The sequence below is a fragment of the Ovis canadensis genome, chromosome 19 (genome assembly GCF_042477335.2).
Source record: "Ovis canadensis isolate MfBH-ARS-UI-01 breed Bighorn chromosome 19, ARS-UI_OviCan_v2, whole genome shotgun sequence".
Taxonomy (NCBI): Eukaryota; Metazoa; Chordata; class Mammalia; order Artiodactyla; family Bovidae; genus Ovis; species Ovis canadensis.
Genome location: NC_091263.1, coordinates 26532314 through 26808284, shown reverse-complemented (window position 1 = coordinate 26808284; position 275971 = coordinate 26532314). Strand labels below are relative to the sequence as shown.

At 48.7% G+C, this 275971-nt stretch overlaps 2 protein-coding genes, 1 long non-coding RNA gene and 1 other non-coding gene across 10 annotated transcripts in view; 3 read left to right on the top strand and 1 right to left on the bottom strand.

Moving 5' to 3' along the window:
* The first annotated feature begins 24629 nt into the window (after positions 1 to 24629).
* Positions 24630 to 115053, top strand: SCN10A (sodium voltage-gated channel alpha subunit 10). 3 transcript variants are annotated; one of them, XM_069562149.1, is made up of 27 exons: positions 24630 to 24899; positions 26517 to 26644; positions 30642 to 30722; positions 48818 to 48946; positions 50826 to 50917; positions 53117 to 53338; positions 53722 to 53785; positions 57798 to 57939; positions 58088 to 58285; positions 59017 to 59187; positions 63017 to 63310; positions 65911 to 66019; positions 72634 to 72872; positions 75996 to 76169; positions 84412 to 84771; positions 86827 to 87273; positions 88574 to 88711; positions 90275 to 90398; positions 91366 to 91520; positions 95738 to 95911; positions 99980 to 100102; positions 101325 to 101609; positions 102352 to 102405; positions 103248 to 103385; positions 103640 to 103744; positions 108840 to 109110; positions 111788 to 115053. In XM_069562149.1, the coding sequence occupies exons 1-27, from the start codon at positions 24630 to 24632 to the stop codon at positions 113047 to 113049; spliced, it is 5949 nt and encodes a 1982-aa protein (XP_069418250.1). In that variant the 3' UTR covers positions 113050 to 115053. The 3 variants fall into 3 exon arrangements, with proteins under 3 accessions (XP_069418250.1, XP_069418251.1, XP_069418252.1); XM_069562150.1 differs by having other exon boundaries at positions 86827 to 87279; positions 88577 to 88711; XM_069562151.1 differs by lacking the exon at positions 63017 to 63310 and having other exon boundaries at positions 86827 to 87279; positions 88577 to 88711.
* A 25368-nt stretch (positions 115054 to 140421) lies between these two features.
* SCN5A (sodium voltage-gated channel alpha subunit 5) lies at positions 140422 to 245615 on the top strand. 5 transcript variants are annotated; one of them, XM_069561494.1, is made up of 28 exons: positions 140422 to 140589; positions 157584 to 157909; positions 160567 to 160685; positions 169046 to 169135; positions 170469 to 170597; positions 177122 to 177213; positions 180625 to 180864; positions 182263 to 182326; positions 183477 to 183618; positions 184104 to 184301; positions 185344 to 185523; positions 186148 to 186519; positions 192350 to 192482; positions 193399 to 193637; positions 201000 to 201173; positions 202477 to 202833; positions 208218 to 208658; positions 210163 to 210324; positions 213153 to 213273; positions 214170 to 214324; positions 224813 to 224986; positions 228814 to 228936; positions 230774 to 231055; positions 233853 to 233906; positions 234521 to 234658; positions 235306 to 235410; positions 237078 to 237348; positions 242061 to 245615. In XM_069561494.1, the coding sequence occupies exons 2-28, from the start codon at positions 157637 to 157639 to the stop codon at positions 243299 to 243301; spliced, it is 6069 nt and encodes a 2022-aa protein (XP_069417595.1). In that variant the 5' UTR covers positions 140422 to 140589; positions 157584 to 157636; the 3' UTR covers positions 243302 to 245615. The 5 variants fall into 5 exon arrangements, with proteins under 5 accessions (XP_069417595.1, XP_069417598.1, XP_069417594.1 ...); XM_069561493.1 differs by lacking the exon at positions 177122 to 177213 and adding an exon at positions 177345 to 177436 and having other exon boundaries at positions 140524 to 140589; XM_069561495.1 differs by lacking the exon at positions 177122 to 177213 and adding an exon at positions 177345 to 177436 and having other exon boundaries at positions 140524 to 140589; positions 234521 to 234662; positions 235310 to 235410.
* On the bottom strand, positions 146289 to 146395 carry LOC138424937 (U6 spliceosomal RNA). Its single transcript, XR_011251032.1, has one exon. It is a non-coding gene; the product is annotated as a U6 spliceosomal RNA (small nuclear RNA).
* A 26187-nt stretch (positions 245616 to 271802) lies between the features above and the next one.
* Positions 271803 to 275971, top strand: part of LOC138424769 (uncharacterized) — an 8370-nt gene continuing 4201 nt past the window's right edge. The window contains exon 1 of the long non-coding RNA XR_011250960.1: positions 271803 to 272032. This is a non-coding gene — a long non-coding RNA (uncharacterized lncRNA). The remainder of the gene's footprint in view (positions 272033 to 275971) is intronic.

The window sequence follows — 275971 nt, the reverse complement described above, 5'->3', positions numbered from 1 at the left end:
TAACCAGGACCCACTCCTCTTCCATAGGAGTCGGTACTGTCTGTGGACTGGTTTGTGTCCCCTGAAATTCATAATTAGGGCTTCCCAGGTGGCTCAGTGGCAAAGAACCTGCCTGCCAGTGTAGGAGATGCAGGTTCAATCCCTGGGTCGGGAAGATCCCTCGGAGGAAGAAATGGCTAACCTACTTCAGTATTCTTGCCTGGAAAATCCCATGGGCGGAGGAGGCTGGCAGGGACTGCAAAGAGCCTGACATGACTTAGCTACTGAGCATGAACCCATGCAAATTCATAGTTTGAAACTCTCAATGTGACTGTATTTGGAGATGGAAGATAATTAAGAAGATGACCAAAGTCACATGAGGCCACAGGATGAGGCCCTAACCTGATAGGATTGGGCTTCTTAGAAGAAGAGACCCCCGAGATGGCAAGCGCACAGAAGAAAGGCCGGGTGGGAACACTGCGGGAAGGTGGCCGTCGACAGCCAGGAGGAGAGCTCTCACCAGAAACAACGCTGCCAGGTTCCGTCTGAAACTTCCCAGCCTTCAGGACTGTGAGAAAATAAACTGCTGTTGTTTAAGCCACCCAGCTTTTGGTATTTTGTCATGACAGCCCACGCTAACATAGTAGCCAAAGTCTAATGTTTGACATGCTGCCCTGGAATCATCCAGAGTACTTGTGAAAAATGCAGATTCTTGGAAACAACTCCAAATCTACAAAAGGAGAGGAAGGAATCTCTAGGAATAGGGCTCTGGACTATGCATTTTAGGATCACTCCGGGGCTGCTGGACAGGATACTGCCAGTGACATTTGGCGGCCACTCCGCTGGTCCATTGCTGGGTCTCCATCCATCCCTGCTCTCCACCCTCCCCATGCAGAGGACCCTCAGATACAGTCCTGCCCCTTCCAGGAAAGCTCCAGCCTACTGTGACCTCCACTCCAGTGAAGTCCTTCGATGAATTTTCTGCTGTGAGCTCCAGGAAGATCGGAAGGGCTTACTCTAGGGAGGTTTGAGCTGGTTTGCCACATTCCAGTCACTTCTAACCAGTGAGAGGAGCTGTGGGCCTGGACGCACCTTTCTCCTTTGCACTAACAGCTGCTTCTCAACACAGTTCCCACCCATCTGCCAGCCATTCTTCTTTAGCTTAGCTGCAGCTCTGCTGTTTTATTGGCCACAGATCCAGACAGATTGTTCTAGAATTACATGTGACAAAGTGCATGAACCTTCACAGCCAAAACTGTGTGTTCAGGGAGAGGCCACCTAAGTGCCTACCCTGGAACACCAGCTCCACGTACAACCCCTAACACAGAGAAACTCAGTCCCGGATGGTTCACCACTCCAGCCTTGCTGACCAGCGTCTGTCTTCATCTTTTCCCTGTAGTTGGGTCAAAGGTCAGAAGGGCACCATCTCTGGCCTGGGAGAGTGAGTATCTCCCTGGCCCCTCAGGAAGTTTTCCCTCATGAGGACAGATTCCTAACCAGTCCCCAAGTCAATTCCAATCTTATTCTATCGAAGTGATTTCTTTTCATTGTAGAAAACCTGGAAAGCACAGGAAATTAATTGCATTATTAAAAGTATAGTTTCAGAAACCTCCTCTGCCAATGCTTCCCTGGAGGCTCAGCCAGTAAAGAGTCTGCCTGCAATGCAAGAGAGCCAGGTTCAATCCCCGGGTCAGGAAGATCCCCTGGAGAAGGAAATGGCAACCCACTCCAGTATTCTTGCCTGGAGAATTCCATGGACAGACGAGCCTGGTGAGCTACAGTCCGTGGGTTCAGAAAGAGTCAGACACGCCTGAGTGACTAACACTTCTGCCAATGCAACTTCATTCATTCACTCATTCATTCAGCAAATACTTGAGCCAGCAGTTCTCTCCCCAAATAAGCATTAAAGAGGGAGAAAATGAAGATCACAGAGCAATTCTCATTCTGCATGGAATCACTAACATCAGTTTTGATTTAAGACTTGTAGTTCATTTCAATTAAATATATATTATATTGAAATGCTCCTTGGAGTCATATTTCATCTTGGATTGAAATATCCATTAACATCCATTCTGTATTTCCTTTGTCCATTTAGATTAAGTCGTATTCCGAGCTCCCAATTCTCCAGGGCATGGCATAGCTCTTAGAGCACACCCTGTTTCTTCCAACCCAGCTCTCAAGTCTTCCTTCCAGCCCAGGGCTAAGAGGTTCGACATCCCAAATGTTTTCTTTTCTTATAAGAATTTCTCTGGCCAACTTCTACTGAATCCACATCAGGCAATGCCTTTTCCTCTAAACAGCGTTCCGTGAAGTGAAATGCCATTGTCCCAGGCTGGTGCCTTCTGATTTCACTGCCCTCGCTGTTATAGGCATCTTTTCTTCTACCTGTTTTTTTTCTCTTCCTTTAAAATTATGAAAGCAGGTATCAATTATAACCCTAAGACAATTGTCATTTTAATGAATGTGCCTCTATTTCAGAGATAATGTGAGCAAGAGCATGCCTCTCCTGCCAGCACCGCCCCCATCCAATCCTATTGTAGCGAGGAGCTTGGGTACAAAATAAAATCACACCTCCTTTAGTATTCAGATTCACATAACTCCAAGCTCTGTTCTGTTCCCGGGGAGGGTGTCTTTCTTCTCTAGTGCCACTGGCTCATGCAGAGTTCAAGAATCTCAATGGTGCTTTCACTGTGCTTAGTCCCGCAATCAGCTTGGAACCCCAGGGGGAAAGTCTTGGTATTAATCCATTTCTCCCCAGACAACTCCTAAACCCTGGGCAAAGTGTCCTTCTTTCATCCCATTGACCTTCCTGTCTCAGGAATTTGATTGGGAAGTGATTCAATGAATCTCAGGGCTGCAGAGCTCCAGACCTCCCAAACAAATATCCTGTTATACCTTCCCACAGAGCAGTGGGCATTCCAGGTCCTGAAGGGCCTCCTTAGTGCCCATGCCTTCTCCTCTTGGATCTCAGCTGAGCTCCAAGATTTCATCTGAGCTCTAACACTTTTTAGCTGTGTAAACTCTCAGACCACGTCTCTGATATCCAAGCTCATTCTCTGTATTAAAGTTGGTGCAAAAAGCGTATTGAACATGGCAGCCACTCCCAGTTATGGCCCCTGGAGCAAGAGGGTCGTTTCTCCCCTGCCTGAGTCAGCAGTGGCCAGCCCCAGGGAGGGGGCCCTGCTGGAGAAACCAGTCTCGGAGTCTCAGAAAGGCAAACCAGTGCTTCTCATGCTAGGCTTGGGGTCTGCAGCATCAGCATCCCCTGTGATTATTAGAAATGGAGAATATGACCTGCCCCTGATCTCCCCTCCAGAGTCAGAACCTCTCTGGTGGAGCCCAGGAATCAAGTGAGACATGCTCTCCAGGTGATTGTAATGCACACTGCAGTTTGAGAACCATGTTCTAGACCATCTCATCTCATCTTTCCCCTACGACCACCTCCTTGGCCATTTTACACCAAAGAGACTCAGCCACAGGAGACCAGGTTCCCTGAGTCCCCAGTGGGGTGTCATTCAGCAGTGCCTTCTAAACCCGCTCTAAGACCCCCTGTATGGGTCACCAGGCCTCTCATCTGGATGGCCCTTTGCCCACTCCTGCAAATCCCCTTCTCAAGATCCTGCTTCTGAAGCTCCCCTTGCTGCGGTTTCTGGAACAGCCAGTCCCAACATTCCAGTGGCTCTGCGTGCCTCTTCTCTCCTTCCTGCTGTGGCCCACAAGACTACATCCTTCTCATTAGAGAAGGCCCCTTTACCTGAACCCAGTCTCGATCCCCTCAGCACCATGGGTGGGCAGACAGACCGGTTAGATTCAAGTCCTGTCTCACCATGGCTGTGTGACTCAGATGAGTGACTAAATGCATTGGGGCTCGAGTTACCCCTCTGTGAAATGGGGAAGATAGCCTCCCTCTCCCGTGGCTGCTGTGAAAGTGAGATGATGTCGGGGCATAAGCCTGGCCTGTCCTGGCTGCCAGTAAATGGGGCCATCTTGCTAAGGAATGGAGCTGTCAGGAGGTGGAGAGGGAGGAACAGAGTCCGCCTCATGGACGGTGCTTACAAGGGAAGAGAAAGGGAATGCAGACACTGGAGGAAGATTACCTAGTGAATTACATCTCAGGTTCTTAATACTTGGCTCCCGACTCCTCCCCGGCTCTGACAGAGTAGATCTCTGCTTATAAACCCAACGAGTGCATTTGTCAGTGAGGGAGGTATCCTTTCTTTTATATGTCAGTGTCCCAGGCCCTTGCCGTGAAAGCTTGAGTTGGCCGTAGGCGGGTGAGGAGGCAGTGCTGTAAGCCTCACCCTGATACCTGGGGCTCCCGGCAGAGAGGAGCACCTTGCCGACTGGCGAGCACTTGTATGATGGTCACATCATCATCCCCTAATCTTCGCGTGCAAGTGTGGGAGCAGCTATGAGGAAGGAGAGCATTCCTCCCGGAGGTGAGACACTGTGCACAAGGGCCAGGCTCTGCCACTTAGGGGCTGCAGACCTGGCTGCAGACCCCTCTGACCCCTGTAATCTCCTCTTCAGAGTGGGACAGTAGGTTTGCCTGTCTCACAGGATGAAATGAGATGATGTAAGTAGAGTGTGAAGGCCTGGAGTCTGCTCTAGTGCTATCGGCACTCAATAATGATGGTTATTTTTTACTGATATTAACGTCTCCCTGACTTGGGAGGTACCAAGAACAAGAGGACTTTCTAGACCTCCTAGTCCAGGCCTGTCCATTTTCCAGCTGGGAGAGCTACCCAGGGAGAAGCCTTGAATGTGGATGAGGTCTGAAGCAGGCACAAATCCCCTTCAGTGAGAACCCACCGCCCAGCTCCAGCAGCCCTGGAGGCGGATGCAGCCGTCAGCTCTTGGGACAGTCTTGGCAGCAGGCAGCTGCTTCCAGGTCCTGTGTCCTGAGGATGGCCCACCTCCAGCAACCCACCGAGGTGGGGGTACAAAGGCACAGCCGTGTGCCCCATGCAGGATGACTCCAAAGAGCATCTGGACTCCTGAGCTGCCCATGGGTCAGTCACAGCTGACCTCTCCTCCTGCCCACTCCTGCCACCGCCCCTTCCCTCACAGGTGCTGACCCAGGTGCTGTCCTCTGCAAGCTGCCCTCCCTCTCTGAGTCCTCCTGACCTGTGGCAGGATGTGAGCAAGGCATCTGTCAGCTGACAGCCAGATCTCCAGGCTTCAGGTTCCCGCCATCTCCACATGAAGGTATAGAATTGGTGCCCTTGGACACACCAGTGGGGCAGGAGGCCCCTGACACTAAGAGATTAGTCACCAGCCTCTGCGACCTCACCAGGATTTCTGCAGTCACCTCATTGTCCTCCCCACCGCTAATCTTCTCCTCCTTAAATCTGTCCTTTCATGGCGTCCTTGGTGACCATTCTAAATCCAGCCACCCTGCTTTCCTGTGTAAAATGACTCCTCTTTGTTGGAAAGGGTTTCCCAGGTGGCACAGTAGTAAATAATCTACCTGCTAGTGCGGGAGACACAAGAGACCTGAGTCAGGAAGATTCTCTGGAGGAGGAAATGGCAATCCACTCTAGTATTCTTGTCTGGAAAAATCCCATGGACAGAGGAGCCTGGCAGGCTACCATCCTTGGGATTGCAAAGAGTCGGGCACAACTGAGCACACACACACCGTCCCTGTAGGACAAAGCCAAGTCCCTCTTTTCCCAGCACTTGGAACTTTGGTATTTCACACAGCATATTCTTTCCTCTTACATTTTTGCAGGAGCTCCTGCCTCTGTTTGGAATACCTCCCACTCCCCTTCTTAAATTTTCCCCAGAGTTGAGCAATTCTTCTGGTTTCTTGTTCTTAGTCCCACTTTGCTGGGCCCCACTGCCCTGTGATTACTAGCTTGATGGACTGTCTTCCTTGTTCCTCTTGAGGGTGGGGACAGTGCCTCAGTCATCTTGGTGTCCCCAGGCCCTGGCGCCGAGGGAATGCCCTGTACCTGGCACAACCCCACAGTGCCGAGTTCTTAAGTCTATCTTTGGAGAGGGGTGGGTTAAAGGACCAAGGCATCTGAAACTCATTCTTTCTTTCAAAGTCTCTGAGCCTGAAGAAGAGCTGCCTGAATTGCAAGGCAGTTCTGACCCGATGATCTGACCGCAGGCAGCGTGTGCCCAGAGCCGTCCCCATGGGAACCATGTCAGGCAAAACTCCAGCTCAGAATGAACAGCCTGCCTTGGGCCTGAACTCGGCGGGGGCCGACGTGGGCACAGGCCTGGCTCAGGTCACCCGCAGCCCCCCTCCTCAGGGGGCCAGAGAGGGGCTGCAGCTGCAGGGACCGGGTGGGAGGTCGCCATGGAAACCAAGCTGTTCTCCCTTCCCTGGTGCTTGGAGTTCTGACAGGGAGGCCAGACTCCACAGAGCGCCCTTGCCCCTGGGCTCCTCCTCACCCTCTCAGCCTGTGTCCAGGGCACTTCACGGGCACAGAGATGGATGGTGGGGACTTGGAGGAGAAGGAAGAGCAGATGAACCAAGAAGCTAGCAGTGATTCTTCCACTGCGCCTCGCTGCTGCCATGATTCCCAGGGATGGTTACTGCCTGGAAGGAGTTGGTTTGTCTACGCAACAGTCACGGAAGGAAGCAAGAGTCACATCCGAAGAACTTGTGGTGTCAAGAGCCTTGGAGTGGGAGACCTTGAGTTCCCATCCTTGTCCTCAAACTGCAGAGCTGGGAGTCAAGCTCTCCACACCCAGTCTCCTCACATGTAAAACAAGGACGATTTGATCCACCAGTGACCTATCAAGTATCATTATTCAAAGTAAGGGCAAGCGACAAAGCCCTTGTACATGTAAGGAGTTGGTGCAATAGCGGGCTAAACACATCATCTGTATTCAAAACAATTAGATAAATGAAAGCATGACAGCTCACTGATGGATTAAAAGGAGCAGTTCCTTTGTTCCTTCAGTTAGTCTGAGCTTAGCACCTCTCTATCCACTGGCAGGGTGCTGGAAGCTGGAGACCCGGCATAAGTCCTTGGACCTTGCCCTGGAGGGACTCCCAGCCTCAAAGGAAGGGTCTTTGTTGACCTACTTGTGCGGTCAGTGTTGTGAAGCATGCCAGAAGAGACGGTCCCACTTTTCTCAAGGAGCACAAATAAAACTTCTTAGGGAGATGAGCACAAGATATACGAAACACAGAAGGAAGGTAGTAATGGATTTGGGAAGAATCAGTACAGGAAGGTTCCTGAGATGAAGAGGAAATTGCGTTAGAGGGGGTGAAAATTCTCTGTCTAGAGCAAAAGAAATCTTTGCAAAATATGTTACTTCCTGGAAAATAATTCTTCTCCTTTGATATGCTAAAAATGAGCACCCAGGTCCAATGTGTGTGTGTGTGGAGGGGGGCGGAATTTTCCCTCACATTCAACAAGCAAGTCTGTGTTTGACACCCAATAAACTGGGTGTCTCAAAATTCGACTCAATTCTGACACCATTTACTCAGAGATAGCATCAGATTCTGCAAGCTAAGGGCTCAGAACTGCAAGAGTGCCCTCTCCTTCAGAGGCCAATTGCAAGCCCAGGTTGTCACTTGCCCTCCTGACCAACGGGCAGAGGTTCCTACCACCCTCATCCTTGGGTTCAATTAATTTTCTAGAATGACTCACAGAACTTAGGGAACCCATTTGCTCACTAGATAGCCAGTTATTATGAAAGGATATAACTCAGGAACAGCCAGATGGAAGAGATACCCAGGGCAGAATATGAGGAAGGGGCACAGAGATTCCATGCCCTCTCCCAGCCCAACTCTCTTGAATCTCCATGTGTTCAACAGTAAAGAACCTCCCCAGTTCCCATCCTTTTGAGTTTATTTTTATTTTTATCGAGGCTTCATACAGAGGTATGACTGATTAAATCGTTGGCCATTGGGGACTGATTCAACCTTTAGCCCTCTTTCCTCCCCAGAGATTAGGAGTGAGACCAAAAGGTCCAATCCTCTAATCCACAGATGGTTCTCCCTGCAACCAGTCCCATCCCAAAAGTCGCCTCATTAACATAACAGGAGACCCCTTTATGGCTGTCATCACTTAGGAAATGTCAAGGATTTTATGAGCTCTGTGCCAGAAACAGGGGGATGAAAATCAAATATCTATTTGTATTATAAATCACTTGTTTACAAGACAGAAACAGATTCACAGACATAGAAAACAAACTTATGGTTACCAAAGGGGAAATGCATGAGGAGGGGATAAACTGGGAATTTGGGATTACATATATACACTATTACATATACAGAAGATAAACAACAAGAATCTTCTGATTGTCACCGGGAACTGTACTCAGTAACTTGGAATAACCTAAAATGGAAAAGAATATATATTTATAACTGAATCACTTTACTGTACACTTGAAACTAACACAACATTGTAAATTAGCTATCGCTATTTAGTCACTAAATTGTGTCTGACTCTTTGCGACCCCATGGACTGTAGCCCACCAGGCTCCTCTGTCCATGGGATTTTCCATACGAGAATGCTGGAGTGCATTGCCATTTCCTTCTCAGGGGATCTTCTTGACCCAGAGTTCAAACCTGCGTCTCCTGCATTGCAGGTGGATTCTTTTCTGCTGAGCGACCAAGGAAGCCTGAATTAGCTATACTTCAATTTAAAAAAAATTTTTTTAATTGCATCACATAATGCATTCATTAATTTCTTAGTTTCTTATTTTCTGTGCTCCCCCCTTTTAGAATATAAGATCCATGAGAGCAGAAATTCATCTTTTTGTTTCTACTCAGCACTCAGCAAAGATGCATCGTAGGTTCCTTTGAAGCACTAAGTAAATACACAGTGAGAGCAGAGATATTGAACAAATGACTTGAAATGTTTTATGTTCTCAGTGATATAAATTGGTCACGTAGTAAAATCTTGTCATCATAAGTGAGGCTCCAAAAGTTCAGTCATGTAGACCATGTGTTGCATTATCACGTCTCACCAAGTGACCAGGGTGAGCCAGCCGCTGCCAAGGAGGAGAGCCGATAGCTGATTGCTGTCTGTCTGAATCTGCGTTATCCCAGGATATGTCCCCACAAGGCATATTCTCGTAACCATCTTCAGAATTATTTATTCAGTGTCTGTCTCCTGATTAGGCTTAGGTTCTTGGCACCTAGGTGGTACTCAATAAACATGTGTTGAATAAATGAAAAAATTTGTATCAGGGTACAGCATGAGTTTGGTTTGGAGAATCAGGTAGTGTATGTTCTCAAGGAAGTAATATTCTGTCTGAGGAAGAAGGATCATTAGTAATGAGTAAGCGAAGGGAAGAGGAGGAAATAAGAAAACAAGGAAGAACAACACCTTCAGAGTCTCTAAGCTGAAAAGAGTGTGGTGTGTTGAAGCATTTGTAAGTGGTCCATTATCACTGGGGCGTGGGCATGGGGTAAGGTAGGGAGGCTAAGAGATCATGAGAGCTCATGAGCTGCTTCTAGGATCTGGGACTTCCTGGTACCAGTGATGGGCAGACATTAAGGGGTTTTCAACAGAGGTGTCTTCTGATCAGATTCTGTTATAATGAACATCCCAGGTGCTGTGTGGACAGTACGTTGGAGAGGGGTAGAGTGGCAGTGGGGAAGAAGAGGTACAGCGAAATTGGGTGGCTGGTCCAAGGACACAGACATACCAGCAGCAGAGCCCACCTTCCCTGATACCAACCCAGAACTGTTTCCTCAGATGGTGCCACTTTTGAGAACTCTGAAGCCTGGGCTCTCTGCTCAGAGGAGGAGAGAAAGCAGGGGAGAGGGTGATTTCTAAAAGCAGAGAGCAGCCCTTTTCTCACTGTGCAGATTCTGTCGCATAGTGGTGATGGTCTTAACATACACCTGAGGGGCGCTCACGGAACACCACCTGAATGAATGAGCTCCCTTCTCCCACCAGAGCTCTTACCTCTTACTCACCAGACCAGGACTTGCAGAATAAAGATCCTGGGAGACGGAGCCCTAGCCATGGTCCTCAAATATTCTTTTAAAGTACTATGTTTGTCCCAGAAAAAAATTAATATGAAGAGAGGTTAAAAAAAGGAAAAAAGAAAATTACTCATAGTTCTACAATATACATACAAACGCATAAACTTTTGGTGTCTTACCTCCCAGACAATATTCTCTGTAGTTAGCTAGAATAGTTTTTCGTAAAGCTAGATCAGTGTAGTGTCATAATCCACAAAATATAACTATTGTTAATACCTTTGTATGAATATGTTTTAAAAACTCCTTTCCTGGTAGCTCAGCTGGTAAAGAATCACCTGCAATAAGAAGATCCAGTTCATTTCCTGGGTCGGGAAGATCTGCTGGAGAAGGGATAGGCTACCCACTCCAGTATTCTTGGGTTTCCCTGGTGGCTCAGCTAGTAAAGAAACTGCCTGTAATGTGGGAGACCTCGCTTCAGTCCCTGGGTTGGGAAGATGCTCTGGAGAAGAAAACAGCTACTCTCCATTATTCTGGCCTGGAGAATTCCATGGACTATATAGCTGGAATCAAGTTTGCTGGAAACAATATCAATAACCTCGGATATGCAGATGACACCACCCTTATGGCAGAAAGTGAAGAGGAACTAAAAAGCCTCTTGATGAAAGTAAGAGAGGAGAGTGAAAAAGTTGGCTTAAAGCTCAACATTCAGAAAACGAAGATCATGGCATCTGGTCCCATCACTTCATGGGAAATAGATGGGGAAACAGTGGAAACAGTGTCAGACGTTATTTTTGGGGGGCTCCAAAATCACTGCAGATGGTGATTGCAGCCATGAAATTAAAAGACACTTACTCCTTGGAAGGAAAGTTATGACCAACCTAGATAGCATATTGAAAAGCAGAGACATTACTTTGCCAACAAAGGTCCATCTAGTCAAGGCTATGGTTTTCCCTGTGGTCATGTATGGATGTGAGAGTTGGACTGTGAAGTAAGCTGAGCGCCAAAGAATTGATGCTTTTGAACTGTGGTGTTGGAGAAGACTCTTGAGAGTCCCTTGGACTGCAAGGAGATCCAACCAGTCCATTCTAAAGGAGATCAGTCCTGGGTGTTCTTTGGAAGGAATGATGCTGAAGCTGAAACTCCAATACTTTGGCCACCTCATGCGAAGAGTTGACTCACTGGAAAAGACTCTGATGCTGGGAGGAATTGGGGGCAGGAGGAGAAGGGGATGACCGAGGATAAGATGGCTGGATGGCGTCACTGACTCGATGGACGTGAGTTTGTGTGAACTCCGGGAGTTGGTGATGGACAGGGAGGCCTGGTGTGCTGCGATTCATGGGGTCGCAAAGAGTCAGACACGACTGAGCGACTGAACTGAACGGAACTGAACTGAAATGAACTGATAGTCCGTGGGGTCACAGAGTTGGACATGGCTGAGAAACTTTCACTTAGATACCTTTATATGAATATGTTTTAAAAACTTAGATTTTTTTATTGAAATATAGATGATTACAATATCATGTATTACAGGTGTATAATATAGTGATTCACAATTTTCAAAGGTTATTCTCCATTTATAGTTATCATAAAATTTTTGGCTATGTTCCCTGTATCATACAATATATCGTATAATGTACAATGTAACTTATTTTCTATAAATAGTTTATACCTTTTAACCCCTTACCCCTATATTGCCCCTCTCTCCTTCCCTCTTCCTCCTGGTAGGTGCCCTATATCTTTTTATTTTATTTCATTTATTTATTTGGCTGTGCCAAGTCTTAGTTATGGATGTAGGATCTCCCATCTTTGTTGTGGCATGCAGAATTTAGTTTCCTGACCAAGGATTGAACCTTGGACCTCTGCATTGGGATTGTGGAGTCTTAGCTACTGGACCACCAGGTAATTCCCTATCCTATATCTCTGAATCTTCTTCTTTAAAACATGTTGTCATAGAGACTCAAGCATATACCAAACTGGAGAGAATAGTGTAATAAATACTTACCTCAATTCCACCATTATCTACTCATGGTCAGTCTTGTCTCATCTTCACCCTCCTCCTAAGTTATTTTTCAGCAAATCCTCATGTCAGTCCACCCGTGAATACTTCAGAAGCTTCATCTTTTAGGCAGTCCAGATGCCACTGTCTGGATGGACCACAGGAGAAGCATCCTGAAGAGGTTGCCAAGGGGAAAGAAGCACCACCCTCCCTCCCTACACCCACAGAGCTGTTGTGATGCCCAAACCCACCAGCCTCCAATCTTTCTACGATGTATGGTTGGCCCTTCTTGGCCTGTTCCACTGAAAATTTTGGTTCCTGCATGGAGAGACCAGCACTTCATCAGAAGTGAATCCTGACCTGAAAAAGCCGTTTTTTGTTTGATTTGGGAAATTTTGCATAAATGAAGTTACAATGCAATACAAAAATCCAGCCAGTTTCCTGCAATATAAGCTAGCCTTGAGGGATGACTCCCACCCCAGCAGCCCAGGGTGAACCAGGCAGCCTCAGAGCAGTCCGGAGGGGCTGGGACCCCTCAGCTTCACTCCTGGTCCCATGGCCACGTGGACATGTTATTTTCTCCTGCTCTTTTACAAAATCTGAGGTCTCAGACCTTTTTGGCAATTTCATTTCAAACTGTTCTTTCACAAGATCTGGCCTATTACTGAATATACTTGAAGAATAAGAAAACTACTTCAATATGCTTTTCAATTCAGTGTTTTCAAAGTATGAAAAATAAAATGTTAAAGTTTTAGTGGGGAAGGAGAACAAAAACATTGAAATAAACGTGAGTGTTTGTTCCGGAAGCAGAAGGTAAAGACCCCTGTGAATGGGTGCAGCCCTGCTCTTTGTGGTCAATGGTGGGGTGTTGCCTGTGAATATTCAAGGCAGCCTTGCTCCAGACTGGGCGTCTATTGTGGATGCCGGAGGCACTGCGATCTAAAGTGCAGCTTCTTGGCTTCCTCAGGTTTCAGCGTTTCCCATGAGATCATTTAAAATCACATTTGTTACTTTACCATCTAATCACACATAAGCTTCCCCGCCCCCTCCCCACACCCTGCTTCCGTCCAAGGAGAGCACTTTCTGGAGCACCAGCAGCCAGGGTGGATCTTGTGATGGGAAATGGGAATGCCACCCAAGAAAGGAGGATTCCTTGCAGTTCCCAGTGAAGGACAGTGAGATTCCCAGCAGACTGACTGAACCACCTCCCTGAGGACATACAAGTGTAAGTCTTAGCAAAACTGGGGGTCCTGGGCTTTCCTCCTTTCCCAGAGTTGCTTGTAGCCTCCCGGCAGAACAGACATCAGTCGGAGTGTCTTCTGGCCATGCTTGATGTTAAGCTGAGCATAGGTTTCAGGAACTCATGGTTTCCAGTGGAGGTGATCTGGGATAGAAGAGGCGACCTCTCCACCTAAAAGACAAACAAGATTGAGCAGCAAAGGTTTGACTCTGGGACTCGGGGGCCTGTCTGTGGCTAATGGTGTAAAGATTTAGGTTTGGAGTGATTGGGAAGAATTACAGGTTTTGTCCATGATCCCAAAATGAAACATGTTTTATGGGCTGTAGAATACATGACTGTCCCCAAACACCCATAGTTCTTAGAAAATAGTTTTACAATTGATCTGTTTGTTTAGAAGACTCTCCTGCTTCCCTTCCTCTGAAGGATCGGGGGAAAATATAGCCAAATCCCAAACTGTCAATTCTATATGCCACGTTAATGTTGAGTTTACACTCTTCAAAGAGTCATATTGATATAAAGATGTTTTACTAGCAAGCATAATTTCAGAAATTTTACCAAAGCTGTGGTAACAGAGGCCAAATGTCCTAGTAGTGTTGATGAAAATGTAAATAAGAATGAACAGAGAAAGCAGAGAATGTGGGTCTGTGGGTGGGAGGTGATACACTCCTCCAGAGATAAGTTTTGCCTCAAACTTAAGCAACAAGTACTCCTGTTAGGGAAACACAAGTAAGGTTAAAAGCAGTGGGTTCCTCTCTTGGTCACAAATTAGAATTATCTGGAGAGCTTTTTAGAAGTGGATTCCTGGGCCCCACTTGAGGCCTAGTTAATCTGGTGTAGGAGTGACTGCTAAGAATCTATATATTTTTTTCAGTGCTCTTGAGAATACTGTGATGGGCAACATGGTTGAGAAATTCTTGTTTTAGAATGGTGGTGAAAAAAGACAAACAGATGATCAAAGGTGTTTTGCAAGCTTCTGGGGAGCATTTATATATGTTCAGAAAGCTGACAACAGGTCGAACCGAAGTTACCTCTGCTTTGTTTTTAGTCCCAAATCTGCAATCCAGAAGAATGACTCATTCAGAAGTTTCTATGGTTCTGGCTCTGTTTGGCTTTTTCCCCCCCAGCTCTTGGTTCAAGGGCACTTTGTGTACATTTGGTTCTTGGTCATGGTTTGCTCTTTGAGAGTACCTATCAGGTCAGTGCCAGAAAAAGAAAACTCTTCTGTGATTTTAAAATGTAGTTTGAGTTGGCTTTCCTGGACTTGCAAAATGAAGCGGGTAGAAGCAACCCCACATATGTATTTTGAGTAACAGCAGCCTAAAGGTTGAGCTTTCCAGCCGCACAGCGTGGGAGGAAGGAGAAAATAACAGCGTGAAAAGAACTGCTTTTAGTTTGATGGAAGAATTTGTTTTGAAATGGCAGAAAGTTGGTTTCAAATGTTAGGAGGATTTTAGAGTGGTCTTAAGAAATAATTTATGGGTTCCCTAGCCACTCACTTAGCAATCAAATCATGGTGATAAAAATAATAAATAAGCATTTAATGTGAAACATCAGCATTTTTTTTTTTTTTTGCCCCAGGTATATATAAGAGTGGGTATTTGCAAGGATGGTTTTAAGAAAATCGTCATCAAAAGGAAATGGAAAAAGAGAACAGCCTGTAATGATACATGGTGGATAAAGAGTCTTTCACAAATAAATATTGCCAGGGAAATGCTTTTCTAGGAGGAGAAAAAAACAGTAATCATTGATCTGGGTGTGCATTCCTTTGTGTCAGAACCCAATCACATCAAAAAGACTCCTGAGACCTCAGCTTTTTCATGAGCATCAGCCCATGGATTCCACTGATCCCCTCTGTCTCAGAACAAACCCAGCCTGGGTCCCACGTACAAACTAATATCATGAGCTCAGAGTCCATGCCTCCTGAGCCCATGAAAGAATGCTATCCCTTCCCCCTCTGCGATTTCTGTGCCATTTCTGATACATTCCTCATTACTGGGCTCACGCTTTCTGTGTAATCACTTCCTGCCCAGATCTTACCTGCCCTTCCAAGTCCTGGATAGACCTCATTCTCCCACACGGCATAATGCCCTGTCTTCCCTTCTCTGCTTCTGCCTCACCGCCTCACTTAATGTTTCTTTGTATGACACATGTCCCTACTACAGATCCCACCAGAGTGTCAGTTTCTGAATGGCAGGATCTCAGCCTCCTTGATTTGCATACCCCCGTCACAACTTCGTACACACGGGCTGCTCAGCAAGTGCTTCCTGAGTTAGAAATCATGGCTTGGGGTTCTGGATCATACTGGGAAAAAGATTCAAACACAAAAGCATCCTCTCTCCCACTTCAACCAAATGTGTTGTCCCCCTTGCCTGCTGGCATCAGTTCTGGGAGCTTGGAACTGTTTGTCCTTGGGGAAGATGTCACTGTGGCCCATCTTGCTCATTAGACTCCCGAGGTCACTCCTCTGTTCTTGCTACTCATTGTCATGCTTTCCCCTGGGGCTCCAGAGAGGACAGAGTCATGTTTCACAGACTGGATCAGAAGAGTGGGAAGAGGTCACAGTGACCACAGGTGGGTAGAGAGTACAGGAGCTATGAGCACAGGCCTGCTGATGGAGCCAGACCTCGGGTAGTGTCCCAGCTTTGTTATTTATTAGCACATCAGACAAACTCTCCCCGCTTCCTTTTGTTTCCTCAACTGTGAAATGGCCGTAATAATACCTATTTCACAAGGTGATGGTGAAGTTTAAACAGCAGAATGTGTGAAGGACTTAGCCTAGCCTATTAGCTACTATTCTTAGAATCATTTAGTCCAGCGCCCTCATTTTATAGATAAAATTCCAGGTCTCCAGTGGGACCTGGAATTTCAGTTTTAGAGACTTCTGAAAGCCCACCCATTAGTCAAGTTTGCATAGCTGGTTACTGGCACGAAGAGCAGGGACCCAGGTTCCCTGCCGTACGTGAGGAATTCCCCCTGCCATGTGGCACTGATTGGCTTTGAGATGACAAGAGGGGAGGCCTCGTAGAGATACTTTGTTCACGTTCCATGGGGAGGGGCCAAGGCACTCTAAGCCCAGCATGCATGCATCAGCAGGTGTAAGTCTGACCTTGCATTAGACACAGAGTGAGCCATGGTATTATTATTAATTGAAGGGCTCGCAGAGCTGACAGGCAGGACAAGTTACAGATGCTACATGAAGAGGAAGGCCTTGAATAGTGGGTGGGGGGGGGCTTTAGATAGATGGAGAAGGGGGCGGTTACTGAGCATGGAGGGAAGTGGGGAGCAGCAAAGACATAAGCAAAGTGGTGACAGAAGTCAGACTAGTGGTTACATGGGGAGTCTCTGGGTCCCAGAAATGTTCTCCATATTGGTCTTGGTGCTAGTTACACAGGTGTTTGCATATGTTAAAAAAAAAAAGCACCAAACTGTAAAGTTAAGATCAGTGCCTCTTATTTCCTTCGTATGCTTGTTAAACCTCTATTTTAAAGAAATCCACAAAAATAATATCCCCCAAAAGAATCCGTGTTGGGACTTCCCTGAAGGTCCAGTGGTTAAAACTCCATGCTTCTAATGCAAGGGTCATGGGTTTGATCTCCAGTCAGGGAACTAAGATCCTATATGTCATGCAATATGGACAAAAAAAAAAAGAAAACAGAAAGAAACAGTGTTAATACTTCTATTCTTCACCTTCTGGGCAGAACAGATAAGAATAATGACTTAGGTTTCCAAGAAGCTCTGATCTTGGCTATGTCAGCCTCAAAGCTTTAGTGCCTTATGTATCAAAATGGGTTAATAATAGAATCAGCTTGGAATGTCCTGGTTGGCCTGCTGGTTCAGTGCTCATCCAGGCACTGCACACCTCCTGTTCTCATCTATTCCAATCCTAGCTCTGTTGAGCATCAGTATGAGGGCAGGAGAGAGTCTCCTGGGGAGACAGACAGCATGATTGGTGGATATCTGGGTTGTTCTCCCAACACTGCTCCTTTCCAGCTGGGGGACTTGGGCAAGATCTGTTATCCATCTGAGTCTCAGAGTCTTCACCTGTCTACTAGAGATAGTTGTCCTTCAGGGAGATTGTTCAGTTTGATATGAAACCAGATGGATTGTGTAGTACTTCCGGGTCAACTACTTAATAATCATGTTCCCTTGGGGAATACTGATAGTAACAGCAAAATTAATATATGCTTCCTATGTTCTAGTCATTGCTCTAAGCAACTATAGATAAGTGTTGTTCTAAGCACTTATTTAATTCTCATGATAACCTCATGGTGCTTTTATTAAGCTAGCTTTATAGATGAGAAAACTGAGGACAGAGTAGTCGAGTAACTTTTCCAGTGTCCCACAGCTAATAATTTGTAGACTAGGGAGTTAAACCTAGATAGTCTGGCTCCAGAATTTAAGAACTTAATCATTACACATTGCCTCTCTACTTATCGGTTTCTTAACCAGTGGAAAATATTTCATTATATTGAAGGAGAGGTAAAAATGTGTTAAAAATTTTAGAGAAATCAAGTATTAGGTGAAGTCACATAGTGCATTTTGAAATACTAAGCATGTGCGATGCAGGTTTTAAAAGTGACAATTTCACTGAGACCTCGTTTTTATCCAGTGACAATACTTCATGCTGTATACTGTGCCAGGCACTGAGGGGGCCAGAACCATGGATGGAATAAATTTGTGTCTGTCCTTACAGGAGTTACAGTCGACTAGGGCAGACAGATATTAAACAAACACATTAATAAATAAAATTATAAGCTATGATAAATGTCAGAAAAGTATAGGATTCTTTGGGAGATCACCTTGAAGGTATCTAATTTAGAAAGGCAACATCACAGAAGTCCTCCCCGAGGAAGTGCCATTTAAGCAGTGGCCTAAAAGGAGACATGTCATTTATGTCAGAATTTGCCTTTTGAAAGCAGAATTTGAGGACCAAATCAGAATGTGATTTGTGGACAAAAGATGGATTCATTCAATGTCAAGAGCCACGCAGCAGCACAGGATTTTCTGAACACCTTTCGCTTCCCTGGAATAAACCAATGGGCTGCATTATATTGGTTGGCATTTACATAATATTCACAGTTCTCTTGCCTTAGAAACTTGTCCAAAATCCATTTCTACCTGTCAGCATTTGCATATATTTTCTTTAGAAACTCGGCAAAGAAAAAAGGGGATTATTGTTCATGAGAAACATATTTGACTCTAAAATAATTAATGTTTAAGAAGAATATTAACAGCCATAGAATTGCCTCATGGAAAGGGGCCTCATATAGGTGCCACTGTTTTTAGGAGGTGTTCAACCAAGGCCAGACAAAGGGAGAAAATACTTCAGTGGGGGCAGTCAGCTTGGGTGTGAATTTGCATATTCTTTAGGGTCCCTTAGCCCAGTGTGCACTTGTACCTCACCCAGCTAGAATATGTGACATTCATATTATAATACAGTCATAAAATTTCTAAAAACAGTAAGGCTTCACCAACTTCTCTCATCTAGGTTTGTCCTGCTCTTCTTCAATACCTTCAGGCGCTTGTCTTTATGATTTAAAACTCCATGGCCAGAACCGTATAATTTAGCGGCACCCCCCCTTTTTTTACAGTCATCTCCTAATTGTTAGGATTCTTTTTTCCCTGAAAATACTCAAAGGCACCCAAAGCAAGAAACATGACCTTTCGTTAGATGGGAAGGTCTGAGTGTACACTTAGACCAATTACCTCATTGTACAGAGAGAAAACTGAAATCCAGAAAGAGAAAATACCCCAAGAATGAACAAGGTTTATTATAGACCTGTGACTGGGGCTCCAGTCTTCTAATTTTTGGCCCAGTGGTTTTTCCTCTGTACCACTGTATTATCCACGACAACTTATAGGGCTAACTACGCATTAAGCCTTAGCAGTTAGCAGTTACTGAGAAAGGAAGAATCTTTGAATATTTGACAAAATGAGAAAGAGCAAAATCTTCCAGGCTCACCCTGAAACCAGCAGCTCAGTTGAGCACTTTCAGGCTATGGAAATTTCAAGACAACCCTCGAACCTTAAAGGCACAGGGCAATGTTCATATTTGACTATAGCCAAGGGATGTGTTGCTTCTCATTCCCTAGAGAGTCAAGAAGCGAAATAAATATGAAGGACCATCATCTTATTCCTCAAACAGTTGCTTCCAGAAGGCAACTGAACAGATCAGTCATGTCAGGGAGAAATACTTCTTCCAGGTGCTTGATCAAGCCAATTCCTGATGTTTTCTGCTACAAAGTTAACCTGTCCTTAACTAGACAAAACCTTAGTTTCCTCACAAGATCACCCTCAGAATGAGCCAAAGCCAGCTTTACTTCCAGATTCATAAGACATCAGCACTCACAAAATCTCTAGCTTATTTAAATGTGCCTGGGCATGTTTTAAAAACTATAAGAACTCACAATGCTTGCCAATCTCCCTCACCCAAGAATTCTGAGGGTCTGTTAATGATATACTCTGATAGGGACCCATTGAATAGGATAGGAATTCTGTTGAGGAGAAAAATAGATTCTATATGTTTTTAATAAAAACTCTTATCCACAGCATGAATTCCCTTCAAATTCTTGAGTATATTGTAATATATATTATCTCAGTAAATAAACACTTTGATTTTGGGCAGCTGAACCATATTCAAAAGTATCCATTCACTAAAGGTGGGGGATGGAGAAATAAAGTGGAAACATTATGAGTTTTTAATACTGTGTTTAGTTGTAAATGACCTCAAATGTTTATTTCAATTGTATGCAGAGAACTAGTGGTGCAGAATTGAAATAGACTAAGTGGCTATCGGCTATTAAACCACATGTGTGATGGGAAATATTAAAGTTACATTGTACATTTGCATAGCACTTAGCTTACAAAATGCTTTCACATATATTATTCAATTCTCCCAACAATGGCATCAGATTAGCAGGGCAGATGTTAGCATCTCCAGTTCACAAATCATAGAAATGAGGGTAAGAACAGTTCAAAAAAACCTAGTTAGTGTCAGAATTCAAACTTCTTTCTCCAATTCGAGTGCTGTTTTAACAAAACCACAATACTTCTCTCTCTCTTTTTAGTAATTATAACTTGGAATCTCTAGAACTGACCAAATCCACCACCCTGAGTTTCTGGTTCCATAATACTCCAGATCATGTGATGAGGAATTTGATTTCTTCCTTACTGTAAAAAAAATGTTTCTCCCCTCCTTGTTTTACTTTCAATGGCTTCAGGTTGGAAAATGAAGACTCATAAGGAAAGAATATTTTCCTCCTCTTCGACTTTATTTGGATCTCTGTTCTAGTGGTCAGAGATGTTTTGATTAAATGCTTATTAGGCACTTACCCTCAAACTTTCAGATTTCTTTCTTCCTTGAATTACCCCTTTCTTCCACTTTATCTCCCACTGAAATTTGATTATTCTCATCACTATAGGCTGACACACTCATTGAGCACTACAAACAGGGCAGTTGTTCACCAAGCCTCATAGAAAACCATCCTCACTCGGCTCTCACCCATCCCCACAGTTCTTTTTCAGCACCACGGACAGCTCAAGGACATGCGAGGTATTACTTTGCTCTTCCAGCACCAAAGATGGTACACACCATTTTCTCCACACTGTAAATAGTTTTTGTTGTTCTCCATCCCTGGACAACAGATCACCTAGCTATTATCTCTGAATCATTCAGAGATAAATTATACTCAGCAAGGATTCCCATAGCCCTATTCCTTTAGCACCAGGGGCAACTTAGGACTATTCAAGTTCAAAGACAATTCTGATATTTTTTCTGACGTCCCAGATATCTGAGGCTCAATCTCTGACTATTGAGCAAGAGCATTCATAATGTGGTCTCACTTTCATTACCACAAACAGCTTATTGCACTTTCCCAGTGGCATTGCTACTTCAAATTCTATCTCTTCTCTGGATACCTTACTGGCATGTCTTGTTTCCTTGTTGCTCCAATCAGATGCCTAACAATTAAATTTTTCAGGTCAATGGACATCTCAGATAGACACTTATCAGTATCACAGCTATCTAAAATGCTGACACGTGAGAGACTACTCTAAATCTCAACTAGTCTGGCCACATCCCTTGAAACAGGAGACATTTAATTCCATGTTCCTATTAGTATGGAGACCCCAGCAATATCTCCAGTGCTAAAGTTAGCTAGGTTGCTCATGACACTAACAAAGAGCCTAACCACACTCTCAGCACCATGTACAATACAGTTTCACTCAGATGTGTCAATGGCTTAGTTACTACTTCTGAGCACCAGCTTAGCCACATTCACAATCTATCCATGAAATGTCCAACCATATTTTCTATTCTAGTGACACCCTGATAATATTTTTGTTGTTCTACCAAGCAGCCAAGTCATGGAAGCAGAACCTGAAGCAGCTTATTATCATGGTCCTACTCTTTGGGTAACCTCATAGTTTAATCATGCCTGTAGTTACACCCATACCCAACTACTCTCGGCAAATCAAGCAATCTAGTCCCATCTTTTCTACTCCACTGTACTTACTCATGCTCCCTCTGAATCCCCATAACTAAAACCATTCCCATCCCCAAAATATGGTTCAACAGTTCTTAAAACTTCTCTTCCTGCTTTTCTATGACACTGACAGATCCTGGTTCTTCTCCCTTTCTGGCTGTAGCATATCTGTAATGTTCAACACCTCTTTGCCCTCACAACTCTCCAGTGTTCAGTCCTCACTGTTTTCCTTCAACCTTGGAGAACAAATTTAATCCAAATCAGGATGGACTTTGGGAATGCCTGCCTTAAGTTGTTAATGAACAGAAAAACACTCGCACCGCCCCACCCCCCAACGCCACCAGTAACATGGGATATGGTAAAAGTCTACCCATCCTGGTCTTACGGTCCAAGTCCTGGTGCTTTCTCTTCCCTGTTTTCCTAACACTCAAAACCACTATTAATTTAATAAATATCTACTGAGTATTTACTAAATGCCAGACACTATGCTACAGGCTGGAGAATCAGTACTGAACAGGATAAATGTATTCCCTCACTGAGCTTACAATTTGGTGAGAGAAATAGAAAAGCAAATAGCAATTATGAATCAGAGGTTTATAGAGAAAATGCAGCAAGCTAGGCAGCATGAAATGGAAAAACCAGCACAGATTTCATATAGGATCAGAAATAGAGGATTTATCCCAAGAGTTAAAGAAGGAGGGGAGATTAATCAGGCAAATCCAGGTGGAGGAGTAATTTTAGGCAAAAGGAACAGAACATGGAAAGGGCATAAAATGGAAAAGGATGTGTTAGATTTAAGGGGAAAAAAATAAAAATGGTATGCCTGGCAACCACAGTGATGGAGAAGTAAATACACAGTGCGGGTTACCTTGAGTGTCGTAGGGAGCTTTAGAAGGAGTTTAAATAAGAATATAAAATAGCCAGATTTTCGATTTTCATTTGGATACAGTTGGAAAATAGATGAAAAAGGACTAAAGAGGAAGAAAAAGGGATACATAGAAGGTCAGTAATTGGATGACAGTGATTTAACCACAGGTATGACGGAGAGGCTAAAGAGAATGAAGAGAAGATACTAGGCAGGTGGAATTTATAGCACTGGATGTCTGATTGGATGTGGGAATGAAATAGAAAGGACATTATGGTGATAGCTAAGTTGTGGACAGGCACAGAAATAGGCTCTTGGGTACCATTGACAGAGGCAGAGAGCTTTGCGGAGAGGCAGATACTAGAAAGGGGTGAAGAGATGATAATTTAAGTTTGGGTCATGTTGAGTTTGAGATGCCCAGTATACATTCAAGTAGAAATACCAGATTAGAGTCTGATCCCCATGGACGTAATAAGAGCTGGAGATAAAGAGTCAGGAGTCATCTGCCTATAGACGAGAACTGAAGCCATAAGTATGGTTGAGATGCTCTAAGGAGGTGGTGTCACACAGACCTGGGACTGAGTGCTTGTCCTGCCACTTATTAGCAATGTGGTCTTGGAAAAGTGAACGTTGCCACTCTGGTTTCTCATTTACATATTAGAGATAATACCTCATAGGGTAAGTGATGGTTAATATGTGAATGCATGCAAATTGCCTAGTTCAGAATCTGAAATATAGTGAATCTCTATAAATGCTATTTCATTATTATTATCACTATGCAAAAATTTTTAAAGCATAATGTAGAGCCTCTAGAGTCACAGTCACACATGGGAGAAAGTGTGGAAAGGGAGACTGAGTGTGTCACAGCAGCTGAGGAGAGACTGTGTTTCAAGAAGGAGGAAGTAGGCAAAATAGTCAATAACCTCATCAAGACCAGAACTGAGAAGTTCTCCCTGAGTTTAGCTATAAGCAGGTCTCTGCTGTCCTTACAAGGAGGCATGTTAGTGAGGCAGTGGACATAAAGCTGCTAAAACTGAAGAATGGCTGGAGATAGTGAGCAGAACTCGGCAGGGAATCGTAGGAGAGAAGGGGGAAGGACTGGATGAGCTGTATACAAGGTAAAAAAATTTAAAGTTGAAAGAGACTTGAGCATCTCTAAATGCTGATAAGAAGGAACCAGCAGACAAGTCAGGAGAGAGAAATGAGGTAGTAAGGGAATAAGGTCCAAAGCAGAAGGAAGACTGGTCTTAGCCAGAATGAGAGGTGATGTTCTCCTGATTGTGACAGGAGGGAAGATAGAAGGGTTCAGATGGTAGGTAAGTCAGAGGTTTGGGGGCATGAAGTTGAAGGAGTTGTGTGTTCTTAATGAGGGAGGGAATGTGGTTATTGTCTTACTGGAAGGGGAAGTGGGAGAAAGCAGTCAGGAAAGGCAAACAGTATTTGAAATATCAGACTAGGAGAAACTGTTGCCTAGGGAAACCATATGATTCCTAAGTGGCACTGATGTTCCTCCTCACTCCGCAACAGTCCTGATTCACAGAAACCTGAGTTAGACTCATCTAAGTTGACCTAGGCTGGATATTTAGGATAGGGACAGAGGAGTAGTTGTTCATGGGATTCTTATCTGGATATGGAGAGAACTGTTCAGTCATGGACAAAAAGAGAAAGCAGTCTGGAGGTCCAGATGGAGTTCAGAGAAGGGGAGAAGCATCAAAATTGTCAGCAGATAAAAGGTGGTGATCGGGAAGTAGGATGAGACTCAAGATTAAGTAAATCAGAAACCGAAGTCTTTGATGAATGCAGCTAAGTGCCTATACTCAGGGGTCATAGAAGTGGGGAGAGAGGGCACTGTGGCTGGATCTGGTGGTGGTGGGATACAAAAACGATAAACAGTGGCTAGAAGCTCATGGACAGCACGGAGACTACTCTGAGGTACTGGCTTAGAGTGGACTGAACAGCCTCCCTCAAGAACACTGCAGGGCAGTGGAGTCCTAGGGGAGCTCAGTGTGAATTAAGGAAAGAACTAGAGAGGTGTGGGGAGGGTGGGGGAAGCTGTTCTAGCAAGCAGGGTTGGAGGGGGTGAGCTAGTAGGCAGGATGTTACCTCTCTGTGGTTGTGTTCACTCTCATAAGAATACATTCTTCCTAAAGAAGAATGAGAAGATGGAATTCCCCTTTGGGTCCCTGGAAACTACCAACTTCCGTCGATTCACCCCGGAGTCCCTGGTGGAGATTGAAAAAAGAATTGCTGCTAAGCAAGAGTCAAAGAAAGTCAAAGAGAAGTTCAGGAGGCAGAAGGACCAGAAAGAGAAGCCTCGGCCCCAGCTAGACTTGAAAGCCTGCAACCAGTTGCCCAAGTTCTATGGTACGCTCCCAGCTGAGCTGATTGGGGAGCCGCTGGAGGATCTGGACCCCTTCTACAGCACACACCGGGTAAGGGCTACTGGCGGGAATGGCCATTCTCGGCTCTGGGAGAGGAGGCCTCTGTCCCACCCAGTCCAGGAGTCCTCCTGCACCCTGGGTGATGTGACTGTCAGCTGGACTCAGTTAGTGAAAAATATCTCTAACTCACCTCCTCAATGTTTTCTTTGAATCCCTATGGTATTCATGGTGGAGGTTAATTAAATTCAGATCCTCTAAAGAAAGCTGTTGTGGAGTTTTCAGATAAAGTTGGCCATTCCCTTGGTTGAGTTCTAGCCTCAGATCTCTAGAGGTGTTGGCTCTCTATGCAAGTAGGGAGCAGAGATCTTCAGGCTGGAGGAGGGGCAGTGGGTAGAATAAGGAAGGGGAACCAAAATCAGGATGATTTAAACCAGTGGTCCTCAAAGTAGGGTCTCGAAACCCCTGGGATTCCCAAAACCCTTCTAGTGGGTTCAGGAGTTCAAAACTTTGCCTTAAAGATCCTTAGATGTCATTTGTCTTTTCCACTCACATTCTCTCCTGAATATACAGTGAATGTAGAGGCTATTAATAGAGGATCACATCAGTCTAACAGCTACAGGAATGCATGTTTGTATACTCTTGTGTTTACACAATTTAAAAAAGGCCATTTTTATTTCTGATATTGTATATAAATATATATATATACACACATATATGCATGCGTATATACAGACATATGCATGCTTGCTAAGTCACTTCAGTCATATCCCACTCTTTGTGACCCTATGGACCATAGCCTACCAGGCTCCTCTGTCCATGAGATTCTCCAGACAAGAATACTGGAGTGGATTGCCATGCCCTCCTCCAGGGTATCTTCCCAACCGAGGGATCAAACACATGTCTCTTATGTCTCCTGCATTGCCAGGCAGGTTCTTTACCACTAGTGCCACCTGGGAAGCCCGTACCCACATACACACACATATATACATTCATACACATGGTGTAAGAAAAAGGTATAAACATTAACAAAATATTTTTAAGGTTCTCAATAATTTTTGAGAGTATAAAAGGGCCCTAAAATTAAAGTTTGAGAACATCCAGCTTAAACTAGAACTATCTCGGACATTCTACACAGCTGAAAAGGGGGTGTGCGTTTGGGAGCTGGGAAGGGCAGGACCCAGCCATCTTAAATATGGTTTGCAGAGAAAAATAAGAAGGCACTGGAATGCCTTTCTCTCTCCTCTCAGTTGCCAAGAACCTACATCCTCCCTAGATGTTCAGAGGAGTGAACCAGTAGAAGGTTTGAAAGGGGAGACCTAGGAGGTAGAGAACAGAAGGACCATTCCAGGGATGTTCCACTAATCAGAAGAGGAATTAAATGCAACCAGAACTCCACCTCCCTGCTGCCAGAATCCTCCCCCTTGTATGATATATCTCACCAGCCCTGGGTCAGTTTCCTATTCACTGGGCAGCCTCCGGGGCCCATCTGATGTACAGTCAGCCACGGGGGCCTGAGGTCTTTCTCTCTATCTGCCCCTCCATTTGCCTCTCACTGACTCATGGGTTTCAGAGCCCTTCTCACGCATGAGCCTGAGATAATCTCTCTTATGTTGGGTGAGGATGTGTGTTTCTCACTGGAGGTCTGCCTTCTGTTGTGTTTTGTTTTAGACATTTATGGTGCTGAACAAAGGGAGGACCATTTCCCGGTTTAGCGCCACTCGGGCCCTGTGGTTATTCAGTCCTTTCAACCTGATCAGAAGAACAGCCATCAAAGTGTCCGTCCACTCATATCCTTTGCACGGTTGCTTCTTCCACATGTTAGAATCAGATGCTGCCCACTGTGTCCTGTACCTTCTTCAGGGGTTAACAATGGGGCCTTCTTCCAATTGAATCCTCAAACAATGGGATCATTAAATTGAAAAAAAAGTTTGTGGTTTTAATGTGTTCAACACCTTGCCTTGACTGTTCAACAATCCCAAGACAGAGGGGGTATTCATGTAACCCACAGGTGGGTTGGGGTTCATGTAGACCAGTCTGGGCCCACCTGTGGATGTACAACTTGTAAAGGGCACCCAGGCACATCCTCACCATATGTGGCCTGCTCTTCCCACAACATAATAACCAGGAAGGCTTTATGGTTTGGGCAGATGAGACAGTGGTAGGTTGGTTCTCTGTGGTCTAACCATTCTGGACAGTGACTGCTTATTTGGCAAAAAAGCAGCCCTTCTTAGTGGGTGAAGAGAACAGACTGTAATGGGCAGAGTGAAGATTGTCTCACTGGGATCCCATTGGTCACAAGGCACTGTCTAGAGCATTAGTTACCGCCCAAATTACCAGCAGGTTAAAAATGTCAATAGTCTGAGGTTCATGCCATTGGGGAATGTAGTAGTGACTAGAAACACACTGGTCGAATGTCTGTAATAAATTAATTGCTTTAGGTAGCTTCAGAAGCTGTCTCCAGCTTTTGTTTTCTATTCTTTTTTTTTTTTTTCCAAGGCAAGTCAAACTAGGACAAACAAGAGACTTTGGCTTGGTTTCCAAGGATCTTCCCTAGTGACTGTCCAAATTGGAAGTTCCTAATAAGGAATTCAGCTGTGGCTTCTAAGAGGTTGATTTGCAAGAACATCCTTGCCTTGGCTGGCCTGGCAGATGGTAGCCAGCCTCCTCTGAGCTGGGGGAGGACAGTAAAAGAGCTCTCATCTCATACTCTGGGGCAGCTTGTTAGATTGCTGGGTGGCGTTCCGTGAGCTGGTAGCACACTACATTACATTTAGCCTTTACGTGTTTTGCCTTTATGGCCAACCTGTGGGAATAATTTTCTTAATTCAGTCTTGCTGTTGTTTAGTTGCTAAGTCATGTCCAACTCTTTGTGACCCCATGGACTGTAGCCCGCCAGGCTCCTCTGTCCATGGGATTTCCCAGGCAAGGATATTGTATTGGGTTGCCTTGCCCTCCTCCAGGGGATCTTCCCTACCTGAGGACTGAACCTACATCTCCTGCACTGGCAGGTGATTCTTTACTACTGAGCCACTAGGGAAGCCCAATTCATCCTTAACTTTCCTAACACTATGGAAGGGCTCCCCAGGTGGTGCTACTGGTAAAGAACCTGCCTGCCAAGGCAGTAGACACGAGAGACACGGGTTCAATCTCTGGGCTGGGAAAATCCCCTAGAGGAGGGCATGGCAACCCACTGCAGTGTTCTTGCCTGGAGAATCCCATGAATAGAGGAGCCTGGCGGGCTATAGCCCATGGGGGTTGCAGAGTTGGACATGACTGAAGCGACTTCTTAGCACAGCACAGCACACAATGCTATGAAACAATATTTACTGAAAATAACAGCCTCCCACTGCTAAATACTTGCTAAGCATGAACACTGTCATAGATACAAGAACCCTTGAAGAAGGGATTAACATCTCCGTCTTATATCTGATGAAACTGATACTGAGGCGTTAAATTAATTGTGTAAGGCCACGTAGCAAGTTAAAAAATCCAGACTGCATCCTGCTTAGAGTAGGGTCAGCAATAAGGAAGTAGGAAGTTAATGGAAATGAATCAGAGTAATTTTTTCTCTAAGTATGTCATCTCTATATAGGTGTTTTTAAAAATATAAATTACATAAAAATTACAAATAAAGAAAAGCAGCAAATATGCAAACTCCTTGTCATCCATTCTGGTGGATTTACATCTATTTAAGTAAGAAACAGCTATTTAGAAGTAAAATCCCATTAAGGAACCAAGTGTACTAGTAAATATTCTTTTTATCTTGAGATTTGATGAATTGCTGGGTGGAGTCACAGCTGGACAGAAAAGCTGTTAAGGGTCTCTTTCTCACTAAAGACTGCATTGATATATTTAAATCTCATGAACTTGGTAGCTCCAGCCCCCAAAATATTCTTCCAGGTATAGAATTCTCAATCTCCTATTATTACTATTTCACCAGGATTATAATTCTAATCAAATTTGCCTTGAGCATTTTCACAAGTAATATTATCAGAATATATCATCATTCTTCTAAAGGTTTGTGGAGTTGGAGATATAATTTTAATTTAATCCTTGGGTTAACATTTTCCCCCCACATGAACACATTTCTTAATTTAATTGCACGTCAACAGGAAAATGTGGTTTAATTAGTAGAATTTCCTTTTTTGAAATAGATGGGTTCCTAAGTAACTGTAAAACAGAGTACATTAAAGGCATTTACAGAAAACTAAAATAGTTATAGATATTTCTGCTCAAAGTGAAATTATGGAAGAAGAGTGATTCTCTCCCTCTCTGTAAGTCAAGCTTCTCTTCAGGTGTTTTTTTGTCTTTAGGAAGTAACTAGTCCCCAGAAAAACGTCCAATGGGAGATATTCCTCTTTGGACTTTGCCACCAATATTTCTGCCCCATATATTTACCCTCTTCCACTCACCTTCCTTTTCAGTATCTTTGTCCCTTTCTTGCAATTTATTTGCCCCTTTAATATTCTTTAAAGGGACAAAGATATTTTCTTTGCCTTTAATATTCTTCCCTCTTGCTTACCAGAGTTCTCCTTGACGGCCTAATCCTGTTTGGAATCTTCTCCTTAAGCAAACATTTTACCCACCTGTGCCTGCCTCCACCATTCCTAACCAGATGTCCACTTCCTCAGTATGACTGACCTCAGCTAAGTTAGAAACACAATCTGACTACCCTAATTCCCATGAAAGCATGTGGCCCTCCCCTTATCTCTAGCGTCCTCGGAGCACAGATGTCTCACCTTCCCCTGATCCATAGGATATGCATTCCAAGACCCCCAGTGGATGCCTAAAGCTGCGGACAGTACTGAACCCTCTGTGTTTTTTCCTATACATACCTGCCTATGATCAAGTTTGATTTATAAATTAGGCACAGTAGGAGAGTAGCGACAGTAATAAAGTAGGAAAACAAAAGTTAGGTCAATGTGGTCTCTCTCTAAAAATGTCTTATTGCGCTGTACTCATCCTTCTTGAGATGGTGTGAGATTAAACGCCTACAATGATGACATGAAGTGAGGCAAATGATGTAGCCAATGGGACATAGCATTAGGCTACTATTGACCTCCTGATGATGTCAGAGGGAGGCACGTCTGCTTTGGGGGTGACCCTGGATCATGGAGCCATAATGATGTCAATGGTGGGGTGTCGGAAGCAGACAATGTTGATGGTTGGGGACCCCTGGCAGGATGGAGTTAGAAGGCTGAGATGTCACCACGCTAACTGAGACTGGTGGGTAATTTCATGCCTGTTTTCAGACTGCCATTGACCACAGGTAACTGAAACTGCAGGAAATGAAACCATGGCTAATGCGGGGTGGGGTTGGGGCTACTGCATTCTCTTTGTTTTTTAGGAAAAAAAGAGACATTTGCAGATGAAATTTCAAGCCATGCTCTGTAGTTAAATGCAGGTGTCAGGGAAGAAGGACATTTTGGAGAAGGGATTCTGTTTCCTTTCATCTTGCTCAGTTCTGTTTTCAGACGATTTGAGCCCACATCTCAACACCATCACTGACTAGCTGTATGACTTTGGAAAAATATTTAAGCTTTGTCAGCCCATTTTCTTAGCTCCAGTGTGTAGATAATAATATCCGCCTATAGGTTAGTTGTATTAGAAATGATATGGACGAAGTATTCAGCGAGAGTAGGCACTCCGTGTTAGCTGTTATTATGTGACAAGACCATAAACTTGATCCTAGCGAAAGAGTTATTAATTTAACCAATTCAGTGTCAAGGTGATCAGTGGTGACCTCAGGAAGACGCGGTGACTTTCAGCTTCTCCTTAACACAGCCCTCTCAGGTGGTTCAGTTTATTTATAACCATCACTATTTTGGTCAATTGTGTGGGCATGACCCGAACAGAACTTCCAGAGAGAATGGAGTGAGTAGATTTTCTGTCATTCTTGTGCCTTTCCTTTCTGTCCTCTCTTTCTCTTCCTTCACTGGGTGGCTTCTCTCTCTCATTCATCCTGCTGGGCCTCATTTGGGTAATGTGGAATCCTATTGCCTATCTGACTTTGCCATGAATAGATATCTTCTTCTCTATGGACTCTGTTTCATAAACACATGTATGATTTTCAGCTTCAAAGAGCTATAGATGAGTGGTTCTCCCTGGGGAGATTTAAAAAATTCTAATATCTGGGTCCAAGCCCCAGAGGGTCTGATTTCACTGGTCTGGGGTGGCCTGGGTATATGAGCCCCCCTACTTCTCCCTGCCACTGCTACATAGACACTTACCACTAGGTGTGCATCTGAATGAAACTGAGGGAAGCCCTACTTGGAAAGAGAGGATGGCGCATAATGAGGCAGAGCTAAGAACAAATGGTCCTGCCACATATTCTGAAAATAGCCCGTGAATAAAACTGTTTACGTTATCGTGGGTCATATAACTCACAGTGACTATAATATTCCCGAGGTTATTCTGTCTCCCTAGGTTAATGATGGAATCTGTGGTTTCAGATTTGGGGGCCTTTCTAAAAACATCCTGCACCAACATATCTAGGAGAGCTGCCCCTCACCCAGTTCAGACATGACATATTTTTGGAAAAATAACAGGAGCTCGGCAGAGTGTTCTCTTTTTCCAACCTTTAGATTTTTGCCTTTTGCTGACTATAAAATTAAATCATGCTACAGTTGGAAATAATTTCTATTTCTATTTATCAATTTAAGAAGAAAAATCAAGTGGTCATTTTAATTGATGCTAAAAATAATTTTATATAGTTTGACATCTGTTTATGATTAAAAACTCTTAGAAAAGTAAACATATAAGGGAATTGCTATACTCTGATAAAGGAAACCACTTTAAAGAAAGAAGCAAACATCATACTTGATGTGAAACACGGCAAACTTTCTCTTCATGATCAGAAAGGAAAAAAGCAAAGATGTCTTTTTCATCAGTTTTATTCAGCTTTGTAAAGGAGATCCTAACCAGTGTAGTAAGGCAAGAAAAAGAAATAAAAAGTATAAGAATAAGAAAAGAAGTATCAAAGATGCCATGATTTATATAGATAATATAATTCTGAACATAAAATAGCCATTGTAATCTACAGGTAAATTACTAGAATTAATAAGAAATACAGAAAAGTAGTTAAGTACAAATTGACACACATAAATCAATTGTATATCTCTATATTGCAATAAACAGAGAATAAAATAGTTTTTTAAAATACCATTTACACTGGCAGCTAAAAATAACAAGTTTCAAGAAATAAGATTATCAAAGTACAAGTAAAATCCCTACAAAGAAAATTATAAAAATGTTAAGTAGTATTACAGAAAACCCAATAAATGGAGAGATATATTGTAATCTTAGATTCAAAGTCACAATATTGTAAGACCCCCCAAAATGTTAAATTTAATGTGATTCCAATCAAAACCCCCAACAGATTTTTTTATATAACTTGACAAACTGACTCTAAGATTTATATGAAAATACAAAGAACAAATTCCAGCCAAGACACTTTTGAGACAGAAAAATGAGGTGGGAGAAAATAACGGGCTCTACTAGATATCAAGATTTGCTATAAATCTCCAGTAACTGAAATAGAGTGCCATTGGCATCAGATTAGTCAGACCAGTGGAAGAGAATAGTTGGCCCATAAACAAACCAGTGCACATACAGACCTTGAATTGGTGACAAAAACAGCACTGCAAAACAGCAGGGAAAGGGCAGTCTGGTAAATGACGATGAAGAATTAGGAATCCCAACAGAATAATTATATTGAACATCAGTTCAGTTCCGTTCAGTTCAGTCGCTCAGTCGTGTCCAACTCTTTGTGACCCCATCAATCGCAGCACGCCAGGCCTCCCTCTCCATCACCATCTCCTGGAGTTCACTCAGATTCACATCCATCGAGTCAGTGATGCCATCCAGCCATCTCATCCTTGGTCGTCCCCTTCTCCTCCTGCCCCCAATCCCTCCCAGCATCAGAGTCTTTTCCAATGAGTCAACTCTTCGCATGAGGTGGCCAAAGTACTGGAGTTTCTCTACACCAAATACAAGAATCAATTTTAGGTGGATTAAAGTCTAAATTTCTTTGCGAAAGACAAAGACATCAAGCTTTTAGAAGGTTGAGAAAACCCCCCAAAGAAGCGAAAACAAACAAAACCACAAAGAAATCTTCATGGCTTCAGGTTAGGGAAAGATTTACTCCATGTAATACAAGGCGCACTAGCCACAGAAGAAGAAAACAGATACGTTTTAGGATGTTAAAGAATTTCTGTTCATCAGAAGACAACTTTATGAAAGTGAAAAAACAAGCCTAGTAAGTAGAAGATGGAACACATATACCTCAAAAGTGTTTATATCCAGAATAATGTGCCCCTACAAATCAACTGGAGAAGGAAATGGCAACCCACTCCAGTACTCTTGCCTGGAGAATCCCATGGACGGAGGAGCTTGGTGGGCTACAGTCCACGGGTCGCAAAGAGTCGGACACGACTGAGTGACTTCACTTTCACAAATCAATTAGAAATATGTCAGAGCAACCAATTGGAAAAATGAGAAGATAAAGTAGATATTTCATAAAAGTAGAAATCCAAAATGGTCAGTGAGCATACGAAAATATTCTTAACCTTTTTCTTAATCAAGGAGATGTGAATAAAATAAAATCATACAGAGAGATTCTAAATTGTGACTGTACCAAATATTGAGAAAGGTATGGAGCAGCAGAAACTCCTATCTTGTTGGTGGGAATGTAGATTTGTACAACCCCTTTGGATGGCAGTGAATATTAGGAAATAAAGGTGAAAACACACAAACACTGTGATCCTCTAAGTATACTGTTAGGTACACACACTTCACAGAAATATGTACTTATGGACACCAGGATACTGCTGCAAGAACTTTCATGAACATTCCCCACAAAAATCAAAAATTGGAAATGACCAAAATGTCCATACATTTTTTTTTAATGTGGACCATTTTTTAAAAGTCTACTAAATTTGTAACAATATTGCTTCTGTTTTCATTTTTTGGCCACAAGATCTTAGTTCCCTGACCAGGGATTGAACATTCACCCCTGGCACTGGAAGGCAAAGTCTTAACCACTGGACTGTCAGGGAAGTGCCTTATATAATTTTTAATGTATTAATTATCTCTGTTATTTTCTTAAAAGGGGATAATGTATAGCAATGGATATGAATAAAACTATAATTCCATACAACAGTCTTAAGAACATCAGTCAATTCAGTCACTCAGTCTTGTCTGTCTCTGCGACCCCATGGACTACAGCATGCCAGGCTTCCTGGTCCATCACCAACTTCCGGAGCTTGCTCAGACTCGTGACCATTGAGTTGGTGATGCCATCCAACCATCTTATCCTCTGTCGTCCCCTTCTCCTCCTTTCTTCAACCTTTCCCAGCATCAGGGTCTTTAGAACATAATATTAAACAAAAAAAGCCAGACACAAAAGATTCAAATATATGATTCCATTTATATGAAATTCAAAAACAAGCACAACTTAGCTACTTTGGATGCATACTCAGGAGATAAAAATATAAAGTAAAAACACAAGAAAAAAGTACCAACAGTTAGGATAGTAGTAACCTCTAGGGCAGAAGAGGGAAGGAAATTGTGGATGTTCAAAATGTTCCATTTTGTGACATGAGTAGTTGTCATAGAGCTGCTATGGACTGAATAGTGCCCCCCGACCCGCATTCATATATTGAAGCCCTAATTGCCCCCCACCATGTGACTATAAAGGAGAAGGGGCCTTTAAGGAAGTGATAAAGGTTAAATGAGGTTATAACGGCAGAGCTCTGACCCTGCTACCTTTGTAAGAGAGGAGTGGATACCACAGCTCTCTACCATGTGAAGACACGGTAAGAAATTTCCACTAGCAAGTCAGGAAGAGGACTCTCACCAGAGCCTGACCACACTGGCACCAGCCCCTTGAACTGTGAGAAAATAAATGTTTGTTGTTTAACCACTCAATCTATAGTATTTTGTTGTGGCAGCCTAAGCTGGCAGATACCCAAGCATTCATTTTACAGCTAATCTATATTTCAGGTCTGTTTTCATTCTGTATGTTAATATTGGGCTTCCCAGGTGGCACGCTGGTAAAGAATCCACCTGCCAGTGCAGGAGACACAAGAGACTTGGGTTTGATCCCTTGATCAGGGAGATCCCCTGAAGTAGGAAACGTCAACCCACTCCAGTATTGGTGTCTGGGAAATCCCAAGGAAAAAGGAGCCTGGAGGGCTGCAGAGCATGGGGTCGCAACAAGTCAGACACATACCATAATGAAAAGCTTTAAAACAAAATAAATTTAAAACAAATAACTGTTACATTAAATGCAGAATACTGAAAAATAGAAGACAGTAGCTTGGTAGAAAAATTGCTGTTAGAATTTTAGTTTATTCTTTCTCTATATATAAAGTATATATACATATATACAGAGATGACATAGCATTATAGCATGTAAAATTTCTATCCTTTTTAACTTTTAATGCAAAAGCATTTTCTATCAAAAGTAAGAGTTCTTTGGGGATTCTGGTTAAATATGGACGATAGCATGAACATGTTTTACCCCAGCCCTCTGAAAATGCCAGTGGAATGACAGCATGGGAACAGTATAAATACACAAGAACAAAAAGAAGTAGAAAAGAAAGCTCAGAGGACAAAAGATGTCAAAACACTCTCAGAAAACCAGAAGTGGATGGAGGACGGTAAATGACTCAGCAGACCAGGGCTTGCTAAATGACAGTGCCTGCAGAGAAGGATAAAAACGAAGACCAAGGCATTTATTTTACCCTCTAAAACGCCAGAGCCCTGAAGATGTTGATGTGGTACAGGTGGCAAAAACTGAGACTGGAATGAGAAGAACATGGGAGCAGAGAATGTTCACTTGTTGTTTTTCTAACAGCAAGAAATTAAAGTTCATGTATCGGAATGAAAAATAACTATATTAAACAGCGCAAAGGTAAGCAGGAAAAAAATGTTATTAAATACAGTCAGATGATGGATAAAACGGAAGGGAAAGAGAATTAATGAGAGAACATAGTAAGGGCAATGTATTGTATAGCTTTATTATAATTATAAATATATATTTTCAAGCAAGTACTAGAACTGAAATAAAAACTTCTAAATTCAGAATCACACAGAAAAATAAAGCAAATAAAACACATCAGAAAATGCAATATTTTTAAAACTATTAAAAACATAACAAAGTAATACAAGTAAACTGAGATCAAATCTATCATGTTAAGAAATATAAATGTATTTGACTCATCTGTTTAAAAAAGTCATATTATATAACAAAGCAGTACTGAATTCTGTGCTGACTAAAAATATACCACTCAAAGTGACACAGAAAGGTCAAAATTTAAAAATGGGCAAGGATATAGTGAAGGTAGGTAGAACAGGAAGCAAGATCTTAATATCAGAGGAGGTTTAATTTAGCCCAAAACTTAATAAACAGAATAAAAATGACACTGCTGCTGCTGCTGCTGCTGAGTCGCTTCAGTCGTGTCTGACTCTGTGCCACCCCACAGACGGCAGCCTACCAGGCTCCCCCGTCCCTGGGAGTCTCCAGGCAAGAACACTGGAGTGGGTTGCCATTTACTTCTCCAATGCAGGAAAGTGAAAAGTGAAAGTCAAGTCGCTCAGTTGTGTCCGACTCTTCATGACCCCATGGACTGCAGCCTACCAGGCTCCTCCGTCCATGGGATTTTCCAGACAAGCGTACTGGAGTGGGGTGCCATTGCCTTCTACATAATGCTAAATAATCCATAAACAGTAATGTATATTTTTGCAACAAATAATGTGGCAACAATGTTTGTAAATCAAAAACTATAAAAGTATTAGGCTAAATAGACAAGAACATTGTAAGGGGCATTCCCTGGTGGTCCAATGGTGAGGATTACATGCTTACACTGCAGGGGGGATATGGGTTTGATCCCTGTTCAGGGAACTAAGATCACACATGCAGTGCAGAGCTGCCAAACAAACAAACACAAAATCCACATCGTAGGGGATTCCAGTTCCAGTTCAGTCGCTCGGTCATGTCCGACTCTTTGCGACCCCAGGGACTGCAGCACGCCAGGCCTCCCTGTCCATCACCAACTCCCAGAGTTCACTCAAACTCATATCCATTGAGTCAGTGATGCCATCCAGCCATCTCATCCTCTGTCGTCCCCTTTTCCTACTGCCTTCACTGTTTCCCAGAATCAGGGTCTTTTCAAATGAGTCACTTCTTCCCATCAGATGGCCAAAATATTGGAGTTTCAGCTTCAGCATCAGTCCTTCCAATGAATATTCAGGACTGATTTCCTTTAGGATTGACTGGTTGGATCTCCTTGCAGTTCAAGGGACTTTCAAGACTCCTCTCAACCCCACAGTTCAAAAGCATCAATTCTTCGTCCCTCAGGTTTCTTTATAGTCCAACTCTCACATCCTTACATGACTACTGGAAAAACCATAGCTTAGACTAAACAGACCTTTGTCCACAGAGTAATGTCTCTGCTTTTAATATGCTTGGCTGCAGTCACCATCTGTAGTGATTTTGGAGCCCAGAAAATAAAGTCTCTGTTTCCACTGTTTCCCCATCTATTTCCCATGAAGTGATGGGACCAGAGGCCATGATCTTCGTTTTCTGAATGTTGAGCTTTAAGCCAACATTTTCACTCTCCTCTTTCACTTTCATCAAGAAGCTCTTTAGTTCTTCTTCACTTTCTGCCATAAGGGTGGTCTCATCTGCATATCTGAGGTTATTGATATTTCTCCCGACAATCTTGATTCCAGCTTGTGTTTCTTCCAGTCCAGCATTTCTCATGATGTACTCTGCATATAAGTTAAATTAGCAGGGTGACAATATACAGCCTTAACGTACTCCTTTCCAAATTTGGAACCAGTCTGTTGTTCCACATCCAGTTCTAATTGTTGCTTCTTGACCTGCATACAGATTTCTCAGGAGGCAGGTCAGGTGGTCTGGTATCCCCATCTCTGTGTATTTTCCACAGTTTATTGTGATCCACACAGTCAAAGGCTTTGGCATAGTCAATAAAGCAGAAGTAGATGTTTTTCCTGGAACTTTCTTGCTTTTTCTATGACCCAGCGGATGTTGGCAATTTGATCTCTGGTTCTTCTGCCTTTTCTAAATCCAACTTGAACATCTGGAAGTTCACGATTCACGTATTGCTGAAGACTGGCTTGGAGAATTTTGAGTATTACTTTGCTAGCGTGTGTGATGACTGCAATTGTGCGGTAGTCTGAGCATTCTTTGGCATTGCCTTTCTTTGGGATTGGAATGAAAACTGACCTTTTCCAGTCCTGTGGCCACTGCTGAGTGTTCCAAATTTGCTGGCATATTGAGTGCAGCACTTTCACAGCATCATCTTTTAGGATTTGAAATAGCTCAACTGGAATTCCATCACCTCCACTAGCTTTGTTCGTAGTGGTGTTTCCTAAGACCCACTTGACTTCACATTCCAGGATGTCTGGCTCTAGGTGAGTGATCAAACCATCGTGATTATCTGGGTTGTGAAGATTTTTTAAATATAGTTCTTCTGTGTATTCTTGCCACCTCTTCTTAATATCTTCTGCTTCTGTTAGGTCCATACAATTTCTGTCCTTTATTGTGCCCATCTTTGCATGAAATGTTCCCTTGGTATCTCTAATTTTCTTGAAGAGATCTCTAGTCTTTCTCATTCTATTGCGTTCCTCTATTTCTTTGCACTGATCACTGATGAAGGCTTCCTTATCTCTCCTTGCCATTCTTTGGAACTCTGCATTCAAATGGGCATATTGTTCCTTTTCTCCTTTGCTTTTTGCTTCTCTTCTTTTCACAGCTATTTCTAAGGCCTCCTCAGACAACCATTTTGACTTTTTGCATTTGTTTTTCTTGGGGGTGGTCTTGATCACTGCCTCCTGTACAATGTCAAAAACCTCTGTCCATAGTTCTTCAGGCACTCGGTCTATCAGATCTAATCCCTTGAATCTATTTGTCACTTCCACTGTATAATAATAAGGGATTTGATCAAGGTCATACCTGAATGGTCTAGTGGTTTTCCCTACTTTCGTCAAGTAGGGAAATTTAAGTCTGAATTTGGCAATAAGGAGTTCATGATCTGAGCCACAATCAGCTCCCAGTCTTGTTTTTGCTGATGCAGAGAGCTTCTCCATCTTTGGCTGCAAAGAATATAATCAATCTGTTTTCAGTATTGCCACCTGGTGATGTCCATGTGTAGAGTCTTCTCTTGTGTTGTTGGAAGAGGGTGTTTGCTATGACCAGTGTGTTCTCTTGGCAAAACTCTATTAGCCTTTGCCTTGCTTCATTCTGTACTCCAAGGCCAAATTTGCCTGTTATTCCAGGTATTTCTTGACTTCCTACTTTTGCATTCCAGTCCCCTATAATGAAAAGGACATTTTTGGGGGGTGTTAGTTCTAGAAGGTCTTGTAGGTCTTCGTAGAACTGTTCAACTTCAGCTTCTTTAGCATTACTGGTCAGGGAATAGACTTGGATTACTGTGATATTGAATGGTTTACCTTGGAAACGAACAGAGATCACTCTGTCCTTTTTGAGATTGCATCCAAATACTGCATTTCAGACTCTTTTGTTAACTGTGATGGCTACTCCATTTCTTCTTAGGTATTCTTGCCCGCAGTAGTAGATATAATGGTCATCTGAGTAAAATTCACCCATTCCAGTCTATTTTGGTTCTCTGATTCCTAAAATGTCAATGTTCACTCTTGCCGTCTCCTGTCTGGCCACTTCCAATTTGCCTTAATTCATGGACCTAGCATTCCAGGTTCCTATGCAATATTGCTCTTTACAGCATCAGGCTTTACTTCCATCACCAATCACATCCACAACTGGGTGTTGTTTTTGCTTTGGCTCCGTCTCTTCATTCTTTCCATAGTTATTTCTCCACTGATCTTTAGTAGCATATTGGGCACCTACCCACCTGGGGAGTTCATCTTTCAGTGTCCTATCTTTTTGCCTTTTCATACTGTTCATGGAGTTCTCAAAGCAAGAATACTGAAGTGATTTGCCATTCCCTTCTCCAGTGGACCATGTTTTGTCAGAACTCTCCACCACGACCGGTACGTCTTAGGTGGCCCTATACGGCATGGCTCATAGTTTCATTGAGTTAGACAAGGCTGTGGTCCATGTGATCAGATTGGTTAGTTTCCTGTGATTGTGGTTTTCAGTCTGTTTGCCCTCTGAAGGAGAAGGATAAGAGGCTTCTGGAAGCTTCCTGATGGAAGAGACTGACTTGAGGGGGAACCTGGGTTTTTTTCTGGTGGGCGGGGCCATGCTCAGTAAATCTTTAATCTAATTTTCTGTTGAAGGGCAGGCCTGTGTTGCCTCCCTGTTATTTGACCTGAGGCCAAACTTGTAGGGGATAGGGAAGTGTAATTTATTTCTTTCAGCCCTATGACAGATCAAATATATAAAGTATGTAGGGATACAGATAACCAGAGTAGCATAATTAATAAGATAGATCTAATTAATATATTTCAAACTATATTCCTTGAAAAATAACTGTATAAATTGGCCAAATATTAAGCAACAAAACCTAGACAAGATCCAAAAAGTAGAAACAATAAAGAAAATATTCTCTGATCACACTGCAATAACATGAGAAAAAACAAAATCAGGGAAAAAAATGATCCTTCCATTTGATAATTTTTAAAACCTTTCTTGGAGAACTCTTAGATGAAAAAAAAAAAAACAAACCAAAATCATATAATTTCTAGGGAAGAAAAAACTTTTTAAATACCACTTTGTATGTATGTATGTATCCATATCATAATTTGTTCTGCTATACAATATTCTATACTATGCTGCTAAGTCACTTCAGTTGTGTCTGACTCTGTGCGACCCCATAGATGGCAACCCACCAGGCTCCCCCGTCCCTGGGATTCTCCAGGCAAGAACACTGGAGTGGGTTGCCATTTCCTTCTCCAATGCAGGAAAGTGAGAAGTGAAAGTGAAGTCGCTCAGTCATGTCCAACCCTCAGTGACCCCATGGACTGCAGCCTTCCAGGCTCCTCCGTCCATGGGACTTTCCAGGCAGGAGTACTGGAGTAGGGCGCCGTTGCCTTCTCCAATTCTATACTATATTCACCTGTATTTCCTTCTTAAAGTCTTCATATTTCTTTCTGTATTTAGATGATTCATTCCCTTAGATGCATGCGTGTGTGTGTGTGTGTGTGTGATATGTGATAGGCTTCTAATATTTTCCCATAAAGATTATTCCAACACCATTCTTAGTAGGTTATCATTTCTCTTGCGATTCTTCCTACCACCTCTGTCATACACCTAATTCCCATGCATACTCAGGTCTGTCTCTCTTACTGATCTATACCACATAATCTAAATGCTTTATAGTAGGATTTAATCTGGTTGATCATTTGACCCCTCCTTACTTGTCTTTGGGGCTTCCCTGATAGTTCAGAGGTTAAAGCGTCTGCCTGCAATGTGGGAGACCCAGGTTCAATCCCTAGGTTGGGAAGATCCCCTGAAGAAGGAAAGGGCAACCCACTCCAGTATTCTTGCCTGGAGAATCCCATGGACAGAGGAGCCTAGTGGGCTGCAGTCCACAGACTTGCAAAAAGTTAGACACGACTGAGCGACTTCACTTCACTTTACTACTTGTCTTTGTAAAAATTATCTTGGTTCTTCCCATTTCTTTACTTTTCCATATCAATTTAAGAGTCAGATTTTCAAGCTCTTTTCTTACAACTCTTAAAACTTTGTAAGTGCATTGAATTTATCTATTATGACAGGGATTCCCTGGTAGCTCAGATGGTAAAGTGTCTGCCTGCAACGCGGAAGACGCAGGTTCGATCCCTGGGTTGGGAAGATCCCCTGGAGAAGGAAATGGCAACTCACTCCAGTACTTTTGCCTGCAAAATTCTATGGACGGAGGAGCCTGGTAGGCTACTGTCCATGGGGTCACAAAGAGTCAGACATGACTGAGCGACTTCACTGTATAGTAAAAATTGCCACTTTTATAACATGTATAATTGTATCTCCCAATTTATATAAGCTTTCTTTTATATTCTTCCATAAAAGTTGACATCTTCTGTAAAGTTCTTACCTATCTTGTCTCTAGGTACATTACCATTTTGTTACCCTTTTGAATATTTCTATTGCTAAAATAAATTGATGTTATTAAATTTATGCATATTGATTTTGCATTCAGCAACCTTGCAGAACTCCTTAACAATTATTATTCAAATAGTTATATCATCTGCAAATAATGAGGACATTGCTTCTTTCTTTATGATTCTTATACCACTTGTTTATTTTTCCTATCTTATTAAACTGGCCAGGACTTTCAGGACAATGCTGAATTGATGCTATAATAGTGACCATATTTCTTTTGTTCTTGGTTCTAAAGAATATGCATCTAATATTTCACTATTATCATGATGACTATGGGATTCTTATAAGATACTTCCCTTATCAAGTTATGGAAATTTCTTTTCACTTCTGGTTTAAGAGTTTCATTTTGAATGAGTACTGGTTTTTATCAATATTTCTATTCTTATTATCATATAGTCTTTTATTTATTAATATAGTAAGTTACAGTACTAAATTTGCTAATCTCTTTTAATGGTTCTAGCTTGATCAATGCTGGATTCAGTTTGCCAACATTTCATTTGATCTGTCTAGATAAATGAGGCTGACTTATAATCTTCTCTCATGAGCCAACCCTTTGGGTTGCTTTTCCATCTCTGCTTCACTGTCTTCCTTCTATATTTGCCCCGAGAACTCCAAATTCTGACTCTGCTCTGCAGAACAATTCAGCTCTCCATCCCCCCATGGCATTTCTCAATAAGTGATCAAAGAATTTTCACTAAAAGTCTCTCAGTAGCTTCTAAAACATTTGATAGATTCCGAAGAAAAAGCAATGTAATCATTTTACGCACAGATCATTTAAAAATCTGAAATGTAAAATTAATTGTCATTTACATAGAATTTCTGACTTTTCATGTTTTTTAGAGCAGTGAATGAACTTCAAGGACTGACTTAGTTCATACTGGTTAACATGGAGTTAGTTATGGAATTAATCCTCTATCTTAATTAATGTATTTTATTGTCCTATGACATTACATTTACATTTGTTGTTTACTTTTGTTAAACTTGCATTTGTCATCATTACCATTGCATAGTATCACAATTCAAAGAATGAACTATCATTGTAAAAGTGGTTTGCAGAAATATAATAGTGACAAAATAGAAAAATAAATCCTATAAGTAATAAATGGACTTCGTCAAAGCAAAAAGCTTGAATCTGTATGTCATAAGTGGACGATCAATGTGGATAATCGCACAAAAGCAGATAAAAATATATAAGAAAACAGGGAGATGACAGGATAAATAAATTTTATTGGATCAATGATCCTTTTGGTCAAGCGTGTGTGTATTAGTCCCTCAGTCGTGTCTGACTCTTTGCGACCCCATGGACTGTAGCCCTCCAGACTCCTCTGTCCCTGGAATTCTCCAGGCAAGAATACTGGAGTGGGTTGCCATTTCCTTCTCCAGGGGATCTTCCCAACCCAGGGGTCAAACCTAGGTATCCTGACTTGCAGGCAGATTCTTTATTGTCTGAGCCACCAGGGAAGCCCCTTTGTTCTAATACCTAATTTATTCTCTTAACATTTTATCAAATAATAATAGAAGACTTCCAAAAACTTCCTTACTATATTCTAATTTATCAACCTTACTTTTAAATCAACTGACTGTCCCTAGTACAAACGCAAAAACAAGGATTTCCAGTACAAAATTGTCAAAATTCCATTTTAAAGGTTGAAAGATATAAAAACTATAGAGTCATCATTTGCCTTCATAGCAAAAATAAGCACAGTTATACCTTTGCTGATAAGATATAAAACCAGCTTCAAAAATAACAAATATTGTAGTTGGAAAGAAAGCAAGAAATAATCAGTAGAATTCTTTTATCAGAGCTATTGGATTTCTTATAATGTAACTGGCATTTAAAAATTGATGACTGTTATGTATGTAAGCAAGCAGACACTGTACTTCATAGTTGAGTAACATGATTGAATAAATCAGTTGTCAGTATAGATTCACCATATATGTGAGAGAGAAATATTCGATAACTTTTTGTCCTGTTTATCATGAAGCTGATTTTAAAAGAAGAGATTTCTGGTTTAATTAAACTTAGTTTGTCAATTAGGAAATAGACTTTAAAAAGTACATTAACTCCTACACCAACATTCATGGCAGCATTATTCACAAGACTTGAAAATTGGTTTCCAAATGTCCCATCAACAGATAAATGGACAAATGTCCAAGAAATAAATGGTAAACAAAATGTGGTATGTATATATGATGAAATATTATTCAGCCTTAAAAATGACTGAGATTCTGATATTTGCCACAACATGGATGAAGCTTTAAAGTACTATGCTAATTTAAATTTGCCAGATACGAAAAAGGACCAGTATTGTATTGATATGATTCCTCTTATACGAGGTACCTAGAATAGGCAAATTTATGGAGACAGGGAAGGTAGAATAGTGGTTTTCAGGGAGCAGGGGAAGGAGAAATGGGGAGTTGCCTAATGAGTTTCTGTTTGAGATGATGAAAAAGTTTCAGAGATGGATATACTTTGGTGATGTTTGCACAATCTTATGAATGTATTTAATGCTGCTGATTGTATACTTTAAAATGGTCATTTAAAGTAGTAAGTTTTTTATCATATGTATTTTACCACAGTGAAAAGAAAAGATAGTTAAATTGATATTAAAGAAGCTCTAGCTACATGAGCAGCAAGGAAAGGCCTCACTATACCAATGGAAGATGTTGCTTCCAAATGCAGTATGGCACTTACTGGTGACAATAGGGGAGCTCTGTCTATAGCATGCCTCCAGACCCTGATTTGCTGTTGAGGGCCATCATGGAAGTTGTGATTATAAACTGACTGTGGTCACTTAGTATATGTCTCCTCAGCCAATAGGACTGAAACAAAAGTGAGCACAGGATACTTTTACACACTGAATTGCTCTGGCTGGCAAACAACAACAACAACAAAAGGTTTTGCAGTGTTTTCTAATAAGAAATCAAATCTTTTAATATGAGTATTTCTGTGGCTATGCATGGCATATCTCAGTAATATATTTAGGATGTTGAATACTCTGGATCTTTGACTTCGGGGTCTAAATACCAGAATTTTTAAATGATTAAATATCACAACTTCTTAAAATTGAACAGCGGTGCAAATAGCTCAGTGGCTGAGAGTTCGACATTTTCCCAGTACCAATGATTCTCTTCACTCATCAGGAAAAACACTTAAGGTATGTCTTTGCATATTAAAAATCACATCCAAAGGCTGCATCTGAACATGCAAAAATGCCTTGTGAGGCTAATGTCACCAGAGAGAGGATGTGATTCCGTCAGCTGCTGTCTCCCCAGCTGAGACCTTTTACCTAGCTTGCAGTGGCACTAAGCCGGGGCTCTTGTCCTCTGGTGAAACTCTGAAAATAGTCTTTAGAGAGAACTCTCTCCATAATTTCTAGATCTGCATTGGATGTGAAAGGCCAGAAATAATCTGTCAAAGCTTCCCAACAACCTATAATTCTGAGTTAAGATTTTCTAATTTAGAAAACATAAAGAGCGGGGGGGAAACCCAACAAGCTTTGGCAGCTGACAGCTCAAGCAGCTCCCTAGCCAGATATAGATTTCTTCGTGAATGATTTCAAACAGCCTTTCTCCTCTCACAGATAGGAAAGAAACATTACTGCTATTCACTTTTTAATCTGGTTTTTACTTTTAGTTAAGATACGCAGATACATGGTTTAAAAGGTCACATAGCTCCATAAAGATTCAAACAAAAACAGCAATTTCACGTTCCTCATCTCCTTACGCCTAATCTGTACTTTTAGAGGCAACCACTCTGTTTTGTTTTTTTTTTCCTACTGCTTTCTTTGATACCTCTCATTCTCTAATAATATACTCAGACTACTATTAAAAAAATTTTTTTTCCACATTAGATATTATCTATTGGCTTTCTGTTATAGAAAAGAAAGGGATTAAGTCCACATATAAACACTTATTTTCTCTTTCTGTCTCTCCTCTTCCCATTATAGCTATAATTTTTGGTTAGATAACCAGACAATATGTATACCGCCTATATATATATATATATATATGATTATAGAATAGTATTGCTAAGCAAATACTACTCACAGCTGTATCATGCAGTATATTTTGATTATATGTATATATACATATACATATATATTGCTTTCTCTGGCGTTAATAAGGACTTCATTTCTTCCTTTGCTCAGTTTTCTATATATTATCACTAATTTGTACCCAAAGTCTTCTCCAGAGGTTTAATTAGTGCTTAAGTTTACTTGAATGTATCAGATTATCCATCAGTTTCCATTTTTCTTGGGAAAATCCCTCTTAGAGCCCCTCAACCGCTGCCTCAGTTTGGTCTAGATGTTCCCTCAATGTGATGAACAGATCTTTTCCAGAGGCTTTTCTTTCTCCATCCTCTTTTGGATTCCATCTGTCACTTCCCTGCATCCCGCATTCTCCTCTTTATCGGTTGCTTCCTTGTTTTGGTGGGACACAGCATCTAGTAACCTTTTCAGATGGGTTGGTGGGAAATAAATTTTCTGAGACTTGGCATATCTTTATTCTACCCTCATCTAAACAGTTTAGCTGCAGAAGCAATTCTATATTAGAAATTATTTTCCTCAAAACATTTCAGGCATTGTTCCATTGTCTTATAACCTCCAGTTTTTGCCATGAAGAAATCTGGCACTATTTTGATTCTCAGTCCTTTGTATGTGACCTCTGATTTTCACTCCCTCAGGAAAAGTTAGACTCTTGTTTGCGTAAAACATTCTCAGATTTTGTGATGTTGTGCCTTGCTATGAACATTTTTCATTCATTTTCCGGAACACTCATGGATGCTTTAACTGACTCGATCCTTCAGTTTAGGGAAATCTTCTTACATTATTTCTTTGATAATTTTCTCCTGTGTATGTCCTTCTCTATTTCTTTTTGGATCTCCCATTAATCAGACGTTGTACTTATTGGTCTAATTCTCTAATGTTCATATTTTTAATCACCTCTTATTTATTTCTTTGTGTTCCACTTTCTGTGAGATTCCAACTCTGTTTCTAGCCCTTCTATTAATGTTTTAATTTTGCTATCACATTTTTGCTTTCAAGTGTTCGTTTTTGTCCTTTGAATGTTCTAGTTTGAAGCCTTCTGTTTGTACTCACTATCTTCTCATCTCCTAACTCCCTAAAAATATTAATGATCAGGATTTTTCCTAAATCTACTTCTATCTGCATTCTCTCTTTTTCTTTCCTGTTTCGTCCCTTTAGTCTTTAGTGTTAGAAGTATCCTTCAGATTCCTGATGCTCAGTGGCTGCCTGAGTATATTAAAAGTGCAGCATCTTCCTGAGCTGTTAACCTGACTGCCAAGCTTCTAGGAACCTACTGAGGGGAAGCAGTGGGTGGGTGGCAGGGTTGTCTGCCTTTCAGTACATGTGTACATTTTTCTTTCATACCCTTGTGTCAGGATGCAGCTCTCTCCCTCTTATTCAGTCGGTCTATTTCCAGATCAGAGGCGGCAGTTCCTCTCTGAATGGGTGGTGTGGGGTGGTATTTAGAAAGCCCAATTGCTCGTTAATAAAGACTTTCAAGCTCTCTTTACAGACCCACTTGCCACTGTCTCCCTGGGCTCCACTTTCAGAGGCATTTAGAGTCCCTAAGTCCTAAGCAGCTCTGCTCTCTGGGTTGGCTTGCTTCTGGGAACTCCCGGCTTCCAGCTTTCTAGGGTCTGCTCTGTTGGTTACCATTCATCCGTCTTCACTGTAATCTCCAAAATGCTGTTGTGTTCTCCATTATCGTTGCCCTAGTGAATGTATACTTTTTTAAAAGTTCCTTTCACAATCATTTAAGAAGAATTTCCAAAAGGTTGGAGGTAAATACATGTTCAATCTGCCATATTCGATCAAAACTTTTCATTTTTCATACCAGTGTTTACATTTAGAATCTTATAATTTAAAAAAATATAGTGTATCCAAAATTAGGTGTGATTTATGCATGCATCTATGTCCCCTTGGGCAGTAGTTCTCAAATGGTAGTTCCTCAGGCCAGCAGCATTAGGCTCAGCTGGGAACTCGTTAGAAATGCAAATTCTTGGGCTCTGCCCCAGACTTAGCGAATCAGAAACTCTGGGCTGACAGCCTGGAAATCTATGCTTGAACAGGCTTTCCATGGGGTCGGTCAGATCTGTGCTGGAGTCTGAGAACCACTGCTGTCGGTGAGTGAGGCATTCTGAACACTAGAGAAACACTCCCCTACTCTCAACCTCAGCTTTAGAGCCTTCTCCTCAAATCCAAACCCAAAATGTGTCCAACAGAATAAAAAGGCTCTTTTGAGATGACTTCCTCTAACAGGATCCATCCTCCTGAGAAAATGTGTATGAATTCAGATGCTTTTCTCTTCCATGACACCTAGTTATTTACTGCTTTAGATAGTAAACAGACCAGGGATCCCTGAGGCCAGAAATGCCAGCAGGCCAAGCATGGCATGAGAAGAAAAGACAGTGGGAATCAGAGAAGTCTGGAGAGGGGAGATGCAGTCAGATCTCCTCCCTCTCCCATATTTTCAGTCAACAAGTTGAGGGAGGAACTGCCGGCTTCCCTCAGGGCAGGGAGCCTTGAGGAACCTCATGGAACCGGAGGAGCTTTGTTTGGAAGCCTGTGGTGGGTGCATGCCCTCGCCCTCTGCCCACCTTCAGAGCAGCAGAGGCTGCTAGTCATCCCAGCCACGCAGGTCCCTCCCCACCCCACCCATCTTTGCGATTCCTCTGAGTTCCTCCATCTGCGTCTCATCTCCCTAGCTTCACCTCGTCTCCTTCCCCACCTTGGTGATGCTCTTTGCACACTCTCCTTTGGAACAATCACAACCACTCTCCCTTTGAGCTCCCTCCAAGGTGCAGTTAATGCTCTCTTTCCACCTTCCCTCCCAGGTATGTCTTCACTGTCATTTATACCTTTGAAGCCTTGATAAAGATATTGGCAAGAGGATTTTGTCTAAATGAGTTCACTTACCTGAGAGATCCTTGGAACTGGCTGGATTTTAGTGTCATCACTCTGGCGTGAGTATTTCTCCACATTGATCTGTGTATGACATTATATGTGTGTCCAGAAAAACATCTACTTCTGCTTTATTGACTATGCCAAAGCCTTTGACTGTGTGGATCACAACAAACTGTGGAAAATTCTTTAAGAGATGAAAATATCAGACCACCTTACCTGCCTCCCGAGAAACCTGTATGCAGGTCAAGAAGCAACAGTTAGAACTGGACATGGAACAACAGACTGGTTCCAAATAGGAAAAGGAGTATGTCAAGGCTGTATATTGTCACCCTGCTTATTTAACTTATTTGCAGAGTACATCGTGTGAAGTGCTGGGCTGGATGAAGCACAAGCTGGAATGAAGATTGCCAGGAGAAATATCAATAACCTCAGATATGCAGATGACACCACCCTTATGGCAGAAAGCAAAGAGGAACTGAAGAGTGTCTTGATGAGAGTACACGAGGAGAGTGAAAAAGCTGGCTTAAAGCTGAATATTCAAAAAACTGAAGATCATGGCATCTGGTCCCATCAGTTCATGGTAAATAGATGGGGAAACAATGGAAACAGTGACAGATTTGATTTTGGGGGGCTCCAAAATCACTGCAGACAGTGATTGGAGCCATGAAATTAAAATACGCTTTTAATTTTTGCTCCTTGGAAGAAAAGCTATGACCAACCTAGACAGCATATTAAAAAGCAGAGACATTACTTTGCCAACAAAGGTCCATCTAGTCAAAGCTATGGCTTTTCCAGTAGTCATGTATGGATGTGAGAGTTGGACTGTAAAGAAATCTGAGTGCTGAAGAATTGATGCTTTTGAACTGTGGTGTTGGAGAAGACTCTTGAGAGTCCCTTGGACTGCAAAGAGATCCAACCAGTCAATCCTAAAGAAAGTTGATCCTGAATATTCATTGGAAGGACTGATGCTGAAGCTGAAACTCCCAATACTTTGCCCACCTGATGCAAAGAAGTGACTCATTTGAAAAGTGACTCATTTGTTGGGAAAGATTGAAGGCAGGAGGAGAAGGGGATGACAGACGATGAGATGGTTGGATGGCATCACCGACTCAATGGACATGAATTTGAGTAAACTCTGGGAGTTGGTGATGGACAGGGAGGCCTGGTGTGCTGCAGTCCATGAGGTTGCAAAGAGTCAGACATGACTGAGTGACTGACGTGGAACAGGCTGCCATTCTGGGGGTGTTATCCTTATCTCTTTCCAGCTTCCCCATTTAGGACTGTGTGGCCCAGGGTCTCTTTGCCAAAGACTCTTGCTTTGGGAGTCATTTTCCAGGGTTAGTTCCATACCCCCAGGGAGAAGTTGGAGACTTTAAATCTGAGCTGATAACTGGCCTGTCAAAGTGGATCAGCTTTGTACCTCCCAAACATGAAGATCTTTCCCTGAGGAACCAGTGCCCAAGGAGATGGGTACCATCTGCATGGGTAGTACACAGAATCTTCTAGATCACAATGGTGTGGTGGTGGTTTAGCTGCTAAGTCATGTCCAACTCTTGTTATCCCATGGACTGTAGCCTACCAGGCTCCTCTGTCCATGGGATTTCCCAGATAAGAATACTGGAGTGGGTTGCCATTTCCTTCTCCAGGGAATCTTCCTGGCCCAGGGATTGAACCCAGGTGTCCTGCATTGCAGGCGGATTCTTTACCACTGAGCCACCAGGGAAGTACTTGCATCTTCTCAAAGAGGCCATTCTGAAAAATATTGCCATAATTAAATCAGGGTTCAGGTCAGTCTATGGATGCAAGTACCAGTAGATTCCCAGTGTCTGTTCTGGGTCCTTCCTAGGCTTGCGTTGCCCCAGATTGTCCTTATTTATGCTGCATAAATTCCCAAGACCCTCTTTATGCAGAGATGCTGACTGGTTCCTGGTTCTACAGCTACGCTGGTGAAGTGACAGACCTCCGAGGGATCTCAGGCCTGCGGACGTTCAGAGTCCTTCGAGCTTTAAAAACCGTGTCTGTGATCCCGGGTGAGTGGCTTTAACCAGCATATTTACTCACAGAGCTTATGTTGGTTTCCACAGCCTAACATCCCACTTTGATTTTCACAAGAGCCCTATAAATTGCCAGAATATGGACTATCGTCCTCATTTAAGAGATAAAGAAACTGAGGCCCAGAGAGTAGAAAACACAATCCCAAGTCCTCATCACTAGAGGCAGTTGTGACCTGGAAACCTCATGTCCTGATTCTTAGCCAGCGCTCTGTCCAGAGTAACTCATGGTGTCCATAAAGGACAAAAAGGTCAGGTCCTTGTTTCACATTCTCATTGCGGGATTCAGGCAAGCCTCCAGTCAGATTCTCATTTATACTCGAAACCAAAATGTAAGCTTGGAAACAGAGAATAAGGGAAAAGGCAGCCCTAGGCTCTGGTGGTTGTCTTCCCCATTTTCATGAATCTGAACATTTGAGCCTCAGCCCTGCCTTTGGACCCACAGAAGAGAAAATAATTAGACAACTCTTGATTACAGATAATTCAGAAATGGAAATAGTCCCCCCAGGGCTGATCTTATTGGGCCTCCAAGATCTGTGTTGCCACTTGATACTCCTCAACCCCCTCTGGGTTGATGGAGGGGATGGTGAGGCCTGAGACCAGGTAATGGCCTTGAGATGGGATTCAAGGCTTCCCCCTTGGGGCCTAATGGGTTGTCTCCCTTCCCTCACCCCAAAACCCCTGCCCTCACCTGGAAACAGAAATACTTAACGCTAGAGTAGAAGTCCCTTTCCACAGTTCTGCGTCTGGCTCTGCAGGAAATGACTGGAAAGGCTTTGCCAACTTCCACTGCACGAAGAAAATCATGAAGAATCATTTTCTTCATGAAGAAAATCACAGCAATAAGTAGTCAGTCTTCCCCTTAGTATCTCTCTCACCTACTCAGCCAGGAAGACCCTGAGTTTTGTGTACAACACCTGGCCTATGGAGACTCCCCTCCTGCCTGTTCTCTCTCCTGTACCCACCTCCAGGATCTTCCTGTGGTTCCACAGATACTCACAGCTTTTGCTCATCACGCAGCCCCAGGCCATGCTGCTCCTCTGTTAGGAAAATCCCTTCTCCTCTTCACTCAACTCATAGGCATCCTCAGGGTTCTGCCATGCTCTGACTCCCTCAAGGAGGCTGCCTGGTCCTTCCCATCTTCCTCAACCCCCCACCCGACCCTACTCCCACCCCCAGGCTTGTGTGATGGACTGTTTCTCTGTGTGCCCACCTACTCACTAATGCTATAGAGTTTCCCCTCACTCGTCAGACAGCCCTACAACAGGCCCGTGCCTTAACCATTGCTTGGCTCCTGAGAGAGAACCAAGCAGAGCAGAGGGTGCTCAGTGGATTATTCAGCCAAAAAGACAAGGCAAGGCTAGATCGCAGCTTGCTTCTCTGCTTAGAGCTCTTTCTGTTACTTAGAAATCTGCTTTTCCAAAGAAGGTGATTTCCTTTGCCAGAGCAATATATCGTGCTTCCTTAAACAAGCAGGGCCCCCATCTTTGCTGCCAGCTATGCTGCTCAGACTCTGTTTCTTCCTCAGTGTCTCTCATGGCCTCGCTCTACTGCTGTGTTCATCCTCTGTCTGTGTGTCCCTGTCTTGTTCTATCTCCCTTGCATCTCTCCCTCCCTCCCTCCATTTCTGCCTTCTTCTTCTTTTTCTTCCACCTCCTCCTCTTTCTTTCCTTCTCCTCCTCTTCCTCTTCTTCCTCCTTTCTTCTTTTCTTCTGCTTCTCCTCCTTTCTCTCTCTCACACCAATGTTCCTATGTCCCCAAGCCTCAAGCTGCCTCCCAGGACTGAGATTAGGAGATACCAAATGACTGGAGTGAAATTGGCAGCCTCATGCTAGGCCTAGTACCTGGAGCACAGCAGGTACTCAATAATTATTTTTTCATCAAATTGCTACTGTCTGGAATTTATTCACTTTAAGAAGATTTTAGTAATGCATAGTCTGGGTCTCAGTTGCCTCATCTTTGCAATTGGGCAATATGCTCTTCCTATCTGCCTCTCAGGCTTATGGCAAGGTTCAGATGAGGAACTGGGCTTGAAACTGCCCTAGAGTTTGTAAAATATCTCACACCTATGTGTAATGAAAGGGTAGGAAGGCTAAGATGCAAGCGTGCCAGGCACACGTGTGTGCTCTGTGTGCGCCACGTCAACCACGTGGAAGTATCACTGTCATCTTCCCACAGGGCTGAAGGTCATCGTGGGGGCCCTGATCCACTCGGTGAAGAAGCTGGCTGACGTGACCATTCTCACTGTCTTCTGCCTGAGTGTCTTTGCCCTGGTGGGCCTGCAGCTCTTCAAGGGCAACCTCAAGAACAAATGTGTCAAGAACTGCACAGTTGTCAATGAGACAGCCAATTACTCCTCTCACGAAAAACAGGAGTGGAATTACTGCCAACGGGACCCAGGTCTGGTTGGTGGGGAGTGTGACGCCTCTGCATACCTGTGCAGACATATATTTTGATTGAAATTCTTCTCATGGGTTGTGTTTTACTTTGGGCCCCCCCATTCTCAGTTGTCCAATGTCCCTTTCTCAAGGAAATGAGTCCAGAGGCAAGTCATTCTGCCTCTGCTGGAGGATGCTCAAGGCTGAGGCCACAGCTCAGCTTCTCTCTTCTCAGATGAGACATTGCCCCTTCCCAGCTCCCAGCATACCCACAGAGGGCACGCGGTCCAGTATATTCTCCTTGCTCAGGCGGAAGTCTCAGCAGGTGTTGCTTTCACCACTCAAGGCTTGAGTTGAGGGTTGAGAACCATATGTGAGACTTCTGCTTCTTCCTTTATTTTGCAGATTACTATACCAACAAGGAAGGCACCTCTGACCCCTTACTCTGTGGCAATGGATCTGATGCAGGGTGAGTGTTCAAGCCATAACAAAACACCAATGCCCAGCAGCCCTTTCTTCTTTCTGTCATCAGTTCTTTCTGGGTGAAGCCTAGGTTGAAAGTCCTGAGGGAAATGTGGAAATTAATAATCCATGGCCTCTGCCATCCCAGACTCATGGAAAGAGAATGGCTGAGTAAGTTCTTGTTATGAAACAAACATCCCCAAGATTTTTGTGACTTAAAACACCAGCCATTTATTTAGCTCAATATTCTGTACATCCACACCTTGGGCTGAGATCAGCCTGGTGTTCCTCTGACATTGACTGGACTCATTCATGCATCTGCAGACAGTGGACAGACTAGCAGGGGTCCAGCTGATCCAGGATGGCCTCAGCTTGGGCGTCTTGTTTCTGTTCCACATGGTTTCTCACCCCTCAGCAGACTAGCCTAGGCTTATTCTCCTATTGGAGGCAGGATTCCAAGAGAAAGAATGGAAATGTGCAAGGTCTCTTGAGGCCTAGGCTTAGAACGGGTATAATGTCACTTCTACTGCGTCCTGTTGACTCAAATTGCAAGTGAGTCCAGATCCAAGAAATGGAGGAACAGACTCACCTCTTGATGGGAAAACTTGCAACATCATATTGAAAGGGGTATGGAGACAGGAAAGGGAATAACTGTGGTCATTTTTGCAAACAATCTGCCCAAGAAAGGAAGTAATATTTATTAAATATGTTTTGTGTCAAATGCTCTTCATTCAGTTGTCACAACTCCATCACATGGGTTTCACTATCCTCACATAATGGGGGAAGAGACACATGCCTCAGACTTTGCAATTTCAGATTCTTACAGAGGCCAGACACAAAACTGCACGTGTCTAGAATGTGAGGAGTGGGCTGGGTGGGTACCAAGACCATGAGATCATGCCCCAGCCAAAGTGGTAGCCACTTCCCAGGTCAGCTTTTCATTATCATGTGGAAACATGGGCCCACTCCTTCCAGATGATCCAGGTTTTTAAAAGAGAGAAAGGAAATTTCAATTTTTATGTAAACTCTCTTAACTATAAACATTGACTACAAATTCCAAAAAATATCTACATATTGTGGGCCAAACACAATATTTTAGCAATGCAAATTCAGCCAGCAATCTGCCAGTTTGTGAGCTCTGATGCGTATACATAAAGATGCTGTGCTGTGGAGAACCAGTGCTGTCCTAGAGGCTCCCTGGGCTGGGAAAACATAGCAAGGTGACGGTGTCAAGGAAGGTTTGCCAGAGGTGGTGAGGTTGAAGGGCAACCAGGATGTCTCCAGACTGGATGAACAAGAGACGGATTGGATGGTACCATTCTAGGTGGCAGAATAGAATGTGAGACAAAGCAAAGGCACATGGGACTCCTCAGGTCAGCCTGTTGCTTTGTGGGAACAGGTATGAGTAGAAAGAGATTGGGTAACAGATGAGAAAGGCTCATCCCTGCCCATCTCCATGGCAGGGGTGTCTGGAAACCCGGGCCCACACAACCCCCTCCCTGAATGTCTGACAGCCCTATATTGCTAAGTAGCACAAGGTGGGGCACGCTGGAGTTCAGCCTTCATCGGTTCCATAAGAAAACAATCTCATCAAGAGCTGAGGGGTGGGGCTAACAGAAGAATTTGAGCAACACAGGCCCCCTGGCCTCTTTATTCATAAATGCACTTGGCATTTGGTTCTTGAGCTCAGGAAGAGGGTTGTTTTGATGTCAGTTTTCATTTGCCTTTGACTTAATTGAAACCAAGGATCTGTCAGTGTTCTTTTCCCATCTGGATAATGACATTTCTCATGAGGATGGTTTCACAGTAACCCATACACTGACTGTGGTAAAGCTGTGAGGTCCACCCATGAGGCCCCCCTCTGACTCCGAGAGAAACCAACTATCCTGATGGGTAGGTCCTGGCCAGGCGGGAAGGAGTGGAAAGGGCTGGGAAAGGGCTGGGATGTCAAGTAGAGGCCAGCTTAGGTGACAGGCAGAGAGAACCTTGGTGGGCATGCTGTGAACACCAAACCTGGGTTCTGTGCTGAGCCACAGAGAAGTCAGAGACCTGAGCAAAAGCCCACACTGACCAATGGCACTGCAGGGAGAAAGTCTGTGGTCTCAAGGTGGAGAACAAGTACCAGGAAATACTTGATGGTTTTCAGCATTCTTCCACATATATTATTCTAGTCCATGTTTTTGGTAGCTTCTGGTTAAAAACCAGAAGAATGCAAGAATTTTAAAATTCTGCATTTTACATATAATGTTTACTATGCTGAAGGTACCTTGCAAGAGCCTTTGCACCATGGTCTCATTTAATTCTCTTGAGCAGTTAGCTGTTAATGCATAGCAGCTATAGTGGGGTTCTACAGGAGGCAGAAATAGGCTGCCCTTAGCATTAACTAGCAAACCTACAGGTAATGGGTTAACTAGCTCCTTGGGAAAGTGAAACCAAGAGAGTGTCTTTATATGTGGGTCTACAGAGCCTGGGAACTTGCAAATCTCCAACCAAAGTTGAAGATAGATAGAACTGGGATTGGGTTACAATCAAGCTGTCAGGCCCTAATCAATTGTAGGGGTTCCTGCCTGTGTGTCTGCATGAATGTCTGGAGTCAGAAGATCCCTCAGAGATTGGTGTTGGTGGAGGAATACTAAAGTAGAATCCCTAACTAAGGAAAAAAGCATTACCGTCTCCTCAGCCAGGCCATCCCACACTGTTGGAAAGGATCACTCACATGCCTTGAGCTTAGAGATGCTTCCCGACATCAACTTAGCTGCTTCTGATGAGAAAGAGGGACATGGAGCCTTCCCCACCTCAGGACTCACCAGGCAGTCATCTTCAGTTTGGCCTTTCTTCATAGGTCAGTCTTCATAAGCTACTCGACAATTTTATTTCTCCTTTGAAATAAATCCTTTGGCATCTGTGTGGTTTTAGACTACTGACTTCTCTCTGAACCCCAGCTTCTGCATCTGTTTTTTTTTTAAAGGATTATTGAGATGATTAAATTATAGCATTTGTGAAACACTTAGGAGAGGAAGAGGCTCAGTTATTGGGAAGTGGTGTCTTTATTGTTACATCTAATTGGTCAGTGAACTTGGCTAATGTGTGTCCTTCTTTGAAAGACAACTCTGCAAGTGATGCCAACGGACTCAGGTTTTACTGACTGTCCCTCTTGCAGTGTGAATTTGCAAAAAGCTTATGAGGTCTTGTCTGGGCCAGCTAGTCTTCTCCAGACCATTTCTCTCTGCATGAAACTCTGAACTGAAGGTATTATGTTACTGGGGCAAGGCCAGGCTGTGTGGGGGGGGGGGGTGGGGGGAGGGGCAGGCAGGGCGGGGAAGACAGAGGCAGAATCCCCTACTAGGGCCAGAAAAGTGGACTGTTGTCTAACACACAGAAATAAATTGTCTGAAGAGACACACACATACTGACAAAATGAAAGACTTTTTTGTGAACTAGTGCTTGAGCAGAGCATTTTTTTTTTTTTTGTAAATGGATGCTCTTCCTATGGCTCCCAGTCTCAGGGTTTATGCAGATGGTGCTGGTTTTCCGGGTTGCCTCTGGCCAATCATTTTGCTCATGCCCATATTTGGTCTGCCTCAGGGCCCTTCCTGGTGGCACATACATCTCTCAATCAGGACAGATTCCAGAGCAAGGGTTTCTGGGAGGTTTGCAGGATTATTAGGGGCTGGTGTCTGCTCCCTCCTGAATTCTTCCAGTTGGTTTTGGCAGCAGTTTGTATTTTCCTTAGTAGGACTTGTTGTCATAACTTCATGTAAGAAGTTATTTTTGTGTCTGGCCACGGTGGGCAGTTTTGGTAAGTGGTTTCCTAACATTATTATCCCACTTAACAGGCAAAAGAAACTGAGGCCTAAAGAGGCTGAATGTCCAAGGTCACTCAGCTAATGAGAATAAAGCTAGGCCTTGAAATCCAATCTTTGACTTCAAATCCTCAGGTCTTCTGGCAGCCCTGGACTGTCTTGGCCCCAATAAACAGAAGTCTGTGTGATTGACAGCCTTATCTGTTCTTGCCGCAGCCACTGCCCTGAAGGTTATTTCTGCCTTAAGACATCTGACAACCCAGATTTTAACTATACCAGCTTTGATTCCTTCGCTTGGGCTTTTCTCTCAATGTTTCGCCTCATGACACAGGATTCCTGGGAACGCCTCTACCAGCAGGTATTGGTCTGCATGTCTCCACACACACTCGGTTGGAGTTTGGAGCATTTGTTGCATGGCTACGTTTTTTCCTGGAGGACTCTGACCGCGTCAGAGGGCCGTGTTATCCGGGTACACATTTCTCTTTTTTTTTCTCTTGACTCTGCAGACCCTGAGGGCTTCTGGGAAAATCTATATGGTGTTTTTCGTGCTTGTTATCTTCCTGGGGTCTTTCTACCTGGTCAATTTGATCTTGGCTGTGGTCACCATGGCATATGAGGAGCAGAACCAGGCAACCATTGATGAAATTGAAGCCAAGGAGAAGAAGTTCCAGGAGGCCCTTGAGATGCTCCGGACAGAGCAGGAGGTCAGTGAGGGCTGGACCTTTGCGAAGTCTGTTGTAGGCCTTTCACAGTTGGGCAGACATCTGGACCAGTCGCTTACATTAAGGCTGTCATTTTAGGGAAGCATAGCAAGATCCATCGTATCTCAGGGACCATCTTAGGTTAGATTTTCTCAAAAAAAGCACCCAAATGAAGAGCCTGTGCAACTGATTCACTGAGGGGTGCTCTGAGGAGGAGATCAAAGTTAGCAGGATGGAACAAGGGAAGAATTAAATAAGGAAGTGGCCTCAGCTAGAGACTACTTTGACCTGATCCCATGCGGAGCTCCAGGGTATGACTGGTTCCACAGAGGTAGCCCTGCCTGGAGGCAAGAGGACTGGCCCTTCGTACCTCCATGCTTGCTCAAGCCAAATGTACAGTCAAAGGAAATTTTCTGCAGAATCCTGCAGCTGTAACCCAGTTACTAATGGGTTACTAACATTAGTGATGTTTGCTAACATTCAAGTAGCTGGAGATGAGTGTACTGACCTGGTAAGAGAAACCCGGGCAGGGCATCAGCAGAGTTTGCTACAAGGGTATAAATGAGGGAGGTGACCTAGAGGTGGCTCTTTGCTATGTCTCAATCCAGCCCCCACTCCAGTCCTGAATCAGACCTCCTCTGGTTGAGAAGCCCTCACCCACTGTCTGGGGGACACACGTTTATGCTGAGCACATCCAGATGTTGTTGGCTATAGCTGCTATTCTCTCCCCTCAGGTGCTCGCAGCACTGGGGGTTGACACAGCCTCTCTCCAGTCTCACAATGGATCCCCCTTGGCCTCCAAAACTGCCAGTGAAAGAAAACACAGAATGAAGTCAAGGGTGTCCGAGGGCTCCACAGACGACAACAAGTCACTCCGGTCTGAGTCTTACAACCAGCACCGAATGGTAAGGGGCTCAGGTTGTGCCTGAAAGATAACCCACTTTTGCAGCTTCCATGGACAATACACTGAAGTGGAAAGAGGTTGGTAGCAGAGAGATAACTGGAGGCGCAGAGCCTAGGAGGATGTTTTGATAATCCGCCCCCTATCCCCCCGCCACTGCCAGCGGGGGCCTAAACTAGGGCAGGGACATTATGGATGCGGAAGAGCGTGGATTATAAAGACTTATGGGAGCTTGAGGGAATCAACAAGACCAGGACTGTGGAATGTTGCAAAAGAAGGGAGAAGTCCAAAATGACTCCCAGGTTTCCAGGTTGGCCACTTAAGTAGGTAGTGATTCGAAGAGAGGCACACCAGAGGAGGAACTCTGGATTCTAGATAGGACAGGTGGTTTGAACATGCTGACCATGAGGTGTCTGTGAACCTGTTGGACGTCAAGGGCCAGCTTCCTTCTGACCCTCTCATCTGCAATTCTGGAGCAGGAGAGGGGTCCTTGTTCGTGGTGCTGAAATCATTTAAAAGCTTCTTTCTAACCTCATGCCTCAGCTCCTCCAGCTCAAGTTCTCACCTACTGTTGGCCCAGGAGATCCTGGCACCTGTCTCGTGGTAACAGTCCAGCCTGGGAATACCTTCAGGACCTCATTTCAGACCCACTAGCAATTTTCCCTCTCGTCATCACCTGCTGCCTCCCACTCCAAGAGTCCCGGTACTCGCCTGGTTTCCTCCCACCAGCTCCCTCTCCCTTGAAAGTCTTGTGTACCCCAAATGTACCCTTTCAACAGGCCTCAGAGATAACCTCTTTGTGGTTGAGTAGGTCCCACACTAGAAGTATGTGAAAGGGGCTTGACATGGTTATTTTTCAGAGCTGCTGGATCTCACTTCCCTCTTGATTTCTTTTCCTTGTGCTCCTCTGAAAGACGTGACACTTTTTGGCATAGGATCTCGACAACCCCCAGACTTCTGTGTGCATGTCCACACACAGACACACTCCCACGTACTCTGGCCTCGGTGACGCCCACACACCAGCATTTATGAGAGTCTGCTCTGCCTCTTTTGAGCAACACCTGGCATGAATAGGGCACAGTTCCAAAGCTGTTTCAAACCGGGGTTTGTCTGGAGCTCGGACAACCTCAGGGCAGGATACATCACAGCTTCTGTGGACATGGCAGTGACACTCTGAACTGGGCTTTAATTTCCCCCATTCAGTCAACTCCACATGGATTAGCACTTGGATGTCCAATAATTGTCTGGTGTGTGTGTGTGCTTGTCTCTCTAGCTAGATCTACCTTCAAAGGGCACAAGAGGAAATATCCCTTTCTAATTCAACAACACTAGGTGCTTGGTGTAAAGAGTTGACTAAAGCATGGCCCATTTTTCAAGAACTTCCATTTGGTGGAGGAGGCAGATATAGAAACAGCTACGTGTTGGATACTATATTAGGGACAGATAGATGTTGTTTGGGGAATAGGAGCAGGAACATCTATTCTTATGAGGGTGAGAGTGTATCAGGAAAGGCTTCATGAAGGAGGGGATAATTGAAGCTCTTAGTAAATAGTGAGTAAGTCCTCCAGTAACTGAGGACTGGGAGGGTTTGAGAAAGAATGTTTTCCAGGCAGGAAGATCACGTTTGTTCTAAGGACAGGGAGACGTTGTTTGGGTACTTTCTTAGTGCTAACTGGTTGGAGTTTCTGTTTGTTAAGGCATTCCCTTCCTTCTTTCCCAGGTGTGTTGTTATAGTAAATAGACCATAGGCAGTTTTTTAAAAAGCCATTTTCTGATCAGCAGTAATAAGAGGGAGACTGGGGGTAGCACTTAGCAGAGAGACGCAGCAGGGCTTTCAGGGAACACACAGGAGGCCAGTTGATCTGCTTGAATGATTTTAAGGCAAGTCCAATACTTAGATTCAGAGGCCATTGTCCACCATTTGCCAAACAGGTTAATTCTGAAATATTAGGCTGTGGCCAAGGAGACACTGCTTGATAAATACAGGACCAAAATTTTCTTCTGAGTTTCTTGGTTTGCTCAGTGCCCAAGTGCATATGATTCAGTTGTCCCATCTTTAATAAGGACTTGCCAGTTTTGCTCCTTTGCTTCAAAAGTGGGAAGGATATGTGGATTTTATGAGTTCACAGTCCTTGGATATATATTCTAGACAAAGAGTGCTGTGTTTTTAATACTGAATTACAATGAAGATCGCTGTGCAGGACTAGGCTCCAAATCATCAAGAAAGCAAACTTCAATTCTGAGGGAGATGGGGATAGGTCAAGAGGGCTTTAATTGACAAAGTATCCCAACTTTGATAATTTAGTAAGTAAAAGAAATTAAGTAAGGGAGGGGAAATTCAGCAATATGATCTGAGTTTGATAGGAAGTCAAAGTTTAGATTTTAGAAACACTTTCTATGAAGAAAAAACAAATATTATATATTAATGCATATATGTGGAATCTAGGAAAATGTTATGGGTGATCTTATTTGCAAAGCAGAAATAGAGATACAGACGTGGAGAACAAACCAATTCAGAAGGGTGGTGGGAGGAACTGGGAGATTGGGATTGACATCTATACACTACTATATATAAAAAAGATAACTAATGAGAACCTACTCTGTAGCACAGGGAACGCTCCTCAAGGCTCTGTGGTGGCCTAAATGGGACGGAAATCCAAGACAGAGGAGATACACATACATGTATAGTTAACCCTGGTGACTCAGACAGTAAAGAATCCTCCTGTGATGCAGGAGACATAGGCTGAGTCTCTGGGTGGGGAAGATCCCCTGGAGGAGGGCATGGCCACCCACTCCAGTATTCTTGCCTGGAGAATCCCATGGACAGAGGAGCCTGGCAGGCTACAGCCCATGGAAAGAGTTGGATGCAACTGACGACTAACACTCTTTCTTTCACAGTTGATTCACTTTGCTGTATAGTAGAAAGGAACACAATATTGTAAAGCAACTATGCTTCAATAAAAATTAATTTTAAAAAAGAAAGAAGCACTTTCTATGAGCTGAGGACAGAACTGATAAGTTGTCTGGTCAGGTTCAGTTGTGGGAACCAGCCAACCCAGCATACTAACCCTCCAGGGGCTCGAGGCCTATGAATTAGCTCCTTTCCTCTGGCAACTGTACACCACACGATTCCCTCGGAGGAAGATTTTGATGGGAAATGTTTATTGATTTGGAGGAATGGCACTATTCTTCCAGGCAATTAGACTGCAACTCTCCCTTCAATCTCCCCATTGTTGACTGTTCAACGCTTGCCTCGAGGGATCCTGGAAGCTCATTATATTACAAAGCTCTTGTCTCCTCCTTTGCAACACAAACTCTCACACCCATATAGGCTGGATCTAATGAATTGTCAGACCTAATTTTCAGAAAATAAAGAGCACTCGTTCATTCAACAACCCTTTACCAAGCTTGCGTCTGTATTGGTGTACATAACTGTCTCCTGAGGTCACAGCTTTGCACTGAAGCAGGGAACCTAAGATACCTTTGTCCAGCCCCATGGCCAAAGATTGGCAAACAACTGACCCACCTGGGTGACAAGTTTGTCCTCTGACATATCCTTGGCTGTGATGACCTATTTGCTGATCTTGAGCACCTTGCAGTCTCTTTTCAGTGTTGGCCTTTTCCCAGACGAGTTAAGAATATTCTTCGCCTCTTTTCCCTCTCTGTGTACACCTAGAGCACTCCATAGATCTGTCTTTAATTTTCCATAGGAGGGTCATGAGGCTGAAGGCAGGGAAGTGGGGGTGGGTGGAGGGAAGTGTTGAGTTCCAGATTTGCCTGCAGGATGATCTTCCAGGCTACCTTCTTTCCTGCTTTTTGGGGGCAATGCCCAGTCTTTCCTAGGCCTCACCACTGGGAGACGCCGGGCTAGCCACGGCAGTGTGTTCCACTTCCAGGCCCCTGGCCGAGACATCTCATTCCCTGATGGGGTCACAGATGATGGAGTCTTTCCTGGAGACCATGAAAGCCGTCGTGGCTCTCTGCTGATGCTTAGGGGTGCAGGCCAGCAAGGCCCCCTCCCTAGGAGTCCACTGCCTCAAACCCTCAACCGCGGCTCAGGGTGTGGAGAAGATGGAGCTCCCAAAATGACCACTGGAGAGCTTGCCCCTGGAGTCATCGAAGTCTCGGTGAGTTTGTGAATGCTCCAGGCTCTCTGGGGCTGCTCTGCAGCTAGAGGCCTCAGGCCAAAAAAGCCTTGTGTGTTACCCATGGAAGGATCATTGAGACATCGCTCTTCAGATACCCTCATTCTACAGGCAGGACAGGTGAGACCCAGAGGGAACGATTGGATTTACCTGTCTTCTGGTTTACTCCGTAAAAATCCACCTGCAATGCAAGAGACCCAGGCTTGATCCCTGGGTTGGGAAGATTCCCCTGGAGAAGGAAATGGCAACCTACTCCAGTATTCTTGCCTGGGAAATCCCATGGATGAGGAGCCTAGTGGGCTGCAGTCCATGGGGTCACAAAAGAGTCAGACATGACTTAGTGACAACAAGTGACACAGACTAGTTTCCAACTGCTCTGATTTCTTTCCCTGCTGGAGTTTCTCTGTCCCTCTTCCCTATCACTGCTTTAGAGATAGGCCTATTTGGTCCCTAGATGAGTATGAAAAAAATAAATAAATAAATGTTCTTTTCTTCTTGCCTGTAACTGTGTGCAAACTATCTTGGGCTTGACAATTAAGACTCAGAGAAATCCTGGGAGGTGCCCTGGACAGGTCTTAGCAGAAGCAGAGTATCCCTATCTTGACTTGGAGAAGACAGAACTTGCCAAAATGCACAAATTAGGCAACAGTGACTAACTGGCCAACACTCTTAACAGAATAATCACAGAGTTTAATGGCAAATCAGAGACTCCTCATCCAATTGGAGCTGTGATTTAATTAAACTCTCCCTCCAGCTTCAAAACTTGCTTCTCTGTTTTCCTTTCGCCTTCGGGCCAGTCCAGGACACAGAGTGGTCTGCACACAGACTTCTGAGCTGACCATTATATGGCTCTAGTGACTTGGCTATGTCTCACAGAGTTACCTTAGCTCCATCCCTGACTGGATATATGGGATTCAGAGTCCCAGCAAGAAACAGATGAGCCGCTGCAGTGGGCAGCTGGAGTTTATGGAAGTATTGAAGAGGTGTGCTCTGGACTCAAGAACAAAGAAGGGGCAGTGAAGCACTGAGAGACTAGCCACAGTGGGAAGCTGTAACCCACCTCGGCTGCAGGAATGAGGGGAAGAACCAGAGTCCAGCAAGCGCTGCCACTTTATGTGAGAGGCGGCCTAACAGAAGGCGGCCCAGCAACAGCCCAGCAGAGAAGAAGCCAGCTGGCAGATAGTGACTCCTCCCTCCTCTCAGCCTCTGATCTTGTATCTGTGCCTCCCACTGGCCAGACCTGACCAGAACCAGAGGGTGAGGGTGATTCAGTTTGCCCAGGTTACCCTCTCCAAGTAGGGAGCAGGGCAGAGATAGTGGAGGGTCGGTCCTCCGAGTACTACCGAGAGTTGCCAACCCAGAGCCCTCAGGTCAACACCAGGCTGCGGGAGGTACTTTAACAACTCTGGAAAATGCCTCATTCAAGAAACCTTGTTGCTGTTCTGTGGATTACCACTTTCCTAGATATTCCAGCCTTGATTCATTTTGGTGAAATTATCAGCTAGTGCAAGGTGAACTCCTTAAGCCCTTCCACGTTACATGGACCTGAACTTCATTCACAGTTGTGCCATTTATCAACTGAGTCACCATTAGCAAGTCCCTTAAATTCTTCAAGCCTCCATGTTTCCTCTTGTAAAAACCTTATTAAAAGATTTCTAAATGGCTAGAGGGTTAAGTGGAATCACAGAGCTCTTTCATTTATATATATATATGTCTGACCAATAATAGCAGTAGATGCTAGAACCTTTTGTTGAGTCCTCACGGTTGAGAACTTTCCAAACTTTCTTTGTATGTATGAAGTACTTACTATGAGCTTCACCTACAGCAGGTGCTCAGTAAGCACTGGTTGAATTTGTATTCTGAATGGTTTGTGCAGTGCTGAGTCAGCATCCATGAACCTGGGACTCCCCACATCCAGGGTATGTGTGTGACCAGAGTTAGGGGTCTGGCACAGAACCCAGACAGAACTTCCAATAAAGGCCCAGAGAGGGAAGAATCAAAAGGATTGTGTCAGAAACTAAGAACTAGACAATCAAGACACATAAGCATCCCCTCAGAAAGAGACCAGGTAGAATTGGAACCAGGTCATGTATTGGGGAAAGATACGGGCCTCTTAGGAGGGAGGTCAAGGAAGCCTATTGTGGTGTAGGAGTTCTGTGTGAATTTCACCTGCACATCCCAGCAGAAGTCCAGTAATGACTGCCTGGCCCGATGCCTCTGCATTTCCCACCTCCCTTTGGTAAACACCTCAGAGACCCTTGAGGCAGCTCTATCTCTGCTCTGGTGCTCAGGTACCTATCCTAGAACAAGAGTCAGCAAAGCCTCAGGTGAGCCCAGGTCATCTGTCAACTATGAACCCAGGCTCCGGTTGGATCCCAGCTCTGTGTCCTATTCTTCATGTCTGAGCTCTTACCCAAGTTCACGCAACAGACCCTTTACTCCAAGCGTGACTGCAGAGGATCAAAGCTTCACTGGGCAGCTTGCAACCACCCAAGATAGGCCGATAAGAGGCCGAGTGATCAGTCTTTGCCACTGAAGACTTCGATTTGGAGAGTGTCCTGATTCTATTTCTGTCCCAGCAGGCATCTGATGCAGGACAGAAGACTTTCCTAACAGCAGATTACTTGAATGAACCTTTCCGAGTCCAAAGGGCAATGAGTGTTGTCAGTATCATGACCTCTGTCCTGGAGGGTAAGTATTGCTCACTGGAACTTCTTTTCAGTATGCCATGATAAGGCCCCTTACATGCAGAAGATGGGATGCCCCAAACTTGTGTTGAAGGGCACTCATCTCTGTGTCCTGGGATCATAAATATTACTCTTTTTATGCTCTCGTTCCATAACCCTTTATCAGTGTTTTTTTTTTAATTTATTTTTAATTGGAGAATAATTGCTTTACAATGTTGTGTTGGTTTCTGCCCATACAACAACATGAATTAGCCTATCAATGTGGTTTTTTTTTATTTTATTTTATTTTTATTTTTATTTTTTTTCAATGTGGTTTTTTAAATGTGGATAAATTTTCAAAAATAATAGAATCCTGTGAATGAAATCCTCTAGTTCCTTTCTTATTCAAATTAACATCTGCTTTATTTTGTTGTTGTTCGGTTGCTAAGTTGTGTTTGACTCTTTGCGACCCCATGGAATGCAAGATGGCAGCTCTTCTGTCCTCCACTATTCCCTGGAGTTTGCTCAAATTCATGTCCATTGAGTTCGTGATGCTATCTAACCATCTCATCCTCTGCCACCCCCTTCTCCTTCTGCCTTCAATCTTTCCAAGCAACCAGGTCTTTTCCAGTGAGTCAGCTGTTCATCAGGTGGCCAAATTATTGGAGCTTCAGCTTCAGCATCAGTTCTTCCAATGAATATTCAGGGTTGATTTCCTCTAGGATTGACTGCTTTGATCTTGCTGTCCAAGGGACTCTGAAGAGTCTTCTCCAGCACCACACTTCGTAAGCATCAGTTCTTCGATGCTCAGTCTTCTCCATAGTCCAACTCTCACATCTGTACATGATTACTGGAAAAACCATGGCTTTGACTATATGGCCCTTTGTTGGCAAAGTGATGTCTCTGCTTTTTAATACGCTGTCTAGTTTTGTCATAGCTTTTCTTCCAAGGAGCAAGCATCTTTTAATTCCATGGTTGCAGTCACAATCTGCAGTGATTTTTGGAACCCAAGAAAATAAAGTCTGTCACTGTTTCCATTTTTTCCCCATCTATTTGCCATGAAGTGATGGGACTGGATGCCATGATTGTAGTTTTCTCAACGTAGAGTTTTAAGCCAGCTTTTTCACTCTCCTCTTTCACTTTCATCAAGAGGCTCTTTTAGTTCCTCACACTCTTTCTGCCATTACAGTGGTACCATCTGCATATCTGAGGTTGTTGATATTTTTCCCAGCAATCTTGATTCCAGTTTGCGATTCATCCAGCCCAGCATTTTGCATGATATACTCTACATGTAAGTTAAATAAGCCTCGATGTACTCCTTTCCCAATTTGGAACCAGTCAGTTGTTCCATGGCCAGTTCTAGCTGTCACTTTTCTTGACCCACATACAGGTTTCCCAGGAGACAGTTAAGATGGTCTGGTATTCCATCTTTTAAAGAATCTTCTACAATTTGTTGTTATGCATATAGTCAAAGACTTTAGCATAGTCAACAAAGCAGAAGTACATACTTTTCTAGAATTCTCTTGCTTTCTCCATGACCCAGTGAATATTGGCAATTTGATCTCTGGTTCCTCTGTCTTTTCTAAACCCAGCTTGCACATCTGGACGTTCTTGGTTCATGTACTGCTAAAGCCTAACTTGAAGGATTCTGAGCATAACCTTGCTAGCATGTGAAGTGAATGCAATTGTATGGTAGTTGGAACATTCTTTGACATTGCCTTTCTTTGGGATTGGAATGAAAACTAACCTTTTCTCGTCCTGGGGCCACTGTTGAGTTTTCCAAAGTTGCTGCCATATTGAGTGCAACACTTTAACAGCATCATCTTTTAGGATTTTAAATAGCTTAACTGGAATTCCATCACCTCCACTAGCTTTGTTTGTAGTAATGCTTCCTAAGGCCCACTTAACTTCACACTTCAGGATGTCTGGCTCTAGATGAGTGACCACACCTTCATGGTTATCCAGGTCTTAAGACCTTTTTGGTATAGTTCTTCTGTATATTCTTGCCACCTCTTCTTAACCTCTTCTGCTTCTGTTAGGTCCTTACCATTTCTGTCCTTTATCGTACCCTTTCTTGCATGAAGTGTTCCCTTGATATCTCCAGTTTTCTTGACAAGGTCTCTAGCCTTTCCCATTCTGTTGTTTTCCTCTATTTCTTTGCATTGCTCATTTAAGAAGGCCTTCTTATCTCTCCTTGCTATTCTCTGGAACTCTGCTTTCAATTGGGTATATCTTTGCATTTCTCCTTTGCCTTTCACTTCCCTTCTTCCCTCAGCTATTTGTAAAGCCTCTTTAGACAACCACTTTACCTTCTTGCCTTTCATTTTCTTTGGGATGGTTTTGGCCACTGCCTCTTGTGCAGTGTTACGAACCTCCATCCATAGTTATTCAGACACTCTGTCTACCAGATCTAATCCCTTGAATCTATTTGCCATCTTCACTGTATAATTATAAGGGACTTGATTTAGGTCATACCTGAGTGGCCTGGTGGTTTTCCATACTTTCTTCAACTTAAGCCTGAATTTTGCAATAAGGAGCTCATGATTTGAGCCACAGTCAACTCCAGGTCTCATATAGAGCTTCTCCATCTTCAGCTGCAAAGAACGCAATCAATCTGATTTTGGTATTGACCATCTGGTGATGTCCACGTGTAGAGTCGTTTCTTGGGTTGTTGGGAAGGATGTTTGCTATGACTAGCATGTTCCCTTGACAAAACTCTGTTAGCCTTTGCCCTGCTTCATTTTGTATTTCAAGGCCAAACTTGCCTGTTTTTCTGGGCAGCTCTTGACTTCCTATTTTTGCATTTTAATCCCCTGTGTTGAAAAGGACATCTTTTTTTGGTGTTAGTTCTAGAAGGTGTTGTAGGTCTTCATAAAACTGGTCAACTTCAGCTTCTTTGGCATCAGTGTTTGGGGTATCAGCTTGGATTATTGCAATGTTGAGTGTTTGCCTTAGAAACAAAATAAGATCATTCTGTCATTTTTGGGGTGGCACCCAAGTACTGTGTTTTGGACTCTTTTGTTGACTGTGAGGGCTGCTCCATTTCTTCTAAGGGATTCTTGCCCACAGTAGTAGATAGAATGGTCATCTGAATTAAATTCTCCCATTCCCATCCATTTTAGTTCACTGATTGCTAAGATGCCAATGTTCAATCTTGTCATCTCCTATTTGACCACGCCCAATTAACCTTGATTTATGAATCTAACATTCCAGGTTCCTATGCAATATTGTTCTTTATCTGCTTCATATGTATTCACAAACTTAGATTTTAAAAAGTGATGCATACTGTACTGGTGTTTTTCTTTCTGGCTTACTTCACTCTGTATAATCGGCTCCAGCTTCATCCATCTCATCAGAGCTGATTCAAATGAATTCTTTTTAACGGCTGAGTAATACTCCATTGTGTATATGTACCACAGCTTTCTTGTCCATTCATCTGCTGATGGACATCTAGGTTGCTTCCATGTCCTGGCTATTATAAACAGTGCTGCGATGAACATTGGGGTACATGTGTCTCTTTCAATTCTGGTTTCCTCGGTGTGTATGCCCAGCAGTGGGATTGCTGGGTCATACGGTAGTTCTATTTGCAATTTTTTGAGGAATCTCCACACTGTTCTCCATAGTGGCTGTACTAGTTTGCATTCCCACCAACAGTGTAGGAGGGTTCCCTTTTCTCCACACCCTCTCCAGCATTTATTGCTTGCAGATTTTTGGATCGCAGCCATTCTGATTGGTGTGAAGTGGTACCTCATTGTGGTTTTGATTTGCATTTCTCTAATAATGAGTGATGTTGAGCATCTTTTCATGTGTTTGTTAGCCATCCGTATGTCTTCTTTGGAGAAATGTCTATTTAGCTCTTTGGCCCATTTTTTGATTGGGTCATTTATTTTTCTGGAATTGAGCTGCATAAGTTGCTTGTATATTTTTGAGATTAGTTGTTTGTCGGTTGCTTCATTTGCTATTATTTTCTCCCATTCAGAAGGCTGTCTTTTCACCTTGCTTATATTTTCCTTTGTTGTGCAGAAGCTTTAATTTTAATCAGATCCCATTTGTTTATTTTTGCTTTTATTTCCAGAATTCTGGGAGGTGGATCATAGAGGATCCTGCTGTGATTTATGTCTGAGAGTGTTTTGCCTATGTTCTCCTCTAGGAGTTTTATAGTTTCTGGTCTTACATTTAGATCTTTAATCCATTTTGAGTTTATTTTTGTGTGTGGTGTTAGAAAGTGATCTAGTTTCATATATGGAATTTAGAAAGATGGCAATGACGACCCTGTATGCAAGACAGGAAAAAAGACACAGATGTGTATAACGGACTTTTGGACTCAGAGGGAGAGGGAGAGGGTGGGATGATTTGGGAGAATTGCATTCTAACATGTATACTATCATGTAAGAATTGAATCGCCAGTCTATGTCTGATGCAGGATACAGCATGCTTGGGGCTGGTGCATGGGGATGACCCACAGAGATGTTATGGGGAGGGAGGTGGGAGGGGGGTTCATGTTTGGGAACGCATGTAAGAATTAAAGATTTTAAAATTAAAAAAATAAAAAATAAAAAAAAAAGTGATGCAGAACTTCCCCGGTGGTCCAGCGGTTGAGACTCCACATTGCCACTGCATGGGAAAGAGGGGCATGGGTTCAATTCTTGGTTGGGGAATTTCCACATACCATGCAGAGTGGGGAAATAAAAGTGATCTAACACGCACTGGAGAATTTCAAGCTACCACTCAGGTTTGCAAGAAATTTAACAGTCTTTAGTTTTCAAACATGGAAAAATTGTTCCAGTGTATTTCATGGCTATAACTTTTACATCTTATAACTTAATTTCTGTCTCAGGCTCATGCTGAGTGTTAGAAGGCAGTAAATTAATTGTTAAGTTTCAGTTCAGTTCAGTCACTCAGTCGTGTCCGACTCTTTGCGACCCCATGAATCGCAGCACGCCAGGCCTCCCTGTCCATCACCAACTCCCAGACTTCACCCAGACTCACATCCATCGAGTCCTTAAGTTTACTAAATCCTTATTAATTCAGGGTTCCGTCAGTCAGGTAGGAATCTGCTCAGTCTCCCCAAGGATGGATCCAAGTTCTAATTGCTGACAACAAACCAAAAGGTGGAAGAAGAGAGTGGCCACCTGGCACTTGAGTTCCCAAAGAGCATGGCTGTATCTTTCTTATCCTGAGTATAAGACCTGTCTTCTTATCCAGCCTTTGTTTTGCCTCAGGGTGTGGAAAGCATGGCCTTAGTCGTATCCAGTTATTTATCCCCTCTGGACAATTTTAAAATGTCCTGTGCTGGAGGAGGGAGAAGGGAGTTTGGATGTTGGTGTGTCCCTGAGAAGGGGCCCTGGCTCTCCACCCAGTCCTGGGCCGAATTCTCACTGCAGAGGAGGACATGGTGGTCAGTAGACACCCAAAAAAGAAAGAAAGAAAGAAATCTGAGGGACTTGAAAACGCAGCCGATCAGTGCCTTACTTTCTAGGTGAAGCCAGAGGCAGCAAGTCTTAGAGACAGACTCGCATACCTGGCACAGCCTAACTGTAGGGTAGAATGGGCCAGTAACATATCTGCATAGAAAGGGCCTGAGGCAGCCTCACAGGTTGCCCTGTGGCCCTGGTATTACAGGAGAGTATTTGGATGATCCCTTTGTTCCCACTTAAGGCTACAGAAGGAGATGAGTGAGAGTTAAACAGGGAACAGCCATCTCCGTGGCTCTCCCACCAGCTACCAGATGGGAACATTGGTGACTCATGTGAAATACACTTGGCAATGACTAAGGACCAGCTCAACCCTCCGCCAACCTTGAGATCCCCAGAACTCAGACACAACATCAGATAATGAGTAGTAACAGACTGAACTAACCAAAATGAAGTCCTCTAGTTGGGGACTTGATGCATAAATTGAATTCAATTACAGGGGAAAAACCCCATAAGTCCCATTTTTTTGCATACCTGTGTTTGTGTTTTAAAAATGTGTACCTATTCCAGTAACAACAGTGTGTGTGCACTCTCATGCTATCTTTCCTCATGCACAACTATTTAATAAATGCTCATCAGCAGAGAGTGAGAATTAGAGAGGAGGAGGGAGAAGTTGGAGGAGAGGGGAGCTAGTGAGAAATGCAGGTCTGGAAGACTGAAAGACTGAAATGGAGAAACATGGCAGGATTTCTGGGTGGTGACAAGCTGGGAGCAGTCAGCATAGTTTTGTTATTTTTTTCTAACCCAGTTCAGTAGGTTGGGTGCAGGTACAGAGTTGTCTGCATGTTGGGTTTGTTCAGAGTTGGGGTTTTGCCAGGAAAGTACAATGGAGGAGCAGCTGGCAAGGGGACTCAGGGTTGCAAGGGAGTATAAGGAGGGGTGGACATGAAATCTGATCTGGGTAAGTTGAGAAGCAAAGACATGACCTCTATGAAGCAAAGTGGTTAAAAAGTGTAGTCCATGGTCTGAACGGCCAAATGGGGACAGAGGTTGGGTTGCACTTGCTAGACAACAGGAAACTGTAATCAGGGAGAGAGGGTGAGTGCTGAAGTGGAGGTGGGAGGTGGTAGTTAGTAGTAATTACAAGGTCTGGGGGCTGGCCATGGGGTGGGGTTCTGAGTCCACGCCTGGCTGATAGTTGTCACTGACCACACCTGTGATACAGAACTCGAGGAGTCTAAACAGAGGTGCCCACCCTGCTTGACCAGCTTGGCTCAGAAGTATCTTATCTGGGATTGCTGCCCCACATGGGTGAAGCTCAAGACGCTTCTCTTCGCAATTGTGATGGACCCCTTTGCGGAGCTCACCATCACCCTGTGCATCGTGGTGAACACCGTCTTCATGGCCGTGGAGCACTATGGCATGAGCCCCGCCTTCGAAGCCATGCTCCAGATTGGCAACATCGTGAGTGAGCGCCCTGGCAGCCGCTGCCCGCGCTGTCAGGGCTGGGGCAGCTCTGGGTAGGGTGGCGGCATGCCCTCAGTCTCCGGAGTGTTGATCTAGCTGGCTGAGAGCAAGGGAACAGCGTGGGAGATGCGTGGACACTGAGCACAGAAAGTCAAGTCTGGAGGACCAGGCTACGCTGGTGGGAACTGCTTTCAGATAAAGAAACCCAGGGAGGTGGACTGCGAGAGCCCTGCTCTGGGGAAAACAGCTCCCCTCCCGCTTACAGAACTTAGGAAACCCCACCCCCACCCCGCTGAATTCTCGGGATTGCAGCTGCCTCTACCTTGAAATGAGGATAAATGCCACTTTCCCATCTAGAGACAGCCTATGGACTTGCAAATTTCCTTCCAACTCTATGGCTTTTGTGACTGCAAAACACAGTGGCCGTGGTTTTTCAATTCTGTCCTTTAAGAGCAGAAAGGGGATGGGAGGGAGGGAAAAATAAAGAGAGGAAGGGAATCTGGGACTGTGGTTGCTGTCATCATGTAAGCATCAGGGAGTCCAAACTTTTTTTTTTATCTGGTTTAGACAGGACTCTCCTTTAAATTTTCCTCCATAACTTTTTAGTATTATTTCCTTTTAACAAGAAATAAAATCCATACCAGATTTCTCTACATGCTGAGTAAAGTATCAGACTCAAAGGAGACCTGTCCTCAGCCCGTGCCCCACAGTAACAATAGCCAACTTAATTTGACTTCAGACCCCATATAACCTCAGATGCTTCTCATGGGTTATCTCATTTTATTTTCACAAAAAAAACTCAATATAGTAGGTGCTATTAAAGTGCCCTTTCACAGATGGAAGAACCAAGGTGCAGGAGGTTAAATAATTTACCCAAGGGGTGAGCAAGTGGTAACATCAAGATTTGAACCCAGGCCAACTGGCTCTGAAACTCACACTTCTCAACTCTTGAGTGCTAATCCTTTTTACAGGACTGCTAGTGTATGTGTGTGTGAGGGAGCAATTGTGTACGTGAGTGTACGTGTGTGTATGTGAGTATATGAGAACTGCACCAGAGCAAATGACAGGGAGTGTGTGCGTGTGTGTACCGGCACACACATGCACACAAGGAAAGCAGAAGCTGAGAGGTGGGGTCCTGCCTCCATGTCCCCCCACCCCCAGTGTTCATCCACTTGGTGGCTTACTAGGTCCACCAGGACCATACAGCTCTTCTAGCTCCTTGCAGGCTGCAGACAGGTAGGTGGAGGTGTCCCAGAGGAAATGTGACTTCTCTAGAAATCTCTCCTTTCCCCAGAATTCACAGATGTGAAAAGGAGGCCAGTCGGTTCTGGGACGCTGTGGAGCCAGCGTGCCTTGCGTTTCAGCAGCAAGTGGGCTGCCGCACTGCGCTGTGCTGTGCTGTGCTTAGTCGCTCCATCATGTCCGACTCTGTGGCCCCAAGGACTGTGGCCCACCAGGCTAGGATCCTGGAGTGAGTTGCCATTCCCTCCCCCAGGGCATGTTCCCAACCCAGGAATGGAACTGGGGTCTCCTGTGTTGCAGGCAGATTCTTCCAACTGAACTACCTGGGAAGCCCCAGCACACAGGCTAAGAAGACATATTCTATTTAAAGTTGATCTGAAAAGGGGAAAGGGAAAGAGAAGGGAGAGCTTATTGCCAAGAGTCATCATAGACCCCAAGGGTCCTATGGAAGAGATCTCTGAGCCCACACCTGATTTTACAGTTGGAGAAGTTAAGGCAAGAAAGACCAAAGGCCTTTACTGCTGGGACAGAGCCCAGTGTTGTTTTTCAAAAAGAAAGAAAGGCAGGCTCTGTGTGGTGCTTATTGTAAGTCAGGTGCTTTATAAATGTTATCTCAGCGTTGCAACAGCGCCATGAGGTTATCACCTCCTCACAGCCCAAAAGAGAGCATTAGACCCAGAGAGGTCAAGTGCGTTGCCAAGGTAACAGAGACGGTGAGAGTGGGGCCAGAGGCAACCAAGTTCTCTGTAGGGCACAGGACCTCCCCCCCAACACACCATACCACACCACACTGACTTGCCTACAAAGGACATTCACAGATGCTCTTTGCATCTCACAGGTGTAGTCTTCTGGCATCAGGAAAGTCCCTTAAACTCTTAGTCATTTCCTTCTCTGTAGAAGGGATGTGACTGCCTCTGTTTGCCAGGCTGGCAAGAAGCTCTGATGAGGGCAAATGAAAGAAAACTCCTGGCCCTGGTCTTTGGTTTCTTCCTTACCTGTGTCCTCCTTTCCCTGCTGGTTGTTGCGTGACCTGAGCCTGGCCCTAACCTCTTTCGATATCACAATTTTGTCCTGCCTAAGACCATTAAAGATACTTAGAGCTGAAAGAATCTTAGAGACAAGTATCATTATTGTTCCTGCTAATAGCTATTATTGATTAGTGAAGAACTATCTGCTGGGACCTTTGCTAAGAACTGCACATGCATTATCTCACTTAAGCCCATCTCTGACTCTGTGACCCCACGGACTGTAGCCCGCCAGGCTCCTCGGTCCATGGGATTTCCCAGCCAAGAACAGTGGAGTAGTTTGCCATTCCCTTCTCCTAGGGGATCTTCCCAACCCAGGGATCGAACCCCGGTCTCCTGCATTGACAGGCGGATTCTTTGCCAGTGAGCCACCAGGGAAGCCCAAAGCCCTTCATATGGATGAGGAAAATGTGTGTAGAGGATGCCTTCCTTGTCCAAGCTCATACAAGCTAGGAATGGCTGAGCTGGTGTTTTTATCTGGGCCTGTGTTTCCGCACAGTCCCTGCTTTTAAACACCTGAACCAGACTGACTTCTTATTTACATAATCATATAATAATTATTGTCCTAATGATTATCCACTTACTCTGTGTCCAACACCATTCAGATAGAAGTACTCAAGCCTGGAAACACTGATGCATATTACCTGAGCTCTGGTCCACGGATTGCTCTACGCTGCCTCACTGAGTGTTCCCATCCCTCATCCTTTAGGAGTCCTAGATGATATAGAAAGTGAATAAAAATGAAGTAAAGGGATTTGCCACTCTATAAACAAGACATTTCTCCCCTGCCCTGTTTGTCATTGCCCACAACCTCACAGACCCCGCTGAGATGAATCCCTGTTTCTGTCTGCAGGTGTTTACCGTGTTTTTTACTGCTGAAATGGTCTTCAAAATCATAGCCTTGGACCCCTACTATTACTTCCAGAAGAAGTGGAACATATTTGACTGCATCATTGTCACCGTGAGCCTGATAGAGCTGGGCGCGGCCCGGAAGGGGAGCCTGACGGTGCTGCGGACCTTCCGCCTGGTAATGTGCTCTCTTGGCGATTTGGGGAACCCCTGCCCTGACATCCAGGCAGGCTCTCTGCTGGAAACAGACTCTGTCCTTTGGGGACTCCACCTGCCGGCTTCCTCTTCCTCTTCCGTCCCTGTGGAAGGAAGTGGGATGTGGCTCCTGGGAGACTTGGTGCTTTCCACTTCTCAGAGTGGGGGCAAGCCTTCCCTCTCCTGGGCCCCCTCAGCTGCCCCCAGAGAGGAATGCCCAGGACCCCATTGTTCTCTTATCAAATACAGCAGATGATAATCACAGCAGCTACTGTTTGCTGAGCCCTGGCAATACATGAAGCACAAAGCTAAAGCCTCAACATAACTCGCCTCATTTTAGGCTTCCATCACCCGGACAGAGTTGCTTTTACTGTCCCCACAGAGAGATGAGGCAAACTGAGACAGACTGGTTAAGTGCTGAGCCAGTCTCCCCGCTGCTGAGTGAGCCTCAGATGTACATTTTGAAGCCAGGCTGCCCAACTTGAGTCCCCCGCCCCCATCTCAAGGAGGTCATCTTCGCTGGGTCCCCAGATCACCGCCCCAACGTCTCACCCACCTCAAAAACCACCTCCTACTAGTCTCTCGTCCAAGCTCTTCTCCCAGCTCAGCCCTGGGATGCCCGCTGCTGAAGGGGTTCCCCTATTCCTAACAAAAGAGATGTCCCCATGGCATCTGTATCTGTAAGGCGAGTCACCCACCTTGTTTTATTTCTTCAAGAATATTGTGGCCCCAGGAATTCCGTGATGGTCCAGTGATTAGGATTCTACCCTTTCACCACTGGGGGCCAGAGTTCAATTCCTGCTCCAGGAGCTAAAGTCCCATAAGCTGCTCTAAGTGCCAAGAAAAGCTACCATGGCCCCTGCACTTCAAACTCATTTTAGAATCAAAGGGCCGAGCTACACACAAAACTGTTGTTGTTTTTTTTCTATTGGGATTGTAATAATACCTAGATCGGTTTTGGGAAAAATGTACCCTTTACATTATGTGGTCTTCTGATCCATGAAAATGGCACACAATCCATTTATTTTAGCCTTTCAATAATTATATAATTTCTCCATGAAGGATTTCCTACATATTTTTTATTAGATATATTCCTAGATATTCCCTACTTCATTATGCTATTTCAAGTGAAATCTCTTTTTAAATGTTCTTTTCCAGTTGGTTTTTGTTTTTTGCTAACATTTTGCTATTTAATATTTTTGTATCAGATAGCTCTCTTATTAATTCTCATGATTTATCTATGTAGTCTTTTAAATTTGTTAACACAATTATATCATATGCAAATGATGAGCTTTGTTTCTTTTCTAATCTTTATACCATTTGGTTCTTTTTATTACATTACTGTGCTGGTTAGGACATCCAGTACACTATTGAAAAGAAGTATTAATAGCAAACATTCTTGCTGTTTTCCTGATCTCAAAGAAAATGCTTTCAGTATTTCAGCATGTCTGATATTTGTGGCAGATTTTTTTTTTTTATCAGTTTAGGAGGCTCTCTTTTGTTAAGAATATTAATCATGACTGGATGTTTAATTTTATCAGACAGTTGTTCTGCATGATTAAGATAATCACATGATTTTCACTAATCTGTTAAAGTGGTGAATTATACTAATTGATTTTCTAATGTTAAATCAACCTTGCATTCCTGGGACAAACCCAACTTGATCCTGATATTTTTTTATATATACATTGGAAAATTCAGGTCACTAATGATTTTTTAAAAAATTTGCATCAATATTGATGAGTAATATTTGGCCTGTAATTTTCTTTACTTTTATTGTCCTTGCTAGATTTTAGTATCCAGGTATCAAGGTTATCCTTGTTCAGTCTCTCAGTTGTGTCCGACTCTGTGACCCCATGGACTGCAGCATGCCAGGCTTCTCATGTCCACTGAGTCGGTGATGCCATCCAACCATCTCATCCCCTTCTCCTGCTTTCAATCTTTCCCAGCATCAGGATCTTTTCTAATGAGTTGGCTCTTCACATCATGTGGCCAAAGTACTGGAGCTTCAAGGTTATCCTAATCTCCATAAAAATAAAGATTAGGATATCAAGGTTATCCTAATCCATAAAAAGAGGTGAGGAATATTCCTCTCTTTCTACACCCAATCTTTGGGTAAGATTGGAATTATTTGCTTCTTATATGTATACTGCTGCTAAGTCACTTCAGTCGTGTCCAATTCTGTGCAACCCCATAGACGGCAGCCCACCAGGCTCCCCTGTCCCTGGGATTCTCCAGGCAAGAACACTGGAGTGGGCTGCCATTTCCTTCTCCAATGCATGAAAGTGAAGTCGCTCAGTCGTGTCCGACTCTTAGCGACCCCATGGACTGCAGCCTACCAGGCTCCTCTGTCCATGGGATTTTCCAGACAAGAGTACCAGAGTGGGGTGCCATTGCCTTCTCCGTCTTATATGTATAGTAGAATTCAATAATGAAACCATCTGGAGGTTGAGATTTTCCATTACTGATTTAATTTTCCTGATGTCTGTGAAACCAGTCAGATTTTCTGTTTCTCCAGTTGGTTTTGGCAAGTTATGTTTTTTCTAAAAATTTTCCCTTCTTGTCTGAATTTTCAAGTTTATTGATATAAGGTAGTATATGCTATGCTGTTATCTTTTAATGTTCCATATCATGTGTATTTGCTATCTTTTTCTTTCTTTAAAAATGGTGATTTGTGCTTTCTCTTATCTTTTTTTATTAGTCTTGCCACAGATCATCACTTTTATCCTTTCATCTTCTTGATCCTCTCTACTTCATTGATGTTTTCTGTTTCAATTAATCCTGCATAATTGCATCCTCTGTTCTACATATTTTATTTTTTCTAACTTCTTAAGACAGAATTTTCAACCTTTTTTCTTTTCCAATCTATTCATCGAAGACTTCAATTTCCTTCTAAGAACTACTTTAATAGGTAGAATTTTCCATATTTTTGGTTTTAAATATTGCCTAATTTCAAATTTGATTTATTCTGTGATTCAAAGGTTAATTAGAAGCATGGTTCTTAATTTTGAATGTATGTGGTATTTCTTTATGCCATGGAGTTTCAGCTTGATTGTATTGTGCTCAGAGAACATACACTGTATGATCTCAATGCTTTGAAATGTATTAATAATCTCCTTTTGGCTCAGTACACTGAAAATATTCCTTATGTGCTTGAAAAGAGTGTCTTCTGCAGCTGTAGGGTGCCATATTCTGCATATATATCCACTGGGTAGAGAAAGTTCATTATGTGGTCCAGATATTCTATATCCTTGCTTATTTTTGTCTGCTTGTGGTAGCAATTACTGAGATGGTAGTGTGTAAAAATATCTCCTACTGTGATTACAGCATGGTATGTTTCTCCTTATGGTTCTGCCTTAAGGCTATGTTCTTAAATGCATACATATTTTAAGTTATTATATCTTCCCAGTATAGTAAAATGTTTATCTGAGAGAATGGACCTTCTTTATCCCTAGAAATGCTTTCTGTTTGATATTAATTAAGCAACTGGCTCAGATGGTAAAGCGTCTGTCTGCAACACAGGAGACCCGGGTTCAATCCTTGGGTTGGGAAGATCCCCTGGAGAAGGAAATGGCAGCCCACTCCAGTATTCTTGCCTGGAAAATCCCATGGATCGCAGAGCCTGGTAGGCTACCGTCCATGGGGTCGCAAAGAGTCGGACACGACTGAGCAACTTCACTTTCAGAAACAACTCTGTTTTCTTTTAGTTTAGAATTTGCCTGATATATCTTTATCCATCCTTTTACTTCCAGCCTTTGTATATCTTTAAGGTTTTTATATGCCTGTTATAAATGTAGACAGATTTTAGATTCTTACTCAGCTCTGACAATCTACTTTTTGTCTTCTAACCAAAGCATTTAGCCCACTTATTTTATGGTGAATACTGATATATTTGGATATGTGTCTATCATTATATTCTGGGTTTTCTACTTGCTTCTTCTGTTCTAGCATTTTTGTTCTGTCTCTCTTCTTGATTTATTTTGAACTGTTTGTTTTTCCTTGTTCCATTTTTCTCTTTTATTGGTTTGGAAATACTGTTTCTATCCTTTGAGCGGTTACCTTAGAAATGAGAGCAGGTATTGTTAATCAAAGTCAAAAGTTAACTAAAATCTTCACTTTCCAGGACAACTTTTATTGCAGTTCCCCCTTCCCAGCTTCCTATTTTATTAAGTATTTTAATTTTATCTTGTTTTTTTAAAAGCTGTATGACTTAATCAATTATAAATTATTCAAGACTTGTGCAAGCAATACCCAAAATTCAGTAGCTTAGCCCAATAAAAGTATATCCTTCACTCAAGTTGGAGTCTTATGCAATTCAGTCAGCTCTAGGCGGGACTCCTTCTAGAAGGGACTGTGCCATGTATGAAGAAGGCCTGTACAACCTGCAAAACTTGCCTCCTCCTTGTGGAAATGAGACCAACTTACACAGTCAAAGGCTTTATCAGTCAGGGCTCTTGATTTCTTTTGTAATACAATTTCTTCAAAACTTGGGTGAATTCAGACCTCTCTGTGTATCATACACTCAGAGTGCTTTCTTTGGCAAAGTTCTCAATTCTGCGTTGTTTCTTTGCTTTCTTGTCCCCACACCTCTCTCCCTCAAAGGCTGGCTACACCATTAATATGATCTTTGCTAAGATGTACTTCATTTCATTGAAACCTTTAGCTGGTCTCGAACACATAAAGACTTAATCTCATTGGTTACTCTTTGAGGTCTAAAACAGTGTACTTCCCTAAACCTTCAAGACTCTAAACTGCTGGATTCTTATTTTTTTTTTTAAATTGAAGTACAGTTGATTGGCAATGTTATGTCACTTTCTGCCATACAGCAAAGTGACTCAGTTATACATTAAACTTCTGGATTCTATTTCCTTTTATTTAATATCAGTGAGCCAAATGTTCCCAGAGCACATTTATTTCTTATAAAGTCTTTTTAATTAATTAGTTAATTTAGGCTGTGTTCATCCTAGTTATGGCAAGTGGGATCTTCCTTGTGCCATGTGGAATCTTTTGTCATAGTGCACAGACTTATACACAGACTCTCTAGCTGTGGCACAGAGTGCACAGGCTTCAGTAGTTGTGGCATGTGGGCTTGGTTGCTCCATAGCAGGTGGGACTTTTTAAATTTTTTATTTTTAATTGGAAGATAATTGCTTTCCAATGTTGTGTTGATTTCTGACATACAACATGAATCAATCATAGGTGCATATATGTCCACTACCTCTTGAACCTCCCCCCCGCCTCCACCCCATACTAACCTTCTAGATTGTCACAGAGCTCTGGGCTGAGCTCCCTGCATCACACAGCGAATTTCCACTGGCCATCTATTTTACATATGGCAATGTGTGTGTTTCAACACTACTCTCTCAATTTGTCCTGCCCCCACCTTCGCCTGCTGTGTCCACAAGTCTCTTCTCTATGTCTGGCATGTGGAATCTTAATTGCCCGACCAGGGATCGGGCCTGTGTCCCCCACATTGCAAGGCAGATTCTTAACCACTGGACCACCAGGGATGTCTGCCTTGTAATGCCTTACAACTGACACATGATACTAAGTTTCTGTTCAACAGACCCATCCCCTAGGGCTGCCAGCTCACGATCCACCCCAGAATTATTACAGGCAATCATTCATTTTGCCCATGCAACACGAATCAACACTTTCCGAGCCTCCTGTCAGTTTCCTTGCTATCCATCACGTGATCACTAAGCCCGTGCCACACATCTGATGTTGTTGAAATGGCTCTCTTTAACATACAAATTTCTACATTAATCAAGAGAAGTAGGACTAGTTGGAGTGACAGTCTCTAAATCTGTGAGTTAGCATAATAGAGGTTTACGTTTATAGCATATTCCATGCTGACTGGGAAACTCTCCTTGAGTGTCTGCTCCAAGCGGTGACTCAGGATCCAGGACAGTGTGCATCTCCCATCTTCAATGGGTGGCCTCCACGGGGGCCACGCGAGAGGAAGAGAAAGTGCATGGTGTTTCATGGCTCTGCCTGAAAGCGGTGCATATTACTTCTGTCTCCACCTCCACTCCATCAGCCGGAACTCAATAATATGATCTCAACTATTTGCAAGGAAAGCTGGAAAACAGGATTCTTTTGTGGCTGAGCGGAGTAAAAGTGAATAGTGCCATAGAGCCAGTCTCTATGAGACTTTACTGTTGTGTCCATTCAGCGTTTAAGAGTCATTCTCATACTTAGCACTTCCTTGCTCTTTTTCCACTCTTGCATATAATACGTTCCTTCTGGGATCACTTTCTGCCTGACGTACATCATTTAGAATTTCTTTCAGTGAGTGCCTCTGGCAGTAACCTCTCTCAGTTTTATCTAAAATTTGCCGTTCAATTTGCCATTCTCTTGAGAGATATTTATTATGGGACCTTTCCTTAATGATGGGAGAATTCCTGTTATACTGTCTACCTTAGGCAGCACTGGGATGTGTTTCCTGGATGTTTCCTTGCTATGCCTCATGAGACTATTAAAACTTATGCTCAGATTCACTCAGGTTTACAGATGTCTTTGGGTAAAATTGACTTCAGAAATCTAGTTGTATCTCTGAATTCACACAATTATTTAATTTTTGGTCAAAGAATTACTTTATTGACAGATGATCAATGCATTTAAGATTTGATTATTTAGCATTTTTAGTAACTTTTTGATGGGAAAGGGAACCCAAGGGGGACCCAATATAGTCTTCCATATTACTCTATCTTCTGATATTCTTCACAAGTTCAAGGCCATTTCCTCACCAAATGGTGACTTCTTTAGTAGAGGACAGATGTTAGACTTACTTTGCATTCTGTTCCAAAAGAAAAACATCCTCATTAATGGAAGTTCCAGATTAAATCTAAAGTGAAAGTGAAAAAGTCTCTCAGTCGTGTTTGACTGTTTGCAACCCCATGGACTGGAGTGGGTAGCCTTTTCCTTCTCCAGGGGATCTTCCCAACCCAGGGATCGAACCCAGGTCTCCCACGTTGCAGGCAGATTCTTTACCAGCTGAGCCATCGCTCTAAGGTAAACACAGACGGCCCACCCCCACATCACATAGAAAAATAGATATGGAACTCCCTGTGTAAGAGGATTAAACCCACTCCCTCGGGGCTGATTGCTGTGTTGGGTGGTAAAACTGCTGCTGCTCTGTCCAGCACAGCCTCCCAGCACCTTAACCAGACCCTGGCTCTTAGTATTGTATGTTAGTCACTCAGTCATGTCTGACTCTTTGCGACTCCATGGACTGTATCCTGCCAGGATCCTCTATCCATGGAATTCTCCAGGCAAGAATACTGGACTGGGTTGCCGTTTCCTTCTCCAGGGGATACTCCTGACCCAGGGATCGAACCTGGGTCTCCTGCATTGCAGGTGGAAGCGTTACCGTCTGAGCTACTAGGGAAGCTACTAGGCTCTTAGTAAGTGCTCCATAAATACCCCATGAAAGCTGAGCTCACATATTTCTTTCTAACAAATTAGAGAACCACACAAATATATTTTTAAAATGTTTAAACATCTTTATGCATGGCGCTTTGCTCTCTTGTGGGACTTAGCACATTTGGGTTTACAGTGAAGACTCTCCGAGTCTTTGCCTTTATCTTTGCAACTAATTCATTGTTTCCACGAGGACAAGAGCCTGCATGCCGCTTTCCATGTACCTCGCAGGCCAGTACAGTGCCTAGTGCGTACGTGGCTGGTGTTCAGCAAGGCAGGTAGATTGGTCGGTCAAGTAAAGAAACCTCTGGAATCACAGATATTTGCCATTTCAGCGCTGGTGGGGATTAAAGGTGTTGTCCACAGCCTCAGGACAAGAAATGCCCTAAGACAATGGTTAGCCAATACCTATCAAATGCAGTGGATCGAGCGCTACCTGCAGGAGGCTAGCCTCTGTTCTCGTCAAGCTCTTCTCACTCATTTGTGAGCTCCATCATACCCCACTCCACACATTCAGGAGGCTTGTGGCTGCAGAGCAGAGTACATGTCACAAGACCACGACCCCAGGATGAGACCCCTGACTTGGCCACAATCAGTGGAGCACACTAGTACCTAGAGGGTTGCTCATATTTTTGAGTAACGGGTAACATGGGCAGCAGGGTCTCTGAAAGCAGTTTCTGGGATCAGCCCATGCTAATGGAGTGAGTTGCCATGTGTTTTTCCCAGACCTGTGGTTTCTGACCAAGCCTTGAGAGGAAAGGTCCCAGCTCCCAGGACCTGACACCGTCTCTGCTTCTCTGCAGCTGCGGGTCTTCAAGCTGGCCAAGTCCTGGCCCACCTTAAACACGCTCATCAAAATCATCGGCAACTCGGTCGGGGCCCTGGGGAACCTCACCATCATCCTGGCCATCATTGTCTTCGTCTTTGCTCTGGTGGGCAAGCAGCTCCTGGGGGAAAACTACTGCCAGAAGCGGGAAAAAATTTCGGCCCCCAACGAAGACTGGCCACGCTGGCACATGCACGACTTCTTCCACTCCTTCCTCATTGTCTTCCGGATCCTCTGCGGAGAGTGGATTGAGAACATGTGGGCCTGCATGGAAGTTGGCCAGAAGTCTATCTGCCTCATCCTTTTCTTGACAGTGATGGTACTGGGCAACCTGGTGGTGAGTGCGCGGGCCACGCAGGAGACTTCAGGGCGACCCTAGAAAGCTTTGACATTGCACATGTGCTGCCACACTGCACCTCCCTGACGAAAAAGCCTTCAGACTTTTCAGAGAGGTGTGGGGTACATCATGAGAACTGTCCATTGGGAGGCAGCAGGAATAAGCTTATGTGACGGAGCAGGAAAGACCCGATTTAGAAGCCCAGCTCCGCCTCTTGTAAAGTTGGGTGATCCCGTGCAAGAGACAATCTCCTGAGTTTTAATTCCCTTAAAATCAAAAAAATAGTGCTTACCCATGGGCTTACCAGGATAATTAAATTACAGGAACAATATATGCAAATTGCCTAGTGTAGCGTCTGAGCTATGGCAGAAAGTCAATAAATGTTAGCTGTTAGTTGTTGAAGGAAAATTTCCCTTCCCCACTGCAGAGGATATCAGGAGATTTTTTGGGGGGTGGGGAGGGGGTAGGGAATAAGAACTGACTGATATCTCGGAGCTACATGGGTTCTAGCTAAGAGCATGAGGGCAAGCACAATGGGATGAGAGGAAGGAGCTGGGTCATAGATAACATCCAACATCATGATGACAATAACAAAATCCTCTCCCAGGTTTTAGGGAAGCCCCTCTAGAGGCCTTTATCCCAACTGGCCCCACCACCCCTTCTCTGTCCCAGCCTGGCTCCTCCCCCTCAGCTTGTGTCCACTGTCTCAAGTTCTGGGTGCCCTTGCTCTCCTAGCTCTGGCCTGGGTAAGGGGAAGGTGTGACTTCTAGGAACCTTTTTCTTTTTTTTATTGAAGTATAGTTCATTTACAACACTGTATTAGTTTTAGATGTATAGCTTAGCGATTTGTTTTTTTCCCATTATGGGTGATTACAGGATATGGAGTATGATTCCCTGCGTACTGTAAATTCTTACTGCTTATCTATTTTATGTATAGTAGTTTGTATCTGTTAATCCCTTACTCCTAATTTATCGCTCCTCCTCCCACCTTTCCCCTTTGGTAACCATAGTTTATTTTCTATGTCTGTGAGTCTGTTTCTGTTTTGTATATTCATATTTATTATTTTTTAGATTCCACATATAAGTGAGATCATATAGTAAGTTTCTTTGTTTGATTCATTTCACTAAGCATTATATCCTTTATGTCCATCCAAGTTGCTAAAAATAGCAAAATATATTCTTTTATGGCTGAGTAATATTCCATTGTGTATATGCGTGTGTGTGTGTGTGTGTGTGTGTGCACACTGCATCTTCTTGAGCCGATCATGTGCTGATAGACATTTGGGTCACTTCCACGTCTTACAGGAGCCCCTTCCTTATTGCCCTGGAAGTCAACCAACCTGAATTATTTTCCCCTAAGAATTTTACAGAGAAGGGACAATTAAACCATAAGAGGGGATGAAAAGACAAATCCAGGCTCTTCAAAGTCTTTCTCACCAGGGTTCCTGAGCCAGAGCAGCCTTCTACCCGCTCTCTGAGTAGGGGGCTGGGCAGAATGCCTTTCCTCCCAGCTGAGCTCCCCATCCTTGCAAAGTCGCAGGGGCCCCTGACCCTGAGGCAGGAAGTTTGCCCCTCTGAGCATTTTTATATCCTCATGTCATTTCCTCTTCACAACCACTCTGAAAGGTAGGGAATCCCCACTCCCTGCTGCTAGGGGGAGGACATGAAGTTGGAAGCACAAAGGAGATGTACCCAGGATTCCAGAGTGAGCAGCTGAACCAGGGTTTGGCTGATAAGGGTGGTGCTGGGGCACGCCCAGGCCTGCTCCTTTTGTTGTCTCTTAATGTCCCTTTGCTCAGCAGGAGTGACCCTCCTCTGAGGCGGAGAATGCTTCCAGGCCCTGTCCATCTGCCTTGGGCATGGGCGTCTTCAGGGCATCCCTGAGGCTCCTCTCAGTTGCTGTCAGAATGTCCATTCCCTCATGAAGAAAAGCATCTTGGGTGGGCAGAAGAGGCCCAGGTGTGGCTGTCCTGCCATCCAGCTGCCAACCTGGTGGGCCGTGGAAGGGCTCAGCTCATCGACTGAGTGATCTTCCCTGCTATACCTTCTCTCCAGGTGCTTAACCTGTTCATCGCCCTGCTGCTGAACTCCTTCAGTGCCGACAACCTCACACCACCCGAGGACGACGGCGAGGTGAACAACCTGCAGGTGGCCTTAGCGAGGATCCAGGTGTTCGGCCAGCACACCAAGAGTGCTCTTTGCAGTTTCCTCAGTCGGCCCTTCTTGCTCCCCCAGCCCAAGGCAGAGCCCCAGTTGGTGGTGAAACTCCCACTTTCCACCTCCATAGCCAAGAACCACATTGCTGCTGACACAGCCCTGGGGAGCCCCGGACGGCTCCCAGCACGCAGAAGCCCCAGGGACGACCACAGTGACTTCATCACTGATCCTAACATATGGGTCTCTGTGCCCATTGCTGAGGGCGAATCCGACCTGGATGACTTGGAGGAGAATGGTGAGGAGGATGCTCAGAGCACCGGGCAGGAAGTGATCCCCCAAAGGCAGGTGAGAGTTCTCCCATGGGATAACCATGGAAGAGGAAGGGGCCTCAGGGCTGGAGTGACCAGGGGCAGTAGGGAAATTTTAATAAGAGGTTTTCCAACCTCAGGGCTGGTGCAGCCTTGAAGAGCCTCAGACAAGCCAGGTACAAGAGCCCTAGATGTTAGGAAGCACAGGCCATGCCAAGTTCTCTGGAGAAGGTTGCATTTAAGCAGGGCAGTCAGAGAGCAGGGGCAGTGTCTGATTCCCAGGCCACCTGGAGATGCTTAAAAGTGTCTTTCCTACAGCTGTCCCATTCATTCCACCCAACAGGGGCTTTGTGCAGGAGATGCTAATAAGATTCCTCTAAGAACAGGATGTTGTCCAAAAGCAAGGCTGCTCTGATCTTCACCAGCAGCCTAAATGATCACTATGTGACTCGTTCATCCAACTTTTCCCGACAAGGGATGTCACAGGGAAATGACATTTGCTCCTTTGGCACCAAGGAATTTAAAGTACATCTTTGGGTAACATATTTTTAAATGCTTTGCACAGCTCCTTTCTACCTTAAGGTATAAATCAACCCTTGTTAACCTCTTCTCAACAACTCAGCACGTGCACCTCTCCACAACATGGAAAGGCAGGGGTGCCTATGGGACCTGGGGACAAAGAGTGCTGCTGGCCAGGCCACTAAGTGGCCTCAGACAGCTGTGCTTTGAGTCTACAGCTCTTCTCTAGCCTCCTTCCCTTGCAGCTGTCACTGCTCTTGTGTCCCAGCAGCTGCTGTTATCAGCTGCCATATTTTACATGCCTTTGTCTGGGTGACAGCCGAAGGCAGGGCATCAACATCTCCAGAGAAAAGGACATGAACTCTGTCACAGCCATCTCCACTCAGAGTCATTTTCAATTACTTTGGGGGTACTTGGGGTCTCCAAAGGGCCAAGTTCATGACCACTCTGACCCCAGGACAAGTGATAATGGTCATGGCTAACATCTATGGAGCCAAGCACTACTTGCTAAGTGCTTTGCAAGTGTGAACATATTTAGTCATCAAAATAACCAAATAAAGTAGCTCTTGCCTTCTCAAGTTTGCAGATGGGAAAAATGGAAATAAGAGAGGTTAAATAACTTGCCTAATGTCACACAGCTTGTAAGTAATGGTGCCAGGAGTCACACACAGATCCATCTGGCTGTATGTATATACATTAATTGTATATGTCAAGTCCTTGGCTCTGGCAGACAATGCTGTGCAATATCTCTTCAGAGTTAGAAGTGATCAACTGAGGGTGACCCAAGTACCCAAGAGAGGACTTTCTCTCCCTATCAGGAGCAGCTGCAGCAAGTTGGGAAGTATGAGGACCACCTGCCACCCAGGAGCCCAGGGTCTGGAATATCCTCTGAAGACCTGACTCCATACCTAGGTGAAAAGTGGAAAGACGAGGCTCCTGCTCAGGGCCCTGCAGAGGTAGGTATGTGAGCTTCCTGGAGAGGTTGAGAAGCCTGCCAGACACTGACCAGTGGGATGGTGGGGCCTGGAGGGTGGGGCTGGGCATGAGGTATTCCAGACCACAATCAACCAAACCTCATGTTTCATCTTGAGAATTTTTAAAGTCCTTCCGTATAATTTTATCAGGAAGAAAGAGGTTCCATAGACTAGGGGGCCAGGACCCATTCCTCAACCTCTCTGAGCCCCTGTGCCTCCATCTGGAAGCCAAGTGGTTATGGCTATTTGGTAGGACTCTTTTGAAGCTTCCATGAGATGCTGCTTGTCAAATGTTTAGCTCCTTCCAGAAATGGAATAAGTGCCCAGAAAATGACACCCAAGAAAAAAGGAAACGAAAAGACAGTGCACAGAGAAAGCTGAGTATCTTTCAGAGCCAGCAGATCAAAGTCAGAGTTGCTGTGGGTGAAGAAGTCTTCCCCGTGACCACCCCCGCTTTCTTTTGTCCACACCATCTTCTCTGGTCAAAACCAGACTGGTGCTGGGGAGAGGCTGTCTATACTGAACAGTGTACTGACGGTCTCACATAGACGGAACAGGAAGATCTTATAAGCGGTAAAAATAAACTCGGTGGTTTCATTACAAATCTTTAAAGAAAACAAGTTACATTGAAAGAGGTATCTCTAAAGATTTAGCATCTGCAATAGCTCCATATTACATTCAAGAATTTAACTTGACACCTAACCACTGAGTTCCAATGGTGACAGGCACCGGGGAGGCAAAGATAAGGAAGACATAATTCATCCTGAAGCTATCAAGCCCATCAGCTTGAGGAGTGCCGGCCACTGGCTGTGTGCCTCTGGGCAAGGCTGGCCCAGAGGGGTGAGAGAAGAGGGTGGGCTGGGGTGGGATTTGAGGGCCCTGGATGAACACCGGCCTCTTGGTTCCAGCTGGGTGAGGGGTACTCTCTTCATGCGGACAGCATATTTCTGCTGAGCATTGTAAGGTCTGCCCTGGCTGGTCTTCTCAACTCTGTGTTTTCAGTGCATTCCTGCTGGGGATTGTTTTGTTTTTGTTTTGTCCATGACCCCGGCCAGGCAGGGAGGGGCCTGACAATGACAGATGGGACCCACCCACCCCCATTTGGGTCCATTAGCCGAGCGATCAGGTTTACTAATATGAGAGCAGCTTCAGCTCCTAATTGAATTCATCTGAAGACATTACAGGGCTGAAGCTGCCAGGAGGGCAGCAGGGCCCCTGCAGCATTGCTCCGTGATTAAATATTCAAGCCCAGTGAGCGCTGAGAGTCTTGATGGGCGTAATTACGGTGTCTCGGGCCGTCGCCAGCCCTCCATCAGGGGCCTGGAGGTTTAAAGCCTTGCACAGCTGAACCTCTGGGGCTCTGCGGAGAGCACCGCTGTTCTGGGGTTCAGCTGGCGAGGCACCAGAACAGAAGGGGCGCCATGGTGGGTCCAGCCCCGAGAGGCTCTCGCTGCATCTCGGGGCATCTTGGAACTCCAGGCCCGTTGGGCCGATGGTGACCGTGTGCAGATTCCGCGGGTCACTGCTGGGGCTTCTGCCCTGCAGGGAGCGGACGACACAAGCTCCTCGGAAGGCAGCACTGTGGACTGCCTGGACCCCGAGGAGATCCTGAGGAAGATCCCTGAGCTGGCAGATGACCTCGATGAGCCAGATGACTGCTTCACGGAAGGTACAGTGGCAGCCACAGGCCTCCTCCCCTTGACATTCATTAGGGCCAGAATCCACCTCATCTGGACACTTCTGTGTTCAGGGCTCCGGCCTGGGGTCCACGGGAGACAGGCAAGCAGGATCTTTTGCTCCTTACTCTCAGGCTTGAGGGCCCAGCGTCAAACACGAATGCCAGACTCCCAGAAGTCCAGCAGTGGAATCTGTATCTCCCGCCACATTAGACACAGCAAACAGATGCTTTGCCTTCCTCATCACCTTTGAAAACACCCCACTGAGTTATAAACCTGCCCTGCTGAGAGTGAAAGGGAAAGGTAGCCACTGCCATAAACTCTTGATTGGGGACGTAAAGGACCCAGAGGAGGGCAGGATCATCTGTGTCCCTCCATCCCTTGTGTGACTCTTACAGGCAGAACCTGCATCTTTTATTCTTCTTTTTCCTCAGTATTTAGAACAGCAAGGCCTGGCATGTCTTCAGTAGATATTTGTGCAATAAATGAATAAACATATATTTCATACGATGAAAGTAATTGTGGCCTAAATAAACAAATGAACGATTTAATTGAGTTTCTACTTTCACATGACCCTGGGCTGGGCTGCCACTGGGCCCCATCCCAGCTGTAAGGACCTCCCAGTTCAGCACAGGTTCAGGCATGGCCCCTCAGACACCCCCAGGTCCAGGCTCCATGTCTTGTCCAGCCACCAGAGAGGGCGGGATAAGGAGAGGGACCATGGCATCACCTGTAGGGAGGAAGATGCCTGGGAAGAGGTGAGAGTGAGCAAGACCAGTGGTGGAGAGGAGGAAGGGCAGGATGGAAAGGCTGCCTGAAAAGGGACCCGGCTTCTCTCACATCCCAGGAAAGAATTCTTTTCCAAAGGAGTAGCAAGCGGCTTTCCCAGCCAGGGCTGGAGCCAAATGCGCTTCCTTTGACAGTGGAACATCACTCACCCCCAGTCCCTTCTCCCCACAGGCTGTGTTCACCACTGTCCCTGCTGCAGAGTGAACAGCTCCAGGTTTCCCTGGGCCACAGGCTGGCAGGTACGCAAGGCCTGCTTTCGCATCGTGGAGCACAGCTGGTTTGAAAGTTTCATTGTCTTCATGATCCTGCTCAGCAGTGGAGCGCTGGTAAGGGGAGATGGGGTCCCTGCCCCAGAGTCCTCCAGGTGTCTGATCTCCCACCATCCAGAGGCCCTGGGGCCGCAACGCTGGGCTCCTTTGACTCTGGGCTGGAAGTCCCCAACCTGGGACTGAAAGGTGATCTGCATCCCCGCATGAGGGCTCCTCTTAGCAGGAGTGCATGATCTATGCTTGAGGTGCCCAGGTCATGGCCTGCTATACCTGACTGCATGGATTTCAAGCAGTGAGTGTGGAGATCCCCTTTACAGACAGGGAAACTGACACTCAAAGGCTTTATGGGACTTGTCCAAGGTTACCCAGCTTTTCAGTCATAAAACCTAACTTTGCCCTCATTTGATCCCAAAGTCCCTGATTTTCCACCTTCTGCCCTCCCAAACACACCGCCCTTTTCTGAGGGCCCAGAACCAAGAGGACCACCCTTCCCTGCCCTATCAGGTCCCTTGCAAATACCACCGTCATTCATTCAAAGCTCATGGAAAATCATCACAACAGCACTTCTCAAAATTTAATCACCCAGGGAGCTTCTTAAGATGCAGATTCTGATTCAGTAGATCTGGGGTGAGGCCTGAGAATTTGCATTTCCAACAAACTCCCACATGGTGCTGATGCTGGTCCACAGGCCACAGTTTGAATAACGAGGCCTTAGAGTCCGAGAGATTCTGAGTTGAGACACTTCCTAAGCCAGCTCAGTGGTAAAGAATCTGCCTGCCAATGCAGGAGATGTAGGTTCGATCCATGGGTCAGGAAGATCCCCTGGAGGAGGAAATGGCACTTTAGTATTCTTGCCTGGAGAATTCCATGGACTGAGGAGCCTGGCAGGTTGCAAACAGTCCATAGACGTGCGAAGAGTTGAATGCAACTGAACATACACACTCATCCTAAGCCTCTTGCTGAATGCCCAGCTTTGTAGCATACGGAAGGATGTTTCCCTCTGCACCATGGCATAGGCTCCCCACACAATCTCAACTCCTCTTCCCAATGAACCAAGGTAGACATGGACACAGGAGGGGATTTGTCATCCTCAGGGGTCCACATTTATGGATGAGGGCATCACAGCCCCGAAAGCCCCCAGCTCATTAGTTAAAGGGAGTACTCACGCCCCAGCCTCTTGACTCATAGCCCCAGTGTTTCCACTTGTCCTGCGTCCCATGTGTCACTTACTCCCCGAAAGCAATATACTGACCTTCTGGGCATGCACTCCAAAGCCACATTTCCCAGGAAGGGAGGCCAAACTGCTGAGGGTGTTGTCTCAGCACTCAGGAGGAGCCAAGGAAGGTGAGAAGGTCTGATGAGAGGAAAGCGAAGCCAGCAAGGGCACAGAGCTGAGGGAGGAGAGTCTCATGCAGCAGGCTGGCCTGCCATCTTGGCTGAGTGGAGAGGGGCTGGCAGCATCTGGTGGTGCCCACTGCCCTGGCACAGGGTGGTGAGGTCTCTCTCAAACAGCAGTCTCAGCCCAGTCCTAAGTGCAGAGGCCACACTGCAGGGCAAGGGGAGGCTGGGCAGTGCATTCGCCACACATACCCTTCCCTCTTGGAGAAGGCGATGGCACCCCACTCCAGTGCTCTTGCCTGGAAAGTCCCATGGACGGAGGAGCCTGGGAGGCTGCAGTCCATGGGGTCGCGAAGAGTCAGACACGACTGAGCGACTTCACTTTCACTTTTCACTTTCATGTGTTGGAGAAGGAAATGGCAACCCACTCCAGTGTTCTTGCCTGGAGAACCCCAGGGACAGCAGAGCCTGGTGGGCTGTCATCTATGGGGTCACACAGAGTCAGACACGACTGAAGCAACTTAGCAGTAGCAGCACCCTTCTCTCTATCCTGAAAAAGATAACCTCCATCATTTGATGTGACTATAATCACATTTGCTAGGGACTAGGTGCTTTCTTCATCATCTCCTTCCCTTCTCTCTCTACTCCCCTTCTCCACATACCCAAGGTGCTCCCCTGCCCTCCCTCCAGGCAGGGAGCACACATCCCACACCAGCCTGACCCTGAGTCCACCCGCCCCAGCTTTGCTCTCCCATCCCCTCTCCTTCCCCAAGGGACTGAACTGGCTGGCACCAAATTTAGTCTTCCTTATGCTTTTACTTTGAGTACATTAAAAAAAAAATAGCATGAGTTTTTATCTGACAAAGTGCAAAAAAAAAAAAAACAACTTGGAAATTATGGGAAAATGCAAAGGAAAAATAACACCCATTTTCCTATCACTCGGAGAGAATCTCACTTTGAAAACATTTTGGTGCACTTCCTTCCATCTTTTTTATGCATGTAATACATGCGGCTGCTGCTGATGCTGCTAAGTCGCTTCAGTCGTGTCCGACTCTGTGCGACCCCATAGACAGCAGCCCACCAGGCTCCCCCGTTCCTGGGATTCTCCAGGCAAGAACACTGGAGTGGGCTGCCATTTCCTTCTCCAATGCATGAAAGTGAAAAGTGAAAGTGAAGTCGCTCAGTCGTGTCCGAATCTTCGCTACCCCATGGACTGCAGCCCACCAGGCTCCTCCGTCCATGGGACTTTCCAGGCAGGAGTACTGGAGTGGGGTGCCATCGCCTTCTCTGGATAAGTATTACAAAATGAAAGTCACACTTGTGCATTTCATAATTTCTCAGTAAATTTTCTTGGTAGTTTGGTCTTCCTGTCTTATTGACTGGCTGCAGAGTAGCTAACCGCCACACTCGCTCCTGATAGCATTGAATCTGCCTGCAATGCTGGAGACACAGGAGACCTGGATTTGATCCCTGGGTTGGGAAGATGCCCTGAAGGAGGGCATGGCAACCCACTCCAGTATTCTTGCCTGGAAAATCCCACAGACAGAGTAGCCTGGTGGGCTACAGTCCATGGGGTCACAAAAGAGTCGAACATGACTGAGCGAGTGAGAACACACACTCACATCCTTATGTACACTCCTTTGGAGGCATCAGCTTTTTTCCTGTCTTAGATCCAGCCTTAGAAGCAGAACTGGAAGCAGGAATTCTTGTGCAATTTGTGGAGGGCACCCTCTGGGGCTTCCCTCGTAGATCAGTTGGTAAAGAATCCACCTGCAGTGCAGGAGACCCCGGTTCGATTCCTGGATTGGGTTGATCCACTGGAGAAGGGATAGGCTACCCCCTCCAGTATTCTGGCCTGGAGAATTCCATGGACTGTCCATGGGGTCACAAAGAGTCAGACACGACTGAGCGACTTTCACTTTCCTCTGGGCTGCAGCACGTGAAGGAAGTAGGGCAAAACAGGGAAAGGAGCTGGAAAAAGATGTGGTTCCCGTGAAGCCCAGCCTCACCCTGACCCCATGGGAGCTCTGAAGCATAAAGGCCATCACAGGACTGTCCCACCTTGAAGCAAGCGGACAGTCAGACACTGGCTGCAGCTGCACCCAGAGGGGTGATACAGTCTCCTAAGGTGGAGTCACTTCCCTTCAGCCCAGGGACGTGTTCTCGGGCAACAGGCATCACCAGCTGTTAGCAGCCAACATCCACAGTAGCTGGAGATGGTCACACTGGTCCCTTAAACAGGATCTGGGTGGGATGCCAACAATAGGTAGTGTCCTTAGGATACATTCTTGAAGGCAGAATTGCCACATTTCTAAAACATTTGAGTCATATTACCAAGTTGGGGGTCCAAAAGAACTAGTTTTTACTCCACCCAGCTGTGTGTAAAAGGAGCTGCTTCCCCACAGCCAAACTGACTGGGGGTTCCCCTCACCCCATCCACCTGCACCCCATGCCTCTTCCTCTTCATCAATCTGATGAAAGAGAAATGGCATCTTTTCCTTCATTTGGATTTCCTTGATTACTGGTGAAATGCAGCATTCTTTTTCAGAGTTCATTGGTGAATCTTACTTTCATTTTCATGAACATCCTTTGTTGCTTTTATTTTTAAACCAAGTCACTGTTAAAAATCCCTTTGGTTCACTTCCAAAATCCAATTCAAGAAGGATTCCTTTCTCACTTGTGTTCGGCTTCCCTGCAAAATATAAGCATAACTGTATGTCCCCGCTGGCTCCAAGGAAGTCCTGGTTTGTATCTCGCAGGGCCTCCTCCACTATTTCATGCTACCTCCCCAGAGCAGAGAAAACAAAATGTTGCAGGTGAGCTGCTTCCCAAAGCTCCCCCAGGGGCTGTGGCCAGGGCTGGCTAGGTCCTTTCCTCTCCTTGGGCCCCACTGCTGTGGGTCTCGGCCACCTATCAACTTGCTTCCTTCCTTCCAGGCCTTTGAAGATTTTTACCTTGACCGGAAGCCCACAGTGAAGGCCTTGCTGGAGTACACTGACAGGGTGTTCACGTTTATCTTTGTGTTTGAGATGCTGCTCAAATGGGTGGCCTACGGCTTTAAGAATTACTTCACCAATGCCTGGTGCTGGCTGGACTTCCTGATCGTGAACGTGAGTAACCCAATGGGCATTTGTGGAGTTGGGGGTCCTTTCCTCTGGCTGATGGCTGCAGCTAGTGCAAAGAAAGTTTAGCAAGGGTCTGAGAATAGCCCTGCATCCCTGTGATCCAGGTAAGACCGAAACAGTGCATGATTCCAACACAACAGTGACCTTCGGGTGAGTCTTTAGGTCCTTGGTCTCCATCCAAAAAGACCACTTTCTACTCTCTGTATTTTATATTCAAAGCAAGATAGACATGACCTTGAGTCCACTGGCTTCCAGACCTCATGATGCTAAAGACTGCCTGGCACAGAGAACCTGCCCTCCCTCTGACTCAGTGATCTCCAGCCCTTGCTATGCTTTAGAATCACTTGGAGAGCTCGTAAGAATACAGTGAACAAACACTCCTCTTCCCAGAGATTCTGGTCTTCCTGGCCCTAGATGGAGTCCAGGCATTAGTGTCTTATAAAAGTTTCTGGGCAGGTCCAGTGTGTGGACAGGATGGAGAACCACCGAGCTTGCGCCACTGGCATTTCCCGAGTGGCACTAAAAGTGGCAGAGGCCCCACTGGAGAGGTGATGGCCTGGAGCCTGCGTGTTCAGATGAACTTGTGGCCACTGGCCCTGCATTAGGGGATTTACCAAGTGCCTCCCACACATTAAACTTGGGCTTTCTCAAAGCTCTGGGGAGACCATACTCAATAAAGTCTCCTAATAGTCCTTCTAGCCCCCAAAGCCCAGAGAGAGTGCCTTCTCTTCTGAACCATACAGTCCTTCCTCTGTCCAGGCTCTTGCAGTCTTGGCTTTTCGGGATGGCTGCCTGAGCTATTTGTTCACTGCTGCATGTCTGAGGGTCCCTGCAGGCAGGGGGAGGCACGTGCTAAGTTTGTCTCTGCTTCCCACACTCCCACAGCCATCGGTGCCAAGGTCTGCACATCAGAGGTGTTAGGAAATGTGTCTGTATTTGGTGCTTGCCTCCTGAAGCTGGATGGGGTCCAGTTCAGAACATTCTGTCCAGCCTCCTGTGTTGGCAGGTCCCCCACAGCAGGTCTGGGCACCCAATTCTCTTCTTTCCTGATACCAGTGCACTAGCAGCATCAGGCCACTGTATCACAGGGATTAGCTGTGAGGCCTGAAATCTGAGTCACAGGTGATAATTTCATAGGTTATCAAATAATTATTCATAGATGAAGGATAAATGTTTAATTCCAGCCACCCACCCTTGTGAGGGGCAGTCACTCCTAAGTAGGTCTCACTAATTTCAGTCCTAATCACCTGAAATGGTCACCCACTCATCCACCCATTTTCCTACTAATTCTCCTTCTGACCACCCATCCCATCTTCCATCTATCTGACCATTCACCCTGCCCTTCTTCCTTCCTTCCAAACATCCGTTCATGTTTACATCTCCTATTTATTGTCAGTCCTCTCCCTCCCTTCATCCATCCTCATTCTTCTCCCTCTTGTCCCTTCTGTCCCTCTGTTCACCCTAACTTTATGTCCATCCATCATTGATTCCTAACCCTTCTCTTTCTATCCTTTGATATCTCTTTCTGTCAAACTGTCCAGCTATCTAGCTTTCTATTCACTCATTCAAGCACCTTCCATCCAAGTTGGACGTTTCTATCTTTCTCTTCTTCTTTTAATCTTCCTCATCCGCCTGTCCTTCCTTTCTTCCACCCATCTGTCCATTCATCCCCTTTTCTTCCATTCATCCATCCTGTCAGCCTTCCAGCCATTCTCTCATCTCTTCCATTCCTCTATCCACCTATCTTTTCATTCATCCATCAGTCATTTCACCCAGCCAGCCCTCCTTCCCCAATCCACCCACCCCATTTATCCACTATGTCAATTCTTCTTTGCCTTCTTTCTTCCATCCTCTCTTTCAAGTCTATCATATCCATCCTTGTATCATGTAATCCATTCTTCTATCCAATCATCCTCAACTTTCTATCAATATATCTTCCTTTCCTTCCTTCCATCCACCCATCCCAACATACTTCTGTCTCTCTTTCAATTTGTCAAAATGCTTATTTATAACTACAGAATATAAGATTGTCTTATGAAGTGTTCTGGGAGAGAGAGAAATTCCCTATCTCCAGAAGTTTGTACTTTAATCCTCCAGCAGATAGGACACACAGAGAGAAATAAACATATGATGATTGAGGATGCTGTGAGCACTGCTGGAAATAATTAGTGTCTTAGGGACATAGAGATAAAAACCTGCATCTGCTCTGGGGGTGGCATAGCTGGGAAGGCTTCATATAGAAGTTGGCATTAGATATAGAACTTAAAATGAGTGGGAGAAACAAGGTACAAAAAGGGGTGGGGTGGCCAATTTAATTAAAAGATGACCCTGGGCAGAGGCACAGACACAGGTACATTTAGGGAATGATTTGATTTGGCTAGGATATATGGATGATATATGACTGGAAAAGCAGGCTGTGGCCATATAATATAGGCTAAGGAATCTGGAGCTTGTCCTGCAATGATAAAGCATCAGGGGAGATTGGGAGTAAGGGAGAAACATGATCATAATCAAGTTTGCAGTGGAGAATGGGTGGGATGGATCCAGCAGTGAGGCCTAGAGATCAGTTGGGAGGCTTGTGGCCTGAGCTGTAGGAATGGAGATGGACTTGAGCAGGAGAGCTTTGATGGAGAGGCCCCAGCTCCTGATTGCCCCAACTGCAGATTTTGCAGCCCTCCTGGGGACTGAGCAAAAGACTGAACAGGGTCCAGGATGGAACTGGCCCCAAACCTCCTGCTGTCAGTCAGCCAGGTAGCTGGGTGCCGCCTGCTGGTGTCTGGAGAGTTGCCTGGATGAAGGAAGGGGGTCCTTCCCATTCCAGTTTTTTTGTCCTAGTGGAATAAGCTACAGTTCAGAGAACAGGCATTATTTGGGGCTCTAGCACCCAAGTGTAAACCCTTTCTTTTCTGACATACCTACCCAACTATCAAGACAAGCTGAGCCTGAATTCAGCCCACCAGTCATGGCGCAGTTGGGGTCTCCCAGGATTGGGTCACAGTCTCTGGCGAGCTCATGCCAATGCATAAGGTATCTCTCTGGAACCTTCAAAGTTCCTGGGGAGCGTGACCATTTTTCCATGTCAGTTTGCATCATTTGCAGTCCTTGGTCCAACACTTTAAAAATGCAAAACTGACTGACCAACAGGGACTCACAACTCAAGTCATTGTACTTCAGCTGTCTGTCAAAGCTGAATCTCCCGACCCCATGCCAGTCATCATTCCTGAAAAACTGCAGACCTGTGAGGGCCTCAGCGTTTCTTAATCTGACTCCTCACTTTACAAAGGGTAACAACTTTTGTACACCTGGACTAACAAGGCACTGACCGAAGGTCGCCAAAAAAATCAGTATTGAAAGGGAACTAGACCCCACCCAGCTTCTCCAGCGGCTCAGCGGTAAAAAAAATCTGCCTGCCAATGCAGGAGACACAGGAAAATCCCCTGGATCAGGAGGATCCCCTGGAGAAGGAAATGGAAACCCACTCCAGTATTCTTTCCTGGGAAATCCCATGGACAGAGAAGCCTGTCAGGCTACAGTCCATGGGGTTAGACACAACTGAGCAACTAAAAAACAACAGGCCTCACCCAGCCCAGGACTCTCTCCTTCCCTCTTTTCTGAGCACATACAATTGAGACTTGCTTTATATTCCTCAAGGCAGACTTTCAGCATCACCCCCATGAAGGGCCAGCATCTCTCCAAGCCTCTGAAAGTCAATCAAATGTTAAAGGCTGTTGGGACCTGGCTAAAGCCCCTAGAGGGGAAAGGGAAGGCTGATTTACTCCACCAGGAGCTTGACCAACTACAACCAGGGGGTGGCAATGTGAGAGACTGAGATTTCCTTGAACAACAGTTCAGATTAATGTTGAATGAAAGCTTTAATGAAAGTGAAGAGATGGGACTCTTGCTATACCTCTCATTAGAGTTCAGAGTAAGGTGGAAGCCAGGATGACGGCTCCTACAGAGTTGGGAGTGGCAGGGATTTCCTGTCTTCTTCCACCAGGGCCAACGGAGGAACCTTAGGGTGATGCTTTTGCTCTCTGCCTGCTCTCTTGCTAGATCTCACTGACAAGCCTCATAGCGAAGGCGCTGCAGTATTCTGATATGGCGCCCATCAAAGCCCTTCGGACCCTCCGCGCCCTGCGGCCACTGCGGGCTCTGTCTCGATTTGAAGGCATGCGGGTAAGACTTCTCTCCTAACTGCTCTGGTCTGCAGCATTTGGGTTCCCCGCCACCTTCACGCTCTGTGCATCACTGACCCTGAGCTCCGGGCCCCGCCCCGACAGGCCCCCCGCTTTCTGCTGTCACACCGCGGGTTCGGCAGTGTCCCAACTCTCCTGGTTCTCCTTCAAGTCCCTCAGTAAGCGCTCTTCGCTTCTCACATCCAACAGGACCCAGACCTTACTCTCTCTTGCTCTCAGTGAGGTGACCCTGCTTCGCGCCTTTGCAACTAACTATCTCTGACCTCAGTCTTCCACTCTGCCTTTTGTCCTTCTTGTAAAAATCTTCACAACATCCCAAGCTCTTCATCTTTCCATGACAAATGAGCCTTGCCTCTGACATTCCATTTAAATGCAGCGACACACAGCAGCTTAGCCACCACCCACCAGCAGGGATCGTTTCTCCAACCCAGCCCAATCATTTGTCCTATGGATTCTCTCCTTTGATCCATCCTTCTCCTCATCCATGGCTTCGGCCTACACCTTGCCCTCCCTGTCCTCCTCAGAATGGAATGCTCACAAGCCTGACCCTTGTCTCACACGGGGACAGGGGACTGCTCATTTCTGCTCCCCCCTCTTCCTCATAATCATGAAAGTCTCCTGGTACAGAAAACAAGGTTTGCTTTCTTCCTCCACCATTGCCTCAAAAAATACACAGGACTTTCAAAACAAGTGTGGACTTTTAAAATTAACTTGTATCTTTACAAACACTAGGAACTTATGATTGAAATATTTTGATATTTATTTTATCTCTAGGTTGCTGATTTACAAATCAGCAAGTTTGTGAATATGAATTTGGGTTCTCACTGATTATTGACCAAAGTACACTATATATTTTATAAAATTATACTTTATAAAATAAAGTTCTAGAAGTCTGTGTGTGCATGTACAAAACACACTTGCACCCCCAACTGAGCATGTATGTACTTATAAATGTGTCCTCAATTTTGACGAGAGACAGTGAGCCACCCTGAATGACCTTGAGAGAGAAGGTATAAACCCATCTTCAGCTGCCCAGTGCCTCTGTCTTCTGAGTCTGAATTTTGGCTCTGATTAACCCACTCCTCTTCCTTCCAAAGGCCATTGGCTTGTGATGCAACCTGAATAAATGTAGAAAGAATTGGAATTTAGCAAGAAGAGTGGCACATTGGTGGGGCTCCAGGTCTTTCTGCCTTTCTCCCCAGGTGGTGGTAGACGCCCTGGTGGGCGCCATCCCATCCATCATGAACGTCCTCCTCGTCTGCCTCATCTTCTGGCTCATCTTCAGCATCATGGGTGTGAACCTCTTCGCAGGGAAGTTTCAGAAATGCATTAACAAGACCAATGAAGGCTTTCTTCTTGTGCCTTGGTCTACTGTGAATAACATGTCTGACTGTGAACGTCAAAACCACACTGGAAGCTTATTTTGGGTCAATGTGAAGGTCAACTTTGATAATGTTGCAATGGGCTACCTAGCGCTTCTGCAGGTGGTGAGTCCTGACATCAACATTGTCTCTTCCTTTGGCTGCTCAGTAATGTGGACAATCTGGGGTCTCCAGAAGATGCTATGTGGAGACTCTGCAAGGGATAGCACTCAGCATGAACTGAGCTTATTCCCTGTTCCTACAGAGGACACTGTGAGGCTAGAGGAGCTTATCACTGAGTGTGACCTCGTGGTGGTGCAGTTAGACCAATGTGGGCTAACAGAATAAAGGGATGGGCTTGCCATGGGACTGTATCGGGTGATAATTTAGAATTCACTACTTTTACAAAATAGACCTGATACAGTCACATAGACTAAACAGTCTTCTACTGCAAGTCATCTCCTAGAGGGTAATAAACTATGTTCCAGGTCTGTTGTAATGACATGTAATGCTGGCTTGTGAATGTCAGTGACAGTCACACTTCCATTCATTCATTCATTAATCCCTTGCCTTCATCCACTTGTCATTCAGTGTTGCTGCGATTACTTATATGTTTGTCACGCAATTACCCACAACTTCCTGCACGCCACCATTTGTTCACAGATTTGTTCCACAACTAGTCCCTAAGTAGCTATGGCATGCCAGGCTCTGAAATCAGAGGCGTGCCAGAACTGGCTCCGGGGAGTGGTGGGGGGGTGGGGGTGGGGGGGAATGCTCTATGAGAAAAACGGACAAATAAGTGAATCAAAATAGAGGCCAATGGAGATGACTGGGCAGACACTGAGTGGCCTCTGCTCCTTGTTTCCAGGCAACCTTTAAAGGCTGGATGGACATCATGTATGCGGCTGTCGATTCCCGGGATGTGAGTCTCAGCCTGCAGTGCCTCCCACCTCTCCCTCTGTGCATCCCACCCACACTAGTCTATTTGAAATGGACTGAAAGCGGCCTTGGTGCTGAGAGAGGCGATCACCTAGCAGTCTGGCTCTATCCCACAACCCGGAACAGCAGCCATCGGGCCCTCTGTTGGATATTTAAACCAACCTAGTCTTCTAGGCTTCTCAGGTTCTTCCTCTGTTCACCATTGAGGAAATTATCAGAGAACCTCTAAAAGGCTGTGTGTGAGGCTACTCCCTGGGCAGAGGGGGGGCCAAGGGCCGCGTAGCTAGAACAGTGGAATTTCAGACACCATCATGGCAGCTGATGGGTGGAGATGGATGCTGTTGGGGAAAGACCCTTTCCTGCTGGGGCAAAAGACACTACTGACAGTCTGTCCCATGTCCCCTCGGCCACCTCTGAGTTCGCTCTCATGCTCTGTTTCTGGTTTTATGTGAGATTGGATTTCCTTCAGTGCCTCAGAGTTTGCTCAGCAGCTCCTCCTGCAAGCACAGAGGACTGCAAGCCCGCAGGGGTGACCCTCACATGTCAGCTGTGGGAGTCTGTAGACACATGCCCTTGCTTCCTTGTCCCTTCGAAGTACAGTTCTGAGGTGTGTTCTGCGGTCCTTAGAGGATGGAGCGCCACTTGCCTGGGATGATGGTGCTGCCTTTATCCTGTTCCTGCTTCCCCTCCCCCGCCCTCACTTCTGCTTCCTGGGATCACTTCCCAAAGAAGCCCTCTGCACCCAGGTCCTTGTCTTGGGGCTCAGGGTTCCTTGGGGTTACCACAAGCTAAGATGTCCCCTTGCCACCACTTGTCTGCTCACAGGTGAACTTTCAGCCCAAGTGGGAGGACAACGTGTACATGTACTTTTACTTTGTCATCTTCATCATTTTTGGAGGCTTCTTCACGCTCAATCTCTTTGTTGGAGTCATCATTGACAACTTCAACCAACAGAAAAAAAAGATAAGTGGGGCTCAAGTGTTTCTGCAGGAGTGGCAAATCTTAGACTTCCCATCTGTCCCCTGGCCCCATGACTGAGGCACCACGAGTCACAGCCCCCATGCCTGACCAGGAGCCCAGTCTTGGCCTTTAGCACCAGCACTGACCGTGGCCCCCTGATGTCAGCCTTCATCCCTGTCTGGAGTCTGGGCCCAGAAAGGGCTGAAGGCTGCCCTGGGGACAATAACAGTGGTGTGTATTATCCTGTCTCTTTGCACTTAGGGGGCCAGGACATCTTCATGACAGAGGAGCAGAAGAAGTACTACAATGCCATGAAGAAGCTGGGCTCCAAGAAGCCCCAGAAGCCCATCCCACGGCCCCTGGTGAGCCCCAAATCCCCCGCCCCCCTCTAGCAGAGCATGTCTAGAACTCCAACCTGACAGCCCATGCCTGTGTTGGTAGCAGTCTGACCAGAATTCTCTGTGGAGGAGGACATCTAGCTGAGTTTGGGGATGAGCTAATGAGAGTTTCCAGGCCCGAGGGAAAAAAGTCTGCAAAAATCAACTCTGGTCTTCTGGAGTGAACGTACTCCTGTAGATGTTCCAAACAGACCCGTGTAGGGAAGTAGTGAATTGCCCAACAGGCTTAGGGTTCCAGCACCAGATCAGAAACAGATTAGGCAAAATGATATTAAGGATGGTTCGAGACCTGAGATAAAACATTTGTGATTATGAGTCATGATGTAGGTTGCAGTGTATCTCCAGGCTCACCGCCACATTCCACCCTATGCTTACAGGTAGACAGAGAAGAAATGGCCAAACCCAGCCCACCTGGGATCCTGGGCCCAGCCATGGTCATGGTCAGGGGACACAATAGGAACCAAAATTATCCCACTTTAGTGTTTAAAGACTGACCAAAGCTTAGCACCATACTCCCCTTCAATTCCTTTGTTCACTAAGAGCCGTGGCTCAAGCCCAGTAGCCCTTCCCTACACAAGGGCAAAGCCTAAGGACCTTCAGCAAAGGTACAGGCCTTTTCCTAAATGAATCAGGGAAACATACATTCTGTTGGTCAAGGCGTTAGGATTTCTAAATCAAGGCATGGGGTTTGCATAAATTACTAAAAACTTCATGAGCACAAAGTCTTAAAAACATTTACAGGAGGGGGAAAATGCTGTGACCTCTCACACATTTTACTTAGAAACTGTGATCACAAATGTATTACTACTCTCAATTCTGATAAGATGTGTTACAGTGGGGAGTGAGAGGACGTTTAGATCTCTGTAGGGGCAGAGGTTTCCTTCCAAATCCAGTGTAAGATCAAGATAACTGGGGTTGAATTAGCCTGAAGTGAGTCCCTAAGTTTCAGCGAGTATCCCTCCAATGTCCAATGAACAAGTTCAAACTTAGAAAATATAGATGAAAGGCTGAGCCCAGCCAATCATACTCAAGTAGGGGTTACAGGAGAAGGCTGCTAAGACCTACTGAGAAGCAAGCAGCTGAGTCCCTGCTAGTCTATACTGATGGCTGGACTGGTTTTGAATCCATGTTTGAACAGACAGCAAGGTGTTCTCTGCTAGAGGCAACCTTGGCAAAATCATGACAGTTTGGGGTACCTCTCCCTACATACTTGCTCCGTCTCTCAATAACATCGCAGTTTCTCCCCTCTCATCAACCAGTCCCACATGCCATCACAGCTTTCTCCTCTCAAGGAGGACAGTTTCCTTGGGACAGAGTGGGTTGCATTTCCAAAAGGGGCCATGGAGAGGGTGCTGTCTCAGTACAAAGGTAGGAATCTAGTATTGAAATTTCAGACAGTACAATAGGGGTGGAAGTCAGTGGTTGAGCAGGAAGACCTACAACAAAATCATCATGTTTCCTAATTGTGTGCACCATCCCCAAGGTCCTCCAAGCTGGGCACTGGAGGCCTTCCATGTGGGTGAGAAAAGTAAGGCCTCATAGCCCAGCTGAGTTCCTGACATTAGTCATCCCTTTGGATGGGATGGGGGTATATCATTAACTATCAACACTGATAGCTCTAGTGGAGGAACGTGACTCTCTCCTTAATATTCTGGTCCAGGCATGGCCAACATTCTTTCCTTTGTTCCGTTCAGCATAGCTGAGGCAGGGTTGGAACATTTAAACGAGACTCTGAGGCTTAGGGATGCCAAAAGGGAAACTAGCAGAGCAGGGCCCGAGCAGCAATTGCATCTGGCTGGTCTCCAGGACCCACAAGCCTTGGCCCGTCCTAGCTCCTGGCTGGCATCCACATGGCAGGTGACATCTTGGCACCCACTACCCACTGGGACAAAGCTGATCATCTGCCCTCCACAATGTCCAGAGCCAAGAAAGAAGCCCAAGCCCAAAGAGAAATGCCTGCTCCCATCTAAGACTCACCTTCCCAGGTCTGGTCTCCTCCTCATCAGAGTACTGGCACTGGAATGGCTACCTTCTTCCCTGAGGGGTCCCAACAGGTGGAGCCGGTCAGGTAAGGTGAGCATTGGCATAGGACTCTGCTCCACAGGTGCATATGTGCCAGTTCATAGCAGGGCCAAGCTCGGATGACATACAGACCTCCAGCACATGCATGTACGTAGTACTCCTTGCCTCAGGTGAAGCCTGAGTTCTAAATCTTATGCTTCATTATAGCAAAGACAAAACCTTCCACAAGACTGGTAAATTTTATTCTGCAACATTCCCTACTACAGAAATCACTAAAAGTAGGTTTCATATACTCCACTTTATAAGGAAATAATAGGCTCCAGAATATCACATCATCAGTCACCCACTTCATCATCTCTGAGAGCACTGAGGGTTGCAAAGAGGTGATCTCTGCCCACAAGCTAAGCCAAGAGCAGCTAGAAAGCTGCATCATTCCCCAGCAGCTGAGTATCTAGGACAAACATGATGTCCAGAACTTAGTAATGTTGCCTGCTCTGTTTCATTAGAAGTCATGAATGGGCCTGTATTTTTTTTTTCACCATTTTCAGTGATGAAATAAAAGCTACTAGCGGCTCAGCATCCCAGAAAAGACATGAGCCAGCAGCTATGCCTGGAGCCAGGCCCACTTGGGTCTGATTCTTTGCTCAAACCCTGCAGGGTAGCATCGCATCCCCACTGTGAAGCAGAAAGCAGGAACCAGCCTCTATCACAGCCCTTCTCCCCTCTGCCTGCTTCGCAGCTCCTGGGAGCTCCCTTGTGAGACTCGCAACAGGTTCCTTTCTCCCTCACAGCCACTCCTGCAGAGCCCTGCATATATTATGCACTCAGGAAGTCCTTGTACAGAATTAAATGTAATCAACCTAGTGCAGGGACTTTATAATTCTATTTGAAGTGTAATTCAGCTGTCCATTCGGTCATCCATTCATTCAGCTATCTATTGATCATCTATTGCATGCTAGATACTATGCAGACTCTGGGGATAGAGCAGTGAGAGGTTCCTGCCCTCACAGAGATGGCAGTCCAGTGACGCAGGAAAACAGTTAGCAAAAATCACGCACATATTAATTCACAGGCTGGAGAAATTGCCAGGAAAGAAAGAATGGGTTGAAGAGCAAAGGGTACCTAAGACTGAGCCTGGAGGAACTTTAACATCTCAAGGTTGAGTAAAGAAGACTCATACAAGAGCAGCCAGAAAGGCAAGAAAAGAATCGGGGAAGTAAGGCCTGCTAGGAACCAAGTAAGGAGCGTTTCAAGGTGGAGGAAGTGCTAAATGACGTCAAACAAGTGTCTTGGGATTTTGCATCACGGAGGTTATGAGATCTTAACAAGAGACATTTTAGCGACAGGATGGGGACAAAAGCTATGTTGGAGGAAGCTGAGGAGTACATGGGAAACAATGACTACACACAACTCTTTCAAGAAATTTAACTGTGAAAGTGGGGAGAGAAGTAGTCTGGTAGCTGGAGAGAGACATGAGGTTCAAGATTTTTCTCTAAGGAAAAGCTAGATCATTAGAGATTTAGCTAAGGAACTGAGAGCAAATAGCCAAGAGCGGTCAAGTGTGGCCAAGAGTCTCACTCATGAGTAATAAAGCAGAGGGACCAGGATGTAGGTAAGTGGTAGCAAAGAAGAGAGGGCAAAGCTGGGCTAACTTGATGACGCAGGTGTCAGAGGAGGCGAGGTTTTATGAGACACAGGAGGAGCAAAGGTCTGGGAGCAACAGTGAGGAATTAGAGGGACTTCACCTCTGTCCCCAGCCCTGGGGTCTATGGAGTAGGAAGAAGAAGCAGCTGGTGAGTAAGAGGAGAAGTTTGCAGATCAAGGCAGGTGAGTTCCAGAGAGCTCAGAAGTGTCCAAGACAAGGTGAGGGAGGAGAGTGAAGTTGGAATCAAGCACTCACAAAGCAGTAAGATGTTAACAGCACAGGAAAGACTAGGGGGGCACACAAGGAAAAAAAAAATTGTTTTAATGCCATAAAAACAGCCCCTACCCAAAATAATCTCTTGGTTGTCCAGGCCACTCTGCCTACCTCTAAGAAAGCAAACAACCAAGACCTGGCTCCGTGCCCTGCTTAGACATCTACCCAGGAATAAAAAGAGCATTTATAAGAATCAGTTGTACCACTGCACTTGACTTTGTATGCGTGTGCACTACTTGACTTGACTCTCAAATAATTTTCAAGAAGTTCTTGAACTCTTGCTTCTCTTCAGGGCACTGCAGGAACACAAAATTAAATAAGACATGACCCCATCCTCAAAGAGCTCATTTTCTAGTAGAAAAGAGAGGTATACACGAAACACTAGAACTCTAGACTGACTGTAAAGGCTGTTCAGTTCAGTTGCTCTGAACTGAGTTGTGTCTGACTCTTTGTGACCCCGTGGATTGTCCATCACCAACTCCCGGAGCTTGCTCAAACTCATGTCCATTGAATCGGTGATGCCATCCAACCATCTCATCCTCTGTCATCTCCTTCTCCTCCTGCCTTCAATCTTGCCCAGCATCAGGGTCTTTTCTAATGAGTCATTTCTTCAGGTGGCCAAAGTATTGGAGTTTCAGCTTCAGCATCAGTCCTTCCAATGAATATTCAGCACTGATTTCCTTTAGGACTGACTGGTTGGATCTCCTTGTAAAGGCTGGGGGAACCCAAAGAAGGGATGAAGCAATGTGGTATGGTGTGATTGAAGAAGATTCCCTGAAGGAAGTGGGGATTAAGAGAGAGAGATCACTCAAGGGGATTTAGATGGCCAAGAGAAGGGACTGGAAGGGCACTGTAAGTGGAGGGAAGAGCACAGACAAGGACAAAGTGCCTGGTGATTTTATGGGGCCAGGGGTGGCAACCAGGACTTGAACTGAGGCACTGAGTTAGAATCAACTACGAGTGAGATTTTGGAAGATCGAGACTTGGCTTCTGTCAGGATGTGGAGTGTGAGGGAGACAAGAGACAGACTTTAAAAACCCTTCTGTAAAGAACACTGCCTCTCCAGGTGCCTGGTTTATGTTGCCCAAAGGCCTGATGTCCCACCTCTTGTTTCCTCAGAATAAGTACCAGGGTTTCGTCTTTGACATCGTGACCAGGCAGACTTTTGACATCATTATCATGGTCCTCATCTGCCTCAATATGATCACCATGATGGTGGAGACCGATGAACAGAGTGAAAAAAAGACAAAAGTCCTGAACAAAATCAACCAGTTCTTTGTGGCCGTCTTCACGGGAGAGTGCGTCATGAAGATGTTTGCCTTGAGGCATTACTACTTCACCAACGGCTGGAATGTGTTTGACTTCGTTGTCGTGGTCCTCTCCATTGGGAGTAAGTGGACATTGCATGTGGTTGGGTCACCCAGCCTCTGCTTGGGGTTGTTTTGACTGGTCTTTTAAAACCAAAGGGACAACTAACAAACTTCTAAAAACCTATGTTGTATATTAGAGGAGTCCAGTATTTGCTGCTTTGCAAGAGCAGCGGATTTAAAATGCCCTGCGCCTGCTAGTGAAAGGGAGAGGTTCCACTGGCTTTCTTCATGCTGCCATCAAGGGTATTCCAGCACGTGCTGTGTGCACCGCCATCGTCAGAACGTGGGGGGCGGGGGGCAGTAGGGAAGCTAAGATGATGGAATTTCCAGTGGGTCTTATCTTTATGGCCTTCAAAGCAGAGAGTGGGTGGTGTGGTGTGAGGTGAGTCATAAAATACTTTCTGGAAGAGGAGTGGTTGCCAGAAGAGTGAAGAAAGACTAGAAGGAGATTGTTCAAAGGAGATTCTTAAGTCAAGGGTCTGGAATTAACTCTCTGTATAACTATCCACTTAGGGAATATGAGTGACAGAAAAGTCAAGGGACAAATGCCAAGAGATCAATGCTGTTATGAGCTAGTCTGGGTGTTGTTAAATGACAGGCCCAGTATTTGGGGGTCAATGCTGTTTGGAGAAAATGAATGGAATCAGAGGCTCAAGTGGGTGATGCAGCCACCATATAATTGAGTGCTTGCTGAATTCTGAGAACTGGGCTGGGATCCATGGATCTCCATAGCAGCCCTGGGAAGGAGTTAACTATAGTCATTTTATACATTTAATATGGAGCTTCAGAATTAAGGAAGTTATACAAGGTCATATAGTTTGTGAAAGGTGGAGCTGAATTTAGACCAGGCTAATGTTCTTTTTAATAAACTAACAGCCTCCTACCAACAACCAAGAGACTGTCCCTAGCCTTCATGTGATTTGCCAAAGTTCGGCCCTATAAAGGCCAAATCCCAGCACAGCAGCTTTACTTTGCATTATAAATATATCCTGACCTGTTATATCATGACCTGCTTACTTTTCATGTCATAGCATAGCTATAGATTTAATTTCCCATTGATTTACCGTCAAGAGCTAATAGCCTCTAAATACAACCTGGCGGCACTTAATCAATCTCTCTCTCCTGGTGCTGAAACACAGCCTTGGGTTGTGTTTGGGGAGTTGAAATTTATTTTTGTTTTTTTGTTTTGTTTTGTTTTGTTTTCCTATTGCTGCTGGATTTTCTGGGGGTGGGAGGGTTGCTTTGTTTGTTTTCCTTCCAAAGTGAGAGACTCTGAAAGCCATTTTTTATTTTATATTAGAGAAGGGAGCTTGCTTATGTGACTTCCCATATCAGTACTATAGCAATAAAAGATACACAAAGTACTCCATTCTATCTTGGGGACAACTTAGCTACTAGTGCCTTTGACCTACACAGCAACACCCATCACTGGCAGAAAAGACAGCTTGAAAACAACTGCAAGAACCCATCAGCCATGCTTCTGTCCTCTCTGCCTTTCTTCCTTCCCACCGATAAGACATGTTTGGAGTATTTAATTGTTACAAGTATGAAGACTCAGTCTCCCTTGTAGAAGTAGACTAGTTGATTGGCAGAATCTTAGTAGATTATAAAAACACATAATGTACCTCACACTATGGGAGAATGCCCCAGTTAAACTGGACTTTAAGAGAGGGGCTTTCATAAAGATTTCATAGTACAAAATTATAATTATTTCCCAGTTCTCCTCCCATTTCCTTCTTCCTTCCAACATACTACCATAGCTATCCATATTCATATGACAAAAGACAAGTAGGAGAATTGGATCAAGGGTACCCTGGCAAGGAGAGCGAGCTTCTACCATACCCCCTCACCATTTCTCCTGAGAGGTTTTGAATCCTGTATGACCTAAAGGCCTTGCCTAAACTTTGGTGGTCTTAACTAGCCTCTTCATGTCCCCAAGACAAATCTTTGAGTTGGATATCACATAAGGAGACATGCAAACTCTAGTTCATAGTTTGGATTGAGGTGCTGTAATTGACCCCAAACAAACTCATCTCTGGGCCGTAACACATAGTTCAAACACAGCTGGAAATGAAAGAAACAAATAAAAGCCATTATGCAGACAGCTGGCCATCCAGAGCCATTCTGCTTTAGCTGTCAGCAAGCTGCCCAACTCCTCAGGCCCCTTATAATTTATTCCAGGCTCTGTACAATTATCCATAGGACCATGTGCCAGGAACAGAGTCAATCTTCGCAGTAGGAGATGAGGATGTGAATCATAGAGGGTCCCGGCTCTCACAGAGCACGGGACCAGGGTGGAGGAACAGGCAAGACCTGAGGGCTGAATGTTCAGGGGAGAGCCAGGTCTGTGTCACAGACAAAGGATGGTCAGCACATGGCACAGATGCAGTCACATCCAGCTGAACAGACAGCAGAACCATGGAGGCTGACTAGCAAGGCATCTGGATGTAGGGAAAGATAAGAACATGGTAGGAAGGGTGAGCCTGACTCAAAGGAGACAGATTATGCAATGGACACTTACTGAGCCCCTGCTTTAGGCCAAGCACTGTGCCAGGCTCAGAGGGCCCAGAGTGCTTGAATGTAGATGCTCACATAAAAGTCCACACAGGGCAGACATGAGGGGGTGTGATCACAGCCAGCTTTGGCAGGGCTCATGGTTGGAAGTACTAATCAGACCATCTTCCCTCACTTTTAAAGGCCTGGTGTTCTCTGCAATTGTTACATCACTTGGAAGTCTCTTCTCCCCGACGCTCTTCCGCGTCATCCGCCTGGCCCGCATCGGCCGCATCCTCAGGCTGATCCGCGGGGCCAAGGGCATCCGCACGCTGCTCTTCGCCCTCATGATGTCCCTGCCCGCCCTCTTCAACATCGGGCTGCTGCTCTTCCTCGTCATGTTCATCTACTCCATCTTCGGCATGGCCAGCTTCGCCACCGTCAAGTGGGAGGCCGGCATCGACGACATGTTCAACTTCCAGACCTTCGCCAACAGCATGCTGTGCCTCTTCCAGATCACCACGTCGGCGGGCTGGGACGGGCTCCTCAGCCCCATCCTCAACACGGGGCCCCCCTACTGCGACCCCAACTTGCCCATCCACAACAGCACCAGAGGGGACTGCGGGAGTCCCATTGTGGGCATCATCTTCTTCACCACCTACATCATCATCTCCTTCCTCATCGTGGTCAACATGTACATCGCAGTGATTCTGGAGAACTTCAATGTGGCCACGGAGGAGAGCTCGGAGCCCCTGAGTGAGGACGACTTCGACATGTTCTACGAAACGTGGGAGAAGTTTGACCCAGAGGCCACTCAGTTCATCACCTTCTCTGCCCTCTCAGACTTTGCAGACACCCTGTCTGGCCCCCTGAGAATCCCCAAACCCAATCGGAATGTATTAATCCAGATGGACCTGCCCTTGGTCCCTGGAGATAAGATCCACTGTTTGGACATCCTGTTTGCCTTCACCAAGAATGTCCTTGGAGAATCCGGGGAGCTGGATTCCCTGAAGGCAAATATGGAGGAGAAATTTATGGCAACTAATCTTTCAAAAGCATCCTATGAACCAATAGCAACCACCCTCCGATGGAAGCAAGAAGACATCTCAGCCACTGTCATCCAAAAGGCCTATCGGAGCTACATGCGGCACCGCTCCAGGACGATCGCCAGCCCTGCGGGGGTGCCCAGGGCTGAGGAGGGGGCAGCATCACTCCCCGATGAAGACTTTGCTGCTCTCATAGCCAATGAAAACTGTGTGCTCCCAGACAAATCTGAAACAGCTTCTACCACATCTTTCCCACCATCCTATGATAGCGTCACTAGAGGCCTTAGTGATCAAGTCAACTTGAGCACATCCAGCTCAATGCACAATGAAGGGGAGGCTGTCAGTAAAGAAGCTGCTGGGCCCTCATGTGGACCCTCCAGCAAGGGCACATCCAGTTCTGATGTGTCCGCTGCTCTGTGATAACTTAGCACCACCACCTCACCAATGCATGCCACTACTCACCGTGTCACACCTGGGCAGGGAATGCAGTTGGTACCCACCTTTGGAGAAACCCTCACACAGCAACAGGAGTCAGAAGCCAAGGGCATCTCCACAGTGACTTCCTTTTTCAATTTCAGTATCAGATGGTGGGTTCCCTTACTTTCCAGAAAATGTCCCTGGTCCTTTTATTTTGATGGTGACTAGAGCTTATCTTTACCAAGACAAACATCTCAGGACCAGAACTTTCAAAGATACATGGCAAGGATGTTGCTGAAGGGCCAAGGTTGTCCTCTGTGAAACAGCGCATAGAGATTGGCAGTGCTATTTAGGATTTTGCATGACTGCATGTTGAGAGCTGCCAGACAACTACTCTGGCCTAAGATAATACCTGTGGTATTATCAGGCCTTTTCAAAGAAAGGCCTCTGAGCTATCCACTAAAATTAATATTTTTAAAGATATGTCAAAACCAATGTTATAATGTAAAGCATCATTTAAAAAAAAATTATGTGACACCGATGTGTCATAAATCATGTCTCATTCACTTTCAAGGTTCCTGATATCTTGCAATTTGCAGCTAAAGCTGGGCAGACGGGAAGGAGCATTGTCCTGGGAGCTTGCCCTCATCCTAGCCAGTTCTTCCACTGCTCGCCCGGCTGACCTGGGCCAAACTCTTTCCCTTCTGAACCTCCTTCCCCATGGTGGCAGGAAGCAGAATGGATAGTCCCTGTAGTCCTTGCATTCCGAGTTGTAGAACTCAGTGATGCCCTGTCCCCATTGAGATGAAGAAAACACTCTTCTGAGGCAGCAATGGCCAGACCGTTCTGCTGTCTAGCCAAAAGGCAGCTTTTGAATATATTCCAGAGCCTCTTTGACATCTCATAGACTTTAAGGAGGAAGGTTTTCACATTCCCCTCCAGCCAGGACTCCATAATTAGTATAAGTGAAAGAAAAGAGACATTTTGAGAAAGATGATCTGGCAGATAAAAGGTAAGGCCAATGCTTTGTTTAATTCATCCTACAAATGATATTAAGTGCCTATTATTTGACAGGCCCTGCTCTAAGCACAAGGCATAATGGGAATTAATCACCCAAAGATTCATTGAATTTATGCAGTGGATGGAGTAAGGGTTGTCAGAGGATGATATTCAGGTCAAGGGCACATGGCAGATCTTGAGATGAAAGAGAGTAAGAAGTCTGTGTGACATCATAGGACATACAGGCTCCAATGACAGCTGTGATCGTCTATCAACTCTTGGCACATTCTCTGTCATGATGAGACAAGGATCAGGTCAATTCATTGATATGTGCTTGATCATTTCATAAAATTTCCCATGTATTCAGTTACAAAACCTAAAGACTGGTCCAGCTTACGTGCTTCACAGACACAGATTTCCTGGGGCCTCACTCTCCTTTCCCTATCACAGTTGACCCATCAGAGACCAAAGAGGCTTCCCAAATGCTTGTTGGGGTTTGCAAGCACCAACAAAAGCAGATTAGTAAGATGATTATTAATAAAAGAGCACACAACCTAATTAGTAATCAGGGAAATGCAAATTAAAACCATACTGCTATATCACTATGCATCTATCAAATCTGTAAAACTTTTAGAATCTATAACAAATATCAAGTGTCAGCAAAGATATAGAGCAACAAGAAGCTTAACACACTGCTGGAGCACGCGAATTGGCATAAGCACTTTGGAAAACAGCTTAACTTTCCTAAGAGTTTACAATGTACTTTACTAAAGTACATATACTCATCATTTGGGTTTTCCACTGGTAGGTATGAAACCTCGAAAAATCCATGCACACAAGCTCTAGGAGACATGAACAAGATTCCTTATTATCATTGTTCATAATAGACCCAAATTAGACACAGCCCAATGTCCATCAGCAGTAGAATAAATTAATAAATTTTGATGTGTTCTTTAAATGTAATTTTATGCAGTAATGAGAATGAATGAGATATAGCCCTGTACAAGTCTATAGATGAATCTTAAAGACATAATACTTAGTGAAAGAAGCCAGACACCAGACTGTATATACTATATGATTTTATGAGGTTCAAATCAGGCAAAATTAAATATACTGTTTGGAATAAAGAAAAGAAAAGCAGGAATTAGTCCATGAAAGTCAGGGTAGAGGTTACTGAAGACGCGAAGGAGGCATTTGTGACTAGGTCTGGCAATGTTCTAATTTCCCACCTAGCTGGTTCTCTTTACAAGTACTGTCTTTATAACCATGTGTCAAGTTAAATATATATATCTAATGCACTTTTCTATGTGTCTACAGCTCACAAGTTAAATTTTTTTAATACCTTGGGTTGGATTCTCCTCCCTTTTCACAGAAGTATTTACTATCTGCTGCTTGAATTGTGGCATTTCTATCTTGGACTTGGATTATCTGTGTTGATTTTTTAAAGGATTAGGAGTTCTATCTTGGGTAACAAAAGGAAATTCTAGAGAAAGGAAACTTTCAATTACCAACTTATTCAAGGAACCATCATCTCTTACAAGTATTATTTCAATAGCCTTCCAACTGGTCTCCCATTTCTACTCTTGTCCCCAGCAGTCTATTCTCAAACAGCTGCTGGAGCTCAAAATCCACCTGTGGCTTCTATGTTCTCCAAGTAAACATTATTACCATGTTTTACATAATCTGACCCTTATTCCTCTCTGACCTCATCTTCACCCCAGTTCTCAATGCTTCTGCCAAGCTGTCTTCCTTGCTTTTCCTTAAATACACTGGGCATAGTCTTGCCTCAGGACAAAGACCCTTGGAACTTGCTTTTCCTTCAGCCATTGTATCCACATTGTACGCTCCCACACTTTCTTTAGTTCTGCCTTACCAACCCATCTAATTACCAGCCCAACCCAGCATTTACCACCTTCTGAGATGTTATATCGGAGAAGGCAATGGCAACCCACTCCAGTACTCTTGCCTGGAAAACCCCATGGACAGAGGAGCCTGGTGGGCTGCAGTCTATAGGGTCGCTAAGAGTCGGACATGACTGAGCGACTTCCCTTTCACTTTTCACTTTCATGCACTGGAGAAGGAGATGGCAACCCACTCCAGTGTTCTTGCCTGGAGAATCCCAGGGACGGGGGAGCCTGGTGGGAGTCTATGGGGTTGCACAGAGTCGGACACGACTGAAGCGACTTAGCAGCAGCAGCAGCAGAGATGTTATATATGTACTTGCTCATTGCCTGTCTTCCCCACTAGAATGTAAGCCCTGTGAGGGCATGGACTCTACTTGCTCATGGATGTATCCGCAGCACTGAGAGCAATGTCAAAGTAAATTAATACTATTAGTCTAACTTTGTTCTTCTTAAACAGTCCAAAGTTAGCTCCTCTTGGCCCAGTCCCCAAAGGCTAGCCATCACACAGACAAGGCGTGCTGGCTAAGTTGTTTCATTCATGTCCAACTTTTTGCCACCCTATGGACCATAGCGGAGAAGGCACTGGCAACCCACTCCAGTACTCTTGCCTGGAGAATCCTAGGGACATCTAGGAGTCCCACAGAGTCGGACACGACTGAAGCGACTTAGCAGCAGCAGCAGCAGCAGCATGAACCATAGCCCCCCAGGCTCCTCTGTCCATGAGATTCGTCAAGCAAGAATACTGGAGTGGGTTGCCATGCCCTCCTCCAGGGAGTTTTCCCGACCCAGGGATCGAAACTGTGTCTCATGTCTCCTGCATTGGCAGGCAGCTTGTTTTTTTTTTTTTTTACCACTGGCACCACTTGGGAAGCCCTCACATAGACAATAGTATAGGATAAATATGTTAACTTCAATAACAATCTCTATTAAGAAAAAGAGAAACCAGATCCAGAAGTGCCAGCCCACAGTGTACCCGGAGCCTGTACTGCTGGCCTTGACAGTGGAATAATTTCTTGGTCCTGCTTCTGGGAGCCTTCCTCATCCTCTCTCCTGCTCCCTCGAGACAGGAGCACCAGGAAGCAATTTCTTCTAAGGAACAGAGAGCGTATTGTACTTTCTGTTGGTTATCAGTGAGCCCTGCATGCTGTCTTAAGGTCTGAGCAATCACGGGCCATTATTTCCCTGGACTGAAGTTTCTGCGGCAATACAACTCCCTCAAAGCGCTAGTATGATTTCTCTCTCTTGCATTTTGCCAACTCATTAGATCTTGTCGGGTTATGGTCTTTCAGTCTAAAATTGGGACTGGACATTACTGCCTGTTAGCAATAGATGATTTGCCCTTCTTCACCCGTCAGCTGAATTGCATGAGTCCTGTCTGCAGGCAGCCACCATACAGAGATATTGTTAACAAAAAAATTGGCTTGGGTGGCGAGGTACCGAGGAAGCTTACCTTCCCCTATCCCAGTCTGTATTCCATGGGCAGCTCTTTAGATTGGAGTAATAATCTTCTTTGCCTGGTAAGAGTACAGGGACGGGATCCTTGGAAGGAGGTGGGAGGAGGGGAGAGTGTTAGGCTTCTCCAAGCTCCATTCTTGCCTCTGTCTCTAATTTTCCAATCATCAGTATGCTGGTAAATATTAAACAGTTAGATCTTCAGGAGTAAAAAGGAATCCCTTATTTGCAGCATTTTCTGTCTTATCTGATGTAAATACTCCCACCCTGGGCCCGTGTCAAGCTACCGATGTGATATCCCTGGAGGCAGAATCGGGAAACAATGTCGACCTGAGTCAGTATGAGCTGGCTCTAGCACACCACTGTTTCCAATTCTCCCTGCCTTTTCTCCACCAATATTAGCTTGGGACAGAAAGCTGGATGTTTTTTCACTCTCCAAGGCATGATTATAAGATCCTGGGCTGCTGGCCATAGTTAGAAAAGGCCTCCCTTTCTGTTCTCATATTGGCCAGTTGAGGCAAAGTTTGTTTTTTGTGTGCGTACCTTTACTAAACCTTCAAGAAGTAGCCCACACCTTTCCAAATTCTACAGATCTTTCTTTCAAGGTCCTTCAACTCCTGCTGCACGAGGTAGGTGGCCTGAGTCTCCAGTTATAACAGGTTACAGCATGACAGAAATTTCTAGATTCAGACTAGGGGGATGGGAGATTCTCAGTGCTAGCCTAGCTCATCTTAGCCAATGCCACACTTTAAGGTCTATTAATAATAACACCCATCTCCATGTATCAATTTCTATGTCGGTAGGAGTTATTTGGTTACAAGCAACAGAAATCCATTGCAGCATAAAATGTACTGGATGACTGCAGGGAAACTCAGAATGGAACTAAAAAGCTGAACACAGCAAGGAAAGCAGCCAAGACTGGGCAGGTTTCTGGGTATTAGGCACCAACAGACAATCTCTTCATGGGGTCAGCACCAATCAGTATCTACTTTTCTTTTTTTGGTTAGTGTCCAGTTAGGATTCAGATTTCAAGGAGAGAGCATCTGATTGGCCACCTGCAGCAAGAAAAGGGAGGGGCATTTTGATTGATAGAAGCATAGAAGAAGAAAGCTAGGCAGAAAAACATGCCTGAGGAGTATTCAACCTAAGAGTTAAATTCATGTTTTCTAAAGATCCCTCTGGTAACAGCGACAGGTTACAGAAATTTTGAATTTGGGGGCAGAGATTAAGGAGGGGGTTGTGCCAAATGGGGACCCGAAGTATGGATTTGTGAGTGTCTCTTGTATATTGACTGCTGGTCACCAAATCTACTTAAAAAGAATGCCCCCCCCCCCCCCCCCCCCCCCCGCCACGACCCTCTGTCCCCACCCCCACACCATGGACAAGGGCGCCAGCTTCCATCTACAACTCTGGTGACAGTTCCCAGTCCTTTTCCTCCAGATAAATGCTCCCTAGGACCCAAATATCAGCAGTGTTACTATGGAAAATCACTCATATATTGCCTAAAGTGGAAATATGTTGCAAGCATCTTCCCCTGAGAAGCCCCAGATGATTTATCATCCAAGTGAGTTCAGGCAGAGAAAAGCTGGGTTTGCCTGTGGGCATTGAATCTATACCAAGGAAAGTCCATGGCTACTGTTGGCCCTTTAAGACACCCGTCAAACCAACAACCACAGCAAAGCTTGGTCAGTATGATTCATTGCGCAAAGAACAAATTCTAAAGGGGTATGCATGGAGAGGACTCATTACTTTATTTTTCCCTGAGCAGAACTGAGTTAATTGATTATTAGAAATGCAGCTGCTCTTGCTTACAGACTTAATCATATTACAAAGTAACATAAAGGCATGTGTGTGTGTGTGCCTGTTGAATAATGATGCTTCTTGTAGTTAGAACAGGGAGCCCCAGCACTACTTGGAAGCTGAAGATGTCTGCAAATGATCCACACAGAAATACTCAACTCATCAGCTAAGTAAATTGGTGCTCCGGACCAAGTTCTGGGTGAGGCCAGAAGGTTCCACTTTGATTCCAGACCTTCTCTTGCTCACACATCATAACTTCTCTGAACAACCTTCTTTGTCTCTACAACAGGAATAAAGATTCTTCACCAAGGAGGTTTAACAGAATAAAAATGCCCTCTCTGCCCACTGAAAGAAGCAGAAAGAGAAAGGGGGAGAAAATGAGAGAACCCATCCTGCCGCACCATATCCCAGGGTGTCCTCATTGCAATGCTGCACCCCACCCCCACTGAGTGCGTGCTGGGTGGGAAGCACTGTGCTTCATGTGCAAAGAAACATCTCACCACACGTGGGGTCCTCTCTGGACACGATCAGCACTTTGAGGGTCAGAACAGACAGTAGCTCCTCCAAAGTCCACTGTGGGATGCCACACTTGGGTCCTACTGTTTCGACTCCACTGTGATTGTTGCCCAGTTGCTCAGTCGCATCTGACTCTGTGACCCCCTGGACTGCAGCATGCCAAGCTTCCCTGTCCATCACCAACTCCTGGAGCTTGCTCAAACACACATCCATTGAGTCAGTGATGCCATCCAACCATCTTATCCTCTGTCATCCCCTTCTCCTCCTGCCCTCAATCTTTCCCAATATCAGGGTCTTTTCCAATGAGTCAGTTCTTCACATTAAGTGGCCAAAGTATTGAAGCTTCGGCTTCAACATCAGTCCTTCCAATGAATATTCAGGATTGATTTCCTTTAGGATTGACTGATTTGATCTCTCGGCAGTCCAAGGGACTATCAAGAGTCTTCTCCAACACCACAGTTCAAAAGCATCAGGTCTCTGGCACTCAGCCTTCTTTATAGTCCAGCTCTCACATCCATACATGACTACTGGAAAAACCATAACTTTGACTAGACGGACCTTTGTTGGCAAAGTAACATCCCTGATTTTTAATATGCTGTCTAGGTTTGTCATAGCTTTTCTTCCATGGAGCAAGCATCTTTTATTTCATGGTAGCAGTCACCATCTGCAGTGACTTTGGAGCTCAGGAAAATAAAGTCTGTCACTGTTTCCATTGTTTCCCCATCTATTTGCCAGGAAGTGATAGGACTGGATACAGGTCTTCATTTTTTGATTGTTGAGTTTTAAGCCAGCTTTTTCACTCTCCTCTTTCACCTTCATCAAGAGGCTCCTTAGTTCCTCTTTGCTTTCTTCCATAAGGGTGGTGTCACCTGTATATTTAAGGTTATTGATATTTCTCCCAGCAGTCTTGATTCTAGCCTGTGCTTCATCCAGTCCAGCATTTCTCATTATGTACTCTGCATATAAGTTAAACAAGCAAGGTGACAATATGTAGCCTTGATGTACTCCTTTCCCAATTTGGAACTAGTTCATTGTTCTAACTGTTCTGGTTCTAACTGTTGCCTCTGTAGCGGGTCCTATTTGTGCCCCACACCACAACATCCCTTGCCTCATCTGACTTTGAATAGAACTCTGCAGCTTTTTGTCTTCAGGGCCTTCTCCAAAGCCACTTCTCCCCACACAGACGCGGCAGCCCAGAAGCGCAGAGGGAAGGGGAGATGTTGACAGCCTCGAGGACAATCCTCAACCAATGCAAGAATGCAGGATTTGGAAGATGAATTACCATCCCAGCCTCCCAAGCTGTGGAGGGACAATTCTGAATCAAGTTTCTTAGAGAGTCGATAGAAAGTCTGAGTCCTCATGTAGGGCCAGTCTTTCGCAATCCTGAAAGTAAGGGCCTCCTTACCTTTCCACTTAGGTAACTCTGTGGTCTCACCCTGACCCTGCCCTGCCCAGTTGCCCACAGCACTAACCAGCTTTGAGGGGAGTTTCTCTCTTCCTTAGCTAATTCTCTCTCTGCTTCTTTACTTTTGACTCCTGGAATCACCTTGGAAATAAACCTGCCTCCTAAGCAAAGCACTCCAGTATTCTTGCCTAGAGAATCCCACGGAAGGAAGAGCATGGCAGGCTACAGTCCATGGAGTCGCAAAGAGTCGGACACAACTGAGTGACTGACACACACACCCAAATCCTTGTCTCAGCTCCTGATTTGGGGGAATACAAATTAAGACAAACTCCCAGATAGCCCCCTGCTCAGAGTTAGGAAGCTGTTTTCTCATGCTGTCCACACATCCATCATCCCATCTGCAGGCTTTTTATATATTGCTGCTGGACCAAGGTCTGCAGGAAAGGAATCACTTCTGCAAGGTTATATGAGGTGTGCAAAGTGTCCCACCCAGAAGTGAGATTGTCATCTTCTCTTGTAGCTCTCTACCCATTACCCAGCTCCTTCTGACTGATGAGACAGTTAAAGCTCCTATCCTCTATTCAATAGTGCTCTCAAGCACTATTGAAGATTTTATTTTGGTGATAACTGTCCTAAGACCAAGTAGATCCTTGCCTCTGCTTCAAAATTGTTCTATGATGAATAAAAGTTTAATTACAAGCTTGAGTTTCAGTTTCCCACCACATCTTATAAATGGACAAAGGTTCTTGACAAGTCCACAACCTTCTATGGCCCCCTTTCCATCAGTTTATTGTATTGGGCTACTTTGCTGCTGCTAAGTCACTTCAGTCGTGTCCGACTCTGTGCGACCCCATAGACTCCCACCAGGTTCCCCTGTCCCTGGGATTCTCCAGGCAAGAACACTGGAGTGGGTTGCCATTTCCCACTCCACTATTTGCAATAAGGCTCTTCAAACTGGGACTTTGCCCAGAAGTTGTCATGGTGCCTTTTTCTGGCACACAGCATTATACTAAGTGACCGTCAGTTAACAAGGAACTCAGCTGGTGCCACTCAGAGCAGCAGAGGACTATGGGAGAAACTTCCTGGCTTCCCCCTTGTTGTCTGCCCCAGAAAGAAATCAATGAGCAGCCAAAGCTGTCTCCAGAACACTGACAAATAATGGGTCAAACCAGTGGCTTCATTCTAGTGGCGGCATGTATGTGGACTGTGGTGCTCACCTGAGTCGCCCACTGCGCACTGTGGACTGGGTGGCTTCTTTGGACTGAGCCTGCACCGTGCTTTACATTGGTCTAAATCTCTCTGCATAGAGATCTCTTCGAGGATAATAGTGAGCACTTCTAGATATGTTTATTCTGCCAGTTGCAACACTTCCTGCAGCCACTAGTTCCCAAAATCCCTCCCTGGATCTCTCCCAAAGGGAACTTACAGACTAAGACAAACTTCACCCACAACACCCTGCCATGGTGTGGAAAGGACTACTGTGCCCATCCTGGCCCCCCGAGAGCTGATGTCCAGTCAGAACTAGATGTGCAAGGGATTTATCAGGAGAAGCATTAATGAGGAATAAAAGGGAAAGAGCAGGAGTCAGCAGAGAGAGACTTAGTCTGTGATGCAGGTCTGCCACTGTGAAAGGAGAGAGGGAAGGAAGGAAGATGAGACAGGAAGAACCTCAGACCATACTGCAGCTCTGAGAAAGTCACAGTTGGTGGAGACTCCCCGGCAAAAGACTGCCCGGTGGAGGACTCTGTCGGGCAAGAATGACCCAGCTCTTGTTCCCGCCTACCTGTCTTTAGTCATGGGTGGGAACAGCACAGGAGGAGCATAGCTTCTGCACGGACATTGCCATAGATCGCGAAGATGCTACAGCTGGAGGTCACTAGAGCACATGTTCCGAATATATTGTCTAAGAATCCCGAGCTGTCTTAGACCGTAAGAGTGTTTTCTGGTTAGATCTAGCAACACCTCCTCCCTGAGTCCCCACGGTCATCATGGATTGCTCTGAAGCAGAGGCCCCATTCAAGGAGACTCCATAGAATAATTTTCATATTTTCCAGATCAGGACAGAGGAGGATGCTTACCTCCTCCCCTCCTGCAGGGCTGGTCCCTTATCTTCTAGTACCATCTACCAGGGCAGGGACTAGAGTGAGGAAAGCAAGGTGTCCCGGGCAGAAAATTTCAGGAAATCGCTCCTTTTCAAGTGCTGATCTTGCGCTTGCACAAAGCCAAGAGTTAAATTTTGCATCCTGACACCTTTCTGGCCTCATCTGGGTTCACCCCATGACCACTGCTTCTAATCCATCCACGGAACTCTGGGGTGTCATCAGCAGTATCATCAGCCGGAGGTTATTCTCCACCACTCAGCCATGCCACAGCCTCTAGCTCACTGCCCACAACCCTATTCCTGTCCTCAGTTTCAGAGTGATTGGCCCAATACACAGGTTTCTCAGATCCAGTGATCATATCCCTCACCCTGCATTCACTACTGAGACGGTGGTCTATCCTGAACCTTGTCATCACTATCAACAACACCAGTCTTATACTTTGGCCAACTGTCCCCTCACCAGTACACTTACCTTATTCAGTTCAGTTCAGTCGCTCAGTCGTGTCCGACTCTTTGCAACCCCATGAATTGCAGCACACCAGGCCTCCCTGTCCATCACCAACCCCCAGAGTTTGCTCAAGTTCATGTCCATCGAGTCGGTGATGCCATCCAGCCATCTCATCTTCTGTTGTCCCCTTCTCCTCCTGCCCCCAATCCCTCCCAGCATCAGAGTCTTTTCCAATGAGTCAACTCTTTGCATGAGGTGGCCAAAGTACTGGAGTTTAGGCTTTAGCATCAGTCCTTCCAAAGAAACCCCAGGGCTGATCTCCTTCAGAATGGACTGGTTGGATCTCCTTGCAGTCCAAGGGACTCTCAAGAGTCTTCTCCAACACCACAGTTCAAAAGCATCAATTCTTTGGTGCTCAGCTTTCTTCACAGTCCAGTTCTCACATCCATACATGACCACTGGAAAAACCATAGCCTTGACTAGACGGACCTTTGTTGGCAAAGTAATGTCTCTGCTTTTCAATATGCTATCTAGGTTGGTCATAACTTTTCTTCCAAGGAGTAAGCGTCTTTTAATTTCATGGCTGCAGTCACCATCTGTAGTGATTTTGGAGCCCCCCAAAATAAAGTCTGACACTGTTTCCATTGTTTCCCCATCTATTTCCCATGAAGTGTTGGGACCAGATGCCATGATCTTAGTTTTCTGAATGTTGAGCTTTAAGCCAACTTTTTCACTCTCATCTTTCTCTTTCATCAAGAGGCTTTTTAGCTCCTCTTCACTTTCTGCCATAAGGGTGGTGTCATCTGCATATCTGAAGTTATTGATATTTCTCCTGGCAATCTTGATTCCAGCTTGTGTTTCTTCCAGCCCAGCATTTCTCATGATGTACTCTGCATATAAGTTAAATAAGCAGGGTGACAATATACAGCCTTGACGTACTCCTTTTCCTATTTGGAACCAGTCTGTTGTTCCATGTCCAGTTCTAACTGTTGCTTCCTGACCTGCATATAGGTTTCTCAAGAGGCAGGTCAGGTGGTCTGGTATTCCCATCTCTCTCAGAATTTTCCACAGTTTATTGTGATCCACACAGTCAAAGGCTTTGACATAGTCAATAAAGCAGAAATAGATGTCTTTCTGGAACTCTCTCGCTTTTTTCATGATCCAGCGGATGTTGGCAATTTGATCTCTGGTTCCTCTGCCTTTTCTAAAACCAGCTTGAACATCTGGAAGTTCACTGTTCATGTATTGCTGAAGCCTGGCTTGGAGAATTACCTCCCCTGAAATATAATTCTCCAAAGGCTGTAGGTCTTCCATCCTTTGCCTTTTCATCACTCCCACTCTCCCCTTGCCCACTCTGATGTCATGGTCTAGTTTGATAATCACATGCTTCAAAACACTTTCAAATATTTGCCGCCTGCCCCTTGAATCCTACATAAAACCAATAAAACCTTAAACAGACTTCCCTGGTGGCTCAGACGGTAAAGCATCTGCCTACAATGCGGGAGACCAGGGTTCAATCCCTGGGCAGGAAGACCCCCTGGAGAAGGAAATGGCAACCCACTTCAGTATTCTTGCTTGGAAAATCCCATGGTCGGAGGAGCCTGGTACGCTAAAGTCCATGGGGTCGCAAAGAGTCAGACACGACTGAGTGGCTTCATGTTCACTTTCACTCCAGTTAAACCCAAATCTCTACCCTCTCTGCTCCTACTCCAGACAGTGGCTGGCCTTACTGCAGTTTCATAATCACAAACCTTAGATGGCCTCTAAATACTGTCCAATGACCCTGTTGCATTTCTCTAGAATGTTCATTTTCCTACCCACCATAATGACACTTTTGTGTCTCTTCTCAAACCTCCAACCCTTCTAACTCCCGACTTCTCCCCTCATTGATTCTCAGCCTATGCTCCCAACTCTTACTTCTCTGCTCAGTGATGCAGCTTCATTTTTGCCATTCACCGTTTCTTAAATTTTTATTTTTTATTGAAGTGTAGTTGATGCACAATATTATATGTTAGAGGTATAAAATATAGTGACTCAAAAATTTTAAGGGTTTATCCTCCATTTATATTTACTATAAGATATTGGCTCTATCCCCTGTGTTGCACAATATACCCTTATACTTTATTTTATACATAATAGTTTGCACCTCTCAATCCCCCACCCTCATATTTCTCCTCTTCCCTTAACTCTCTCTCCTGGTAACCAGTAGTTTGTTTTCTATATCTGGTGAGTCTGATTCTTTTTTGTTAGATTCTCTAATTTGTTGTAATTTTTAGACTCCATAGATAAGAGATATTACAGTCTTTGTCTGACTTCTTTCACATAGCATAATAGCCTTCCATGTTGCTCCAAATGAGAAAATTTCATTCCTTTCCTTATGGCTAAGTAGTAGTCCAATGTGTGTGTGTGTGTGTGTGTGTGTGTGTGTGTGTGTGCGCGTGCACACACACAGACACCACATCTTCTTTATCCATTCACCTGTTGATAGAGACGTGGTTGCTCCCAGGTCTTGGCATTTGTAAATAATGTTGCTGTGAACATGGAGTACATGTATGTTTTTGAATGTGTGTTTTTCCTTTTTCACGTACACACCCAGAAGTGGAATTGCTGGGTCATATAGTAGTTCTACTTTAGTTTTTTGAGAAACCTGCATACTGTTTTCCGCAGTGGTTGCATCAATTTACAACCCCAGCAACAGTGTACGAGATCGCGACGTCCTCGCCAACATTTTTTGTGTTCTTTTTGCTGACAGCCATTCTGACAGGAGTGTGATGATCTCTCACTGTGGTTTTGAGTTGCATTTCCTTGACTGTTAGCGATGTTGAGCATCTTTCCCAGCACCTATTGGCTATCTTCATTTCCTCTTGGGGATACAAGTTGTAACACTTCTGAATGAAATCTTGGATTATCCCAGAACTTTCCTAACTACTCTTATGTAATAAGAAGCCCGCTGGTCACTCTAAGTCCCCTGTTGATGTGATACTTAGCATGTCAGTCCTGTGTAACAGCCAAAGTTTCCAACTTCACTCAAGGTTCTGGCTCTTCCTCCTCTTGGCTAAGGCGGGCTGCAGCAGGCTGCCGGCCTCCTGGGAAGGGCTGTTGGCCGTGTTGATTGCTTTCTCCCTCACTTGCCCTAGGTGCTGTCTCTAATTCCAACAGGGTTTGGGGGTTGGAGAGAGAAGGGCACTGGAAAATTCTCCCGCTTTCTGAGCCAGGCCAACATTTAAAGATAACTCTGGGAGTTTTTGTGAATTCATAAAAGCTCTGATTCCTGAGATCACTCACCTGCAGGTCCTTTGTTTGGAGTAATACCCTCCCCTCTGGCTCATCCTCCTACTCACTTCCTTCTGTAGCCCTGAGAAGCCCTGACGCGGTCCACCTCCAGGTGCTATTTGCTGAGGGGCCCTGATAGATTCATAGACTCCCTCTCTTTTTCTCTCTCTCTCATACCCCACATCTGATGCCTGGGAACAGTCACAGGTCTGACAAATACTCTGCCAAATTCTGGGAGGGCATCTCCATCACAACAAAGCCACCTCTCCTTCAGCTTCTCTGCCAACAGCTAGGACAGCCCACTTTTAGCTGATTCATGTCCCAGGCAGGAGCAAACACCAACCACTGCATCTCCCATTTGCAAGGATCTCAAAGCTGGCCTCTTAAAATCCTCCTCACAGGGTTCCGATATAAAGGCAGGCACCCCACCCACAATACCTCGCCAGTGGATGTGGGGATGAGCCTCTGTACACTGTTTCAGCCCGCTCTTGCCCCTCCCATCAAGAATCATCCTTAAACATCCTTCCACCTTCAGGCAGATTGCCTATCTCCACTCCTCCTAGTTCTCGTCTGGATCTCACCTTGCTCCTTCCTCTGAAGGACGTATTGTACGGTGTCTAACTTTCTGTTTGAGGTCTCCATTCTGCAGGCCACAGGGCTACAGCTCCTCCCACTTCAGGTGTCTGCCCTCGGATGGGTGGCGTTGGTCCAGGGGCCTGTGCAGGCTTCCTGGTGGGAGGGCCGGTTGCCCTCTGGAGGGTAGAGCTGGGTTTGTCTTTCTGGTGGGCAAGGCCACGTCAAGGGGTGTGTCTGTTTAGAGGTGGCTGTGGGCAGACTGTCTGCTGGTGGGTGGGCCTGCATTCCACCCTCTTGGCTGTTTGGCCTGAGAGGTCCCAGTACTGGAGCTTGCAGGCTATTGGGTAGGGTCAAGTCTTGGCACCAAAATGGCAGCCTTCGGGAGAGCTTGCGAAGAGGACTATTCTCTGAGGCTTCCACCACCAGTGTCCTTGCCCCCAATGAGAGCTACAGCTGCCCCCGACCTTCCCAGGAGACCCACCAAGAAACGCAGGTCAGTCTGGTCCAGGCTCCTACAGACTCACTGCCCTGCCCTGAGTCCCAGTGCATGTGACATCTCCTGTGCGCCCTCCAGCAGTGGGGTCACCATTTCCCCCAGTCCTGAGCAGCTCCTGCACTCAAGCCCCGCTGGCCTTCAAAGCCAGATGCTCTGGGGCTCCTCCTCCCTATGCCAGACCCCCAGGCTGGGGAGCCTGACGTGGGGTTCAGAACTCTCACTCCTATGGGAGAACCTCTGTGACAGAATTACTTACCAGTTTGTGGGAGACAGTGGATCTGGAATTTGATTATATACCAAAAGCTGCCATCCTACCATCTCATTGTGGCTTCTTCTTTAACTTCGAATGTATGATATCTTTTTTGGTAGGCTCAAGTCTTTTTTGTCAATAGTTGTTCAGCAGTTAGTTGTGATTTTGGTGTTTTCGAGAGAGATGGTAAGCTCAAATACTTCTACTCTGCCCTCTTGTCTCTTCTGTCTCTTGAGTGTTGGCATAGGTCTGTTCAACAATACATTCAACTTTTAGGGTAGTTGCAGGGCTTCCAGGAAAAAAAAATGCATGTCTCATAGCATATATCGGTGATCCATGGTTTCAGGATTCCTCTAGCCCCAAGGAATCCTGGAAGACTCTCACCCAGGATTCAGGTGGCCCTTTCTCACCTGGACCTCAAAAAATTCTTCCATCATCATCCTGACAGCCTTACTCCTTCATCCCTCAGTGTAGGTGGAGTTTTAAGAGTCATGTCAGTATTTCTTCAAAAATTTGCATCTTGGTCTAGCACCTTAACATGTCAGATGTATTATATTTTGGTGTCTCAATCAACACTTACAATTTAACATCCTTTTACACTTCATTGAAAGAATAAAGTTATCAGACAACTTCCCACCAGCAAATAGACCAATTCACCCGCCTCAATGAGCATATTCTCTGTGTTCCTTCCTCCTCAAATGGAAAAAAGTTTCTGCTGAAATCAAAAGTCAGTCTGTACTCCAGACCACATACATCCTCATCCACCCGCCTTCTTCATCGTCAACGTCTTCATTCCCATCAGCCTTCAAATATATTCTTTATCCCCCACCTTAAACGCATGAACTTCCTTCCCCCTTCTCCTGAGGTCTTCCTCCTGTCCATCTCCCTGCTCTCCTTCACAGCAGAACTTGACTGAACAATGATTTAGACTCTGTCCACTCACTTAACTCTTGTTTGTTGATTTATTTGGTTTGGATAGAATTTTTTCTTGCTAATTTTTATTCTAACTAACTTTAATATAGAAAAGTAGAAAAGGACAATTCCACAAGCAACCCCTCATTGACCCACTACCTAGTGGTCAAGGGTATTGAACATCTTTTCTTGTCCTTATTTGTCATCTGTAAATCCTCTTCAGTGAAACATCTGTTCATGTCTTTGGTCCATTTTTCAGTTTGATTGTTTGGGTTGTTGAGATTAGAGAATTTTGTATATATTCTAGATAGGAGTCCTTTGTCAGGTATGTGAGCTGCAAGTATCTTGTCCCTGACTGTAGCTTGTCTTTCCATCCTCTTTACAGGATTTTTTGCAGAGCACAAGTTTTTTAATTTTGGTGAGATGCAATTTGCCAGGTTTTCCTTTTATGGAGCATATTTTTGATGTCAGGTTTAAGTAAGTCCTGAACTCTTTCACCTACATATTTTTCTAAAAGTTTTTTAGTTTTACATTTACATTTAAGTATGTGGTCTATTTTGAGTTAACCTTGAGATTTGGGTTTTGGTTCATATTTTTGCCTAGAGATAGCCAATTACTCCTACACCATTTATTCAAAAGTCTTGGACTTCCCTGGTGGCTCAGCTGTTAAAGAATCTGCCTGCAGTGCAGGAGACCTGGGTTCGATCCCTGGGTTGGGAAGATCCCCTGGAGAAGGGAAAGACTACCCACTCCAGTATTCTGGCATGGAGAATTCCATGGACTGTATAGTCCATGGGGTCACAAAGAGTCAGACGCAACTGAGCAAGTTTCACTTCACTTTCATCCTTACTCCATTGAATTGCTTTTGCATCTCTGTCAAAAATCAGTTGGACATTTTGCGTGGGTTTTTTCTGAGTTCTGTCTTCCATTCCAGGGACTTTTGTGCTTAGCCCCTCACTGGTGCTCCACTATCTTGATTGCTGTGATATGTAGTAAGCCTGAACATTGAGGAGAGTGATTCCTCCCACTTTTTATTTTCAAAATTATTTTAGCTATTGTAAATCCTGGGCCTTTCCATATAGAATTTAGAGTAAACTTGTCAATGTCTACAAAAACTATTGCTGAGATTTTGGACAATAATTGCAATAACTCTGTAGGTTAATTTGGGAAGAATTGACATAGTCACTATAATGAGTCTTACAATTCATTAACATGGTATGTATCTCTATTTATTTAGATATTCTTGAATTTTTAAAATCCGCATCTTATAATTTTTAGCATGTAGATCCTATACATGTTTTACTAGCTTTATATGTAAGTATTTCATTTTCCTTGGAGTAATTATAATGATAGCTGTGTTTTAATTTCAGCTCACTGTTAGTATAGAGAAATGTGGGTATATTTTGTGTGTTGATCTTCTCTCCTGGGATCTTGCTCAACTCGTCGGTTAGTTATAGGAGTTTGCTTTTGTAGATTCCTTGGGATTTTCTAATAGATGATGTTATCTGCAGATAGGGAGCTTTCTTTCTTTTTAATATGTATGCTTTTACTTCTTCTTCTTGCCTGGCTAGAACTTCCAGTACTATGGTGAACAAGACTGATGAGAACAGTCATCCTTGCCTTGCTTCCCAGTCTTAGAGGGAAAGCATCCTGTTTTTCACCATTAAATATGATGTCAGTTGTAGGTTTTTTACGGATGCTCTTTCTCAAGTTGAGGAAGTTCCCCTCTATTCCTAACCGAGTGAGAGGTTGTATCGTGAATAGGTGCTGGGTTTTGCCAAATGCTTTATTCTGTATCAGTTAATATGGACTGAATATAGCATTGGCTCCTATAGCAGAGGCTTAGACAGCCAGAGGTTCATTACTCTGTCACATAAAAGTCCAGATGAGACGTCTAGGACTGAAAAGCAGCTCCAGAACCATCCTTCTATCGAGCTACTCTGACATCTTCACCATGAAGCTTTTATCTCATGGTTCTAGGGGGCTTCCCTGACCCCCACTGCTGGACCCGTATTCTGGCCAGCAGGAAGTGGGGAAGGGGAGGGCGCATTCTTTCTTTCTGAAGGCATGAGTGGAAGCTGCCCACCTTTCTTTTCTCACAGCCCCCCTCACGACTAGCTGCTGCCGCGTGACTAAGTTGTAGCAAGAACACAACCCCATCTAGGTTCTGGCCCTGCACTATGACTGATCACACCGCTCTGGCTGCGCCCTCAGGGAATGGCACACCGCCCACCATGGGAAGGGTTCTCTTTACACCTTTTCAGCTACCCGATTGACAACGCAATACCTCAGTAACAATCTTTATATTAAATTACTCTCTATCTAAATAAGTGGTAAGGAGTTCTAGCTTCAGCTTGAAGATGTAGATAGCTAAAAGCTGAAGCCAAGCTCCCTGGGAAGCAAGGCTGATCTGGTGCCTGACACTCCTTTCCAGTATGGGGGCCTCAGGGATCCTGTTCGCTGCACCTCTCAGAAATTACGAGTCTAAAGCAGCTCCATACTCCCACAGTGCACATTGAAGATGCCAGGGCCCCAGATTCACCCCTAGGGACCCCAGCAACCACAGCCACTGCCACTTCCAGGCCTGAGGCAGGCCACTCCTTGTCCCGGGACCATCCCCTCCCTTGAGAGCAGTGATGGAGCTGGCATGGTTGATGTTCCCTCCCCGGCAGCCCCGACGCTATGAGCGGGCGAGAGTGGGAGGCAGCTCCTCTGTTCTCCTGTCAGCCTTCTCTTGAGAAGCCTGCACTCCAGCCCCTGCCTCTTATCTCTTTAAAAGCTGATATACTCGCAGACAAGAGGCAGCTTTTGTCAGCTGCTGCCAGTTCTGAGCATTTTCTGGCCCAAAGCAATGACTTGCAGTGAAAAAACCAATTTCCCTACAAAGTCTTCTGAAGTCTCTTGTCAGGCCTGGGCACCCGGGCTCACCCTCTTCTCTCAGGAGTGTGGAGGTGGGGGAGAGGGGGTTGGGTGACCTGCCAGCCATGGCGCCCCAGGACACGTGTCAGCGTGTGGGCAGAGTCCTTCCGTGGGTGCCTGTGGGCTTGTGGGCTTCCTTCCTTCGTTGCTACAGCACTCTTGCGAAATGTCAGAGAATTTCATAATCCCCACAGGCTTTTTGTCTTAGAGATGGGGAAACTGAGGCCCAGAGGATTCTGGGAGTTGGTCTGCCCAGCACCAGGGCTTGAGTCACTGGGGCTGCTGACCCCATATTCTTTTTCTGTATCTGTGAAGCTGTTACTCTTAGGATGCTGTGGATGCTGGAGAGGGGCAGGTGCTGAGAAAGCTCAGAGGTTCTCTCGGTGTGGAGCCAGGACTCACTCACTGGCTCCCTCCCTTGCTCTCCACCACTGCGGCACTAGGGAGGAAGTGTCTGGGGGAAAAAAAAAGAACCAACAAACAAACCAAAAAAAATCCAGGCTTTCATTTTAATGTCCACAACCCCTGTTTCTGGGCAACCAGAGCCTTTGGTTCAAGCTCATGTACAGAGCAGTGGAGACTGAATGCCTGCAGTCCAGAGACCCTGTTCCAGCTCTCTGGGGCTCGAAACAGCAGCTCTGGCCATTGTCTCTTCAAGAACCACACACAACTTTTCTTTCTCTTCCACACACACCCACACCCACACCCACACCCACACCCACACACACACACACACACACACACACACATCCACACCCACACCCACACATTCCTGAAGGAAATACCACTTCTGTTCAAAAAGGTAAAGATGCCTCCTTTTTTCAAGTTTTGTATTTATATTTTAATTTACATTCAGGCAAACTCATCCCTTTTAGTGTACAGTTCTGAGTTTTTGTCAAGTGCAGAGTCATGTAACCACCACCACGGTCATGACCCAGACCTTAAAACGCTCCCCGCCTCATGCTGCCCTCCACCGCCGCACCTCCCTCCACACCAGCCCCTGGCGCCCAACGATCTGCCTCCTGTTCCCTTAATTTTGCCTTCTCCAGAATGCCGTTTAGATGGAATCTTCCAGTATGTGTAACCTCTTGAGGCTGACTCCCTTCACCCAGCGTGGCACATTTGAGATTCACTCAAGTTATGTGTATCAATAAAAATGCTTCACGAAGGCAGAAAAATCAAACTGTGATAGGAGCTCTGTGACTAAGCGCAGTGCCCATCTGGTGGGGGCCTCTAGCTCTGAGCATAGCTCCCCAGCTCCCCTATAACCAGCCTCACCCTCCATCAGCCTCAATTCCATTCCTGCCCCAAACTGTTTCCCTACCCAGAGCCCAGAATTTCCGTCCCTCCCATCAGCACCCACCTACTTCTGATCCTCGTTCATGTGAACACATGGGGTGCTCCACAGTCCTCCTGGGGTGCTGGGCCCTCATCCAGAAGAGGAGAACCCAAACACTCACATAATACATAATGCAACGTAAAACATGATAGAGAAAGCAATGGTGGGAACCAAAGAGGACAGTGTGTGTCCTCCCTAAAGACATCTGTAGTACTACAAACTGTCAGACACACTGGAGCTGCCCCTCAACATCCCCTCCCACAAGCACATCTGTGGGCTGCACTCAGGAGCCCAGACTCTGGTTCCCAGCCTCTGAGTCTCTCATAGTGAACCTCTTCCTTGAATCCACAAATGTGCTGATACAAGCTATGACGCAGGGCAACCACGTCACAGTTATGAAGATGGCAGGACCCAGGGAGACCACGTGTCCTTTGTGGAGTGGGACAGAACAGAAAGCAGGTTGCCCTCTGTGGACCTGGGATGCGCCTATGGAACATGCTTCACACAGGTGAAGCTGAGAGCAAGGGCCACTGAGTGGAAGAGGTGAAGCCCGGGAGATCTGATCCTGGCCACAGCAGGGTAGTGCTTCTTATGCTACAAAACCCAGACCCAGGACGGTTCTTCTGTGCACAGAATCCATCTTTGGCTCTTTTCCAACACCTGCCATATTACATCTGCTGAGACCAACACCCTCCCCCTCATATACGACCCAGGGAAAGGGGATGCTGCAGCAGACTGCCCAGAGCCCCTCTTAGGATCGAGGTACTGTTGTCCCTCCCGCTGCCAGGAGTATGGTTGCTGACAGCTCAAAGCTGCACCCACTCTGAGCGCTGCCCCTGCCTTGCAGGAGCTGCCTCACCATTATACCACCAACCTTTTCAGGTAGAAAAGGTTGCTCACTCTCCTCAGTCTCAACTGGGGAAAACTCCGTGGGATCACTCCACTCCAGAGTCTCCTGTGGGCTTTGGCTGAAGCCTCTGTTGCAGTTGCATTGGAGATCAGCGTCTCCTCTGCCCAACCCTGCTCCCTCACACCCTCATGGACGTTGAACCCCAATCCACTCCCTAGAAACCTCATACATGAAAACCTCCATCTCAGAGTGTTTCCAGGGAACCCAACCGAAGGCAAAAGGTGAACAGGCTTCAGTCAGTATGAATGCCAAGTTCAGCCTGTAAAATATTTATTGTAGTTCTCACGTGTTATTTCATTTGATCCTCCCAACGACTCAGGTGGGTATATAGTTATTCCACTCTGTATATGAGTAAAGTCTGGAACGGTTCTCTGTGTCATCCGAGTTCACGTGGACAATAGTAACTGATCCAATCTGAGCTTCCCACCCTCCAAGCCTGGATCTCTAGTTCACTACACTGGTCAGAGCTGATATGTGAGGGACAACAGTTTATGAGGAAGAGGTGGTCGAGGCGGAGGCAGGCGCAGTCGGCCACATACAGCTGTGCTTCCCACAGTTTGGGGGCAAAATACACATTCTTAGCCGCCAGAGATTTACGTCTGTTTTCTCTCGACTCTCCAGCAGATGGCAGCCGAGTGTCTGGAGGAAGGGGCGGCGCTTCATTTGAAGGCCGGCATCATTTGGGCTGGGAGCTGGCAGAGGTAAGGGGTTGGGGTGACTAGGGCTGAAGGTACATGTAGGACACAGCAGGTCCCAGCTGGCAGTGGTCCCTCAATAACTGTTAGCCTGTCCTTCATCTAGGTATAAAGGGGGCATCAGGTCACCATCCCCTGGTTGCTCAGCTGGGTAAAGAATCTGCCTGCAATGCAGGAGACCCCAGTTCGACTTCTGGATCAGGAAGATTCCCTGGAGAAGGGATAGGCTACCCACTCCAGTATTCTTGGGCTTCCCTGGTGGCTAAGATGGTAAAGAATCTCCCTGCAATGTGGTAGACCTGGGTTCGATCCCTGGGTCGGGAAGACCCCCTGGAGAAGGGAACAGCAAGCCACTCCAGTATTCTTGCCTGGAGAATCCCCATGAACAGAGGAGCCTGGTGGGCTGCAGTCCATGGAGTTGCAAAGTGTCAGACATGACTGAGCGACTTGCCCTTGACCATGAGCAAAGCCCCTTCCAAGAAGAATGCTGACAACCCACAAGGGTACCATGTGATTGCTACTTAAACTTTTCTGGAGGAGAAACTGATATGGAGGACTTCCTTCAAAATATAGTGGACTGAAGACACCTGTTAAAATTTCAGTATAATTGTACCGAAACAATTTTAAAAGACATAAACCCTCCTTACAAGGACAAAATGTCTGGAAAAGGAAGCAACAGCAGATATGATGACAACTTTTTGAAAGTTTGAATGGTAACTGACTTCAGAGCGGGGAAGGTTGAATTCAAAGAGCGTGCCAAGGGAGGCATGCCAAGGAGTGCAAAGAACTCATCCACCTCAAACCCCCGGGGACATTTCTGGAACTCAGACACTGTGTACCTCTGGAAGTAGGGAGGAGAGGTGAGGCCAAAAACAAGAGAGCTGGTGTACAGTTTGTATTAAGAGCACCTGGGTTTCCAGACCCCTCCCCATCCAGCACAACCTGGTTGCAAATAACAGAGAATCTGGTTTCGTCTGTTTACACGAGGGGTGAAACGAAGTATGAGGGGTGGGCTCTGGGGATCTTGGTCATTGGGGCCAATGGCTCCAAATCTCCTGGCCTTCCCTGCATGGCCACATGATGGCTTCATCAGCTCCAAGCATCGTGCCCTCATTCAAGGCAGGAGGAAGGGGAAGAAGCAAGACAGCTCACCCCACTGCTCCTGTCCTCTTTTATCAGGAGAGGAAATGCTTTCCCAGAATCTGCCCTTCCCCAGCAAAGCTTTGCTTATGACTCCAGGCCGTTAGAGAAGCACGTGGCCAGCCCCAGCTACAGGGGAAATTGGATAGGCAAATGCTCAGCTTGTCCAGCCTCCAGAGGGGAGACAGGCAAAGGAGAGACGATGGCAATGCATGTGGAGGGAGCACAGCTCCCAGGCAGCAGGGCTTCCAGTGGACGAGACTGGGTAGGTGCCCAGGATCAGAGGTCTTTTCTCTTGGGCTGGTCATTCTCTCAATGAGGAATTCCTCAGTCTTTTGCCAGAGTTATGGCACCTGCAGAGAGAAACAGAGCTCTCAGTAGATCCCTTTACTCACAGGAAGGCTTCCCACTCCTGCCAGATGCCCACCCCCAGAGCCAGAGGTAGTCGAGTGGACGGGGAAGGACCGGCCCTTAGCTTGGGGAGGTAGGGAGGAGGCATCTGCCTGGGGCTGTGGGTTTTTGTGTGCCGTTTCCCCCCATACCTCCTGTTTTTAGCCCCAACATGCACCTCCACCTTCTAAGATGCCTAGTGCTAAATGGATTCTGAACCCTGAATCAGGTTGCTTCTTCATCTCTGCCTACCCTGCCTCAGGCATCAGCAGAATGAAGCCAACAGAAACACAAGCCAGTTACTACTCTTCCATCCTCAACCCTACCTAGCATCCCTCTCGAGGGGACTGGATAAATAAAACTCGGTGGGTGCATAACACAGAACACGCTGCAGCTATCAGAAGCCAAGAACTAGCTGCCCACACCAAAACATGGCTAGAGCTCAAAATCACAGCGTTAAGGGAGAAACATAAGAAAAAGAATGAAAGTTAGAACAATGCCCATTATATACAAATGGAAAGCACATACACACAAATGGCCAATAAACCATGAAAAACGCTCCATTGCATTAGTCATCAGGGGAATGCCAATTAAAACCACAATGTGAAACCTCTTCCCACCCACTCAAGTGGCTAAAATGAAAAAGACAAAAATACCAAGTGCTAGAGGATGCAGATGAACCAGAATTCTCTATACATTCACCACTGGTGGAGTATGTTGGTAGAACCACTTTGGAAAACTATTTGGCCGTGTCTCCTAAAAGTGAGCACACTCCCTCCCATGGCCCAACAATGCCACTCACAGGTATGCCCCTGGCAGAAATGCACACAGATGGCCACTGAAATTCACACCCCGGAACATTCACAGCAGTGCTAGTTGTGGTAACCCCCACGTAGAACCACCAATAAAGTGTGGGGTATTCACACCATGGAACTCTATGGAATGAGAACAAACGAACTATTTATATGACTACAAGCAGCCACAGGGATGAAGCTCACAAACCTAATCAGAAGAACCAGACACAAGCATTTGTACTATCTGATGCTAGTTAAATAAATATCAGAACTGGGCAAAACTAACCTAGGGAACTGGCTGTGAGTATAGCAGTTAATCCCAGGTGAGAAATGCTGCTGACAGGAAGCGGGCAGGAAGGGGAGGTCTGGGGTGCTGGTGCCATTTGGTTTCTTGACCTGTGTGCTGCCTATAGGGATGGGTTCAACTAACAGGGTTAAACAACTCTTGCACTGAACACTTCGGGTTTGTGCTCTTTTCTATATGTAGTTTCAATAGAAGTAATGATGCTAAAGCTGAAACTCCAGTACTCTGGCCACCTCATGGGAAGAGATGACTCACTGGAAAAGACTCTGATGCTGGGAGGGATTGGGGGCAGGAGGAAAAAGGGACGACAGAGGATGAGATGGCTGGATGGCATCACGGACTCGATGGACGTGAGTTTGAGTGAACTCTGGGACTTGGTGATGGACAGGGAAGCCTGGCATGCTGCGATTCGTGGGGTCGCAAAGAGTCGGACACGACTGAGCGACTGAACTGAATTGAACTGAAAACAACAACAACAAAATGCTGGGACAGTAAACACACATATGAAAATCCATAGGCACAAACAGCAATACGGCATATTTTACAAAGATGTGTACATATTTAAAGACCTCACCTATAAGGAAGGGCTCCTGTGTGGGGAGAGAGCTGACAGCAAGGTGGTGGTAGCAGGGAGGAGAAATGAAAGGAAGTAATACAAGAGGGGAAGGAATCCTCTGTGGGTGCACAACGACAAAGTGCTGACCCCAACTGTGAACCTCGGCTGGGGGAAGAGCAGGAAAAAGGCAATGATTTTTGAAACCTTGGATGTTCCTGCTTTCATTAAATGGGGCCTGGCAAAGAGAAGGGAGTCTCCCAGATCTTGACAAGGGCTCCTTGTGGGAGATGCCCTTTCTCTGGTCCATTAACCTTTCCTGCCCTCTGCCGCCACTCTCAGACCACCAGATATGTTTGCTGAATCTCTGAATCCGAACCAAATCAGGGCTTTTGTTCCTCCTTCTAATGAGCTTCTTTGCCCTTGTTTAAATCTGGGGTGCATACCTCTCCTGCGAGCAAAATCCAGGTGCCCACCGTAAGGAGGAGTGCGAGAAGCTCACCTCTGCTAGACGTAGATGAAGCAGTCTCTCTGAGCCCACCCCCACCCCCAGAAGCCTCCGTTCTGAGTCCCCTTCTTGGCCCGACGTTCGTTTGCAAGTCTGAATCTTCATTCTGGGGCTCCAGAAGCCTGGTGGAAAACCTCAGGGAGAACCTAGGTTCTGGTGCCCTCTCCTCCCACCTAGGAGGCATGGGGTCAGGTGGTGCTAAAAACAGACATTGCCTGCACTTCCTTCTCTGGCCGCTAGTGGGAGATGCTGGCCTACCTGAGACCCATCAGGGGACCAGAAGCAGGAGGCGGGAACGTGGTTTATCTGGCGCCAGCCACCCTATCAGACCCAGGGCCAGAAAGGGTCCTGTGCCCTGAACTTTCCTACAGACTGACTTTCTGTAGGGACAGATAGCTCCTCAGTACATAGGTAAGGCACCCAGTGATCCCTGGAGCGCCACACCCAGGTCCCAAATGGAGGATGGCCCCCTGGTGATGCCTCCAAGATCCCGAAAACGGAGAGGCGAGTCACAGCTTCTAAACTCCCAAACACAGCACCTGGGTGCCCTCTGAAAGCGCTATTTACATTTAGGAGCATTGAAAAAAAATGTCAGGAGAGATTAGAAGGCTGCTGGGGAAGAAGACAAAGGCTGTGTATCTCTGTGTGTATTTATGTGTATGCTCCTGTGTTGACTCTGGGCAATAGCCCGTCCCTTCCAAAGATGTTTCTGGCCTGTGGGCAAAAACTGGTGCCCTGTTTCTTTTAAACAAGGATGTGTGTTGCTGGGTATGTCTCCCTGTGGGTCAGCCTGTGTGTGTGAATGACTGCACTAGTCAGTGTGCGGGTCTCTGCGTGCATGTGTGAGAGACCCTCTGTCCCAGTGCCAGCACGTGAGTGCCGACGGGTGTGTCAAGGTGTACATTTCCTGTAGAGCAACAGGGTGAAGTGAGTGTGTAGGTTTCAGTGTGGGTGACCCTGTCCGTGTTGGTGTGTCTGTTGTGTTGGTTGTTTCTGGTCTGGGCGTGTTTCTGTCAGCACCAATGTGTCAGTGTAAGAGTGTCCACCATTGTGCAGACTTCTGTGCTGTGTGTGTGCCTGCGTCTCTAGGAGACTGTGGTTTTCCATGTGTGTGTCTCTGTGTCAGTGGATGTGTGTCTCTGAGTCACGTAGGTGTCCCTGAGTTTGTCACAGTGTGTCTGCCTCAGTGTCTGTGTGTGTCAGTGATGTGTCTGCCTGTGTCCGTGTGGGTGTCTGTGTGTGTCTATGACAGCGGGTGTCTGCGAATGTCAGTGTTCGTCCGTGTCCACAGAGGTGAGGGCTGTGGTAGGGTCCCCACGTCAGTGAGCATGTGTGAGTGTGTACCTCGCGTGTGCCAGGGTGTTTGCCTGTCCGCGTAGGCGTAGGTGGCTGTAGCAAAGCGTCTCCGGGTGGCTATGTGTGTACCCCCGCGTGTGCCGGGTCTGCGCGCGTCTGTCGTGTCCGCGTGGGCCGCTTTCTGTGGCGGGGCGCCCCCAGGTCAGCGCGGGGGCGTGCGCCGCGGCCGGTGCCCAGGACTTCACCCTGAGAGCGGGCGGAGCGCCACGTGCGAAGTCCGGGGCGCGTCGCTCTGGGGCGGAGCCAGCCTGGGGCCCCAAGCCCCAGGCCGAGCCCAGGCGGGGCCCGCCCCCGACCCCGCCCCCAGCCCGAGCCCGCGCCGCCCGCCGAGCCCCGGAGCCCGAGCCGAGCGGCGGAGCCGAGACGGCGGCGGCGCCCGAGGGATGCGGGGATCGCGCCCCCGGGGCCGCTGAGCCTGCGCCCGGTGCCCGGAGCCCCGCGCCGAGCCAGTCCGTGCCGAGCCGCTGCCGCCCATCCCGGGACCCGGGCCGGGGGACCAGCAGGTGAGCGAGCGCCTCCTCCAGCAGCCCCGGCCGGGCCGGAATCCCCTCTGCCTGCCGCCGCCCAACTTTCCTCCCCGAGGGTTGGAGCCTCCAACCCCTGCGCGCCCCCTCCCCAACCCAGGGTTCACCGGCAGGCTCCCTCCCCCATCTCTGCCCCCGAGGGTAGGGGAAGGAGAAGAAGGGGCGCAGAGCAGCCTGGCTGGAGGGTATCCCCGGGAGTGGGGGGCGTCTCTAGCCGGCGCGCGCCCCCTCCCCTTCCCTTTCCTTCCGGGTTTCCCAGTTCGCTGTCGAGGGCCGGGGGAGGAGGAGCTGCGGCCCCGGCTTCCCGGCCGATCCTGGCGCAGAGTCGGGGAGGATCTGGGATTGGGACCCGGATTCCGGAGGCCGGAGACCCCAAGGTCAGAACAGCGACTAGGAGCGCAGTGAGTGTGACTCCAGAGAGCGGGGGAACTGACCGAGCAGGGCTGGGAATGAAGGGGCCATGCACCCTCCTTCTGGGCCCTGCGGAGCAGTCCGCCGGGGCTGTCCTCTCTGGGTGAGATCTCTGCGTGTCCTGACCGGGGATAGATCTCTGTGCACCCCGAAAGGAAAAGGTGTATGTCGTGGGTCCTATCTTTGCGCGCTCCGACCATAAAGAGAGCTCTGTGCCTTCTTGACGCCCTAACGGGGACACATCTGGTCTCTGTGAGCCCTGGCTGCGGAGGGATCTCCGTGGGCTCTCTCCAGGGGAGACTGTGCGCTGGAATCGGGCGAGTTCTTTGCCCTCTTCGCTCTGACAGGGCAGATCCAAGCGCCCTGACGGAAGGCCGTTTTCTACTTGTTATTTGATCGCCTTTGGTGGCGCCCTGGGAGGAAGCAGAGGTTCCTAACCTTGTGGGGGCTGGATATGTGGAGAGTGCTCGTGGTCAGGGGAATGCTGGGGACCAGGCGCTGGCCTTAGGCCCGCCTTGCAAACACCTGTTGGAGGTCAGCGCACGGCCGAATCCGGAAGCCAGGCCGAGGTTGCGGCAGGAGTCATCTTCTCTCCTTAGTGCTTAAGACCAGTGGGGGTGATGGGATCAGTCTCCTCTTGGGGTTCTGGGCTGGTATTCCATTCCCCCAGCTGTCTCCTCCCATCCTGCTGAGACCCCAGGCACCTCCACAGACAGCTTAGACATTCTGGTGGAGAGCGGCACTGCATATGAGCCCACCATGCCGCAGCACGTCTCCCCCTCCCTGATTCCCACAGCCCTTCAGGATCCACAGGGTCCCTGAGTGGCAGAGGCCCCCTCCATCAGAAGCCCAGGCCCCTCCTGCAGCCATCAGCCTTTCCCCGTTAGAACTGGGCAGGTGCAGGAGAGTGGGCGGTAATGGAGCTGGAAAGTGGGATGAGAGTGGCATAGGCTGATAGCTCAGGCATTGCTGCAGTCACAGAAGTGAGGGTCGGGTCGGGTCAGAGAACTGCCAGAGTCGGGAACATAGCTTTTATACCAGAATGTCCAGTCCTGTGCTGAAATGAGCCTCAGTGAACTTTTAATCCAACCCTATCATCATCACCACATCGTGCCAGGGTGGCGAGAAACTGAGGCCGAGAGTGGGTCAAGGACTAATCCAAGGTCACCTGGGAAGTCAGTGGATTGGGGGCCCCACTCAGGGTGAAAATGCCTTGAGATCTACTTTCTGAGAGCCGAATTGACCTAGGACTGATCCCAGAGAATCTGAGCAGAAAGGGAACTGGCCCTGGGGTGCCAAGAGCCAGCATTCAGTCCAGTGTGGTGCAGCCAGCTGCTGTGCCCTTGGGGCACTTGGTACTGACTCTGTGGTGCTTGAAGTTCCTCTGGAAGATTTATGGGATTGACTCACTCAACATGAGGATGGAACTCGGAGTAGTGGTGGGAAGCACCAGAGAGGGCTGGGAGTTGGGGAGCACAGGAGCTGGTGTTTAGGGGATTCAAGGAGAAGGGAATTCTGGGGCCAGCCTGGGACAGTGGTAAACAGCAGTCTCAGTTCTGTTCACAGGAAGCTGATTCCTGCTGACCCTTGGGAAGCTTATTGGAAAAGTGTGCAGCCATAGAGGTGTATCCCCACTCCACTCAAAAGAGGAGTGATTATCTTTGGCCAGGAGTCAAGGGTATCTATCTAACAAAAATAACTTTCCAACTGGATTTTGAAGGATGAATAGGAGTTTTCTAGGTGGGGAAGGTGCAGCTTAGCCACAGAGACGTGAAACAGTACAATTGTTCAGTGACCCGACAGGTCCCATGGTATGAGGAAGAGAAGAGTGGAAGCTAAAGCCAAGGTCACAGTCACGGGGGCCCTTGTGAGCTCCACTCAGGAATCGTGAATTTATCCTCAGTAATGGTACTAAAAATAGCTAACATTCACTGAGTGCTTTCTGCCAGCCAGGCACAGCACTAAGCACTTTATAAGACTCATCTTGCTGAATCGTTGAATCAACCCTGGAGGCAGAGACCATAATAAGGACCAATTTGCAGATGGTGAAACTGAAGGCCCAGAAAGGTTAACCTGCGCACCATCACACACCTACCAAGTAGCGGGATTTGAGTGGGGGCTCAGGTGTCAGTCTAACAGCTTTGCATTGTACTACCTGTCCAGTGCAGACCATGGGCTCCGCCAAAAGTTTTTCAGCTGAAGGAGAGGGACAAGGAGATGACCACAGGTGATAGAACTTGTGGTGTTCCAACTTCCTTCCCTGTTAAAGGATATGCCACTCTCCCACCCCTAGCTTCAGTTGCTCACTAATGAGGTTCGCTGCTGCCATATCACACTGTGAGAGGAGGATGGACGAGTGGAATTTGGGTTGATCAGCTTGATGTAGAACCAAGGAGAAGGTGATGAATGTTTCAGGGTCCTGATCTGAACCTGTAGTACTTCCAGGGAGATGCCAACACCCTACAGTCAGTTGGAGGGTCTAGGAAAGAGATTTGGGCTGGAGGCAGAAACTTGGAATCATCCACAGAGACTGGTCATTGGGGCCGTGGCAGTATTAATTAGATTTTGTTCAGTGAGAATGCAGACCAGTGGTTCTCAACCCTGATGATATTAGCATCACTTTGAAAGCTTTTTAAACAAAATCAATCTATGCCTAGGCCCCACCCCCAGAAATTTTAGTTCATTCGACTTAGAAGTGAGGCCCAGGCATCAGTAGTTTTGGAAGCGCCAGGGCAATCCTAATGTGGAGAAGAGGGTGGGAGAAAAGAGAGTTGAGTGCAGAGAGCCCTGAGACACTGCAACAGTTGAGGCTGGAGAAGTCTGCAGAGGAGGCTGGGACAGAGCAGTCAGAGAGGTGGGAGGGGAGCCAGCAGTGGGAGGTGTCACAGAAAGCACGGAGGGCACACGTCCCGGGAGTCTCCTGATTCTGCCAGGGAGAGTTAAAATACATTCTGAGAAGCTTGCGGATGGATGAAAAAGAATGCACAGTTTCAAAATGAGTGTCCATTGGATTGAGCGACTGTGAGGGTGCTGGTGACCTTGAACACAGAAATTTCCCTGTTGGCACCCACCAAATGTGGTGCTGGGTATGTTGTTGAATGAATGAATGAATGAATGAATTGGTGAGAATGGAATTTCAGTCTGGAGTAGGTTGAGGAGCAAGCAGAAGGTGAGGACGTGTAGAGAGCATGTGTAGACAGCTCTTTCAAAGAATTTGATGGTTTAAGAGGGAGGAGATAGAGGGGAGCTGGCCGGGGGGAGGTGGGCTCCAGGCGGGGCTGTAGGAGGGCCTGAGGTGGGCAGGCAGGCGTGTGTGTCCGTGCGGTATGTCCACGTGTGCGAGCTTATGGGGAAGATGCCTCTCCCTCCCAGGGAGGGTGGGAGATCTGTGAGGTGAAAGCGTGCCCATGGTGTTCTCAGTTGCCTGGTTTGTCCAGTGGGCTGGTCAGGAAGGCCTAGGGTGAAGTGATTCTTCCCATGCAGCTCTGAGAGGGTGATTTTGATGGCAGGAACTGTGATTCCTGCTGAGGGCAAGGGGCAGGAAAGAGAGGAAGATTTGCTCTGAGGAGAGAAAAGGGTTCCAGCAAGCCGATGTCTGGGGGATAAGATGTGGTTGTTGAGAGGGAGAGGGAGAGGGTGGGATGATTTGGGAGAATGACATTCTAACATGTATACTATCATGTGAATTGAATCGCCAGTCTATGTCTGACGCAGGATGCAGCATGCTTGGGGCTGGTGCATGGGGATGACCCAGAAAGATGTTCTGGGGAGGGAGATGGGAGGGGGGTTCATGTTTGGGAATGCATGTAAGAATTAAAGATTTTAAAATTTAAAAAATAAAAAACTAAAAAAACAAAACAAAACAAAACAAAAAAAAAGATGTGGTTGTTGAGAGCAGGTTTCCAGAAGTAGAGGGGCTGGGCTAAAAGTCCTATGGCTAAATGCACAAGGGAGACAGAGTCGAGAAGATGAAGCCAGGGCAGCCCGTGGAGAGATGCCGGACGATGCAGGGCACAGTCACGGGAGGGTGGGGCTTCAAAGGGAGCCCGGGCTTCGATGCCCACTGCCCTCCGCCAGCCCAGACTTGCCTGTGGTGGTGGTCTGAGGCTGAATTCAGCCTTCGGTGGTCGGAGAGCACCTGGTTTGGGTGTCCAACACATAATCTGTGCCAGGGAACATTCTAGAAGCGGTACAATTCAGATATAATACCTGCTCTCATAAAATTTGCATACTGTTGGAAAAGACAGGCTGGGTACCATGAAACAAATAGATACCAAAGGCAGTTTTCGATTTTGACCAGTGCTCTGTGTATGTGTGTTAGTCACTCAGTCGTGTCCAGTTCTTTGCAACCCAAGGGTTAGTCGTTCAGTTGTGTCTGACTTTTTTGTGACCCTGCGGAGCCCGCCAGGCTCCTCTGTCCGTGGAATTCTCTAGGCGAGAATACTGGAGTGGGGAGTCATTCCCTTTTCCAGGGGATCTTCCCAACCCAAGGATTGAACCCAGGTCTCCTGCATTGCAGGCAGATTCTTTACTGTCTGAGCCACCAGGGAAACCCAACCAGTGCTATAAAGGAAATAAAACAGGATGAGGTGGTGGAGAGATGGGAGTGACTCTAGACTGGCTGGTCAGGGAGGGCATCTTGAAGGAGGAGACTAAACTGAGACCTGAATAACACGAAAGAAGCAATCCTGAGGCGATCTGGGGCAGCAGTGTCTTGTAAAGAGAAGACTCCCAGTGCAAAGGCCTGGGGGCAGGACCAAACTTCTGAGCAGGGTTGGCTGCTGTGCTGGAGCAGAGGGACTAGTGTGTGGATGGAGAGGTCCCTTGTGTCTGTACCCCCACCTCCCAGTTCTCAGCCCCCTCAGACCACCCTTTGCTTATGTACTGCTTATACCACTCACCTCGGACAGGCAGCAGTTCCTGGGGACGACACTATATTTAGACTTTTCTCCTCTCTGTGAGCCTGGAACATACTGTGTGTTTTTAAGATGATCAATATGGGATGGGTGCTATTTATAGAGACCCCAAGTCAATTCCTGGGACCTGGGGCCCTTAAATGGTGGAGGAAATCCAGGACTAAGCTTTGTGGGGGCAGCCACCACTGCTGGCAGAGTGTTGGAGCCGTCTGACTCACGGACTCTGAAAGTGGTATCACCTCTCCTGGCAGGCCCGCTTCACCCATCTCTGCAGAGTGACCACAGCCTTGGTGTGGGGAGCTTGGATGTCCATAGCCTATCCATCTCCAACTCTGTTTTCTTAAAAAAAAAAAAAAAAAGGAACGCTTCATGAATTTGGGTGTCATCCTTGGGCAGGGGCCATGCTAATCTTCTCTGTAGCCTTCCAATTTTAGTATATGTGCTGCCGAAGCGAGCACTCCAACTCTGTTTTCTGGAGGAGTACCTGGTGTGCCCCAGGCCCAACAGAAAATTTCACTGTGATTGTCGAAACCAGAGTCTGGTGGGGACAGCCTGTCAATCTCTTGTTCATTCCTCGCTCTGTTTACTACTCTGGGTGAGCAGAAAAGAACCCTCAGGGCCTCCCAGGTTCACCCCACAAGCCAGAGAGAGGTCTGCCCAGGAGTAAATGCGAGGTTGGAGTTGGGAGCTTAGTCTCTGCAGCCGGAGGTCAGTGTGGCCAGGAGCAGTCAGGGGAGGCTGCCTGGAGAAGGTGGGATGGGAGTCCAGCCGTGGAAAGTACACAGCATTAGGAGAGGCAGAAGAGAGCAGGCCAGGTTTTCAGCCTGTTTTCGGAAGAATGTTTATGATCTGAGGCTGGAGTTCTTTCTCTTTCTCCCCTCTTCAGTTCTTCTCCTGATTAAATCTCCCAGGGAGACAGTGGAAAGTCACGTCCCCACAGAGATATTAGCTGAGTGGAAGGACGAAGCTGCTCTCACGGAGTCTGTGTGGGCTCGAGAAGATGCCTCACCCACTTGGAGATCCCGCTGCCCGTCATCTCCAAGGGCATTCACTTCCCTCCTGAGAGCCCCAGGAAGCCAGGGCCGCTGCTGGTTGCCCCCTAGACTCAAGGTCATGCGGGCACGCACCTGGCACTAGGCCCAGAGTGGTGTCTCCCTGGCCCCACCCAGGCCTTGCCCAGGCAGTCCCCGTGCTTTCTGGGAATGGATTTTGAACAGCAGAAAGGCTCTTGCTGGCATCAGGAGGGTAGTAAACACCTTTCTGGCTGGTATTGATTCCTCGAAGGCCTGTGTGAAGGAAGAACCTGGCTCAGGAGGCGGTTTTCTGAGGGACAGCAGGGTGGGGGGCAGGGTAATCTGGCTTGAAGTACCAACTCAGTTCTCAGGCTTCATTAGCATCCCTCCATCTGGACTGGGAGGTGCCCGGGAGGATCTAAGATGGGCGCAGGGGGAGATCAGACCATGGGAGGGACCAGCCCATCCCGGTCAATACCTCTTGTGTGGCCATCAAAGCCCCAGCCTCATCGACCTGGGCCGAGAGCAGGGAAGTGGTCCAGAGAGCGTCTAAGAGCCAGGGTGCCTGCCTGCTCTCTGCTGCCCGGCACTGCTGCCTGCTTCTGGGCCTCTTCCTGGGGAAATCCCAGCCCTGGGCCCATTCCCTTTAGGGCCCAGGGTGCCCCCCAGGGGACACCCAACTGGTGTAGTGGTGCAGAGAGGGTGAGCGATAGAGGCCTGCCCACTGTGCCCAGACTTGAGCAGGAGAAGTCCCAGGAGCTCAGAAGCCCTTTCCAGTGCCAACCCTGCCATTGTGCTGGGTCACGGGCAGTGCAGACTGCCAGTTAATAAAGCAACAGCTAGTTGATAACGAAACTGGAAATGCAGGGGAAAGCCCCCACTCACTTGCTGGGCCTGGGTGCTTATTAGATGTATAATCGCTGAGCTTCCATTTCAGGAAATGTCTGAGGGAAGAAGGGGAAAAAAAAAAAAAACCTCCATAAGAATCCCCCGGGGCCAATTGTCCCCAGAGATGGCTGGACTTGGGGTCCCTTCCAGCCCTTGTGCTTTATGATTGAATTAAGGACTTATCCCCAGATGGGTCACTTGTGTTCCTGTGAATTGCACAAGTAATTTAAATGGCACTCACCAGCAAATAAAACGTAGACGTCTCAAAAGCATTATGTTAAGCAAGAACACAACAGACAAGAGCCCATACATTGTGATTCCATGTATGAGGGGTTCTAGAACAGGCAAAGCTAATCTGCGGTGATAGAAGTCAGAAAAGCTGACTGGAAGGGGACAGTGGGGAGCCATCCTATCTGGGGTAGTTGCTACATGCTTATGCCTGCTGACTCTCTTCAGTCGTGTCTGACTTTACGACTCTATGGACTGTAGCCCGGCAGGCTCCTCTGTTCATGGGATTCTCCAGGCAAGAATCCTGGAGTGGGTTGCCATTTCCTTCTCCAAAGGATCGTCCTGACCAAGGGATCAAACCCAGGTCTCCTGCATTGGAGAAAGATTCTTTACCACTAGCGCCACCTGGGAAGCCCCAGTAGTTACACAGACATGTATTGAGTTGAGTTAAAACTCAGCCAACTGTACACCTAAAATCTATGCATTTTGGGCTGTATATTATGCCTCAGTTTAAAAGAGTGTCAAGGCTCAAGGGCCGCACATTTGGCTCTGCTGTGTTCTGGGCACTTTTGCGGCATGAACTTTGTGGATTAGTGTATTGGCCTCTCCCTCTGGGGACTCCTAGGTTTCTCTGGGGGATTTGCGTCTTCTTCAGTGCACACAGTAGGTACCCCCATAAATGCCTTGGTTGCCATGGCATCTGTATACAGTTCCCCTGTGGAGGCATTTATTGACCCAGGTATTGAGGAAAGTGAGTTGGAAGGAACCAGGTCAGAGAAAGACTTGGGATGCTGATTGCTGTCTTGGGGGCACCTCTATGCCAGGAGGGTGTTTCCTGAGCCACAGTTGGGCACCTTTCCGGCCCGGTTGTATGTATTGTGTGGGGATAGCTGCTTACAGGGTCTGGGGCCGAAGTGCCCAGGGTGACTGAGCCAGCTCTCCAGCTTCTGGTGTCTGAATAGTGGATGATCCAAGTCTCCACCCAGGAGACCCAGGGCCAGAGGCAGTGCTGGGCCTTGACTGACAGCTCCGAGCTGCTCAGCACATCCTTAGTCATGGGCTTTGGAGGGGAGCGGGAGGAGGAGACTTGAGCTTGGGGCGAGGGGGTGCTGTGTGCCCTGTGGAGGGTTTACTCTTCCCCTGACCTGCCACCGAAACACCACAGGACACTCAGATGAGATGACCTGCCACTTCCTAGCCCCCAGACCCCACCCTTGCTGTGGGGAAGCGGGGATGAAAAGGCAGGAGGCTTGGGCTGAATCCAGGGCTTGGCTCAAAAGTGCCCCTTTTGGACCTGAGCTCTGCCCACAGCTCCCAGTCCAGAAGGGGGCCTGGTCTCAGGGATCCCCTTTTCATCCCTGCCTGAGGAATCACTTGGGCAGAGCAAGCCAGTGAGGTTTTGCTGTCAGCTGAATTAGCCTCAGCTTCTGCCTGAGTGTTGGAATAAATGAGATGCAAATGCATGTAAATGAGGGCATCCCCGGCTTCTGGGGTGGGCGTGTTCACCTCAGAGAGAGATGAGGATGATTCTGCAGGACTTCCCCAGATTGCTGGGGGCTGGGAGGGCGGCTGGGAAAGGAAAGCCCCTTCGTGACGCGGCCCCCCCTTCCCAAGGACCCGGCTCCAGACTGGACAGAGTTAATGCCTGTGCAGCCTCAAAGGAATGGAGCCTGCAGGGAGCCGGTTAGCTGAAGCCCCTGCATGCACAAGGACATGCCAATGTGCCTTTGATCTGGGAGCAGGGACCTGAATGCACAGGCCACGAGCACCAGCTGACACCCCCGCTGAGCCTTTGTCCAAGCTGTTACCCTGGGAGAGCCAGGACTGTGCAGATAATTGCCTGGGCAGGAGGGCTGGCCCGAAACACGCTGTTGACCCCTCCCCTCCCCACCCCCAATCCCAACCTGTGGCTGGAGCCAGCACAGCCACCCACAGCCAAGACCAGAAACCCAGGTGGCCACTTTCTAGTCCGCTAAGGATGGCTCGCTTCCCATCCATCCCCCGCCCCTCCATCTCTCCTCCCCTTCATTTTCTGCTCCCTCCCCTCCCCCACCCCCAGGCCAGCCAGAAGCCCAGCCCGGAAGCAGGTGGAGTTCTGTAAGGGTTTAGGGTCCAGTGGCTGGAACTCTAAGACAGTGCCACCCAATAGAGATATAATTCGAGCTACAAAAGCGAAGTCCCAGAGGCAATTAAAAATGTTCTAGTAACCACATTTTCAAGAGTAAACAAGTGAAATTAATTATAATATGTTTTACTTCCCCCAGTACATATATGCAAAATATGGTCAGTTTAAGTTGTAATCGATGTTTTAAAGTTAATAATGAAATAGTTGGCACTCTTTATCGTGCCAAGCAGCTTTCCGCACCGGTGTGGAGGTAACAAGAGCACATCTGGACTGGCCACATACCAGCCATGAGCCCCGAGCCACGGGGCGCGGTGGCTTCCCCCTGGGACCAAGCAGCTCCACCGGGCCTGAGCTGGAGAGAAAATCGCTGTCAGAGAACATGCCAGCTCTGGGTAGGGGCAGAAATCAGCCCCTGCAGAAATCAGGGGCAGAAATCAGTCAGGTCTCCCTGGCCACGCGTGGGCACCTGGGGGTGATCCTGGCCAGCTGGGCTGCGCCAGAGGAGGACCAGCCTCCATGGAGGCTGATGGGCTGGCTCTTAGCTTTGGAGCCAGGGTCACGGACATACTCAGTCCAGAAGGGCAGGCCACAGGTAACCCTGACCCTTCCTCCTTGCTTTCCGTGCCGTCAGAGGCGGGAGGCAATGTCGTGCAATGGCTAGTCTCACGGGCCTGGCTTCACCACGGATGGTGGCAGCAGGTCTCCCATCTGTAAAATGGGCATAATAACCTCCCCTCGTCCTAGGATTGTTGTGTGAAATTACTCCCAGGCAGATAATGAGCAGGTGATGCTGCTGGGATGACCCACCTCAGCTCATGGCTGGGTAGACTGAGGTCCAGAAAGGATGAGGTGGGTGGTAATAACATTGTCCAAGGTCATGGTGTGGTTAGTGGCTGGGCAATAGGAAGGTTAATCTGGCACTTCCATTCACACATCCATTTCTTCATTCACCAGGCCCTTATAGGCTCCTCTTGGGGGCCAGACTGTGCTTTGGGTGAGGGAGAGGCAGATGTGGAAGCAAATTATTCCACCTTGTGATAAAGCCAAGTATGGGAATGCAGTATGCCAGGAACACAGGGAAGGGAAGGGCCAGCCAGGCAGGGAGGACAGGTGTGGCCGCAAGAAGGTTTTTCCAAGAAGGGTCTTCTGAGCTGGACTTCCTGGGAGAAAAAAGAATGGCAACAATAACCACAATGATTATAGCAAATGACACTCACTGAATGCTTTCTGTGTGCTGAGCATGTGCAAATGTTAATATGCTTATGCCTCAGAACAGCTCCATGAGATAGGTACTGTTATTAACCCCATTTTACCTGTGGGAAAAGTGAGGTAGAGAACCGTCAATTGATGGTTGCCCAGGAACTTGCCCAGGAACACACAAGTGGCCAGGACCCGGGATCACACAGACAGTCTTGCTTCCGAGCCACAGCCCTGACTTTGCCGCTGTCCCACATTGGACTTGGAAGCCTTTCAGAGACGGAGAGGCACGCAGACCCGGACACAAGGCTGGGTTCTCTGGTCCAGGGCATTCCTCATGCCAGTCTCAGCAACACCAGGCAGAAGTAGCCTCACAAGCTACCACAGTCTCTTTGTTGGTGGCTCGTCTCCCTTTCCTATCATCGCACCTGTTGATTTGGAATCCGTCACCTAAGGAAGATGGGTATTCTAAGAAGTCATTTGTAGGGCTGTGTGCAGTGGGTGCTGACTAAATGTTCACTGAGTCATTCAGTTAATAAAATGAGTCCAACGGATTCTCCTCAAGGAAGAAATGAAGTGGCTCCTGGTACCCTTGCCTCTGCTTACGGGGAGTGAGCTCCTGCTTCCAGAGCGCCCTGAGCCCCCAGGACTGAGGGGGCAGGGGTAGAGCAGGGATGAAACCAGTGCCCAGGGCAATGGGTGCTCCGGCCTGAGGCCACCTGGGCTGCAGGGCGGAAAGGAGGCTCCCAGAGCCAAGGAAGCCAGCAGAGATTTTCTAGGAAGCCAGGGAACCACTTCCACAGAGCGCTTTGCATAAATTTACATGGCAAAGAATATTCTTTGCCTGTTGTGTTCCAGAGGCTCGAGTTCCAAGGCGACCAAAATGCCAGACATGACTCAGGAACTGCCTTCAGGATCTGGGAGGACAGTGGGCAGGAAGGGGCTGCAAGGAGGGGTTAGGCTGGAGTCGGGTCCCTCCTTACCCCAGGGCACGGCCTAATTTTCCCAGGACTGACGGGCATTTGGGGATTCAGGAATTTCAGTGCTGACACCGGGATGTGTGCGTGTCCGTCCTCCACCCCGACGCTACGCGGCTGCACTGCGGGCTGCCAGGCTGTCGTGCCCCGTGTCCCGGCATCATGACCACCACCGTTGACCCAACACCAGCTGTGTGCCCTGTGCATTCAGGGAATCTTCTTTCAGGAAGATGTAAAAAGATGAGACAGTCTAGGGAGGTCCCGTTTCTGGTGTGAACAGTCAATACTCTCCCCTTACAGCATCTCCGCCCTGATGTGAATTCCTGTACCTACAGGCCAGTGACTCAGAGGAGGGAGGGACCCAGCCTTGCCCTAAGAAGAGGTTTCCCACATGTCTGGGGAGACCAGACCCACTCCACCAACTGTCAGAGGGCAGCTGAGGCCAGAAAGGGACGCAGGACGAGATGCAGGCTCGGCCTCCTGGCCCAGAGGAGGGAGGTCAGTGTGGGCGGGGGCAGTCAGAGAGGGTCTCCTGGAGGAGGTGGGGCAGTGAGAGGAGCACGTGGCGACTCATGCTCAGGCCATCAGCGCAGGCCAGCGGCAGTGCTGGGGGTATCTGAGACAGGGAGTGGTGGGAGCCGCACGTGGCAGGTGGAAGGAACCAGGGAGGAGGCGGTGGCAGTGGGATCAGGCTAGTCCCAGTCGGAGCCAGGAAGCCCATCCCAGGGCAGTGGCTGTGGAGATGGAGGCCTGATGTCTGGTGGAGTTGGGGGATTGTGGCCAGTGTCCAAGGAAACGATGTCAGGAGGAGCCGGTTTGAAAAGGAGGGCTCACCGTTTGCTCCCAAGAACTCTCAGGAGCCAGCAGAACTTAGGGAGAGATGCATGTGGCAACCCGCTGACGGACTTGGGACAGGATGGAGTACGGGCTCCTTAGAGCTTAAGTGACAGAACAGGGGGAGCTGGCCCAGGAAGAGGGATCAGCTGGAAGAAGCTGACCCAGCCTAGGGGGCCGGTGAAGATGCTGGTGCAGATGGATAATTTGGTACAAACGGAGAAGCCGGTATAAACGGAGTTGTTGTTGTTTAGTCTCTCGGCCATGTCTGACTCTTTGAGACCCCGTGAACTGCAGCATGGCAGGCCTCCCTGTCCTTTACCATCTCCCAGGGTTTGCTCAGACTCATGTCCGTTGACTTGGTGATGCCATCCAGCCATCTCATCCTGTGTCGTCATCCCCTTCTCCTCTTGCCTTCAGTCCTTCCCAGCATCAGGGTCTTTTCCAGTTGAGTCGGCTCTTTACATCAGGTGGCCAAAGTATTGGAGCTTTGGCTTTGGTCCTTCCAGTGAATACTCAGGATTGATTTCCTTTAGGATTGACTGATTTGATCTCCTGGCAGTCCAAAATGGAGAGACTGGTTCAAGTAGAGAGACTGGTACAGGTGGAGAGACTGTTGCCAGTGGAGAAGTTGGTGCAGATGGAGACGCTGTCCTGGGTGAGGGTGAGAGTCATGAAATGCTGGCGTCTAGAAGAGTATGATCTTTGTGTGATCTCTGAATCAGATCTGGCACCGGCTCCCCCACGTGATGGACTTGTGAGAGACAGAGGCCCCTGTACTTCCCCAGCCAGAGGTGGGTTCTTCCCACAGAGCTGAGGGCCTGTGCATCTGTGCCAGAAGGGTATGGAGTCTGGAGTGTCCTCAGATCTACGCCGACGTCTCCTTACCCCGATGTCACCGGAAAGCTTGCAGCCAGGGCTCAGCCAGTCTCAGCCTCAGCCTCAGCAGGGCGTGGGCCCCCGAGCTTCTGAGGGAAGGGCAGGGCCAGAGCCAGGTGCAGGCAGCGGAGAACAAGGGAGAAAACAGATCCCACTGGCCCACAGTGGGCCACCTGTGGGGACCCAGAGACAAAGCACGCTCTTCGCAGGTTTACTTTGGAACCTGAAGCTGCCCTGCTGCTGGGGAGCTGGGAACTTCCTCTGGAATCTGGTTTCACAGACCACCAAGCCCCAGGGGTTTGGTTCCCTGCTGGAAGCCAGCTGAGGAAAGACCCTTCCCAGGACCCAGGGCCCCATTGTTGGGGCTTCATGATTACTTTATTAGATAATATCTAACAATGGTTCTCGGATAAGGCAATGGCACCCCACTCCAGTACTCTTGCCTGGAAAATCCCATGGACGGAGGAGCCTAGTGGGTTGCAGTCCATGGGATCTTGAAGAGTCGGACACGACTGATCGACTTCACTTTCACTTTTCACTTTTCTGCATTGGAGAAGGAAATGGCAACCCACTCCAGTGTTCTTGCCTGGAGAATCCCAGGGACGACGGAACCTGATGGGCTGCTGTCTATAGGGTCTCACAGAGTCGGACGCGGCTGAAGTGACTTAGCAGCAGCAGCAGCAACAATGGTTCTAATACACGTGCATGCTCAGTTGCTCAGTCGTGTCTTCCCAACCAAGGGATTGAACCCGCGTCTCTTACAATTACAGGTGAATTCTTTACCACCAAACCACCTGGAAAGCCCCAGTTTTAAAGTAATCATGGCATAAATGACATTCGAGATATTGCAGCCCCTCTCATGGGACAGGGAAATAGCTGCATTTCTGTTGGTCACCGGTAATGCTGGCCCTTCCATTTTGCTGCCTACATTCCTAATGGATGGAGATGTTAAGTTTCAGGTAGAGGTTAATTTGAGAATGAGATGCAATCCCCTCCCCTGAATTTTTTTCCCATCACTCCAAGAGGTCTGTTAGGTGCCTCTGAATTGCAGAGACAGAGCTGGTGTCCTAACTGTTAGCAGTCAGGAGAAAATGGTTATTCAGTTAGGGAGTGAAGGGGAACTAGAAATTACCTATTTCAGAGGAACTGGAAATTACCTATTTCCTGACCTGGATGCTAGATACTGGGTGAGTTCAGTTTGGAAATTCATCCACATGTGTGTACACTTAGGATATGGGCACCAATCTGTAGGAAAAGTTGATTTCAGTATAAATTTTACAAACACTTTTACTGGAACAGATGTATATGCAGGTGCAAGCTTGCGCGCGCACACACACACACACATACATGGGTATGTACCAGTAAAGACTCCATAGGTCCATGGGCATCCACCTGTCTCCAGAAACCTTGCAGGCGTGTGGACACAGATGGATACAGTGAGACAGAGAACACTATTTTTAGGAAATAATTCCAAGCAAAAGAGGAGGTTTCCTGATTTACGGGACTAGTGATTGCTCAGAGTGAAGAGGATTGCCCTGCAAGGAAGGGGCTGCTGGCATCCAGGCTGGCTTCTTTTTTAAAAAGAATAAAAAGAATAATGAGTTTACTGTTTTTGTAAAAGTAACACAGAATCATCATAAATAATTCAAGAACTGAAGAAGAGCACAAAGAAGAAAGTTTAAAATTACCTAAATTCCTAGCCTGGGGGAAAAAAAAATCGCCATTCACATTTGGTGATAAGTATTAGAGTTGCCTGTCTTTGTGCATGCAAAGATGGAGGTAGAGAGGGACAGCCTTTGATTAAAGGGGGACCTACTCCTTCACCTGCTGTTTTCAACAAGGATGTGCCTTTCACTTTACTGGAGGGAAAGAGAAGGGCAAGTGGCTGAAGGACGGCTGGTTCTGACTGTCCTGGGACCTCTCTCCTCTGGCTTCCCTTCACACATTCCGCGCCATGCCTCCCTTGGGACCAGAGGCGCCCTTTTGAGACCTGGCTGTGTTGTGTTTGCTCACTGTTTACCTGTCACCTGGCCAGGTGCCTACTTCGAGGTGCTTGGGGCCCCCACCCTCGGTGGGGTATGCACAGGGGTCAGGGTGGCAGCCACTTGTTGGGGTCAGCAGTGACGTGTGTCAGGAGTCAGATCAAGGCCAAGCCGATCTTTGACGGAAAGGGATTTTGTCCTGGCAGAGACCTCCAACAGGTGCCCGGCCTTGCCTGGGTTTGATGTGGTAATTAGCAACACAGCCTTCCCCTCCCATTGGCTGAGGTGTCCCACTGGGGAGCTGGGCTGACCACATCCTGTTCTGGTGGGGCAGTCGGGCACACATTCTCCAGCCTCCGTATCAGAGTCAGAGCCTGTTCACACCAGGTCCTGGATCCTGGATCATCTGAGGCCACTGGGGGCCACATTCTCCCCGTATGGTGTCACCCGCAGGCGCCTGGCTGGACGTCCTAGCGGAGGCGGGGTCACCGTTTTCTGGTTCTGCTGTCTCTCGGGGTTTGTTCAGACTCAAGGGGCGGGGAGTGAGTGGAGGCATGGGGGAGTCTCAGATGCTCCGTCAGCATTTCCCATCTCTGGAAGGCTGTCTCCCTCGGGGGTTTCCTTGAGATCCTCGGGGGTGGGCTCTGAGGCAGCTGTGTACACCAGGTTGCCAACATCTGGATGGCAGCTGCCAAATTGTTACCCAGCTGTTTCCCCAAACCTGCAGGACTTTCCTGGGCCTCGGTCAGCAGATCCAGATGCCCCAGCCATTGCCAGATGTTGGCACCTCCGTGCCCCAGGTGAAGTCTGGGCACCCTCCCCCGCACAGGTACACGGTGGGAAGACCAGACAGACTGTCCCCCGCCCTCTGGTCCCACCACTCAGGCCAGAGAGCTGCCTGGAAAAGAAGCCCAGAGTTGGTACATTGGCCCGGGAGGCCTCTGATCGCCCTCCTAGGGTCCCAGGGTGACCTGCAGAGGAGGCAAGCTGAGAGGAAGGGCAGTGCCGGGCACCTTCTAATGGGCCTGCCCCTCGCCTACGTACTCACCCATTCATTCCCTCACTCACTGGTTCAGGACCAGCCCTGCCAGAGATCTAAAGACGACCAGCCCCCTCCCTGCCCCTTCCCGTCAAGTGTCCCCATCAGCCCAGAGTGAGGGGGACAGCAGTAGAGAGAAGTGTGTCAAAGTGGGCTTGGTCAGGAAACCCACAGGTGTGAGGGTTTCCTTTTGTATTGAATAGGGCAGGATGAAGGGTCACTGGTGACCCAGTTTCTCATGCGTACTTGCTTTCAAAGTTGCTCCTCGGGATGGGGAAGGGACGAGTGCCCCTGCTGCAGATCCCCTTGCATTCCCTGCAGCCCAGAGGATTCCGGGTTTCCCCGGGTCGGCAACTGCAGGGTGTGCCTGTGGAGAGGTGGGGGGCATCTCTGCAGGGATGTGGGTCTTTCCCTCCACCAGGTCTGAGCACCCTGGCCCCCGGCCCTGCATGCAGCATCAGCCCCATGTTTGTGTGTCTTTCAGCTTCCCTACAGGCAGCGTGAGGACAGCCTGTGCCCCAGAAGCAGGATGAGAAGATGGCAGACTTCCTGTTACCTCGGGGCACCAGCAGCTTCCGCAGGTTCACCCGGGAGTCTCTGGCGGCCATCGAGAAGCGCATGGCAGAGAAGCAGGCCCGGAGCTCGGCCGCCTCGCAGGAGAGCCGCGACGGGCTGCCCGAGGAGGAGGCTCCCCGGCCCCAGCTGGACCTGCAGGCCTCCAAAAAGCTGCCAGATCTCTACGGCAACCCACCCCGAGAGCTCATCGGGGAGCCCCTGGAGGACCTGGACCCCTTCTATAGCACTCAAAAGGTGACTGCCACCCACTCCCACCCCGCCTCCCTGCAGCATCTCAGTCAACCAGGCAGATAGGGAGAGGGTCTCGCCTCCATACGGGGCTCTCTTTGGGGCTGGCTCCCTTGGGCCTCGGGGAAGTGAGTCATTAGCAATCTATATTCCAATCACCTTAACTTTGGAGTTCTAGAAAAAAAGCCCAGAATTATGCAGCCTGAGATGGTTCGGTGCTATGAAGGAAAGAGCAGGCAGCCAGTCTGGAAATCTTGCCTCCTGATGGAGCATCTACTCAGGGAATAACCTGTGGTCAGATTTCCGCCCCGGGAGGACTCCTGATCCTGTGGTGTGTGTGTCAGTCAGAGTCGGGCCCTGAGTCCTGTCCTGAGTTGAGTTTGGGCCTCAGAGCACGGCATGGGATCCCTCCCCCAAGCAGGGACAGCGTGTAGCCTCCGCCCCCCACCCCAGAGAATTTGCTGGGCATTGGCTGTGCCATCACGGCTCGGGCTGGGGGCCACAGCAGCAGCATCTGGGCCTTGTGGGCTGGTGATGGGACTGTGATGGCTCATGGGAAATCTGAGAGGAGTGGGAAGCCGGTGGCTTTGCCATTGTCCCTTCAGAGTGCGGGGAGAGGAAGGGACTTTGGTCCACTGTTTGTGTGCCTTAGTCACTCAGCCGTGTTCGACCCCATGGACTGTAGGTCACCGGGTTCCTCTGTTCATGGGATTCTCCAGGCAAGAATACTGGAGTGGGTTGCCATTCTGTTCTCCAGGGGATCTTCCCGACCCGGGACTAAACCTGGGTCTCCCACATTGCAGGCAGATCCTTCTACCACCAGAGCCACCAGGGAAGCCCTTTGTCCACTTGGATGGGTTACTCAAGCTTCCTCCAGCATGAATTTCTACCCAGGAGATAAATTCCCCAATCTGGGGCCCCTGCGCTGTCCTCAGCTCTCAGGACCGTGTGCCCAGGCCTGCACCCGGCCAGACCTTGGGCACACAGGGCTCCTGCAGAGGCGTGAGTCCCCAACCCAGCTGCCCACACTTTGGGCTGCATGGCCAGGGGAAGGTGGGTTTCAATTTGGTGGAGGCCTCTCCCCAGAAGGCTAGGTGCCAAGCAAGATCGGTCCTGCCCACATCACTGCAGTCAGTCCCCGGGCTGAGGAGGCATTGAGAAAGACAGGCTGGCGTTCCCAGGGCAGGGCCAGCACCTGGTGTCTGTGAGTGTGTGTCAGTGTCACCAGGCGTCCGAGCGGTGTGTCGCTATGCACTATGCATCCAGGAGACCAGGGGTCTGCGAGTGGGAGTGATGTGCAATTGTCTCCCTGTGTGCACGCGCGTGTGCACGGGTAGAGGTCAAGCCCACCCAGGCTATGTGCACATGTGGGAGAAGAGACGGTGAATTTGCCCTCACTCCCCACCCCCCAATTCAGGTGACTCAGGCTCGGTGAAGATGAGGCCTCTGGCTATATTGGGATTAATCAGGGTGGGTGGGCCAGATCCTGGTTGGTCAGAGCTAGAATTAGGGCTGGGGTTAAGGCCACAGCTGGGACAAGCATGGGTTGAGTGGTGCATCAAAGTGGTGATGGGGCTGGAGTTCACAGACTGGAGTCATGGCAGAGGGACCCAACTGAGGGCGGACCAGAGCTGGGCTGGGCTCTGGGAGCTGGTGGCAGCTGAGCCGGGGGCAGCCAGGGACACTCTCCTGTCCCTGTGACCGGGGACACTTGAGCAGTGGCCCCAGGTAGGATTCTGGCCTCTAACCCCCTGTCTTGCCTTGCTGACCCCTGGTCACACTGCTTGCAACCCCACGGAGTGACGCAGGTACCAGAGCAGAACTTTCAGTCCTGATCTTTCTGGACAACTTGTCTTCCTAATCCAGAGTAAATAGAAACTTATCTCACCAGCTCAGCCCTGGGAGAAGCCCAGCCCCAGGCCTTGCTGCCTCCGCAGTGCCTACGGTAGCCAACGGGGATGGACCGCTGTCCTCAGAGACGGCGCTGGGCCCAGGTGCCCGCTCCACGTGCTACGGTGCCGCCTCCAGCACCCACCGTCCACTCCCATGCCTCACTGTGCTGAGTAGATGGAACTTCCAGAAGCGTAAAGAGCAGGTTTACCCTGGGCAACACATGACCCTAGTGAGGAAGACACCAGGTCGTTGCCTCTGGTGTCAGCTGGGGCTACCATCTGTCTGGACTCCAGGAGACAGGGTCCCAGGGAAAGTTTCTGTCTCCTGGGCTGAGTTCTGCATTTTCCTCATCCCTCTTTGGTTGTCCCTGCTGACCCAGCTCCCTCATCGCACCCTCCGCCTTCAGTGGGCCCGGTGGGGAAGCACAGAGGGGTCAGAGGGAGAGGGGAACCAGGGGGGCGTCAGCTGGGTCCTGGCCTCTGCTAAGATAACAGCTCAGCTAGGATCATGAAAGGCCCCTTCTCATTGAAATGAAACTAAATCTACGCAACCTGACAATCCCCTGAACTTGCTCTTGTCCCAGCCCAGCCATGGGTGACCTGCCAGCTCCCGGTACCCACCCCCACCCCCTGTCAGGCCGTCTCCTCTTCCTCTCACCCTACCCCTCTGCCAGAGTTTTAGACCTCTGAGCCCACACCTGCCCCCCAGGAGTTCCTCTCTGTTAAGGACCTAGGGCTGCCACCCTGCCTAAAGTGGCTCTCTGTCCACAGACCTTCATCGTCCTGAACAAAGGCAAGACCATCTTCCGGTTCAGTGCCACCAATGCCTTGTACGTCCTCAGCCCCTTCCACCCCATCCGGAGAGCGGCTGTGAAGATCTTGGTTCATTCATATCCTTTGCGATCCATCCCTGCTGGGTGGGCCCCACCCGGGGAAAGAGGGTGGACGGGGCGTTTAGCACTGAGAGCGATGTTGATTCCTGGTCGGTCTTCAAACAAGCAAGCACACAGTTGTCACCTGGGAGCCAGTTGGACATCAGTCTCTCAGACCCCACCCCAAGACCTGCCGATTCGGCATCTGCATTTTAACAAGATCCTGGGGGATAGTGGACACATGGAGGCTTGGGAGATTCGGCTGATTCTTCAGGAGAGAAGCGTCTTAGAAGCTGAGCTACTGAGGAAAGCAGAAGAAATGAGGCCGGTCAGTGTCCCCTGATTCTGGTCTTGGCTCCCTATGTCCCCTCGCATTGCACCCCCCCCCCCGACCCTGCCATGCCCTGCACCTCCCCACCCACTGGCAGGGACCTCTGGCAGGTCACCGGGGCTCAGCCAAGGAGAAACTGTTTCCCAATCAGGAGGCCTCTGGTTTAGTCATACGTGGGCCTCTTTCGAGGGAGGCAACACTTGCTTTTTGATTAGGTGTTGACAAAATGTTTGCAGTTTCAGAGTATCTCAAAGAACTCTGGTTAGCATTAAATTATTTAAACCACAGCCTGAAAAAGCTTCAGGCTGTGGAGGAGACCGATGGGTGGGCTGTGGTGTGATGAGGGATGGGTACTGGTCTTTGGGTCCTAGAAGGATCCTGTTCAGACCAAGCATGAAACAGGGAAATGGCTGTTCTTTGGACTTTAGAAGAGGGATCCCAGGCGCAGAGCCTCTTGGGGAGGGCGTGGGGTCAGAGGTGCCTGTGTTTCGGCGTGAGGGCCTGGACAGCTTTGCTTTAGCTGAAGCTGGCTTGGCCGTTAATTGATCAATGGCCCTGGGCTCAGCAGTGCGATTAGTTGTGGGGTTGGCAGGTTGGGCCCAAGGGAGCTCCCTAAAGTCTCCTCTCTGTTCCCCTTCTGGTTGGAAGGCCAAGGCCTCTGGGCAGGGCAGGAGGCTTGGGGAAAATGGCTGTCCAGTGAGGAACTGAGTAACCGAATGCTGACTACTCAGGGGGCCTTTCCTATCCAGGCAGGGTTGAGAGGTGCCCATTCCTGGCTCCATGGTCTGCCCACATGTGCCCCAGTGCTGACCCCAAACCTGGGGCCACTCAGAGGGCCTTAGGGCCCATTTGTTTTCTGCATGCAGTTGCTCTCTGGCCCGCTCCAGCTTGCTCTGGCCTTTCTCCTGGGGATCCTGAGACGTGTACATCCAGGGAACGCCGCTCCCCCCCATTTAGGCTGTGACCATAGCATCAGCAGAGTGGTCTCCAGGGTGGGCAGACACCGTGGGGAGGGACTGTGTTCATGGAGCAGCCTGCTACTCACAGCTGCATCCTGCTTTGTGAGGCATGGGTGGTTCTGGATTTAATTTTGAGCTGTTCCCAAGCTTCCTGTAGGTGCTACACACTTTGCCTGGCACTCTGGGGTGCTTATCAAACTGGATAAGTCCCTGTCCTTGCCCCCTTGGGAATTTTACAGCCCGCCCCCCCCCCGGCCCCCGCCCAGGAGTGATTAGACAACCACATGAGGAGTTGTCATTTTGCCGGCGTGTGGGCATAGCCTGGTGAGAGCAGTGCGGTAGGAGGAAAGGCCAGCCTTCTTCTTGCTCTGAGCCTCTCTTGGGACTCACTGCGAGGGCGTGGCCTCACTGAAAGCACGCTCTGGCTCCCACCTGGGGCTTCTCCTCCAGGTATCTAACCAACCAGCTCTGTTTAGCAGTCAGCTCAGCCCCTGGGGATGCACCTGCAGCAAGGCTGGGCCACGGGGCGGCTGAGGCCAGGGAGGCAGGTGGGCCCGGGGGACAGCAGGGCCAACACGGTCCCCAGCCTGGCCAGGGGGTCCACCAAAAGTGGGTGGCTCTCAGGCTGTGAGGAGCTGGTTCCGCCTGGCAGGACCGGCCCTGAGGGCTCTGAGGTGGACCTTGTTTCCCAGGGCAGCTGCCCCAGGGAGAGGCTCAGCATCTGGGAGGCCCTGCGCTGGGCTCTTAGAGGCTCCCTGATGCTCTGCTACCTGGGGATGGAAGCGCACGGCGGGCCTCCCACAGCGCCCCTAGCGGGCTCGGGAGGCACTGAGGGAGAGGAGGGGCCTGGATTGTGCGGTTGGGGAGCAGCCCTTCTGTGTCCTTGGGTCTCACCCTCAAAGTGTGGTGCACTGATCATCAGCAGCAGCATCACAAGGATCTTACAGAAACTGCTGACTTTCGGGTCCAGAACCTGTGTTTTAGGAAAGTGTCCATGATTTGTAGCTTCCCTGGTGGCTCACTGGTAAAGAATCCGCCTGCCAGTGCAGAAGATGCGGGTTCAATCCCTGGATCAGGAAGATCCCCTGGAGAGGGAAGTGGCAACTCTCTTCCAGTTTTCTTGCTTGGGAAAGCCCGTGGACGGAGGAGCCTGGCGGGCTACAGTCCGCGGGGTTGCAAAGGGTCAGGCATGACAGCGTGAAACAGCAACTGTGATTTGTGCACTCACTGCTCAAAGGCAGTCACTTCTAAATGTCAGTCTGAGTGGCACCAGGGAAGTTTCTTAAAAATGAAGACTCCCAGCCCCTTCCAGACCAGAACCGCCAGTGTGAGGCCTCAAATCTACAAGTTCTTCATGCATTTTTCAATCAAGATAAAATTCACATACCATAAAATTTACCATTTAAAGTGTACAGTTCAATACACTTATATTCAGTACGGTATATTCATAAGGCTGTGCAACCATTACCACTCTCTAATTCCAAAGCATTTTTATCACCAAGAAGGAGTCCCATGCCGATCAGCATTCACCATGCATTTCTAAAGCATACAGATTTCAAGTCTTGAATTACAAAATTTTCCTCTCTTTCTCTGTCTGTGGATAGATAGATAGATAGATAGATAGATAGATGACTATACATAGCTAGGCTTCCCTGGTAGCTCAGCTGGTAAAGAATCCACCCGCAATGCCAAAGACCCTGGTTCTATTCCTGGGTGGGGAAGATACCCTAGAGAAGGGATAAGCTACCCACTTCAGTATTCTTGAGCTTCCCTGATGACTCAGATGGTTAAGAATCCACCTACAATGCGGGACCTGGGTTCAGTCCCTGAGTTGGGAAGATCCCCTGGAGGAGGGCATGGCAGCCCCCTCCAGTATTCTTGGCTGGAGAATCCCTAAGGACAGAGGAGCCTGGTGGGCTACAGTCCATGGGGTCACAGAGTCGGACATGACTGAGGGACTAAGCATAATGCAGAATATACATATGTATACACACACGTGCGCCGGCTTCCCTGGTGGCTCCGCAGTAAAGAATCCACCTGCAGTGCAAGAGACACAGGAGATGTGGGATTGATCCCTGGGTTGGGAGGATCCATTAGAGAAGGAAATGGCAACCCACTCCAGTATTCTTGGCTGGAGAATCCTCATGGACAGAGGAGCCTGGTGGGCTACAGTCCATGGGGTCACAGAGAGTCGGACACGACTGAAGTGATTGAGCACACACACACGGTTTGTGTGGCATAAAACATATAACATAAAATTGACCATCTTAACCATTCTTAAGTATCCAGAACAGTCATGCTGACATTGCTGTGCCACAGATCTCTAGTAACTTTCTCACGTTGCTAAACTGAAGCTAATTGTCTGCTTACATTGCTACAGATATTCAAACATCTCAGCCCCCAGTGTACAAAGTTTTGTGCCAGGCCCTTTAGAAAGGGCAGTAGGGATAAAGACTGACTTGAAAGCAGGCAGGAACACAGGTCCTCCTCTCCAGAAAGAAATTCCTCTCACTTGTGGCAATCCAGGCATTCCCAGGGACCGGCTGGCAAGCGCATGATAACTCTGTTCAGCTTTGCTCTGGGCTCCACGCTCGCAGTGCGTCCCTGGGAAGGTGCCTAAAAAGTAAATATGGGCATGGAGAACTTTTTTTCCCGATGTATTTTTGTTATAATCCTGCAGAATGTGTTCCTGCCAGGATTAAATAGAAGAAACCAACAGAACTCCAAACTCCACTGCAGTCACATTCAGAGACGCTGCACATCCACGGCGAGCAGCATTTTGCCTTCCTGGGTGCACAGGATCTGTTCACAAAATCCTCCCACGTTCTTCCAGATTCAAATGGGCAATCAAACCTTGCATGTGTGTGTGTGTGTGTGTGTGTGTGTGTGGTGTGTTCATTTAATAGAACAAATATATGAAAATACGCCGACTGTTAATTCCCTTCTCATTGGGAGTTTTTTGACTCCTTACCATCTGAAGACAGGCAGCCCCAGTTTCAGGCATTCCCCACAATCCAGGCTGGCAGTCCTTGCTGGCATTTTAATTATGAGGCTGGGAGTGGGTGTTTAGGGACAATGACATGACAGGATTGAAGATGTTCGGCTCGGCTCAGCCCTGGAGAGCTGGCCTCTGCCACTGCCCACGCACGAAACCCGCTCAGTCGTTGGCCTGCAACCATCAGGCAGCACAAACAGGTGTGCTCCGGCCGGGAGTGCGCCTGACTTCTCTCTCTGGTTATTGGCTCTGTGGTGGCTCCATGGGAACTCAGGGATGCCTGGGCAGAATCACGTGGACTAGAGGCTCAGTCTATGTAGGAAAAGGTCACACACTCACACACCTACCCAAAAATGGCTGAGAGTAATGGAAGGGCCGTCCTCAAGAACTGGAGAGCCAGTCAGGGTTTTGAACAGTCAAGTGGCAGAGACTGGAGTCTCGGCAACTCATGCTAAGGCATTGCTTTGTCTGGAGAAGCCAAAATTCCTTCAGATGGCACCTTTCCTTTCCCCCTGTGCAGCGCAGGCCATGGCTGGCAGGGTTCAGAAGGGCTGTCCGGACCTCTGTCTGTGTCCAGCCAAGTCCTCTGGTCCAAGGCAGCCTGGCCACACTGCTGCTGTCTGCCAAGCAGCCTTTTCTCCACGCTGATGAGAGCTGTGAGTGCTATAACCACAGCGGGGAGAGGCTCGGCTCCTCAGACAGGTGTCTCTCTAGTCCTGAGCTTCCCCAGGACCAGCTGGGCTGACTGTTTGCTGGAGGAACCCTAACCAGCCTCCAGAGCCTATGTGAATGCCTCCTCCAGGAAGCCTTCCTGCCCAGCCTCGCTGGAGACAGGTCTGATTTCTCATAATCTCCTATCTTGGAGCAGTTCAGTGGCTTGGAGGTCTCCCTGTCTCCCACACAGAGCCATGCCCGTGTGCTCACATGAGGTGGGTTCTTAAAAATGACAAATAATTCAGTTCGTCTTCCTGGGTGGCTGTCTGTGCACACTTTACAGAGCCCTTCACCCCGTGGTTTTCAGCGTGCCTTGTGGGTGTCAGAGTCCCAAGTGTGGGACGGCACTCCTGCTTGGTGGATGAGGGCCTGAAACAGTGTGATTCCCACAGGCCCTTCAGTCTGGAAGTGAGGGAAGGGACCGGGGACGTTGCTGTCATTGTGTAGAGATGGTGAGGCCACAGCAGAGTTCAGAGTGGAGCCTGCGTCAGGACGGCCAGGTCTCAGGTCTGGGCTCTGCCATCGACCAGGGTCGGACCCACAGTCATTTTCTGTGGCTGCTACAACACATTACCAGACTTAGCAGCCAAACAATGCAGACTTGTCATCTTATGGTTCTGGAGGTCAGAAGTCCAAAAAAGATCTCACTGGGCTAAAAACAAGGTATCCACAGGGCCGCAGTTCTTTCTGGAGGTTCTCAGAGAGAATCCGTTTTCTAGGTTTTTCTATTTTCCAGGGGCTGCGGAAAATCCTCGGCTCTGGCCCCCTTCCATTTCCAAAGTCAGCAACAGCTGGTGGAGTCTTTCTCACAAACATCATGCTGACGCCCGCCTCTTTCTTTTTTATAAGGACCCGGTGATGACATTGGGCCCACCCAGATAATCCAGGATAATCACCCGATCCTTAATTTAATCACATCTGCAAAGTCCCCTTTGCCATCTACATGAGCGTTTATAGTTTCCAGGGATTAGGACGTGATTGTCTTTGCTGGGGGGCATTATTCTACCTACTAGAGTATCCTTCAAGGTAACCTCTTTGTGCCTCAGTCTCCTCATCTCTAGAGTGGAGAAGTCTCTACCTCCTGCATTCTCGGGAGAAGAGAAATAGTCAATGGATGCAGAGAGCAGAGCCTGGCACCTAGGAAGGGCTCAATAAATACTTGCTGTTAACATCATTACCTTCATATTTCAGGAGTCATCTGATCCTCAGTAGACAGTTAAGCCTGCCTTTGGGGATGAATAAAGGCTGGTTAAGGGGCTTGTTAACTCCCTGCCCAGTGAGGAAAGCCTTGGCAGGGAGCCGGGGTGTGAGGAATGTTTGTGTGTGTGTGTGTGTGTGTATGTGTGTGTGTGTGTGTGTAGGGGAGAAGGCTATTGAGATAGTTATCTAATCTGCCCTTGAATGCTGGAGAAGGAGCTAGGCCCAGTGGTGGAGACCAAGCTGAGGGAAGGACCCCAGTGTCTGGGGAGGCACCCCCTAGCTGGGGAGAAATCAAGGCTCCCTGTAGCCCTGGCCTCTGAGCTGAGCTACCAGCTTTCCAGTAGTCGTATGACTTTCCAGTGGTCATCTATGGATGTGAGAGTTGGACTATAAAGAAAGCTGAGCACCGAAGAATTGATGCTTTTGAACTGTGGTACTGAAGAAGACTCTTGAGAGTCCCTTGGACTGCAAAGAGATCCAACCAGTCCATCCTAAAGGAAATCAGTCCAGAATGTTCATTGGAAGGAATGATGCTGAAGCTGAAACTCCAATACTTTGGCCACCTAATGTGAAGAACTGACTCATTGGAAAAGACCCTGATGCTGGGAAAGATTGAGGGCAAGAGGAGAAGGGGATGACAGAGGATGAGATGGTTGGATGGCATCACCGACTCAATGGACATGAGTTTGAGCAAGCTCCAGGAGTTGGTGATGGACAGGGAAGCCTGATGTTCTACAGTCCATGGGGTTGCAAAGAATCGGACACAACTGAGCGACTGAACTGAACTGAACTGAACCCTGTTTTAACTAGGGGTGAGGGTCCGCAAACCCGACCCCTGTCATCTCAGATGAGAAATTGGAGAATTCACTATAAAGCTGCGGGCTGGATCTGACATGCTATTGCCTGATTCCCTGGATTCTCTCGAAGAAGCATTGGAGGTGTGGAAGACATCCCACCTGTCTCCCCAGCTGGGCAAGCCCCCTCTAGAAATCAAAACCCTAGCTCAGCCCCCTCTCCAGTCTGACTGCACTGGACTCCGCATTGGGCCTGAGGTTGGGCAGGCCATGGGAAAGAATGGAACTGTGATGGGGAGGGAAAAGGCAGGCCCCCGGAGTTCAGTTACTGCAGCACCTGAGCTGTCCATGTTAATCTCCCCGCGGGCCAATGCCAAAGCAAGATGGGGACTCTGGGAGCCGCCACAGCGGGTGGGAGGCCGTTTCCCCAGTCACACTTGGGAGAGGATTCCTGAGGGCAGCAGAGTGTGTCCTTGTTCTGGGCCGGGACCCTCGGGTGTCCCCGCCCACAGGAGGCCCAGGGTCTGGCCTTTGTTCCTCCGCAGTTCTGGTAGAGGCAAGAGAGTCCATGGCGGTCACTCAGAGCTTCATCCAGTCTGAAGCAGCGTCTGGGACTTGGAGCCAAGGAGTCAGGGATCAGTTCAGTGCTGAGGCCAAGGGCCCCAAGGATGCCCAAGACACAGTCGTGGCATTTAAAGAGCTCCCTTCTGGTGGGAACAGAGGGACGCTGTCATTCGGAGAGGCAGACGTGCTAACAGAGGGGTCCTCGGGGCCCTGGGGATGCAATAGGCACGGAGTCAGGGCAGACCGCCCTGAGGAGGAGCTCCTTGAAGGAGAGAAGCAGGGTATCAGGTAGAGCAGAGGCCAAGAGAGAAGAGCCTGTGCAAAAGAAGCAACGGCCAGAGAAGTGGTCTCCTGCCTCCCCCAGGACAGTGTGTCCTGACAAGGCGCATAGGTTTTGGCAGAAGTCCTGATTCAAAGGTCAGCCTGGGCCACTCCCGTAGCAGTGGAGGAGGGCACTCAGAGCCCAGCCATCGTGGCTTCCCTCCCCCCAGAGCAGTGGCCTCCGAGCAGCCGTGTATAAAGGTAAAAACCTCTGAGGTCTGGGAGGTTCCTTCCTTCCATCCATCCCTCCGGGATGGGCCCTACAAGGGACTCTGCTAATAGCTCCAATTCAAGGGTCTGGTCCCTGTCAGAGGCTGTGGAGCAGGGCAGGTGTCCAGCCTCAGAGGGGAGGGATTGGCAAGGACTGGGCAGAGCCCCGGTGTGTTTCCTGGGAGCCCTCGTCTCGTCGACCTGGCAGCCTTGGCCTGGTGGCGTGGGGCCCGCTGGTGGTGGCGGCCCGGCTGGCCCCCTGCAGGCGATTTTCCTTGACACTGCGCCACGCTCTTCAGCATGCTCATCATGTGTACCATCCTGACCAACTGCGTGTTCATGGCCCAGCACGACCCTCCACCCTGGACCAAATATGTCGAGTGAGTACCTCCAGGGCCTCTCCAGCAGGCCTTGCCCCCTCTGCCTTTCCCATTCGAGACTCCTGGCCTCAAGGTCACCTGAGCAGAGGCCCACAGCTCACCCACCTGGGGTGCCCTAGGCCCAGCCCTTCCTTCCGTCTCTTGCTGCTTCCAGCACTGCCAAATCTGTGCTTTGGTTTGTGTCCTCAGGAGGGGAAGCTCTCTGGGTTGGCAAAAGAAGGGCTTTCTCCCTGACCCGCCCGATGGCTTTGGAGAATGCACAGGGACAGTACTGACTAATAATTGAATGGGCGCTTAGTGCACGCCAGGCGCTGTCCTAGAACTGTGAGCACCATGTCCCGTAACCCTCCTGGCAACCCAATAGGGCAGGCACAGCCGCTGGGCCCGTTTGACAGATGAGAGAGAACTGGAGAAGTAACCGCTTCAGACTGTGCAGCTAGGGGAGTGGGCACCACGAAAAGGCCCTGGACTCTCCCTAGCTCAGCGCCACATGCTGCTGGCTCTTTTCCCTAAGTCCTACTTCCTATAACCAGGTTTAGAAAGCTGCCTGGTTCTTCCTTCCCAAATGAAAGTACCTGACCTATGGGCTCTAAGAGGACCCAACAGCCCTGGTGCGTTTGGCTCTTGTTTTCAGGGGACCACCAAAAGGCTAGGGAAGCCTCTCTTCCCTAAGCGGCTTGCCTTGTTCGCACAGGACCTGGCAGCATCACTCACGCTGCGCTCCGCATCCAGCTGCTAAGACCCGGGGACCAGCAGGGCTGTGGCCCTTTCCTTGTCTGGCCCTGTGGGCCGCAGTCCCAGCACCCGAGCATTTGGGATTGCTCAGCTGGCCCCGAGCACAGAGAGCAGCCCTCTTCCAGTCTCAGGTGTTAGAACATCAACCCGCTTTCAAAGCCCAAGGTAGACACCTGTACCCACCTACCTGTGGGTGGTTGATGACAGTCCAGGCTGTCCACTGAGAATCCACAAACAAAAGTGCGGGGCCATGACTGAGTGTCCTGCAGCCCTTCAGTGGCCACAGTGGGTACTTTACCCTCAACCCCCAGGGCTGAGGTGAGGAGACAGGTGAAGGGTCTTCTTACATCAAGACAACTGAGAGAAGATAGAGAGTTCACATGGAAACATGGGAGGCCTGTGCACGATGCTGAGTAAACAGGATGATGCATCAGCCGACCAGGTGTTTGGAACAAAGCTCCAGCTCCCAAACCCAGCTCTACCATGGGGGCTTTGCAGAGAGGCTGGTCTGAGGGCCCTCGCCGAGGGGGAAAGATGCACCGGGCGCGTGCCAGCCTGGCCTGCAGGCTTCACCCTCCTGTTGCTTTCTCCTCCCCAGGTACACCTTCACTGCCATCTACACCTTTGAGTCTCTGGTCAAGATCCTGGCTCGAGGCTTCTGCCTGCACGCGTTCACCTTCCTTCGGGACCCGTGGAACTGGCTGGACTTCAGTGTGATCATCATGGCGTAAGTACCTTGTTGCTGCGCTGTTCAGGGAGAGGCCACACTGAGGGGCATGGGCGCCACTCCTGGCCCCAGGCTGAGGCCACGTCAGCTCTGCAGGTGGCTATAGAGCAACCCACTTTCCTGCTCTGGAGGTGGGAGACGGCATGGAGGCCCTCAGCCCATCCTGGTGGGGAGAGATGGGTTCAGAGTAGCTCAGGCTTCCTTAGGGGTCAGGGCCACTGGCTCATCTGTGGCTCCGTGGCAGCCTTGTGCTCAGGGGGCTTCATTAAGATTCGGGTTTCGCATCCTCTGCGCTTTCCATCAAGGGAAACCAGTGTTACAACCTGAAATCTCTGGACCACTATGAAAAGTGACTTGGATTCCAAAGTGACTTAAACTGCAGGAGAGAGAGCAAAGGAGCCCAGAGAAGTGGCCAGACCTCCCCAGGAGCTCCTGCCAGGCACCCTGGCATGGCTTCAATCTGCACTCACAGACCCCACGTCTGGCACATTGCGAGACCCCTAGTCACCGACATGACCCACCAGCCAGAGAGGTAGACGAGATTGGGGTTCCTTATCTCCATTTTACAGATGAGCAGACTGACGCAGGGACTCAGTGAGCAAACGCGACCCTAGGCCTGCTGCCCCACTTCCTTGCCTGGGAGGAGACCTCTTGCTGAGGGGCTGGATTGAGGCATGCCACTCTGGATAGCTCAGACAACGGATGCTGGGTTCTGGCGGAGTTGAGGGATCAGGGCAGGCCTCTCATGCAGGAGTCGTGGTCAGGGGCTTAGCCGTCAAACCCTTTCTGAAAGACTGATGTGTGGAGAGCCCAGTGTGCGCAGGGCTGGGCGCTGCACCTTGGCAGCAGCAGAGCCGGTGAGCGTTATACTCCCTGCCCCCTCAGAGCCTTGCTTTCCCCACTGGTGAAGGGGTGGTGTTGAGCTGGGTGCTATCCGAAGTGCAGTTCCGCTGCCGCTTTCTAGGTTTCTCAGATTGTCTAAGTCCACCTGTTCATGACGAAGTCTTTATTGGCCCTTGGGTGTGAGCAGCTCTGAGCTCAGCCATGCAGTGGAGGAGAGAGGGAAAGAGAGAGACTGGACCTTGATGATGGGGTGCTCTCTGTCTGCCGGTCAGAACAGGCAGCAGAGCCCCTGTTTCTAGGCACGCTACTGGTCAGCTGACTCCAGCCCACCCTTTTACAGGTGGGGAAACCAAGGCTCGGAGAAGGGCTACCAGTCTTCCTGAATCCAGTGTTGATTTAGGCCTGGACAGAGCTGAGCAAACAAGGGCCAGAGCCCTGGGCTGTGGGAGACAGACTTCAACCCTACAGGCCAAAAGAGTCGAGTGTGACGACAGCTGATGGGGGTTAAAAGCAGGGAGGGACGCACTCTGCTTTACCTTCGAGGAGGTGGCCCTGGCTGCTCTGTGGGTGGGACTCTGGGGAAGGGTAAGCGCAGAGGCTGTATTGGGAGCCAGGAGAGAGAGGATGGTGGCTGGGACCAGGGTCCCAGAGGAGAAGGTGCAAGATGTGGTCAGAGTCTGGGGGTGTTTGAAAGTAGGGCTGGCAGGAGGCCTCGAGGCAGGCTCAGGCGGCTGGGTGGCTGGTGTGATCACGTGTCAGCCTGGGGAACGCAGGGCGGGGAAGACCCGAATATCCGGTCTGGAATATGTTAGGTCTGAAAGCATCCAGGGTGAGATGCTGAGTCAGCAACTGATCTTCCAGCCTGGAGTTCAGCAAAGAGGTCCACTCGGAGGTATAAATTTAGAAACCATCGGGATACGGATGGTATTTAAAGCCAGGAGACCGGATGAGATCATCTGGGAGAGTCGCCAGGGAAGGGAAGCCGCCTGGGGACTGTACCCTGGGATGCTCCAACATCCTGAAGTCAGGAAGAAGGAGGATGGAGCAACGAGACTGGAGGGAACCCCCGGGGAAGGCTGAGGAAAATCAGGAGAGAGCAGTGTCCTGAAAGCCAGCAAGGGGACGTGACTCGAAAGGAACCACAAGGATGCTCGTGAGAACCGAGATGCACTGTTGGAGTCGACAACGTAAAAAGGGCAGATGACCTTGACCTTGACAAGACGGGGGACACACAGCTGATTAGAGAGGGCTCCAGGCGGGGTGGGAGGAGAATGGAGAAGGGCAAGTGTACCCATCTGGTCTGTGGGGTTTACTCTAAAAGAGGACCCAAGGTAAGACGGTGATCAGAGGGGAGGATGGGTGAAGGGAGGACCCTTAAGAAGGGAGCATCTGTGCCGGTTGATGGGAACGATCCAGGAGGGAGGGCAGGTTGGTGATGGAGGAGCGAAGCCCTTGAGCTGGCCCCGAGGGGTCGGGAATCCAGGGTCTGGAGGGAGTGTTGGTCATAAGAGCAGGGAAGACAGAATTCCCAGTGGCAGTGGGGGTGGCTGATAGAGCCGACGATGAGAGAAGGAACTTCCCTTCTGATTGCTTCTGTTTCCTCTGTGGTAAGAAGCAGGGTCATCAACTGAGGACACAGAGCTGGGAGGCGAGTCCAAGGTGTGAGAAGGGAGGTGGCGTTCTCTGTCTGAGCCAGGACTGATGAGAGTGGAGCAGGATCTCCAGGCCCAGGCTCTCAGGTGCCCTGCGGGAGGTGGGCGGCGATCCACAGACCCCCGAGCGCCTGAAGTCACAGGAGGAGGATACCGCCTCTGCCTGAGCCTCCCCTACCTTCCCGTCCTGGAGCCTGAGCAGAGAACTGGATTATTGCACCAACACGCCCAGAACCCTGGGCCCCTTGTCTGATGTCAAGAGCTAGGCTTTGCTTTGTCTTCAGCCCGTGACTCCGGGCGGTGCTCTGAGTCCTCTCCATCTAGCTCTTAGGAAGTCCTCCTGTCCTGTCTCGCGAGAGAATCCCAGTCAGCTCCCCGCCCCCCACCCACAGAATCCCAAGGGAAGCTACTCCCTTCATTCAGAATCGCAGAGAAGGAATGCCTTGCTCACCAAGGCCTCCTGCCCTCGTTCTATACTGACCCTGAGCTGAAAAAGCAGAGCGAACCTCCAAGGCAACCAGACTATTTCCACGTTTCTGAGTGTCTCAGAAGAAATGGCCCGCTCACTTCCCCTGGGGCTGCCTGGGCCCACTGGGATGCCAGATCTGCTCTCTGGGCTAGATCGGCCCAGCACTTCGATTGACGGCGCTCCTGCTTTGTGAAAACAAAGAATTACTGCCGTGGTGAAGCAGTGAAAAGCGTTCTGCTGTAACCAAAGTGATTCAGTAATGTGGAGCTCCTAGAATAACCAGAGCGGCAGGAAAGTTCTGTTCAGCGACATTCCCCCGCCTCCCCTCCATTTTAACGATGGAGAAACTGAGGCTCAAAGAGAGCCTACCCCTTGCCTCAAATTGTAGGATGAATCAGCAGCAATGCAGGGACTCAAGCCAGGTCTCCTAACTTGTGTCCTTGAGAAGCACCCCTAATCTGATGTTTCTGACTTAGGCTTCCACCTGATCCCCAGTCCCACCCACTTTAGAGATTGTGGAGGGTCAGAGGAGGGTGCCAGGAAGCCTGTCAGGCTCCACTTGCAACCCTCCAGCCAGAGCTCTTCCTGTGGCCCCCCTTTCAGCTGGGCATTACCAGCTGCCTCCCACCTTCTGGGGTTGTTATGGAAACCAAACCTGGAGGGGAAGGGAGGGAGGGCAGAGAGGAGAGGGTGGCAATCACCGCAGCAGCTAACGTGCCGGCTGTACCTCTGCTTCGCAGCCCAGGAGGGGCCGTCTGCCTGGAATGGGAGGGCTGCCTGACCGGATTGGGGCTGAGCAGGAGCAAGGCCGGGCTCTGCCTTCCTTGTGGCTCCATAGCCTCCAAAAGCCTTCCTCTAGCACTGGGGCTGGTGTGATGGGGTAGAACTCTCCCCCGCCACCGTCTGATCTTTCTGTGTCAGGGCCCACGATCCCGCCCCAGCTGTCTGCCCCTGCCTTGAGGCTTGGCCCCCGCAGAAGGAGTGGAATGGCTTGATGGAGCATCTGGGCAGCACAGATCCCTGCTTCACCCCGTTCTGGGCCACTGTTGAAGCTGCCCCTTTGCTAGGTGTCAGGTCTCTCCCACCTGGCCTTACTCCAGGGCCCCAAGAGAGGCTTCGGTGAGGGTCTAGGGCCCCGAGGTGGGAAGCAGTCAGGCACCAGGTTCTGGGTCGAGGGAAAGAGGCAGTAGCCCTCCGTGTCACAGACGTGCTCACAGACACACCTTGCCCTCACCCTGCCCTGCACCCCACCTTCCAGGCTTCTTCCTCCTCGGTATTTCGACTGCTGGCCCCGCCCCATTCTCAGCCACCCCACTGGCCTTGAAGGCTATGGGAGCATACCCCTTGGGGTCTTGGCTTCCCTGTGCCCAGCAGGTGTTGACTGGAGGGCACTGTTGGTGCTAGGGACCCTTAGGGGATGGGGGAGACAGGGTCTACACTGGGACGGGCACAGACTGGCTAAATCCAAGCAGGAGACGGACAGGGCTTCACTGGAGACCCGAGGGGACAGGCAGGCTCTGGGAGGGACAAGAGACTGAAGTAGTTGGCTCCCTCTCTGGCACAGCTCTCTGCCCATTCCCTATGCCCAGGAGACACAGCCTTGAAGCCAGTGTCCTCAGCAAGAAAACTCAGTTCTGGGGCACACCCACTGGAGTAGCCACAGAAAATGGACCCAGAGCCACCTGCAGGCCGGAACTGTGGCTTCCATGTAACAGCAACATTGGCAACGGTCCAGGTTCATCCTGACAGCCCCACGGCCACACCTCATCAGGACAGAGTCCAAGCCTGAGAGGAGAATGTGCAACCCTCAGAGGCATGAGGGTCAGAGCCCTCACAGAAAGTGGACTAGCCAGCCAAAGTTGGGAGGGAGCTTCAACCAGATCAGTAGATGAGGTGATGTTTACCTCCCACCGGGAGCCAGGGCTGTGTCTGACTTTTGAACCCAAGAAAGATTTGCAAGCTGCCGTGAGTCCAGTGGAAGAAATGGAAACCACACCATAGAAAGGACCTGGTACAGGCAGAAGGAAAGCTCTGCTGAGAATGAGTCTGCTGACTTCCCATCCCTGAAGGGGTATGGAGAGTGAGGAGGGAGCAGGCTTGGTCCACAGAAGCCCCATGAGGATGGAGGAGCCCCGTGAGTGGACGGAGAGGAAGCTGGTGTCAGCGCTGGACCAGGCTGGACCCGACCAACCTCAGGACACTGAGTCCCTTGGCGGAGCCTGCCAGGTCCCTCCCTGCAGACCCCCAGAGCTTGGAGGCACATTCAGAAGCTCTAAGCAGAGTGGAAGGGCCTGGAGGGCCACACTGACTAGCAGAGTGAGTCCATCAGCCCTGTCAACCCACCCTCGACACTCACCCAGTGTCGCTGGGCTGACATCACTCAGACACCGGGTCGGAGACACTTGGTTACACATGAGCCATCCAGAGTCCGCTGTTCTTTGTCAAACATCAGACACCTTCAGTTAAATGTCAGACACCCTGGATGTGAAACCTTTGATTAAATATCACCAGTCACTTGCCACTCTCCCAACAGCCCCGGGCACACACTATCCATCCATGCTCAGACATCCTGGTCATGGGACCCATCCACGCGTGTCCTTGTGTTCTGCTTGGGTGGGCGCAGCCCCCCAGAGACTGATGCCTTCCTTCTGGGCCTATGGAATCTGTTGTCCAAGGTGCGCCCATGGCCACTCAGCCCAGCTGAGCACCACTTGGGCCCGACCAGGACATAGCCCCAGGAGGGCTGCTCACTTCCCAGGGTGACTCCTCCGATGGAGACCCATTGTAAGGGGACACCAGGACAGAGGTGGCCTCATGGGAGAGGGGTTGCCACATCCCTAGGACTCCACAACCTGCTTTTTCCCTCTTCTTGTGTTGGTCATTGCCCACAGTCAAAGAGCTCACTCTCTGGCCAACCTCCCATCTCGCCTTCCAAAGCATCCTCTTGGGAAGTCTTCTCCCTCTGAGTTCTCAGGTCACCGCCACCTTCTGACTTCAGGGACTCCTGAACCAGCCCCTGCACAGAGATTTGTGGTTGGAAGGAGCAAGCAGGCTGCCTTCAGACACCCAGCCATGCCTCCACAGTGGTCTCTGGGGCTTCTGAGTCCCATAGGTCAGAGCTTCAAGGCGTGAGCCCATGCCACTGCAGAAGACGCAGGGCACACCCAGGACCAGACGCCGCCTGCTTCCTTCACTACGTTCCCCCTGGAAAATGGAGTTTCCCTCTTGGCCGTGTCCTCAGCCCCAGACCCCACCATGTGGCCGTGCGACAGTCTCCAGTGGCATGGAGAATGTGGCAGAGTAGCCACCTCCTAGCGCCGGTTGTTCACAGGACCGTCACCAAGAGAGTTGCCTGGGAGCTTGTCCTGTGGACACTCTAAAGGCATCCTCGCTGAGGTCCCCGTGGCAGGAGGGATGAGAGCAGGAAAAAGACCTGGGGGAGGCTGTGGGTCATGCCCAGCCCTTCCCGTGGGAGCGGGAGAAGAGAGAGAGGGCTGGCCGGGGAGGGTGGGCTGAGGTGCTGCTTTGTAATTCCCAATAACTGTGGTTTGATTCTGCAGGTATGTATCAGAAAATATAAAACTAGGCAATTTGTCGGCTCTTCGAACTTTCAGAGTCCTGAGAGCTCTAAAAACTATTTCAGTTATCCCAGGTAAGATGCTCAGCTTTGCTCCCAGATATCAGCTACAAGTGACTCTCTCTCTGTCTCCCCCACCCCACCCCCGACCGTGTGTCCTCCTGGCGTGCTGTCACTGTCCTGTGTGTGAATTTCCCCTGTTACAGATACACCACTGAATTTGTGGACCTGGGCAATGTCTCAGCTTTACGTACCTTCCGAGTCCTCCGGGCCCTGAAAACTATATCAGTCATTTCAGGTGAAAATCAGGTTAAACGCCAAGGCTGGAGGGATACGCTTGGGCCTTTCCAGCCACCTGGGGGCCAAGGCGGCCCTCGGGAAGGTCCCCCCGAATGTGCCTGTCCCCAGAGTACCTTTCCCAGAGCTCAGATGTGGGGGCTATTGGCAGTGGATACGGTTGTCCCCTCGGTGCCTCGAAGGGGCTCCAGGCCCACCCCAGCAAAGCCCACCACCACAGACCCCCGGGGGCCCAGAGTACACCATGGAAGGTCCTGGGTTGAACCCAAATTCTCCCCAGGACAGTGATTGCTTTCCCAAACTGAACTCAACTATCGGAAGGGGTCAAAGCTTATGTGTGTGTTGCTTCCCCTCGAAGCATCGTCCTGCGATCAGGACACTAAAAGAACTGTTTATAGGGAAACCACACCCAGAGCCCAGAAAGACAGCGCGGGCACGGCCTTTCGTGGCTGAGTGCCCCGTCCCTGCCTGGAGCCCCCTTGATACATGCATAGCTGGCACTCCCGCCCCGTTCTGTGATACAGAACGTACTCTGTGGACAGGTGTCACCGGGCCTTGGCGTCTAACAGCCCTCGCTGCATGTGCGGTAGACGTTTAGCAAACCGTGCATGGTAGCCTCGGGAAGAAATTCTCCTTGACAACATGTTGGCAATTGTCCCCGGGAAACCTGCTGAGGCCCAGGTGGCCTCTCTAGAAAGCCAGTCAACCCCATCCATCTAGGAATGTTCTCTAAGACTGATGTCAGAGCCCAGAGGCACTTCCCAGCATGTCCACACTCAGAACCGGAGCAGGCGCTTCTTTTGAGCAGGCAGCTGGAAACAGGTTGTACACCACCAATCTGGGGAGATGGCAGAACCAGATGGTGGTATCCACTCCTGATTTGGAAAGCGGATGGGTCCTGGGCCCTTGGCCTGCTTTTGGCTGTTGCTGCCTCCAGGGAGCCCAGAGGCCCTGCTCTGAGCTCCCTAAAGTTCAGTCTCCCCTGATGGGGCTCATTTATCATATAAGGGGAGCCCCCATTCATGTTGACTTCACACTGAGCCTCAGAATGCTCCTTCTGACTCTGATCCCACCATGGGCTGAGTACACCCATGGGCTTGCCCCCACACTCCCCACAAGTGGCCCCAGCATGCTAAGAGCTCATAGTGAGTGGGACAGGCTGCTCCAACTCCCACGAAGCCTCCCCCACCCCACCGTCATAACAGGTGTCATTGGCCTTGGTACACACACATCCTCAGATACCTCAGGATCTGTCCTCTAGGGCCCCGGGGACTTCACAGCACACACCCAGCAAAGGTAGGAAAGCACACTGACCAGAGCCATTAAGAAAAGGCATGCCCCAGTTTGTTTTATTGAAAAAGGGTGACAAGAAACTGTTTCTCCATTTGGGGTTAAAGGAGAGGGAGCCCACCATTCCCAACCCAGCCCCACTGGATCTCTTCAAAGCTGCCAGACAGGAGCTCCTGAAAGTGAGCATCAGGAAAATGCTGTGGTCAGCGTTACGGAAGTCTCCCTGGAGGAGGTGTCCCCTGCGCTGAGGCTTAATAGCCGTGGCTCTCTCCAGTCTCCTTTGCTTTAAAATGGGAAGGAATCGGAATGGTTGGTTTCCTAAGGCTCTTCAGCCAGCCTGCTAGAGCTTCAGTGGAGGGAGACTTTCCCATTTGATCCGCCAGGACCCATCCCTTCCTAGGTCTTTTCAGAGAGAACCCCTCTCCCTGGTTGGAATCCTCCTGGCCAGAAGTGGACTCTGTCATCATCTGAGAAGTGGTTAAAGGGCTGGGCCGCCAACTGACTGTTCCCAAGAACACTGTCTCCATAGACTAGAAGGTGTTCAGAGCCTTGACCTGAGTGCTTTAGGCCAAAGATGCTGTGGAGGCAGAGTCCAGTTTGGAAATGTGAGCTGCTGCCTACTGACGCTCACTTTGCCCTCTTCCCCGTGCCTCTTTCAGTGGGCATGGTGAGGAGAACCAGATGCCCACCACAGGGTCCCAGAAGCTCTGCTAGAGATGAAGCATAGTCCCGGACCACAGAGGGCTCATGAGTCCCGTCACCACCACCACTCCGGGCCCAGACTCCTGCGAGGTCCACTCACTGCCCAGGCAGTTGCCAACATCTGCCAGGACGATTTCACAGAGGACGCTGAGTGCCTCCGAGCCCCGGGCAGGCAGCAGCGTTGCTGGCACTATGGGGATGCCTTCCTCTCCCCTCTCCCGTGTTTGCCCATCGCTGCCTCCTTGTCTCTGAGTCATGGGCACTGCCACACGGGTGCTCCTAACACATTAATCGGCTGGACGATGGATGGATGGGGCTTAATCTGAGATCTGGCCGCTTTGATGGAGGGAGGAGGGCTGGGGAGGAGGGGTGGAGGGGGCAGGTCCCCGCTGCTGGCAGAGAAGCTCCCTCACTCCCGATGCTCTGCTCGAACTTGTGAACTTGTCACAGGCCTGCAGCCAAGTGTCACACCAAAGGCGTCTACACGTGCTGTTCTGTGTGGCGCTGGCTTCTGCAGGGAACTGGGCCGTGCGACTAACACATCACAGCCTCTCAGCTTTGGGAGCAGGATGGACGGGGACGAGTCCCCAGGGCACAGGGCAGAGGAGGAAAGCACAAAACAGGTGCCCCTGAGCCTTTCCCCAAAAGTGTGACCTGAGGCAGAACAGGCTCCTTGGGACATCCCCAACCACGGCCTTGCTGGATCCCACACCCCCACACACACCTGCCTGGCATACATATTCCCCCACTGAGAATGGCGTGTCTCTTCCCATTTCAGGGTCAAGGCCAAGGCCCTCCATTGTCCTGGCATGGGCCTGGCCCTCTGTCTCCTTCCCAGGGACTGCGTTTAGAGGGACCAGTGAGAGAGGGACAGGCTTTGAGTGTTTTCTCCCTCAAGGAGACAGCACTTCCCATGCTTATATCAGGTATTTGCTATGGGAGAGCAAAGAGAACGAGGCCCCTCTGAAAATACACAGAGGCACTCCAGGCTGGACTCCCACTGCAGGGGATCAGGACAGAATCTCGGCAGCAGAGGAAGGGGGGAGCTTTGATCTGAAAGACCCGAGAGAGGCCTCCCTCCCCTGCCCGTACCTCATGATCGCCCACCCCCCAGCACCCCTCAGGCCCGGGCCCTGCTCACTGGGGCAGGGGACGTGGCGCCGCGGGTGACCCCACGCTCCGCCTCACCTCCCCCAGGCCTGAAGACCATCGTGGGGGCCCTGATCCAGTCTGTGAAGAAGCTGGCCGACGTGATGGTCCTCACGGTCTTCTGCCTCAGCGTCTTCGCCCTCATCGGCCTGCAGCTCTTCATGGGCAACCTGAGGCACAAGTGCGTCCGCAACTTCACGGTGCTCAACGGCACCAACAGCACCAACGGCTCCGTGGAGGCCGACGGCCTGATCTGGGGATCGCTGGACCTCTACCTCAATGACCCAGGTGCCAACTTGGCTCTGTGGCCCCCTGGCAGGGTTCTGACACCCCCACCAGAACTGGGCATCTCCCACCCAGGGCTGGGCATCTCCCATGCAAGCCTCCTTCTGGGGACATCCAAGCCCTACCCGCCCCTCTAGAGACCTGGCTGGGTGTCAGGGATCCCCGCCCCTGCCCTCTGGGGCTCTGGGAGAGAGGACAGGAGAGGAGCAGTCTTAGCACTGAGTTCTCAGGCTGAGTTCTGAGTTCTCAGGCTGTACGGGGAGGTGACCCTTGAAGAGCAGGAGGATGGAGAGGTCGATAGGAGAACAGCAGTTGCGATGTTTGCAGGGTCAGGAATGGTGAAGAAACCAGCCTGCCTGCAGAGGGAGGGGTTTCCCTTGGGAAAGGGTCAGGGAACAGGCTCAGAGTGGAGACCCCATCTGCTTGGCATGGGCTTTGTCACTTGAGGTCAGTGATCCTTGTCAGGATGTTAATTCCATCCGCGTGCAGCCCAGGACAAGCTCTGTGATGCCGCAAAGCCGTGCGGGCCCCTCGGGTTCTTCCACTGCTCTGTGAGTTACACTTCTGCCATCCGGGCTGATGGCCAGCACCCCCGTTGTCTAGAGCCATCAGTCTGGACCAAAGGTTGATGGTAGAGGCTGGTACAAGGCCACATGCTCGTCTACAAGGGCCCCAGGGGCCATTCTGAAGTCAAGGCCTCTGACCTACACCAGCAGTCCACTGTGGAAGAATGAAATAGATGGGAACTCTGTGAGTGCATCTGCTGTGATTCAGCTGTGGCTGTGTAGCAGCAGTTCCAAAACTTTCCTGCGTGCAAAGGTCACCTGGAAGGTTCCAGGAAACACAGACTGCTGGGCCCCACCTCCCGAGTTTCTGAGTCAGTATCTCTGGGAAGTTGCTTTTCTAATCAGCTCCCAGTTGGTGCTTGATGCTGCTGGTCGTGGAAACCTGCTGCCTGAGACTGAGGCAGCTAGTGGGGAAGGAGGGGGACTGATAGATGGCCCCAGAGTGGAGGCGACGGGATTGGTGTCGCATGTCTCACCTGGTCCAACCCGAGCCCTGTCTGAACAGACCCCTGCCTCCTAGTTCGTGGCCTCCCATGACTGAGGTTGGCCCCTGAGTGATTGGAGCAGGTGTAGAAGTTCCCTGTGGGGACTTCCTGAGTCCACTGGGGACACTGACAGCTGACTGTCTGAGGAAGAGCAAGCAGAAGGCCAGAGAAGCAGCCAGCATTGCCTCAAACCTAGCCAGACAGAAGGCAGAGGTCAGGGCCGGAGCAGAGAAGCAGACGGAAGACACCCCGCGGTGCCTCTATACCCCTCCCCACGCCCAGGATGTAAGTTGGAAACCCCAGGAGTCTGGACCCCACATGCCCCTCATTATCAGATGCTTCTCTTCCAGAAAATTACCTACTCAAGAATGGCACCTCTGATGTGTTACTGTGTGGGAACAGCTCCGACGCTGGGTACGTACCACCCACCCCCAGGGCCACCTCACTCAGCCAGGGGACTCTCCTTCCAGTGCTTTCTGTTTATGCCCTTGACGCCAGGGACAGCAAGACCTTTCCCTGGCTCTCTTCCCTGCCAGGTCTCTGGAATATTCCCCCCACCCCCACAGGGAGACAGCCGGGAGAGGTAAAGAAAGAGAAGGAGGCTCACCTCTGCAGGGAGGGCAGACAGAATGCTGAAGAGAGGACCCAGGAAGCACTGCAGGGCCCCCCACCAGTCCAGCCCTGGCTCCACTCCCTTCCCAAAGCCCCCCAGGGTGGCACCCTCCCTTTCCAGTCTTCGCTTTCTCCGTCTTGAACTGTCCATCAGGTTAAGAGGAAGTTTGGCCTCCCCTGGCAGCCTAGACTCTCCTCCAGGGCAAGCAGGGTGTGGCTCCCAGAGATGCCGAGTGCCACGTGCACCATCCGGGGCCCTGTGTGCGCCTGCACCTCGGGCAGGGTAACTGCTCCGCAGGGCCACACAGGCTCACCGAGGGGAGTGCTCTGGAGGGCAGTAGGCCTGCACGTCTGACTGCGGAGTTCCAGAGCCCTTCTTGTTGCCAAAGAGAAAGGCTTCTCTTCTTAGTTTATCACATTAGCAAGGCGCAGAGGCCCCTTGGTTGCACCCTCCTACTTGCCAAGTTTCCCTTGTCCCCATCCTCTGTCCACTCATGGCTCCAGCCCAGTGCTCCCTTTTGGGAAAGAAACTGTCCCCTCCAGACATGGCCGGGCCCCAGCCTGTCCAGCCCAGAGTCACCCCGCAACCCCATGGTCTGGCCTTTGCCCAGGTCTGTCCTATTCAGCTCAGCCTCCGTGCTCCCCCCATGTGTCTGCCCTGTGCCCAGCTCCCCTGGGGTGGGCAGGCAGGGAAGAAACCTGGGCCAGGCCCTGGACACTTCCTCTGGGAGGGGAGAGGCAATGCAGACACCAGCTGGGATGGCATGTCGTGTGGACAGAGGGAGCTGGATTTGGGCCTGGCAGCAGACAGATGAAGAGAAAAGGAGAAGCCTGTCCCGGGTGGGAGGCACAGCGTGAAAAATCAGGAAGGCACGACCCCGCTGTGTGGAACTAGAGTCTCGGGGACAGAGGACCCCTCACAGCGTGGAACAGTCGGTGTGTCTGGCCACAGGACATGTCCCGAGGGCTACAGGTGCCTGAAGGCCGGCGAGAACCCTGACCATGGCTACACCAGCTTTGACTCCTTCGCCTGGGCCTTCCTCGCACTCTTCCGACTGATGACGCAGGACTGCTGGGAGCGCCTCTACCAGCAGGTACATGGGGCGCAAGGCCACCAGGATGGGCGGAGGGCCCAGAACCAGGGCCCAGGCTGCACAAATGACTAGCCTCAGGCGGCCCCAGCAGCTTCCCCACTGGCCAGAACAGAGTCGGGGCAGAGGGCTCTGAGGGGCTCAGCAGGCAAAGAAACTTGCCTTTTGTTGGTGACCAAGGACCCCGCCCTCTATATAAGACACTCTGTGCTCTGTGAGTGGGACGCTAGTTCACCCTATGTGATGCAACACTCTCTCTGTCAACTGGAGCATTCTGCCTCCTCCCACGAGTGGGGCCCACCCCATGCATGTAGGTCCCCCTCTGTAGGTTCAGATGCTTCTGTCTATAGGCGGGACATGTTCCACTGCCTCCCCCATGCTGTGGCCGTTTGAACCCTTGGCACAGCCAGGCTGGGCAGCTTGGAATTTGCACACATGACCCGTATGGAGCCCCAGTGAAGATGACCTCTGCCCCCTTGCTCCTCTAGACCCTGAGGTCTGCAGGGAAGATCTACATGATCTTCTTCATGCTGGTCATCTTCCTGGGCTCCTTCTACTTGGTGAACTTGATCCTGGCTGTGGTCGCCATGGCCTACGAGGAACAAAACCAAGCCACCATTGCAGAGACGGAGGAGAAGGAAAAGCGATTCCAGGAAGCCATGGAGTTGCTCAAGAAAGAGCAGGAGGTGAGTGAGCAGTGCAGCCAAGGAACCTCCAGACCAAGCCTTCACCTGACCCTGGGTGCCTACAAGCGTGACACCTGCTGGGTCATACTGGTATCTGGGGGCGTGATGCATGTTGGGGAAAGCTGGTACCAGTGTCTGGAGGTATGATGCATGTTGGGTACAGCTGGTGGCTAAAAGTGATACATGCTGGGTAAGGCTGGTACCTGCTGGATAAAGCAAGTGTCTGGTGGGTAGAGATATTTCCTGTGAGCGTGGTATCTGCTGAATAAAAATTTGTTAGCTGCTGAGTAAAGACAGAGCCTGTTCATAAGGTGGGTATAAGTGGTGCCTGCTGAGTAAAGGTGGGCCTTGTGAGGATGATGCCTGCTGGGGGAAAGCTCTTCCCTATGACCATGGTATCTTCCGGGTGAAGTGGTGCCAGGTGGATAAAGGTGGTGGCTCCTGGCTAGAAGCGGTCACTGTGAGCCCAGTGCATGCTGGGTAAAAAAGAATCTTGTGTCCACAGACATAGTTTATCCTGGTCAAGGGATACCTTCTGTTGGGATAGGAAGGCTCAGGCTCAGACTCAGCAGATGAGGACTGGTGATGCTGCTGTGGCTGTCCCCAGAGTCCCACACATGGGTGCCAGCAGCCAACTGCAGAACAAACCTTTTAGAAGCCAAGCCAAGGACATCCACGAACTGCCCTACGCCACCTCCTCCAGCACCCATTTTGGCCAGCCAAACCTTCTAGAAGATCCCCTGCCCTCTAGTTCTGTCACTTCTGCTCATCAGCACCCCCAGTCGCAACCTGCCCAACACTCTGCTCTTTCATGAGCTGCCCACTTTGGCCACTACTCTCCTCCTCCCTGAATCTGGATCTCTCTCAAAACATCCTGGGTCTGTCTGTGCACACCTCTCCATAGCACCCTCCTTTTGGGGTGAGTGGGCAGGTGCACTTACTGTTGGGGAAAACCAAGGTGCTGATAGTTGCCTGGCCTACCTTGGCCTGAGTCTGAACCCTGTCTCCATGACCACGACATCCCTTCTTCCTCCATTTTCAGGCGCTCGCCATCAGGGGCGTGGACACCATGTCCCGCAGCTCCTTGGAGATGTCCCCATTGGCCCCAGTAACCACCCACGAGAGAAGGAGCAAGAGAAGAAAACGAATGTCTTCAGGGACGGAGGAGTGTGGGGACGACAAGTTCCCCAAGTCCGACTCGGAGGATGGTCCCCGAGCAGTGGTAACCCCCAGCTGCGGCTCTGCCCCTTTCAGGATGGATCTGGCATCCAAAAGCCATTGTGCTAAGCCTGGTGCTGTCAGAGCCCCCACGGTTGCTCCCCAAGGAAAATGTTCCTTGAGCCCCCTCCCACTCCCTCCTGTTTCCCGTGGCCACTCTTAGAGTGGAGGAGCCCTGGGCAGAGGGATCGGGTAGGTTTGGGTGTTAGCATATCCCCAACCTCAGCTAAGTCCCCAGCACTGGAGCTGGGGGGCACCCCCATCATGTGGATTGGTAGGAGCTCACAGACATGCCCAGATGAGCAAGGGACATGGCTGATTGCCGAGGTCCTGCTCAGGCCAGGCCTGTCTATACCATCAGAAGCCTTCTGCCTGCTTCTTTCCCATGTGAGCTTCAGTCTCAGAGCCCCAGGAGCACAGGCCTCAGGTGAGCAGAGATCCCAGAAAATGCAGGGTTGCCTGTAGTCCTGCACCCCTCCTCGGAGCACCCCTAGTTCAGCCCACTCAGTTCCTATGTGGCAGACAGAAGCCCTCAGTGCTCCGAGTTGAGCCGGGGCCGATACCACGAGTGACAGGCCGGGGGCATGTGAAACGCTGTCCCAGTCATGTCCTCTCTCCATGCCTTCAGAATCGTTTCAGCATCACCCATGGCCTCAGCAGGACCTCCATGAAGCCGCGCTCCAGCCACGGGAGCATTTTCACCTTCCGCCGACGGGACCTGGGCTCCGAGACAGATTTTGCCGACGATGAAAACAGCACCGCCGGGGACAGTGAGAGCCACCGCACATCACTGCTGGTGCCTTGGCCCCTGCGGCGGCCTAGCACCCAGGGGCAGCCCAGTCCTGGAACCTCAACTCCCGGCCTCGCAGTCAACGGCAAAAGGAACAGCACTGTGGACTGTAACGGGGTGGTCTCCTTGCTGGGGGCGGGCGACCCCGAGGCCGCCTCCCCAGGGAGCCACCTCCTCCACCCTATGAAGCTGGAGCGCCCCCCGGACACGGTGAGCCCGCCCCACGACGCAGCACCAGGCACATCCCATCTCCCAGGCTGCTCACCACAGCCAGGTCTAAAACTACTTGCCAAGTATTTACTGACCACCCACTGTGTGCTTGGCTTGGGGATAAATAAGCCTACCAAAAAAAAATCTCTCCTTCCTAGACTTTCCAGACAGACACAAATCAAGAAAGAAAAAGAAGAAGAAAAAAATATGTATATATGCATGTCAGGGCTTCCCTGATGGTTCAGTGGTAAAGAATCTGCCTGCCAAAGCAGGAGACCTGGGTTTGATCCCTGGGTCGGGAAGATCCCTTGGAGGAGGAAATGGCAACCCACTCCAGTATTCTTGCCTGGACAATCCCATGGACAGAGGAGCCTGGTGGGCTGCAGTCCTTGGGGTCGTGAAAGAGTCAGACAGGACTTAGCGACTAAACAATGACCGAACGAATATATGCATATAATGGTGATAAACAGGGATGAGAGTTGAACATTTAGACGCTGCAGCGGCATAGGAACGGTGCTCCGGAGGCCCTGTGTGTGCCCGGCGTGGGCCCGGGGCGGCTGTGGATCCTGGACAATCTGGGGAAGGGCCAGAGCGGCAAGGGGACCTTTCCGAGGTTCTGGGCAACAAGAACCTCATCAAGTTTGAAGTATTTCAGCACTTTACAAACCGGTAAATGTCAGGCAATACCAGCCCAAACTCTAAGTATTATGGAAGAACAAAAGTAGGAAAGAGAGAAAGGGAAACCTCCGTACTGCAGGGTATTAAAACAACAACTTGGAGGAGGCAAGTGGAGGGGGTGTTATGGCAGACAGGTTAGCACTCAGATTCTAGAGACAAACTGGATTTGAATCTCGCCTCATCGCTTACCAGCTGGATGGCTGTGAGCAAGTTCTTTTCTTTCTCTGCGCCTCAGATCTCTTGTCTGTAAAATGGATTTAAAACAGCCACCTCAGGGGCTTCCCTGGTGGTCCAGTGGTTAAGACTGCAGGCTTCCGTTGCAGGGGGAATGAGTTTGACTCCTGCCCGGGGACTAAGGTCCTCATGCTGCACGGTTTGGCCAAAAATAAATAAAATACCCACCTCAGGGTCGACGTCAGGATGAAGGGCTAATATGCATAAAGTGCTCAGGACAGGCACACGTAGTTGATGTGGTGATAACGACGTAGAAACGGACTGTCTTTGCATCATCTGGGGGACGCATGTTCTAGGCCCAAAGAACAGCAAGTGCCAAGGCCCTGAGGCAGAAGCATGCCTCCCATACGGGAGGACACGCCATGAGGGCAGGGTGCTGGAAACCAGGGAGTAAAGGGGAGAGGTGTTGGAGCGACTGTCAGAAAGGTGACGGGGACGGAGGTGCCAGATAGTGAGAGGCTGGTCAGAGCTTTGATCACTCAGTCAGCCGATCCCATGACAGGCTGGTGACCGCCCAGCCAGTCATCGAGTGCCCTTGCTGACCGCTGCCCCCCAGCAAAGGCCTCGGAGCAGCCCACCCGGGAAAAGGGCAAACGTGCGGCTCAGACCCTGAGGCCAGCAGGAGGTAGAGAAGGGCAGACTTTCTGAGGAAGAGGAACCAGACAGGGAAACCTGAGCAGGAAGGTGGAGGCAGGCCGAAGAGAGAGACCGTTGCTCCAGCTCAGATAGGTGCTGCAGCTGTGGGACTTTGCGCGGGTTAACAAACTTCCCTGTGCCTCCGTGTCCCCACCTGCTGGTGGTGGTGGTTTAGTCGCTAAGTCGTGTCCAACTCTTGCGACCCCATGGGCTATAGCCCGCCAGGCTCCTCTGTCCATGGGATTCTCCAGGCAATAATACTGGAGTGGGTTGCCATTTCCTTCTCCAGGGGATCTTCCCAACCTGGGAATCAAACCGGGCTCTCCTGCATTTCAGGCAGATTCTTTACTGACTGAGCTACAAGGGAAGCCCCGTCACCTGTTGAGTAGAAATAAAATTAATATCCACATCAGCAGGTTGTCATGAGCCAAGCATGTACCATCCGATGAAGAAATAAAATTTTCTCCAGCACCTCAGATGCTCCCCAGCATCCCTCTTCCCAGTTTCCTCCCACCTTCCCACCCAAAGTTAACCATTATCCCAACGTCTAACACCAGAATTTCATTTGGCCTGTTCTTTGTATGTTATATAAATGGAATCATAGAGCAGGAAAAAAAAAAAAAAAAGTTGTGGTAAGGACTGAAAGAGTTAGAACCTGTCTGGTGCTTAGTCCAGCACTCGCCTCATGTTCCGGGAATCATTATTATTAGCTGTTATTGTTATCAGAGAGCGAGAAGGAGTGACAGCTCCAGGAGCACCCCCAGAACGCCTGGGGCCCCCACACTGCTCTGCAGTGGGCAGTCAAGGAGACGGTCCTGCGACCACACTGGGGGAGACCGTAGCTTCTGGGTGGGGCTGGGGAGGCCCCTGGCCGTCACCTGGAGGGTGGGGCGTCCGACTTCCCAGGAACACAGATTTCCAGGGCCGCAGGTCCAGCCCTGGAGCCTCAGCCTTGTGGAATCAGGTCAGCAGCTGGAGCGCTAATAGAATTTCCTAATCTCATTAGGGAGAAAATCATCTCATTGTACTGCACATGTCGGGAGGAATCCAAGTTCAAACACTTCATTACCAGGAACTCTGACTTCACCCATTCTCACTTCTGTGGGGCCCATTTGTAACCTTAAAGGGATTAGCAGGCCGAGGGGGTTATTTGAAAAGTTAAAGAGATTAGCAGGCTGTAGTCCCCTGAGGAGCCCTTCCCTGTGTCTGCGGGGCCCCTGGTGACACTCCTCCCCAGTTCTAGTCTGAAAAAAAAGGCACAGTGTCAGGCATATAGTGGGTGCTTCATCAACAGGGAGAGAGCTGACCCAACCGACAGCTGGCTTTAATTGGGAGCAGAGGGTGAAGGTTTGCTTTGCTTGGTATCTGAATATGTGCCTGGCCCCAAAGGCAGAGGGGGTGTTAGAGGCACCTTGAACAGATTCTTCTCCTTCCTCCCTCCCGCACCCCCACAGTCATCTTAAGGACAGAGCTAGAATTTAACCCAGGCCCCTGGCAGCCACGTGTTTATCCATCCATCCAACAGCTACCCAGGACCAGCCCTCTGTGTCAAGTGCCAGCCAGTGTTTAAGGCACCAAGGACATGAACAGAACAGACAAGAGCTCTGACCTCATGGAGTTGGCATCATAGTCAAGAGGACAGTAAACTGATCAATATTTCTAGGGACCAGTAAGGGTCATGTGATAGAAAGTTGCTAGGGGGAGGGCTGGGAATGGGGAGCTATTGGTTAGAATACACAGGGAAGTCCTCCCCATAAAGGTAACATTAAAATTGACCAGTAGAAGATTTTAGGGAGCCAGCCACACATATGTCGAAGAATAGTGTTTTAGGCAGAGGGAACGGAAAGTGTAAAGGCATTGAAGGAAATAAGCTTAACATGTTTAAGGGATGAGAGGGCTGGGCAGGGCTGGGTGTGGTGGAAACAGAAAGGAATATAAAATGAGTTGGAGCAGTTAGGGTCTAGACTGTGCAGGGCCTTGTAAGCTATAGAGAAGTTTGATTTGCTATAGATAAGATGGGGGAGAGTTGTTATTCAAAGGATTCTCATGAACTGATTTACTTTTTAAGGGTATCTTTTTCAGCTGTGTAGAGCATAGAGAGACAAGAGGCCAGTTAGGAGGCTGTTGTAGTATTTTGGGGAAAGAGATGGTGATAGCATGCACGAGAACAGTATATTAGTCATTTCCATAATACTGCTGCGTAACAAACTCCCCCCAAAGTCAATGGCTAACAACAAGTGAGAAATCACACTCACTTCTCTGCAGGTTGACCATGGTTTGCCTGGTCTAGGTTGATCTTCAGAGAAGGCAATGGCACCCAGCTCCAGTACTCTTGCCTGGAAAATCCCATGGATGGAGAACCCTGGTGGGCTGCAGTCCATGGGGTCGCTAAGAGTCGGACACAACTGAGCGACTTCACTTTCACTTTTCACTTTCATGCCTTGGAGAAGGAAATGGCAACCCACTCCAGTGTTCTTGCCTGGAGAATCCCAGGGACGAGGGAGCCTGGTGGGCTGCCGTCTATGGGGTCGCACAGAGTCGGACACGACTGAAGCGACTTAGCAGCAGCAGCAGCAGGTTGATCTTGGCCAGGCAGCTGTGCCTCGGACTGCACATGGCCTGGCTCCATAGTATAGGTTAGGCTCAGGGATGCTCCCCTTGTGTTTGTCCTGAGCTGAAAGGGTGGCAGCTACTTGGGGCAGCTCTTTTCCTGGCGGATTACTGGCACACAAGAGCAAGGTGAATGGCACAGTGACAGGTAAAGCTTCTGTTCACACATGTCCACTGACATTCCCTTGGCCAAAAACAAGCGTGTCACCAACAGGACAGGGGATTTTGCTTCCGTCACAGTGGGAGAGGAAAGAGGAAAATTGCTGAATCACAGATGGTAGAGAAGTTGGGAAAATTTGAGACATGTTTGTGAGAAGCTGGCCTGATTTGTGGGTGCACTGGACCCAGGGTACTACTGTTCCACCAGCTATGTCAACCCTCTCAGGCGCCTCTGCCTGAAAACTTCCATGACTGGGAGCTCACTACCTCCCTAGGCAACACTTTAGGGCAATTCCACGGATCACAAAAGCTGACCTTAACTTGAGCCCAGAGCAGTTTATTACCCCACCCCAGGCCCTGACCCTCCCACCCTGCGTTGCCTAGGCCCATCTTCCCTCTGACCCACAGAGATTATAGTGCCTCACTCTTGCACGCTGAAGAGCCCAGTGCCTTCATCAGCCCTACCCTGGGCTCACAGACTGCGGCCACGCCTGGCCATGCCGACACTGAGCCTCTGTGGGCCCCGCTTGGTTCTGTGGGAGGCTCTGAGTAAGCCCAGGGAATGTATGTTTTGCCCCTTTTTTCATCAGGACACACGCCATCTCCATTCACAGGCCTGGTTCTTTTACTTACAAAATTGGTGCAAGCTTGTTGAAAACAAATCTAACAGTGCAGAAGTCAAAGTCCCTGCCCTCCCCACCCAGTCCCACTCCCCGGATAGAGCCACTTTAACAATTTAGTGTGGTATCTTCCAGATCTTTTTCCTGTTTTCTCATCAAACTGTCCTGGAAGTGCTCCCATGGGAACACACGTGCAGCAGCCTTGCTCTCCTTACTGTCTGTGTCAGAGTCCAGAGTTGGGCTGTATCCGTAACTGATTTTAATATTCTTCCTATTGATCAGTTGTTTTGTTTTGATGGTGTTAGGGACAATGCTGCGGCGAGCGGCGTTGCATGCATATTTTTGGTTGCACGTGTATAATTATTTATGAAGTTCGATTATTAGGCAAGGAACTCAGAGCCAATTGAAAATTTTCTTAGTAGATATAGCTAAGTTACCTCCACAAAAGCTCCGACCAGCTATGTCAAAGCATCGTGCTTTACATAGGCTTCCATTAACGTCACCTTAGAGCATGATGCGTTTTTTTTTTTTTCCAGCTTCTGTATGCTCATGACTCTAGGGAGCTTGGGATCATTTAAGACTCCCAGATCGTTTGCATATGTACTAATGTATGACAGCATCTGGTTAAAGAACTCAGTACATGTCATTTCCCGCCCAGGAATCACCACTAATGAGAGATGGCACAGGAAAAGAAAACGAAGGAGATAATGATTGGCGAGAGGGGAAGTGTTATCTTGGAGGGAGCTGGGAGCAGAGAAGCCCAGTGCCCCGTGTCACGTCAAGACCCCTATGGTGGCCCCCTGGGACCTCCCCAGCCTGAGTCTGGGGCAACCCAGGTCCAGGTGGACCCCCATCCATCCCCAGGCTGACGCACATCTCCTGGTTACACCCAGACCACACCATCGGAGGAGCCAGGCAGGCCCCAGACGCTGACGCCCCAGGCTCCATGTGTGGACGGCTTCGAGGAGCCAGGAGAGCGGCAGCGAGCCCTCAGTGCAGTGAGCGTCCTCACCAGTGCCCTGGAAGGTCAGCACCCCGGCGTTGTTCAAACATCCCCCACCCCCGCCCCCCGCTTCTGGTCTGAGCCATTGTCCGGACCGGAGCCAGGCTCGCCCTAGCTGCTGAGCCTGCCTTGGACGTTCCCACAGCTGTCCCAGGCTTTTCAGTCTCTGTCACCTGTCCGGAGTGTCTTTCCATCTGTGCCAGCTTGTTTTGTCCTGGGCATCCTCAGGAGTCATGCCTGTGTTTCTTCCAAATGTCCTTGCAGCCGCCGTGCCCCATCCTAGGTGATCACTGGTCTCATCCTGTCCTCTGCCGAGTATCCCCAGGTCTACTGGGGCCGTCCCACCCCGAGCAGGCCTGTTCTAGCCTATTCCCCATCATTCCCCGTCTAGCCCAGGCTAGTCCAAGCATCCCACATCTGCCTCAGCTAGTCCCACTTTAGGCAACCCCACATCTCATTCATCCTGAGCTTGGTACCAGCAGGTACCAGCCTGTCCCAGGCACCACCCCCACCCCCACATCCCTCCTGACATGTCCCAGATATCCACATCTGTTCCTACCTCTTGGGTCCTGAGTGTCCTTATATCTGCACTTGCCCATCTCAGATGTTGTCTCTGCCTGTCCTCCCCCGAGGGGCCCCTCATCTGTGTGGCAGTGTTGCCTCCAGAGAGCCCACACCTGTCCTAATCTGTCTTGTCCCCATTTTCCCCATACCCATGCTGGCCTTCTGTCCCTGTGGCCCTCTTTCCCCACATTCCAAGAGTAAGAAGTCAGGACGCAGGCCCCTCTTCCCCCTAGCCTTCCCTGGCCCGCTTTCCGTCCCCCTGCCATGTAGCAGCCCTGTCGTCTGCTGGGTGCGTCATACAGCTCTTCTGGAAAGTTACGTGACGCAGTCAACAGAGACAGGCCAGCCCACTGGCTCCCCCGCCCCCGCCCCCAGAGCTGGAGGAGTCTCAGCGCAGGTGTCCGCCTTGCTGGGTCCGCCTCGCCCAGCGCTACCTGATCTGGGAGTGCAGCCCGCTGTGGATGTCCATTAAGCAGACAGTGAAGTTCATGGTCATGGACCCATTTGCTGACCTCACCATCACCATGTGCATCGTGCTTAACACGCTCTTCATGGCGCTGGAGCACTACAACATGACAGCCGAGTTTGAGGAGATGCTGCAGGTCGGAAACCTGGTAAGCACCGCTGGCAGCTAACTCTCAAATGGGCACCGTGGTGTGAAGGGCTCTTGGCCAGCTGGCACAGCCTTCGTGGGTGGGGGAGGAGGGGCTCAGAGCACAAAAGTGTCTTCTGAAGATAGGCCTTTTTATGGAAGACGTTCTGGTAGGAGCCTCAGGATCAGCTTTCAAGGATGGGCAATGCAGTTGGGAGAGAGAGGTTAGGGATAAAGATGCCCAAAGGCTAGGAAACAAAAGTGAGTTGAAATGTGTGAGCCTGAAATGTGTGGGGACATGGAGCGTGGCAGTAATGGAGGAGGAGAATATGCCAAACAGAGGCAGTTCTCTTAGGGAAAGGATGGATGGATGTTAGGATGGAGAGAAAGGAGGAAGGGAAGGATACAGAGATGGATGGATGGATGACTGGATGAATGGAGTGAGTGACTAAATCAGGCAGAGGCAGGTTTGAATTCTGACTCAGTCTTACTATATGACCTCAAGCAAATTACTTAGTCTCAGTAATTGGTACAGTAAGTATTTGTTGAATGTAATAAATGTAAAATTAGAATGACAATATCAAACTCAGGAAGCTAATGAGGATGGAATGAGATAATGTGTGTGATGTGCCTGGCTCAGAGTTTGATAAACAATGAGCACTCAAAATAAATGATAGCTGTGGTTATTATTTTTGTTGTTGTTATTGAAGAGACTATCCTTGGATGTCAGAACGTGTCAGTTCTTATTCTGATTTTTTTTTTCTTGACACCAAATCAAGTCCTAGCTCTTCACCCTAAACATGGAAAACAGGCCAGAGAGGTGAGATGCTGGTGGCAGGGCTGGGCGTGTGGCTCTTGTCTCCTGACCCTAGGGGACAGGGTCCTGCTGGCTCTGTCCAGGTAAACACAGGGTTGGCCCTTCTGCAGCAGATCCCAGGGCAGAGCTGCAGAGAGCCCACTGGCTTCTGGAAGGAGCTCCTGGGGTCGTTGCTGAGGTTGAGTGGGCAGAGGGCTCATTCAGTCCGAGCTCTCTCCTCTTGCAGACCCAGCCCATTCTGTCTCAGTCCCAGCTCCGCAGTGGCCCCCACGGGCGGGCAGGTCCCCTACGCTGTGGAGTGTGAGGATCATTTTCCCTTATTACTTTCCATGTCCAGAGCTCTAGGCAATTCTCTACAGGGTCTGTTCACATTTTTTCACAAATGTGAGTCTGTTTTGCTGTGGTTCTACTTTTCTTTCCTTCTTCTGTGTACAAACAGAAGGAAAAGCTAGCTCTCAGTCGGTAGGAGTCTCGCTGCACTATTGTGCCTGCCTTGTGTTGGGTGGTCTCCAAGTGGTGGTGATGTAGGGTCTCAGCTGAATGCAGTTTTAATGGAATGTGACCACTGGGTTGGAATGAGCCATAGTCAAGGTGATGAAGAGCACAGGTGGCTTTCCTGGGCCACTAAGTTGTGACTGGACTGTGACTATGTTAAACTTGTGGTTAGATTATTAGTAATAGGTCATGTCGTCGGATTACAGCTATTCTTTCCTGTTTGGATAGCTTTATTGTTAGTATGTAAGATTTTAACTGTCTTGCAGTTAATATATTCTAGATGGTTTAAATATACAATGTGAAGAAACAAAACGACAAAAATAAGCATGGGTAAATAATCTTGGTGTGAAAAAAGCCTTTCTAAGCATGTCGCTAAAGACAAATTCCATAAAGGGGAGAAAATTGATAGATTTAACTAGCCCATTATATAAACAGAGGTAAAAGGCAAATGAACCATCTGTTTTTAGCAATACTGTGGACAAGAAAACCTGAGATGTCTCCAGCTACAAAACAATTAAAAATATAGCAAATATTCTTTGACATGCATAGCAAAGTTCATGAGAAGGAAACAAAAATCTCCAAGTGACAAAAACAAAGAGGAACTTAAAAACATAGCAGTAAACATGGGAAATCATTCTGTAGTTGCTTTAGGGGGTGGGACAGGTGCTGATCGAGTAATTTTGGGGGCTTGGATTTCAGTGATCATGCAGAGACAAGACTTGTGTTTGGGACAGTGCAAGTAGGGTTTGGAACTGAGTAGCCCATAAGAATATGACCCTACATTCAATACAGTGGTGAACTAAAGCAAATTCACACGCCGGCCCTGGGAAATGAGAAAGAAGGAAGGTTGTGAGTCTCAGTCAGGGCTGGAGAGAGGGGCTGAAAAAAAGTAACCCTTGGAAGCTTGTGACTATGAATTTGGCTTTATACAGATATGGAGTTCGAATTTATACCTGACTGTTCCTGGAACCTGTTTAAAAAATTAACACACAAAGAGATTCTAATAAGCACAGTTAACACTTGTTGAACACCTAATTTTTTATAACAACCAGTAAGGGAAAAGCTATTATTATTACCCCTATTTTACTGATGGGGCTTCCCAAGTGGCTCAGTGGTAAAGAACCCGCCTGCCAATGCAGGAGACATGAGTTCAATCCCTGGGTCGGGAAGATCCTCTGGAGAAGAAAATGGCAACCACTCCAGTATTCTTGCCTGGAAAATCCCATGGACAGAGAGGCCTGGCAGGATACAATCCATGGGGTCGCAAAAGAATCAGACACGACTCAGTGATTAAACAGAAACAACATTTTACTGATAAGGTAGCAGAGGCAGAGTGGTCACAAGACCAGGAAGTGAAAGACCCAAGATTAAAGTCCAAGCCTTTTGTTTCTAGGGCCCATGCTCTTCGCCAGTAGCTTACACAGCTGTGCCGCAGCTCAAGCTTTGTTTCCGTCTCCCTGCTTCCAGTCCAAGCCATACTGGCGTCCTTATCAGTGTAGTAAGAGAAGAAAAAGAAGAAAGAAGGAAGGGGAAAACAGATCCAATGTGATTTTCTAGATTATGTTGTTGTCTAGAGAAATAATCCAAGAAAATCTACAGAAAGAATATTAGAACTAGTAAGAGAGTTCAGCAATGCTGGTAGGTATAGGCTCAATATATTAAAATTAATTCTGCTCCAAGCCACCATGAGTGATCATTTGGAGAGAGGAATTTATAAGTTAACATGATAGCAATAAAAACTGAGGAATATAGGAATAAACATAGCAGAAGATTATAAATTTGATGTGAAAAATTATAAAACCATTGAAAACCAGTTGTGCAGCAATATGCCATTTTCATGGATGAAAGTCTGAATATTGTAGAAATATCGGTTCTGATCAAATTACACCTAGATGCTTGGTGTAATTCTGATAAAAATCCTAACATACTTTTTACCCATGAGATTTGACAAAGCAATCCTATAATTCATATGGAAAAGTAAAGTCTGTCAAGACAAATTAAGGAATTAGGTGAGGAGCTTACCCTGCGTGTGTGCATGCTAAGTTGCTTCAGTCGTGTCCAACTCTTCTGCAACCCTATGGACTGTAGCCTGCCAGGCTCCTCTGTCCATGGGGATTCTCCAGGCAAGAATACTGGAGTGGGTTGCCGTGCCCTCCTCCAGGGGATCTTCCCAACCCAGGTATTGAACCCGTGTCTCCCACATTGCAGGCGGATTCTTTATCACTGAGCTCCTGGGGAAGCCGGAGCTTACTCTCCCATGTATAAAATATGTTGTGGTATTTTCATGCGGTGAAACACTATGCCCAGCTAGAAGGAATGCATATATATCTTTCAATATGGATAAATCTCATAAACGTGATGTGAAGAATAAAAGAACTGGCAAAAAAGGAACACATATGGCCTGGCCCCTTTATATAAACCTTAAAACCAGGCAAAAATACTAGATGTCGAAACTGTGGAAACATGCATGATAGCGGTTACCTTGCAGTCAGTGTAGTCCTGTGGAGTGGGGTGCCATTTCCTTCTCCAGGGGATCTTCCCGACTCAGGGGTTGAACCCGGGTCTCCCGGGTTGCAGGCAGACACGTTACCATCTGAGCCACCAGGGAAGCCCAAATAGGTACCTGCAAGACTCAGTTAGGTATTTGGCTATGTTCCTCTAGAAGTGAAGTGGAGTCACTCAGTCGTGTCTGACTCTTTGTGACCCCATGGACTGTAGCCTCCCCAGCTCCTTAGCTTTACCATCTGAACCACCGGGGAAGGCTTTCCCGTGACTAAGGATACAGCAAAGAGAGCTTCCTTGGACACGCCTCCTTGCACAGACCTGTGAGACTTTCTTAAGAATATACATATCTGACATTGCTACAGCTTAGGGTATGCATAGCTGTGACTTACCAGATACTGCACAACCGTTCCCTGAAAGGGTTGTACCAAATCCACGCTTTTACAGAGTGTGAGTTCCCACTGTTTCATATCGTTGCCAACACACAGAAGTTTATTTTTGATTCTCTTATGGGTGAGAAATAGTAACTCAATGTTGATTTAATTTGCATTCTTCTGTGTTTTATTTGTTTATAACCATCGGAATTTCCTCTTCTGTCATTTCCTCCATCCAGTCCACATCCTTGTGGTTGTGTTTTTGCCACTGAGTTGTCCCCCTTCTCCTTATGGATGTGTAAGCATTCAATATATATTCTGGATCCCATGTCTTTCCAGTTAAACACTTTTCATAACTTCAATTTCCAGTCTGTGGTAATGATTTCACTTTGTTTACCATATCATTTATTATACAGATATAAATTTTAATGTATGTAAATTTAGCAATCTTTTCTTTCGTGGTACAAACTTTCTGTGTTGTTAGGGAAAGCCTTCCTAACCTCCAAATTTTAAACATTTCCCCCCATTTTTATTCTAGAAAGTTTAAATTTTTATTGTATCTGGGTATTGAATCCATTTCCCTGCAACTAATTAATGAAAGTACTGTGAGATAGGAATCTAAACTCATTTTCCTCCATAGAGGTGACCATTCTTCTCAGCATAGTTTACTGAATAGTCTGTCCTTTTCTTACTGATTTAAAATGCCATCTCTGTTATTTATCAAGTCTCCAAACATGCATTTCCTATTTCTCAGTTCTTAATTCTGTAGCTCTAGTCTGTTTTTCTATATTTGCACCAATATTATAAGAAAATCACAATGTATACCGTGCATTTATTGCAAGGCATAAAGTACATTTATTTATGAACAACACCCAGAAAAGGCAAACACTCTAACAGGAAAATAAGTAAAGGATATGAAGAGGCAACTTTACAAAAGGAGAAATTTAAAAAATTGAAGAAATATCCAACAAAACAACAATAAAAAATGGCCTTTGTCCTGTTGGACTGGAGAGGTGAGTGGGACAGGAAGTAGCATCTTTATGAGGAAAACAGTTTTCCCATGTGGTTCATGGAATTGGTTAAAACCTATCTCTGAGGATCATTTAGCGCCTATGTGTCAGAATCTCTGAGAATGTTTGTTGACTGTGCAATTCCGTTTCCAGAACTTTATAATAAGAAATGAATTGGACCAAGGATCATCGCTGGCATGGCAAGGACACGAGAGCACAGCTGGATAGTTTAAGATGTGCAGAGAACAGCAGCCAGACCTGGGTTCCAGAGCAGGGTCTGCCGTGGGGGAATCTTGGGCCAGTTTCTCCATCTCTATGAGCCTTGAGTGTCCTTATATGTAAAGTGGGGAGAATAATAACTCCATAGGCTGTTTATAAGAGTCAGAGTTCAAGGATGTCAAGTGGGTGAGAGGGTGGTTATTGTTCTCTTTGGCCTCATTTATTATGACTGCTGAGATCTCCAGGCCCCAACAGGGGCTTCAGATACAAACAGCTCTTCGTGTTTTATAAGCTCACTGGGATCTGGCAGACAGGCTATGAGTGTGGGCACCCACCTCCCCTGACTCCCAGCAGATGGTTCACAGAGCCCTGAGTGCTAATAGTGGCTTCCCAGGAGGTGGGAAGATTTTGCCTACAAAGGTCTGTCTAGTTAAAGCTATGGTTTTTCCAATAGTCATGTAAGGATGTGAGAGCTGGACAATAAAAAAGACTAAGCGCTGAAGAACTGATGCCTTCAAACTGTGGCGCTGAAGAAGACTCTTGAGAGTCCCTTGGACAGCAAGGAGATCAAACCAGTCAACTCTAAAGGAAATCAACCCTGAATATTCACTAGAAGAACTGATGCTGAAGCAGAAGCTCCAATACTTTGGCCACCTGATATGAAGAGCCGACTCACTGGAAAAGACCCTGATGCTGGAAAAGATTGAAAGCAGGAAGAGAAGCAGATGACAGAGAATGAGATGGTGGGATGGCATCACTGATTCAATGGACATGAGTTTGAGCAAACTCTGGGAGATGGTGAAGGACAGGGAAGCCTGGCGTGCTGCAGTCAACGGGGTCGCAAAGAGTCAGACACGACTGGGTGACTGAACAACAGCAAAACTCTCTAACCTTGGCTTATGTCTATAATGGGATCATACTGTACACATTATAAACTGACTTTTGAAACTTAACACCTTGTGAATGTCCTTTCATACTAACTAAACATCATCTGCTGCTGCTGCTAAGTCACTTCAGTCGTGTCCGACTCTGTGCGACCCCATAGAGGGCAGCCTACCACGCTCCGCCGTCCCTGGGATTCTCCAGGCAAGAACACTGGAGTGGCTTGCCATTTCCTTCTCCTACAGCATCGTTTTTGTTTTTTTTCCTGTAAGAAAAATAGTTGTGGGATATTCTACTGTACAGATGAGCCATAAATAGTTTAACCACTTCCTTGTGATGGGCATTCTTTTGTCCCTATTAAAAACATTGCCATAATGTTCTTCTGCTGGTTCTCAAATTTATGAGCTACTTGACTCCAAGCACGTTACTTAACCTCTCAGTGCCTCAATTTCTTTACCTGTAAAATGGGCTTAAGGCTACTTTTCTTACCTGGTTGTTAGGCAGGTTAAAAGAAACGACTTGTTCTAAGCATTCTAGCCCAGCTCTAGGCACATAGTCAAGCCTCAAGAAATGGTGGCTGATTGTTGTTACAGTGAGAAAAGTCATCACACGGACAGGGAGGAAGTGGGAACAGCATGGTCGAAGGTGCTGAGCCATGGAAGCATGAGTGTTTGTGGAAATGTGTGAATTTGGTGTGTGTGAAACGGAAAATTTCCCGCAGCAACATGGGCTTGAACAAGTCTGGAGGTGGGTGGTGTCGAGGTCCACCCCAGCCTCCCCTGATCCCAGGTGCCTCCCAGAATCATCAGTCTTTAGAGCCTGCAATGAGCTCAGTTGTTTTTGAGGCCCAGGCTGGTGGGTCATGTCTGGGAAACAGCAGAGTTGGCTGGAGGCATCGGGTTGGAGGTGTCCCCAAGGAGGTGGGCCAGGGCCAAGCAAGCACCACTGGGATTCTGGGCACAGTCAGAGCTGGCAGCCCTGGAGGGGGACCCTCCTGGAGCAAGAGTCAGGAGGTAGGGAGACCCTGCTGCCAGAGGCTCTTTCCAGCCTGAATGTTGGAACTCCTCATTCCCACTCCTTCCCAGGTCTTCACAGGGATCTTCACAGCAGAGATGACCTTCAAGATCATTGCCCTGGACCCCTACTACTACTTCCAGCAGGGCTGGAACATCTTCGACAGCATCATCGTCATCCTCAGCCTCATGGAGCTGGGCCTGTCCCGCATGGGCAACCTGTCGGTGCTTCGCTCCTTCCGCCTGGTACCCGGCTGGGCCTGGCAGGGGTGGGTGGGCGGGACCCTGGGGCCACCGAGGCATGCCCTCTCTGAGGCCATCACTCAGTGCCCCCTGCTCTGATCTTTCATACCTTCACCCAGAAGCTGCTCACTAGGTACAGCATAGGCTAGTATGGGCAATTTGGGGGACACAGAGGTGGGCAAGGGAGCTATCCCTCCCTCCAGAGGGGCATTTGGGGTGGTATCCATCCTGATGATTTGCAAAGCCCTTTACGGTTCACCATGCCCCCTTTAGTCCTCACAGTATCCCAGGAGAGGAGCTAGTGTTACTGCATTCCCATTCTACACATGAGGAGGCTAAGACCGAAAGAGGTAAACCAGTTTCCCAAAGCCACATGGCAGGTAACAGGTGGAACCAAGTCTCCTGATAGCTCACCTGGGGCTCCACCTGCTGGTTTTAGAATCTGCATTTTTGAAACTTTACTGCGCACACAGACTGCCTGGCAGTCTTGCTAACGTTCCAATGTAGATTCAGCAGGTCTCAGATAGTATCAAAGACATGAGTCTGTGGACCATGCTCTGAGCTCACACTGTCTCAGATGTCTAGGCATGGGGCCGGAAGTAGGTCAGGGAAGGCTTTCTGGAGGAGGTGGCTTCAACTTGGGCTGGGAAAGCAGAATGGTTGGGGCAAAAAAGAAAGCCCAGGCTATGGATTCTAATCCCAACTGCACTGCCAAGATCCAAGGGATTTAGACAAGTTACTCCACCTCTAAAGTTGGCTTCTTCATCTGTCAAATAAGATAATAAAAATGCCAGCCTCGTGTAGTTATTTGGAGTTCCTAATTAGCTGATCCAAGCATAAGGCCCAATAGGTGCTCAATAAATGCTAAGCACTGGCTACCTTTCTCTATGATGACTGAGAGGAGGGAAGGATGGAGTTGACTGGGCGAGTCAGGGATGGTTTGAGCCTGCCTGGAAGGACCCCTGATGAGGAAAGGTCTGGAAAAGGGACATTCCATGATGGGGGAATCTACTGGGTGGTTCCTAGAAGTGAGACCAAGGTGAGTAGGAGGCTGGTGTGGGGACAAATAGAAGGGGTGTTTGGGGAGAGGAGTCTGGAGCTGTTGGCCTGACTCCCAGATCAGAGCCCAGTGAAACTACCCTCAGGCTCTGGAGAGAAACAGTAGTGTGTGCTCTTGGAGAAAGGGGAGAAACAGGTGTTGATGACCTCCAAGGGAGCCCTGGGTTTTCAGGCAGGAGCTAGGGGCGTGAGGATGTCCATGGGCGGTGAGAGCCAGAGGCCCTCACAAGGACCCCTCCCTCCCTAGCTTCGGGTCTTCAAGCTGGCCAAATCCTGGCCCACCCTGAACACGCTCATCAAGATCATCGGGAACTCAGTGGGCGCGCTGGGCAACCTGACGCTGGTGCTGGCCATCATTGTGTTCATCTTCGCTGTGGTGGGCATGCAGCTCTTTGGCAAGAACTACTCAGAGCTGAGGCACCGCATCAGTGACTCAGGCCTCCTGCCCCGCTGGCACATGATGGATTTCTTCCATGCCTTCCTCATCATCTTCCGCATCCTCTGCGGAGAGTGGATCGAGACCATGTGGGACTGCATGGAGGTCTCTGGGCAGTCACTATGCCTGCTGGTCTTCCTGCTTGTTATGGTCATTGGTAACCTCGTGGTAAGTTGGCCAGAGGCCTCTCTCATACTCACTCACCTACCCGTCCATTCATCTACCTAGCTACCCACCCACCCAATCACCCATCTGTCCATTCGCTTACCCTTCCTTCCATCCATCCACTCCCTCTGTCAGTCATACATCAAATCACCCATCCACCCATCAATCTCATCCATCCACCCATCCACCCTTCAGTCTCATCCATGCACCCATCCACCCATCAGTCTCATCCACCCATCCACCCATCAGTCTCATCCATGCACCCATCCACCCAATCTACCCATCAATCTCATCCACCCACCCATCCACCCTTCAGTCACATCCATGCATCCACCCACCTATCCACCATCAGTCTCATCCACCCACCCATCCACCCATCCACCCATCAATCTCATCCACCCACCCATCCACCCTTCAGTCTCATCCATGCACCCATCCACCCATCAGTCTCATCCACCCATCCACCCATCAGTCTCATCCATGCACCCATCCACCCATCCACCCATCCACCCATCAATCTCATCCACCCACCCATCCACCCTTCAGTCTCATCCATACACCCATACACCCATCAGTCTCATCCACCCATCCACCCATCAGTCTCATCCATGCACCCATCCACCCATCAGTCTCATCCATGTACCCATCCACCCAATCCACCCATCTCATCCACCCACCCATCCACCCATCAGTCTCATCCATGCACCCATCCACCCATCAGTCTCATCCACCCGTCTACTCGTTTACCCATCCTTCCACCTATTCATTCATTCATGGGCTTCCCTGGTGGCTCAATGGTAAAGAATCTGCCTGCCAAGGCAGGAGACACACAATCGATCCCTGGAGAAGGAAATGGCAACCCACTCCAGTATTCTTGCCTGAGAAATCCCATGGACAGAGAGCCTGGTGGGCTATAGTCCATGTGGTCACAAAAGAGTCAGACATGACTTAGCAACTAAACAACAACAGCAATATTCATTCATTCACCCATTTACCCACCCATTCACGTATCTATCTGTTACCCGTTCATTCTTTTCACCTCTCTACTGATCCATCTACTCTGCCTATCCAGCTATCTATCCACTCATCAGTAACCCATCTGTCTATCTCTGTCTCTATCAATCTATTAAGTTACCAGTCTGCCTATCCATTTATCCACCCCCTCACCCAGCCATCCACCCACCCATCAACCCCATCTACTCATTCACTTACCCATCCATTCATCTATCCATCAACTATCCACCTATCAGTCCCCATTCAGTCACACACACATGCACCTGTTCATCCATCCATTTGTCCATCTATCTACACATCCGGTCACTCACCCACAAATCCATCCATTCATTCGCCCATCACGCATCTTTCCAGTCACTCATCTATCCCTCCGCTCATTCATCCATCTCTGCATCCATCTATCCGTCATCTATTCATTCGTCAGTCCCACCCATCTACTCATTTATCCAGCCAGTTATCACTCATTAAGCTATCCATTCATCCACGTCACTCTTTATTTGCTCATTCATTCATTTACCCATCTAGTTACCTATTTGTTCTTTATGTATTCAGTTTATATCCATTAATTAATTATTTGCTCAGCTACTCATTACTTTATTAGCTATTCACTGTCTGATTTATCACCTGATTCAATTCAGCTTAACAAACATTTGCTGAGCCCCTAGTGCATGCTAAATATTGTGCCAGATGCTGTTGGGTGTACAGAGGTGAGTGTGGCCCTGACTTTGCTCCCCACCTTGAGAGAGTGAGCAGGTGGCGAGTTCAAACAGGCCTGAATGAAGCTGGTCAGAATGATCAGAGCCATTAAGGCGGAGACCATGGATACCGATCCCTTTCAGCTAGGGAAATCCAGGAGGCCTTTCTGGTAGAGGGGACTTGTTGCTGACCTGATAGACAAGTGCTGCTAGAGAGGGAAGAAGCAGGTTAAGCAAAGCACAGGTGCAGGCAGGTGGAACGTGTGTGGGGCCTGAGGGAGCCTTGTATGTCACCCTGGGTAGCTGTGGTGAGAGGCCCTGCTGTTCTGTCAGAAGGAGCCCAGGTCTTTGCCCTCTTGGTCACCTGTCTGTCCCAGGGCGAGTGCATTTTGCCTTGTGTCTTTACAACGTGGGAAATTTCTGGAGTTGAGAGAGATCAAAATCTAAATGCCAGAGATGGAGGCTTTGGAAGAAGCAAGGCTGAGAGGGGTCAGTGGTTCAGAGAGAAGTCAGTGTCTACTGTGGACATGCAGCCTTCTTCCTGGGTGTACAGGGGGACCACACACGTTCCACCGTCACAGCTGCAGGGTCTGGCTCCCGCTGCCCCCGGTGTGGGCAGTGCAGGCTCCACAGCCACTCACAAAGAGGTTTTGGGTGATGTGAGTACCACGGGCTGCAGATTCCAAAGCACTTCTCAGACCTGCCTGCTTTCTCCTCCCACGTGCCTTAAGCAGGCCAGGGTGGGCTCAGTCTGAATTGAGGTCCATCTCCCTTGGGCTCCATGGATGGAGCCCAGAGAGGAAGCAGAGTGCTCAGTGCCCATGGAGTCCAGCTCTTTCTTTGGCTGGCCCCGCAACCCCCTCCCATCCCTTCAAACACACCGCCGCCACTCGGGGTTCCCCTCACTCAGCCCCCAGCCCAGCAGACTCTTGTGTGTTCCGAGGAGGATGTGAGTGCACAGAGCTCTCAGCCCAGGGCCAGGCTGAGCTGCTCTCACGCACACACAGCCTGCGATTTCCAAGCGGATCTGCCTGGGGATGAGAAGATTAGAGGCTGCTGGAGGAGGGAAGCAAACGCAGCCCACACAGCCCCCTCCCTGGCCGCCTCAGGAATTGGGCCGCTGCCGGGCGTGGGTGGAAGCAAGATTGCCATTGAAATGGGAAGTGATGATCAGGCGGGGGCCAGGGCAGCAGCGTGTGATTGACGGGGAAAGCACCGGAAGCCGCCCAACTTGCGAAGCCGGCGGCAAGGAAGGCCCTGGCACACTCTGTGGACAGAGGAGGCTGCCCAGGCACCTCCTGCCCCACCCCCAGCCTGGCCCTAGATGCCTGGTGATCAGATGTTCAGCCAGGCGTGAGCGATGGCTGTGGTGGGAGTATCCAGGGTGGGCTACCAGGAAGAGAGGCAGGTCAGGCCCAGGCCAGTGTGGACAGAGGCCAGGGGCCTGGCCAGGGGTCAGTGTAGACAGCAGCTCTGAATCCCATCACATGCCTCACCCCTCCAGTGACGACATAAAAAAAAAGGCTGCCAGGTGTCACAAGCGATCATCTCTCTGTGGATATAGGACAGGAGAGCCCACTTCTTAACCTTTCCATACTGTCCACATGAATGAGTGTTAATTTTGAAACCAAAGGCAGGTTTCTGAGGCCTGGCACGCCAGTCTTGCCCACTGCCTTCATCAGAATTCTTCCCAGCTTGCTGACAGACGTGTCTCAGGGGCTTGTAAGAAGCCAGGGCAGGAAGGATTCAGATTGGGTGTCCACCTTCACACCACCCTGCTGTAGAGGCCCCCATCCGACTGGACTCCTTCTGGGAGTGGCTGTGGGGGAAGAACAAGCCCAAGGTGGGGGAGGTTGCTTCTCTAGCCCATCGGCCTGGTGGTGCCCGGGAGCCAGACTGCCCCCTGTGTGGAACAAACCCGCTGCCATCTTCAGTTACCCTCCCCAAGACCCAAGCCCAGTCCCTTGTCACTCAACAGAAGTTCGCCTTTTTAACCAAAACTAAAGCTTCAGACTTGCAGGGTGGTTTAGCAACAAGCAGTAGTCAAGAACCATCCAAAGACAGGAGGATTTTGCAACCCCCCCCCCACCCCGTAGGGGTCTCAAACCCATAATAGTAAGTCTGTGTCTTCTGGCACCTCTGAGGCCTCAGCCCCTCCCCTGCCTCCCTGCAGCATACGAGCACTAGAGCTAAGGCTGGCCCCTGGCCCCAGCCCCAGGTCTCTCCACTCCATCCCAGCTGTCTAGTGTTACACAGCACCCACCCGAGCACCCTTCCCCACCTGGACGCAACAACCCCCTCTCAGTGGCTCGACCCTGCAGTCAGTCCCGAGAGCTGCCACCTGGCCTCTTCTCCTGCCATCGCCCTCTTCTGTGCTCAGTATCCCATGTCCTTCACCTGGGGAGCATAGTAAGATCTGGGGACACCGCTGGAGTGTGCTGCACGGCAGGAGCCCCCAAATGTTTGAGTGGGGAACTAGCTTCAGTAGGGAACTTAGAGGTACATCAGATACCAACAGATGCACAGGCCCCTTCCCAGGAGGTCCCCAAGAGCAGATGAGCGATGGATGGGTGGGCGGATGAATGGATGCTCTGGGCTGCTTCTGGCTGGGAGTCTGTCTTTTCCCTGGTAATCCCAGCTTGGATCCCTCTTCCCAGGGAGCAGTGCTGTGCTCACCATGACTGCATGTGTACATGCTAAGTTGCTTCAGTCAGGTCTGACTCTTTGTGACCCCATGGACTGTAGCCCGCCAGGCTCCTCTGTCCATGGGATTTTCCAGACAAGAGTACTGGAGTGGGTTGCAATGCCCTCCTCTAGGGGATTTTCCCAACCTGTAGATCGAACCCCTGTCTCCTGTACTGCAGGCGGGTTCTTTACTGCTGAGCCGCTAGGGAAGCCCTCACCATGACTGCATGGCCCCCCATTATTCCCAAGACAGCGTGACAGTATCTGCAGACTTTGACATCAGAGGAATCCACAGTTCTCCCACTGAATGTGCACCAACACCCAAGAATCCTGGGTCTGCACACCCTCAGTTCAGCCTGTATCTGAACCCTTGGGAGGAGGGGTTGATTCTGGTGGTGAAAAGCTGGAAGAAGGACCTCGGTTCTTCTTTGAAGAAAGGATTCAGCAAAGAGACCACGACTGTGAAAAAGATAAAAGCGTTTATTAGAAGCAAAGTATGTGTGGAAGAGCAGACAGACAAGTTAGGAGGGAGCAGCTTAGGCTGCTTAAATCGGGCAGTTTTCCATTGTTGTATTTTTTTCTAGCCAGTCATCTCCATATCTGTTCCTAGTATGGACATGCATCTCTCAGCCAAGATGGATTCTAGCTGGCCTATTCTCACTCCTTTTGTCCTTCCCTTAGATTGAGGGCCTTCTCGGCACATGTGTTGGGCTGGGAAACCCATGAAAACACACCCAATCAGGACCCAGTGCTCCACTGGTCTCCCATCTCGAAGCATCAGCAGGAGACCAGCTGCAGCTGCTCAGTCCAGGGCCTGTGTATCTGCTACCTCAGGATGAGAACTCACCTTTCCTTTCAGAGCCAAACTCTTTATATTGAAGGGAGTGAGAGCTTAGAATGAGGCCCTAGGGTCCAAGCCTTGCACTCTTTGCTTCTGGCCCTCCTCAAGGGTTTTCCATCCTGAGCGCCCAGGGCTTGGCATTGTCTCCACAGGTCCTGAACCTCTTCCTGGCTTTACTGCTCAGCTCCTTCAGTGCGGACAACCTCACAGCCCCCGACGAGGATGGGGAGATGAACAACCTCCAGCTGGCCCTGGCCCGCATCCAGCGGGGCCTGCGCTTCATCAAGCGGACCACCTGGGACTTCTGCTGTGGGCTCCTGCAGCGGCCGCCTCAGAAGCCCGCGGCGTTCGCCTCCCAGGGCCAGCTGCCAGGCTGTATCGCCACCTCCAGCCCCCCGCCCCCACCAGAGAGTGAGAAGGCTCCCCCAGCCCGCAAGGAGACGCGGTTTGAGGAAGGCCAGCGGCCAGGTCAGGGCGCACCTGGGGATGCTGAGCCTGTGTGTGTGCCCATTGCCGTGGCCGAGTCAGACATGGATGACCCCGAGGAGGATGAGGAGAACAGCCTGAGCACAGAGGAAGGGTCCAGCAAGCAGGTGAGCCCCCAAACCCTGCCCCTCATGTGCGTGAGCACCACCTCCTGCCCAGGGGACCCAGCTTCACTCGGAACAGTTGCCCCAGTAGGGACTGGCCTGGAGGGGGAACACAGGCCACCCCCCCCCAGAACCAGCCTCGTGGAGGCATGCTGAGATCAGCTGGCAACCTTCTCTCCCCAGCCCAGCCCAGGAGGGCATCTTCAAGGGACTATCATTCATCCCCTGGATGGACACGGGCAGCCAGTTGTTCAGAGAGAGAAACCAAGGCACAGCAAGAGAGACAGACTTGCTAGGAGTTCCTCACAGGTCTAGGACAGAGCCAGGAAGCCTGGCTCCCAGACCCAACCCTGACCTTATCCCCTCCAAGACTAACAAGGCAGAATGTCTTGGTGAGTGGGGGAGAGTGGCCTCCTGACCTCACCACTGCCCCTCCCCCTCCCCCCAGGCCCAGGGCTCATTCTGAGGTTTAAAAATAAGCATCCCTAAGATGGCAGGTGTCAGAGACAGCACTATCTTATCTCCCAACCTGTTATTTTTAACACTTAGGACTGGAGTCTGAACAAAAGGGACAGTGCACCCCACCCCCTCCCTGGCTCCCTCAGTGTCCTCACGGCCTGAGCCTGGCTCAGGTGGCTTCTCCCAAGGTCCTTGGTCAGACAGTGAGGACTAGGTCTCTCGGTTTCACTGGGCCCACGCTGGCCACCTCCTTGGGGCCTGCACTGGGTGGGTCTGGCTGAGAAGAGCAGCTGCTCCCCTGCATGGAATTTGATCTGTGGCTCCAGCCTTGATTCCACAAACTCCTGCCTTCCTGTGGTCCCAGAGGCCAGCTCCTGCCCTTTCAGACAGGCGGCGGGACAGCCACAGAGTCGGTTGGGGGAGGGGAAGGGTTGATGTTGCCAGAACCGTGGCTTAGAATTAGCTCCAGGACGCTTCCAGCACAGGAGTGGAATTCTGGCTGCCCCTGCTGTTCCTGCTCCTCTGCTTCCCTTGAGCCTGTTGGCCCTGAGATGCGCGTGTGTGTGTGTGGTGGGTGGGTGTGTGGGTGTGGGTGTGTGGTGTGTGGTGTGTGTGTGTGTGGTATGTGTGGTGTGGTGTGTGTGTGTGTGGTATGTGTGGTATGGTGTGTGTGTGTGTGTGTGGTGTGTGTGTGTGTGGTATGTGTGGTGTGGTGTGTGTGTGTGTGTGTGTGTGTAAGCTGAGCTGCCATGGGAACTCCTGGGGAAAGCCTGTCCTCCTAAGTGGAGCTGCCAGCACCTGGGAGCTGGACATCGTGGCGCACTGACACCCTTCGAGAAGTGAGAGGAGGGGGAGATTTGTGCCAGCCAGGCCAGGGGCTTCTTTAGCTTTAGGCCCTTTGCCTGGTCCTCTCAGGAGCTTCCATCAGCCTTAGAATGCCTGAAGGAGGGGTCTTCAGCGAAATGATGCCTCACAAAGAGAGTAGTGAAGCAGAGCCAGGATCCTGGAAACACTGGCTGGGTAGCTCATGGGCTGGGGGTCTCTTCAGCAGGAATCCCAGCCTGCATCCGTCAGCCCAGAGGCCCTCCCGGAGCCGAGGGTCTGGAGCCAGGTGTCGGAGACCACCTCCTCTGGGGCCGAGGCCAGTGAGGCTCAGGCAGACTTGCAGCGGCAGCGGCGAGCAGAGGCCCCGGCCCCAGGGTGCAGTGAGGTAACGCACACCTTTGTCCCCGAAGCCACTGGGGCACTGCCGCTGGGGCTGGGAGCCGTGAGAGGCCCCCAGACACCAACCTTCTGGTGGGAGCCACAGCCGCTATCACAGCCAGTGTGGGAGACCCATTTGCAGAGTGACCCCAGACGGGAGGGATGGGGCCCAGAGCCACGGGGAAATTCAGGAAGCAGGCCCCAGGAGCACGCCACAGGACTAACCCCAAACCCCTGCGTGTTCACCCCTTCCTCACTGGGTTCCTGTGCTTTGGTCCTGTCGGCAAACGTCTGTCCTGTGAGTCAGCCTGGGGGACTGGGGGAGCTCTGAGCACAGGCTCTTAACACACGAGCCACTAGCTGCTTCTCACCTGGACGGAAGCTGAAGCAGCAAACACAAGGCCTGTCAGAGGCACTTGTTCTGGACACAAAAGAGTTTTAATTTGTGCTCATTACCAATACTTTGGCCGCCTGATACGAAGAGCTGACTCATTGGAAAAGACCCTGATGCTGGGAAAGATTGAAGGCAGGAGAAGGGGATGACAGAAGATGAGATGGTTGGATGGCATCACCGATTCAATGGATATGAGTTTGAGCAAGCTCCAGGAGATGGTGAAGGACAGGGAAGCCTGGCGTGCTGCAGTCCATGGGGTCGCAAAGAGTCAGACACAACTGAGCTACTGAATAACAAGACAACAGCGAGCAACATTTAAAAGCCAGAGGCTTTTCTATGAAAAGTCTGCATTCTGGCTTGTCTTGAAAAAAAAATATCGGAAGAAGAGCTTCCCTGCTGAAGGGTGTAACCGCCTCCTTGACCGGCCAGAAAGCTGCGACTGGCCAGACCGCACCTGCCTGCCTTCATTCCATCACCTGCCTGGCCCCGTAAGCACTTGGGTTTGCAGCCCCTGAGCTAACTGGACTGTGGCACTGCTGGCTACACCCCAACCCTGCTCTGCCAAGCACCCAGGAAGGTGGAGGTCATGTGCTCAGAGACCGTGCCCAGGGCCCTTGTCCTGCAGCCTGACCTCAGCCTCAGTCCGGCAGCGGTGACTTGCCCCAAGGCAACATTTCTCCTTTGTCTTGTTCCTTTCATGGGATGGGCCCATGGGAAGCTTTGTTTTCATGACCAGTTTGGGAGTACAAGGGCCTAATGGAATCACCGCCCTGACTGTGCAGGTCACACTTGTCCTCCTGGAGGGTCTGACACACCAAGGCGGAGGGAACAGGAAGATACGGGAGGGACGGAAGGTCACGGACAGAAGGGGCTCCCGTACTGGAATGCTGACCTTTGAGCAAGTCTGGTACCTCCATCACCTCTTCAGATCAAGTCACAGTGGAAATGAGGAGACAGCCAGGTGGGCTGGGACTTTCCTAGGAGAAGGACCCCTCATCTCACTTGCCCGGGAAATCCCAAGAACTTGTCATCTCACGTGACAGCTCTAGTGTCTGAAAAGAAAAGGCGCCCAAAGACCCTCCACTGTGCCTTTCCCAGCTCAGCACTGCACGAAGCTGGAGTAAGGACGCGAACCTCAGAAGCACAGAAACCGCCCTGCACCCAGGGGCACTCTACATTTTCACCAGGATCCAGTCACTCCTTACAGCCAATCTCAAGGTTAAAGAGGACTTTGAGACAGCAGTGGACTGAATTGTGGAAGGAAGAGAAAAGGCAGCATTGAGAGCGAGGGCTGCCCAAGAACTCAAACCAGCTCTCCCCAGAGTGGAGCGGAGCCTGAGCAGCATGAGGTGGACAACTGAGCTGGGTGTTGTAGATGTGATCTGAAGCAAAGGAAGGCTTCCTTCCTCCCCAGAACCCTCTTCCCTGCCACACTTGTCATTAAGGTGGATTCCCAGAGGCAGAGCCAGAGCCCGGCTTCCTGTGCAAATGATTCATTGAGTGGGTGCCCTCAGGAGAGACCTGTAAGGAAGTGAGAAAAGCAAGATAAGGCAGAAGAAGCAGCTCCAGATGTTATGCTGGCTGGATTCCAGCCTCAGCTGGGTCTCTTCCATATCAGTCAGTCACTGGGTGTCAGCCACCCTGGACTCGGGTTGTAACTCCCAAACTTTTTCCAAGGATGGCAGGTCCTTGGCTAAAGGCACTTTTCTGGAGATGGGGTCAGCTAAACAGTGTTCGCAGCAGCTGGAGACAGGTGCACTGGCCCAAAGAGGGGAACTGGGCAGAACTACAGCACTCCTACACGGGTGCCCACACATGACACACAGAGGTGCTCGCAAGGGCAGCGGCACATACCTGTCATCATCAGATTATGTGGGATCAGGGCCACAGAAACCTGCGTGACCAGGCGGGGAAGGTTCCAGCACCTTCCTGCTCTAGGCTGTGTGCCTCACACCAGCACCTGTATGAACTGAGTGAGAAATGTGGGCTGGGGTCCCTGGCCTGTCCTTTGCATGTCTGACGCGGTGCCTGTGTGTGCCTCTGACCCTGGAGCTGACTCTGTTCTGGGCGTGGCCTGCCTGTTTCCTGTGTGTGTGCTGGGCTGCAACTGTGTCCACATCCCAGTGTGTGTCCCTGTTGCACCTCATGCCTGTTTCACTTCCACCTGGATGCCTTCCCCATTCCTGGGGTTTTCCCAGAACCTTTGTCCCACCCCTGCACCCCTGCCCTAGACACCAGCAGCCCAGAATCACTGACCCAGGGGCCCTAAGGTCCAGCCCCGGTGAGCTTCATGGCAGGTTCCCATCCCCCTGGGCTCAGATTCTCCAGGTGTGCCGTGGGGGATGGCCTAGGCATCTCCACTCTGGGAGCCCCAGGCTGGAGGCTGCTGCAGAGCCTACACTCATGTGCTCACCCACCCCACCTCACAATCCTGCCTGCAGCTTCCAGAAGACAGTTACTCTGAGGGGAGCACAGCAGATATGACCAACACTGCTGACCTCCTGGAGCAGATCCCTGACCTCGGAGAGGATGTCAAAGATCCAGAGGACTGCTTCACTGAAGGTACGGCCCCGGCTGGCACTATGGCCCAGCCTCAGCCCTGCGCAGAGGGGCAGGAGGACCCGAAGCTCCTGCGTCACAATCCGCTCTGGCCTGGATGCCTGTTATCCTTTTCCCTTTCCTCAAGACCCTGGGGGCCTCCCCACCTGCCCGTGACGTGAATTATGGCAGGTGTGCCTTCAGATGTGTTTGGCTGGACCACTGTGGAGTGTGGAGTGTGTTTGGCTGCGTTTGTGGCTTGGTGGTATGACTGGGGGCCCCCATAGCGGCAGGGACTGGTCTAATTCCCCCATCCCCTCAGGCTGTGGCACAGTGCTTGGCACGTAGTAGGCCCTCTGTAAACATTCAAGGTGGGTGTGACATGTGGCCGTGTTGGTGACAGCATCTGGAGCTTTTATGAATCCATAGTATATTTGGAGGGCAGCTGGGGATAAAATGAGGGTTTGTGTTCCATGTGGCACACCCTTTGGGACTGTCAATAAGAAGTCTGCCCTTCCCAAGGCTCAGAAACTGCAAACATGGAGAAAGTCCAGGGACCGAGCACCCCAGGGGATTCTGGAACATTCCCCCAGGGGGTGAGTTGTCCGGGTGAGCACGGTTCAAGCTGGAGCCCAACCCAACCCCAGCCTTGCCCTGGCCCAGACCTGCCAGGCCCTTCATCTACTTACTGGTAGCCTAGTCCATCCACCCTCTCCATGGAGTACCTGCTGCGTGAAGCCTCCTGAGGGCAGTTCCCGCAGTCATCACCCCCCACCATGGACCCGCCCCCCACGTGGCCCAGCTCATTATCCATCGTTGTAACCACTTTCAGTCATTCTTTCAAGTGCCCAACTTCCTGCTGTCTGATGTAGGCGTTTGCAGGTGCTGGGCTGGGTCTGAGCCCTCTCCCTCCCCCACAGGCTGTGTCCGCCGCTGTCCCTGCTGCACTGTGGACACCACACAGGCCCCCGGGAAGGTCTGGTGGAGGCTGCGCAAGACCTGCTACCGCATCGTGGAGCACAGCTGGTTTGAGACATTCGTCATCTTCATGATCCTGCTCAGCAGTGGCGCGCTGGTACCCTCCTAGGGGTGGAGGGTGGGCGGGAGGCGAGGAGAGGGTGCAAGCAGAGAAAGGGCATCTCCAGCTGGAAAGCCAGGTTAGAAACAGGGGCAGAGGCCTCTGCTGAAAATGAACCCCGCCCCCAGGGCCCCAAATGAAGGCCAGCTCACACACTGTCAACGCCACAGCATGTATGGAGGTCAGAGCAGAAAGGGATCATGGCAGAGGTCATCTGTCCAGCCCTCCTTGTTCCACAGAGGGAAGTGACTTTCCCAGATCCCAGGGCACAGCTGGCACAGGTCTCGGGTCACCAGCCACCTGCACCTGAGCCCTGGTGACACACCCACCTGCACGCAGCATCTGACACCCCATCAGGCTGGTTCAGTGCAGCTAACAATGCAGGCTGACAGTCCACTGGTAGCTCCACTCATGTCTTCTAGGGCTAGAGGCCAAGCTATGTGGTTCACACATTATCACATTTAATCCCCATAGCAACCCTTTGTAGAAACATTAAGTAACTTACCCAAAGCCCCACCATTCACAAGCAGCAGATGTGGCATTTGAGCCCAGAGAGTCAGATTCCAAGTCCTTTGTCTTGACTTTCCATTTGTTCAATAGATCTTTACTAAGCTCTTCTTGTATCTACCGGTCCTGTAATGCATGGAGGGGCAATAGGAGGAAGAGACCCCGGCTCTGGCCTCAGGGACTCCTAGTCTAGTTGGGGAAACCAGATTCAGCAGGTTTGAGATAGTCAGAGATCAGCTCCAGAGAGAGGAGAACAAGAATGGAGTAGATGACTCAGAATGATGGAAGGTCAGGGGGAACTAGAACAATCAGAAAGACTCCTTAGAGGAAGCAGATGGAGCTGGACTATGGAAAACAGGGAGGTTTGGTGAGACCAGGAGGAACAGCGAGGCCCTCTGGAGATGCCCCAACTGGTTCCCAAGCACCCTACTCATCTCTCGGAGCCCTTCTAGAAGGAGATGGAAACAGCCCTGGAGAGGGTTGTGAAAGGTACTTGTGAACAGGGAGAGGGGTGATCAGGAAGGCAGAGGAAACAGAAACTTCACTAGCCCAGAAGCAGCAAGAACCCAATATTGTTGGGGAGATGAGAGCCCCATGAATGAGCAACTAACAAGGAGTGCTTTGGACTTTAGATAGGGAGAGTGAGAGGGCTACTCTGATCCTGGGCTGTTTGCCTCCAGCTGATGCTGCTGCTGCCTCCGAGACTTCCCTGTAGCTCAAATGGTAAAGAATCTGCCTGCAAGGCAGGAGACCAGGGTTCGATCCCTGGGTTGGGAAGTTCCTCTGGGGAAGGGAATGGCTACCCACTCCAGGATTCTTGCCTGGAGAATTCCATGGACAGAGAAGCCTGGTGGGCTACAGCCCATGGCGTCGCAAAGAGTCAGACATGACCAAGCGACTAACGCCACCCACACACTGCCTCTGTGGGGCCAGGCCATGCGGAGACACTGAGGGTGCCACTTCTAAACCTCTGGGCCTCCCATCCCCTTGTCCTGTCCTGCCACTGGGCCTGGAGCCGCTGCTTACAGGCTACATGCTGTTTTACCATCGGCTAGAGCCAAATCTCTGTAGGCTTCAGAGAAGGAGGATTTGACAATATGTTAACGAATTTTGTTTTTAAACAGCCACAAACAAGGGCAGCCAGAGCCACTTAATCTGAGCTGTGGAGGAAAAGCTCAGCCTGGCATAAGTGAGGAGGTGTTTTGGCAAGCAAATGGTGAATCTCATCAGGGTAGACAGCCAAGCACTGTTTAAAAAAAAAAAGAAATCCACATCAATGATATATTGAGAAAAATAAGTCAGAGTGTGTTATTTAAAGTTATAAACTTGTTTAACAGAAAGCAGACTATGTATCACTTTGAAATTGCTGAAGGGAAAAAAATTTCTTTTGAGAACACAGATTTTACAGCAAAAGATAGGGAGAAAAGAAGGAACCAGGAAGCATTAAATCAGGAAACAAAATAATATGGCAAAGACAAGATCAGACATGTGTTTTACTAATAAACGTAACTGGATAAAATTCATCATTTTAAGAGGAAAGGATTCTAAGTGGATCAGAAAAAAAAAAAACTACAGCTGTGTGTTCTCAAAGTACAACCCTGAAACTCTGTGACTCAGAAATATTAAAAGTGAAATAATAAGATATAGCAGGAAAGTGTAAACAATGACAACAAAAATCAGAGTGCTTTTGTCTGTTAATGTTAAACAAGGTTGAACTCAAGGTAAAAATCTTGAGATTAAAAAAAAGAAGGTCCAACCTATAATAAAAACACAACTATTATGAATATATTTATTTGGGGCACTTATATAAAGTAAAATCAGGAAAAAAGTGGCAACAGTACAATAATACAGTGAGATTTTACCTCGTTTGTTTAGTACTTGGCTAATCAAGTATAGAAAGAATGAGACAATGAGATATCTTAAAAGATATAGTTAATAAATTTGATCTAACCTAATATGGACTGATAGATAGAGTGCCTGATGAATTGTGGAATGAGGTTCGTGACATTGTACAGGAGATAGGGATCAAGACCATCCCCATGGAAAAGAAATGCAAAAAAGCAAAATGGCTGTCTGGGGAGGCCTTACAAATAGCTGTGAAAAGAAGAGAGGCGAAAAGCAAAGGAGAAAAGGAAAGATTTAAGCATCTGAATGCAGAGTTCCAAAGAATAGCAAGGAGAGATAAGAAAGCCTTTCAGCGATCAATGCAAAGAAATAGAGGAAAACAACAGAATGGGAAAGACTAGAGATCTCTTCAAGAAAATTGGAGATACCAAGGGAACATTTCATGCAAAGATGGGCTCGATAAAGGACAGAAATGGTCTGGACCTAACAGAAGCAGAAGATATTAAGAAGAGGTGGCAAGAATACACAGAAGAACTGTACAAAAAAGATCTTCACGACCCAGATAATCACGATGGTGTGATCACTCATCTAGAGCTAGACATCCTGGAATGTGAAGTCAAGTGGGCCTTAGAAAGCATCACTATGAACAAAGCTAGTGGAGGTGATGGAATTCCAGGTGAGCTATTTCAAATCCTGAAAGATGATGCTGTGAAAGTGCTGCACTCAATATGCCAGCAAATTTGGAAAACTCAGCAGTGGCCACAGGACTGGAAAAGGTCAGTTTTCATTCCAATCCCAAAGAAAGGCCATGCCAAAGAATGCTCAAACTACTGCACAATTGCACTCATCTCACATGTTAGTAAAGTAATGCTCAAAATTCTCCAAGCCAGGCTTCAGCAATACGTGAACGGTGAACTTCCTGATGTTCAAGCTGGTTTTAGAAAAGGCAGAGGAACCAGAGATCAAATTGCCAACATCTGCTGGATCATGGAAAAAGCAAGAGAGTTCCAGAAAGACATCTATTTCTGCTTTATTGACTATGTCAAAGCCTTTGACTGTGTGGAAAATTCTGAGAGAAATGGGAATACCAGACCACCTGACCTGCCTCTTGAGAAACCTGTATGCAGGTCAGGAAGCAACAGTTAGAACTGGACATGGAACAACAGACTGGTTCCAAATAGGAAAAGGAGCACGTCAAGGCTCTGTATTGTCACCCTGCTTATTTTTAACTTATATGCCAAGTACATCTTGAGAAATGCTGGGCTGGATGAAGCACAAGCTGGAATCAAGCTTGCCAGGAGAAATATCAATAACCTCAGATATGCAGATGACACCACCCTTATGGCAGAAAGTGAAGAGGAACTAAAAAGCCTCTTGATGAAAGTGAAAGAGGAGAGTGAAAAAGTTGGCTTAAAGCTCAACATTCAGAAAATTAAGATCATGGCATCCAGTCCCATCACTTCATGGGAAATAGATGGGGAAACAGTGCCAGACTTTATTGTTTTGGGCTCCAAAATCACTGCAGATGGTGACTGCAGCCATGAAATTAAAAGACGCTTACTCCTTGGAAGAAAAGTTATGACCAACCTAGACAGCATATTGAAAAGCAGAGACATTACTTTGCCGACTAAGGTCCGTCTAGTCAAGGCTATGGTTTTTCCAGTAGTCATGTATGGATGTGAGAGTTGGACTGTGAAGAAGGCTGAGCGCCGAAGAATTGATGCTTTTGAACTGTGGTGTTGGAGAAGGCTCTTGACAGTCCCTTGGACTGCAAGGAGATCCAACAAGTCCATTCTGAAGGAGATCAGCCCTGGGATTTCTTTGGAAGGACTGATGCTAAAGCTGAAACTCCAGGACTTTGGCCACCTGATGCGAAGAGTTGACTCATTGGAAAAGACTCTGATGCTGGGAGGGATTGGGGGCAGGAGGAGAAGGGGACGACAGAGGATGAGATGGCTGGATGGCATCACTGACTCGATGGATGTGAGTCTGAGTGAACTCTGGGAGCTGGTGATGGACAGGGAGGCCTGGCGTGCTGCAATTCATGGGGTCGCAAAGAGTCGGACACGACTGAGCAACTGAACTGAACTGAATATGGACAGGGAGGCCCAGCATGCTGCAGTCCATGGGGTCACAAAGAGTTGGACACAACTGAGCAACTGAACTGAGCTGAACTGAATAACAATAATAGCTAACACTTAAATAGTACTGACTATGTGCTAGGCTCTGTTGTAACATTTTACAAGCATTAATACATTTAGTTCGTGTGAGGTAGGTACTATATTACAGATAAGAAAACTGCTATATGTAGCAAAAATAGGAAGATTAAAAATAAACCTGTAGAAACATGAAACATATTCTCAAACTCTGGATTAAACAAAATAGTTTCATGGAGGGTTCATGGGTGTTCATTATATTATTAATAAGGCGTGCTATGATTCATGAGGTCGCAAAGAGTCAGACACGACTGAGCGACTGAGCTGAAAGAAGTAAAGAAACTGTTCATAAACCAAATATGGGAGTGTGTCATCAAAGATTACGATTCAACCAGTTTTGTCCTCCTGATATCTAAAAAAATAAGAAAGGAAAAATAGAGGTAGAGAAAAAACTTTGACTTGGGGCAGGGGAAGAAACTAGAAAGTAACAATATTGCTAAAACTTTATGTGGGTGTAGCCAAAGCTGTGGTGACTAAAATTCATAGACTTAAACATTTTCTTTGTTAAATAGAATAAATTTATTAACTCAAGAAATTAGAAATATAACAACAAAATAATTTTAAAGAAAGCAAATTAAATAATAAAGTAAAAACAAATTAATGAATTAGAAAATAAATAGTAAAATTGATAAAATTCCAAAGCTGATTCCTTGAAAAATTAAAGTGATCAATAAACCACTAGCTAATCTAATCTCTTACATCTCCAAGAGTGGATTCTTTCATACTTTCAAGGAAGAAAATAATTTAAATTCTATTTTAAAATCTTCTGGAGTATGAAAAAAGATGGAAAATCTATAAATTATTTTTATGAAAGCTAATAGTGCTGATTTTTAAAACCTTAAGTATACCAAAAGTAAAACAACACACTAGTTTTCAAACTCTATACTAGTGAGTAGTCATGCAAAAATATTAAAATACATGCAAATAGGATTCAGTAAAATATTTAGAAGATTAAATGAGTCACAGCGAGGTATATCCTAAAAAGTCAGAAGGACGCCCTGTTAGGAAATCTATTTACATGAATCAGATAAAGATGAAAAGCCGTATAATTATCTCAGTGAATGCTTGATTTTTAAAACTTTGGTAAGAATAGAAATAAAATAGATTTCCTTTACTTAATGAAAAACTTAATTTCAAGTTAACTTCTGCATCGTCATTAGTAGTAAGTAAAGCACTAAAAACATTTTATTAAAGTCAAGGAGAAAAAAAAGATGATTTAACTACCTTTTAGCTGTTTTTCATTATTTAATAATAACTTTGAAGTACTAGCCAGTGCAGTTAATCAAGGAAACTAAACATGCAGCATAAAAATAGGAAAGTAGAAGAACCGAAGTTAATAGAATCAAGTATAAGATGAGTTTAAAATAATACGAGTATATCATTACTTGTAGATAATGATTGCTTAGAGAAAAATTTAAAACTCATTAAAAACATTATATGGCTAGTTATAAAACAAATGTACAAATAATTGTTGCTGTTGGAATAGAAACATTGAGTCACGAGTAACATTTCTCCAATAGTCCTTAGATGCCAGGCATTGTAAACATAAAATAACTGAGAATAAATATAACATGAAATGTAACATAGATACATGAAGAAAACTATTAAACTTTCCTTTGGAGTGTAAAGGAAAACAAACAGATAAACACACTAAAAATATACTCCATCCTTGAGCAGAAAGACTGAATTAGTTCTTAAACAGTTGATAAACTCAATGCAGTAATAAATTTCTAATGTTTTGAAGGGAATATGACAAAATGTTGTTTAAATGTATCTTAAAAATTATGAAAAGTGACCAGGAAAATTTGTGTGACGCTAATTCAGAAATAGACCAGGAGAGCAATGGAACCACACAGAAGTCGTAAGCAAATATAGAAGTGTAGTAGATTACAGTGTCGACTTCTACTCTGTGGATTTAGAGTGGGTTCTTTAATAAAGTGTTAGGACACTTGACAAGTCACTCTGGAAAAAAATATTAAAATAGATAATTTGCTCCTTACCAAAATATATTAGATTTTTTAAGTTATGATATAAAACAATGAAACAAGAAGGAAAGAAATAGAAAGAAAAGAACGGTCATCTTTTCCCCAGCCTTTGGAATAGGCAAGGGCTTTCTTTTTTCTTTTACTTTCTTTTACATGTGTACCTCATTATTTTTAACTTTATATGTAGTCTTTTTTAAATTGAATTTTTATTTTATATTGGAATATAGTTCATTTACAGTGTTGTGTTAGATTCAGATGTACAGCAAAGTGATTCAGCTCTAAATATACATATACCCGTATTCTTTTTCAGATTCTCTTCTCATATAGCCTATTACAGAATATTGAGTAGAGTTCCCTGCGCTATACAGCTGGTTCTTGTTGATTATCAGTTTTATATAGAATAGTATGTCCATGTTAATCCCAAACTCCTAATTTATCCAGCCCCCTACCTTTCCCTTTGGCAACCATAAGTGTTTTTGTGTCTAAATCTGTTTCTGTTTTATAAATAGTTCATTTGTATCATTTTGTTGTTTTTTTTTTTAGATTCCACATTTAAGTGATATCATATGATATTTGTCTTTCTTTGCCTTAACCTACTGTGATAATCTCCATGGTCCATCCATAATGCAAATGGAAATTTTATTCTTTTTTATGGCTGAGTAATATTCCATTGTATATCCGTATTCCTCTGTCAATTAAGAATTTAGGTTGTCCATGTCTTGGCTGTTGTAAATAGTGCTGCAGTGAATGCTGGGGTGCTTGCATCTTTTCAAGTTGTAGTTTTCTTCAGCTGTATGCCCGAGAGTGGAATTGCTGGATTATATAGTAGTTCTGCTTTTACATTTTAAGTAACCTCAATACTGAATACATAGTGGTTGTACCAATTTATATTCCCACCCACAGTGTGGGAGGGTTCCTCTCTGGCACTTACTGTGTGTAGACTTTTTGGTAATGGCCATTCTAACCAGTGTGAGGTGATACTGGTTTCCTTGTGGTTTCTATTTGCGTTACTCTAATAATTAGTGATGTGGAGCACCCTTTCCTGTGCGTTTTGGCCACCTGTGTGCTTTGTTTGGAAGTGTCTATCAGTCTTCTGCCCATTTTCCTTTGGAGTGTTTGGCTTCTAGGGGGTATTGAGTTGAATGAGCGGTTTGTATATTTTGGAGATGAATCCCTTGTTGGTCACTTTGTTTGCAAATATTTTCTCGCATCCTGTGGGTTGCTTTGTTTATGGTTTCCTTTGCTGTAGAAATCCTTTTGTGTATAATTAGGTCCCATTTGTTTATTTTTGTTTTATTTTCATTACTCTAAAAGGTGGATCCAAAAATATATTGCCGCAATTTATGTCGAAGAGTGTTTTGCCTATGTTTTCCTCTAAGAGTTTTAAAGCATCTGATCTTACATTTAGGTATTTAATACATTTTTAGTTTATTTTTGTGTATGGTGCTAGACAATATTCTAAATTTCATTCTTTGACATGTAGCTGTCCGGTTTTCCCAGCATCACTTATGGAAGAGACTGTCTTTTCTCCATTGTATAGTATTGCCTCTTTTGTCATAGATTAATTGACCACAGGTGTGTGAGCTTATTCCTGGGCTATCTTGTTCTATTGATCTATATTCCTATTTTTTGTGCTAGTACCATACTGTTTTGATTTCTGTAGCTTTGCAATGTAACCTGAAGTTAGGGAGCTTGATTGCACCAGCTGTTTTTCTTTCTTAAGATTGCTTTGGCTAGCTGTTTCACACGTGGCAGTGTATATATGTCAATGCTATGTATGTATGTATATGTCTCCCAGCTTGTTCCGCCCTTCCCTTGTCCCCACCGCCACCTTTCCCACACGCCCATTCCCCACATCTGCATCTCTGTTCAGTTCAATTCAGTTCAGTCGCTCAGTCGTGTCGGACTCTCTGCAACCCCATGAATCGCAGCACGCCAGGCCTCCCTGTCCATCACCAACTCCTGGAGTTCACTCAGACTCACGTCCATCGAGTCAGTGATGCCATGCAGCCATCTCATCCTCTGTCGCCCCCTTCTCCTCCTGCCCCCAATCCCTCCCAGCATCAGAGTCTTTTCCAATGAGTCAACTCTTCGCATGAGGTGGCCAAAGTACTGGAGTTTCAGCTTTAGCATCAGTCCTTCCAAAGAAATCCCAGGGCTGATCTCTGTTACTGCCCTACAAATAGTACTGCCCTGCACCATTTTTCTAGATTCCATATATATCGTTAATACAAGATATTTGTTTTTCTGATTTACTTCATTGTGTATGACAGACTCAAGGTCCATCCACATCACTACAAGTGACCCAATTTCATTCCTTTTTCTGACTAATGTTCCACTGTAGACATGGACCACATCTTCTTTATCCATTCGCCTGTTGATGGATGTTTAGGTTGTGTCCATGGCTTGGCTGCTGTGAATAGTGCTGCTGTGAACATAGAGGGTGCATTTGCCTTTTTGAATTAGAGTTTTGTCTGGGTCTTTGCCCAGGAGTGGGATTGTGGATCGTATGACAGTTCTATTTTTGGTTTTCTGCATTCTTTTCCGCAGTGGCTGCACCAACTTACAGTCCCACCAAGCGTGTAGGAGGATTTCCTTTTCTCCGTACTCTCGCCAGCATTTGTTATTGGCACACTTTTTAATGATGGCCATTCTGATTGGCGTGAGGTAGTACCTCACTGTAGTTTTAATTTGCATTTCTCTAATAATGAGTGATGTTGAGCATCTTTTCATATATTTGTTAGCCATCTGTATGCCGTCTTTGGAGAAATGTCTATTTATGTCTTCTGCCCATTTCTCGATTGGGTTGTTTGTGGGGGGAGGTTGTTATTATTCTTGTTTATTCTCTTTTTTATAATTTCTGTATTATTTCATTTTTTTATAAAAGACATATATTTTTATAATCAGGAAGAAAAATGCCTACTTTTTATCTTGAAGAATCCCCAAACCCCACCTGGGGACCTGAATTATCCTTTTGTCCCACCTACACAGACCAGGTTAACCACGTGTTGCCTGGGCAGTGTGTCCTTGGGCACTGCTGACGGCACTGGGGCCCTGGATCACTGTAGCTCACAGAGGCCCTGCGGTCGCACAGGGAGGCCTAGAGCGAAAGATGGGGGCACTCCCCAGGGCCCTCAGTGATGCGTTAAGTTGCCTAGACTGGGAGCCTCAGAGCACATCCTGGGGGAGGGGCAGATACACATCAGAAGCCTGGAGTTGGAAGAGGGCAGCGGAGGCCATCCGAGTCTCTCTCGGCCCAGGGATTTGGGTTGAGGCAGGAGTGAGGAGGTGGGGAAAGACCAACAGCTAGCTTGTTAGACACACTGACTCCCAGATTCTGAGGATTACAGAAGGCTTGACTTCATCTAGTCCTGTGTTTCCTAGTCCTCCTATCTATTTTCTGCCTTCACTATCACTTCTGTGAAACTTTGCATTCAATATAAACACTCACTGGTTTTTTGTTTAAATAAATTTATTGTAAAGGGCAACTTTGAATGATTGTTGTCACTGGAAACCAATATTGTTTCCTATGAAAAGTAGGTAAATGCCCAAAGTAAAGAGAGTAAAAACACAGTGGAGGGGGGCAGGGGCAGATAGATGTATGCTGTTTCTGACAATAGGCTGTGAGCTGTTTTAGAGAGACCTTAACGATGGACACACTAGCACTGACCGGAGACTTGCTCTTCAAAGTGAAGGTGGAAGCATTCTCACTACACATTCTTCCTTGTTGTCCACACACCACGTAACATCATTTCCTGACCCAGCAATGGTGCCCACGGGACTCAAACAGCATGCCGCAGAAGCCCCTCCACTGTGCGGTCTCCTCCGCCCTGCCCTCCTGGGGGAGGGAGGCCATTAGGGATGAAGGCTCGTGCGGGCTGGGACCAGCTGGGTCGGGACGCCATGTCTGCCTTGCCCACCCTGGTCTGCAGGCCTTTGAGGACATCTACCTGGAGGAGCGGAAGACCATCAAGGTCCTGCTGGAGTACGCCGACAAGATGTTCACCTACGTCTTCGTGCTGGAGATGCTCCTCAAGTGGGTGGCCTATGGCTTCAAGAAGTACTTCACCAACGCCTGGTGCTGGCTTGATTTCCTCATCGTGGACGTAAGTGTGGCCCCTGAAGGGAAGAGAGGGGCGGGGGCGCCTTTGCCAGTGCGAGAGGAGCTGAGGCTGAGGGATCGGAGGACAGAAGGACAGGTGGCGGGAGTTCGGCAGGCTGACGTGGAGGCTCTTGGCTGTGCTGCAAGGCAGGCAGAGGGGCAGGAGATCCGAGTCTGAGGTCACGGAGGGGAGGCAGTCAGAACCCCCAGCCGGGGGACAGGGAAATATAGGCCCTGCTCCTGGGAGAAACTGGACTCACTGTGGGGGTCAGTGCATACAGTCCTGGCAGGGCTGTGAGCCAGGGCAGGAATGAGTTCTCACCCTCTCAGGACCACCAGAAGCAGGGCACTGACGAGCCTGTATTACAGCCCTCACCGCGCCACCCTGTGGAGTGTCCATCAGGACCGCTACACACATGGCCAGTTAAGAGCCTACATGTCTACACATGAGAGGGGGCTGTCTGTACAGGAGACGGAGTGAACCAAAGGCCAGAGGGCAGGGGCTTGGGGAAGGGGTGCTGGGCAGATGGGAGATCGTCCTGGCTCAGGTAGAAGGTACCACAGCGGGGAGGATGAGTCGGGGTGGAGTCATCTGCAAGAAGGAGGAAAGCCATGAACATGGGCTGGGTGAGGGGTTCCGGCCAGCTGCCCCAGGGCATCTGGTAGCTGGCAGGCCATGCCAGTCTCTGATGTGTCCAGAACGGCCTGGGGTAGGAGGCTGGCATGTCCTCTGGGCACCCGGTGGGCAGATGGAATGCATCCCCTTCCCCACAGCTCCCCAGGCCCCGGAACCTTGTTGGGTGCAAGCAGGGTGAGTTTGGGGTCTTGCGGGGCTCCTGAGTACAGTCAAATGAGAGAGTAACCAGAGGGTGATGGGGGGAGAACTGAGGCTCAGGGTGCAGGGCAGCCTTGGATCTGTGCTCCCTGAGGACAGAGGGAACATGGCGAAGGGCCCAAGTGAGGGCTCACCATCTGGCTGTGGTGCTTCTCCCACAACAGAACGTGGGCCAGGATGTGCAAGCTGGGAAAAGCTTTGCAGAAGACGTCCGTGGCTTCTGGGCTTGGCATCAGGTTCTGCCCACGTGCAGGGGCTCTGCTTCCTAGAGTTCCAGCTTAGGCCTGTGTTCAGCCCCTACAGCAGCCCCAGAGGCCCAAGGGGGGGACTCGACAGCCAGTGGGCCTGGCCGGGGTCAGGCCTCGGTGGAAGGTCAAGCTTGAGTGGCCCCCTGAGCTAGAGCATGCGTGCAGACACAGAGCCTCATGGGTGGGCCTCCTCACAGGAGACTCCAAGCCACCACAAGTGGCTGAAAAGATGCTAATGCTGGGGTAAGGGGTGCTGGGGTGGCCGTCAGGGAGGGGCTCTGGGTACGCTTATAGCCTGGGGCCCTCAGAGCCTCCCTGAGGTGACAGAAAGGACTGTGAGGGCTTCCTGCCAAGGGGCTGTGGGAAGGCCTGGGAGCCTGGCAGCTCTGCCCTGGCCCCCTCACCCACCTGTTTGTTCTTGCAGCTTCATGGGACTAACTCCCCCAGGGCAGGCCAGACAGAGTCTGCAAAGATGTCTGGGGAAGCCCACCCTACTCCCACCCTCTGCCACTTTGGAGAACTTAGCTGAGGCCAGGCCTTAGGGCCTGAAATTCCCAAGATTGGAGAATCAGCCTGTGGAGAGGAAAACTGAGGGTCGTGGCAGAGAAGGGCCTGGCCCAAGAAAAAGGAGAAGGAAATGGTGCTGGAATCCAGCTTTCCTGACGCTGGCCATGTCCCCCCACCCCCATCCCCACACCCCATGGAAATGGTGGACTTCAGGCCTCAAGATCTGGAGAAAGGGGTTTCCATGTTCAATTCGTGCAGTTTTTAAAAACTGCCGAGCATCTCCTATATGCAGGTGCTATAGGAGATGCTGAGGACCTCAGGGAACAAAATAGACGAAGTCACTGCCTGCGTGGAGGAAGGTGCTGGGAACCGGAAACATAACACATGAGCCGGCTTTATATAATATTACACTGGTGATGGACACATGGAGAAAAAGAAGTGCAAACGGAAGGGGATTAGGAGGGCCTGGACTCCGGGAGAAGGGAAGCCCCAGATTACAACTTTAAACAAGCGGGCTAGAAATAGGCCAACTGTGGCGATGTTTGAAGGAAGTTGGGGCTAGCCAGGCAGGTGTCTGCAGAACATTCCAAGCAGAGGTTGGAGCAGCAGTGCAAAGGTCCTGTGGTGGGAGAGTGCCTGGGACACTTGAGGAACCACAAGGAGAGCAGAGTGGCGGGAGCAGCGGAGAGGGGACGGGAAGTGCAGGAGTTGAGGCCAGACTGCATGGGGTGGAATGCGTGCAGCCTTTGAAAAACCATGGGCTTTTATTTCGAATGAAATGGGAGGCACTGGAGGGCTTTGGACAGAAGAGTGACATCATCTGACTCATTATGAAAGGATCACCCTGTCCAGGGGAGGGGAAGTGGCAGCAGGGGGAAGGTTGGGAGGCCATGGCAATAATCCAGGGGAGAGATGACGGTGGCCTGGCCAGGATGGCGGCAGTGGAAGCGGTGAGAAATATTTGGACTTCTGACATATTTTGAAGGCAGAGCCAACAGGAAATCCTGATGGGTTGGATGTCGGTGTGTGAGACAGAGAGAAGGCAGGGATGATGCCAAGGCTTGTGGCTTGGGCAGCTGGAAGGATGGAGCTGCCATCAGCTGAGATCGGGTGGAAAGGCGGGGCAAGCTTGGGAAGGAACAGACAAGGGCGGCCTGCTGGGGACTAGCTGGGGAGCCTGGCCAGACCTGGTCCCTGGGACCCTGGCCTCAGCAGCAGGTCCCTGGGAGAGGCCCCTCGCCCTCTCCAGAGTGGGGACCAGCATCCTCGAGGGGTGAGTTGGGGGAGCATGGAAGTCCATCCTGGGAGTCCTTGGAGGAGGCAGCTCCTCCAAGCTCTTCTGCCCAGCCTTCTCCCAACCTGCGCTTCCAAGCCTGAGAGCAGGCTATGGGGGTCACACCTCCCCCCCACTCCCCATGGCCCCTCCCCACCCCCAGGCTGCCCTCAGAGCCGGGTGGTGGTAATGGTGATAGCCGGCGAGGTCCGGCAGGAGGTCACTTCCAACGTGCGGTCACTGGCCAGCAGTGACATAAGGAGGGATTGGATGCCCATGGAGCTTTAGAAGGATCAGGTTCGAGGGGCAGAAATGTCCCGGTGGGGGCAGGGCAGAGGAAGCAGAGAGCAGTCCGCAGGGGCTCCGTCTGAGCCTCTCTTCCCTGAAGATGATAGAATGTTGCAAGGTTCAGCCTTGAGGAAATGCCCCAGGTTGGTCTGTCTGCTCATATTCAACTCAGGATGGTCCTTCTTCCCGCGAAGAGTCTACTCTGGGGGAGGGGAGGGGCCAGCCCAAAAATCTGATTTGAAGGAAAGCGCACGGGGACCTAAAGCCACCCAGGCTTTGTGGCCCTGCTCTTCCACACTAGCAGGTGGCTTTGGAACTCCGTTTTCTCATCCGTAGAATGGGGAGATGCATTCCAAGGCCTGGGGTGGTGGAGCTATCACAGACACGTGTGTGAAGTACACACAACAGGCCCTTGGTGAAGGCCTGAAAGCTGGGACACGCCTGGCCTTGGCCCCAGCCTCTTGGCCCTGGAGAAGGCTGGCCCAGCACAGGACAGCCTGTGAAGACGATCCAGCCGGAAACCATAAAGCCTGGACACGAGGAGGCTCTCTCCTGTCCAGGAGAGAGCTGAACTCTCTCACTGGCTGGCTCTCACTGAACCCAGCCTGAGTTCGGTGGGCCAAGAGCCCTGCCACCGGTCTCAAGCTGGCCTCGTGGCCTCACCGCCCTGTCTCCCACAGGTCTCGCTGATCAGCCTGGTTGCCAACGCCCTGGGCTTTGCTGAGATGGGCCCCATCAAGTCACTGCGGACCTTGCGTGCTCTCCGACCCCTGCGAGCCCTATCACGATTTGAGGGCATGAGGGTAAGAGGGGTGCTCTCCTCATGGGAGCAGTGGGTGGTGGCTCCATAAAGGGGACCCCCAGACTCACTTGCTGTCCTGCTGCAAACATGTGTGAGATCTCCAGGAGGTACGGCTGGGCTTAGAGGTGCCCGGAGGTGGAGAGCTGTAAGAACCTCCCCCCAGGCCTGATGCCTCAGCCCTGTGGGCTCCACGAGGGCCTGAGAGCGCTGGACAAAGGAAAGGAAGCAAGGGCTGGACCGCAGGCGTCTCAGCTGCAGCCCAGCCCCACCAGCCCGGGGCCCCTTCAGTTTCTGCTCTCCCATGGGGCCTCGTGTCTGTGGGTGCCCTGGCTCCATGTGCTCATCTGTGTCCCCCACCTCCTGACAGACACAGGTTGCCTCTCCTCTATCCAGGATCGGCAGTAGGGCAGGGCTGGTGAGGATAAAGCAAGCAAGGAAGCAGCCAGTAGTCCTACCGATCAGAGAGCAGTTTGATTTGCTTAGTAAACTCTTTGGCGCTATTTTCTAAGTGCAGAGAGCTCTGCCTTTTTTCCAGTCACTAAGTTTTACCGAAGAATGTGCACATTTAAGGCAAATTTAAAAGCCCACCAAGAAAAAACATTACCCGTGATATATAGCAAGAAAGCAAGCCTATATGTTTGTGTGAGTATGTTCTTTGTTTTTTATTGTTTGTACGAAATGTGCACGGTTCTGTTGTGACTTTAGCAGATACCTCTGTGTGTCTCTCACTGACCCAGAAGACACCACTATACAGCCCCATTCGGTTGATGGTTTTGAACTTTGCCCACATCCCCAATCCATGGAGAAACAAACTGCTTATTTCTGGTGGGGAGCCATTCACAAGTGAATAATCCGACCTAAGTTAGATGCTCCCAAATGTGCAATAGGAGAGAAAACACTTGGTTCTGGGGCACGGGGACATGGGGGAGACACTAGTTACCAGGATCGCCTCTGCTGTGGCTATTGGCCACAGAGCCAGCCAAAGACAAGTGCGAAAGCTGGTTCCTCACCCTGTTCCCATGTTCATCGCATGCTGGGCCAGGGGCACCCCCCCACTTCCTCTGCACGTGTCCGCATGACCCGTCCTGGCACCATACCCACCATAGAGCCCCACGCCAGCTCCGCCTCCAGTTTGTGTGGCAAACATGTTCCTGGCTCACAGACAGCTGGGGACTAGGTCCCTCCCTGGAGTGAAGTCCCCAGTTCTTTTTGCCAAGGATGCCTCTCCTGGGAGCTGTGAGTTTAAATGAAGAGAGCATGGGGCCATGGCTCCACGGGGTCAGAGGGCCGCTCCCTGGAGAGGTCAGAGGCACAGTGTGCGCACACCGCCCTGCCAGCCCTGATCCCATCACCACGTGAGGGGGCCGTCAGAGCACCCTCCACGCGCACCACCTGGAGATCCCCCAGGCACACTTTGCGGGCGAACACTCATCCATCTCAGGAGCAGCAGCCCCAAAATGAACCAGAAACTCAGCTCAGAGAGTGTGTCTCCAGAGACCCTTTCTTCCCCATCAGATTTCTGGCGTACTATGTAGCAGAGACCGTGTTGAAAGTTAAGTTTGAAGGTCATGGATTCCAGGCAGGGCTATGAAGGATAAGAAGAGGCTCTGAGCTGTGTGAGTGTGGGATGCAGAGCAGAAGGCACGTGTGTTCTCTCTCACTGCCCACCAGAGCTTCCAGCCATGGGCCGTCCTTCCTTGGTGACAGGGAATGTTCCCCACCCCTACCCGCACAGGGACCTATACCAAGGGGGTTTAGTAGGTTGAGGGGGGCCGTCTTACAAAGGGTGTACATGCTGAGCGCCCCCAGAAACTGAGTCTGTTCTCTGCCCACTTGAGGTTGTGGTCAACGCCCTGGTGGGCGCCATCCCATCCATCATGAACGTCCTCCTCGTCTGCCTCATCTTCTGGCTCATCTTCAGCATCATGGGTGTGAACCTCTTCGCGGGGAAGTTTGGGAGATGCATCAACCAGACCGAGGGAGACCTGCCCCTGAACTATACCATCGTGAACAACAAGAGCGACTGTGAGTCTTTCAACGTGACTGGCGAATTGTACTGGACCAAGGTGAAAGTCAACTTTGACAACGTGGGGGCCGGGTACCTGGCCCTTCTGCAGGTGGTGAGTCCTGTGGCGGGCGGTGGGGGGACTGCCTTCCTCTCACTGGCTGACCAGCGACAGGCACCTTCCCCTGGGCTGTGGGCAGGAGGGGGACAGCGGGGCCACTCTGGATCCTCACAATAGGGTTGTGTCGCCCAAAGACTCTCCAGAGACTTCTCGTCTGTTTGGGAAGGTGCCAGGTGTTCCTTCCTAAGGAAGATGCTACACTTTCCAAATATCGCGTGGGACTCCATGCTGCGGCATCTTACCCAGCTCACTTTCACTTTTCACTTTCCTGCGTTGGAGAAGGAAATGGCAACCCACTCCAGTGTTCTTGCCTGGAGAATCCCAGGGACAGGGGAGCCTGGTGGGCTGCCGTCTGTGGGGTCGCGCAGAGTCGGACACGACTGAAGCGGCTCAGCCGCAGCAGCAGTCAGGGTGGCTCCTCGCACTGTCAGTTTGCGGTGCGATAGCACAGGCGGCAGATGAATGACCGCAGGCACCCAGGGACTGAACTGTTAGCAACATTGTGACTCTGGCCACCCCTCTGTTATACATGGCAGGGATTCCTCCTGCATTGTTTAAAAGAATATATTTACTTTCATCTCTAATGTGCAAGCTGTTTAAACACTCACGGCCCTACCAACGTTTCTATTGATTTGTGAGGACGATGGCTTCAGTGACTATAACGCATAGCATACGAGTAGCCTTGACAGCAGAAATTAACACGTAAAGCTGCAGCTTTTTCTTCTTGTCCCAGTGCAAAGCCCAGACACCGGTCTCTAGTGCTGAGCAGAGGGAAACTCGGCACATCCCCTCACACCTCCATTGTTGTTTTTGTTGTCTAGTCGCCCAGCCATGTCCGACTATTTGTGACCCCATGGACTGTAGCCCACCAGGCTCCTCTGTCCATGGGATTTCCTAGGTGAGATTACTGGAGTGGGTTGCCATTTCCTTCATCAGGGGATCTTCCTGACCCAGGGATCAAATCTTAGCCTCCTGCACAGTTTCTGCATTGGCAGGTGGGTTCTTTACTTCTGAGCCACCAGGGAAGCAACCTCACCCATCTCCTAAATCCCAGGAGTAGCTTTCTCCAGAGTCCCTGAAATACCTCATGGGGAACAGGATTAGAGCCCAACCCAGAGAGCCTTCCCTTCTGAATGTCAACACTTAGAAGGAAAGCCCCCTGTTGTAGTCTGAGAGCTGCCTGCCATTGCAGACACAACCACACAGTGGCTAGGAAGAATTCGGTCATGGGCACCTTGTAACCTCGGGTGGTCCCCAGCAGGTGCCACCGCATCTCCAGGCCTCTCTGTGCGGGTGAGGCCCCGTGGCACAGGAAGCTGAAGCAGTTGCCTTCTCTATGGCTGCTTTGCTTTCCCCATCCACCCTCCCTGACTCATAAAACCTCTCAGATGTGGGAAATCTGTGTAGACCAGCTTACACCCTGAAAAGAGGCTCAGGACACAATAGGATTATGCCGAGGACACAGATGAGATCCGCTAGGTAGTCAGTCTCACCACCAAGCGTGTCCCTCAGCTCTGAATCATCCTAGCAGCCCAGACTGGGGCCGTCCATGCAACTGGCACCAGGACCCTGTCCTGTTTGGCCTCCTCTTTCCTGCCATGCCAGAACCAGCGAGTGTGGCCTCGCAAGAGCCAGTTGTTATATTTCCCGATATTTTGTGAGCCATTATTAAAAATTAGAGTTATAAACTTGTAATTAACTCAACGATATTGAAAGAAAATAAAAACTTGCCGTTGCCGCTTGTTCTCAGCTATGCTCTTGAGGCTACGCACGCCTGTTATAGTCACACCATGGAAACACTGCAATGCTGTGCTCCTGTGCCTCTCTTCCCAGCACTGAGTTCAGTAACAACACTTTGGCAACTTGAGGTTGGCCATGATGGGAATGTTTACACAGAGAAGTTGGCAAACACAGTCAGGGCTTTTTTCGTGTATAATTTTATGGTGTTTATTTTTGGCTGTGCTGGGCCTTCATCACTGCCCGGGTTTTTCTCTAGTTGCAGCAAGCGGCAGCTCTCTCTAGCTGCCGTGTGTGGGCTTCCCATTGGCTTCCCTTGTTGCAGAGCACAACGTCTAGGGTTCAGGGGCTTCCGTAGCTGTGGTTCCTGGGCTCTAGAGCACAGGTTCAGTAGCTGGGGCAAACGGGCTTAGCTGCTCCTCGGCATATGGGATCTTCCTGGGTCAGGAATTGGACCCGTGTCTCCTGCATTGACAGGCGAATTCTTCACCACTGAGGCACCAAGGAAGTGCAATCAGGGCTTTTATTTTTCCTTCTGGAAAGCCATTTGTTGTTAGTCATTTGCCAACACACCACTAGCAAAAGGACCCCCTTAAGTATGAGGGAACATTAGGATTCTTGAGGGACATCCTTGGAAAGCTGTGGAGCAGAAGCCCCAAGGCTTATGACAGAGAGGACCAGGTCAGCACTGAGGGCTGCCTTAAACCAGAGCAGAGAACCCCAGTGTCCCCTCTCTGTTCCGGACACCCCTGTAGGCCTCTGTGTCAGTTTAGAATCTGAAATGAATGCAGATCTGAAGGGTAGTCTCTTGGCCAACATCAGAATGCTTATTCCCCCATGAAATGACCTTCCTGGAGTGTCTGCTTGGCTGCTTCCCCTCCGCCTCAGCCCTGAACAAGAAGGCCTTTCCCCGACTGCCCAGCCACTTGGACACCGCTGAAAGGGTTAGCTTCTAGTGGGAGGTTACTTCCCGGTCCCATCTGTCCAGATAGGAGCCCAAAGTAGCTCCATAGATGCAGAATTAAATTTCCTTACTCTTGTCTCTTTCTTGCAGGCAACATTTAAAGGCTGGATGGACATCATGTATGCAGCTGTAGACTCCAGGGGGGTAGGTTGTCACGCTGGTCTCTCTCCTTGAATCAGTCAAGGTTCCAAGCACCCAAGGTTCCCAGCTGCTCAGCCACCACAGAAACAGGGTCTGCATCCCAAAAGGGCCAGGTCTCTTGTGTGAGCCCAGAGCTGAGCCTCTCTGGAATGCCCTTGGCTGCCCCCGGGACATGGTCGCATGGTCTCCTGGGGACGCCCCAGATTCTCAGATATCTTGTGAATGGTATTCACTGTCATTTAGTTGAACCAAAATCCTACCCCTGGAGGAGGGGGTGGGAGCAGCAAAGACCCAAAACAAGTTTCTCTGTGGTCCTGTGCCCGCCCCACATACATACACCAGCCACCATGTCACACTGACCGCTGAAGGCTGGGAGACACCCTCATATACTCAAACCTCCCAGTGGCCCAGGGGCAGGAGCCATGCAGGGACACAGCACCAGCTCCGAGCCCGGCATGCCTGGCCTCCTCACCTGCCACCACCCAGCCTCCTCAACTCCATCCGCGCCCGCCCCGCACACGCACACGCACACCCCGGGTGCTGACCTTCCTCTGACACACTCGGCCAGCCCATCCCCCATTGCTGCCTGCCTGACCTGTCTGCTTTCTCCCCTCTAGTACGAGGAGCAGCCCCAGTGGGAGTGCAACCTCTACATGTACATCTATTTTGTCATCTTCATCATCTTTGGGTCTTTCTTCACCCTGAACCTGTTCATCGGTGTCATCATTGACAACTTCAACCAGCAGAAGAAAAAGATACGTAGAGCACAGGCCCACCAGGCTGCAGGGCAGGGCTGGGTGCCAGGCCCCTGGCAGCCTCTCTGGCTCCTGGCCCCACTCCTCCTTCCTGCTGGGGACTAAGCTCCGACCGGGTTGGGGTGGGAGAGGGGTGTATCCATGATGTGACCTGCTTAGGCCCGTAAGTGTGTAACAAGGGGCCCCACGCCTGCCCTAGTCTGAGAGAAGAGGCCCCTGAGAGGAGCTGGGGTGAGCATTGGGACTATTCACCTGGCCCATGATCAGGGATCATGGGGGTGGGGTGGGGAGCCACCGCACAGAGGCCTGGGTCTTCCCAGAGTTCCGTCATAGAAGCTACGATCGGGTGGCAGGCAAGCCAAGTGGGCAGAGGGAGCTTCCAGGATGGCTGAGCTGGCCAGGGGAGAGGATGGAGGTCGGGCTGCATTTGCAAGTCCCAAAGTCAGAGAGGAGCCCAAGGTGCATGGGGAAAGGGGCCTGGAGAAGCGGGTCAGGGGCGGTGGTTGAGGGGGACTCTCTGATGTAGGATAAGGCATGCTTTTCTCCCCCAGGAGAGGTAGTGAGGAGAAGGGCCACCCTGGCACCCTCACCAAGGAGGCTAGACCCCTGAGAACCCCCAGATGAGGCTGGTGCCTATGTCTCTGCACTTAGGGGGCCAGGACATCTTCATGACAGAGGAGCAGAAGAAATACTACAATGCCATGAAGAAGCTGGGCTCCAAGAAGCCCCAGAAGCCCATCCCACGGCCCCTGGTGAGCAAGGCTCTCGATTCGGTGGGCGTGGGGAGGATCTGCCCGAAGGGAGCCCTGGGAAGCCCCCACGCCACAAGACCAGCTATCGGGGCCTCTTCACAGCCTTTTGGTGCCGCCTGGGGCCCTTGGCCTGTCCAGGGAAGGAGGGACCTCCAATCATGCACAGGGGCCTCAGTCTCATGGAGGTACAGGAGAAGGCATGAGACAGCCTGGGAGCCCAGGGATGGTCCCCTCCCACAGGAGCTTCTGAGTGAGGCCCCTCCTCCCCTACAGCACTTCAGGCTTTCCCCAGGGAGGGCTGGGCAGCCCCGTGTGTAACCTCATCCTTGTAACTTCCTGAGCCGTAGAGTCCCCAGCTGGGTGGGGCCTGGGGGGGCTTCTGGGTTCTCTGCTAGGCTGACTCCCTTGGCCAAATCAGGCCAACACATACCCGTGTGTGTGTGTGTCTGTGTGTGTCTGTGTGTATGTGTGTCTGTGTGTGTGTCTGTGTGTGTCTGTGTGTGTGTCTGTGTGTCTGTGTCTGTGTGTGTGTCTCTGTGTGTGTCTCTGTGTCTGTGTGTCTCTGTGTGTGTCTCTGTGTGTGTCTGTGTGTGTGTGTGTACTGGAGCAGGATGGGGGCAATACTTAGGTAACTCAGGTGAAAGTGTTCCTTGTGACCCTGCAGACTGTAGCCCACCAGGCTCCTCCGTCCATGGGATTCTCCAGGCAAGAATACTGGAGTGGGCTGCCATTTCCTCCTCCAGGGGATCTTCCTGACCCAGGGATCAAACCCAGGTCTCCTGCATAGCAGGCAGATTCTTTACCAGCTGAGCCACCAGGGAAGCCTAGGTTATGCAGGTGGTGGTACTTAAATCATTAGCTTGTAAGGGGCAGCCCCAGTTTTTGCATCCAGTTCATCCATGTCATCTGACTCTTTCCTGTTCTCCATGCTCTGGTCTAGGTTAGGAGTATGTGTGTGTTTTCAATTATTTATAATCATCTCTCTTCCCCAAAATGGGGGTCCCCTGGTGGATCAGATGGTAAAGAATCTGCCTGGAATGTGGGAGACCAGGGTTCAACCCCTGGGTTGGGAATATCCCCTGGAGAAGAGCATGGCAACCCACTCTAGTAGTCTTGCCTGGAGAATCCCATAGATTGAGGAGCCTGGCATAGTTCATGAGGTCACAAAGAGTCAGACATGACTGAGTGACTTACACTTTCCCCAGAATAATGTTACAATTCAAGACACATATAAATACAGTTTCAATGGAATAAATAAATTCCACAGAAAGAATGGAGAAATTTTGTTAACCTGAGGGCTGAGACAGTTTCTAGAGCTGAACTTTAGATCTGACCTTGAGCCTTCAGACAGTGGGAACAAAAAGAAAAGCTTGATGAACAATGGGCTGAGGAAACTTGGGGTAAGAGAAGTCCTTTCCTGAAGTGCCATGAGAGATGGCGTCTGGGACAAGGAGCACGGAGCTGGGCCTGGAAGCCCAGGGAGCTTTCAGCAGGGAGCCAGGCTGTCCAGCACCCTGCCTTTTTCCTCTCCCCGTGATAGTCTGTGAGCATTGGACTGTCCAGAGGGTGGAGTAGGAGGGTGGGTGGTCTGGACTGAGCGGCAGCAGACTAGGCCTGCCAGCCTGCCTGCGGCCCCTGCTGAGCCCTTCCTTTGCCCTTCCTTTCAGAACAAGTACCAGGGCTTCATATTCGACGTTGTGACCAAGCAAGCCTTCGACGTCTCCATCATGTTTCTCATCTGCTTGAACATGGTGACTATGATGGTGGAGACAGACGACCAGAGCCCCGAGAAGGTCAACATCTTGGCCAAGATCAACCTGCTGTTCGTAGGCATCTTCACAGCCGAGTGTATCTTCAAGATGGTTGCCCTGCGCCACTACTACTTCACCAACAGCTGGAATATCTTCGACTTCGTGGTTGTCATCCTCTCCATCGTGGGTGGGTATGCAAGTCAGCTGGGCAGAGAAGGTCTCCCCCGGCCAGGCATCTCCCTCTCCCCCAGCCCCTGATCTGTGCTCCATGCCAGTACACCAGCTCCCTGCATTCTTTGCTCCCTACAGTCTTTCCTACCCCCACCCCCCACAATCACACACACACATCTGGGAAGGCCACTCGGGCCAAGGGGCCAGCTTGGTAGAGGACCCACCACCCCCTCCTGGCCCCACCCTCCCTGAGACCCTGGAACACAGCTCTCTGTTTGGAGAACTTCAAGGGTGCGTCTAGGAAAGGGAATGGGGCCTGTGGGGGTTCCCTGCCTTCCCAAGGGAAAGCCTTCAAGCCCAAGGAAGAGTCTCCAGAGTTGGGAGGCAGGTGGCCCTCTAAAGTAGACGTTAACCCTGGAGATAGACTTTCTGGAGTTGAGAATTGCCACCTAGCCATCCTGGTGTGTGCCAGGCTTCTTCAGACATCGCTTGCCTCATGCAATTCACCATATAAAGTCAGTACCAAGGCAGGGAAATCGTTCAACTAGGGAGAAGATGAGATAGGAATCACACATAGTCTACTCAGGCTGATACAACAAAAATAGCAGACTGGGTAACTCATAAACAACAGAAATCTACTTCTCACAGATCTGGATGCTGGAAGTCCAAGAGGAAAGCACCAGCATGATCAGGTTTTCTGCTGAGGGTCCTTTTCCTGGTTCATAACCCACACCTTCTTGCTGTGTCCTCAGAAACTGGAAGGGGCTAGGGAGCTCCCTGAACCTCTTCTTTAAGGGCACTAAGCCCATTCATTTGGGCTCCACCCTCATGAAATTAAGCCCCTCCCAAGGCCCCACCTTGGGGAAGAGAAAGCAATGGCACCCCACTCCAATACTCTTGCCTGGAAAATCCCATGGATGGAGCCTGGTGGGCTGCAGTCCATGGGGTCGCTAGGAATCGGACATGACTGAGCAACTTCACTTTCACTTTTCACTTTCATGCATTGGAGTAGGACATGGCAACCCACTCCAGTGTTCTTGCCTGGAGAATCCCAGGGGCGGGGGAGCCTGGTGGGCTGCCATCTATGGGGTCGCACAGAGTCGGACACGACTGAAGTGACTTAGCAGCAAGGCCCCACCTCCCAATACCATCATCTTTGAGGGGGGGATTTTCAACATACGAATTTAGGAGGAGGCAGAAACACTGAGAACAGAGCACATGCCCATATCTGTTTGACCTCAGAGCCCAAATTCCTTCTTTAAAGAACAGTTTTATTAAGATACACTTTACATAACACAAAACCCACCCTTTCAAGTGTGCAATTCAGTACTTTTAAGTATATTCACATGCCTGTGCAACCATCATTATGCTCTAAGTTTAGAATATTTTCCTTACCCCCAAAAGAGACTCTGCACCCACTGAGCTCACCAGTTTCCCTCTCCCTACCTTCTGGCAGCTCAGCTGGTAAAGAATCCGCCTGCAATGCAGGAGACCCCAGTTCGATTCTTGTGTTGGGAAGATCCACTGGAGAAGGGATAGGCTACCCACTCTAGTATTCGTGGACTTCCCGTGTGGCTCAGCTGGTAAAAAATCTGCCCACGATGCAGGAGACCTGGGTTCAGTCCCTGGGTTGTGAAGATCCCCTGGAGAAGGGAAAGGCTGCCCATTCCAGTATTCTGGCCAGGAGAATTCCATGGACTATACAGTGCTGGACATGACTGAGCAACTTTCACAGTCACAGCCAGCCACCCCCTGGCAGCCACTAATCTAAAATTTTGAGGGACTGCCAAACTATTTTCCAAAGTGACTGCACCACGTTACAGTCCCAAATTCAGTGTAGGAGGGTTCCAGTTACTCCATATCCTCACCAACACTTGTTCCTCTCTGTATATTTTAATTATAGCCTTGCTAATTGGTATGGAGTGACATCTCATTGAGGTTTTGCTTTGCATTTCCCTGATGACCAATGATGATGAACATCTTTTCACGTGTTTATTGGGCATTTTCCTTGGTATATCTTGGTATATAACAGGAGAACTGTCTTGGAGGAATGTCTGTTCCAATCCGTTGCTTGATTTTTTAATTGACTTATTTGTGTTTTTGTTGAGTTGTAAGAATTCTTTATATATTCCAGAGGCCAGTCCCTTATCAGATACAAGATCTGCAGATGTTTTCTCCCATTCTCTAGGTTGTCTTTTCACTTTCTTGATTGTCACCTCTTGGAGCACAGAGGTCTTAACTTTAAGTCCAATTTATCAGTACTTTCTTTTGTCACTTGTGTTCAGAGCCCAATCTGGACCCTGCCCGCACAGACCTCTGCCATAACTGGCTTTCATCTTTCTGCCATGTATAGCCTCTTCAGCGGCACAGAGGGAAAGACAGGGGCCAAGAGAGGGGCTGCCGTGGCTAGAGTGATGCGCAGATGCTTAGAAGCTGGAAGTGGGCTCAGGAAATGCTCCAGGAGGTCTCAGGCGGGGATCAGGCTGAGACCGTGCCTGGTGGGACTAGAGAGGATCTTTTCTCTAAAGCAGGTGTCAGGAGCTGGAATGGAGCCCTGAGGGACAGTCTCAAAGATTCCAGGAAGTGTAGACTATATTCAGCAACTACTGGTCGCAGAGCTTGTGTACCAGAGAGGCAGGGTTAACAGCTCAACTTGGAGCCAGAGTGTCTGAGTCAAATCCCCACTTCTCACCAACTAGGTGGCAACTTGGATAAGTGAGCTCACCTCTCAGTTTCCTCTTCTGGAAAATGAGGATGCTAGTATCAGCTCACCTCCTCGGGTAACTGGAAGGGGTAAACGGATGTGTCAGTTGCTCAGCCCAGGGCTCTATTGACAGTGAACGCCTGACCCACATTCGTGAGTGGCATTATTATTAGGTTGGTGCAAAAGTAGTTGCCATTTTGGACCGTGAATTCTAAACCATTATAACTAGGCTCAAATACATCTTTATTCATCAACATAGGAGCCATTACAATCAACACATTTTTGCCAATGAGAAATAAGTGTTTATTCCTACAGCACCAAAATCCATGCCTTGGGATTCGACGAACTCTTGGAAAGCATTTTCTGCCTCCGGCTGGTTGTGTGTTGGTTGTTCAACGTGTGGTCGAGCCCTGTCATGGAGAAGAACTGGGCCCTTTCGGTCGACCAGTGCTGGCCGTAGGTGTTGCAGTTTTCAGGGCACCTCATCGATCTGCTGAGCATGCTTCTCATATATAATGGTTTCGCAGGGATTCCGAAAGCTGTAGTGGATCAGATGGGCGGGCAGCAGACCTCCGAACAGTGACCATGACCTTCTTTAGTATAAGTTTGGCTTCGAGGAGTGCTTTGGAGTTTCTTCTTTTTCCAGACACTGAGCTGGTCATCACTGGTTGTGGTATATAACCCACATTTCATCGCATGTCACAATAGTTCGTTGTTGTTGCATACAATAAGAAAATGACTTCTCAAAAGGATGCTTTTTTTGATTTGCAGTCAGCTTAAGAGGTACCCACTTATTAAGCTTTTTCACCTTCCCAATTCGCTTCAAATGCTGAAAGACGGTAGAATGGTCAACGTTGAGTTTTGGCAACTTCTCCTGTAAGAGGATCAGCTACAATGATCCTCTCAACTGGTCATTGTCAACTTCCAATAGCTGGCCACTGTGCTCCTCATCTTCAGGGCTATCATGTCCTTTGCAAAACTTCTTGAACCGCCACTGCCCTGTGCATTTGTTAGCAGCTCCTGGGCCAAATGTGTTGTTGATGTTGCAAGTTATCTGTGCTGTTTTATAACCCGTTTTGAACTCAAAAAAGAAAATTGCTCAAACTTGTTTTTTGTCTAACATCATAGTCTAAAATAAATATAAAATAGCAAGTAATAAGTCATTAGCAAAAAAAATAATAAGCGAGAAATGCACATTAAAATGATGTAGAACCTAGCTACATTTATTTAAAATGTATCCCAATATCAAACGGCAGATTTCAACAGTACAAAAACCACCATTTCTTTTGCACCAACCTAATATATGAGAAGTCTGGAAAGTTCACTTGGGCCAATACAAGGCAAGTATATTCCATTCTTTCTTCTATAACTTACATCTATGCTCCTTGAAACTCCAAACTCAGAGTAGTCAGTAGAGATGGAGTGGGCAGGCCTGGCAGCTAGCAGGGGTGGGAAGGTCATAGGAAGCACCTCAGAGAGGCTGACTTGTGACAGGTGAGTGTGAGGAGTGTGCCAACTGCCTGGCTGGTGCCTCTTGTATTTCAGTGTGCACACGAACCACCTGGACTTGTTAAAACACAAGGGGTTTGGGTGTGCAGCTGAGATTCTGCATTTCTGATAAATGCCCAGGAAATCCCAAGGCTGTTGGTCCTCAGACAACACTCTGAGCAGCAAGGAGCTAAAAGTTCTAGAGTTCTGGTCCAAGCTAGGCCACCAGGGATGCTGAGCGAGTCCGCTGAGGCCCCTGAGCCACAATCTGGATAATGGGCCTCGTATGTGCAGGTAGGCTCAGGAGACTAAGGGGCGGAGGGCTGAGAAGGCACTTTGCAAAGGATGCAGGAACTGTGGGTCCTCTTCTGGACCATAAATGCAGAAATGGAGGCTCAGGTGGGTGGAGGCAGGGTCCTTACAGGCCCCAGGTGACCCGGGCCTCCACTCCCAGGCTCCGTGCCCCTCCCAGCAAGGCTGGGCCGGAGGGGGGACAGTGACTCCACCGCGGCCACAGTCTCCGTTGTTTCCCACAGGCACCGTGCTCTCAGACATCATCCAGAAGTACTTCTTCTCCCCGACGCTCTTCCGCGTCATCCGCCTGGCCCGCATCGGCCGCATCCTCAGGCTGATCCGCGGGGCCAAGGGCATCCGCACGCTGCTCTTCGCCCTCATGATGTCCCTGCCCGCCCTCTTCAACATCGGGCTGCTGCTCTTCCTCGTCATGTTCATCTACTCCATCTTCGGCATGGCCAACTTCGCCTACGTCAAGTGGGAGGCCGGCATCGACGACATGTTCAACTTCCAGACCTTCGCCAACAGCATGCTGTGCCTCTTCCAGATCACCACGTCGGCGGGCTGGGACGGGCTCCTCAGCCCCATCCTCAACACGGGGCCCCCCTACTGCGACCCCAACCTGCCCAACAGCAACGGCTCCCGGGGCAACTGCGGGAGCCCTGCGGTGGGCATCCTCTTCTTCACCACCTACATCATCATCTCCTTCCTCATCGTGGTCAACATGTACATCGCCATCATCCTGGAGAACTTCAGCGTGGCCACGGAGGAGAGCACGGAGCCCCTGAGTGAGGACGACTTCGACATGTTCTACGAGATCTGGGAGAAGTTCGACCCGGAGGCCACCCAGTTCATCGAGTATTCGGCCCTGTCCGACTTCGCCGACGCCCTGTCCGAGCCGCTGCGGATCCCCAAGCCCAACCAGATAAGCCTCATCAATATGGACCTGCCCATGGTGAGCGGGGACCGTATCCACTGCATGGACATCCTCTTTGCCTTCACCAAGAGGGTCCTGGGCGAATCTGGGGAGATGGACGCCCTGAAGATCCAGATGGAGGAGAAGTTCATGGCGGCCAACCCGTCCAAGATCTCCTACGAGCCCATCACCACCACGCTGCGGCGGAAGCACGAGGAGGTGTCGGCCACGATCATCCAGCGGGCCTTCCGCCGGCACCTGCTGCAGCGCTCCGTCAAGCACGCCTCCTTCCTCTACCGCCAGCAGGCGGGCAGCAGCGGCCTCTCGGAGGAGGACGCCCCCGAGCAGGAGGGCCTCATCGCCTACATGATGAACGAGAACTTCTCCCGGCGCCTCGGCCCGCCCTCCAGCTCCTCCGTCTCCTCCACGTCCTTCCCGCCCTCCTACGACAGCGTCACCAGGGCCACCAGCGACAACCCCCAGGTGCGGGCGTCTGACTACAGCCCAAGCGAGGATCTCGCTGACTTCCCCCCAACCCCCGACAGGGACCGCGAGTCAGTCGTGTGAGCGCAGCCCAGGGAGGGGGGCGCCAGCGCAGAGCATCGCGGCAAACCCAAAGGCAGCCCCAGCCCAGCAGCCGCTGAGCCGTCCGACCTTTGCTTTGGGCTTCGGGAGTGAGACAGGAGCCTCGGCCCCGTGGACCCACAAGGCAGAGTCCTGTGCACCGCGCTGATGGCTGGAAGCACTTGGCCGAGCTGTCCGTTTGGGGTTACCAGTCCTGGGGGCCGGGTCTGGTCTGGCAACGCCCTGGGGCTCTGACCACCACCTCCATCCCAGCTGCTGAGACAAAATACGAAACCAAGACTGTGTATGCTGTGAATGGGCTTTCATAAATTTATTATATTTGATATTTTTTTACTTGAGCAAAGAACTAACATTTTTTTTCCACGGGTGGATCGGCAGCGATTCACACTGCCTCTTCCTAACTCTGAACAAGAGTGTCTGGGAGCTGCTGGGGCTCTGCCGTCAATGCAAAAGTGAGATCTGGTGTGGGTCCCACGGGCCTTCACTGCCTAGGGGCAGAAAGGGGGTCCCCCGCCGCTTGGGCTGAGGTGCCAGGAGGGCTGAACCCCTTCCCCTACACACGAGTGCACACTCTCACACTCACAGAGGGCAGACACAAGCCACATGTGGCCTGGACTCCCTGAGATGAGCGAGGTGACCGGCCTTTCCCCCCGGCCCCCCACAGGTGGGATTCTTGTCAGCCAGGGCTCACTCATTGCCCCATTTCCCCCCTGTATGTTTATGCAGGCCACCCTGGAGTCAGGCCTATAAATACAACAAGCTTCCAGAAGAAAGTGGCCTGGCTCCCAGGGCTTGTCCTCGGCACTGACATTGCCTTTCTTCCCTGTAGAGCTTGGCCTCTGTTAGAGTATTAACATTAAGGGAAGGGCCTGAGGGAGGCACATACGTCCAGCCACCCAGCTTGTCCGTGCTGCCCAGCCTGGCTGACCCTGCCCCACAGGCCAGGAAGAGAAGGCTGAGCCCATGGGGTTGGGGTGAAAAGCCTACTCCACAGCCCCCAGCACGGTGCCCGCCAGCCCGCCTGGAGAATGGAATCTGCTGTCATCACCCAGGCTCTCTCTCCAGACCTTTCTGCCTCTGCCCGGGGCTGGGGGGGTGCCTGTGTGGACCCCAGCTCCTCTCGAGCTGCCAAAGCATGGGAGCGGGGAGGGCTGCCCGGGCCCCATACACGGAAGGGGCTCAGCCCAGTCCCAGGGCCCTAGGAGGGGAATGGACCCCAGGTCTCCTGGGAAAGGGAGTCGAGTGACCCTGGACCAGCGCCCCCCTGCTCAGCCCAGGGTCCCGGGGACACTGCACATGGGACCTCCTGGGGCAGGGTCCAGGCTGCCCATGGGTCTTGTGAGCAGGCCTTTTCAGGGAAAAATACTTTTTTCTAGTCCAATCACTACCACCCTCCCCACCCGCCCACCCCGCCACAGGGCCTCTTCAGCTGCTGACAATCCTACTGAGCATATGCAAATCTTTCAACGCAGAGAACTGTCACCCTGAGAGGGACAGTGGTGGCTGGTGGAGGCTGCAGGCAGGGGCTCGGCTGCCCAAGTCCACTCTCCAGCAAAGCCGCCCTCCACCCGGCGGCCACCTCACAGGCCGCCTCTCGGGGCAGCCCCGGAAGCCAGAAGCTGGCTGTCCTAACCTACCTCGCCGAGCCGTCGGGGGGGCCGGCCGTGGGGAGCTGAGGGGGAACCGCCAGCGGCGAGTCAAGTATTAACATTTCTTCTTGTCACTCGAGTTCCCTTGGTGGCAGCCCCAGCCACCCGCCACCCCCAGTGCTTTCTCTTCTCCCATGTTCCCTTGAAGTCGGCGCGGGACGTGGTTTTAACTGTCCGAGCACCACTCCTCTGAGTGGAAATCTTATTTTTGTAGCTCTCTGTGCTGTGCTCTCAAGGCTTGGAGAGGTATATGCCCTCCACGACACCTGGCACCCTGCGTGGGCAGGGAGGCAGCGGGCAGGCCGGCCGGGCTACAGGCCCAGCTGACCAGAAGGAGACCAGGGTTTTGTGTGTGGGGACAGCCCGGGAGCCGGAGGCAGGTGCTGGGGCCAGCCACTGACTGCAGACCGTGTCGCCGAGGGCAGGGCCGAGCGAAGCCGACTCCTCAGCTTTTAGCGTGTCTCTCATTGCTTTTTTTCCAGAACCGCACAGTGACCAGCAGGATGGGAGAAGGAGGGGAGGGCACAGGAGGGAGGGACAAGCGCCAAGTGCCAGCTGTTGTCGGAACCACCCGAGCACTTCGCACCAAACTTCGTGCATAAACAAGATACATATTTTTAACACAAACCAATAAATGGCTTACATGACCTGGTCTGGATTCTGTCCATTTTTTTAAGTATAGTTGATTTACAAATTGATAATATTGTGTTAGTTTCTGGTATACAGAAAAATGATTCAGTTGCACACACACATATATATTTGGGCGGGGAATAGATACCTGTGAAGTTGGTGTGTGAAGAGACATGACCCCAGTGTCATCAAATCCAGCCTTTGCATTTGCCTCTCTCTGTCCCTTTCAACTTTTCTCAGTGGAGATAAACTTCCTTGGCCCCAGATGAAAACCAGGCCAGCCCTGGGGCTTTTCCACTCAAGTCTTGGTGAAACAGCAGTCTTCAGCCACCCTGTGTTGTAAATACCACCTTAGCTTCCTTCTGAGCATGTCCAGTCCTGTGACAGTCAGAGATGGGGTGGCTGGACAGGCACCACGCAGGCCTCTTCAGGCTTGCGGGGCCTTCTCCCGGTGGTCTCCCAGCCCTGGGGATGCACTCTTCTGGGTGCCCCGTGACCCCTCCTCTGCCCACGGGTACCTGTGGGTCCGTTCAGCCTCTTCCTGCCAAGCCCCTGGGCTCCCCCAGTAGCCCTGCTGTGGCGGCTCACACAGGCCCTCTCCACTTGCTGCCCCTGCCCCACCCAGGCTGGCCTGCGGCCCGGCCCTGGCAGCGCCGCGCTCCACAGCCACCGCCAGAGCAGCTGGCCCACAGCCCTCCGCCCAGATCCCAGAGCTGGACTCAGATCCCTGTCACTGGTCCACCTGAGTTTTCTCAGCCCCAGGGGGGCCCAGTCCTCACTTGGAAAACAAACTTATGGTCACCAAAGGGGAAAGGTGGGGGTGGGGAGGGATAAATTAAGAATTGAGGATTAACCTTTACAGACTACTGGGCTTCCCTGGTGGCTCAGACGGTAAAGAATCCACCTGCAATGTGGGGAACCCGCGTTCGATCCTTGGGTCAGGAAGATCCCCTGGAGGAGGGCGTGGCAATCCACTCCAGTATCCTTGCCTGGAGAATCCCATGGACAGAGGAGCCTGGTGGGTTACAGTCCATAGGGTCGCAGAGTCAGGCATGACTGAGTGACTCAGCACAGCACACTACTATATATAAAGTAGATTATCCGCAGGGAACTGCTTAGCACAGGAACTCCACTCGATACTCTATAGTAACCTATGCGACCAAAGAATTTGAAAACGAACGGATGTATGTACATGTATAACGGGATCACTTTGCTGTACACCTGAAACTGATAAACTAACGCAACACTGTAAATCACCTACCCCTCCAACAGAAGACAGTGGCCCGGGAGGTGCAGGCTGATCCAGAGGGAGACAAGGGGGCCCTCGCGGTCACTGCACCACCACAGCTGTCACCCGGCCGCTCTGGGGCGAGGCAAGGGTCCAGGCTCCATGAGGGAACGGACGCCGGCTCCTGTGTCAGAGGGAAGGCATGCGGCCCGGGATCTCAGCCCTTGGCAGGGACAGAGATGATCCTGGACAGACGTCAGCTCTCACCCTGGGGCTGCAGTCCTGGCAGCTCCCTGCCCCGTGCCAGCCGCTCTTCCGCCTCAGCCCTGATGGCCATGGGACTTGGTGCCCGGAGGCTAGGAGGGGCAGGGAGACAGCCAGGCACTCACTCCTACAGGTGGAGATGGAGCGGGCAGCAGCCGAGAGCCAGGAGACGCCGAAGGCCAGCTCTCACGGGCTGGGGGTGCCACGGGATTGTACACCCCTCCAACACACTGTCCTCTGTGTATGTGCTCCCTGAGGGCTGGGGAAGGCCCAGCCAGCGCCCCCATACCACCGTCTCCAGCCCTGCCCGTACCCAACACAGGTAGGAGCCCAGGAATGTTAAAGCAAGAGGCACCCCATCAACCCAGCTCTTCAGTGTCCACAGGGTTCACCTGGACCCTCTCCTCCGTCTGAACCCTTCCTGCCTTTCTGTCCTATGAGATCCGTGGCCCCATTTCTCAGCCACATTTCTACCTTCCATTCCTTGTTCTTCTGGAAGGAGGTCACCTACACGGAGGGGCATGGGCAGATTCACACCCAGGGTACACCTAAGGCACAGTAGCCAGCATCTATGTTGATGAGGGGGCAGGTGTGCCCACAGGGAGATGCCTGAAATCCTAACACTGAATCTGCGGCCTCCTGTCCCAACCACCCTGGACCACGATCCTCGGGATAGGGGGAGGCAGACAGCCCAGAGGTGGGGGGCAAGGGACTTGGTTTAGAAATGACACTCAAAGCCTGGCAGCTGCCAAGCTCTGTCTGGGGGGAATCCCAAGAGACCCTCACCTGAGGCACCTCTCTCCTGTGGGTGTCCCAAGTCAGTGTAAATGGCAGGGGAGGGGGCTGGGCCAGCCCAAGCCCAGCACATACAATCACCACTCTGACAAACACTTCCTCCCATGCCAGCTCACGAGGCTGGCATCCACGGTCAGCTGCCAGGCACCTGCTGCCGGAGAGAAAAGGCCCATCACCCCAGCCTCCGTGGTGGCATGAGCCAGCTCGGGTTCCAGAGAGGCGTGCAAGTTGCCGCAGAGCCCCCTTCCCCGGATGCGGGCGAGCAGCGGCGGTCCGTCCTGGCCTCCCGCCCTGCCGTCCTCTGTGTCTGGCTGCCGTGGGCTGAGTCTGCCTCCAGGATTTGCTCTTGGAGCCATGTCTCCTGGGGACCATCTGTCTGCCACTCACCCTCTCGGGCTGCACTTCCTGGACAGCCAGGGGCCAGGCTGCTTCTGCGTGTGGGGCTGAGGGAGGTTCTGCAAGGACAAGAGGGCAGGCAGGGCTTGACCAAGAGGAGAGGCCGGCTCGATGGAGATAATTGGGCCTCCTGTATCCTGTATCAATCCATCACGTTTATAGTCTCCCTCCAGACAGGAGACAATGAGGAAATGACAAAAGCCAATAAGGCCAATAAATGAGGGGTAATGGAATAACCAGTATGTGCAGCCCCGAGCCCCAGAGCCAGGAGCAGGCCGAGCCCCTCCACTCCCCTCCCCACGCCCCACCGCCAGTCTCTGTCCTGACTTCAGCCACAGGCCCTCAAGGGACAGGCAAAACCAGACAACAGCCTCCACGGGAGTGTCCGGCTGGAGATCCAGCTACTCAGTTCCAGCTGGGGTCCTCCCCGCCTCCTCTCTCTCTCTCTCACCCCACATCCAATCCCGCAGGAAATCCTGTTGACTCTGCCTTCAGAATGCATCCCAAGCCTGACCACTTCTCAACACCTGCACGGCCGCCATTGCTGGTCTGAGCCACCATGGCCTCTCACCTGGAATCTCCCAAAGGCCTCCGGCTTGGTCCTGGACCCAGACCATTCTCAACACAGCAGCCAGCGGGGTCTATCAAAAGTCACGCTGTTGGCTCAGGCTGCTGCTTCACACAGAACCCCAATGGCCCCCAGCTCACTCAGAGAACAGACTTAATGTTTTCTATCAACTCGTCAAGAATTTACTGACATATCCAGTTCCTCTCTGTTTTACTTTTTTTTTTTTTTTTTTGTGAGAGATGGCTGGATGGCATCACTGACTCAATGGACGCGAGTCTGAGTGAACTCCAGGAGTTGCTGATAGACAGGGAGGCCTGGCGTGCTGCGATTCATGGGGTCGCAAAGACTCAGACACGACTGAGCGACTGAAATGAACTGAACTGAACTGAGAGATCTTCACTCTCTGCTTGAATCGTTTACAAAACGAAATAGGGGCTGAGGTCTGACAGCACTGCCATTTCACTGTAGAGGGGACCTGGATACCTTGCAGGGTCCAGGCTACCAAAAGGCAGTTGATGTTGTTTACTCACTAAGTCATGTCCAACTCTTTGCAACCCCATGGACTGTAGCCCACCAGTTCCTCTGCCCCTGGGATTTCCCAGGCAAGAATACTGGAGTGGGTTGCCATTTCCTTCTCCAAGGGATCTTCCCGACCCAGGGATTGAACCCACGTAACCCACATCTCCTGCATCGTCGGCAGATTCTACCGCTGAGCCACCTAGGAAGCCCACCCAAGGGCAGCACCATTCCTCAAAGGCATGGAGAGCTGAAGGGGTAAGCCGTACTTTGACTCTTCTCTAGGGGACAGTTCTGTGGATAAATAATCACAGTCTCCAGTCAAGAGCACAGGCCCAGTTCAGCACCTTCCCAAAGTGGCCTCACTCCACCCTGCAGCCAGCCTTCCCCCCATGAAACACAGGGGAGCCCTGCCGCCACCGCTGACTTCTGTTTCCCCAATCATTTCATTTCAGAAGCCCCTGGTCCAGGGCCTTTACTCCACTGCACCGCAACCTCCTTCCCTTCCCATCTCAGGAAGCAGCAGGTGGATACTGGGTCTTTCTGCGAACTGATGCAGTTCCGCCAGAGGCCAGCTTTGCATACCTCGGATTTCAGAGAGAGGAAGCCTTGGATCTTGTCTCGAAACGGTTAACTAACTTCAAGTGGGGGACTGGGGATACCCACTCACCTGATATTTGCATAACTAACAAAGCCAGACAAGTGGCCTTCACTGGACCCCAGGTACTTTCTTTCTACCTGCTCCTGTGGATATGGCGAGTGGGCTGTGCTAGGCATGAACCATTCGTGCTGGTCCCCCGAGCCTTGCGGAGGCTTATCGGGAAAGCAGACCTCCAACAGCACCCCAGCCCTAACCTCAGCAGAGGCTGTGTGCTTTTCGTGCAGGAAAAAGGAACGTTTCCAGGTGGAAATCTTCCAAATGTGTCTTCCCCAATCACCCTGTCACCAGATTGTTCTAAGCAAAAACTTTCTCGTAAATTATCTTTGCCTTTGACTGTTCACACACAAAGGTCGCGTAGTTGCCTGCCTCTGGTATCACACACGTAGCTGGGGAGTTGGTTTCAGAGGTTCCCACAGCTGGAATCTCCAGAGGAATTCTGACCAAGAAAGGGGACATGGGGTCATGATGAAGAGGGAGAGGAGAGAGAAGGCGGGGAGGACTGACAGCCAGAGAGGGGAGGGACCCTATCCAGCCCACCTTGCCCTTCCCATCTCCAAGCTGCCATTTCTTTGGCATTGCTCCCACCACCACATCCAAATGAACAGATGATAAAATGCTCAACTAGGAACAATAATACACTGGTATCAATGAGCGCACATAGCACCCGAGTCTTGCTTTCTAAATATTATTCTGGGGACTTCCCTGGTGGTCCAGAGGCTAAGACTCTGAACTCCCAATGCAGGGGGCCTAGGTTTGATCCCTGGTCAGGGAACTAGGTCCCACATGCCACTAAGAGCGTGCAAGCTGCAGCTAAGACCCAGCACAGCCACACAAACAAATATTGTTTACAAAGATTATAAATACCATTCTCCATTCAACGGAAATAGGATTCCTTGGTGATTCCTTGGCTGATTCATTGTTAGAGCAGAGAAAAACTGCAAGATGAGCCCTGGGCCATCCTGGAAAGTAAGAGAGTACTTAGGCTGATAGTACACATCAAACAGGCAGGAGGCAGTTTGGATGGGCCAGTTAGCAAGTTCAGAAAGAGGAAGGGAGTAACATCATCAGTGGATGAAAATTAAGGTAAAAGTGTGATGAGCAACAGAGTCTCAAAGTATCCTCCCACAATTGCTTTTTATAACTTTCTTAATTTAACAGTGGGGAGGGGGAATTTGGCGCTCGCCTCCTAAACCGCATGATCGAAGACAACATTTCTAACAAATGAGAAAATGTACATCGCATGCCTCCCCATGTGATTCTCAGAGAGACACATCATAACCTATGTGGTAATCTTACCGAAAATGCACAGCCTGAAAGTAATCATGAGGAAACAGCAAACAGAATCTGAGCAGCATCACTCTACAGGATAACGGGCCTAAACCCTTCAGGAACGTCAGGTTCAAGTAATACAAGGAAAGGCTGAGGAATTCTTCCAGATTAAAGGAGATCAAAGGGACATGGCAGCTAAATGCAATGGGTGACTCTGGAAAAGGAAAAAAATACACAAATAGAAGACAGGACTGAGACAATGAATGAAATTTGAATGTAGCCCAAGGATTAAATAACACATTTTCTAATTTTGTTAACTGTGTTGTGGTTTTGCAAAAGAATATCCTTATCCTCATCAATATACTCTCAAGTATTTAGGAGTAAAAAGGCATCATGTCTTCAACTTACTCTCAAGTGATTCAGAGAAAGAAATGTGTACACTGTGCATAGTATATTACAATATAGAATATATAGTGTATATATAGAATATATACAGTATAAATATACACTATAGTATATTATATACACAATATATTGTATATGTAGTATATACATATACTGTATAAAATATAATAAATATACTATATATTATATATATACATATATATACTATATATACAGTATATTATAGATACATATATCTAGAGAGAATTATAAAATAAATGAGCAAAACATAAATAACTGGTGACTCAGCATAAAGGATATAAGTGAAATTAAAGTAAAATTTACACAAATGATAATAATGGCCAAAACTCCATGGTGCGTGCTGTGTGCCAGGCCCTATCCAAATACTCTACATGTAGTAACTCATTTGATACTTGCAAGAGTCCTACAATGTATGCGGTATTATCATCCCTATTGTCATGGAGGTGGGGAAACTGAGGCCCAGAGCAGTTAGGCTGGCAGAGCTGGGATGTAACGCCAGGCGCCCTTAGACCGTGGGCCCTGAAGACGCACAAGCCGTGCAGAAGCTGAGAACGGAACCCAGGGTCGGGAGCACAGAGGACCCCACACTCTTATGCCCGAATGCACATGGACGGGCTGCCCGATGCAGCGCGCTGCAGCCTGAGAATCAAACCCACCGCCAGCTCTGAACACATCAGCGAGCCTCTGAGAAAGCAGGAGGAAGCTCCGAGTTGAGTGCCTTAGACGCGGGGGACAAACACCCCCCTTCCCAGAGGGTCTGTGCAGCTTGTAGCCCAGATGGTTGGCCTTTCCCTTCCCCATCCCGAGAGCTCCAAGCTCTGGTTCTCTTCCTCCCTGACCCCCGGCCCACCACCCGGAAGTGAAGGGTTTCTGGCCTTGGCCTGCTGGTGATGATCACTGCCTGAGGCCATGGAGGAAAGAAGGTGGCCCCTTTGGAACGGTGGCCCCAAAGTCAGAGCTGGTGGGAGGCGGGGATGACTGAATGCTGGTGGCCACGCGGCTGCAGGAGATGGGGTGAGGGGGCGAGGTCCCTGCAGGAGCAGCTGGGCAGGGCGCCGTCCTCCTGGGCTCTCTGCCAGAAAGGACGGAGGGAGGTCTGCTCCCTGCACTGAGCAGGCTGGGCCTCGCTGCTCAGGACAGTCTCCAGGCAGGGGCGGGAGGGGCTGCCCGGCCTGTCCAGCCCGCCAGGGAGGAGGGGAGGCGGGGGAGGCCGCTGCCATCCAGGCTCGGCCGTGGATGGACCCCCCCCATCCCCGCCCCGCTGAAGGGCCTGTCACATGGCGGCTGTGGCTCACACCAGCTTATCGGCGCCCGGGTGTGGAGAGGGTGTCGCAGACAGGAGATAGCGCTGGGACAGAGCTGTCCACACCGGCCTGCTCTGCCTCCCTCATTCGCACCTCCTCGGAGGCCCCCCAGCCCGTGCATCCCCGGGGCCTCCAGGCTGTCCCTACCTGCCTCCCCACAAGCCCCCTCTGCAGGCTGCCTTTGAGAAGCAGACCCTGCCCTGGACAGTCAGAACGCTGGCTGCTGAGTGACGCTGGAGGGTTTCTGGCCCTCATTATACCTAGGGGACCAGGCAGATCTCACTCACCTGAAATCATACTGCAAGCAGGCAAAGCAGCAGAGCTAGGCTCTGTCTCTAGACCAGGGCAGGTGAGGGTTCAAGCCTCTGCCTGGGACCCCAGAGGCGGGGTCCTGGGGCCACAGTGAAGGAGCAGTGAGGGGCACACTTGTCCTGTTCAAGCTTCAGCCTCATCTGGGGAGTGAGGACACAGACACGCCATACTGTCCTGGACTCCACTGACCTTGGAGAAGATCCAAGGTCTCAGCCTGTGTCTGAATGGCAATGATGGTGAGAGGTTGAAGGCCTCCTCTACAGTGTGGGGTCTGGGGACGGGGCTTGCAGAGAGGTGAGAGAGGACCCACTGCCCAGAAATCAGGAGGCTGGGGTAGAAGTCAGGGGCCCATCATGAAAGGTGGTCGAAATGAAAACCTGTGGCCTACCTGATGGCCTTCCCTGGTGGCTCAGATGGTAAAGAACAGTGTGGAGATTCCTTAAAAAATTGCAAATAGAACTGCCTTATGACCCAGCAATCCCACTGTTGGGCATACACACCGAGGAAACCAGAATTGAAAGAGACACATGTACCCCAGTGTTCATCACAGCACCGTTTATAATAGCCAGGACATGGAAACAACCTAGATGTCCATCAGCAGATGAATGGATAAGAAAGCTGTGGTACATATACACAATGGAGTATTACTCAGCCATTAAAAAGAATACATTTCAATCAGTTCTAATGAGGTGGATGAAACCGGAGCCGATTATACAGAGTGAAGTAAGCCAGAAAGAAAAACACCAATACAGTATACTAACACATATATATGGAATTTAGAAAGATGGTAATGATAATCCTCTATGCGAGACAGCAAAAGAGACACAGATGTATAGAACGGACTTTTAGACTCTGTGGAAGAGGGAGAGGGTGGGATGATTTGGGAGAATGGCATTGAAACATGTATACCATCAGGTGAGAAACGAATCGCCAGTCTATGTTCGATACAGGATACAGGATGCTTGGGGCTGGTGCACAGGGATGATCCAGAGAGATGATATGGAGTGGGAGGTGGGGGGGGGGGGTTCAGGACTGGGAACTCATGTACACCCGTGGCTGATTCATGTCAATGTATGGCAAAACCAACACAGTATTGTAAAGCAAAATAAAGTAAAAATTAAAATTTAAAAAAAAGAAATCTTTTGTGTCCTTAGACACAAAAGACATTAAACTCAATATGTGATTTTGTGGATAAAATGGGTATAAAAATTCTTGACTCAGGCAAAAGTTTTGGGGAAAAAAAGCATTATAAGGGTTAATAAACTTAAGATACAATTCTGTGAATTTAAATAAAAAATTAAAATGTTAAAAAAAAATAAAGTATTTATATTTCCACGTCAAAAAAAAAAAAAGAACCTGCCTGCAATGTGGGAGATCTGGTTTAATCCCTGGGTGGGAAGATCCCGTGGAGAAGGGAAAGGCTACCCACACCAGTTTTCTTGCCTGGAGAATACTCAGGGACAGAGAAGTCTAGCAGGTTACAGTCCATGGGGTCACAAAGAGTTGGACACGACTGGGTGGCTTTCACTTCACCTGATGGGCTAAGGATGGGCCCCTGACCTGGGGCCTGAGGCCTGGGGCCTGGGCCAAGGTCTTGCAGGTGCGGGGTTGCTGCTGCTGCTAAGTCGCTTTAGTCAATGTCCGACTCTGTGCGACCCCATAGATGGCAGCCCACCAGGCTCCCCCATCCCTGGGATTCTCCAGGCAAGAACACTGGAGTGGGTTGCCATTGCCTTCTCCAATGCATGAAAGGAAAAGTGAAAGTGAAGTCTCTCAGTCGTGTCCCACTCTTCACGACCCCATGGACTTCAGCCTACCAGGTTCCTCCGTCCATGGGATTTTCCAAGCAGGAGTACTGGAGCGGGGTGCCACTGAAGGCCTGGCAAATTCAAGGCCCCTGTCTGCCACTGTCCCTACCCTCACAGCCTTGGAGACATTTGTGCAGAAAGGATCCCTGGCATCAGCAGACGGAGGCTGGTCCATCTTGCACCTTTCAAGGAACTAAGGCCGAGGGAGGGAGAGGTTAGAAACAATCCCAAGATCCTGGCTGGGGGCAGGGGAGAGGGCAGGGCTCCACACCTGCACACAGCTGGAAGACCTAAATTTAACTCAGCTTCTCCCTTCACCAAACACACAAAAACCCTGCTCAGCACACTCCCACTGGCACCCCCTTGCTCCTATGCTCCCACTGGGAAGGGCGGCTTCAGGACCAGACCTGGCAGAGCCTAATGAAGAGTGAGCAGGGAAAGCTCCCTGAGAGTTGCAGCCGGCCAGAAGCAGTGCTGGGCACCCAGACATCCCAGACACAGGGCCCTGCTCTGCTCCGCACACAGCAGCCCACCCCCCGGCACAGCCTGGGCCCTGGCTGGAGCCTAAAGGCCAACACATGTGCTTTGCTGTCCCCTCTGAGAAGCCTTTGTCATGGAGGGTCTCACAGTCGGCTGGTTGAACTGGTCCCTGCAGGGGGATCGGCCCATAAGCCAGATCCTAGTCCCCAGCCTTCCTGGGTTACTTCCCAGGGACAGGGAACACGCCGGGACTCAAGCAGGATAACTTGCTGGTAACTCCACAAGTCCTGGGCACATGCTATTTACAGAATCCTCTAGAGGCCCCAGAAAAGAGCCACCTCCACAATCTGCCTGCCTCCAGGAAGTTAGCAGGCCTTGGAGAGCTAAGGCGAGTCAATGATGAATGACTGGATTATGAAGCAAAGTAAAATACCTGCAACGGCCTTAGGGAAAGTGAAAGTGAAGTCGCTCAGTCGTGTCCAACTCTTTGCAACCCTGTAGACTGTAGCCTACCAGGCTTTTCCATCCATGGGATTCTCCAGGCAAGAAAACTGGAGTGGGTTGCCATTTCCTCCTCCAGGGGATCTTTCCAACCCAGGGATCAAGCCCAGGTCTACCACATTGGAGGCAGACACTGGACTTAGGGGCTGGAGGTCAAATGTTAGATGGGTGAGTGGAAAGATGGTTGGGCAGGCAAGTGTGCCTCCCTTTGTCCGAAGTACTGACCCAGCTATGATGTGTGCACCCAGAGGTGAGTGGGCCACCCCCATTTCAGAGTGTGTGTGCTAAGTCACTTCAGTTGTGTCCAACTCTTTGCAACCCTATGGACTATAGCCCACCAGGCTCCTCTGTCCATGGACTTCTCCAGGCAAGAATATTGGAGTGGGTCGCTGTGCCCTCCCCCAGGGGATCTTTCTGACTTAGGTATCGAATCTGGGTCTCCTGCATTGCAGGCAGATTCTTTACCACTGACCCACCAGGGAAGACCTTTAGCTTCACATCAGATACAGAATCAAAATCTTCTTCAAGTATGGATTTGGAGAATCTCCTCTACTTTTTGAAGCTCACCGGGTGGATCATTCAAGATTGGGAGACTAGACATAATAACAAAATATATGAACCTTGATTGAAATTGATGCTTCAAAAAGTATAAAAAACATTTTGGGAACATGCAGGCAATCACTGAGATTGTTATTAGATGACACTGAGTTCTTGATAATGTTCTTAGATGGGATAATACTTATTTTGGGTATAGGGGCTTTTTTTTTCCCTGGGTAATTCAGGCTGAAGTATTAAAAAGTGAAGGGCTGTGCATTATTCACAATAACCGAGGCATGGAAACAACTTAATTGTCCATCGACAGAGGAATGGATAAAGAAGATATGGTGCATATATCCAATGGAATATTACTCAGCCACAGGAAAGAGTGAACCCACGCCACCTGCAGCAACATGGATGTAATTAGAGATAATCACACTCAATGAGGTCAAGAGAAAGACGAATGCCATAGGATGTTACTTACATGTGGAAGCTAAAATATGTCCCAAATGAAGCTATGAACAAGAAACAGACTCACAGACTCAGTACAGACTTGCGGTTTCCCAGGAAGGGGGTTTTGAGGGAGAGATGGAGTGGGACATTAGACTTAGCAGATATAAGCTTTTATATAGAGAGTGGATAAGCAACAAGGTCCTACTGTATAGCACAGAGAGCTATATGCAATATCCTATGATAAACCATAATGGAAAAGAATATTTGAAAAGGGAACCCTCTTACACTGTTGGTGGGAATTCAAACTAGTACAGCCACTCTGGAGAACAGTGTGGAGATTCCTTTAAAAACTGGAAATAGAACTGCCTTATGACCCAGCAATCCCACTGTTGGGCATACACACCGAGGAAACCAGAATTGAAAGAGACACGTGTACCCCAATGTTTATCGCAGCACTGTTTATAATAGCCAGGACATGGAAGCAACCTAGATGTCCATCAGCAGATGAATGGATAAGAAAGCTGTGGTACATATACACAATGGATATTACTCAGCTATTAAAAAGAATACATTTGAATCAGTTCTAATGAGGTGGATGAAACCGGAGCCGATTATACAGAGTGAAGTAAGCCAGAAAGAAAAACACCAATACAGTATACTAACACATATATATTGAATTTAGAAAGATGGTAATGATAACCCTGTACGCGAGACAGCAAAAGAGGCACAGATGTATAGAACAGTCTTTTGGACTCTGTGGGAGAGGGCGAGGGTGGGATGATTTGGGAGAATGGCATTGAAACATGTATAATATCATATAAGAAATGAATCGCCAGTCTAGGTTCAATGCAGGATACAGGATGCTTGGGGCTGGTGCACTGGGACGACCCAGAGGGATGGTACGGGGAGGGAGGTGGGAGGGGGGTTGAGGATTGGGAACACGTGTACACCCGTGGCGGATTCATGTTGATGTATGGCAAAACCAATACAGTATTGTAAAGTAAAAAATTAAAAAAATAAAAATAAAAAGGATGTATATATTTTTGCCATACAGCAGAAATTAACACAACATTATAAATCAACTATACTTCAATTAAAAAATTAAAAACAACAACGAAAGTGAAGTGAATTTTAGGTAGTTCAAGAAAAGAAGAACACCGATGAGACGCAATATCGAGGGAGAGGGCTTTCGATGCACTTCCAACTTTTCCAAAGGCTTGAAATTATTCAAAATAAAACTGGGAGGAAAAGTTAAGCCTCCTAGGCTACTCTGACGTGAGCCAAACACGAGGCGCACTGGACGACAGGGTCCCTCCTGTCCCACCCCACCTGCTGACTGAGGCTCCGTATTGGGGCTGGGTCCCAGCAGTGTGGCATTACCTCAGTGACCCCCAGAGGTGCTCTGCGCTCAGGGTAGACTGGCCCTTGGCCAAACTGTCAAGTTGATGAACACAGAAGAAAAGCCCATCCCACTACCCCATCTCCCCTGCCCCAGATTATAGAGTGCAGGGCGTCCGGCCAGCCCTCTGACCTAAGGGTCGGTCCCTGGAGGTGGGGCTCCTATGGCATTCCGTGATGGGTCGTCTCCATGACAACATCCAGCACAGCAGGCCAGATGGAGGCTGGAGGCGGCAAGAGCAGGAGTTGCGCAGCCCATACGAGGCCACCCCTCACCAGCTCCACCAGAATCAATCAGAGGTGCGAGGAGGAGACCGATGGCCCATGAAGGGGAAGGGCAGACAAGGTGGGCGTGGGAGTGAGCAGGCAACACACGGCAGGCCCTGGGTCGGGACAGGCTGCTGGCGGGAAATTCGAGGTGCACCATGCTGACACCAGTGACAGACAGACATGGGCTCAGGAAGATGAGGCCAGGGAGCCCGTGGGTACTCACGGTCACTCCTGCAGCAGGCTGCGCCCGGCCCCGTAGGGAGCCGCTCCCTCCAGAGCAGACTGCCTCTCCTGCTGGGCTCCTGAAGGAGGGACGGAGGTTTCCAGCTGGAAGATCGAGGCCCGAGGCCGGAAGCGCTGGCAGGTGTTTAAGGGGCTCGCACGCCCATCCTACCTTGGCCACTTGGGTGAGGCCCCCCTTGCCCCACGATACTGGTGACACAGTCTCAGTCCACAGACCGGAGAGCCTGGAGCCTCGAAATGAAGATGTCGCTGTGAGTGGAGAGATCAGCGAGCCCCTCACCCCCGGGGGGCTCTCAGCAGCAGAGCCCCCAGCCTGGTCCTTCTCCCCCAGCAGCACCAGGGGCTCCCTGGGTGTATCGGGGCAGAAGGCAGAGTCCCAGGTACAGGAGCCCAAAAACCTCACAGGACCGAGGAGGGCTGGACGGGGATCGGCTCAGGGCAGTGGTGAGGTGGACACGCCTGGCCTGGGGCTCTGCTGCATCTGAGTCCCAGTTCTCAGACATCCCAAGGGGGGAGGCAGAAGTGATCTGGTTCAGAGGAACGTCCTGAGCTCTATCTACACAGTGCTTACACTGGAAAGTTTGTCTTGGTGTTAACTCAGTTGTGTCCAACTCTTTGTGACTCCATGGACCATAGTACATCAGGCTCCTCTGTCCATGGGATTCTCCAGGCAAGAATACTGGAGTGGGTTGCCATTTCCTATTCAAGGGGATCTTCCTGACCCAGGAATTGAACCTGGGTCTCCTACACTGCAGGCAGATTCTTTACCCTCTAACCCTTAAGAGAAGTACTGAGATAAAAATTCAAGCATCACCTGTCATACGCCAACAAAACTTTTACATATAAAAATGAGGATTGGGAGACCGCATTTTTTAAAATTATAAGTAGTTATCTCTATTTTTCACAATGACCAGGGAGCATTTTTACAGGAACTAAAAACATGTTAAGACCCTTTGCCGACTTCCCCCTTGGCCCAGTGGTTAAAAAGCTGCCTTCCAAGGCAGTGAGTGTGTGTTCAATCCCTGGTTGGGAACTAAGAATCTACATGCCTCGTGGCCAAAACACTAAAACAGAGACAATATCCTAACAGATTCAATAAAGACTTAAAAAATGGTCCACATCAGAAAAAAAAATCTTTTCAAAACGACTGTAACTTACTGACCTAAAAATCAAGATTCTCAACCATCCAGGTGGAGATGCGGGAGTGGAAACAGTATGGAAATAAACCCGCATTTGCTGAAAATTCAGGTCAGGGAACTGCTCAGAGACAGGCTCAGGGGACCGCGGACAGGGGCTGGCCTCTGAAGATGGGCGGTAAGACCTCCCCCCGGAGCCACCCTCGGGCTCCTGGAGAAACACCCAGACCCCTCTGTCCCCTCTCCAACAAGGAGAGGAAGTAACAGGTGTTTTGGGGGGTTTTTTGGTCACAGTGACATTTTGGCTGTTTCTCCCTGAGAAGAAAAAAGACTGGCACGAGCTAACGGGGAACGGTGTGATAAAGAGGCCATTATAATCAGGCTGCGGTGTTCTGACCCCACCAACTTCCTTCTTTTTCAACGATTGGCAGAATCAGGCCAGTCATTACCATCTTAACTTTATCTCAAGCCCTGGCATTTCTGTTAGAGACAAACACAAAACACCATGAAAACTGTCCTGGTAATACCAGTTGCAACCACAGCAGTGATGGGACACAGACAAGTCCCCACACCCTACATCCTATTTTCAGACATTTTTACCTCCCACCCTGATGACAGCCCATGAAAGGATTCCACGTAACCCCAAACTAGAGACCTGACTCAGAAACACAGCCACTGCTTCCCTCAGAGCTAACAGTTTTGGGGTCTTTGACCCAACCAGCCATCCTATGCCATCCAGGTAGACAGACAGGCTCAAGGCGAGGGCTAGTGACTCTGTGGGCACAGACCCTTCTTAGGTTCCTCAACCTCTGGAACAAAAGGCCGACCTGGAAAGCAAGTGACACGCATGGATTTGGCACCAGCCGGACACTAGAAGAGCCACATTTCTGAAGGCAAGTAGGGACTCTGATCAACCCCGGCAAGCACTGACCTCTCGCCGTCAATGACCGTTTCTTTTTTCTAAGTTATTTTTGCTGCACTGGGTCTTTGCCGCAGTGCAGGCTCTCTCTAGCTGGAGTGTGGGGGCTACCCTCCAGCTGCGGTGTGTAGGCTTCTCATCGCGGCGGCTTCTCTTGCTGTGGAGCGCGGGCTCTAGGAGCACAGGCGCAGTAGCTGCAGCATGCAGGCTCAATAGTTGCAGCTCACAGACTTAGTTGCTCCTAGGTCTGCGGAACCCTCCTGGACCAGGGATCGAACCCACGTCCCCTTCACTGGCAGGCAGGTTTTTCACCACTGGACCACCAGGAAAGTCCCCCTGTGACTATTTCTTCCCAAAGCACTAAGGAGGGTTCAAGCTGGAGGACATTCAAGTCTCTTTGGCTGGATGGCAGGCAAGAAACCAGACCCTCTCACCAAGCGGGCCCCAGGCTCACAGACACCCGCGGAAGAACGTCTTTCTGAGCCGAAAGCCTCTGTGTCAGAGACGACTTCAACATACCCCATGTTGGGTGCCTCATTCCTCGTGGATTACTTCTTTGGAAAGATGAACTTTGGGCAAAACACTCAAGCTCTCCAAGCCTCAGCTTCCTCATGGGTAAAATGAGGACAGTACCATTTCCCTCAAGTAGGATAATATATGGAAAACACTGAGCTTTGTATACACGACCCACGAAGTGAGCAGAAAATGCAGGTGCTGGGGCCTTCTACATGACGGAAGAGGGGAAACAGCGGGTCCACGAGAGGAGCAACAAGAAAGAAATAGACAAGGCACGCGGTCAGGATAATGCATAGAGGCGTTAGACCAACTCAGGTCCTAATTACAGAACACACGATATTGGGTTCCAAGAAGGCTGAGTAAATACATGGTTTGGAGACAGAAAACATAACACCTTCCTGTACGATAAGGGACATGCGTCCAACAGATTTAAATCCACCTGCCAAAGGTGATAAGAAACCAAAGCACAGACTCCCAGAGAAGACGAGCATTAACACACGGATTCGTATTGTCTTTAGAGTAAGGTCACCCCAAAGAGAAGGGTCCCATCCTCTGCTGTTTGTATGACAAAGGAATGCCAGGAGTGTGTCCTGGGTTGTTTTTTTGTTTGTTTTTGCCACACTACAAGGCATGTGGGTTCCATGATCAGGTGTCGAACCTGTGCCCCCCGCACTGGAAGCACAGAGTCTCAACCACTGGGCTGCCAGGTAAGTCCCCCGGGTTTTTTAAGAAAAGCCAGGGCCTTCTCTTTGTCTCACAATGAGAACTTCTGGTACTCTAAACATTTAAAGGTCAAAACCGCCAGCTTGGGAACTCCCATTACTAGAAATAAAAATACGGCCTCAGTTTAGCAAATTCACGAGGGAGCTAAACACATAGCCTTTCCAGAAGCAGCCGGACAGACCACATCAGGATCGCTATCTCCAGTGTCACCTAGACTGCAGCTCATTTTTAAAATTACATTAGGTAAACGTAAACGCCGTCTGCTCAGAGCTCTGCACACTCGGGTCTGCCATCAAACACGCAACTCCTGAATGTGTCATCAAATCTAACACGTTGGAAAGGTCTCTACACAACGAAGCAGCCAGAGCTGGAGACAACGCAGTCGCCTGTGCGGGCTGGCTGTAATGATGAAATAGCACTGCTAGGGAACCTGTTCAGATTTCCTTCCACTTGGCCTAAGAGCCATTATCTGTTTTCTGCAAAAGAAAAAGTGAGCATCCGTTTCCTTAATGGCCTCCAATAAAATGACACGATCCCACAACAGCATGCTGTGCAGCCCCTGGTCCTCCCAGGCCCGCCCGTCCTCTAAGAGGCCTCCCTTCCAGACCAAACCACCAGCTTGGGTAGGCCCCGCCGGAGCCCAGATAAGATAGAGGGACGGGAGCCGTAGAGGATTCGCTTCTGCCTTTCCCAGCTCCTACCCATGTGGCACAGCCCAACGACTCAGGCCATCTGCTGCCTAACACGCAGGGAGGCCCCACCACCATGACCTACGACAGGGGTGCGGGCAAGACCCACCCAAAGGAGTGATGTCTAACTAGCTGTCCTGGAAGTTAGTGCAAGCGGTTGGTCAGGGTGCAGTTTAGAGTAAGGTTTACGGAACTGCACAACCTACCTAACCCCCTCCAACAAGTCATATACGCATGTCCCTCACAGACCAAAAAACACACTGAAGTGAACCCGATGCAGTGCACAACGAACGCACAGATCACCAAGAGATGTTCACTCAAAACTGCAACTCAGAGGTGCTGTGCCCGGCATGCTGGAAATACTAAAGGAATAAGGCTGAACGTAAATACAGCTCGTCCTGCCCTCGGAAGCGTCCCATGGCGGGGAGAAGTCAACACCCACAGTTTTCTCTGCAGGTAGACTGTGGTGAGATGTCAACACAGAGCATCAATGCCTGCGCTGAGGGCGTGGGTGCAGAGGAAGTCAGGAACCAGAACTGAGGGCAGGGCAGCAGCTGCGCCTGGGTTTACAACTAGGGGGCGGGGGGGGGGGGGGGGGGGGGGGGGGGGGGAGCGGAGTGGGGAGCAGGGGGGGGGAGCGGGGCGGGGGGGAGCGGGGCGGGGGGGAGCGGGGCGGGGGGGGGCGGGGGGGAGCGGGGCGGGGGGGGGCGGGGGGGAGCGGGGCGGGGGGGCGGGGGGGAGCGGGGCGGGGGGTGCGGGGGGGAGTGGGGCGGGGAGCGGGTAGCTGGGAGAAGTTTAAATGGGCTTCAGGCGTTCCAGGCATTAACTAGCTGGGAGCCAACGGTTACGCAAATCCTTGGTGCCACCTGGTGGACATCCTCTGTCACTGCGGCACAGACCTCAGACTCCCATTCTATTCTAGAAGCCTTTGAGACCAGTCACTTGAATGTTTTCTCTCCTCATGGACTCTTTGTCTACAAATGACAATTCTCAAAAATAATTAATTGGTCATATCCATGTGTTGCCAAACAGGGCTTCTAAATAGGTTCATTAAATTCCATCCAAAAGTAAAGAAGCTTGACATCTCAAGATTCATTGCTCTACCTCACGGAAATGCACCATTTCTATTAGATTTTTAAAAACTGTTAACATAGCTAAAGGACCTCTAATACTACTTTTGAGAAACCTCGCGGACATAGAAATTCCTACCAGGAACCACAAAGTGTGACTCTTCCACCCGTGACCCTCTCACAATATTTCAGTAAAGGGGGGTAAAATACTATTCCCAGAAATAAAGAGAAAAATGAACACTTAGTCACTCACTATCTTCTCTGATTCAGTCCTCTTTTTTCACAGGAAGTAAACATCTTTAATCCATCTAATGTAGGAACAAGTCCTACTTGGAAATTCAGAAAACTCTTTTTCCTCCCTGATTTTAAAACTTACAAAAAAAAAAAACTGAAATATTTTAGAGCTCTCTTCTCTGCAGATAACTTAATCTACATAACAAATTCTTCCCACTTTCAGGAAAATTGGAAGACTTTCAGAAAATGTTTCTAGAAACTAGGGTACTGAAGCAGAATGGTTCACCAAATTGAAACCCCAGAGACCTGAGGCTTTGCACTAAGTTGCAAATCACAGCCACCAGTATCTTCTCTTTCATTCATAAAATGGGTAATAACAATCCCCAAATCATCCATCTCATGGAATAATTCTGAAGACACAAAGACCCGTTAGTTTAAAAAATAAAAACTTAGAAATCTGCAAGGCCCATGTGAAGAGCTATTTTTGTAGCAAATGTCATTCAAAAGACAGGAATGCAATTGCATTTGGTACAAAAGATAGTTCTGCAGAGGGACAGTTTTCTGTGGGAAAACACGGAATTAAGCAAGATGAGACCAGTTCAAGGTGGACAAAAGGGTTTCAGAAGAAAACAAGCTGGACACAAGTGATGCCCTCAACAAAGGACCCAAGGGCTTAATATGAACCAAGTCTTTAGCATCAGTAAATCAGCAATAATCCTTTTCATATAATATTTAGGTATAAAAATACTTTACAAAGGAAATCCTTGCTGCTGTCAAACTACCAAAAACCACTGAACTCTTGTCAAGGCCGAACGAAAACTCAAATCAACCAGGAGTGACCAGGAAATACAATACATGGAACAATCATAAAGCTGGCACTCGCTCACAACCTGAAATCAGGTTTTGTACATGAAGGCCTGAGCTTGTTTCTTCCCACCCAAGAGACAGAGATGACAATTTGTCCCCCCATCTTACCCCCAACTCCACACACATATAGCTGGGCCTTCATGCTGATGCAGCGCCAGAGAGACTGGCCACAAACGACACAGGCTGAGGCTAAAATAGGTACCTGCAAGACTCAGTTAGGTATTTGGTTATGTTCTTCTAGCAAGACATAAAAAAAGACACTCCAAAAATAAAGCGATTGGACACATCAAGAGATGAAGGCCTTAAAATAAACTCATGCCAATCAAGTGAAAGAAAGATTGTGACAGTGTGATAAACGGGGAATCCCCACCTGAGGACAGAGGCACAAGAAGGGAGTCACGGGGGTGGGGGGTCAGCAGGGGTGTGGCCGCCCCACGTGCTGCCTGTGAAGCCTCTACGGAGCTCAAACCCCGGGAGATGGTCCTTCTCACACTGGGCACCTGCCCTGGCAGGGGGTGGGAGATGCCAAGCCAGTGAAACAAGCACATGGTCACTTCCACTGAGTGATTTAGGATGGGGGTAAGGAAATGTTTAACCAATAAAATAGTGGATTCAATTGAAACAGATATGGAAATGAAGACTGCCTAAAGATAAAATAGATTTCAAAAAAAAATTCCTGATCTCTTCAGCAGAAGCCTCAAGATCCCTGGAGGCATACTTTCCCTTTCCTCCCCGTCCTGGAATTAGTGGAAGTTTGGAAAATAACACCTTAGAAGGAAAACACAGACAGGTAAGCACTTCTAATAGGACCCCCACCCCCACTGCCGAGCCGTCAAATCTGAAGCTCACTTTCTTGCCAAGACAATTATAATCTATGGGCTGGAATCTTCAGGTATGTTTCACTTGCCTGGATTCTATCTCTCCTTGAAACAGGCACATGGCTGACCTAAGCTATAATAAAGGGGGTGATTCTGATTAGAGCTGTCAGATGACTCACTTCTGATAAAATCACTGCCTCTCATCTTCCCGCGGGCTCATGTTCGCCCTGGTCCTATGACGCAGCAGTTCTTTCCTACATATTCCAGCAGACATTTCTGCCTGGCTAGAAGGAATCCTCCTCTTGGCCCATTTTCTGCTCTTATTTTTGCACGCCAGCAACTATCACTTGTAACTGCTCTCCATCCACACCATGTTTTATCTCCAGGCCTTAAGCTTCTACATATGAAGAGCAGAACCATCCCTTCACTGGAGATTTATGAGAGCTTAAAGAGCAATGCTATGAATGACGGGCAATTCTCATACAAGGAGAGAGACCCACGTTTAGATTTCCCCCTTGACGATTACTAGCAATGTCACTTGAACATGACCCCTCAAAACCTCAATTTCCTTCCTATAAAAGAATATAATCACTACCTGTTTGTAAGAGCTGTTTTCAAGGACTGACCGGGATATCATGAACAAAGCTGCATACATACTGGGAGGTATACAAGGCCCTTGATAAATACCAGTTCACCTGCTCCACTTTCTCCAAAGTACACGCATATGTGCTTCATTACCTAGATAGAAAAGTAAATAAATACCTTATTTTTATTAGCCACATCCTCCTAAAGTAAGATTCAAGGTATAGTTGTAAACAAGAAGTAAATACTAAATGGATGGATTTAAGAAAACAAAACACGAACACTTCTCAGGTTCTCTGAATTGCCACATGTAATTACACGCATCCCCTTGGAAACAGGAGTTCATGGTTCAAATACAAATTCATTCCTTGAGAGGAACAGACCCACCTTGGGTCTGGCGATGCCATGTCCCCTTTCTCAGCATCACTAAACGACATGATTTTACTCACAATGATTTCATTATGATTTGCTAGAAAATAACCTGAATTTTTAGCGGTGCATTCAAGGTTTCTACCATCTGGTGCAAACCTGCCCCCCTCTTTTCAAAGCAACTTTTTATTGAAATATAGTTGACTTTTAATTTTGTATTCATTTCAAGTGTATGGCTAAGTCATTTAGTTTTATATATACACATATATATACTCTTTTTCAGATTATCTTCCATTATGGTTATTACAAAATACCTGATATAGCTCCGTGTGCCATATAGTAGGTCCTTATTGTTTATCCTTTTCTTTTATTTTTGCCTCCTTCCCTTTACAAGTGCCCTGACCCAACTGTCTGTGGGACTGTTTCTCAGCACACATCCTGCCTCTTCTCCTTGCCTGCCTTTGCCTCCCATGTCTGTTTTCCTTAGCCAAATTCACCCAAGTTTCTACATGTAGATATTTGTACATATACATATAATAATTTTTACCCAAGTAAATTCTTCAATTGGCAAGCTCTAAGACCTTTTTGCCAATTTAACTTATTAAAATAGCTTTTTATTTTGCTTTCATGCTAATAGATATGCTAAAGATTTTTAAATTCAAAATTCCACTTGAAGTCGTTTGATCTGAAAAATGTTGCCAAATCTAACAAAAGCTGTAACAGAAATTGTGAGTGAAAAATATAAATACGTATATAAAAGTTGATGTCCCTTTGATATGATTCTAAGAAAGATGAAAAACTACACACCCAGAGTAGATATATATTCCTATCAACATTCAACTTTATGTCCTCATACATAACACACAGAGTTACCTGCTTCCTTTACAACCAAGGTCTATAAATCTCCTTCTCAAAAAGCACAGGAATATTGAAGGTGGAGGAAAAAGGTCTTCTGAACAGCGAGCCACTAAAGGCAATATGATTCACATACTGCGTTCTTGGGGGCTCTCTCCACTCACTATAAAAGGCTGAAAAATAAATGTGGTGAACACACGTGACAAGCCATACAGCAGACCAAGCACTCGAGAATCAACCTGTCCAGATCTTGGTTTCTAAACGCCAATCCTAGTTAAAAGGAACCAAGAGAAATGGCTGACTCCAGAATCTGCAAGAGTTGAGTCGGGAACATCCCGTTATACCAGAAAGCAGGAAGTGCAGAGAAACGTAGCGGAGTCCTCAGCAATACTGCAGAAGTTCAGAGCTTCAGCAAAAAATCTAAGTACAAGCTATTAAGTAAAAGAATTGATAAAAGTTGTTGATTCAAAGAAATCGAGAGAGAGAGAGAGATGACTCCCACGTGGTTTGAAGCATGTCATTTATTCCTCCCATGCAACAAGTACCTAAAGATTTGCTGAATTACAGATTCACCAGTGTGAACACGAGTGCATGCTCAGCCCTATGGACTGCAGCCTGCCAGGCTCCTCTGTCCATGGGATCCTCCAGGCAAGAACACTGGAGTGCGTTGTCATGCCCTCCTCCCGGGGATCCTCCCGGCTCAGGGGTTGAACCTGTGTCTCTCATGTCTCCTGCAGAGCAGGTGGATTCTTTGCCACTGAGCCACCAGGGAAGCCCAGACATGAATAGGTCCTATCAATTAATGTAGACATGGAAAACTAACGATATAGGTTCAGAGGCTCAGAATGTGAAAGAAAAGACTGATAATGCTTTAAAATAAAAAAAAGGACTGTTACTCAGAGTATACTCCTCAGGAAGCTTATCTTGACTGCCCGCGCACATTCATCATCCTGACACGAATTACGTGGCGAAGAGCGGACAGGTCTGTTTTGAAACTCTCTTCAAGGCTACTTGAACATGCCTGAATAGCCTTCACTGATTGACTCTTCAGGAGAAGCAAGGTTAAGTCTTTTTAATGGTTAGTTTTATACATTCCAGTGTAATAAGAATTCTGGCATAGACAAGATACACTGAAAGGTACAAATATACATGTTTTATTCTGAATTAATTGCAAATTTAAAATGTGTGCAGATGGCATAGAACACCTGCATACCTTTCACCCAGATTCACCAACTCTTACCGCTTTGTCCAATCCACTTTATTGCTTTCTCTCTCTCTCTTTAAACCTTTTAAAAATAAGTCGTAAGATAACCTTCGGGATCTGTTTCCTAAGAGCAGAGATATTCACTTGTATAATCACAGTACAATGATCAAAATCAGGGAATTTAACACTGATAAAATATAATTATCTAATCTATAGACCTCAAATGTTACCAGCTGTCCAAATAAAGTCTCATATAGCAACTTTTGTATTCCTGATTCAGGATCTGACCTAAGATAACACAAGACATTTTATTTTCATGTATTTGAGTCTTTAGTTTTTAGTCTTCATTAGTGTGGAACAGTTAATTTCTCGGCCTCTGTCTTTGAGGACACTGACATCTTTGAAGGCTCTAAGTCAGCTATTTCATGGAATATCCCTCAGTTGAGGTCTGCTAATACTTCTGCATGATGAGACTCAACATTATGCATCTGGGGCAGAAATATCATAGAAATAATATGGTATCCTCCTTAATGCACCATGGGTTTCCTTGATAGTTCAGTTGATAAAGAATCCACCTGCAATGCAGGAGACCCCAGTTAGATTACTGGGTCAAGAAGATCCCCTGGAGAAGGGATAGGCTACTCACTCCAGCATTTTGGCCTGGAGAATTCCACGGACCATATAGTCCATGGGTTCGCAAAGAGTTGGACACAACTGAGCGAGTTTCACCTCATTTTAATGCATCACACCAGGAGGTACAGTTTATTAGTAAGTCCCACACATGTAATATTAACCTTGATCACTCGGTTAAAGGGCAGTTTCTCTCCTGTGAAGTTATCATTTCTTACTTTGTTATCAATAGGTAATTTGCGGAGGAAATCTTTTGGACTATGTAAATGTCCTGTTCCTCATAAAACTTCACTTTCCAGCTTTAACAACCACTGATGACTGTCTGAAACACTGCCATTAACGGCTACAAAATGATTTTTCTCTTTCATGCTAACAAACTTATCAGTTGACAGTAAGCAGAAGTTTTTCCTTACACCCATGTGTTGACTTACATATTAAAATACGGATTCCTGTTTAAGAGGTCTACAATCTGTTTTATTTTGATATCCAGTAGCTCCAAACACGTTAAAGTAGAACTCCATCAACCTGGCTCATGCGTCCCTTCGACATGCCCTTGCCATCTGTTTGGCTGCTTTCTTGCTTTCTGGCGCAAGATATTCCAGCAGGTACCTTCCCTCACCAGCCCTGGAATCAGCCATCTCTGCAAGTGCCAGGTCCTTTCAGCAGGAGATGTTTTTTTTAGAAACCAAGATGCTTGTCTCAAGGTATACTCATTGCTAATAGCATATCACTGCTTCTAGGCCCTTTCAGCAGATAGATCATACAAATTATAGCCAGGTTAAGAAAAACAACACACTTTCCATGACAGCACTTGGTGAAAACACTTTTAAGAGAAATATTCACACACACACACACACAGCTGTTTTATGAAAAGCTCTTAATTACTGATTAATTTCCCCTTTTAAACTTTGTATATGTTTTGCTTCTACTACACAGGAAGCTAGTCATACAAATTTTATGAAAACAGCACACACACAAAATTGTGATTTGCTCACTAAGGTGTAGAAGTGAAAGCTGGGAGAGCCTATTTTCCAAAGGTAAGAGTGAAAAGGATTTACCAAAGCTCAAGAATAATCAATATTTGAAAAATAAGTGAGTCTAGGGAGCTTTAAGCCACTTTTCTTCTAATATTACAAAAAAATACTAAAATCTGCAAGTTGATCAGAGGAGAGAGATTAATCTGTTTGGAATACTAACTCTCTTACCACTTTCTCACTCCTGCAAGAACGCCTGGAATGCTCTGAGGGTGTGAGTATCCCTGGGAACACCTTGGAGACTTACACATCACTGCTCATCAGAGCCAAACAGGCTGATAAAAAACCAGTCAAGTGCAACAGAATATACCCTAAAATTGTTTTTGTCTTCCTGTTTCTCAGGTCATTCCCTCTTATCACAGATCCTGTTAAGTAACTATGTAACCTAAGCAGCATTTTACTATCTATTAAGTGTTCCGCCCCCACCCTCCCAAATACACCTCCTCTTGGACTTAAGTCTTTCCCACAGTACATCAACTCAGCCACCATCTTGGCAGAATACTCAGTCTTAGACATCAATTGGAGCTGTCCGCAGTCCCACACCACCAACTATTCTCCCGTTTTCTTCATCTCCCTTTCCTTTGGTCCATAAAGATAGCAAATATCTTGCATGTAAAACACTTCACCTTAAAAAAAAAAAAATCCAAGCGTCTAAAAGAAAAGCTTTCCCTCCCATTTAATCAACTAAGTGCAATCGGGATGCCCTCCTAAGTTCTTCCCTCTTCCTCACCCCAAAACGGAATTCACGCTTCCCCTCTCCTCGGTCACTCCACGTGCGTGGGTTCAGTCCCGCGTGGGTCCTCACGTGGACTTCTGCACTCACGTCTCAGACCTCTCCTGCAAACACCGGCTTCCTCACCTACCACTCTACACAGTGCTGCCAGAATACTTCTTGACAAAACCCACAAGTCAAGTCACCCATGCTTTAAAAACCTATGACTTCCCAATGTCTAAAAATTAAAGCCGACGAGACGCTTTCAAGGAATACAAAGCCGTCTAGTATCCGGCTCCCTGTCCTACCCATTGTGGTAGAAATCAGCCCGCTTCTGAGCCGCCCATGCACCCAGGATGGAGCAACTCCTAAATCCCAGGACACTGCGGTCAACCGCCAGCCGGGGCGCCTGAAGGCAGTTACGCCGGGGCGCCTGACCCGAGGCCGGGCACTTGACCGAGGGCCACGCGGCCCCGCCCCCGGGGTCCGCGCGGAGCCTCAGTTCGCGTCTCGGCTTCTCGTCGCTTCAGGGGCTCGCACCGCCCGGAGCCGAAGAGGGCGAGGGCGTGACGCCGGCCCACACCCGGCCCCACCCAAAGCCCCGCCGCTCCTGCGAAAACCCGTCTGCCCTCGGGGCCGCGCGCCGGGTGAGTGGGTCGGGACCCTGCGGCGCGTCCCCGGCTGCTGCGCGGCGCGCGCGCTCGGCTCACGGTCGCCGCTGCTGTTTAGGAAGAGCTGCGCGCCGCGTCTCCGGGGGAACTTCGGTCCCTCCTGTCGCCGGCGCCCTCCGCCCGGCTGACTCGGGCCTCCCGCGGTGGGGAGGGGCCGACTTGCGCGTCCTAGCGGGAGTTGGGGAGCGGCAGGTGCAGCGTCCGGGCTGAAGTCGCAGCGCCCCTCCTCCTGAAGGCGGGAAAGCTGGGGGTCCCCCGAGGCTGGACTCGCTGCGGTGGGCCTCAGCCTCCTAACCTCCCCTCCCCCTCTTCCAGGAGGTTCTAATAACGTTTAATTGCGTCTTGGCTTCCCTTGTGGCTCAGCTGGTAAAGAATCAGCCTGCATTGCGAGAGACCTGGGTTCGATCCCTGGGTTGGGAAGATCCGGCGGCGAAGGGAAAGGCTACCCACTCCAGTATTCTGGCCTGGAGAATTCCATGAACTTTCCATGGGGTCGCAAAGAGTCGGACACGACTGAACAACTTTCACTTCACTCCACTTGCGTCTTGGGGCGTTCTGGCTTAAAAATCATCCCTAGGCTAGCAGGTCCCTGAATTCAGCCAAATCTCTCTGCGCTCCTTCCTCTCTGAGATGCAAGTACCGAGGGCAGGGGAGCAGGGATTGGACGGCAGCGCTGGCCTCCGCCCGGAAAAGAGGTCGGGACCTGCGGTATTACAGAAGCCCCTGGACCCTTCTGGCGGAATCGAGGGGGACAGTTAGGTCGTCCCTGCCGCCTCAAGTGAGTATTAATCACCATAGCGTGGGGGAGCAGGCTGACCCCTGAGAAGTACTGTTAAAATGATGCCTTCCTCCTTCCACTGAAAGGAGGTGGATGGGCTTGAAAGTTCCAGTTCCCCATCCTTTCCTCGCCTTCCCGGTATGATCCCGCAACCAGCGACCTGGAAGCCTGGCTTCCAGCCCCAGAGCTTTCCAGGCTCCGGGAAGAATCCAGGATGGAGGGAGGCTGGGGGCTGGAACTTAAGAAGTGCTGCCGCGTGGGTTCCAGAGGTGGAGGCGGAAGGGTGAACGGAGTAGTGTGGTGGAGAAGGGAGAGGTGAGTGAGTGCTCCAGGAGACTTTGAGAGAGAGATACGCCCCTCTGTAGAGACTTCATTGCATTTAGAGGGAGAGGAGGAATGAAGTCAGGCTGAAAGGTGCCCAAGGCCAAGCAAGTCCCTGGAGCTGGACGGTCAGGAGGAAGGGAAGGAAGTGGTCGTTAGAGAGGATGGCCGCAAGAGGGCGCAGGAGCGCCGGCGGAACGCAACTGCGGCTCCCGGGTGAGACTTGCAGGCTCTGAGATGGGGCATGAATGAGATGGGGTTGAACAGCAAGGCGAAGCCCATAGTGATGGTTGTTGGTTACCAGGCGGCTCTGACTCTCCGCCCCAAATTGCCACGCCTCAAAAAGGGGACAGAGGTCTGACTACAGCATGTGCTGGGGGCATTTCCAGCCTGGCAAGTGCCTCAGTGGCCAGGCAGCCTGCTGTTCCGTGAATTAGACTTTAGCAGCTTCTCCACAAAGTTGAGATGACACACTACTTTCCTTTCTGCGTTCGCTTTTTCAACTTAATGTTTTTCCATTTCATTCACGTTTTCTGAAGTGGGAGGACGTCTCTTTTTGTAAGACCGAGTGAAATATGTGTGTGTGTGTGTAAATATGTCACATTTTCTATATGCTAGACACCAGGGAAAAATTAAAAGATGGCACCTCAAATTTCTGGGTGCCTAAATTTAAAAAATAAACCAAAAATGGGTCACATCAAGTTTTAGTGAGAACACAGAGGAATAAAAATTCCTGTATAGCTCTATAGCTTCAGTTCAGTCGCTCAGTCGTGTCCCATGTTGCTCTTTGTGTTCCCATGGACTGCAGCCTGCCAGGCTTCCCTTTCCATTACCAACTCCTGGAACTTGCTCAAACTCATGTCCTTTGAGTTTATGGGAGTATAAAAAATACATCTAGTCAGGAAAGCTGATTGGCTTTTACTTAGATCTTGTACCCTATTGTTATAGCCACGTGTCTCGGGAAACAAACTCACTCAGAAGGACAATGCAGGTAGTGGAATGCAGTTTATTACACCGGCGGGCCCAAGGCAGAGTCTCCTCTCAGCCAAGGACCCCGACCAGTTTTTATGAAAACCTTATATACCCTAAGTGTACGTGCTCAAACCCACCTCCCCAAATTCTCTGAAACTAGTCTGAAGAAAGGAAAAGAAAGATACAAAGTTCACCCGTGATTTGTATGCCTTAAGCCTAGGTGGTCAGTTAATAACAGTGGACAACCATCAGTAGGCCTGTGGTCATACCCCCGGTAAGCATAATAGAATGTATGATTCTATTCCGTTACACAGATAATTAGGGTATCCTTTTAGGCGGCAGAGAGTCTAGGTACAAGCTCTGGGGCTCTTCCATGTTGGGGGGGGGTCTGATTTTCCAGTTGGTATGTCATTTCCATAGATACTGGGCATATAGCTCAAAGTCCACAGCCTGGCCCTGTTCTGTTTCCTCCTTCACTATCAGAAAAGAGTAAAGGTAAACACAAAATAATAAATTTCTAAAAACAACTCTCTGAACTTCTATGATAGCCTTCCTTTCTGTATTCCTCCAGCCATCTATGGGTAGTCTCTATTGTATGCAGATATTAAAAATGAAAGTCAATGATAGAGAAACAGAAAAATAGATGAGTCTCTAGCTACATCGTCATGGTTATTGTGAGACTCCTAGTGCCAAAATCCTAGGGTATCATAAAGGTTAACTCTAGTAACAACTGTGAGATGTCCAAAACAGCACATTATAACCTACTTGCAAACACACGGTGGAGACTCAGTAGTCATTGCACTGATGACGATATACATGTTCCAAACAGAAACTTACTCAGGTGTTACAGCCTTCATTAGGCTTCCGTATGCCTTAAAGTGCCAGCCAGACGTGTGCGCCTTCAAGACCGTGATAGCGTGGTCTTTGGTGGAGACGGCAGTGGTTGTCCTGAGACAGGGTGTTTGCTGGTAGGGGCTGAGGTGTGGCGTGCCTGCTTGCTCCACTGCTGCTCAAAACGGGTCTAGCAAGCAGCGGACACCAGGAAGAAGCTTGTTAAAGATGCCAGTTGATGGGCCCCACTCCAAACCTGCAGAATCAGTTTCTTCCTGGGTTGCGGAATGCTTTGTATGCATATTAAAGTTTGAAAGGCAAGATTTACATATGTGCTTTTCACCCTAGGCTTACTAGTAAAGATGACTAGGCGAGTTTTAATTACTACTACCCCTTGTGACCCCTCTCAGATTCTGTCTATTGGTCTGGGTGAGAGTACATTTTAAAAAATATATAGTTGACATTTGGCTTCCCGTGTTGACTCAGTGGCAAAGAAGCTCTCTGCCGTGCAAGAGACACAGGTTCCAATCTGGGTCAGGAAGAACCCCTGGAGAAGGAAATGGCAGCCCATTCCAGTCTTCTTGCCTGGAGAACCCCAGGGACATAGGAGCCTGGCTGGCTACAGTCCATAGGGTCACAGAGTCGGACACAATTTGAGTGACTAACACACACACATAGTTGGTGTTCAATATTGTATTTGATTCACAATATTGTATAACATAGTTTTAGGTGACCAACATAATTTATATAGAATACAAATTTGTTTTAATTACATCTTCCAGGCAATTCCCAGATGAAACCAGGATTATGCAAGAAGGCTATCATATTTTTGTGGTGTGAGACTTGAGTAACCTTTGATTGATAACTTTGGATTCAAGGTAGCAGAGTCTGTGTGGGTGGGTCAGGTCAGCGCACTCCACCCTCCCCATTGCTGTGGCAGCGTTAGTGTCTGACCGTGAGACGGAAGGGCATATGAAAATGGGGAAGGGGAACATTACGTTGTGGTCTCCATA

What these genes read in the sequence shown, in the direction of transcription:
- SCN10A (XM_069562150.1), top strand. Translation starts at nt 24,630, where the DNA reads ATGGAATTCCCCTTTGGGTCCCTGGAAACTACCAACTTCCGTCGATTC. An exon ending in CCTTCTACAGCACACACCGG is followed by an intron (nt 24,900 to 26,516) that starts GTAAGGGCTACT and finishes GTTTTGTTTTAG; the next exon opens with ACATTTATGGTGCTGAACAA. An exon ending in TTTAGTGTCATCACTCTGGC is followed by an intron (nt 48,947 to 50,825) that starts GTGAGTATTTCT and finishes CTGGTTCTACAG; the next exon opens with CTACGCTGGTGAAGTGACAG.
- SCN5A (XM_069561494.1), top strand. Translation starts at nt 157,637, where the DNA reads ATGGCAGACTTCCTGTTACCTCGGGGCACCAGCAGCTTCCGCAGGTTC. An exon ending in TTCAGTGTGATCATCATGGC is followed by an intron (nt 170,598 to 177,121) that starts GTAAGTACCTTG and finishes TTGATTCTGCAG; the next exon opens with GTATGTATCAGAAAATATAA. An exon ending in TGTCATCCTCTCCATCGTGG is followed by an intron (nt 237,349 to 242,060) that starts GTGGGTATGCAA and finishes TGTTTCCCACAG; the next exon opens with GCACCGTGCTCTCAGACATC.